Raw genomic sequence first — 232,751 nt, 5'->3', positions numbered from 1 at the left:
TGCAGTATCCATTACAAAACACAATTACAAAGATAGCCCTTGGCTTACAATCAGTTGGTTAATGATAATTCAAAGTTACATGGCCTTGGAAACGGCGCTTTCAGCCCATAAAGCACTTCCAGCCATTTGTGAAGCATGACCACTCTTGGCAACTGGCTGGCAGTTGTGCAACTGTTCACAGCATCCTGCAGTCAACCATGAGGTGTGACTTTTTTGCCAATATCTGACAAAGAAACACTCATAGTGGAAAATAGATTTGCTTAAGATCTGCATAATTCAGACTTACAACTGTGTGGTGAATTGCTGAACAACCACTGTAAAAACAATTTTTAAAAAATGAGGTTCGATCACATGGGTGCCTCGACTTATGACTGCAACTAGTTACAGTCAAATTTCTAGTCCCAATTGAGGTCGTATGTCAAGAACAGCTTTCAAATATCTCCTCTGTAGCAAAAAATATTGAGAGTATTTCAACAGTAGATCTGTGCTGTTAGGTCCCACTTCTCTTACTGCAGTCCATAAGCTCTGCCCATTCATTCCAAATACATTACTGCTGTTTTTCTACATTGGCAATGCAAAATATAACTTGCGGCAAACTTGCAACAAAACTGTATTTAGTTTTGCTCAATACAACTTTCTGTTTGCAACTTTTTGACAAGCAAAGTCATAGGGGAAGCCAGATTCACTTAACAACCTTGTTACTAACTTGACATCTGCAGTGATTCACTTAACGACTGTGGCGTGAAAAGGCAAAACTCACTGTGGAGGTGGTTGATCAAGTAGCAACAGATCGCACCTCCCTGCACTCCACCCCCACCCTCCTCATGTGTCCTTAGATTTTAATATTTGGTTTTATCTTATTTTTTAATGTATATACATAGCCACCTTTTTATGACTGTAAGCCACCCAGAGTTACCCTATGGTAAGATGGGCAGCCAATACATTTAATCAATCAATCAATCTTCTTCTTGTGCCATATCCGTCATTGGACGTTGGCGATCATGTTGGCAATCCTATGTTTGTCAACAGCCACATGAAAAAGTGTTGTCCAAACCAGTCCCTTAGTTTTTGAAGCCATGATGTTGTTCTTCTGCCTGGACCTCGTTTGTCTTCAATCTTTCCCTGGAGGATTAATTGAAGGATGCCGTATTTTTCTGGGTGTCGCATCCCATATCCAAAATATTCTAACTTTCACTTTTTAATGGCTTTGATGATTTCCCTTGGCTTTCCCAGGCGGCTTATTACCTCCTCATTTGTGATTTTGTAACCCAGCTTATACCTAACAGCCATCTATAAATCCACATTTCAAATGCTTCTAGTTTCTTCAAGTGGTTTTCTGTCAGAGACCAACTCTCTACTCCCGTAGAGCAATCAATCAATAGTGCTCATCAATTGAAAGCTACCTGTACTATATTCTACAGGCAATATAATATCAGTTTTTTATTTCTGCTCTTGCATGGAATCATTTTTTAAAAATCTGATTGGAAAGGTAAGAAAGAGCAAATTTAGAACTTCAGAATGTGAACATCCCAATAAGAAGTCAGAGCAGTAAAATAAATTGATGATAAAAACTAGAATGGCTCACATACCTGCCCAAGGAAGAATAACCAGGTTTTCAGTGCCTTTCAGAAGATCATCAGGGTGATAACCATAACCAAGCTTTGTGGGGGATAATGCCTCATAAAGGACAGGCATTGCCACAGAGAAGGCACACCTCTGAGGCCCCAGTAAAGTGACTTAAAAGGGAACCCCTTCTGCTCGGGTGGATTTCACTTACCTTTACCACCGGTTCACCATGTATGCGCCAGCCTTCCGTACATGTGCTTTGCATGTGCGCATGCTGTCCATGCATGCTCCCGTCTTTGAAAACTTGCCTAAATAGCACGACTTGGACCTGGGGCAGTGGGCACGCCCACCTGAGATCGCCACTACCGGTTCGCCCGAACCAGTGTGAACCGACTCAATACCACCTCTGCTTCCGCTGAATCATAAAGGATGGGTAGAGAGTTTCTTAAATAACCAGACTTTATATTAGGGGTGTCAAACTGGATTTCTTTGAGGGCTGGATTAGCATTATAGTTCTTCTCCGCGGGCCGGTCTTTGGGGGGGGGGAGAAGGACAAACGCCTCCTATAGCACTTTACCAGCCAAAACAGGGCGTGGGGGAACCGCACATGCCTTGTTTTGGCTGCCAGAGATACCGAAGGTTGGTCCTTTGCTATTTCCAGGCTGGCCTGCAGGGCATATTTAAGAACCAGAGCCGGCCTGCAGGCCTTGAGTTTGACACCCCTGCCTTATACCATAAAGGGCTTTATTAAGAACAAGCACCTTGAATTGTATCCGGAAGCCAGATGGCCACCACTGCAGTCCACGGAGCAGTGATGTCACATGCCCATACTGTGACATCTCATTTACTGCCCATGCCATCACATTCTAGACCAGCTATGGTTTCCAAGCGATTTTTAAGGACAGACCCATGTGTAGCACATTGAAATTATTGATCTGTGAGGTGATTAGAATAAGAGCAACCATCTGACGGGTCTCATAACTCAAGAAATTCTGCTTATTTATTTGTCAATTTTACTTCACTGATCTATTCTGATTGGTCCTGCATTTCCCAAAACAGCAGTAGACTGGCTCCAGAATGAAGCAGCTCGCAGCTATGCCAGTTACCTGTCAAACAAAGCTGTTTCTCCTCCTTCTCTTGTTCCATTGTCTTCTCTCTCTCTCCTGTTATTCCAAAAGTCTCCACTACATTGTAAATGTGTAGGTAAGACAAAAATGGTTAAATTTAAGAGGTAAAACTCTTTTAATTGAAAGTTTGTAATTGTAAGTTAAAATTATACCAAACTTCTTGGTCTTGGCTCTGCCCATGTTTTTGCATGCAATCCCAAGCATGTCATCCAACATTTAAAGGTGACGCAGCTGTAGTACACCCACTTATTAATGGTTTATACATAATTAGACCTTTTGTGGAAATGCTTAAACAAGAAAGACCATATTTTATACATTAATGAAGCAACAAATGCTAATTTTGAATGTGTGGGAAGATATGTAGCTCCATCCGGAAAGCTGTTTTCTTGTTTAATGATTTTTACAGCCTTTCCATAAAAGGTGTTGATTATAAAAAATATTATTTTGGAAAGAAAATAATTTAGGTGGAGGAGAAGGTTTTGCTAAACCTTGCACATGGTGAATTATCCAACAAGGTTCCAGAATATTCTGACACCTCAATACCATAGCTCACTATTTGTATTTCCTATGTTTTTAACTGGCTTTCTTTCTTTTTTTCTTCTATTATCCTAGAGCTTGAAGGCTTTGAGTATATTTAATTGACAGTAGAGTCAGACCAAAATGAAAAAGGATGCAAAATTAATCTATGGGTTTTTTGGTTGCAAGATATAATGGTTATTGGCTTAACTGGCTTCAAGTGGGAATTATGGATTATCTCTGACCATATTTATCAGACTTGAGGGCTAGCAGAATTCCTTCACGTGATCTCATGGAATTAAGTCAGTTTAAAACAATTCAGGAAATCATCTTCCATGCTATCATGAATTTGTGGCACTTTTCACAAGGAATTACATGACTTCAGAGAGTTCATGAAGTAAGATTCACCAGATCCCACCAATTTCTAAATGAAGTTCTGTGTGCACCCTTTGTTTTTCTGCATATTTATATTACCAGCCCGTCCAATGCCTCATTTTCAGAAGCAATAGATTGTTGAATGTTAATTGGATCAAATAGTGTTCCTGTCCAATGTTATTTCTGCCCTCTTTCTCCTTTCAGAAGGGCACCATTTAAAATGATGAATCAATCTCCCAAACAGAAATAATCCAGATTCATGTCCCACAATTTCAAGATGGGAATGAATGGATGTTTTCTAACATAGTATCAGCTGTATGGAAGGGCTGAGAGCGTTAAACACAAAAATGCTGTGTCGCAATGTATACATAGCTCAGTCTCCTTACATTTTGAAGTGTAAAGACCTGGTTAATTGTTGAATAAAGAAAATCCTGTCAGAGTGCTCAATGTGGGTGTGAATAGATTGTATCCTATTCTGTCCTATTTGGAATTGCTTAGGACTGGAGAAGTCAGATTTGTGCAACATGAAGAGTCATTGTTAAATGTTATAATAGCGGGTACATTTGGCACACAAGCATATTGTTCAGAGGTGGTATTCAGCTGGTTCATACCGGTTCTGGCGAACCGGTAGCGGAGATCGTGTCTGGCCTGCCCACCTGCTCATCCGTCTCGGCTCTATGATGTCTTATTTAGGCATGTTTTTGAAGCCGGGCTCATGCGTGGAAGGCGCGGGAATGAGCAAAGCGCCTGCACGAAAGGCACGCACACAAAGTGAGTGTGTACACACACGGTGAACCAGTGGTAAGAATATTGGAAACCCACCACTGATATTGCTGCTTTGTAGAGTATTTTAGAATAGTTATCTTCAGGGAATCATAAGTTAATTGGCTATAAAAATCCATTTATAATTTTAATTTATGGGTGCATAAATCCAAAAAATCAGATTTGAGAGTTAGTAATTTTGAATATTTATAATCAGACTCTTAGAATGGACAAATCTTTTAATCTTGCATAATTACATTCTCCTTTAAAAAGAGAAACTCTAATGTAGTAGCCCCTATTTGGAACCTTATTAAGTCTTTTGCTTCTTTCAGGTCCAGTTTACCCCACATATGGTGACTATATAGAAGAGTTCAGATTTGAGAAAATATTTTATCAAGTCCATTATAAAACTATATTTCTAAAGATGCTGCATTTCCTAGTATTGGTCTTGAGCAGAGGTTCAATATGCAATAGGTCCCACAAAAATTTGGCCAAAATAACCAAGCCACATTTTATTATTGTGTTCAATCTCTAAGTCACGTTCAACTCTTCACAAACCCTGGACCATAGCATACTCATACCACGTGGTTCATTACACTATCTTTATTTGTTTGTTTGTTTGTTTGTTTGTTTGTTTGTTTAGCATATGGCATATCATACATGGACTAGCAATATATTTTGATATTTCATACAAATTAGAAGAACCCAATAAAATATAAACGTTAAAAAGACTATCCATAATCATCGCTAGCCATAATAATCACATCTATCAATTGATCTTTGGGGAAGTACATACTCTTCAAAATATTTTCAGATTAATGGGTTTTTCTTCCCCTACTGGTACTCACTTATTAATGTCTAATATAACAGGCATGTATATGAATTTAATAATATTTCAACCCATTGGATATTTCTATATAGCACAACAACATTTTTCAACTAATGTCGCCAAAATATTTTTTGGTCAGCATCCCGGGAGCCATAGGCTTGGTCACGTTTCCTCCTTTCCTCCTTTCCCCCAGGATTCTAACTTTGAAAGGGGAAATTTTATATTGGGAAACTTTTCTATTGGTACATCCAGTCTGCAAATAAACATAGCACTTTAGAGCATAACATAAGCTGGCTGAAATGTATTCACTTCAGTTGCAAGCAATAAGGTTGGTATTAGGTTGGTTGAAGAATTCAATTGTTATTGCGCTGTCTAGCTCATTTGCAAGAAATATTACCTTCTTCAATATCCTGTTGAATTTGATTTGCCTCCAGACTGTTCCCATATTTTTGTATTCCAAATATTTGCACCACCAGACACAGGATGAAAATTAAATGGCATTAAAATCTACATACTCATTTTCACTGCGCTATGCATATAACTGCATAGACTTTCCATTTCCGATTTCCATCCAATTTAAATTCTGGTTACTAAGTCAGTGAGTGATACAAGAGGAATGTAACAGTATATACAAAAGAGTCTTCTTATCTGAATTGAGTCCAGAAAATACAGAAGAAACTCAACATCACTGCCTTGTGAGATCTTTTTAACTTCCCAATGTTTTTCATGTTTTTCTTTTTGTAAATGTATTATAAAACCCAAAACGAACATGTTTTTAAAAAGCAGAAACATTCTTTGGAGTGGGATTTGGAAGGAAGGAAGGAAAGAGGGAAAGGAAAGGAAAGGAAAAGAAAGGAAAGGAAAGGAAAGGAAAGGAAAGGAAAGGAAAGGAAAGGAAAGGAAAGGAAAGGAAAGGAAAGGAAAGGAAAGGAAAGGAAAGGAGCATTTTACTGGCTATATACAGCACTTCACTTTAAATACCCCAAGGGCATATGTGACAGAAAAACATATAGTTGGCCTTTTATGCATATACAGGTACTTTATGCTTCCATTTATTCATTTTATTGCTTGTATATATTGCTTATATTGCACTTTCCCTCCAAATCAAGAAGATCTCTCTTCGTTTTGTCTCCACCACAAGAACCGTGTGAGGAAAGGTGCACTAGGAAAGAATGGCCCAAAGTTTTCCATGGAAGCTTTCCTCATCTGAAAAGGAGTTTGAACTCCAATTCTCACCCAAAACCTTAACCACGATATCCCACTGGCTCCCCTTCTCCTTGAACAAATACCTTGAATGTCAGTGACTGCAACCACAACACATGAAAGCTGAAGTCAGACCACGGATAGTAGCATATCTGATCAATGATTCACTGGTTGATTTTATGTTCATCTCCTTGATGTGAAATGCTATCTTAAGTGTTGTGGGTTGGCCCTGCTGAACATTGGAAGGTGAATGACACACCCGGTCCTCTATCTATCTTTTCATGGTGTGGCTCCACAGACAGAGCAGATATAGTGCTTTCAACATACAATGTCACCCATTCAAGCCTTGAAACTTGGCGTGATGGCACAAACGATTTATCTGTGCAGAAGAACAGAGGTAAAAGGAAAATAGCATTTTTTTTAAAAAAAAAATGAGAAAATAGAATGCTTTAGTTAGCAGGAGTTTATCTTTAACAAATTTGTAAGAAAGATAACTCTGGCTACAAAATTTAAATATCCAAGGAAGAAATATTAGAATGTTTCAAGGGTAATTAAGGCTATATTTAGAATTGGATGAGTTGCTGTAAGGGAGAGAGCCACCATTCAAGCACGTGCAACTTGGATTTTCCATTTGTTCCCTAGTTTGGGGAAAGAATTGGATTATTTTTGAGTGTTGTTGTTGTTTTTTTTTACTGATTTGGCTATCTTGAGGCTCTTATATCAGCTTTATGCGTCAAGTAGAAGGAAATGATTTGTGTATTACCAACTATTGGCCTTTTGGTAGGCTGAGAAGGCATGATGGATCTGGGCTAGGATTGAAGCGGGCCTGGCAAATATAAGAGCATGAAGCCGCCAAGGGTATGTTGCAATTCTGTGTTTGGGATATCTGGTGCTGTCGTGGGGTTGATTTTTTTTAAATATTTAATACTATGGCAGCTGCTTAAGTTATCTTGTGTAAGATAGATTGCCATGTAAGTTCCTAAGTAAAAATAAATAAACAAATGTTTGCAGCACAATTGGAAAGGATTCGAGTACCTAAAAAGAAAAGACATTGAGTCACATAGAGCCTAAATCAGGGGCTATGCACCTTGGTTTTATTCAAGATAATAATATGACTTACTTATATATTCTACCTTTCATTCAAGAAACTCAAAGGAGAAGTGAAAGGAAGAGATTATTTTGATGCAGTTGGGAATCAAGTATTTGACATAATAGTGAAAAAAATGTATTGTTAAATTGAATCCATTTTTTTCTCATATTTGCTTGTACTCTTGAACAGGAATATAGGAGTCACATTTTTGTTTTGCTGCTGTATATCAAAGCCACCTTCTCTTGGGTCTTTACTCTTCATGGGTTGTACATTATCACTTCCTGGGTGAACCATATCTTTTTTTCTCAATTTGGTCTTACTCTTTTCTTTTCCACTATTTGTTGCGTCTATCATAGAAATCTGTTGTGGATCCTTTCTTCCTATCCATATGAAGCAGAAGAAACATTTTTGCCACATAGATTATGTTTTGACTTTTTCTCAGAAGTGACTTCCTCGGAGAAATCATCCAAGCATTCATATGTGTTATAATCCAAATCGTTGATTTGCTATCTGAGTGGTCTTATTAACCATGATGTGCATTTAAAAGAGAAGTCCTATTCCCAAGCCACCTCCTTTCCATCTCACATAATTGGAAGAGTTCCCTGAGTACATTAGGATTGGCTTCTGCTGGTTGTATTTCAACAACTGCTTCTGTAGATCCCCAATTTTGCAGACAGAAGGAATGCAGTGGTCCAGATTTGAAGGCATAAAGATAATTTGGAATATACTATATGTGACTATGGCTCAAATAATCAAAATGTAATGAATGATTAAATCAAATTATTTTTCCCCCACTGGGATTGCGCTGGATCCCAGGAAAAGATGCCGTTTCTTGAAGCAGTTGTCAACAGATGCTTTTATGTATGCTGTGAATCATCTTTTCCTGCTGAATTTGGATCACTGCATCACCCAAATATGTAATCTTTGGCTAGGGAGACTACTTGCTATGATGTTGTAAGGAAATAGATATACTAAAATACTAGAATTAGTAGAAACTTGCTAATTGTTTCTTTTAACATATATATATATATGTCTTTGTATACCTGCATGCTGTAAATATTTGTTTCCTGTGATATGTGATATATATGTGACATATATATTATGCCCTTTGTAGTTATAACACAAACATGCCACATTGACTAACTTCCTGGACTGTTTTTGGGGTCTGTTGTGAAATATCTGTCATTTGTCAAACTATATGTCCCACCTTTTGATCAGAGCCTTATCTCTTCCCATCCTGCCTAAGAAGGTATCTCATCATTGATCTTTTGAGTTCCCTCCACTCCAGGGGGCTAAATAGCCAAGTGTGAACACAAAGAAGATGATTGGGAAGAGATAACGCTAAATGATGCTCATTAAGAGGCTCTACTTTGTTTCAGGGGATATACAAACCAAATTCCAGGGATATACAAATCAAAGATGCCAGAATTGGAGGTTTATGACATTCCTAAAGAATATAAAAGGGAATTCAGATTCCCTCTCTTGTTTGTAGTTCTTCCCTGCATGTATCTTGTATGTGTTTGGAACAGCTAACCATTTAAGCTTGATCAAGATTAAATGCTATTTTACTCAAGCCTCTGTTTAAGTTTCTTGTTTGGCATTTATGAACTTAAACATATTATTATTGGACCTTACAATGTGAAAGAAAGTTTGCAAAATTCATTGGGCTTCTGGATGTTTCCTATGCATTTCTTTGAATTCCCAGGCAAAAAGTACCAGAAGTCCAGAAAAGAAACATCTGATCAAATTCTGTAATTAATAATAATAATCAGAATAGAGCTTGGTAGTTTTCTAGTCCAATCCCCTGCTCATCCCCTATATGATTTCAGACAGATGGCTGTCCAGTCCTTCTTCAAAATACCCAGTGAAGAATCACCTACAACTTCTGAAGGCAAGCTGTTACTCTTGTTATTGTGATCAAAATCAATGGAAGAGAATATTAGTAGCTCAGGGTTGAACTGTGTGGTCCTTGATGCTCTCTGAGCTTATTGTTTTCTTGCAGACATTTCATTACCAAATTGGGTAACAACATCAGGTGGATCAGGGTGGAGTGGGGTTTGATCACAGTACGATCAGTACGGTCAGAATATAGTTCAGAGTCCAAATACATTTTGCTACCATAATGTGTTGACCCCTTTTTTCCTTCTCTTCCCACAGAATATATACCGCATGAGTGTAGATGGAACAGTGACCAGCTGTCCGTTCCCATATATGTTATTAGATGACAGCCTTATATTTAAGAAGGATTCTCAATACTATGAGCACTTCTATAGGGATTATGGATCAATTATATGCCATTTAAAATAAACTAAGATGGGCCAAAGTAATCATCTTTGCAAGAAAGGAAGAGTGAAAAGACATTGCCTGGCTGTAGGCAATGTTGAAGGAGTATGAATATCTTCTCTCATCTTTCCTGTGAGAAAAAGGAATTGGAAGATGAAATGCCAACCGAACAGATGACAATTGCAATATATCAAAACAGGTAATATGCAACTTAGCAACATTAGTATGCGGAGAGATATTTATCTACACTATTTCTAAATACTGCAGTTGAAAAAGTCCTGATCCAGATAAAAGGCAATGTGACTTTTGAAAGACAGCACTGGTATCATGGAAGACGAAAGAGATTTCGAACGCTGTTGTTTTCTATCTTCTAAAACCTATTTCTTTTTTTCAGGGCTAAACTGTTCCTAAACTGCATTGCATGCCGACAGAGACTGGTTATATCAACAAACAGACCATTACAAGCCATATTCTAAGTGACCAACATTATGTGAGAGAAATTGGATCTGTTCCCATGCTAGTTTTCCCAAATTATGAAATTCCTTTCCTTAATTGCTTTAAAGTGCAACTGAATATTGCTCTGGAGCAAGTCATATTGAAAAGTTGGTTGCACAGATAAATATGAAAAGACTGGAGCTAACATTGCAACATGACATGGGACCTGGAGATCTCAATTGTCTCTACACCTTTGGCACATCAAGTACATTCCAGGTCCTTTCTACAGGTAAACAACTATTCATTTAACAAATGAATTCTCAATCATCCAGGTCACGGTTGTCCCAAAGGTGCTGTTCCAAAAAAGGCAAAGCACTGTGGGTTTTTTTTCCTCTGAAAACATTCTACTTCTCCATCCAAAAAAAACAACAACTGAAGAAGCTTCTTGAATGAAAAGCGAAACTTTTTCAAACAAAAGAACCAAGAAAGTCCAGTGGCCTTTTGGAAAGGCACCCTTGAGTCATTCATTTGGCAACCCTTCAAAGTTACAATGGCAGGATGAAAAAAGTGACTGATGACCAATCCTCACATTTACAACTGTTGCAATATTCCCATGGTCACATGATCAAAATTCAGGGGCTTGGCAACCAGCATGTTTTTCTGATAACTGCAGAGTCTTGGGGGTCCTTATCTCCATTTGTGACCTTGCAAGTGGTTTCTGGCAAGCAAGCCAATGGATTCACTTAACAACTGTGCGATTCACTTAACAACTGGGATGATTCACTTAATAACTGTGGCAAAAAAGTCATAACATTGGGTGTAGTTCCCTAATCACCTTGCTTCGTAATGATATTTCTGATCTCAATTGTCATTCATTGAGGACTACCTGTATTAAAGATTGTCCTCTTACAGGATGGAACACAGTGGCTCACCTGCTTTCGTTCACTGACCATTTAAACTTAAAACGGTGCTGAAAAGTGGACTAACAACCAGTCATTGAATTTACGATCATCAAAGCCATATGAGAAAAATTCAGTGAGTACTGTGTACACACAAAAAAAAGGATTACTTCATAGAATAGAATAGAATTTATTGGCGAAGTATGATTGGACACACAAGGAATTTGTTTTGGTGCATATGCTCTCAGTGTACATAAAAGAAAAGATACGTTCATCAAGGTACAACATTTACAACACTAATGATGGTCATAGGGTACAATTTAACCCTTAATGATAGCAACAAAAAGTTACAGTCATACATACATAAGTGGAAAGAGATTGGTGATGGAAACGATGAGAAGATTAATAGTAGTGTAGATTTAGTAAATAGTTTGACAGTGTTGAGGGAATTATTTGTTTAGCAGAGTGATGGCCTTTAGGAAAAAACTGTACTTGTGTCTAATTGTTCTGGTGTGCAGTGTTCTATAGTGTTGTTTTGATGGTAGGAGTTGAAACAGTTTATGCCCAGGATGTGAGGGATCTGTAAATATTTTCACAGCCCTCTTCTTGATTTGTGCAGTATACAGGTCCTCAATGGAAGGCAGGTTGGTAGCAATTATTTTTTCTGCAGTTCTAATCCATTCAGTAAACCAAGTTAAGTTTTGTAGCTTAAATTAAGTTTGGTTTACTGAATGGATGGAAACGAATGGACGGAAACTAATCAAGGAGAGAAGCAATCTGGAACTAAGGAGAAATTTCCTAACAGTGAGAACAATTAACCAGTGGAACGGCTTGCCTTCAGAAGTTGTGGGTGCTCCATCACTGGCGGATTTTAAGAAAAGACTGGACAGGCACTTGTCTGGAATGACGTAGGGTCTCTTGCTTGTACAATGGGTTGGACTGGACCACCTATAAAGTCCCTTCCAACTCCATTATTCTGTTAAGCTATTTATTCGAATCCAACCTATCCCTTGATTGTTGGATTATTTTATTCAACATTTGTTTCATTAGTGCAATGGGTGAATCAAATCACATTGGCTTATACAAACTACAGAATGGCCGTATATGAATCATGAGTCATTGGCTTTTGTTTCCCAGGAAAACCATGAAGATCTCAGAGAAATTGCTAAGGAAGGGCAGAAAGCTGAACTCCTCGCGCTTCACCGGTTTTATTGTTACCATTTGTTTAGTGGTCCTTCGAAGTTATAGCAGCACTGAAAAAGTGGCTTATGACCGTTACAACCTTTGCAGCATCCCCATGATGATGTGATCAACATTCAGACGCTTGGCAACTGGTTCACACTTATGAGCGTTGATGTATCCCAAGATCATGTGATCACGTTTTATTTTATTTATTTATTTATTTATTTATTTTGTCACAACAATATATATAAGTATCATACAAAAAGATTATATTGTATATAAACATATATATGAGTAAATATTAGGAGGTATAAGCATATATATATATATATATATATATATATATATATATATATATATATATATATAGGAAGAAGAAAAGAAAAACAATAGGACAGGAATGGTAGGCACGTTTGTGCTCTAATGCACGCCCCTTATGGTCCTCTTAGGAATGGGGTGAGGTCAATAGTAGAGAGTTTTTGGTTAAAGCTTTTAGGATTATGGGAAGAGACCACAGTCAGGTAAAGTATTCCAAGCACTGATGATTCTGTTACAGAAGTCATATTTTCTGCAATCTAGATTAAAGCGGTTGACATTAAGTTTAAATCTATTGTTTGCTCTTGTATTATTGCAATTAAAGCTGAAGTAGTCTTTAACAGGAAGGACATTACAATAGATGATTCTATGAGTTAAACTTAGGTCTTGTCAAGGCGACGGAGTTCCAAGTTTTCTAAGCCTAGGATTTCAAGTCTGGTGGGGTAAGGTATTTTGTTGTTTTCAGAGGAATGGAGAACTCTTCTTGTAAAATATTTCTGGACACGTTCAATTGTATTGATGTCAGAGATGTGGTGAGGGTTCCAAACAGGTGAGCTGTATTCTAGAATTGGTCTAGCAAATGTTTTATATGCTCTGGTTAGTAGTGTAGTGTTTTGGAAAAGAAGCTACGCAAGATTAGGTTTACAACTCTTAGAGCCTTTTTGCTATGTAGTTGCAGTGGGCTTTGGCACTTAGATCATTTGACATGAAAACTCCAAGGTCTTTAACAGGGTGAGGTCATCTGTAAGGTAATGTCCATCAAGTATGTACTTAGTGTTTGGGTTCTTTTTCCAATATGTAAGACTGAGCATTTGCTGGTTGAGATTTGAGTTGCCAAGTTTTAGACCAAGCGGTTAGATGATCAAGGTCTTTTGAATGATAGATGTATTGTCTGTGGTGTTAAATAGTTTGACATCGTCAGCAAAGAGAACACAATTACTTGAGATATGGTCACAAAGATCATTAATGTATAGTATGAAGAGTGTTGGTCCAAGGACGCTGCCTTGAGGAACGCCACTCTTGACAGGAACAGGATTTGATAGAGCATTGCCAATTTTGACCACTTGTTGTCTGTTAGACAGAAAAGCAGATATCCATTTGTGAAGGGGTCCTGAAATGCCATAGGATTTTAGTTTTAGGAGAAGTTTATCGTGTACTACTGAGTCAAAAGCTTTGCAGAAGTCTATGTAGATTGCATCTATTGTTTTGCCTTGATCAAGATTTGTAGTCCATATGTTTTTACAGTGGAGAAGTTGTAAGTTGCATGATAATTTTTTCCTGAAACCAAATTGTTTATTAGAGAGTAGGTTGTTTGTTTCTAAGTGTGAGGTAATGGATTGGTTGATGATTGATTCCATGACTTTGCAGGTGACGCAGCACAGAGAGATTGGTCTGTAATTTTCGACTAAGCTGGGGTCTCCTTTTTTGAAGATTGGGATGACTGTGGCTAGTGACCAAAGTTTGGGAAGGGAACTGGTAGTGAAAGCTTTATCAAAGATTATGCTTAGGGGTTCAGCTATATTAGTGGAAAGTTTTTTTAAGAAGTATGCACATAGTCCATCGGGTCCAACAGATAGCGATGGTTTCAAGTTATGAAGAGCTTTTCCAACATTATCTTCTGAGAAATCTATATGTGTTAAGTGATCATACTCGTTGATGGTTTTGGGAATGTTGGATATGTGTCATCGCTGTTAACAAAAACTGAGCCAAAGAAAATGTTGAAGAGGTTTGCTTTAACTGTTTCATCATTGCATTCTTTGCTGTTAGAATCTTTTAGTGGTGGGATGGATCTTGAGTCTTTAAGTTTATTGTTAACAAAATTATAAAAGGCACGATTAGAATTTGTGCGCAGAAGGTCCTCTTCTTGCTTGGTGTGCTAATTTGTGCATTCAGTTTTTATTTGGTTGCATATATTTCTGTAGCGGTTTTTGAAATTTGCTACATAGCCTTTTTTGTTTCTTTTCCAGAGGGATTTTTTTTTTGATTGAAGCTTTTTTATTGATATGGGTAGTTTGCTTTTCCTGATCATGGTGGTCATTTGTGGTACATATAGTTTAATGACTCTATTGATTTCAAGTAGGAAAACTCTATAGTGGTCTTCATCAGTTATACAGGTTGTGAACAGATTTTGCCAGTCCAGAAATGAAAGATCGTTGTTTATAAGATCATAGTTGGCTTTTTTGAAGTTGTAGTTAGGAATACTATTGTTATGACGATTTAAGTAAGGAGTTTTGTTTTAAGTTTTGCAACCAGATGGAAGCTTTCTCCTGAAGATCTGTCAGGATGCGGATGGGCCTTTAGAGCAGGGGTCTCCAACCTTGGGAGCTTTAAGCCTGGTGGACTTCAACTCCCAGAATTCCACAGCCAGTTTTGCTGGGAGTTGAAGTCCACCAGGCTTAAAGTTCCCAAGGTTGGAGACCCCTGCTTTAGCGGACCCGCCTCCCTACATATAATGATAGACAGGTGATACAGCCTTCTCATCTCACCTTCTCACTGCCTTAGCTCCCACCTTGTGTTGCTGGGCAGGTACAGAGCTACAGTCCTTTTATGTATTTTCCTTCCCACATTCTGTTGAGTTGCAAATCACAAAAATGCCTAAGAAACATGAGCATGAATTTCCAACAGTTTTAATCCCACAGTTTGGCAACTCTAATTTAATCAGAAGGAAGTCCCTTAATGACATTTGCTCTCATAAGATCTGTATTGGTGATACTACTGGTTTACTCTGTGTGTGTGTGTGTGTGTGTGTGTGTGTGTGTGTGTGTGTGTGTGTGTAAAAAATGGAAAAGTCAAGAAGTGTAAAGAATAATAGTTAAAGACAAGATTCCAATAGAAAAGGGAAGAAAACTCTGTTTTAGTAACATGCTGTTCAGTTCCTTTCAAGCCAGATTTATTTATTTCAGAAATATGCTCAACCAAGCCAGAAAACCTGAAATACCGGAATTTATACTTCAGCTTGATGATAGGACTGCAATTGCCACAAGAAAACGCCTTCTAGGGAAGAAATTTAAGTAAATGGTGCCAAAGCATGTGATGCAACAGTGATGCAAGATTTTTAATGACATTTAAAGCTCTAAAATCTAGCACAGATAAATATTTACAAAACAATGTTACACTCAGTTTAATGTGGTTTAATGTGCTTCACTTAACAACCGAGTTGCCAGTTGCCAATTGTGATTGCTAAACAAGGACTACCTATAGGATGAAATTGTATCTCCTGAACGATGTGCATATTTATGCTAACATGGAAATGGAAGTCATGTTCACAAATTCCTTGTGTGTCCAATCATACTTGGCCAATAAAGAATTCTATTCTATTCTATTCTAATCTAATCTAATCTATTCTATTCTATTCTTACAACACTTTTTAAAACAAAAGTCTTGTCTTGTCTTTACATAGCTGCCTATGTCAAGGCTATTGTTTTGATATTTTTTGTGAAGGACTTGCTGTTAAGTAGGCTATCACTTCAAAGCGAGTTAAAGGCAACATTCCAGGTTAAGAATTTATTCTAAAAGAGCTACATGACCATAAGGACTCTGTAGAGCTCTTAACTGCTGTTTAGCGTCTTAGTACGAAGCTTGAAGGATTTTAGCTCTTAATATAGAGAGCCAAATATAGAGATTATTTTTAAAGGCAGTAGAGTAAAAATAAGGGGATTGTAGGGCTCAATCCTGTTTTTCAACCTTGGCATTGGTTGAAGATGTATGGACTTCAACTCCCGGAATCTCCCATGGCTGGCTGGGGAATTGTAGGAGTTGAAATTCACACATCTGCAGGTTGGCAAGGTTGAGAAATAGGAGGAAGACAGTGGCAGCTGTATGGCTTTCTTCAGTGGTGAAATCTGAATCGGTTTACTGGCTGTGCATGCATGCTGCGTGCGCATGCGCAGTGCACACCACACACCAAATGCAAGGTGCTTGCACATGCAGCACATGCCAAAAGGAGGCATGGGGTAAGTAGAAAAGCGCACGGGGGTGGTGGTCAGCTGTGGCACGTGATCTTTTTTTTTTACTTTTAAAAGCATTTTTTTACAAGCTATTCGGCCAAATAGGTTGTAAAACAAAATGCTTTTAAAAGTTAAAAAAAGTATCTGACAATAGCACGGCTCAGCTGGGATCATCAGAGCCTTTTTTTAACCTTTTAAAAGCATTTTAAGGCGGAATAGGTTGCAAAAAAATGCTTTTAAAAGTTAAAAAAAAGGCTCTGACGATCAGGCAGCTCAGCTGTGATCATCAGAGCCTCTTTTTTTTACCTTTTAAAAGCATTTTTTAAAAGAAGCAGCAAACAGGGAAGCGGGCGACCGGGCATTGGGTGGGCATGGGCGGGGGGCCCAAGGATTTTTGTTACCAGTTCTCCGACCCACCTGCTGCCATGGCCACCGGATTGCCCGATCCAGTCCGAACCGGGAGCATTTCACCCTGGCTTTCTCCATATAGTCACCAGGAATCAAGACTAACTTGATGGCACACACACACACACACACACACACACTCCCAATGAGAAATAGATGGATAGAATATCCATTCCCTCTCTAAATTTCAAATCCAAATTAATTTTCTCTGTTCTACTATCTTCCAGATATGCTGGGGCTGCAGCTCGGTGGAAAAGCCTGATTAGCATGTTTGGCAGGCCATGCAAATGAAAATTGCACTCTCTACAAATTGCCTGGTAGGCAGGTGAAATCACAGCTTCCTGAGTTAGTGTATCTGTCTGTGGGTCTCAGTGTTAGGTATGCAAGTTGCATCTTGATTTCCAAACATAGACCTACCCAAAAGTTGCCCAACAAGCTCTATAAATTAGGTCATTCCACACCGGAGGAGAGGAACGTCTTTTGAAGTTGCTCGGTGACTAGACCGCTTTCCCATGAACAGGAAATGAAAGCTTGCATGAATCTGCCAACTTTTGAAGCTTGGTAATGGAAGTGAGCAACCACAGCAAGTTACACTTTGGTTCAAAGGAGCCAGATAATTTCCTACCATCAAAAAGGATTTAGCGAGATGTAATCAGGTTGAAACTAAAAAGCAACTTTTGATTTATGAGAAAAGCTATATATGTGGTATATATTGTTTTGCCATGTGCACAGGAAATAAACATGGGGAACAATCAGTAAGACTGTAACCTGGTACTGATTTCTTTAAGAGTAACTTCTGGGAGCTCATTTGAGCTTACTTTCCAGATAGGTAAGTACAGGGTTACTTATCCATACTTTTAAATAGTACAAATGGTGCTCAGTGGTTACTTATCTCAAATAAAAGAAGTTCCTGTTTGCTTTGAATGTTGGTCATTGAGTATTGGTTCAATTCTGCTTCCTGGTCATTGTTTAAATTAATAACTCTTAAAAAAACCAAAGTGGCCATACTAAAACAATAACAGGTTTCACTTAGATAAGTCAAACTTTTGGCTGCATAACTCTCATAATTAAATCAGGGGGAGTGTCTTTTTAAAGTTGCCAAGGCTATTAAAATAGTAAATATTTTGATGAGCCCCAGTGACAATATAGCCTGACTTAATTACATTTAACCTTGCAAGCTTGAGTGCCTCTTTGCTAGACTACATGAGCATTATTTGGCTGCAAGTCTCATTAATTAATTTGGTGAGAGAAGGCATGTCAAAATCTTCTCCGCTAAAATAATTATTTTGAATCACGTTACATACAGGTAATCCTTGATTTACAACTCGTTGCTTGTTCAACTTGTGATTGTTCTAAATTCTGATTAACTTACCAGGTGTGGGGGGGTACAGATCTGAGGTGACAACAGTTGCTGTTCCCCCAACACGTGGTCACATCACTGTCCTTCAGCAACTCAGCAGCTGGGTTGCATTTATAGCCATTTGCAGTGCCCCATGGCCACATAACCACACTTTACAATGGTTTCTTTCAAGTTTTTGGAAAACCTGGGCCCATCGTGAAATACCAGTTCGGCATTTAACTAACAACCGCGGCAGCAGCTGCAGTGTTCGCTTAATGACTGCCTCAAAAAAAGGTTTTAAAATTGGGGCAGTCACATGACCAACCTGCTTTACAATCGGCATGAATAATAATCATGAAGGGCAGGCACCATTACGGTCGTAAGTTTTACCTGTACTTCGTATTACCTGTACTATCGTATTACCTGTACTTTCTTTTCATTGATGAGCCAATCGTATTAACCAATAGGCTAGTACTGGTTGCGCAGTAGTTAGAGTGCAGTACTGCAAGCTACTTCTGCTGGCTGCCTGCAATTTGGCAGTACAGATCTCACCAGGTTCAAGGTTGACTCCTTCCATCCTTCTGAGGTTGGTAAAAAGAGGACCCAAATTGTTGGGAGCAGTACCAACCCAACCATTTAGAGAGGGCTGTAAAGCTCTGTAAAGCGGTATATAAGTCTAAGTGCTGTTACTATTGCTACTGGAGCATGAGAATAGACATCAGTCCAGTATTAAGGAAAGTTAACACTTTCCGTTATATTTTAAGTAACTACAATGTATAATTTTAGAGTCTTCAGTTTTTAATTAACAGAATTATTGAAATAGATTCTTTTTACATTCATTAAAACTGTCCCAAATATATAGCTCTTTACAGCAATAAATAACAAATTGTTATTTGTTATTTGTATCTTCTCTTTTCTTGATTTATCTCTGCTCCTAGCAAGACTATGTTGGGATTCAGGGAGCTTTTAAAGGCTGCCATTTGTCACAATTATTATGCCACTGGTTAGCTTTCCATGTAGTCTTTAGCTAGGCATCCCATGTTCAGCATGCAGGTGTGAGTACTCAACCTGTTCACGACAGGTGTTTGCAGGAATGTACACAAACGCAAATCCATGCGAGAAAAAAATCACCTTTATTAAAATTATTCACCGATTAATACCTTTTGAGTCAAAGTGTTTGGAAAAAAAAGGTGGCCAGACTGCGGTATCAGAGGGCTCTGGAGGAAACGGATTATTTGGATTCCTTCCATTTGGGATCTAGGTACGGCATTATAGGAAGACAGCAAAAACTGCCAATAAGAAAAATAAACAGTATCCTATGACTATCACTAAATGTTGTATCTTATGATTCATGATGAATGTATTTAGGATGACTATGATCATGATTTATCACATATATTTTATGTACAATGAGAGTTTATGCACGGGAGACCAATTCCTTGTATGTCCAATTACACTTGGCCAATAAAGAATTCTGTTCTGTTCTGTTCTTATTCCTATTCCTATTCCTATTCCTGTTCTATTCTATTCTAGTTTAGTCTAGTCTATTCTATTGTATTCTAGTCTAGTCTATTCTAGTCTTATTCCTATTCCTATTCTATTCTATGCTTTTCCTATTCTATTCTATTCTATTCTATTCTATTCTATTCTATTCTATTCTATTCTATTCCTAGTCTAGTCTAGTCTAGTCTAGTCTAGTCTTATTCCTAGTCCTAGTCCTATTCTACATTTCTATTATTTCTATCCTTTCCACTGAGAGCAAGTAGCTGATGAGCTGTTTTTGCAGGGCGAATACAAAATAGGCAAAACGGAGGGGGCTCCCCCAGTGCAGAGGGCATTGCATTGGCAGCTGGAGACAAAAACCGCGCAGAAAGAGACGCCCGACTCTTTGCAGCGTCGGTCTCTGAGGCCAGCCGCATTCCTTTCCCCGGCCGGCCGCCTGTGTCTCGCTGCCAGGTGGCTGCTGTGGCAACCGAAACGCCTCCAACGACCGGCCAAAGTCGCTTCCGCCGGAGATCGAAGGGCACCGCTGGGCTCCGGCCCGCTTCCACCTTAATCAGGCAGGCTTCGGGATCGCAAGCAGGGAGCGGGACGGCCGAGGGGAAACAGGGTTGCAACCAGGGAGGATTAAAACAGTATTTCTCAACTTTAAGATAATGCGGACTTCAAATTCCAGAATTCCTCAGCCAGCCATGCTGGCTGGGGAATTCTGGGAGTTGAAGTCCACGTATCTTAGAAGCCGCCAAGTTTGGGGAACACTGAGTTAAAATGTCCATCAACTCACCTGCCAAACTCGCAATAGCTTTAGGCAGAGCTTTGTTGCGTTCGCAGATTTGGTGCTTGGGTTTGTTTGTTTGTTTGTGTGTTTTCCTGGTGTGTATTATGCAACTCCCTGACACTGAAGATGAAACAGACCTCTCAGTGTTTCAGGATGACACCAGCAGCAAAGTAGATCCTACTTGGTCTTTCATTAGATTAGAAACCATTATATTTCTGGTTTTCAGAAAATAAACCATACTTTGATAAAGTGTAATTCTGAAATTAATCAGCGTCCAGCTTCCTATGGAAAACATAACAGAGTTAGCTGCTTACTCTGGGCCTTGAAGAATCTTGAATTGAGTTGGCAGTACTTAATAGCAATGACTTAATAACAAAGGAATTAATGTATGCATGTAATCTGATTTTAACCAATGGAAAGTTGAAAAACATCTTCAAAGGTTGAAAACCACCTTATAAGACAGTGTACAGCTGATTGCAAGAATAATCTAATCTAGATATGTCTGGGACTCGATGTCATCTTTCTACGTTGTTTCCTAAATGACGAAACACTTATAATTCCATCTAATATGCTCTGAAAATTTTTATTCGTCTCTGGATTACTGCACACACTTTTTAAACCATAGCATACCTGGGAGATGTTGCGGGTTTAGATCCAGACTACCCGCAATAAAGCAAATATCACAATAAAGCAAATCACATGAATGTCCTGGTTTCCTGAGCACATAAAAGTTATATTTACACTATACTGTATTCCCTTCAATGTACAATAGTATTAGGTCTAAAAAAAAACCCAAAATATGTACCTCAATTTAAAAATACTTTATTCTTAGAAAGTTCTAAAATCTGAATGCTTTATTCCTAAAAATCATTATCTGAGCCTTCACAAGTTATAATCTTTTTAAAGGCTCAATAAAGCAAAGCACAATAAAACAAGGTATTGGTTAAGTACCAATTTATTGCCATAATTATTTCAAAGTAAGAGCTTCAGACTATAAAAATGTGATAAAAAGAACTCTTACAGTGCAATTGCTGAAATCTATTAGTAACTACAGTATAAGGAACCTACAGATCAAGTTTCTTAACCTTTTTTCCCTCTGGGAGCCCTCTTTTAAAAAGTTATGGAAGAACATCAAAGAGCTTTTGTTTACAGGGGTTATATTTATCAATATTTACCATCTTAAAAATGAAAATGGATGCGTTTGCTGCTGCTATTTCATCTCACAATTGTTTGTTGGAATTTTAATGCGTTATTTTTCAACAAATAGGCTGACAAATAATTTTGATTTCAGAGGCCTCTATGAGACTAAGACGTCTCATAGGACCATACTTTAATAAATACTGCCGCAGACTAAACAATTTGCTGGGTCCTTGGTGCTCTCTGAACTTGGTGGTTGTTGTTTTTTTGTAGATGTTTCAGTAGAGCACTGATGATGTTACCCAGTTTGGTAATGAAACGTCTGCAAAAAAACCCATCAAACTCATAGAGCACCAAGGTCCTCTGTTCAACTCTGAGCTACAAATATTCTCTTCTTTCAGTATTAAAGAGTTTATATGATGTAGCCTTTCATTTTTTTTCTTTTCATCCTTTTTAGATGTGCTAATGATCCACAGTGTTCATCTACCTAAATGAGTGCTATTCAGCAATATACAAAAAAATAAACAAACACCAATCCCAACCTTATCCCACTTCATAATATAAAATACCAAACCATGCAGTTTTTTTCCTAAGTCATGAATTACATAGTAATCTACAGTTTTGATTTTTTTCCCCCAGCACCAAACATAGTGCTACAATGCAGGACGGCTTCGAGAAAAAAGATGGGTAAGACTGTAATTATATCATAGCAGGAGTATGTATTTACATCTTTTAGCAGGGTGGGCAATCTTTTAGTGTTTACTCTGGAGAGATGCATGGTATAATTTTGAGGGGGTGTACTGTTTACATTGCTGGGTCCAACTGACACAAGTGAACAAAGCTAACGGTGTTTGGATTAAGGGACGTTTTCCTTCTTGTCAATTGTAATGGGGTTATTGTAAAACTATAATCCTTGAACTTTTCCTGCTTCAGTGTCATGGGAAATTATACAGTTTTCACCACTTACTGAACACTCAGAACACACAGCTTTTATCCGTGGCCTGTCAGACTCCTGAATGCAACATAACATCACAACTACGTAGTATGATAGAGTCGCAGGGCTGGCGCAACGTGCAACATGTTGACATTGGTGCAATTTAATATAATGTAATGTTATGCACATACCTGTATATGTGTATACAATTGTGTGTCTGTTAGTATGATTTACTGGGTTAGGGATTTCCTTCTTTCTCTGTGAGTTATTGAGATGTATTTGGGTTGGGGGGGATGCACTAAGGGAAGCTCAGCCAATCTCATTATACACATGTTGTGCATTGACAATAAAGGTTTGAATTGAATTGTTGTTGTTAGTTGCGAAGTTGGGTCTGACCCATCGCGACCCCATGGATAACGTTCCCCCAGGCCTTCCTGTCCTCCATCATCTTCTGGAGTCCATTTAAGCTCACACCTACTGCTTCAGTGACTCAATCCAGCCACCTCGTTCTCTGTCGTCCCCTTCTTCTTTTGCCCTCAATCTTTCCCAGCATTAGGCTCTTTTCCATTGAGTCCTTCCTTCTCATTAGGTGGCCAAAGTAGAATTGAATTGAGAAGGCTGCAAAATAAGATATCTCATTTTCAGGCCGTAGACTCCAAGTTGTCTTAAGTGGAGCTTTCTCTAGTGCATCGTTTCTCAACCTCAGCTATTTTATGATAGATAGACTTCAGCTCTCAAAGTTCACCATCCAGCATGAGGAATCCTGGGAGTTGAAGTCCAGACATCTTAAAATTGCTGAGGTTGAGAAGCACTGCTCTAGTGGCTGAGGCGGTTTAGGGCAGTAAGTTGAAAAGTGGTGGGTCTCAACTCTTCTCTTCTAGGAGTCCTCTAGGTTTTATGAGTCCTCTAGGTGTTGCAGTACTGCAGGCTACTTCTGCTGACTGCCGGCTGCCTGCTATTTGGCAATTCAAATCTCACCAGGCTCAAGGTTGACTCAGCTTTCCATGCGGTAGTGGGTTCGACTTACCTTCGCTACCGGTTCAAAATTGGGAGCACACATGTGTGCGCGTGTCCTTCGCACACACACAGCACTTCTGTGCATGCGCAGAGTGTCCGTAATGACGTCTCGGCGGGTGGACAGAGCCTCCCACTGCTGCCACTACTAGTTTGCCCAAACCGGGGCGAACCAGTAGAAACCCACCACTGCTTCTATCCTTCTGAGGTCGGTAAAATGAGGACCCAAATTATTGGGGGCAATATGCTGACTCTGTAAACCGCTTAGACAGAGCTATAAAGCACTGTAAAGCAGTATATAAGTATAAGTGCTATTGCTATGTACACAGGCCAGTGGTGGGATTCAGCCAGTTCGCATCACTTCGGGAGAACCGGTTGTTAACTTTCTGAGCAGTTTGATGATCTGGTTGTTGGAAGAAATCATTAGGGAAGAGAACCGGTTGTTAAACTATTTGAATCCCACCACAGGCCCTACTTTCTGCATGGTCACCTGACTATTAGCGCTTAGTGCTTGGTGTAAAACCTTAAGTCAGGGGTAGTCAACCTTTTTATACCTACCGCCCATTTTTGTATCTCTGTTAGTAGTAAAATTTTCTAACCGCCCACCAGTTCCACAGTAATGGTGATTTATAAAGTAGGTTTTGGGGAGGGCGCCGGCTACCAGCTCTGCTTTTCTGTTACAGCTGGGGGGGGATGCACGAGCTATTCTGGGACGAGGCTCTTTTGTTTGCGGTCACACTATAGCGCCATTTAGTTTCACTTACGTAACATGAACTAAACTTATGCACGGGCAATGCAAATAGTATATTTTCAGAAATTTAAATTGTCACAGGGAATTTTATGAAAACCTAATGAAAATGTTTTTAAATAATGCTATGAAATTTTTTTAAAAAGTCAATTAAATTTTAAAAAAGGAAAGTGCTTCAGTACCAGACAAAACCCCTACTGCCCATCATGAAAGCTGGAACGCCCACTAGTGGGTGGTTGGGATCAGGTTGACTACCACTGCCTTAAGTTGTCTCCATGGACCTGTATTCATTGTCCCGAATACTGAAGATTGGTGCTTAAGCTGCTGGTTGTGATTTCATCATCAGGGAAGTCCTTATTTCATTTATCCAGATTTGGTTTTGGCCTATTTATAGTTGCATTTTTAAAAGTCATTTGCACTTCTATGTAAATTATATCATACTGAAACTCTTCTTCATGGCTGTGTAGTGTTGAAAAGGGGAATTTTAAAATGAAAAAAAAATCCAATATTATTATGCAAATAATTATTTCATAATAGAGCATAAATGGTATCATGGAAATTTTATTTTAAGAACTTCTGGAAAACATATTATAAATCCAAAGGATCTGATAGAATTATTTGATGATGAGAAAGAAGAGAAAAGGGATAAAGCAGCACATATCATTCAAAAAACCTGGAAAAAATGGCTGGTAAGTTAACAATACTTCAAACATACTTCTCATCCTTCATTCTAGAGCAGGGATATCAAACTCGATTTCATTGAGGGCCGCATCAGGTTTCTGTTTGATGTCAGGGGGGGCAGGGTGTGTGTGGCCTGGGTGTGTGTGGCCTGGGTGAGCATGGCCAGTTCAACATCACTCGTGTCGAGGGTACCTGTGGCGACCTGAGCACTCTGCCAACAAAAATGGGCTCTTGAGCTTTGTTTTCAGCTGCCATGGCCTCCTGCAATCCTCTCCCAGTGAAAACGGAGCTTGGGAGGGACCATCCCGAGCTCCATTTTCACTGGCAGAGGGTTGCAGGAGGCCCTGGCAGGAGGCCCTGGCAGCTGAAAACAGAGCTCGGGAGCCCATTTTCGCTGGCAGAAGCACCGTGGGCCGGTCCTTCGCTGTTTCCAGAGTGGCCCCTTGGGCCAGATCTAAGTACCCCCCAGGGCCAGATCCAGCCCTCGGGCCTTGAGTTTGATACCCCTGTTCTAGAGTAATATGCTTTTTGAGTAATATACTTTTTCCAGCGTATTTATGTAAACATCTACATATTTAATATAATATAATATAATATAATATAATATAATATAATATAATATAATATAATATAATATAATATAATATAATATAATATAATATAATATAATATAATATAATATAATATAATATAATATAATATAATATAATATAATATAATATAATATAACAACAGAGTTGGAAGGGACCTTGGAGGCCTTCTAGTCCAACCCCCTGCCCAGGCAGGAAACCCTACACCATCTCAGTCAGATGGTTATCCAACATTTTCTTAAAAATTTCCAGTGTTGGAGCATTCACAACTTCTGCAGGCAAGTCGTTCCACTTATTAATTGTTCTAACTGTCAGGAAATTTCTCCTTAGTTCTAAGTTGCTTCTTTCCTTGATCAGTTTCCACCCATTGCTTCTTGTTCTACCCTCAGGTGCTTTGGAGAACAGCCCGACTCCCTCTTCTTTGTGGCAACCCCTGAGATATTGGAACACTGCTATCATGTCTCCCTAGTCCTTCTTTTTATTAAACTAGACATACCCAGTTCCTGCAACCGTTCTTCATATGTTTTAGCCTCCAGTCCCCTAATCATCTTTGTTGCTCTTCTCTGCACTCTTTCTAGAGTCTCAACATCTTTTTTACATCATGGCGACCAAAACTGGATGCAATATTCCAAGTGTGGCCTTACCAAGGCATTATAAAGTGGTACTAACACTTCACGTGATCTTGATTCTATCCCTCTGTTTATGCAGCCCAGAACTGTGTTGGCTTTTTTAGCAGCTGCTGCACACTGCTGGCTCATATCTAAATGGTTATCCACTAGGACTCCAAGATCCCTCTCACAGGTACTACTATTGAGCAAGGTACCACATATACGGTACCTGTGCATTTTGGTTTTTTGCCTAAATGTAGAACCTTACTTTTTTCACTGTTGAATTTCATTTTGTTAGATAGCGCCCAATGTTCAAGTCTGTCAAGATCTTTCTGTAACTTGAATCTATCTTCTGGAGTGTTGGCTATTCCTGCCAGCTTGGTGTCATCTGCAAATTTGATGAGTTACCCATCTATCCCCTCATCCAAATCATTGATGAAGATGTTGAAGAGTACTGGGCCTAAAACAGAGCCTTGGGGTACTCCACTGCATACTTCCCTCCATGTGGATGTAGTTCCGTTGAGGACTACACGTTGAGTGCGGTTGGTCAGCCAGTTACGAATCCATCTGGTGGTGGTGCTGTCTAACCCACATTTTTCTACTTTATCTAGTAGTAGGTTATGGTCTACTTTATCAAATGCTTTACTGAAGTCCAAGTAAATTATATCGACAGCATTCCTCTGGTCTACTAATTTTGTCATTTTGTCAAAGAATGCAATAAGATTAGTCTGGCATGATCTGTTTTTGACAAACCCATGTTGGCTTTTGGTTATTACTTTGTTTGCTTCTAGGTGTTCGGTGATTCGTTGCTTGATTATCTTTTCCAGAATCTTCCCCGGTATTGAGGTCAGGCTGATAGGTCTGTAGTTTCCTGGATCTGTTTTTTCCTTTTTGAAGATGGGAACTACATCAGCTCTTTTCCAGTCCTCTGGCAGCTCCCTGTGCTCCAGGATCTTTGAAAGATATAGTTCAGTGATTCTGAGATCACGCCTGCCAGTTCCTTCAGAACCTTGGGGTGTAATCCATCCGGTCCTGGTGATTTGAACTCGTCTAGGGTAGACAGGTGTTCACTTACCATTTTCTTCCCTATTTTAACTTGTGTTTCTAATCTGTTTTTTGTAGTGCTGTTTTTGATAGGTTGGATTGTTTTTTCCTTTTGTGTAAAGACAGATGCAAAAAATGAGTTTAGATCTGCTTTCTCCCTGTTGCTTGTCATCTTCTTGCCACTTTCTCCCAGCAATGGGCCAATTGTTTCCTTGAATTTTTTCTTGTTTTTAACATGTTGGAAGAAGCTTTTTTTGTTATTTTTTACTTTTGTTGCTAGCCTTTGTTCATTGTGAGCCTTAGCTTTCCTCACTTCATCTTTACAGGCTCGGGCTATTTGCTGATATTCTGCCTTAGTTATTTGCCCCCCTTTCCACTTTTTATATTTGTCCTTTTTGTCTTTCAATTTGGATGGATTGGTACCTGTGGGTCCCAAAATTGTTGCATTTTTAAGGGACAAGAGGTCATATTGCATCTGATTTCATCTGATATTACACACTTGTTCCTTTTTGTGGCTGAAGACTTGAAGCTGCAGAAGATGGAGGCACCTTATATCTATTAAAAAACTCGGTCCTTCCCATCGCTCCAGGGATTCACACATCATAATCAACAATGATGTGAGTTGTAGTTCTTTGCTGACCGTGATATGGGAATTGAGCAGTTTTGGTTTGTAAGCTGTGGTTGATGGTTTAAGAGAATGTGTGAAGCCAGCCAATTATGATTTATTCAATAAATCTTGGTTAATCAAGCTATGGCAACTGTTTACACTTTTTCCTGATTTGGCAACCAATAGTGAATTTAAAAAATATAAAAGAGCTCTATTTAATATGGAGAATGTGGAGCCATGATGAGTTGAATTATAGTCAGAAGGGGTCATTTATGACAGGGGTCCCCAACCTCTCGGTTTGTGGCCGGTGTGGAATCTGACCATGGAAGTGACAGCCGAGCACGTGAAACTCAATTTGTGCATGGCACGGGATTAGGTTGTGCATGTGAAACCTTCCTTTTTCTTATGCTTCCGCCGTTGCGGCTGCCATTAACCGCGGAATCGTAAAGGTTGAGAACTGCTAATCTACAGTCTTGACTCCAACCTCCTGTTTAATACTTGAGCTTCTTTTTGAACACATACTTTTTCATATTTAAAATATTTAAATATTCAAATATATTTAATATATTCTGTAACAACACTGCCAAAAGGGTATTAAGAGTTGTTAACCTAAACTAGGGGCCTCTGTGGCTCAGACTGCTAATGCAGTCTGTTATTAACAGCAGCTGCCTGCAATTACTGCAGGTTCTAATCCCACCAGGCCCAAGGTTGACTCAGCCTTCCATCCTTTATAAGGTAGGTAAAATGAGGACCCAGATTGTTGGGGGCAATAAGTTGACTTTGTATATAAATATACAAATAGAATGAAGACTATTGCTAACATAGTGTAAGCCACCCTGAGTCTTTGGAGAAGGGCGGGATATAAATGCAAATAAAAATAAATAAAATAAATAAACTTGCATAGCTTCTTCTCTGGTAATATTGTACTACTAATTAGAGCACACAAAACATTTGCTAGACCAATTCTTGAATACAGCTCATCTGTCTGAAACCTGCACTGAATAGCAGACATTAATACAATTGAGAAAGTCCAGAGATATTTCATGATAGAGAAGTAGAGTCCTCCATTCCACTACCCGCAATAAAATACCTTATGCCACCAGACTTGAAATTTTGAGCTTAGACAACTTAGAACTACGCCGATTTCAGTCTGACCTAAGCGTAATACATACAATTATCTGCCACAATGTCTTACCTGTCAATGATTACTTCAGCTTCAATCACAACAATACATGAGCAAACAATAGATACAAACTCAAGATAAACCGTTCCAAACTCAATTGCAGAAAATATGACTTCAGCAACAGAGTGGTCAATGCCTGGAATACACTCTGTGGTTTCTTCCCCAAATCCTGTGGTTTCTTCCCTAAATCCCCAAAACCTTTACCTTAGACTATCTATTGTAGACCTCACCCCATTCCTAAGAGGTCTGTAAGGGCTGTGCATAAGAGCACCAGCGTGCCTACCGTCCCTGTCCTAACGTTCCTTTTTAAGGTAAAGGTAGTTTCCCCTAACAAATAAGTGCTAGTTGTTCCCGACTCTAGGGGGCGGTGCTCATCTCCATTTCTTTTTACTCGTATCCTTTTCATGTATTCAAATTATGTTTATACTTTTATCTGTTATGCTTGACAAATAAAATAAGTAAAAATAAATAAATAAAGATGAAGGGCTACCTGAGGGACTGCCTTTTTCCAACACTCTTTACCCATCTAATTCCATCCAGCAGATTGGGCATGCTGCAGGCCCCATTAGCCAGATAATGTCGGCTGGGAAAGGGGGGACACTAGAAGATGGGCTTTTTCCACAGTAGCCCCTGCTCTGTGGCATATTCTCCCCTTGGAGATTAGAATGGCCACAACCCTGCTATCCTTTTGTACGGCTTTAAAACTTGGCTGTGTACCTGAGCCTGGGGCTCTGAATGTGTTAAGAGCCCCATATGCGGCTGCACTATTAATTGGTTAATTACCTTGGCTGCTGTATACATTTATGTTTGAATGTTTCTATTATTTTAAATAGAATTATTTAAATATTAAATAATATTATTTTTATTGCCTTACTTGTTTTTAAAGTTCTAGAACTGGCAGCTGGCCAGAGTCACTGGTTGAGGTAAGAGGCTATAGAAATGTAATAAACATGTAAGCACATAAATAAATAAATCTCACCACCTCTTTGGACACCATAACATACAATCAGCACAATATGAATTAATAATTTTGTCAGGGGAAGCCTGGGTGAAATTTTAATGTGCGCAAAGTGTCAGCAAATGTAATAGTTGTATTTATAATTAGACTGCATTTATCTATTCCCTCCAGGATATGGGTGTATTTGAATACTATAAAGAGCTTATAGGCTTTAAGCAGTATGGGGAACCTTCCCATCTTATGAAGTACATTGAGCCTAGAGAGGTAAGGGCTAAAATGAAGTGGTAAGCAATAAGCATTCACACTTTTATAATTGATCCAAGGTTCCATGACATGTGTAACATTAAAAGCAGTGTGCCATTTAACGTGGCTTAACATTGTATAATCAAAGGTTGTAGTGAATATTTAAAAGCTACATTTCTTCTCCTCCTCCTCCTCCTCCTCCTCCTCCTCCTCCTCCTCCTCCTCCTCCTGCTCCTCCTCCTCCTCCTTCCTAGTGTATTCCTGCAAGTGCAGGGTCTGCTTTTCAGATCATTGAGCACCACATTGCACAGTCAGCTGTGTCTCCAGGGCGCTGACCCTGCAACTTGCGTAGCTTTGTTGATGGTATCTTGCCATCTCTGTTTTGGTTGTCTGCGAGGTTGCCGGCCATTGACTTCTAGTTGTTAGGCAGTCTTAGCCACGGTGGAAGATGTTGCCCTCTGGATACGTCCATACCAGTGGAGCAGGGGTGGTATTCACTTACCTTTGCTACTGGTTCACAAATGTGAATGTGAAAGCCTTCCGCGCATGCGCAGAGAGTCAAAGATTGGACATGCTGAAGTCCGGGCAGGTGGGCTACCGGTTTTCCTGAACCGGATAGAACCAGCTGAATACCACCACTGCAGTGGAGTTGGCCTTCTCTCATCTTCTCTATAATTTGGTGCCACACCAAAATATTGTTGAATGGTATCATTTAAAAGCTACATATCTATGTGCTAAACCCCCTTTTTTCTCTTTTTACTGCTAACTACCATTTATGGCAGGAGGTCACAAATTTGCATATGCAAAGCAGAATTACTGCCAACAGTCACTTCATCTCAGCCTGGGCAAATGGATATTTGGCTTGCCATGCAAAGACTGGAATGAACTCAGACAAGGCTCCAGCTTTGCGTGGAAAAGCACAACGAACATAGCTTGCTTGGATCTGCTGATAGACCATTCTGCTTACCTGTATAAAGGTGGATCGGTGTCAGATTGCTCTTCTACTTTGTCAAAAGAAATGGGAAATGAGACCCTAAAGAAGGGATGGGCAACTATGGCCCTTTTATGACCCCCTAGGATTCAATTCCCAGAATTCCTGAGCCCGCTGGCTTAGCAACACTGGAAGTTGAAGACTTGAAGTCCACAGATTGTAAAGAGGCTATAGTTGCCAACCTCTATCCTAAAGGATGATAGAGTTCTGGCTGTTGTGGAAACCTGCACAGTTGCACAGTTGCACTCACAGCTGAGTTGCTGACAGAACTCTGTTCCTTTCTGCCCAGAGTAGCCAACAGCCAAATTGGGATTTTCTGTGATTGCCAATATTGATTCAGAATAAATATAGAATGACAAATGAAAATGGCTCTCTAAAAAATTAAACCTAGTTTTCAGGAATTACGTAAAATAAAGCAAGGTCATCTTTCCTGTTAAAAATAAGGTCCTAAAGTCAATTGTTTTATTCTTTATTTCTAATAAAAAAGGTTTTGTTTTATAAAGCTGTAATATTCTATCACTGTTTTTGATATATAGCGTAATGAAGTTTGTTAACTTTTTTTTTTTAGTTTTTGCATGCTATCGCATGTAAAATCTTGTTTGATTACAGGCAGAATTTTTAGATGCTGCAGCAGGAGTTCATATTAAATTCAGACTAGGTGGGGTAAGTTTACCTGTAATAGTTATATATTAATAATAATTAAACCAAGTGTGCAAATATGAGTGCCTGTTCATAAATGTATGTTTGTGTGTCTTTGTGCACATGTGCAGGTTTGCACATTAATATAATCACACAAAATGTAAATTTACCAAGAACACATTTTTTCATACTTTAAAAAGCGTACTGTGAGTATTTGTAAATTTATGCCAGGACACTTGTTAGTAGAGTGCAGAATTTAAATCTGTGTAAGCAAAAAACCTGAAGGCAGATCCGTCTTTAAAACAGGATTTCTTCTTCTTTTTACACAATGAACAAAGCTTGATAATTAGACTGGTCTGTGTGTGCACCTTCAAGTAACTGTTGACTCTTTGCAATGGACAAGTCCTTGAGGTTTTCTTGGCAAGATGTCAGAAGTGGTTTGCTAGTTCCTTCTTCCTGGGGCTGAGAGCAGGGGGTGGGCTCCTGGGGGTTCGGCAAGGTTTGGGCAATCCTCTATCCAAGGATCGCCGGGTTTCGGCGAACCCCCAAATGCCACTCCTAGCTGTCGACACCCACCCCGCCTCTCCTCTCCCAGGAGTCTCCATGTTACCCATTCATCATTCCAGGTAAGTGCAGGGGCCGCATGGAAGATCTGGGAGCGTGAAAAACGGGCCGCCTGGAAGTTCCAGAAGTCCAGAAACGGGCCTGTTTCTGGCCTCTGGAGGGCCTCTGGACCCCAGCGGAAGCAGTTTTTGCCTTCCCGGAGGCTCGAGGAAAGCTTCCAGAGCCTGGAGAGGGTAAAAAACGCCCCCACCCCCACCATGGTGCAGGCGGCCGACTAGGTCACGCCCACTATGGCCACACCCATCCAGCAATGGGACAGCAAACCCATTGCTAAAGGAGCTGAAGCCCACCCCCTGGCTGAGAGGGTGACCTTCCCAAGGTCATCCGTTGCGCTTTGTGCCTAAGATGGGACTAGAACTCATGGACTCTTGGTTTCCTTAACCATTGCAACAAATTGGCTTTCAGTATTAGAATCGAAATTTGTGTTTTTTGAGCACCCAACTGCTTTGGCATTCATTGAAACAATATACATTCTTGGAGTGTCTTAGTAAAGGGGCATATAGACTTGGTCATGAGCTATCAATACCGTTGATAGTTGAAGTGGTTGAGAAGTTCATGAGAAAGAAGGAAGCCATCTCATTCAAGTTCCAGCAGAGATTCAATCAAATTCCTTGTGTGCAGCCTACCAAGAAACTGCCATTTGTTTTTATTGGCTATTATATTTTTGTGATGGTTTTTGATTTGCCTTTTATGATTTTAAGAATCATTTCCATTTTGTGATAGGTGTTGCTGGGGTTGAATTGAAAGGATTTTGAAGGTCAGAAAACTTATTTAAGAGTACTGTATATACGGTTCAGGATTGTTTCACGCTTAACAAACATACTATGTGCCTGTTTTGCCCTTTATGCAAATAATAGAGCTTCCAAAATTATTCTAGGATGATTTGTCTCAGGGCCCACAAAAGTGCATTTTAAGAAAAAATAATTCCAGTCTGCTTCTGAGCTGTTTCAGAATCTTTTCATTCTGTTAATAAATAGACACTTACAGAGAATGTTCCTAAGGATCTGTAAAAACAAATTGCAGCGACCCCAACATGTTTTCCATTTACAACTTTTTAAACTGGATATTTCCTTGCAGGAAAAGTTTCCTCCCAGCATATACTATAAAATATTTACTCATAGACCTATTGTGGATTTATGCGCAAATAGTCCCAAAGACTACGCGAAGATTGCAACCAAACCAAATCCAAGAAAGTTGGAGAAAGGAAGCGTCAGTGAAAGTACTGATGACTGGTATAAACGCATCGAGAATAATGGATGGAGACTTCTTTCCATTAGAGTAAGACAGTAAATATTTTAATTTCTCCACTCGGTTCCTCTTATGATTGCCCAGATTGTTTGCATAGGTTGTGATGGTGACTTCCTTCCACTTGACGCATTTCAAAGAGTTGCGGTGGCTGTGTTTGTTATTGTTAAAAGCACAGATAAAACCTGCAAAATGATATGGGGCTGCCTTCAAATCTCTTCAAAGAATGATTCAAGGAGCTGGTATTTATTTCTATTATGTATTTTCTCCATTTTTGTGGAGGGTTATTGAGCTTTCCAGGTTTCAAGAAATATGATACGGTGGTTGAGAGAATTTCTGAAGTAGAGATGATTTCCCACTTCTGCTCTAATTTGTATTACAGATCTCCAACTACCCAACAATTGACAAAGGGGAGACTATCTGTGATCAGGAAATTTATCTTCCCTTTCAGCTATTCCATCAATCCCTGCTCCAGTTCTACTTCTACTACTATAGAAATTGTTTGGCCTAATTCAACCAATTACAGCTCAACCCGTCCTATCTATTCTTTTTTTCTGTTTCTGCCTTCTTGTGTTTTGTCTCCACTCCTTTTTTTCCTCACATGACTTTTTTTCCTAACTTGACTTCTGAAAGGTTACAGGTTAATGTCAGGCATTTTATTTTAAAAGATGAGTTTGCTTTTAATTTACAAATCAACCTATTGCTAGGTTAATCTTACTAAGTATACAGCATTACAGCTTAATCTTACTAAGTATACAGCATTACAGGCAGTAGTAGGATTCAGCCAGTTCGCATCGCTTTGGGAGAACCGGTTGTTAACTTTCTGAGCAGTTTGTTGAACTGGTCGTTGGAAGAAATTATTAGGGCAGAGGACCGGTTGTTTGTTTGTTTATTTGTTATATATATATATATATATATATATATATATATATATATATATATATATATATATATATATATATATGAAGAAGAAAAGAAAAACAATATGACAGGAACGGTAGGCACGTTTGTGCTCTTATGCACGCCCCTTATGTTCCTCTTAGGAATGGGGTGAGGTCAATAGTAGAAAGTTTTTGGTTAAAGTTTTTAGGATTATGGGAAGGGACCACAGAGTCAGGTAAAGTGTTCCAAGCACTTATGATTCTGTTACAGAAGTTATTTGAATCCCACCACTGATTACAGGCAGGCCTTGAGTAACAACTATCCGTTTAGTGACTGTTCAAAGTTACAAGGTCACTGAAAAAAGTGAGTTATGATTAATTTTCACACAACTGTTTTGCCGCAAACCCATGGTCAAGTGATCAGAATTCAGATACTTGGCAACTGGCATCTGCTTTTGATAGTTGCCGTGTCCCAGGGTCACGTGATTTACCATTGGCGACCTTCTGATAAGCAAAGTCAGCGGGAAATCCAGATTCGCTTAACAACCATGTTAAAAACTTAACTGCAGTGATTCATTTAACAACTTTGACAAGAAAGGTCAAAAAATGGGGCAAAGCTCACTTAGCAATGGAAATTTTGGGCTCAGTTATGGCTGTAAATTGAGGACTACTTGTACCAAAAAGGCTGTATTATGCTACCAACTCAGAATGTAGGGGTATTTTTAGAAGATTTATATCAGAGAACCCTGATCCGAAACAGAAAAGTTCTTGTCATTTCCTACAATTTTGCTTCAGGTGTTTCTGAAAGGAAATATAATTAGCTATCATAGCCTTCTCCTTTTTTTTTTCTCTTCAATTGGGACTGCTTTTGCATATTAAGCTAAAAAGTTAAATAACATGCATCTCCATAGGGTTGCTGAATTCCAAAAGGGGATTTTAGTTTACAGGCAAATTTTGTCAAAATTTCTAAAAATCCCAACCAACAAATTCCAATCAACCACAACATCTGGTTAAACCTTAGTATAAATGGCTCAGCGGTTAAAGGCACTGAGCTTGTCAGCTGGAAAGCTGACAGTCTGGGTTTGGGACCCAAGTGCCTTGGAATGGGATGAGCTCCTGTTACTCACTCCAACTCTTGCCCACCAGCAGTTCGAAAGCATGCCAATGCAAGTAGATAAATAGGTACCACTTTGGTGGGAAGGTAACAGCATTCAGTACACCTTGGCATCTAGTCATGCTGGTCACATGACCACAGAAATGTCTTTGGACAACACTGGCTCGCTTGGCTAAGAAACAGAGATGAGCACTGTCCCCTAGAATCTGACAACTGGAAATGGGATACCTTTACCTTTAACATAAGGTAAAGGTAATGGTTCTCCTCGCCCATATGGGCTAGTCGTTCCTGACCCTAGGGGGCGGTGCTAATCTTCGTTTCAAAGCCGAAAAGCCAGTGCTGTCTGAAGATGTCTCCGTGGTCATGTGGCCGGCATGACTAAACGCCAAAGGCACACTGAATGCTGTTACCTTCCTACCAAAGGTGGTCCCTATTTTTCTATTTGCATTTTTTATGTGCTTTCGAACTGCTAGGTTGGCAGAAGCTGGGACAAGTAACGGGAGCTCACCCCATTACTCGGCACTAGGGATTCGAACTGCTGAACTGCTGACCTCTCGATCGACAAGCTCAGCGTCTTAGCCACTGAGCCACCTCAGTCCCATGGCTTTTAACATACTTCCTTTTATTTGTGTAATGCCCATTTCAACCAACTGAGTCACAGCAGTGTTAAGAGTTGCCAACCTAAGAAGAAGCGCAATGTAGAATGGAAGGGGGAATATCAATGTCAATTTAGCAACCTGCCCTTTTAACATAACAGATTATTCAAATACAGCCATTGCCAAACTCCAGATTTTGTCTGTCTCTGCAAACATCAACAAGTTGAGCCCTAAAAAACCCCGGAGCATATTGGTAGAGAGAGGGGAGCTGAGACAGAACAGCAAGGTATTTGCAAGGTATTTGTCTGAAAGGTATTTAGCCTTGATAAGTGATTTTAAAAATTCTGATAAATGTGAAACGGTTTTCAACAATGTATTTCAGTATTGGAAGGGTGTGGACCCTTTAACAACGAAAGACAATACAAAAATCCAGGAATTCCATCATTCTCCTCAGCAGAGGAAACGGAACATGGTGAAAAGAAGAAAGGCAAGAAAAATCGAATGGCTGCAAAAAATGTGAGTTACAGCAACTTGATATTCCAAACACGAGTGTGGTCAATTTTCATTTTATTATCAGCTTAGTGGTTTCTAATTATCATTCATTCAGCCATATTATGCTAATATAGTGGTAATCCATCATGATTAAGCTAGAGCTATTCATCAGCTGGAAATAGCTTGCCATAAATCACCAGTTAACCATTTCTGCCAATTCTATTGGCTACATTCATCTAGATTGGGGAGGCAATTTCAGGCAAGGGAACCTGTTAGTTTAAAAAAACATATCTGTAATCAGGGGTGATCAGCAGGTTCTGTAATCAGCAGGTTCTGGAGAACCGGTAGCGGAAATTTTGAGTAGTTCGGAGAACCAGCAAATACCACCTTTGGCTGATCCCAGAGTGGGGTGGGAATGGGGATTTTGCAGTATCCTTCCCCTACCACGCCCACCAAGCCATGGCCACAGAACTGGTAGTAAAAAAAATTGAATTTCACCACTGTCTGTAATCCCTGATCAAAAGGCAAAGCTCTAGTGACAGAATATTCATTTTATTTGAATTGACTTCCCCCGGCTCCTTATCCTCATGGAAATCCATCCAGTTTTTGCAAAAGTTCAAAAAAACCTGTGATCTAATAGGGCAACAGAACTAAGGCAAACCATCCCTCCAAGTTAACCTTCCTCCACTTAATGCCAACCTGATAGGCTGAAGTCATCACTGATTCAAATTCAGTCAAACTAACAAAAGTTATATGAGTAGTCCTCAAATTATGACTGTTTGAAGTTACAATTGCCTCTAAAAGGGGTATTTTACCGCCCCCCCCCAAGCCGCTGTATAGCATCACGTTGCCTCCTCCCCCATTTCCATGGTTACAGGATAGCACTCTGGGTGGTTGGAAAATTGTTCAGATTTATGACTGGTGGCCAGGCGCCCCATGATGACCCTTCACAATCTTCTCAGCTGGCTTCCCCAGAAAGTCAGTGGGAAAGCCAACAGGGAAAGTTACAAGTTGTTGCTGCCTGCTGAGAGGACTCTGTCTTGCTTCTGGAAGCTGGCTGAAGAAGATGCCTACCAAGGGGAGTTGAACTCCTTTGGTGAGGTGGAGAAAAGGAGCGCCAATCCTGAAGATGCCAGCTCTGTTTCTACGGCCCGTTAGAGCAGTTCTTTTCTGCATACTAAGGGGAGCCAAAATTCTTTGGCAGAGATGCAGCCCACTGGAATGGTTTCTTTCCCGGGGAGTTGAATTCAGCAGGCAGTTCTTTTACTCCATTTAACAACCCAGGAATACTGGGATTGCAATTGTGAGTGACGCAGTCACGTGGGCATCTTGCTTAACGACCTATTTTGTTCATCAACCAAGATTTCAGTCACGACTGTGTTCATAAATTGAGGACTACCTGTAACCCTAACACATTGGACGATGTGTATAATATTTAAACAACTGTATTTCCACAGTAACTAACCAGACCATATATAGAATAGAATAGAATAGAATAGAATAGAATAGAATAGAATAGAATAGAATAGAATAGAATAGAATAGAATAGAATTCTTTATTGGCCAAGTGTGATTGGACACACAAGGAATTTGTCTTTGGTGCATATGCTTTCAGTGTACATAAAAAAACAAGACACATTCGTCAAGAATCATAAGGTACAACATCTAATGACAGTCATAGGGTACAAATAAGCAATCAAATCATATTAGGAAACAGTCAATACAAATTGTAAGGATATCAGCAACAAGGTTACATTCATAGAGTCATAAGTGGAAGGAGATGGGTGATGGGAACAATGAGAAGATTAATAGTAGTGCAGACTTAATAAATGTGACAGTGTTGAGGAAATTATTTGTTTAGCAGAGTGATGACATTCAGGAAAAAACTGTCCTTGTGTCTAGTTGTTCTGGTGTGCAGTGCTCTGTAGAGTCATTTTGAGGGTAGGAGTTGAAACAGTTTATGTCCAGGATGTGAAGGGTCTGTAAATATTTTCACAGCCCTCTTTTTAACTCATGCAGCATATAGGCCTTCAATGGAAGGCAGGTTGGTAATAATTGTTTTTCCTGCAGTTCTAATTATCCTCTGAAGTCTGTGTCTGTCTTGCTGGGTTGCAGAACCAAACCAGTTATAGAGGTGCAGATGACAGACTCAATAATTTCTCTGTAGAACTCAATCAGCAGCTCCTTCGGCAGTTCTTTGTTGTGCTTTTTTGATGATGTTTTTGATGTTAGGTGTCCATTTTAGGTCTTGAGATATGGTAGAACCTAGAAATTTGAAGGTGTCTACTGTTGATACTGTGTTGTCTAGTATTGTAAGAGGTGGAAGTATAGGAGGGTTTCTCCTAAAGTCTACCACCATTTCTACAGTTTTGAGGGTGTTCAGTTCCAGATTGTTCCGGTCGCACCACGAGGCTACTTGTTCAACCTCCCGTCTATATGCGGCTTCATCATTGTCTCGAATGAGACCGATCATATATGATATGTTGAGATAAGTTAAAAGGTTGTAAGTTAAATTTTTTAAATGAGTTTTAATTTTTTTAAATTTAAAAAAAATGGGAAAGACTATATTAGTCAAACATAGTGGCTCTCTAGGTGTTTGCGTGTTTGTTTATTTATGTCTAAATAGAACAATAAAACAGTGCAGGTTTAAATCGGCATTTGAAGACTGCCTGCCATGTTCTAGCATGGTCTTTCGTAAGAAGACCGCTTCTTATACAACAGTGCCCTCCAGTGCTTGGGGGTGGGTTGGGGTGTTCCTTTAGATACCTTGCTTGTCAGTTCAACTAGCTAAATTAATTCTAATACACAAATAAACAGTTTGGGTGGAGTTGTTAAAATTGAAATTGCCTTCCTGAGAGCCTGAAGTCATTACATATTTCCAAGTGTGTATTTTGTGAGTAGCTGTGGGTATTTCTAACTTAGAGCACCAGTTCTCTAACACCACAGGTGAACAAGGTGTTTTCCTAAGAGATGAGAGGCCGGGTGGCATCAAAACTCTGTGGCTTTTGAGATCGTATCTTGTCAGTTGCAGCTCCAATTCTCAGGGATTATGAAGTTCAGTATCACCTGAAGATCACAGGTTTCTGTCTAATTTATATAGGAGCAGCAGAGGATGTACCATTCTCACAGTGAACAATGAACACATAGTTTCTGCCAAGATATGGTGCAGACTCAGAATCAGTCAGTAAACTTTGGTAGAGCAGAAACCAGAGAATGAGCTTTCGTTCCATTATATAGGGATGCATTTACTGGAACATGCCATGGGCTTTTTTAATGGCAGAGAAAGTTGCAGTCCATCCGTCACAGTGTGCTTTGTGCAGTAGTTGTTCTTTAAAAATCGTGCTTCCCTAGGCAACCATTTGAATTTCTTGCTGAGAGATCAGTCCTGATAATTCATTATGCCGAGTTTTTTCAGAATCATTTTTTTTTCATCATATTGTTGTAGAGCAGGGGTGTCAAAGTCGATTTCATTGAGGGCCGCATCAAGGTTGTGCTTGACTTTTGGGGGCTGGGGTGGCCATGGCCTGGGTGGGCGTGGTCAGCTTGACATCACTCGTGCCGGGGCGCCTGTGTTCTGCCAGTGAAAACAGAGCTTGGGAGTGCTGCCCACGGCCCTTGCGAGCTCCGTTTTCAGCTGCAACTGCTTCTTGCAACCTGCTGCCAGTGAAAACAGAGCTTGGGAGAGCCGCACACCGCGCTCCCGAGCTCCGTTTTCACTGGCAGAGGCACTGCAGACCAGTTTGTTTTGCTGTTTCCAGGGCAGCCCTGCGGGCCAGATCTAAGCATCCCGCGAGCCGGATCTGGGCCCTGGGCCTTGAGTTTGACACCCCTGTTGCAGAGTGTTTAAATGCTACACGTGTCCTTCACTTTTCACCTTGCATTGTACTGTCTAGGAATTGTATTGTATAAATGAATTAATTGCTACGAAGTATGTCGCAAAACATTAATCTTTGCAAAGGCTATTATTTTCCTCAAGGCTGATTAGCCATGTGTTGGAAAACTACAGTTGGATGTTTTATTATTGACATGGTTTCAAAGAAATTAAAGCTATATTGCCATCTGAACACATTGTACAGGTAGTGTTCAACTTTGTTATTTAGCGATGGTTCAGTTACAACCATCTGGAAAAAGTGACTTGCAACAGGTACTTGCACTTACAACTCTCACAGCATCCCACAGTCACCTGGTCAAAATTTGGGTGTTTGCCGATTTGTATGTATTTATGACGGTTGCATTGTCCCAACTGCAGTGTCCTGGGGGGTCATGGGGTCGCCATTTATGACTTTCCCAGATGGCTTCTGACAAGCAAAGTCAATCTCAAGCAGATTCACTTAACAATTGTATTATTAACTTAACAACTGCAAGTTGTTGCTGTTAGCAACCATGGGAAAAAAGGTTGTGAAATTGTGTGCTATTTACTTAACAATCACCTTGCTTAACAATAGAAATTCTGTTCTCGATTGTGGTTATAAATCAAGGACTACCTGTACAGTTTAGCTTAACAATGTTAATTGGGACTGAAAATTTCATTGTTAAGCAACACTGTTATAAATAGAAAAGCTTTGTGTTTGTGCCACTTAGAAAACCTTGTGTTGGTGCTATTTAGTGCTTCCAGTTCGGTAGTCCTGGTTACCATCATTTAGCAAGGACCACGTGGGTCATTAAGTGAGGATCTTGCATTACCGCTACTTGTGATTTCCTGCTGTCTTCCCATTGACTTTACTTGGTAACTTTATGATGAGCGGAATTCAATTCCCAGAATTACACAAACACACACCACACACACACACAGAGCCATGTTTAAAGTTGCCAAGTTTACGAAACAGTGCTCTCCATGATGTAGCAAAAGAAGTGTTAAATGTAGATTTGATTTTCTTAACCCAATGGTTGTGCGACTTGTGAGATATGGGTGTAGACTGCACCTGTGCCTGGTCACTGTAAAAAGGTTATTCTTCCCTCTGCAAAAGAAAGCACCAGAATTAATACAAAAACTCGAAGGAGATTAGTTTATTATGTGTCAGTGAAGGTATTTGGAAGAATTTTGATCAAAACAATGTGAGGAATAACAGTGGGCAAAATATGGGAAGTTTTATATTGAGCAAGGGAAGCACAGAATGTTGTGGTCCATCAGCAGCCTACAGAGCTGGCAACAGAGTCAGACAGCGATGAGGCTGAGGTGAGGCCAGGGCCATTGGGAAGTGAGGTGCGGACTCCAGAGCCTCCAGAGACTGATAGTAGTGAGGCAGAGGAACAGGAGGAGCCTCTTCCTAATGCACGTATGAGAAGAGCTGCCAGAAGGCAAGAGCAGCTCAAGCAGAGAGGACAACTCGGGAGTAGGGCCAAGAGATGATTGGCCCCTCCCATAAGGCTTAAAACAGACCAGCACCGGTGTTTCAGCTTTGCCGGAAAACAATGTTGTAGCTGCATCCTCTGCTTCGTCTTCTGCTTCATATACATCTGTTTTTGTGGCTTCTGGATGTTTGCCAGGAAGGGCTTTTGGCAGTTTGCCTAATTGGACTAAGGTTTGTGAGATAACTGAAGAATTTGTGTTGGGAGGTATTTGTTTTACTTTGAGTTGAATGACGCTGGGAATGAAGTAATTCCCAGATGTTCAAATAAAAGTTTGTTTTTCCACGGACTGAGTTTATTACTACCTACTTGGGCCTGGGTCACAATACAAAAGAGCGTTTTGCTCTTCGGTAGGTTTTTGAAAACAATGTGAATGTGACAAATTTGTTGGATGTTTTTTTTGCATTAAATAAAACATGAATATCCTTGTTTTGCACAAATGGGGATTTGCACAAATGGGGATTTGCACAAATGGGGATTTGCAAATTACTATCAAATGCAGTAAAAACAATATACGAGGGAAGGAAAGCACATGTGAGAATAAACAGAAAGATTAGGAAATAGTTTTAATATTGAATAAGGAGTAAGGTAATATGTAATGTCCCCTTGGTTATTTTATGTCTTTGTACTTACTGCTTGAGATGTTTAGAGATGTTTCATTTGGAAATGTGTATTTTTCTATGCAGCCGAAGCTGCATTGTTGGCTAAAACCCAAATTATTTGCAACAAATGTTGGGTTGTATAATGTAGTAAATATGGATATGAAGTTTACTGTAGTCGAGGCTTGTGCTTCAAGTCAAAAATGGATTAAAATTATCCATAAATGGCAAAATATAGAGAAGAAAGCGTAGAAATGCTAATAGCAATAGAATTAGATAGCACAATTTGTTGCAAGGAATCAGTATTTGTTGAAAAAAGTGAAAATGACTCTATATGTCCCTTTGGGCAGATGGAAGTGAATGTTGGCTAGATCAAGGATGAATGGGTATTCTATAGACCAAATGTTGATTGAATATAAAAATGAATGACTAATATGAAAAAGGTAATGAGGTTCAAATTATGAAATAAAACATGTAAAGGAAAAGCAAATAAGCAGAGGAAGACAAGGTCACCGTTGGATGGAGTTTATGAAATCCCCTCCAAACAAGGAGGTGAGACTTAAAAGGCAGTGAAGTTGTATATGGATATTGAACAACTAATGATGGTTTGCAGGAACAGAAATCTTTGGGGAAGTATAATGATTGTGTTGGTGTAAACTAGACTTAGTTGCATTTCCTTTTTTTTAACCTCAGGCTTTTAATTTTCTATTTTTATTTATTTATTTGCTCATTTCCTGCCCTTGTTATTTTTGAACATAACTCAAAGTAGTGAACACTCACCTTGCTCCTATTCTTTTCCCTACAACCCTGAGGTAAACTGGGCGGAGAGAGTGTGACTGACCCAAAATCACCCAGCTGCCTTCCATGGCTAAGGCAAGTCTTGAACTCATGGTCTCCTGCTTTCCAACCCGGTGCCTTAAGCACTGGCTCTATAGACGAAGCCAACTCTATTAATTTCTATTAATCTATCAAACTAAGTCTATTAATTTTCGTTCTTTCCTCCTTTTTTGCCCTTTGAATAACGTTGCTTACCTTGAAAGGGAAGAGAAGGACATATAGTTGCCTCAAGACGGGTGGCAAATAAATTTAATAATAATAATCAATGAAAATGCTGTAACTATTAAGAATGAAAATGCATATTTCTATTCTCTAGGTACTTTGGCAAAAATCTGCAAGTTAAAACAGAGAATCCTGAGGCAACTGCTTTAATTCAGAGAGCAACAGAAGGGCTAATCAAGTCCCTGGAGAAAGAAGGAATAGATCAAGTGATGGAATGGGAAGTAGATGAGATGTTAAAGTGGACAAATGCATTGAATTATGACGAGTAATGGTTTTAAAGTTCACCTTTCATTACTTTTCTAAATCTTGTTTTAAAATTATCCATTTTTAGCTTTTGATTTCTACTGGCAATTTATATTAATAAGTTAATCTAATGTATTAACTCACACTCACTCTCTTCGGTCTTTCTCTCACACAGAGACACCAATCAAATCACAAAATATACGAGAGAGAAGCAGTAATATAGGAAATTATTTAATAAAAGCTTTTCTGTAACACCTCTTACACATTCTTATTGTTTCACCTTGGTTTTGTTTTTGCAATTTGGATGGGTTTTAATTCTGTTACTGCAATTTTTAGTGTAACACTGTAACCATTGAGAGTTGGGAGATTTGAAAAGTATGTGTGCTTGTATTAGAGACAGAGTGAGATGCTAGGAATATGTATATATATTACTCTGTCAAACTCACATGGGCCGGATGTGTCATGCGCTGGCCATGCCCACGCCTGGTTTAGCAAAAGGGGGGGGGATTCGCAATGTCATGTGACGATGCCATGACAATGAGAGTTTGACACCCCTGCTCCATTTAATTCACTGTGCTTATTTTTTATCTAGATATGTTAAACTATGGAAAGAAGTTGGAACAAGCAAGACTTCAGAAAGTTTTCAAGGTAAAACTTTTTCTGGTCATTCTTTACATAATTTTAATCTAAAGATAAGAGTATTGGATTTAAAGGTTCCTGCAGCACATGAGACTGACATGTGACGATGGCAGAGCAGCTAGTGTTGTAATCCCACAGAGATGCATAATTCCTGTCTCTCTGTAGAATTAGGTGTATAAGGTTATGGAGGCAAATCTTTGGTTGATTAATTAAAATTTTAATTAATTCAGTTAATTAAACAAAAATTATAGCATAATTAGTATTCTGTAAAAGTGGATGAAAACAAATATGAACTGGAATTGCTTTGGTAGCCATGCTGATCATAGATAACAAAATTTGGATCTTTGTTAGAATTTCTTTTGAGGGATTTGCTATGTGAACATTTCAAATATATTCCTTTAAGAGTGTCTAAAATAAATGTGGATTTTATAAATGCAGAAAAATAATATTAATATTGAAGTCTTAGCTTTCATTATTTCTAGAGAAGCAAGTCTCTAGGCCCAATCAAATATCTGAAGTCAATTTGGTAAGAATTATGACCTGTTGCAAGATTATATATATTACTATTTGTTGAATTTGTCTGTTATGCCATCTTTTCTCCAGAAGTTCAAGTGGTGCTTGTGGTCTCAAACCTCATCCCTAAAAACAGACATAGAATACAATATTGCAGATGCAAATGTGCTATTTTGCAAGTTATTGTAGAAAATAAACTTCTTAAAAAAAGATTATGCCTATCCAACATTACTTTATAATTTAAGGATAAATCTAAATTCAGTAACTTTGAATTGAGTATTTTTTTGTTAGTTGCGAAGTCGTGTCCGACCCATCACGACCCCATGGACAACATTCCTCCAGGTCTTCCTGTCCTCTACCATCCTCTGGAGTCCATTTAAACTCATGCCTACTGCTTCAGTGACTCCATCCAGCCACCTCGTTCTCTGTCGTCCCCTTCTTCTTTTGCCCTCAATCTTTCCCAGCATTAGGCTCTTCTCCAAATTGAGTATATCTTCTAGGAATGTAGGGGAGTTACACTTTGTGTCACTATCATGCAATATTATCTATGAATAAATACCTTGAATTCAGTTTTCCATTGTAAATGGTTTTAAAATATATTTGTGCGCTTATAAACATTTGGTTTTATTGTATAAATATTCTTCATTTGTATGTTTATATTTAGCTTTCCAGTTTACTCAACAACACTATAACGTTTCTGAACTGATACCAAAGAACATTCAAGAAATAATGAAATCTCAGCTAATGTAGACTAAAAAGAGACCTATTATCAACTCACTCTAATAGATGCAGAAGAAAAAAAAAACACATCTGGCAACTGAATATTCATCAGTCACAACAGTATCAACATAAAACTTCAGGAGACAAAAATAGAAACTTGGTATAAAAAGATGAAATCTATGCATTTGTCAAGTTAATGTGCCTTAACACATTAACATAAAATGTAATGAATGTAAAAAAAATTGAAATTAAATTTATTTAGTTTCCTAGTGAACTTATTTTGTGATAGATGACATGTCTGTTGCAATATACACAATTTGTAACATTTCTTAATTCTCCAAGATTTAGTTTTAATCATTATTTTTTTTGATTCTGACAAGCTTAAGGTATTACATGTAAGTGAGCAAAGATATGGAAACAACACAATCACATATTATTGTTCAAATAGTGATAACAGAAGGTGGTCCCTGCTGAGGTTTGGCATTGATCTATAAACAACTTGAGTGACCATTAATCAGTAGCTGGAAAATTTGAGCATTCAAGTCTCTCTGCTGAAATCTGAAATATTAGCTTTCCCATCCTGTCAGCTACAATATGAATATTAATTTTCCACATACCAATTTAAACAGACAAAATTTTTCCATTCTTTTTATAGCTTACTATGGCTTTATGCACAAATGGACTATAATAAATAGATATGAAAGAGAAATGCATGTTCAAAAGAATTTGGCTTTATTGTATGTTTTAAAAGGCACTTTTTAGGATCTCTGCATTTTATACCATATCAAATACACAAATACACTAATGCAAAGCAAATAAAAAAATATTTCCACATAAATAGTGCATTGTTTCTCCAAAAAAAAAAAAAAAAAAAAGCATATGCCTATAACAGTGTTTACAATATATTTTAATTCGCAAAGTTCCTTCAATAACTTCTTTCAGGTTCCAAAGTGCATATATACAAGTTACAACAAAAAGGATTAGCTTATTACTGAACTAAATTTAATTAATAATGAAATGTAAAATAAGGCTATCTTTCCCATGATAAGGAACAAGATTACTGTACTAATTGGAACATAGGGATTTCTTGCTATGGTAGTATAAACTAAAACTTTTACTGTAATTATTCTGTTTGTACGAAATCTATATCCACATTCATTTGTAAAAAAAAAAAAAAGGAAAAATTCCTCTCCTACATTATTATAGCATAAAGGAGGATAGATTATGGCAGTTTGTCTGTCAAGCCGAAAAACTGCACTCTTCAGTAATAATGAAAAGTAATGCACTATATAGCACTATACAATTATTTCTGATTGTTGGTGTTATTGTGAATTTCTACTTTTCTTTTGAAATGTCTTCAGAACCACACATATATTATAAAGGTAAAAGTTCCCCTCACACATATGAGCTAGTCGTTCCCGACTCTAGGGGGCAGTGCTCATCTCCGTTTCTAAACCGAAGAGCCAGCACTGTCTGATGACAATTCCATAGTCATGTGGCCTGCATGACTAAACGCCAAAAGCGCACGGAATGCTGTTACCTTCCCACCAAGGTGGTCCCTATTTTTCTACTTGCATTTTTACATGCTTTCGAACTGCTAGGTTGGCAGAAGCTGGGACAAGTAACAGGAGCTCACCCCATTATGTGGCGCTAGGGATTCGAACTGCTGAACTGCCAACCTTTCCGATCGACAAGCTCAGTGTCTTAGCCACTGAGCCACCGCATCCCCTGTACTTTATACATTTTATATATATAAATACAATTTCCTATTACTACTTTTAAAAAGCCTACAACTTTATAAATCAGAAATCCCTAAATATTTATATAGCAGGATGCACAGCATCATTGTTAACATGCATGGATGATGCACGTTTTTATTTTGAATACATTCTCTCGTCTTGTCTAGGAGAAAGGCAACGTGACTGTACTGCAGTAACAGGCTTGATGTCAATTTGATCATTTTAAACGCAGCAGAAATAAGAACTACTATGCTGCAGTAACATTCTTAAACCAAACAAGGAGTAGGAAAAGAAAAAGAAAAATATTTTCTTTTTGTTAAAGCAAATCGTAATATTGTTAATTTCCTGAAATTCTTGCCTGGGAGTTAAGAACAGGAACTATGTTCCTAGTTATACCAATGCAAGCAAAAGACAAATCCTTCTAGCCGTCCACAGAATCTTACTGCTTTCATCTTAAATATATATAAAAAAGAGACAAGGCTTACAGTACAACACTGATATTGCTTTTATCACACTGGAATAAGTGCAATACAGTTAACGCTTTTTGATTCAACATTTTCCATGTAATATTTTTAAATTCTACTTTCCTTAGCAACCATTAAAATGCTTGTAACAGCTTCTGGAGATCATGTGTTATTTCCGTATAGTATATTTTTATACCCATGGTTTCCACCCCGGGAAGAGGCGGCTAAGATTTTTGGGGTCCATGGCTTGCTGTATGAGGAAGTTCACCTGGCCGGCCACGCTGAGCACTGTACCTTCTTCCATTCCTTTAAGTTTCTCCTGAAGTCGTATCAAAACACGCTCTGCCACTTTATTGAACAGCTGGTTTTCATTACTGAGAAGGAAACAAGAGTTTTAGGAGGCAGACAGATACTAATTCATAAGTACAAAATAATAATAAAATTTGCCCTTACTTTGCTTTTTTGTTACATCCTTGATCAGCACTACTGAAGTTGGAACTGACATCAGCTTCATCTTCTGACCTTTGCTGCAGATATAAAGCTTTCAAAGGATTCATGGTCCAGTCAAAAAGAGGGTCATATAGAAGCACCTAAATATCAAAGGAGACATAATTATATTTCTAAACAGAGCTTTCCACTGCCCATCTCTTATGGCAATGTATTCGTTTTATCTGTGTAGCATAATTTTTAAATTGGCATTCTAGGCCAAAATTCAGAATTGTTCAACCCATACATTCAGCTATTGAACTCTGGTTCCATCAAATAACCAAATCAAATAAATCGAGATAAGGGTGCCTCAATCTGCAATCCCACGTGTTATATTTTGTTACTGGCTCTTATTTCTGTTGACTGACAGGAAGAATGCTCATTCAAGGATTTTATGGCTGTAAAGTATATGGATTTTTTTAATTTTAGGAGTACAGCAACTGGGGTCTGGAAAGGAGACTGCAGCTCCTTCCCAAACCAACGCTTGATAAGTATGTTACCACACAATACGTAATTCAATTTGAGAAGTTGCTACCATGAGATGTGGTGCTGGCTACCAGCATGTTTGGCTTCAAAAAAGGGTTGGACCAATTTATGAAAGTCATGATGATCGAGGGCTCTCAGCTTTGATGGCAGTGTGATTGTCTCTGAAGGCCATATGCTGTGTGACTAGTAGGCTTCGTTGTGCAGTTGGGTGGCTACTGTTGAGAACAGACTGCTGGACTAGATGGGCAGAGGTCTGGTCCAGCAGGCCATTACTTAGGTTCTTATATCCCTTCAAGAGCCTTTAGTTATCCATTGCATAATAATTTAGATAGATGGATGGATAGACCCCCTTAGCACTTAATTCAAAGTTCCAACATGATTCATAGTAAAGTATTATCCGTTTTCTGGAATCTGTGCCTATGCTGCTGTTTGCCATATCTTTGTATCATCGGGTCCAAAGCAATACAACATGAAGAGATTTCTGAACACCTTCCCAGGTTGGCCGACTGCTTTGTTTTTTTACTTGTGTGTTAAAATGATTGAATGTCAGTCTAATATTTCTTGTGCTATAAGTCTGCTTTATTGGAGCATGAATTCAGAATGACATTAACATGTTTTAGTAATAATGCACTATTTGTTTTACAGTACCTCCATTTCAATGTTCACTGAGATAGGAGAGGAATCAGAATTTTTAAGCTACTCACCAACTAAGTTGTCTTTTGGGATGCAAAATATTAAATATAGTGTATAGTAGTCCAACACACCAAGTATATTTAATATAAGAATTACTTTCAATGTTATATTTAAGCCAAGAAACACTTACTTCTACAATAGTTAGCAGGGCTTCTTGAGAATTTCTCATAACATTCATAGTTTTTTCACAGCACCTAAATGATTTCCAAACAGATTTTTAATGTCAAAACCAGTTTCTATTTTAACTTTTATAGAAAACCTTGCAATGTAATTTTTCTAGGTAAATAAAAGTTTACAATCAGGTCATATGGGCCACATTTTTATAAATGAAAATGGTTCTTACCAACTCAATTTCCCAAACTGTAAAAACTGAAATCCTGGCATACATAATGGTAAAATTCTTTGAAAGGAGTAACATACCTCCTGAAGACCCCCTCAACACCAGCAATGCCCATGCCATCGACTATGTCTCTTGTTAGCCGAAAAGGTACAGTTTCTGGAGTAGGAAGGATTTTGCCCTGCTCAAAGGCAACTCCTAGTGGAGAAAAGAAAGCAGAAGTCGAAGGTCACTGTGTTAAAAGCACTTTTCCCAACCTCATATACCAATATAGTATTAGAATATATTTTTTAAATGTCAGAAAATACAGTTGATTGCAGCAATGAGGTAACAGTATATATTTTTAGCGATTATTAAATTACAGATAGTCCTCCATTTATGACCATTCATTTAGCAAACATTCAAAGTAATGATGTCACTGGTTATAACTAGGCTTTGCGTTCCATTGCCCAGCATCCCTATGAACATGTGATTGAAATGTGGGTGCTTGGCAACAGGCTTGCAATTACAACTGATTGCACTGCCCCATGATCATGTCATCATCATTTGTGACCTTTCCCACCAGCTTCCCCAGAAAGTCACTGGGGAGGCTGACAGGGAAGGTCAAGTCATAAGAGAAGAAACTCCCACATTCATGCACCCTCTCCTAGCTGTTCTGGATTCACACTCACTGATCCTTGCTGCACCTCCCTGCCACCTTTGCATCGTCCCCGACCCTCACAGCAACTCCCTGGCATTTTTGGGTCTTTTTGCACCTGGCAGCAGCCACTTACCTTCCCTGCCATCCTGCTTGCGAGCACCTGGGTCTTACAACTTTCTGTCAGCTTCCCCACCAATTGGGTTTTGAGAAGTTGGTAGGAAGTTCCTCACCTAATGATTATAAGATTCAACTGACAGCAGCAACCAGGAGTGCAGGGATTGCTGTTACTAAGCAATGTAATTGTGCTTTACAAATATGGCATTGTAAATTGAGGACTACTTCTTGTGTCTTTTCAAAAACAGGGTCAAGAAAAAATATAACCAATCTTGTCAGTGTTTTTGGAGTTCTTGGTACAACTTTTGCATTTTTTTACTTCATTCTTTTATCATGTTATACTGATCCTTCCTCTATGGCTCAATGGTAAAGCCCTATGCTGATGTTTAGAAACTTGAGACCCACCCACCTTCTTACATCAATATTGTTCCTGAAGTATCTTTATCCTTCAGGGAAAAAGCCTTAGTGCACGCAATGATGCACTATTTCATACACCTGAGCCTTCTCTTCTTCAGAGAACCGTGCAATACACAGGAGAAAGAGCAGAGTTAATCAGAATGGTGAACCCTCTTATTTTTATAATGCTTGAATGGACTCACATCAAAATCTAAACACTTGATTCCTTTGCTTGGTACATACCTAGATCAATATGTACAAGTTCTGCACTTTCTTCATCTAACAGAATATTCTGTACATGCCTGTCTCCGAGACCAAGTATATAGCCAACTGAAATGGAAATATCCAAGATTAATCCTGAAGTACTTGTATCCAGCCTTTATTTTTTTGAAAGTTTACTGCAAATATGAAGAGTAGATTTCTTCCCCTTCCTCACCATAATCTAGCAAGACAATCCAATGTTCCAATAATGCCCTGATTTTCAGAAATATCTTTTCAAGGGGAATAAAGAGCTGCAGTTAGTTAATAGCCTATATATTGTATGCAGATCTGGTACAGAGCTAATATTTTCATATAATTATATTTCTGTATTGATAATATATACAACATATTTATTTTAAACTCTAATTAACACTTTGTTTTTCATTAGCTATCTGAATAACACACCTCAATAAAAATAGGAAGATAATAAAAGTAACTATCTACACAATCTATTAAAATATTTAACTTACCAAAACTGAGTTCATCATTTTAAAAAGCACAAAGTAGTTAAGAATTAACAGTTTGCAAACACATTTTGGAGTTTCTGGAATCCTATCTGAAAAATCAACAGTGTAGTTTCCTACCATTTTGAAAGGGAAAGTCACAAATATTACATCAATAAAGGGAAGAAGGGCAACTTGGGGTGTTGTGCCTTTCTTAGTCTGGCTTCCAGAAACTTTTCCAATCATAACTTTTCCAATCATAATTATTAGTGGCATGATATCCATGATGTTGAGATATCATGCCATATGCACTAAAAATGACAGTGCATTTCCAAAGTAGACTTTATATATGTTAAAAGAGTCCTCTGTTGACATGGGTGGCTATAGAAATCAATCAATCAATCAAATCAGCATGCAACAAGCCCAGATACAAGCAACTACAGCGAGGAAAAAAAAACCTGGCTGATAGTATCTGTGTGAGACTTTCCTGTGCCCTTTGCATCCTCCTTCCTACAACTATGGCCCTTGTCTTCCTGATAAATATTGGACTACTTCTGGCCATCTAAAAGATGCCAGCCGCTAGTTTAAAATAATAAAATTCCCCCTCCCATTCCAAAGGACAAAAAGAAACCATTTGCTTTTGCCCAGGTTTCCAAAGAACTATCTTACTATTAGATTTTGCCCATTCCCAAAAGTTAAACATCAAAAGATTGTCTCCATTTATAGCTACTGTTGCCTCTAGATTGCCTACTCTTTCTCTGCTAGCAAAGAACTCTTCATAGAAAAATAATAAAATTCCTTTATTTATTAGTAAATATGATAAGAAACTTGATAAAACAATTTATTATATTTTACAATACCTATAGATGAAGTGGCAACACTTCGTGTGTATGCCAACCTTTTCTCAAACCACACCGCTGGATCCAAAAATCTTTCCATACAGAAATAGCGAAACACAGGTTGAAAATTCTGGCATATATCCATGAAAATAGTGTATTTTTCTTCGAAATCTTTCTTCTGTGCATCCTTTGAAGGAAACACAAATAGTTTAGAGATATTTCTTTTATCTTGTTAATTCTAAGTGTAGTTTCTTTTGTGTATGAATAGAGATGGTATGAAAAATGTTTTCAAATAAAACTAGTCTTGTAATTACAGAAGAAAATAACACCTCTTTCCTACAAAGTATGAATGCATATGAACATGAGCACTAGATATTCTGATAACATTGTAAAGAAACAGCATAAATGTGGTGGATAAAATACTGAATTTGGCAGGGCTCCCTCATCTGGACAGCAAAAGAACTTTTAAAACTGATGGATAAATAAAGACCAACAAAAAAAAACTCCACCAGATGGATTTAAAGAGAGATTTTCTCTTTGCTGGCATTGATTGATCTTCTAGAGTTCTGCAATTAAGATAAAATAGCCCTAGAACCTGGTAATGTTGTCTGAATTATTGCAGAGACTACATGTAGTGCTACCTCTGAAAACAGCAGAAATTTCAGGGCACATGGCTGTCAACTGGAACTAATTAGTAGGATCCTATCAGCACTGGCAGGGAGCCATTTCAGGGGTCAACTCAAAGGGCTTATTTTAGTTTTAACTGGGCAAATACCTTGGGATGATACCAAAACAAATGATCATTTGCCAAAAATGGCTTCCAAATTCATCTGAAGCCCTCTTCAAGATATCTCACTAAGTGAGGGAAGGTAGACAGCTACAAAAGAAAATATTTTTTTCCAGCGGTGATATCGCATCCGAAGACATTCTCCTCACAATCAGGTTTTCAAATATGCTGTCTTTCATCTTGTTATTCTTGATTTCATATTGGTTTCATTGTGCCAATGTGTCATCATGTCATTATACTTGACAGTTTAATCCATCTGTACCACTGCTTAGCTAAAGTTGATTTGAAGACTGAATTCATATTACATGGTAAAGGTCTCTGAGGTCATATTACTTTTCTCAGTGAATCCTGGGTCACTGTTTGACAACATGACTGTATTTCATGTAGACAACCGTATTTCTATTACCTCATCAATGTTCTTACATCCAGTTTCTACAAATGAAGAATCATTAATTGGCTGGATTTAATGTAGCGGACTTACCAACATTTTCTTTTGGCAGTCTAAGCTACTGTAGTCTTGTGGTCTATAGCGTTTGTGAGCACTGCTGACAGTATTGATGAGGAATTCACCCAAAGGAATTGTGCCAGTGCACCACTCTAAGACGCCACTTCTCTGAGAAAGGGGAACAACCTAAAGAGGTAGACAAAGCAGATTCATTCTGAATTATATGATCTTTGGTTAATCAAGAAAGTGCTAGAGAACGTATTATCACAGAATTGTGATTATCATTGGAAAGATAGAAGAAAACTCTCAAAATAAAAAGGAAGGAAAGAGGTCACGTACAAGTTGATTGTTTTAAAGTTAGTCTGCACTGAGAGGAATGATTCAGCAGCTGAGCACAAGCTGTAATACATTTCAGTAGTGGATTTGCTATTTTAGATAGAAGAATATATAACGCTACTTATTCATATTTTCTGGGCTCATGCAAGTAGTCTTATGTGGGCAATTGGGACTGGAATTTTGATCACTAAGCAATACAGTCATAAAGCATAGCCCCATCACTTAGTGACGGCACTCCTTACAGTCCCGGTTGATGTTGTTAATTGAATCCCGTGGTTGTTAAGCGAGGTAATCTCTGTGCTGGCTTCCCACAGCCTAAGCCAGTGCGGAAACTGGCAGAAAGTTGCCAGTCCCAGGTCCATGGGCAGATAAGCAAAGAGCAATGAGGCATGCAAGGTACAGCATGGCCGTGTGGGAGGTTGATGAGGGTACCAGAAGATGTGTGACAGTCATTGCAAAAGTTGGGGAAAAAGCACAAAAGGCACCACAAGGGTTGGGGAGGATGTTCAAGACATGCAGATCATGGAATGTGCACAAGGGTGTGTGTGAAAGGTGGTGTGTAGGTCAGATAGGGTGTGTAAGAAGCACCACATGTGTGGGTGGGGTTGTGTGAGAAGCACGGCATGAGTCCAGGGGTGGATGGGGGTTCAAAAGAGAGAAGATTTCCCCAGCATCTTGTGATCTTACCTGCCGGCTTCCCCAAAGATTTTCAGAGGAAGCCAGCAGGGAAAGTTAGAAATGGCAATCAAAACATCATTGGGCGCTTGGCAACCAGTTGTCAGTGGGAATGGATTATCAAGCACTCAAGATTCCAGCCATGTTCAGGGATGGTTGGAACTTTGAGAATCAGTTGTAATCACTATTTGTTCAGCGTCATTGAAACTTTGTACAGTCACTGAACAAATGGATATCAGTCAAGCACTATATCAATTTAAATTGCATTAATTGCATCATTTTTTTCTTTTTAAATCATATTATAACCTGTCTAGAGAGTTTTGGCTGTTACTCCAAACAGAAATAGAATAAATAAAGAAGGCGCCCAGGCTACATTCTCAGCAGGTTCCCAAGCATCAGATGCTGGGTAAGGTCTGTGTCAGGCTCTGGATAGTTATTACTACCCTGTGGAAGTCATTCCAAATTAGGCGAACACTTATTCTGTTGGAGGAGAAAGGTTGGCAACCTGTTTACCTAGTGGTCAGATTCTGCCATCATCAGTTATTCTAGAAGTTATTAATGAGGAACAGGAGATGAATGGATGGTCTTGTACAGGGCAGTTCCTTCTGCATTCAGGGCACCAACATTATATCCACAGCAGCCCATTTTCATGCAAAACTTGCCTTGTATCTGCGGATGGTTAGTTTTCTTTTTCTGGTGTCAGTATCTTGCTGTAGCAGAGTATTGCACATCTGGAAAACCTGTTGCATAACAGCATCCTGTCTCAGATCGTCACGCCCCTTTAAGAGATTAAAACAATAACAACAGGAATAGCATTGTCCCCAGAATGAATGTAAATGCAGAATTATACAACCTGATCCTACATACATTCAGAGAAGAAAATGGAAACGGCATCTGTGTAAATGTGTTAGGAACAGCAATTATCACCCCCAAAAAAGTCTCCAGACATCCCCACAACCTTTGCATTCTAAATGAGAGTGAGAATGAAACTGCAATTTCAGATGAACTTTCTTTCTTTGGAACTGCTCAAAAGTATGGAAAAATTTTGGTAAGCGTTGCAAAAAAAAACCCCTCACTACCATTATCATAGGCAAATTGTTACTATCTAAATTCTCATACAGTAAAATAAAAATACTGTATACAGAAGCTCCCATGGTAGAGTCCTGACCTAACAGTGTAAATTCAGAATGGTACTGGAGGAAGAAACAGACGTTTCTATGTATGTTCTCCCATACTAAAATGTTCCTCAACTGAGAAATAAGTTTAATAGTATGTATATTTGTGACTGAATATTTTATCATACTTATTCTGATGTGAAGAATTTGGCAGTATACAAAAGTGCCACATCTATAATCCTGTCCATATTTCATAATGAAACAGAGAACTCACCTTCACAAGCTGCCTTCTCTGTTGTCCATCTGATCCAATGCAATCTATTATTTTGGGTAGATTGACCCCGCCTGCTAGGCGAAATTCTGGTTTGAATGATCTTATTGTAATCAAATTTTCATATTTGCCACTAGGATCCACCTAAAATCACACGGAAAGTTAGATTAAGTGTAGATATTTCTTGACATTTATCCCTCCTCTAACTGAAATGTTCAAGCAGCTGCTTAGAAAATTTACAACTACGCTGCTTTTGGTATGGACTAAGCATAGCTCATAAAATCATCTGCTACAATGTCCTACCTGTCAATGACAACCACAACAATACACGAGCACACAACAGATACAAACGTAAGGTAAACAGCACCAAACTCGATTGCAGAAAATATGGCTTCAGCAACAGAGTGGTCAATGCCTGGAATGCACTACCTAACTCTGTGGTTTCATCCCCAAACTCCCGAAGTTTAACCTTAGACTGGCTAGTGCTGACCTCACCCCATTCTTAAGAGGTCTGTAAGTGGTGTGCACAAGCACACCAGAGTGCCTACCGTCCTGGTCCTAATGTTCCCTTTAATTGTATTCATGTTATGTATTCAATTCATGCTTATATATATTATCTAATATTAATGAAAAATAAATAAAAAATAAATAAAAAACCCACAACGGGGCAAAATGTTTTCTGAGACTTAAATTTAACTTAAATTGATTTACCTTTATTTCCATGGTAGGTACAGCAACATCCTGCAGATTTTTTAACTTAATTAGAGGTTGATCGGAAGGAATATTTATACCTCCTGGATAAACAATACATGCCTCATATTAATAAATATTTGCTGTTCATTGAGTCAATTTAATTTTTAAGGCCAGCACCCCTTGTCATACGATCGTCAATGTTTTGGGAATAGTCTTTGAAAAGTTCAGAATACATTTCTGAGATTATTGAAAGTTATTTCAGAGGTTCTACTTAGCCACTATCAATCAATTTATTTTAATTAACAATTATTTTTTGGATTTATATCCTGCCAAATAAATCAACTCTCATCTACTAGACATAGCAAATTGGGGAAAATATTTACAACATACAGCTTTCATATATAATATATTCCAAGTAAAATACATTGACAGAAAACAGTCCCCTTTACTTTGGGGTTTGAACTAGGAATGAATTGATTCAAAGCATCCAAACAATCCCCAATTCCCCAAATACATACCTCTGTGGGTTTTCCAGGGAGTTGCATCCATGTTTGCCAAAGTAATATAAGCATCGCAAAGGGCTTCAACCTTTACCACCATATCAGGTCTTTTGCATTTTACAATCTTAATTATACTGCTAGCAGCTGCCATTCGATCCTGCAGGATAAGGTTGTTGTTTTTTTTAAAAAAAGGAAGATAAAAATAAAATTCAAATGCAAAGTTTAAATTAATCAAGACATAAAATAAATCTGATATGAGGAAACAGAAAACATTGCAGAAGAAAAAATATTGTATTCTCATCTTCAAAGCTGATAACATGTCCTATGATTCCTTTAACAAAGCTTACTATTTTTTACAACCCAAAATAATGCAAAGTCAGTAAGTACCATGTCAAGAGGAGATGTTTCTTTTGGCACATTTTTTATTAGTCCACTTCTTCTAGTCATTTCTGGCTTGGTCAGGAGTTCATCTTTGTTGGCATTAGCCAGTGCCAAAATTATAAACAAAGTGTGATGTGGATGGTCGAGAGAAATCCTTGCTATAAGCTATTCAAGTAAAATATTTAAAAAGTTGGTTATTAAAAATAAAATATCAACTGAATATTAAACAAGCATCAAAGCTTCAACAATAATGTTCAATATGCTTTAACTCAGAAGTACATATGGACCCAGAAAGCCTTACGTATGTCTCTTCCCTAAAGATTTATATTAAAAGCTAAAGGTTCCCCTCGCACATATGTGCTAGTTGTTCCCGACTCCATGTGGCGGTGTTTATCTCCGTTTCAAAGCTGAAGAGCCAGCGCTCTCTGAAGAGGTCTCCATGGTCAGGTGGCCAGCATGACTAAATGCCAAAGGGGCACGGAAGGTGGGAAGATTTATATTAGCTGTATAATAAATGTATATAAACCTAAAGCTTTATATTAGCTGTAGTTAATTAATTTACTTTCAGTTTCACTATATTTACATCAAGTGAAGGTTAGTTTTTATCCCACTTACAAGTGGTTTGCAGGATACAACAACAATGGGGATTGGGACTGCCGCTGCCAACTGATGCAGTCATGAAGTGTGAGATGACATGCCCACATAGCTTAGCAAAGGCAATGTCAGCAGTCCTGGGTGCCACTTAACCCCAGCATGCATGAATCTTAAGCAGAAAGAGGCAGCAGTCCTAGGCAAGGAATGCAGGGAGTACAGTTGCCACAGTGGGTGGGGATACCACAGATACGTTTTTGGGATCAGGAAAGTATCGGGGGTGGGGGTCAGCACTGGAGGCTGCAGATGGGCCACAGAGGCTACAAGGGCAGGGAGGTCCTGCAAACAGGTGTGTACTACAAAGGGCAGTGGGGATGATAGGCAGTACAAAATCTTTGGGATACATTATCACAGGGACACCATGATAGAGACAGAACTTCAAGGACCTACCATTTCAAGGACAGACCATTTCGCCAGTGCCACTGTAATTTTGAACTGTGGACATAAGTTGAGGACTACCTAGGGGTTTTTTTGGAGCACCCCACCAAAAACATTTAACTAATGTAACATATGTCACAATGAGTGTTTCTTGACAAAGTTTTTTGACCCTGTTATAAATTAAGGAAATCCTTTCGCATTGTCAGAATATCTAAAGCAATATAGAAAAGATTCTACTAGCTCAGCTGTCCACATACATTCTAAGAAAACAATTATGCCACTCTCCTATCATATCTACTTAAAATTCAAACAAAAGCTCTCTAATATATTTGTAAATGAGGAAGATACATGACAATTGAAGATCAATTACTTTATTCAAAATCTCATGAAATTCACCCATCCTGGTTCCCATTCGAGCAGCCAGCTGGTACATCAGTGGCAAGAATTTGTAGGATGGTATTTTCTGTATTTTCTTCTGTTGTGCAGCAGAAGAACATGCAAAATAGAGACAAAATAGGAAAGGAATAGTATTTAAACACTGACAGACTTCTTTACAGAGTAAGATGTTTATATAAGTTTTTTTAAAAATAATTTTTATTAAACATTTTTCAAAAAACAAAAAAGAATTTTAACCAATAGTTTCTTTCCAATAATTTTGTAACTGTTAAATATTTCTTACTTGTCCATTTTTTCTCCCTTATTTCAATGTATCCTTTATACATAAAGTCTAATATTAATTTATTTATATATATACATATATGTGTACACAATTTCATTTCTACAAACTACATTTTTTCTGTTTCCTCTTACTTGTTGTTACATTTCTACTCCTATATCTGCCTTATTTGAAGTTTTATGAATGCATGAATCGTGCCTGAACTTTTTATTGTGATAAACTTAGAATCATTATCAGCGATAACGATGAAGCTGCAAAGTGTTATGTTGTTCACAATTTAAATCATGATTTAAATCACTAGTAAAAAGGTTTGATTTAAATCAACTCAATCTAAATCATAATTTTTAAAGAGCAACTGTCATCTCTGTCCTGGAGCAGCTCCTTCTCTGACCTGCTGTTGACTCACCGACAGTCCCAATATTGCAGAATATACAGCCTCATGCTACATAACTAAGCTCTATTTCATGTTGAATAAACTAAATTATTAAAGTATCTTAAATAGAAAACTATCTTTAGATAGATCTTTACTCCAAAAGCATTTATTAAAATAAATTTGATAATTTGATAAAAAATTTAAAAATCTGATTTAAATAAAAAAAAATTCACAACTGGGACTGCTAGGGCTGCTGTCATAAGTTGGTGCAGTCATGTACTATTTCGCCTAACAACTGCTTCATTTAGCAATGGAATTGGTAATTAAGGTCATTAAGCAAGGACTACTTATATTACCAAAAAAGTCATGCAAACATAATACTGGTTGCTAACGAGATTAGCAGATCTCTTTTATATCTAAACCCCTCTGGATGTTTTATAGATTTATAGACCAGACTGAAAAATAAAAGAAATAAAACTACAAAAGATTAAGGTATGCTTGGTAAGGTAAAGGTGAAGGTTCCCCTCGCACATACATGCTAGTCGTTCCCAACTCTAGGGGGCGGTGCTCATCTCCATTTCAAAGCCGAAGAGCCAGTGCTGTCCAAAGATGTCCCCATGGTCATGTGGCCGGCATGACTCAACGCCAAAGGTGCATGGAACGCTGTTAGCTTCCCACCAAAGGTGGTCCCTTTTTTTCTACTCGCATTTTTTATGTGCTTTCGAACTGCTAGGTTGGCAGAAGCTGGGACAAGTAACGGGAACTCACCCCGTTACACAGCAGCACTAGGGATTCGAACTGCTGAACTGCCAATCTTTTGATCGACAAGCTCAGCGTCTTAGCCCCTGAGCCACCACATCCCTTTTTATGCTTTTATCCCTTTTTATCCCCAAACACAACATCAAGATAGCCTTACGTACAGACCAAAAAATAGCCAACATCTTAAGAAACCCCAAAGACAAGATCCATCTAGAAAACCAAGGAGTCTATGAAATACAATGCAAAATCTGCCCAGCCATATACATTGGACAAACTAATAGGAGAATAAATGCACGCATCGCAGAACACAAAAACACAGTCAGCAAAGAAGAAAAAACCTCCTCCCTTTTCCAGCACCTTAAAACCACAGGACACGAAATTGATTTGAAGGAACCAAACTAATCTCCAAAACTGAACACTATAACAAGAGAATAATTATGGAAGCCACTGAAATAGAGAAACACCCCCACAGTATGAACAAACGGGACGACACCTCCCGCCTACCAGACATCTGGAAACCAGCCTTGGTCAACAAATGAGTCCCAGCCACAAAAATTGACCCCGGACCCAGGACAACACACAACGCCACCACCAACCATCCTCACCAGATTCAAACCCAAACCCATCCCACAGACGAAACACAACCACCATCCAGAAGCCAGACCATGCTGACACCACTGGCTCCTGCGCCCCCCTCCGATCCCCACACAAAGCAGGCTGACACAAACCAGGGCCCAGGATGCTGCATCACAGCCATCTGCTCAAGATATCACATCACAGAACTTCAGAGGCCACAACACCAAAGCTCAGTAACAAAAGACTAGGACCACATCCACACAGGATGCTACGAAACAGCCAACCAATCTGCAAACACCCACTCCATCTACCAATTAGGATGCAACCACAGAGCCAGCAGGAGGGGCAGGTATGGCAGAAGCGGGGGCCCATATCATGTTCGGGGAGTGCGCACTCGCTGTTTGCGAGCGATCGTGCACTCCGATCCCCTGGTCTTTTCCCGTTCCTCGAGTGGCTTAAATCCCCAGAGGCTGGGCCTTCGGCTGATGTGCAATGCCAGATCTGTGGTAAATAAAGCCCCCCTCATTTCTGATCTTATACAGGAGGGGGACGCGGACCTGATGGGCATTTCAGAGACCTGGTTGGGCACGGAAGGGGGGGTTCCCCTGATAGAAATGTGCCCACCGGTTTTCCGTGCATTCCACTGGCTGAGAGCCCAGAGTGGGGGTGGGGGGGTGGCGGTTATTATTAACGAGAGTTTAGAGCTGAGGGAGATCACTGTGCCACAGATGTGAGTCCCTCCTTGTGAAGTGGGGCCTGGGGGAGCAGGTGGGTTTGCTGGTCATGTACCTGGCTCCTTGCTGCGTGACAGAAACCCTGCCTGAGCTGCTGGATGTGATTGCCAGGACGGCGGTTGAGACCCCCAGGCTTATTGTTCTGTTTCCCTCCCCCCAATACTCCCAGCAAAGAGTCAGTCAGAGGCCTCCTTTTCTCCTTTTATTTTCATAGATATATGTCCTGGCCACGTCTACCCACGGGCCTGCCAAGTTTCTGGAGATAACGAGGAAATTATAGATAAGGCCAGAATTACTCACGAATATATTCTTCCCTCCATTGATACAGTTTGCCCGTGCAAATTCATTGCTTTGTCCAAGACAAAAAACCAGGAAGTCCCGCCTCCTATTTATAGTCTCTGCAGATGTCACTGCATGACAATTATGACTTGGCTTTATCCCAACACTGCTTCTGCTGCGCGCGCCGGTCACGCCTGCGCAGTCTTGCATCACTCCAAAACTGTTCTTGGGGCGTTGCCAAATCAGAAGAAGGCTCCAGAGAATCAGGTCTTGCCGGCCCCTCCTCCTCCCTTTGAGTGGGTGCCAGGGAGGGAAAGGGCTCAAGAGAAGCAGGGCTTGCCAGGTCTTCTCCCTCACTTTCTGAATCATCCGAGTCCAGGAGTCCGGGTCCAGGAACCTGGGTCACAATACTTATGGTCATGGGGGATTTTAATCTGCCGTCGGTTGGGGTGGTATCCACGTTGGCTCAGGAGTTCATGGCTTCCATGACAGCCTTGGACCTGACCCAGTTGGTGAATGGTCCCACCCACATCGGGGGAAACACTCTGGACTTGATTTTCGTCTCTGGACAGTGGTTGAATGATCTGGAGTTAGGGGAGTTAATTATTAGACCCCTGTCATGGTCAGATCATTCGCTCCTTCAGCTCGACTTTCGAACCGCCACCCCCCACCGCAGGGAGACGGAACCGACGGCACCTGATGGACCCAGAGAGGTTCCAGATGGAGCTTGGGCCATTCCCTGAGGATTTAGCCCACGGCTTGGCTGGAGATCTAGTCGCTGCCTGGGATAGGGCGGCTGCTGGAGCTCTAGATCACGTTGTGCCTTTGCGGCCTCTGACCCGGTGCCGATCTCGATTAGCCCCTTGGTATTCCGAGGAGCTGAGAGAGATGAAGCGCCGAAGAAGACGCCTAGAGAGTAATTGGAAGGCCAGCCGCTCCGAATTTGACCGGACACTAGTAAGGTCTCAAATTCAGACCTATCTAGTGGCGATGAGCGTGGCAAAACGGGAATATTTTTTCCACTCTCATTGCATCGGCAGATAACCGCCCAGCCGCCCTGTTTAGGGTGACCCGCTCGCTCCTTCATCAGGGAGCAGTGGAGGATCCCTTACAGGGGCGTGCTGAGGAGTTTGGACAATATCTGTTCGATAAAATCACTCAGATTTGGGAAGGTTTGGACTCTGATTGGGTAGATCCGGGTGGGGTGGAAGAGGCAGGTCTTGGGGTCGCTACTTGGGATGAGTTTGATACAGTGATTCCTGAAGACATGGACAGGATACTGGGGAGACTGAATGCGACCACATGTTTATTGGATCCGTGTCCCTCCTGGCTGGTACTGGCCACCCGGGAGGTTACACGAGGCTGGCTCCAGGGAATTGTTAACTCCTTCTTGGTGGAGGGTGTCTTCCCTACCGCCTTGAAAGAGGCAGTGGTGAGGCCCCTCCTCAAGAAGCCCTCCTGGATCCAGCTGCTTTAGCAAATTACCGTCCTGTCTCCAACCTTCGCTTTGTGGCAAAGGTTGTTGAGAGTGTGGTTGCACGACAGTTTCCCCAGTACCTGGATGAAACTGTCTATCTAGACCCGTTCCAGTCCGATTTCCAGCCTGGTTACAGCACAGAAACGGCCTTGGTCGCGTTGGTGGATGATCTCTGGAGGGCTCAGGACAGAGGTTGTTCCTCTGTCCTGGTCCTATTAGATCTCTCAGCGGCTTTTGATACTATCGACCATGGTATCCTGCTGCGCCGGTTCGGGGGACTTGGAGTGGGGGGCACCGTTTATCGGTGGTTCTCCTCCTATCTCTCGGACCGGTTGCAGACGGTGTTGACAGGAGGGCAGAGATCGGCCCCGAGACGCCTCTTATATAGGGTGCCGCAAGGGTCGGTTCTCTCGCCTCTTCTGTTCAACATCTATATGAAGCCGCTGGGCGAGATTATCCGTGGTTTTGGGGTGAGTTGTCATCTATACGCTGATGATACTCAGCTGTATATTTCCACCCCTAACCACCCCAACGAGGCCGTCGAAGTGATGTCCCAGTGTCTGGAGGCCGTATGGGTCTGGATGGGGAGAAACAGACTCAGGCTCAATCCCTCCAAGACCGAGTGGCTGTGGATGCCGGCAGCCTGGTACAGTCAGCTGACTCCATCACTGGCTATGGGGGCAAGTCGTTGGCCCCCGCGGAGAGGGCTCGCAATCTGGGCGTCCTCCTGGATGCACAGCTGTCTTTAGAAGAACACATGACAGCCATCGCCAGGGGAGCTTTTTATCAGGTTCGCCTGATACGCCAGGCCCTTTCTGGACCGGGTCTCCCTTTGCACGGTCACTCATGCCCTTGTTACATCCCGCCTGGACTACTGCAATGCTCTCTACATGGGGCTCCCCTTTAAGGGCACCCGGAAGCTCCAACTGGTCCAGAATGCGGCTGTGCGGGTGATTGAGGGAGCACCTCGTGGCTCCCATGTGACACCCCTCCTGCGCAGTCTGCACTGGCTTCCGGTGGTCTTCCGGGTCCAATTCAAAATGCTGGATATCACCTTTAAAGCGCTCCATGGCTTAGGACTGGGTTACCTACGGGACCGCCTACTGCCATCAGTAGCCTCCCACCGACCTGTGTGCTCCCACAGAGAGGGCCTCCTCCGGGTACCGTCGGCCAAACAATGTCGGCTGGCGACCCCCAGGGGGAGGGCCTTCCCTGTGGGGGCTCCTGCCCTCTGGAACGAGCTACCTCCGGGGCTTTGTCAACTCCCCGACTTCCGGACCTTTTGCCGCGAGCTGAAGATGCTTTTGTTTCAGTGTGCAGGGCTAGCTTAAATGTAGTTTTAATTGGGGTTTTTAAACGGGGTTTTTAAATTGTATTTAAATTTTAAGGCCATACATTGAATTAATTTTTATACTGTTTTTAATAGCAGCGGAAGAGTTGGGACAAAGCCAAGTCATAATTGTCATGCAGTGACATCTGCAGAGACTATAAATAGGAGGCGGGACTTCCTGGTTTTTGTCTTGGACAAAGCAATGAATTTGCGGGCAAACTGTATCAATGGAGGAAGAATATATTCGTGAGTAATTCTGGCCTTATCTATAATTTCCTCGTTATCTCCAGAAACTTGGCAGGCCCGTGGGTAGGCGTGGCCAGGAAATGTATCTATGTAAATAAAAGGAGAAAAGGAGTCCTCCTCCTCCTCCTCCTCCTCCTCCTCCTCCTCCTCCTCCTCCTCCTCCTCCTCCTCCTCCTCCTCCTCCTCCTCCTCCTCCTCCTCCTCCTCCTCCTCCTCCTCCTCCTCCTCCTCCTCCTCCTCCTCCTCCTCCTCCTCCTCCTCCTCCTCCTCCTCCTCCTCCTCCTCCTCCTCCTCCTCCTCCTCCTCCTCCTCCTCCTCCTCCTCCTCCTCCTCCTCCTCCTCCTCCTCCTCCTCCTCCTCCTCCTCCTCCTCCTCCTCCTCCTCCTCCTCCTCCTCCTCCTCCTCCTCCTCCTCCTCCTCCTCCTCCTCCTCCTCCTCCTCCTCCTCCTCCTCCTCCTCCTCCTCCTCCTCCTCCTCCTCCTCCTCCTCCTCCTCCTCCTCCTCCTCCTCCTCCTCCTCCTCCTCCTCCTCCTCCTCCTCCTCCTCCTCCTCCTCCTCCTCCTCCTCCTCCTCCTCCTCCTCCTCCTCCTCCTCCTCCTCCTCCTCCTCCTCCTCCTCCTCCTCCTCCTCCTCCTCCTCCTCCTCCTCCTCCTCCTCCTCCTCCTCCTCCTCCTCCTCCTCCTCCTCCTCCTCCTCCTCCTCCTCCTCCTCCTCCTCCTCCTCCTCCTCCTCCTCCTCCTCCTCCTCCTCCTCCTCCTCCTCCTCCTCCTCCTCCTCCTCCTCCTCCTCCTCCTCCTCCTCCTCCTCCTCCTCCTCCTCCTCCTCCTCCTCCTCCTCCTCCTCCTCCTCCTCCTCCTCCTCCTCCTCCTCCTCCTCCTCCTCCTCCTCCTCCTCCTCCTCCTCCTCCTCCTCCTCCTCCTCCTCCTCCTCCTCCTCCTCCTCCTCCTCCTCCTCCTCCTCCTCCTCCTCCTCCTCCTCCTCCTCCTCCTCCTCCTCCTCCTCCTCCTCCTCCTCCTCCTCCTCCTCCTCCTCCTCCTCCTCCTCCTCCTCCTCCTCCTCCTCCTCCTCCTCCTCCTCCTCCTCCTCCTCCTCCTCCTCCTCCTCCTCCTCCTCCTCCTCCTCCTCCTCCTCCTCCTCCTCCTCCTCCTCCTCCTCCTCCTCCTCCTCCTCCTCCTCCTCCTCCTCCTCCTCCTCCTCCTCCTCCTCCTCCTCCTCCTCCTCCTCCTCCTCCTCCTCCTCCTCCTCCTCCTCCTCCTCCTCCTCCTCCTCCTCCTCCTCCTCCTCCTCCTCCTCCTCCTCCTCCTCCTCCTCCTCCTCCTCCTCCTCGCCGCCAAGTGCCCGATAACCGTGCGGATAAGTTTTCTGGGCAGCCTGAGATGTTCCCGACCTTCTTGGGACAGTGCCAGCGCTACATGGCTATGAGGCCAGAGGATTTCCCAGACGACCGGGCTAAGGTGGCCTTCGTGATTAACCTTCTTTCCGGCTCCGCTGCTCGATGGGCCACGCCCCTCTTGCTCCAGGTCAGCCCCCTGCTGACGGACCATCGGCGTTCTTGCCATCACCTCCGCACAAGGTTTGAGGATCCCGTTCTAATGCTGAAGGCAACCAGGCGGCGTAAGGAACTGAGTCAAGGGAAACGCCCCTGCAGGAGTACATCGCGAATTTCGTCTTTTGTGCCAGGACTCTGATTGGAATGATGCAGCGCTGGTGGACGCATTCCAGGAGGGACTTTCAGAGGAATTGCAAGATGAGCTGGCCCAGGTGAAGGCGCGGACCCTTGACAACTTGGTGCCCCTTTGTCTCCGCCTCAACGCCCATCTGCAATGGCGACCGTCCTGTTGCACCCACCGGGACCCGCCGTCGACATCTGCACCCCCACTTCCTGCGCCACCAGCACCCCGGGTTGCCCCACGTTTTGTAACCGCTGGGGAAGAGCCCATGGAGTTGGGAGCAGCCAGACCTCGCCTGACAGCCCAGGAGCGGAACCGGAGGCGCCAAGGGGGATTGTGCCTGTACTGTGGGGAGCCCGGCCACTTAATCCGCTTCTTGCCCCAGAAAGCGAAGGGGGGCACACACGCCGGTCCCCGAATCACAGTGTGACCAATCGGAAAATGGAGCAGGCCCGACTTCGGGGAAACCCTAGGTCGGGCACGTACTAAGCCCCCACTGGACGTTGCGGAAGTAGACTCTGGGCCCCCTCGGCATCTGATTCTGGACACACGGATATGGTTGGGGAACCAGTCGGACGGGCTCCAGGCGCATGCGCTGGTGGACTCAGGGGCCACAACAAACTTTATGGACCAGGCCTTTGTGACCCAGTTTGCGGTCCCCGTGGTTCCGGTGGACCCTCCGATGCGGGTAGAGACAATTGATGGGTGGGAACTGGTGTCCCGCCCCATTAAATTCGCCACCCAGCCTTTGCGCCTGGCTATTGGGGACCATGAGGAGGCGATCCAGTTTTATGTCACGGCGGACCTTCATTTTCCCTTGGTCCTTGGGTTGGCCTGGCTTCGGACCCACGATCCTCAGGTGGCCTGGTCGCGGAACGCCATCTCTTTCCCGAGTCTGCAGTGCGTCGATCACATCCGCCACACCTGTGCCGGCCAGAACGTCCCCACCGCTGCCATCACCTTGCCTCCTGAGCTGACGGACTTCGCCGACGTGTTCAGCGAGAAGGAGGCGGACCGACTACCACCGCATCGGCCCTCGATTGTCCCGTGGACCTTCTGCCCAACGCACCACTGCCTGTGGGACGCCTGTATTCCATGTCGGAGCCCGAGTTGGCCGCCCTCAGGGACTTCCTGGACAAAAACCTGGCCCGAGGGTTCATCCGGCCTTCAAAGTCCCCTCTCTCGGCCCCAGTCCTCTTCGTGAAGAAGACAGGGGACTTGCGCCTATGCTGTGATTACCGCCGGCTAAACGCCATTACGGTGCGGAATCGCTACCCCCTGCCGCTCATCCCGGAGCTACTGGAGAGGTTGCGGGAGGCCACGATCTTCACCAAGCTCGATCTCCGGGGGGCCTACAACCTGGTGCGGATGCGAGAAGGAGACGAATGGAAGACGGCATTCGGCACCCGATACGGACACTACGAATACACTGTCATGCCATTTGGGTTGACCAATGCTCCCGCCGTTTTCCAGCACTTCATGAACGACGTGTTCCGAGACATGTTGGATCGGTTCGTGGTTATCTACCTCGACGACATCCTGATTTACTCCCGGTCCAGGGAAAGCCACCTTCGACACGTCGGTCTGGTTCTGCAACGCTTGCGGGAGCAACAACTCAATGCGAAGCTGGAGAAATGCGTCTTCTTCCGGACTTCCATAGAATTCCTCGGGCATATCATCTCGCCCGAGGCATAGCCATGGACCCATGTAAAGTAGAAGCTTTGTGTAGCTGGGAAGCCCTCGTCGGGTGAAGGATGTTCAGCGCCTGCTGGGCCGCCAACTACTACCGGACCTTCATCCGGGCTTTGCCACACTGACAGCTCCACTTACCCAGCTCCTCAGGAAGAAGGTTGCATTCCGGTGGGGTCCCCCGCAGCAAGAAGCATTCATCGCACTCAAGAAAGCCTTCGTCACGGAACCCGTCCTGAGGCATCCCGACCCGCTCCGGCCTTTTGTGGTGGAAACGGATGCGTCCAATGTGGCTCTGGGAGCGGTGCTGCTACAGGCTCCGGCGAATGGCGGCACACTTTTCCCTGCGCTTACTACTCCCGGAAACTCAATCCTTCCGGCGCAACTACACTATCTGGGAAAAGAGTTGCTGGCTATCAAGGCTGCATTCGAGGCTTGGCGACACCATCTGGAGGGCCCGACATCAGGTGGAGGTCGAGCGGACCATCGGAATCTCGAGCACCTCACCACAGCTCGGAAGTTGAACCAGCGGCAGATCCGGTGGTCGTTGTTTTTGCCGGTTCAACTTCCGCGTGACCTACATTCCCAGCGGTCACAACCGGAGGCGGATGCCCTGTCCCGCAAGCCAGAGTACCTCTGCGCCAAGGACCCCTTCCTCCACGGACAGTGCTGCCGGCAGAAGCCTTGGCCGCAGCACGGAACCAGTGGACTTGCGGGCCCAGGTGCGAGGCGCAGCGCCAGGACGCCTGGTCGCAGCAAAGGAGAGCGGAGGTGGGCCCCACGTCTCCTTGGACCTTGGAGGAGGACTTACTCAAGTTTGAGGCGATTATATGTGCCCACAGGACCACTCCGAGCCCTCGTCATGACCCAGTGCCACGACAACCCTGCAGCAGGACATTTTGGGTTCTTCAAGACCCTCCACCTGGTGACACAGACCTTCTGGTGGCCCCGAGTGCGGCATGATATACATGCCTACGTGGCATCCTGCGTACCGTGCCGGCAAGCGAAGGCCGCCACAGGGGCCCCTCCCGGGCTCCTCCAGCCCTTGCCGACACCCGACCGAGCCCGGGAGGGCGATCTCCATGGACTTCCTGATGGACCTGCCGCCGTCCTCTGGGTTCACCACGGTGCTGGTGGTGGTGGACATGCTCACCAAGATGGCATACTTCATCCCATGCCGTGGACTGCCCACAGCCGCAAAAACGGCCCGTCTCTTCCTGCAGCACATCTTCCGCCTCCATGGTCTACCGGACAGGGTGGTTTCGGACCGCGAGTTCAGTTCACAGCTCGCTTCTGGAAGAGCCTGATGGCCGCGTTGGAGTTGCAGGTGTATCTGTTGTCATCGCACCCCCCGGAGACCGACATGGGTACAGAGAAGGTCATCAGTATCCTGGAACAGTATCTCCGTTGCTTCATCAACCAGCAACAGGACAACTGGGCCGATTACCTGTCCCTGGCAGAGTTTGCTTTTAACAACTCTCAGCACACCTCTACTCAGATGACCCTGTTCTTTGCCAATGTGGGGTACCATCTTCCCTCTGGCACCACCAGACTCTCCTGTTCCCGAAACGCAGACCTTCCTGACGGAATTGTATGTGGTCCAACAGTTGGTATGTCAGCAGCTGGATCGGGCAAAGGAGGACTACAAACGGTCCGCCGACCGCTCCCGATGGGCAATGCCCCTGCTGGCGGTTGGAGACCAGGTGTGGCTCTCCACCAAACACCTCCCGTCCGACCGCCCGGTAAAGAAGTTGGACCACCGATTCATCGGCCCGTTCCCTGTTGAGGCAGTCATCCACCCGGTAGCCTACCGACTGACCCTGCCACGATCCATGCGGATCCACCCCGTCTTTCACCGGTCCCTTCTGGTTCCTGAGGCCACACCGAGTCCCCTTCGGTGCCCAACAGCACCTGTCACTGTCGCTGAGGACGGGTCGGAGGAATCTGAAGTCCACAGCGTCGAGACTCCCGCTGGCTAAAGGGTCGTTTCCAATATTTGGTCGCATGGAAGGGATACGGGACTGATTTCTCCTGGGTAGATGCCTCCGGCGTTCATGCCCCTGACCTGCTACAGGCCTTCCATGAGCAGAACCCAGCCCGACCGCATCCCGATCGTCAGCCCCGGGGGAAGGGCCCTGCGGTGAGGGATAGTGTTGTGACCCAGGTTCCTAGACCCAGACTCCTGGACTCGGATGATTCAGAAAGTGAGGGAGAAGACCTGGCAAGCCCTGCTTCTCTTGAGCCCTCTCCCTCCCTGGCACCCACTCAAAGGGAGGAGGAGGGGCCGGCAAGGCCTGATTCTCCTGAGCCTTCTTCTGATTTGGCAACGCCCCAAGAACAGTTTTGGAGTGATGCAAGATTACGAAGACGTGATCGACGTACGCAGCAGCGGAAGAGTTGGGACAAAGCCAAGTCATAATTGTCATGCAGTGACATCTGCAGAGACTATAAATAGGAGGCGGGACTTCCTGGTTTTTTGTCTTGGACAAAGCAATGAATTTGGGCGGGCAAACTGTATCAATGGAGGGAAGAATATATTCGTGAGTAATTCTGGCCTTATCTATAATTTCCTCGTTATCTCCAGAAACTTGGCAGGCCCGTGGGTAGACGTGGCCAGGACATGTATCTATGTAAATAAAAGGAGAAAAGGAGGCCTCTGACTGACTCTTTGCTGGGAGTATTGGGGGAGGGAAACAGAACAGATACAGTGATTCCTGAAGACATGGACAGGATACTGGGGAGACTGAATGCGACCACATGTTTATTGGATCCGTGTCCCTCCTGGCTGGTACTGGCCACCCGGGAGGTTACACGAGGCTGGCTCCAGGGAATTGTTAACTCCTTCTTGGTGGAGGGTGTCTTCCCTACCGCCTTGAAAGAGGCAGTGGTGAGGCCCCTCCTCAAGAAGCCCTCCTGGATCCAGCTGTTTTAGCAAATTATCGTCATGTCTCCAACCTTCGCTTTGTGGCAAAGGTTGTTGAGAGTGTGGTTGCACGACAGTTTCCCCAGTACCTGGATGAAACTGTCTATCTAGACCCGTTCCAGTCCGATTTCCAGCCTGGTTACAGCACAGAAACGGCCTTGGTCGCGTTGGTTGATGATCTCTGGAGGGCTCAGGACAGAGGTTGTTCCTCTGTCCTGGTCCTATTAGATCTCTCAGCGGCTTTTGATACTATCGACCATGGTATCCTGCTGTGCCGGTTCGGGGGACTTGGAGTGGGGGGCACCGTTTATCGGTGGTTCTCCTCCTATCTCTCGGACCGGTCGCAGACGGTGTTGACAGGAGGGCAGAGATCGGCCCCGAGACGCCTCTTATATAGGGTGCCGCAAGGGTCGGTTCTCTCACCTCTTCTGTTCAACATCTATATGAAGCCACTGGGCGAGATTATCCGTGGTTTTGGGGTGAGTTGTCATCTATACATGGGGCTCCCCTTTAAGGGCACCCGGAAGCTCCAACTGGTCCAGAATGCGGCTGTGCGGGTGATTGAGGGAGCACCTCGTGGCTCCCATGTGACACCCCTCCTGCGCAGTCTGCACTGGCTTCCGGTGGTCTTCCGGGTCCAATTCAAAATGCTGGTTATCACCTTTAAAGCGCTCCATGGCTTAGGACTGGGTTACCTACGGGACCGCCTACTGCCATCAGTAGCCTCCCACCGACCTGTGTGCTCCCACAGAGAGGGCCTCCTCCGGGTACCGTCGGCCAAACAATGTCGGCTGGCGACCCCCAGGGGGAGGGCCTTCCCTGTGGGGGCTCCTGCCCTCTGGAACGAGCTACCTCCGGGGCTTTGTCAACTCCCCGACTTCCGGACCTTTCGCCACGAGCTGAAGATGCTTTTGTTTCAGTGTGCAGGGCTAGCTTAAATGTAGTTTTAATTGGGGTTTTTAAACGGGGTTTTTAAATTGTATTTAAATTTTAAGGCCATACATTGAATTAGTTTTTTATACTGTTTTTAATTTGTGTTATATGTATTTTTTGTATTTTATTGGCTGTGAACCGCCCTGAGTCCTTCAGGAGAAGGGCGGTATACAAATTTAATTAATTAATTAATTAATTAATTAATTAATAATAATAATAATAATAATAATAATAATAATAATAATAATAATAATAACCCACTCACAGCAATACTCCCCGCCTCGACCAATCTGCAAACACCCACCCCATCTACCAATCAAGATGCAACCAACAGCCAACCAACCTGCTCACAGCAACACTCCCCACCTCCCCACCAGTATTTATAGAGAGACGGCGGCTCTGACCACTCTTTGCTCGAGAAGCACGAAGCCGAAGACATCAGCCTGAAGATGATGAGTGAGACCTTGTCGAAATGTCGCCAAGATACTCTCAACCTTACACAGGAAAAGACCCGAAAATGCCAAGACATACATACATACATACATACATACATACATATATATATATATGTAGATCTTTGGTTATTCGGGTTTTCTCCCGCGTAAAATTGGAAGTGTCTTGGCGACGTTTGACAATCTCGTCGTCATCTTCAGGCTTCAACTTTCGTGCTTCTGGGAGCAAGAAGCACGAAGCTGAAGCCTGAAGATGATGAATGAGACTTCGTCGAAACGTCGCCAAGACACTTCCAATTTTACGCGGGAGAAAACCCGAATAACCAAAGATCTACATACAAACACCCGCGAAAACCTCAGAAAACATATATATATATATATATATATAATCATTATGGAACATAATTGTTTATGTAAATTGGATACTTTCTTATATTAGCCTGAAAAAGTAACAATCGAAAATGCTATTAAAATGGCAAACTGATGCTAATTAATTCAGATCACCATACCACATATCCCAAGAATAAAAGCTAATAAAGTGAGGCAGGCATAGTGAGAGTGAGAGAAAAGAAACGAGGAGGGTGCCAAATGCAATGCTTTAGTTCTATTCATTTCTCTATTTAGGAAAAAAACAAGATAATATCTTTCAAACTAATCAACTATATTTATCTAGTGAACACCAGTAACAATAATAAAATAATACAATGCAAAATTTGTTCTGATTTTTGAGAAATTGTAGATGTAGCATAAATATGCACAAAACATGTAAAATCCAAATAAAGCTGACAACACGGGCATGTTTTCTTACAAAAGCTGAATTTACATGATAAAAGCTTAGGATCCAAATTAAAGATTCACAACATAAAAGCAGCTGGCCCTGGATTCAGTGTGTGTGTGTGTGTGTGTGTGTGTGTGTGTGTGTCTACCTTCGAGTCAACACGGACTCCTGGCAACTGCCTGGATAAGTCTCAGCAGTTTTTTGAGCAATGTGTCTGTCTGTCCATTTATCTCATTCTACACCATCCATCTCACTTTAGTAATTCTTTTTGGAAGTAGTTTGCCATTGCCTTCTTCCTAAGACTGTGAGTGAGGGACTGGCCCAAGTCCCACATGCTTATGGCAGGCCAAGCACTCAGTCTCCTGCTTTCTAGCCACAGTACCAAATTGGCTCTCAATCTGAAGCAATTCCAACATGAAGCAGAAAAATAAGACTTTAGCAAGGCCAACCTGAATCATTGCATTGACTTCAGAAAGTCCAGCATTCTCAAGCCAGAGAGAACAGAGACGGAAGATCCACATGTCATGTTCTTCTCCACTCAATAAACACATAATGTAGTTCTCAACTGCTTTGCATAAGAAACGCTTGCGATCTTCTTCCAGGGCGTGAATTGCACATTCATCTAGTTCCAGCTCCCTCTGAATTTTCACAGTATATCTAAGCAGTACAAAATGAGAAATTAAATCTTCATCCAAAAACTCCTCTGATTAAATATTAAAGATTATGCAAAAGATAAGTATAAATTTTTTGTGCAAGAAACTCATTGTTAAACCACTTGTTCCAAGAATATCAGGATAATATAGTGAAATTAAAGAGTTCCAAGATAAAAGGACCAGGGCCATCTTAATTTCCTTTTTATTACAGTAGCGTTGGCTTGCATACCTACATGGATAATATCATGTAAAAACATCCTAAAAATAGGAACAAAAAAGTTGTACTTAAAAATTTAAAATGGCTAAAATCTCAAGATTCCTTGAGAAAATAGATTTCGCTATTACACTGGGTGGCAATTTTATTACCATTATTTAAAAATTGAGCATGGATGCCATCTGAAGTGTTTGAAAAATACGATGGTGTCCACGATCACTTATTGGAAACTTTAATCAATTTACTAACATGGCCAGCTTCAGCTGTGAGACTTACCGATTAGTCTGAACTTTATGCTCCCTTAAAAGGCCAACTTCGTACTTGGCTTTCTTCAGCAAAGCTTGCTTATTTTCAAACTCAGATGATTTCATACGATCTTCAATTCTTTGATACTCAGTATCCGAAAAGCGAGCCAGAGACAGAAAAGCCTTCATTTTTCCTCTCTTCAGCTCATTGCTGCTGTCATCACTGTGATTCCCAGCAATTTTAACTGCCTGGAGCAATGTGAGAAACAAATAATAGAACAATATAAACCAAATTTAGCTTTCAAATGCTTTGTACAGGTTATCGGATTCACTCCAAATACGTTACCTTTTCCAAGTAATTCTGCATAATGATGGTAGGATTTTCTAAAAAGGTCTCTGCTAACCAACTTCCACATAATCTCAGGCATTCTGTGTAAATTAATTTCAGATGAGGGTCTTTCTCAACCTTAGAATAAGAATAATGCAAATCAGATATTTTACTATGATATTTTTTACTTTGATATTGTTTCTTCATATACTTTGCTCTTTTTATTTAATACAACCACATATTTCTCAAAACAAAACAAGGCATGCATTTAAAACAATGTTATTACTACCAAACCCATGAGTCAAATAAATTATACTACCTCAAACCAATTTTCATCCAATTTCTTGATCATGTCTTTTAAAATATTCAGTGCTAAGCTTTTTTCCTTTTTAGCCCAGAACACCTGAGCTTCTTCCAATTTCCATTCAGATACTTTGTGTCTGGTTAGGCTGTACTGTTCAACTTCATATATTGCTCTTTCTGGAAGCTGAAAACAAACACAAAAAAATTTACTTTACTTTCATTTGGTGGCGTAATATCGCCCTTAATTCGTCTGGAATTCCAGAGATAGACAAAGCCAGTTATAGCATTCTATTTCAGAAACATAATTCACAATCCACCATACAAGATTTACTACCACTCTTTAAATTATAGGTTGTCCTCGATTTATGACAACAATTAAACCCAAAATTCTAAGCAAGACAATGGTTAAGTGAGTTTTGTCCCATTATATGAACTTTCTTGTCACAGTTGTTAAATGAATCACTACAGTTGTTAAGTTAGTAACATGGTTGTTATATGAATCTGGACTTTGCTTATCAGGGTGATCCTGGGACATTGCATAATGAAAGGATATTCACTGGTTATTACTAATGAACAAACACCAAAATAGAATCTTATGGTTACTACAACAATGTATTTCAGATACAATGCCTCTTTTTTAGCATAAAGATACATTTATGACTATTTTTTGTGGAATGAAAAATCCTAAAAGTCTGCTAGAGACCTTTAAGGGTAAAGATTTCCTCTGCCCAGTTGTTCTGACTCTAGGGGGTGCTGCACATCTATGTTTCTTATCCGAGGGAGCCAGGGTTGTCCGAACACATTTCCATGGTCATGTGGCTAGCATGACTATATTCCAAGGCACATAGAACGCTGATACCTTCCAACTGAAGTGGTACCTATTTATTTGCATGCTTTCAAACTGCTAGGTGGGCAGAAGCTGTGGAAAGTAATAGGAGCTCATCCTGTCATGCAGCACTTGGGTCTTGAACCGGGGCCATTAAGTTTCCAGATGACAAGCTAAGTTTCTATGAAGGATCCTTGACTAAAGATAAAATGCTTTATATGCCAAATATTTGCATGTTAACAAAAGCATAGGCCTAATATTTCAGGAAATAGTTAAGGCAGATTTTCAGTTGATTCTTACCTGTGAATTATTTGCCATTCGAGCCAACCTGGATAGTTCCACAAGATGTTCAGTGAGGATGTTTTTAATACATTCCCTTTGGGCATTCTCCTTTTCCTTCTCCAGAAGAAGCTTGAGAATTACTGTACGCAAAGCCATAACAGGCTCTTGGAAAGCAAAGTCACTATCCTGAAGAAGTTGGGACTGCTTCTGCCACTTCAGATGCAAATTATGCAACTGGCTATTAGTTTCCGACCTGAAAGCAAAGAATAAAACTAAGAAACTTTGACTAAACATTAATAAAGTGTCAGCCACAAATAGTTCTTAGTTTGAAACCTAGGAGCAAGCTGTAAATGGCAGGTAAGAAATTAAAATCTCTATATCAGAGGTGCCAAACTCACAACCTGCGGGCCAGATGCGTGATGCTGGCCACGCCCACCCATTTTAGCAATGGAAAGTCACAATATGTCACGTGACGACAACTTGACAACGCATGTTTTGACACCCCTACTCTATAGTAAATTTTTCTAAGCACATGAAAAACTACCTGGATTGGAAAAATTATTCTTTTATGAGAGTTTGTTTGAAGAATGCAGTGTCAGTGAGGGAGGGTTCAAACACCACTCCTTTCCTACATGTATCATAGTATTGCACATATTCCTAAAAGGATTGGTGTTTTCAGTGCTGCTTTTATTCCAATGAAAGCAATGAGAGCCTGGGGATGCTTGGAACGTGTTGATATACTGCAATAACAATATTCCAAATAAAATATAGGGATGTTTTTATTGTAATGTTTACATTTAGCCAGTCCTACCGAACAATAATACTGTATACAAGACTCTCCATATGTTTATCATATGGGGACTTTATTTATTTATAGATCTAATATAGAACTAAAATGTAGAAAACTAATTATACCTTTCACATTCATAATGCTTGCTCAGAAATCTGATTTAGGCACACTTTTGTTTTGAAGTGTACATAAGAACCAAATCAAAGCTGGAATAAAGAAGTGTTTTAGTTCTTAATGTCTTAAGATTTGAGTCAAGTCACTTAGGCGTTTGAAGATAAAACAATGAAGAATAAGCCTCCAAGGCTTTACTAACTTGCAACAGATAGTACACATTTTTTAAAAACTAGTTTTTATTTATCTTATTTCTGCACTGCCTATCTCATCTAAGTAATTCTAATAAAGTATCAGCCATAGAAAAAGATAGAAAGACTATATTTATCCTTATTGGCTGGTTGCAGATTTAATTATGCTTATAGCAGACTCTCTGAAATCAATGAGACATCTAGTTATATTATTGAGCTAAATATTTCACGTTAAGCATGACTATGTTGAGTCCAGCCCAATGGCAACAAAATGCTACTTAATAGCTCTTTAAATTACTCTGCAAAAAGTATAGTATACCATTTATATTTTTAAATTTTTACTTAAGCTTACAGTTAAGCATCAGATATATATATATATATGTATATGTTTTCATACTTATGTAAGGTTGAGAGTATCTTGGCGACGTTTCGACGAGGTCTCACTCATATATATATATACATACATACATACATACATATATATTTACATATCTTTTGTAAAATCAAATATATATATATATGATTTTACACAGGAAAAGCACCAAAAATATCCACAGGACTAATATAATGTATAAAGAAATAGTAAAATACCCAGAGAAAAGTTGTCCTACATATTCCAGCTCTCCAATTGTCTGTAGCCTGCAGAGTGTAGGCAGTAATGAATATACAGACTCAAGGCTGCCTTTCAGTAGCTCTTCTACTTCTTTGATTCTACAAATAAAAGAAATAATTATAATCCAGTTTATAGGCAAACCAACTCAAAAGCCATTAAGCAGAAATTATTTCATTTAACTACAAAACAACTTTGAAAAGAGCAGATATCAAACTGCATCTTATTCAATGAAACACATACAAAAGAATGGCTAATACTTTTATCTAGAGTGGAAAACCTTTTTTTAAAGTCACAGATTACATCTTCAAAGGATTTATGCCTTACTGCTGTTTTTCCAAATGTATTATATGTCAAGATTTCCATTTTTGTATGATTCATGCTGCGAGCAAAATGTTTAACTTTTAAAAATTGCTGCTGAAGTTTTCCGAAAGAACATCCCGAAAGAACATGATGATGCACATCTACCTGCTAATTAAAACTGCAACACATTAGAAAATGTGACATTCACCAAATACTTTGCTAACAACATATACATGATTTTAAAGCTGGCTTTTTACCTGGCACACTTCAATCTTCCATAAAAGGTAGAGAAATCTCTGTCCCGTAGACATTGTAGAGCATCATACAGTGATTCATGATAGCCTCGTTGATCTATTTCATCTCTTAAAGTAAAATCAAAAGTATAGTTATTGACTTAAATTTTACAATAAGCATCTTCATAAGGCCTAAAAACTCCTATAGTGGTTAACATGATCTGCAAGGGTTCCCCTAACAGAACTGAGCTTTAAATCACAGACCACAGAAAGAATTTACAAAACCAAATATTGTTCTTAGGTCAGACACAAACATTTCCCAGATTCAGTTTGATTACATAAGAATCTTTAATGCAAGCAAACATAAAGGCAAGTGAAACAGTTGATTGTCCAATGCCAGTATGAGTGTTACTACTGTATCTGTTATAGTCATGATAGTTCAGAACTACAGCCGTTTCTTCCCACCTTTTTCACAAATTAAGAAATTCTTTGCATAATGCTTGATGCCTTGAAAATAAACAATTATTGATCGTTGACAATCATTGACTCTCTGTTTCTCAGATATATGTATGTATGTATGTATGTATGTATGTATTTATATATTATTACAAACAAATTCAGGATAACTTGCATTACTTGACTGAGGAGATCTGATCCCATTGCATATTTCTCCAAGCTGCCTGGTAACGAATCTCCTGTAATTCTATGGAGCTTTCTTCATTCTGCTGTTCCAATCCTTTTAAGTAGATGGAGAGTGTATTATATAGCCCATAATTCTGTAAAGCCTATTAATCAATGAAACTTAATGTTAATATAGTATATGTCAAGTCTGATTTATGAAAACACTTTCAATCTAGATTAGAAACAACATATATTTACTACTTGCAAGTATCTTATTTTTACCATTAATTTATATTAAGATTTTAAGATCAGTATACTTAATTATTTCTTAATTGATTTCTTTTCAATGGTAAAAGAATTTACAACAACTATTTTAGGTTAATTGAATTGCATTATAATAAAGTGCTAACTTGCTTTCTTCGTGTGTACATTTATTTATTTAAATAATTTAAATAATTCAATACAGGCATCCTTCTCACAGAAATGAGTCTAAGCAACATAAAAGGCTAAAACAAAATGCAACACATTTTATATAACAGGACACAAAAGTACACGCCCTTAGTAGTATTTAGCAACAACTTTGCATTTATATTACCTCTACCAATCCAGCCTGTCGAATTGACGGTGGAAGGCTGGTTTGAAGGTCATAAGTTACCAGAGCTTTCCCCCACATTCCTTCATGTTCATATGTTCTTATCCTGTTAAAATAACATGACACAACAACATTCATATAAGTTCCATTTTTTTCTTACAATAAAGTTAATTTTCTAATATAATTAATACCTGGCCAATGGTTGCAGCATTTTTCCTCCACCACAGCCATAGAGACTATCTGGCTCTCCTATGCTTCTGTATATATCCATAAGAAGATCCTAAGGGGGGGAAAATGGTATCTGACAAATAAGTCTTGAATACAGGTAGCCCTTGACTTACTATTACAATTGAGCCTAAAATTTCTCTTGCTAAGTGAGACATTTGTTAAGTGAGTTTTGCCCCATTTTACAACCTTTCTTGTCACAGTTGTTAAGTGAACCACTGCAGTTGATAAGTTAGAAACCTGGTTGTTAAATGAATCTGGTTTCCCCATTGACTTTGCTTGTCAGAAGGTCACAAAAGATGATAACATGATGTTGGGATACAGCAATGGCCATAAACATGAACCAGTTGCCAAGCATTGGAATTTTGATCACATGATCATGGGGATGCTTCAAAGATCGTAACTGTGAAAAATGATCATAAGTCACATTTTTCAGTGCCATTGGAACTTTGAACTTTGGAATTACTTGGAATTAACTATTAAATATCTGGGGAAGGTTGCTAATTCATGGAAGTAATCATGCCGTTAAAAGATGACAACAATTATTTGTCTATATTTGCCATCACAATGTAGTACTGCTAATTATATACATTACTTTTATTAAATCACATTAAAACATAACCTTTCTAAGTGACTCCAATGAGCACTTTTAAGTACATTACAATAAATTCTATACCTGCAAACTTATTCCTGTTTCTTCTTTACTCTTCTCACTTAAACAAGTAAGTGTTGAATTCTGACTTCCTTCTTCAAATGTTAATTTTTTAACTGCTTTGGAAGCAGACCTGCAGAAAAGAAATTCAAAATTGATGTCCAAGTGGAACTGATACCATGTTTGGGCATTCAGAAAATATAAATCCTAACGAATAATCATGCCCGTTTGCTTGATGTATTAGATGAGGTCTGCAATAGTCACCAAAAAAGTTTGAAATGAACTGCTGTATTTAATGTATTTTACATTTATTAGAATTTCAACAAACAAAGCAATACTATATTTCTCGTTTAGTTGTGAAATTTCAGTGAAATAAAAAAAAATTGTGAAATCTATGAACTAAAACAATTCTTTTCTTTGCAAACCTCATTTTAACTAATTAATGATTCTGACATTATAAGAGGAACAGCTGAGGAATCTTGGTTCACATGAGATTCATGGTTTTCCTGATCATATTGATTGGAAGAACCAAACTGGAATATTTGACATTCTTGCTTCCTGACTGTATTTTCCATAGGATGAAACTATCAAAGATTCAAACCAATAGCAAGAGTAATTAGGCTGTGCAACCCTTTGGATTCAAAGAAAGAAGCAAAGCAGCTTTGGAGTATGCATGACACCCACAAAGCACCTATTCAATTTCTTCAAGCAACTCTGTCTTTTCTCAGATTGCCCTACTTGGCTTCAGTGTGATCCAGGAAAAGGTCCATTTGGTTAAAGAACTACCAACAAGTGCTCCAAAGAAGTTTTCTCTCTTCAATTCTGAAGCACTGCACATCAGTTTAACTAGAAAAAAACAAGGAAGTTTATTCTTTTCAAGGTGAGAGATGTCTGTAAGCCACACACTTTTGTCTAAGTTGTATCACAGATTTATCATAAATGTGAACAGACTGCAATTAACACTACCTTTCCTGTTGTCTGCCTATCTTGTCGGCATAGATTTCTGCATAAAGCAAAGCTGTGAAGTGAGCAGAACAAGACTGGGCTACTATGGCAACCTGCAGATAGCTTAACTCCAGCCAGAAGCTGTCATCAAAGATGGTGCTGGAAGGATTCCTGGATAAAGCAATTGACAAACACAATTGTCTCATTTTACTACACTCTTCCCAAATGAAGGAGGCACATATTTGAGTTACATTATTTTCGTCATGATTTGCCATCTTATACTTATTGCTTTAAATTAAAATAATGCCAGGATAAAAAAAGAAGTTGATTAATGTAATCTATAGAAGGAATTCAGATAGAATTTTCGATTTGTAGATTTAACAATAACCGTATACTTCCTATTTTTATTTTAAAAACCCGTCTTTATTTTTCTGAATAAAAGAATAACAGATTAAAATACAGGCAACAAAAGAATTCAACCTACTTTTTTTGATGTCTTAAGTAGTCAACAACAGCAAGCATTGTTCTTCGAGATATTTTATCCAAATGAGCTAGAGTTTCTGAATCTATATTAAAGAACATCTTCACAGTAATTCAACTCATTAATGAATGATAGATTTACATAAATTTACAAATAACTCCTACATTACAATATACAGAATCTGAACTTTTTTCCTAAGGAATGCTACTTTTAAATTTCAAAGTGCTTTTGAATTTCTTCTATTCATTTTATTACATGTATTTATTTTAAAAAGTGATATGGCTGCCAATCTTAAACCAAACTCTCTGGATAGAGAGATCTAATCAATAAGACAAAATCAATAACCCCCACCCACCCAAAATACCTGGCACCACAGCTAAACTTTCTGATGCAGCCCACAACACACGTTTCCCTATGCCTATGCCAGTGCTTGTGGGGAAAATCAGATCTTAAGTGGTTTTTGAAACATTAATGGATAATGGCCTGCAAGATCTCAAGAGAAGGGTGTTCCACAGGGCATTGGAGAGGGTTCTACTGCATGCTTCCTAGGCCTCTTAAGATAGCACAATTTAAGGAAAGGGATCTGGAACATGATTACCCTATCCAATTTTGAGGGATAAACAGATGTCTTCGGGGAAAAGTAGTCACATAAACAACCTGGTCCCATAGTTCACACAATAGCATAATGTGGGTGAACCTAGGAAAGCACAATACTGAAAACGTTGTAGTTTCTGTGATAGTCTTCAAAGGCAGCCCAATTTGGAGTAAGTTCTAAAGAACTCTGTCTAAACTTCAAGTATTACTAGGAGAACATGCATTACAACTACTAATAATTAGATCATTAACAATGTATATGAATAAGTTAACAATTCCTACTCTCTGGTATAATCTCCTGTCAGATTTGTGTGTGCCTGCCACTTTTATGTTGTTTAAAGGTAAAGGTTTCCACTGCCGAATCATGTCTGACTCTAGAGGGTGGTGCTCATGTTTCCTAACCAAGGAAGTCAGCGTTATCCAGACACTTCTGTGGTCATGTGACCGGCATGACTATATGCCAAGGGTGCACAGAACACTGTTACTTTCCCACTGAGGTGGTACCTATTTATCTACTTGCATGTGCATGCTTTCGAACTACTAGGTTGGCAGGAGCTATTTCTTAGCTGGCATAGCCACTGCTGTACCACAGAAACAAAACATTTCACAGTTTATCTCAGATTCTAGCACAAGAGAAGCCTCAGTTTCATACCTGAATCTAAATTTGCAGGCGTAGATGATCTACTGGGTGACGAATATTTGCAACAGGTCATGAAAAACGTTTGAATTTGTGCAGACAAAAGACTGTGTCCAGATTTATTTGAGTCATGTAGTAAGATATCATGAATTAAATAAGGAAGGACAGTTTGACAGAAATCAGCATGAACCTACAAGAAATGCAAAATAAAGTTTTGAACATCAAATTATGTCCTCATAGTGGCTCTTGGTCATTTTCATTTTTGAAAATCATAGTATCTAAGCAATGTGTATTTCCTTATTAAAATAAAATGAAACACTGATGTAATGGTATGTGGGAAAGAACTTGGGACACTGGTCAAAGAGACGCAGCCAAGTGAATGGTCACATAAAAGACAGCATAACCCACACCAGAATAGAGGGCAAGGCAAGAGGTACGGAAGATACCCTTCCTAGTTCCTTGAATTGTAAGAGACTGGGGGGTGCAGGGAAGATTGTATTTTCAGATTTGCAAGATTCTGGCAATGTAAATGTTCCCCTTGCACACATGTACTAGTCATTCCCGACCCCATGTGGCGGTGCTTATCTTTGTTTCAAAGCCGAAGAGCTAGCACTGTCCAAAGATATCTCCATGGTCATGTGGCCAGCATGACTAAACACCAAAGATGCACGGAACGCTGTCACCTTCCCATCAAAGGTGGTCCCTATTTTTCTACTTGCATTTTTTATGTGCTTTTGAACTGCTAATTTGGCAGAAGCTGGGACAACTAACGGGAGCTCACCCTGTTACACGGCACTAGGGATTCGAACTGAATTTCCAACCTTTCGATCGACAAGCTCAGGGTCTTAGCCACTGAGCTACCACGTCTCTATTAACCACTAAGCCACCGCGTCCCTATTAACCACTGAGCCACTGCGTCTGGCAATGTAGCTTTACAATAATTTAGTATTAGCTCATCTGGTTGTGATTGGTTTACTCTGCAAGGCTGACATATGATCACTGAAAAAGCAGTATAGAAAGAACTATTTTAATTTCTTTAATTCAAGTGTTTATATCCTACCTATATCAAGATAACTCTTAAAAATAATGCAAACAAAACCTTTATCATAGCATATAGTCCTGCCAATCTAATTTACCTGACACAAAGGCTTCAGCAACAGGAGGATTTCACTTGTTATCATTCCACTATCCAATAATGCACAAGTCAAGGTCTTAATCCAAATTTCATGACTTTCACTGTGAGGAATCCACAAGGTTGAACAATCGAGATTTTCTGGAGGAGTCTCTCTTACCTTTCCAGGCACCTCCAAGAGCTAAATATCATTATTGTTTAGAAACAAATAGGAGAAAAATAAATAAATGTAGTTAGTGCCCCTTTAAGTACTTATTTCTCCCATTGACACAATATCACATACGCTACCACTGTGAGAACACAAAATGTTGCATAAAACATTCTTTACTGTGTGTTTGCATTTGAGCAATTTCTGAAGTTTACTTTTCCGAAATGGGTGTTCTATTTGCTTTGTAGGAGCAACAATTACAACTTGAAATTCCAACTTTCTACCTTGATAGCCATTTTATAAAGTTTTCCCTGACCAGAAAATATATTTTACTAGTGTCCATAAAATTTTTCTCAATTTCAAAATTGAAACATGCTAAAATAGAAGCTGTACAACCAAGTGTCAAGAATGTTTTTATTTGGAATACTGCTCTGGAGTTGGATTTGTGGGCCCCTTTTCAATCCTATGATTCTAAAATACTCTTCATTCATTGCCCATATATTTCTCCACCTACATCCAATGTATGATTGCCACCAAGAATACACGGCAACTAGCAGCTGCTTAACTTTCTTTCTTTTATTACTGCTTGGAAGAGAGTTAAAAAAGGAGCAACAAGAAGGCAAAAATAGCCTGGAGTCAAGAATCTACCTTATAAACAATGGTCCTTGAGAAAAACACAGTGAATCCTATTCTGGATGTGGGATACAACTGGCCATCTGATTTGCTGAAGGAGACACAGCTTATTCTTACTGGAGGATAGAATGACTGCTGTGTCCTAAAGTTTATATATGGAGTAGACAGTTTCAAGTTTCAGAGGAGGAGCTGATTCTTACTTTTTTACCCTAGATTAACTAGAAAATATGGGAAACATTAGAGCCAACTGAAAAATTGCTGCACACAGATCCTGCTTTCCCAATAGATAAGTTTGCAATTGGATATTTAGAGACCAGTGTTGAAAATGGGTAAAATTAGCTCCCTAATCTATGTTCTCCCTAACTGAGGAAATAAATTTAGGATTCTTCATTTAATTTTACATGGTGTAAAACACAGTACCTTTTTCTTAGATGTTCTGAAAGGATGCAAGTATTTCAGCATTGCATCCGTTTGGGTTTTGTACTTTTCTGAAAATGTATGTCCTGTTTTGGTCGCTAAAATGTTTTTCAAACAGACAGCAGCAGCTGATCGAACGTCGATACTGAAAGTAATAAAAGCCTTTTTTTTACAATTTAGCTACTACTCTCATACAAAAACACTCCCAAACCAACAATACATTCATATTGTGTTGAATGTTCACTATACACTTACCATTGATCTATTAAATAATTATTTATGAGTGTTAATATTACAAACACCCACTGAAGTTCTCTGTCTTCAAACAGATCACATGTATTGAAACTTGGTCCATTTTTACTGGGCTGCAATGCTATGGTAGAAAAATTTATAGGACCAATTTCTCCCAAACAGCTTCCAACAGCCTCTGCAAATATAAACATTAACATTATTAAGGTGGCCTTTGCATACTTGAAGCCAAAGAATCTGAGGGAATAAGCTGTATAGTGCTTACAATATATGCATGTATCATATACTAATATAAGTGCATTTTCTTTTTATATATACTTTATTAGTTAGCTTCCTGTTCAGTGAATTAAGAAACATAATAACAGAAAATTTGGGGATTTGGCAACAGCTATAATCTTAGCAGATATTGAATGAACTTGAACTAATTGAATGTAGAATTTAGAGCAAGAAAAAAAAAGAGAAGCAGAAGATGTAATTTTCAGAATTTAGTATATATTTTTTTGACAACTGTTTCTGGATTAGGAAGTAGAAAATGTTACAAACTTAGTACCCTCTATATGAATTGCAGTATATGTATATTCTATACAGATAGACCTTATTTAGCAACTGTTCACAGTTACGATTATCATGCAAAAGTAACTGTGAACAATCCTCATATTTACCACCTTCACAGGTGTGTAAAACAAAGGAAAGCTGAAGTAAGTCCATAAGCATTGCTGTGGTTTCACTTAGTAACAACTTCATTTAATGACCATGTTGCCGTCCCAACTGCAGTTGGTAAATGTGGATCATCTGGAATCTTGATCCAGTACAGTCATTTAATATCCTTCATTTTGGAAATATTACTCAGCATTCTATAGATGGGCATTCTATATATAGGCAAACTATATGGATGCAGTGCTTTTGACAAATACAGAAATGGATATTTAATCCATATGTAATCATACGCAAACCTATATTACTCATTTTCCTTTCACAGTGTCATCGTTTACTTTTTCAGTAGCTAATTTGAACCAGATTTTACATTACTTTCAAATTGAAATGTACAGACGAGTGACAGCTGGTGTCCACGGAAGAAAATTCAATAGGCAGAGAAATTACAGTAGGCAGAATCAAGGATGTAAACCAGACACCCTTGCTTTGCTTATCAATGGACAACAATCTTTGTACACCAATTTTTAAAAATCCAAGAACAGTGAGGATAATTAAACAGTGGAACAGCTTGCCCTCAGAAGTTGTGGGTGCTTCATCACTGGAAGTTTTTAAGAAGAGACTGTACAGTCACTTGTCTGAAATGGTATAAAGTCTCTGGCTTGAGCAGGGGGTTGGGCTAGAAAACCTCCAGGGTACTCCAGCTCTATTCTGATTGATTAATATACAGTAAGCTTTTGCAGTTTACTTCTTTTGCAAGTTAGAAAAACCATTATTTCCCAATTTGAGGAGATAATTAATTCCCAAGTTTAATACCTCCACAAATCAAGCAACTTTAAAGAAATACAAAGATAAAATATCAATACAACTAAACAGTATTAAACATGTACTGCTTTGCAACTGCTTTTTTCAGATTTCTTTAATTATGTAATGCTATAACAAGCAATGAAATTACACAAAGCAAGCTGTTAAAAACCATCACTCATTTAAAGAAGTGATGACTTACCCAAGATAGCATCAGTAGAATGTACAGTTGTTTTTGAAAGTTGTAATAGATATGCCATTAGCTTTACTATAATGCAGTCCCTTGGATTTTCTAACATTTAAAAGAAATGTATATTAGAAGCATCTGTAATATCATAGGTATCTATTATATATTAGCACTCAAGAGCTTTGTTTTCTCTGATATTGTTTTCTAAAGAGCAGAGAAGAAAATGAAAAAACATAGTACATTTATTGGCAAACCTGTTAAAAAATGTGCTCAGAGGATGTTGGTACCGCCATTTTCTTCAACATCCTTTAAAAGAGGTAACAACTCATTCCTTACTCCTTTTGAAAATATAAGTCTTTACTAAAGATGATTGATTTTATCTTTAAAAGTTGGCTATATTCTATTTTGCTTCAATAACTTTCTATTAAAAAGCATTTGTCAGCATTCATATATGATAACAGATTGATGAAACATTTGGAGAAACCCTCCCCCACCCCCAAGTAACCTACTTGGCTAGAAGTATAAATTAAGTCAGTTTATATTAAAAAGAAAAGCATACAAATTTCTTTCTTTCTCTATCGGTAGTTCATATTGATGTTCCCCCCCCTTTTCTGCTGCAAAACAGCAAAAACCATAGCAAATCATTATCATGTGACCATTGGATGCTGCAACCCAGTTGCCAAGTACCCGAAATGTGATTACATGAGAAGGGGCACAGCAATCATAACTTTGAGAGGTTATAAGGTATTTTTTTTTAAAAAAACCACTGTAAATTCATACAGTTATTAATCGACCAATTAAGTTGAGGACTACCAGTATCACCCAACCAGACTTGCTTTATAAGAACAAATTCTTTACTGATAAAACAGAAATTGTGTGGATTAAAGCAGAGTTCCCCAACGTATCTGGCTTTGCAGACTGATACGAGGGAAGGGATGGTACGTGCAAGCAGCTGGCAAGTGTGCATGTGCACAGCTTCATTTGCATAAGTCATATGCACACGCGCCTGCTGCTTACGCAAAAGGAGAACACGCACGCTCTCGCCTACTGCTCGAGCAAGTGAGGATGCGCATGCCAGCCGTTTCCACGGCCCAGTTGCAAACCCCTCACAGCCCACTATTGGGCTGAGGCCGACAGGTTGGGGACCTTTGGATCAAAGAAATGCATCCATTATAAGAAGGAAGGAAGGAAGGAAGGAAGGAAGGAAGGAAGGAAGGAAGGAAGGAAGGAAGGAAGGAAGGAAGGAAGGAAGGAAGGAAGGAAGGAAGGAAGGAAGAAAAAGAAAGAATGAATTTTTCCCCCCACAAATGCATTAGGAGCTACTGATATTATTTTCCAGTGTTAGCTAATCAGTTAGGAATGTGTAACGCTTACATAAGAAACAGTATAAATGTTTGAATTACTTCTTAGATCTCTGACAATAAAAAAAGAATGAAAGGATCAAAACGTAAAGATAAATCAGAATTAAAAAATCCATACCCTGAAATTTTTTCATAAGTTCCATTATTTGTTCTTTATGATCTTCTAGTTGTTTGTGCAGATCTTTTAAACCTTCAAGTCTTGTTAAAAACAGTGAATCAGATATATTTATCGATAAGAAATGGTTAATTTCCTGCAAACATAAATTTGACAATGAAGATATAATTCATAGATTTAATCTCCTATAAAGAATTATCGCAAAGGATAACACTCCTTAAAATCTGGGACACAAATCTAATTTTTAATACACAATGCAATTGTTATAACTTTATGATGTAAGAGCTTTGACATAAATATCCAAACAATAAAAATATATTAATTCAAATAGGATGAAGAGATTCCATTAGCAATATGAAACATTGCCTTGGATTCCCTTTTTTAAAATCTGAAGATATTACCTCCAAAAGAGAAAATTTTCCAGTGCTGTATTTAATTTTTTGTTGAGTGGCCCGCAGTTCTTTAAAATGGGGATGATCAGGAAATGGATCTAATAATTTGATTGCTTGGTACAAATATTCATGGTTCTGATTATCTATCACTAGATACTTCAATAAGCCCAAGACCTAAAAATAAAATAGCAGTACAACAAAATTACAATAATTGTAGCAACCACCACTTTTTCATTTTTTAAAACAGAATTAACACACAATTCAACCACAGCTATATTAGCAGTCCATATTTTATTTCTACCAAAACTAAGCTTTATGGAAATAATAGATAAGTTGACAGACAGATTTTGTGTCTTTTTCTCTCATCACCCAGAAACCCAGACTAAGCAAGGATGTCCTTAGGACTGAACTTTTTAGGCTTTAATTCTGAATAGTTTTCTGGAATAAATATTATTAAATACTTATTTCTGAATAAAAATATCATTTCTACTAAGAGTTCTGGAACTACACAGATTTTTTTGTATTTTTACTTCAATTTCATATTTCAGTTGATGCTGCATAGCAAAAAATTAGGTTTTATAAAGACAAAGCTTGTTCCTCATATTATTGTGCAAAACAAAGAAAGAACATCCAAAGATCCCCACTGTCTGTTCAAAAACAAAAATTACAGCTGCAATTTCTCAACAATGCAATATGATTCACAGTTTGGCAACTCATATGGGGGCTCTCCCTTTATTTTATCCAAACAAACATTTGAGTGCGGATAAATAAGAACTCCATGTAGGAGAGGAGATGCTAGCATAATTTTTGATAATGATTAAGGCAAACATAAATGTGTAGCCCTCCAAAAATTATAAAACGTAAAATTACCAAATATGATTCCAACATTCATAACTGCAATACAATTCAGATGATTCTTTAATTAGTTCCTGATCCTATTTGTTTCATAAATCATGATTCAATTTTATAATTCTGATGACGCATATGGATTTTACTTTCAAAGGAAAAAAGATGATCAAGCATACTTCTGTATCATTCAAAAGATAAACTATAAACTTAAAACAATCACACTTTTTAGATGAAAAGTTAATAATGTTGCTTTCCAAAAATTTGATTAATGAAATGCCTAGCAAGTAGTTCCTCTAGAAACATACTTCTTCTTCAGTTTCAGGTTGTTCTCCAACTGGTATTAGTGTACCCACGATAACATGGAGGTGACTTGCTATGGCATCCCCACAATACTGTACTGCTGTGTGACAAACACGATTGAGAAGATCACAACAAAGCAAGAAGCTTCGGAGGGATACTCCTGTCAGAGGATTTGACCTAAGAGGAATACAGGAAAAATAGCTAAGAACACACATGAATGATTTTGCTTCAATTATAGAATAGGCCATAATAAGGACAAAATATAGAAGTATTTTTACAAAAGGCAAAGATCTGAGCTATACATTTTCAAATAAAAATAATGGAATACAATCCACGACGAACTAAACATTGAAGCAAAGATTTGGGATCATACAACATTATCTTCCTTTATATTTCTATGTACAAACAGACTTTAATCAATTGCTAATTGGGTCAACAGCAACAACAACAAACAAACCACATTAGGTTATTTAACAACCAGGGTTTCTTTAAGTCATAATTCCTGGTTCATGTCAAGAATTGGGAAAATTAATTTTGACAAGGAGAATAGCTAGTATAAGCTGAAACATAATACGAAAACCTTGTTTAACATGCTCTCCAAATCAAATGTGACAGATTAAAAAGCTCTGCACTAGAGGACTAACCAGGATAAGAATAAATGAATGAAATAGAACTGAACAGAATCTATGTAGAGACAGAATAACATAGAATGGTCTTACCTGTTGCTGATGTGGTGAATCATAGAATAAATCACATCCCGCAGTACAAAAGCCCATGCGCCACCTAAGCCATCCTTTATTTCTTTCAACAGCAGATTTACAAAAAAATGATATATCATAAGCATTCTATGCTTGTTATAATTGTTTTTTGTTCCAGACACCTGCTTCCATACAGCAAATAAAATTTTGTGGAATGACTCCTACACAAAAAGAAAATATTACATGATCAATGTTTAAATATAACTTACATCAAGTATCTATTCTTAAATAAACATGCATTAGATCACTGTTCATATGAATATGCTTCAAGCATCTCTTATCTTTTCAGAATTATTGAAATCACAAGAAGTCTGACATATCTGAGCTACTGCTTAAACAATTAAATAATTATCCCTATTGACTTAATTTGTATATCAAACCAAATCAAAGCACTATTAATTCTGCTTGTCCAAACAAGCAACAAATAATGTACTAGAATTTCTTATCTTCTTTAATTTTAATTTGCTTAACATTCAGTTTAATGTTTATATACAAGACCATGAATGCAGGAACTCTGAAAGAAAAGCAACAGTCAATGCTGTTTTATTATTTTATTAATAGTGTGATGACTTATTAGATTTAAAAGGTTACATAACAACATAACCTGATTTTGTAGAAATATATTTTTCTGCCTATGTTGCAAATTTATAGCAAGTTCTATGCTAAGAGGGATGTCCAGTATTAAAAAAATATAATGTATATAGTCACACTAATTTAAAATGCCAAAACTACTATAAAGAAATACTGTGACCATAACACAAAACTGAGCATCAGTTACTTACAGGGTTCTTAGAAAGGATTGCTATAATACCATTAGACTTAGTTTTAAAACATCTATTAATGTAATCTAGTGTAGCTTGGATGATAAATGATGGAAAATAAGGAGGATTTGGAGCAGGATCCAGGTCCCTGAAAAAATAGAAAAGATCACAAATATTTAAAATGTTTGAAGAAAAGGATATAGTCTAAATGACACTAAATAGAATTCAATGAGAATGGTATACTTCATAGGAGAAAACAGATTAAATCTATATGAGAATAACTTCAGCTCAATTTTTTAATTTACAAATATGATTTCCTTTGCTATAGTTCATCTAATCAGGACCTGTAGTTCATTATTTTCAAATAATTATATGGATTTATGATACACAAAAGAGCCAGTTTAGTGTAGTAGTTAAGGTATCAGGCTAGAAACCGGGAAATAATGTGGTATCTCATTATCATTAATTGGCACAAAGCCAGCTAGATGACCTTTGGGCTTTGGCCAATTATTCCCTCTCAGCCCAAAGAAGGAGGCAATGACAAATCACATCTGAAAATCCATGCCCCCAAAATTGCATGGACTTTTCCAGGCAGTCTCCGAGAATTGAACACAATTGAATGGCAGGGAAAAAATGATTGAAGCACTCTATCTCAGGCAAGTAAACAGATGCTTTAAGCCAGATGCTTGGCTATCTAACAGTCACAATAAAAACATTCTTGAATATAGATTCCATCAGCTGAAGTATCACCAAAGACATAAATCTGAAATGCACTGAAGCATGACTGAAAAAAATATATATACAAAAATCATATTTTTCTATATATGGTAAAAAGTAATGTTTGTTGTCCAAAATGAAATTATTATGATCTGTTGCAGTAATATTTTACAAAACAGACCTCCAGTTTCTAAATGTATCTCTTTCCTAAATGATCTTAAACGAGAGGAAAGAGCTCAGCAAAACTTCAAATTGCCATTCCTTTTTAAAGGTAGTCCTTGCTTAACAACCCTAAATAGGACTGAAATTAATAATAAGGCTTTGGCAAGCATTCAGGAAGCCCTTGTGCGGCTAGCAGCTACCTTGTGAAGGGCCAGGCATGCCTTATCAGCAGCAGGAGGAAGAAGACGGAAAAGGGACAGGGATGTGTTTATGTGCAGGGAGGCAAGGGGCAGTAAGGGCAGTGGAACACAGGGCAGCCAACAGGGCAGAGATAAGGGGTAGATAGGTGGGTGGGAGAAGTTGAAGCACACTGTACTAAATGCAAGTGACCTGCCAAATGTCCCTGGATCGCATGACCATGGGGGCTCTACAGTGTATATAAGGACTTGGTGTAAGTAGCCTTTGTTCATCACTGTGATAACTTCAAATAGTTGCTGAACAAATGGTTGTTAAAAGAGGATTACCCGTATGCAATCCTCCTGACAATCACTTTACAAATAAAGAAAACTTCGCTTAAAATTATAGTATACAACACATTAACAGAGAAAGGAAAACTGTACCCTGTAAACTTAATTAAGTCAGAATTCTCTTCTGGTTTGACATTGATTGGCTCATGTAGGGTCATCAACACCTCTACCACAATTTCTGGTAAGCTGCTATGAAATAAACTTTCTATCAGCTGTAGAAACAAAATGCAGGTTTAATAGCCTTAAAAGAGGAAAGATAATTAAGTTGGATGCTATCTCACACATCGATCTTCTGGTTTTATATTTAATAAAATATGCAAATAATTAAGTTTCTCTTTGTTTGCTTTAATGTTTTCCCACCAAGCAGAAAAAAGATGTTCTTTGAAAAAACATTTTGCCTGAGGCAAAAACTAATAATAATAAAAAATCCCTGAAACAAAGTGGAAAAAGATTACGGAATTACTCCACTCAAAATACATCTTTAAAAGGAAAAATAGGGGGAGAGCACAACCCAATTCCAACAGAAATACATTCTCTTTCTACTTGTTATTCTTCATTATTCAAGCACTGAGAAATATCAAATCAAAGCCTGCACTAAATAGCAGAGCAATATATGAAAACAGAATTCCAGGACTTAATGAAGTACTGCCTATCACTAGCTAAATGAAAAACAAATCGAAACTTCAATAAAAGCTTAAGAAACCAGGCAGTAGAGTTCTTGACATTTTCTGTCACAGCAATTACCAAGGATAATGAGAGTCTTTCAAGTAGATGTGTTCTGGAAATAGTGTTTATCTATGGATAGGAGGTTTTCTATAAATTTGTTTTAAAACAGAAATAGATTGGACAGCTGTATTTCTAGCTGCTTAGACTGGGGAGAAATCAACAGGATAAAATCCAGTTTATTTTAAACTGATACTAATTTTAGGAATAAAAAAAGTAAACGGAAAAATAAGCCCAAGCTGCTGATGACACGACACTAATAGCAAGGGTTCTGCTTAACTTAAAAATCAGACTAAAATTAAATATATTAACAAAATAACTTTAAACATGAATGCTATGAATTTTAGTGATTTTTCTGATGTGGAAATTATTTACTTCTACCCAGGAATTGAAATAATATTTAGAAAGTGACGTGTTTTTTTTAACTTAGGATCTTGTAGCATTCAAATTCTTTGCATTTAAGACTACAGGTTATCAAAATCAAACTTTATTTTTCAAAGATACCTGCTTTCCTAAGTAATTTTCATCTGTCAACATGTCGTAGACTCTAGAAGCTGTATTTCTCTTTTGTGTGAATTCAGTATCTTCATGGTTTTGGAAGGCAAAATAAGGAAGAATATTGACAAGGATTTTGGGGAAGCATTGTGCCAGAAGGTGACGCTCTTCTGTTTCAATTTGGCTGGCAATGGATTTTATCTCTTCAAACTGATTTCTAATTATTAGTTGTGGAATCAAGATTTTATAACAGGACCTGCAATTAAAATATCTCCTTGAATTATGATGAAATTACATTTGAAAAAGAAAAGCCCTGTTGATATGCAACAATTGAATTCTCAAAGTATTATTCTAAGCAGCCAAATCAAATTAAACAAGGACCAACTGTCTTCTCCATCCTTAGAAAAGGATGCTTAACCTTGCTTTAAATGCATTAAATCACTTTCAAAATTAAATAATACATTTTCCTTGCATTAAAATAAAGTAAAAATGTAAGTTTATTTCAGAATACAATGAATTAATAAATAAAGCTGCAGCAATCAATCTACAAAGAGAAAGTATGATTTAGAACCATACCTGTAAAACTCTTCCAAAGTAGAGCAATTTAGCAAAACATGTGGAAAATCGGACAAGCTGTAATCACAGTTTAACCACTCAAATATCAGATAATCTAAATGAGTGCTCATTAAATCTTCTGTATTTTTATAGCCAAAAGAGCCAGAAATATTTTCTAAAACCTGTGTTTGAAAAATAAAGATTGTCAATAGTCAAATATAATACCATTAGTATTACAGCAATAAGATAAGGAACATATGCCTTGTGATTTGTCACTGATGTCTCTCAGTGTATTTCTATTCCCATTACAGGTAAGTATTTAATAACTGTCCTCAGGACTATCTATCTATCTATCTATCTATCTATCTATCTATCTATCTATCTATCTATCTATCCATCCATCCATCCATCCATATGTGCATTTATTGCATATTTATATATGTGCATGCACACATGCTCATCCACATACACATATACACAAATTCTTTGGCTACAAAAAAGTAACCCCCTCACTCTCAGTGATAATGATAAATTGGATCGTTACTGTAAGTACAGAAACAGAATCTGCCTACCTTCAAAAACTAATCGATCAAAATTCAGCTAGTAAAAAATATTCCTATTTTTGTGAGACCCTCAAACTCCTACACTGCCTTCTTCCCCATGACAGCAACTGGTAGAATGTATAGATTCTGGAATAAGTTATGTTAATCTGGTACAAATCATGCCATATTTCTGATTATGTGGCCACTGTAAACAGCTATTTATGTTTAGATTCCTTACTGGAATCATGAACAGAAAAAGAAAGATAATAGGAGTGGATGGGGTGGGGGTTATTTTCATTTTGCTTTATCAAGCCAATTAAGGCCATGTAATCCCTGACTATTCTGGCCTGGAAAAAATATAATTTATGCTTATATTCCTCCTTATAAAAAGTATAATCCCTACTTTCATTTATTTAGAATCTGTATAACCATATTTACTGCAGGTACCTGACTTATCCTCTTTAATTCAGTAATTACCTTCCTTACAAGCTGAGGATCTAATCCATTCTTTTTAATACACTGGAAAATAGCAAACAATGCTTGTTTCTCACACACAGGACTGCTGTACAAAATCATAGTTATTAACATGAGTAGAACTGTTTTTCTGTTATGCTCTTCATCAGGATGGCTTTCTTGATTCCCTGCGTCACGTGCCTTCAACTGACAAAACACAAAGGGAAGGAATTTTTTTTTAGGTACACATGTGATAGCTTTTATTATGACTTTTTAAAAATTAAAATAGCATTCCAACACAGCTGTAACAAATGATCAAAGAGATAATACAAAGATGGAATCAAATTTTGATAAACCTAAAATAATCAGTCTAAAATATTCAACATATTTTTAAAATGTTTATGTGTTGCAAAGTCTGACATGGCACAAGTGTCCTGTGTAGTGTCATGTCAAGTGTCTTTTACATCTCCTCTCGTTACCAAGCATGTAGTTCTCTGTCCTTTAAATCTGAATTATCTGCCAACGCCTTAAACGTGTTCTTTTCTGAAGATACATTCTAAGAAAAAAAGAATGACAAGCCAGGTGGTCTCATGGGAAGGCTAGGATGGCACAAATAGTGGAAAATACCATTGAAGATAAGTAGGGCAACAACAGGTTGGAAAGTAGAATGGGAAGCGGATTGGAGCTAGTGGGAAAGTATTTGAGAGAAACGAAAACTTTTACATCTGTGGGTATATAGGTGGAAAAAGTGGGATAAGAATTGGGGGCATAGAAGGGAGAAGAAAGGTGGTAAGCTGACAGAAAAAACATAGGAAGAAATGAGAACAGAAGGGCAGTAAGAAGAAAGGAAAGGGGGGATTGGACAAGGAACATTGGCATAAAAACCACAGAACAAGCAGAGAAAACCAAGAAAGAAATGCCAGATGGAAAATCAGACGGAAGAGCCATGAACAGTTTTCACAAACTCTTTTCAAATAGACACTCTTGAATCAATAAGTGAAGGAAATGCTCATGCATGCTTAGTAATAATTATTACCAATGTTTTTGCTCCTTCTTGAACTTTGATGTACAAATTCTCAAAAGCTCTTTGTTGGAACTTCAAAGGAAGACCTTTCACTAAACCAGTAGTATCCCTCAGTTTCACATCTTGGAACAAACTTATGATCAAGCAGAGAGAAAGGCAATTTAGAATTAAAGTGTATATTTTTTCTTTTCTAAAATAAAATAGGTTTCCATTTCATGGGGTTTTTTTTGTCTGAAATAATTTAACAAAGTAAAACTTTATTAAATAAGTTATTTATTTTCATGTCATATATTTCTGAAAGCTGAACTATTAATTTTAATAAACTAGCAATATAAGTAATGTTAATCTTGTTGATTTTAATAAACTAGAGACAAACTGCAGCTCTAAAACTGTGTACATGTATACCTGATTGCTGACTTAGCTGCAATTGTACAAACTTGAAAGTTGTCATCTGCAAGGAATTGAGGAAAAGCATCTCTCACAGGTAGATTTTCACATTTAACTGTAAGCACAGCCCATTCTAAACAAGGGTCAGCCTGGGAAAAATGGGGAAAAGGAAATATCGTTATATTTTTATAGATTTAGAAACCTAAATAAGTAGTAGCATTAAGAGCAGTAATAGTAGCTCTTAAATGCTTCTGGAGTTTTACTTACATGAAGAAAGGTTGTCATGCAATTCACTAAAGCAATTCTTACAGGAACTGAACATTTTCCTTCATTTGCTAAATGCCTGAAACAGAAAGCATTTTAATAATAAAATATAACATATTATTTTAAAAAGTCAAAACTTAAAGTCAAGTTTTTTAGGATTTTTGAAATATATATATAAGTTTTTATTAAATAGTTCAAAGGATTTTTGTTAGTTTTTAAATTTTAGAAAAGTTAAATAAACTGTACAATGGCCATTTGTTCAATTACCATTTCTTAAATTTTACTGAAAGATATCTATTGCCACCACTGCAATAATATAGCTTGAATTGCATATAAAACTGACTGAATGAATACACAAGTTGCAAATCCCAGCTATTTCAGAACAACTGCCAGTAAAATTAGTGGAAATTTCTTGTAGAAATCAATTTAAGACTCATACTATTAAGACATATTTAACTGAATTGGTCTCACTGTCTTTAAATACTGAGATTGAATGCATACATTTAGGACTAAATTTGATTGAAATCTATATGCTTATACTTAAGCATATTTATGATTAATTTTCTTAAACAAATGAAAGAATACCAGACAATAAAAACAATTAGTTCTGCACTTAGTTCACTGCTATTAAAAAGGCTTCATGCTCTGTAATTGTCAATTTACCAACTTCTCTAACATTTTCCCCTATAAAAGAGAGTTGTAGACCAAGAGAAACTTATCTAACATTGTTGAATTGTGAAATGTTTATGAAACATATGTCATAGTGAGCCTTTAGGAAGATCTTCCCTTCAATCCTTTCCTAATAGCAAATAATTTGGAGTTTAATTCGCACTTAACCTACCAAAATGATCCAACAACAGTTAAGACTTGACACCGGGCTTCTCTTAGATCTTCAGAATTTCTACTGAAAGTTCCCAAAATATTAACCATTGGAGGAAGATTATGTAATATTGCTGCACAAACATCTTGATCCCGACGATAAAAGGAACATATATCTCTATAAGAAATAACTAAATATTTGTATCTCAAAATATATACAAAGCAAATTAATTTGATTAAGCAAGATTAATTTCTTACAGTAGAAGTTTGAGTAATGAGACAACATAATCTTCAGGCAAGGGATTTTCTCCTCTGGGAAGTTCCTTCAACAAGACTAAATACTAGTAGAAACCAGAATTAAAGATATAATATCAGAAAAGAATAATCCAATGTTTATGTATAATTGTATGAATGTAACAAAATTTTACTGAATTTATATTTAGCATGTGAACAAATATATATTGATATAATTCTTTTATAACAGAACAACAGAGTTGGAAGGGACCTTGGAGGTCTTCTAGTCCAACCACCTGCTCAAGCAGGAAACCCTATACCTGTGATGGCGAACCTATGGCCATATCGATGGGCACGTGAGCTCAGCTCCGGAGCGCATGCGTGCGCCGGCCAGCTCATTTTCGGGCCTTCTGGGCCCACCAGAAGTAGAATACAGGCCGTTTTTGAACTCTGGAGGGCCTCGGAATAGTGGTGGGGAAGGCCCATTTTTCTCTCTCCCCAACTCCAGAACCTTTCTAGGAGTCTGGGGAGGATGAAAACAGCCTTTCCCACCTCCACGTAGGCCCTCTGGAGGCAGGAAACTGCCTGTTTGCCAACTTCCAGTGGGACCAGAAGGCCTGTTCTTTTCTCTTCCCAGGCTCCAGAGCCTTTCTAGGGACCTGGGGACGACGAAAACGGCCCATTTGCTGACTTCCGGTCCCACCATTTAATCCTAATTTAACCCTAAAACTGTTATTGTGGGGTTTTTTGCCACTCTGAATTTCTCTGAAAGAAAGGCTGGTACAGAAATAAAATAAGTTAATAAGTAACACTCCAACAGCATTAAAAACAGAAGGTTAAACAGAATAATATTATACTCACCACATGTAAATGTAGAGGTTTAATAAAATCAAATGAATTTCCATCAATTAGCACTAAGAGTTTCCTCCAAATTTCAGAACATCTAAAGGGAACTGTTTGTATTGTGGTTGCTGTGGAAGCTATACACAAGAACTTCAAAACATCAAGAAGAAGCAAATCATGTTTAGATAGATGTTCTTCTGATAATGGACTTGTGGCACCTGTGTAATATGACCATATAGAAGCTATGAAAAGACAGCTCTCAAAACTTACAATTAATTATCTGTCAGGAAGCCATAAGCAACTGCATTTAATCAGAATGCATATTCCTTTCCGCTTACCTTCCACCAATCAGCACATTGGCTGCCACATTTAGAATGAAATAAAGTAAAAATATAACAATGCTACAAAAACATACTAACAGAACATTGGCATGGGGGAAATATAATGGGAATGATCAGCCTGTAGAAAAATAGCCCGATAATTATTATTTATACTTCGTTTATTTAGATAGGCAACATTGCTCTGCTTTAAGGGTTCTTTTTACTGAACAACAAACTCATTACCTCAGTGTTTTCAAAACCCGACTTATGGCAATTTTTCTAAGTATCTCCAAAACAACACATGGGATGAAATATATAAGGTCCATTGGATTCAAACCATTGGATGACAGTACAAGTCTTTGGTTTAGACCACGGGTGTCAAACTCACGGTGTTATGTTGCTGTCACATGACATTTTGCGACATTTTTTCCCTTTGTGGAGCTGGGGTGGTCTACACGTTCTAATTACAATTCTATGTCTATATACTCTAAATGTAGATGCTTACCTGGATGTAGATACATGATAGTTCTCATTGCCACTAAGGAAAAATTTTATTATGCCATATTGTATAATTAAATCAGAGGTGAGTTTCAAAACCCATCACTAAAGGTTTACTTGTGGGCGTGCGCTCACTCGCATGCTTGTGATGCTTCTGTGCATGCAGAGCCTCCCACCGCCACTGCCAGTTTGCCCAATCCGGGGCGAACCAGTAGCAACCCACCACTGAATTCAATGTATGAGAAGTTATAGGGTCGCTCATATCACAAAGAACATCTTGAGAGTCTCCAACAGAAGACTCTAAACAGATTCCAAAATGGTGAACATCTGCTCTTGTTTAGAAGTAAACTCTTGTAAAGTGTTAATTGATAAAGGGCACACAAAACTTGAGTTCTGAAAAAGACAATCATCACAAGTATAGGTATTCTTTGCATAGTAATCAGAATTAGGACCAGCAACTCAATCACTAAACAGAAAATCATCTTCTTGGAACATATTACTCCTTTAAGGACCAATTATTGCTTCCTCTTTGGTCCTTAAGGGAGTAACATGATCCAAGAAGAAGCTGTCAATCTTGTGAATGCTATATGGCAGGGGTGTCAAACTGGCGGCCTGCGGGGTGGATGCAGGCCACGCCCACCCCAGCTCCACAAATGGGAAAGTCATGGAACGTCACGTGACGGCAATGTGGTGCAGCGAGTTTGACACCTGTGCTATATGGCATCACAAAAGCCTTTTATAAATTCTCATACAAATCATTATATCACAGTAAATTCTGTTGTTTTTTGAAGTTGTTTCAAGTACCTAAATATTCCTTACTTCCCAAACACATTTTTTTCTAAAAGCATTCAATTATACAAAAATATATATTAAACAGATTGAATATACCTGTCAAAGTGTGCAAGTCTCCAACTTCATTCACTTCACCAACTTCGCCACACTCATCATCAAATAGATCAAAGACTGTTTGGTTTCCCTCTTCCATTCTACTTTCTTCAGGAAAATCTTCCATTAAGTCCATTTCTCCAGTTTCACTTGATTTTCCAGTAAAACACATCTAATAGAAGATATTTATTCATATCATCTCTTATAATGAAAGCAATACATTATAATAAATATGTAATACATTTATATAAATATAGTTTCATGAATAACATCCATTTACTCCCTTCCTACAAATACCTCTAGATAAAAACTAAAAAATATATATCCTTTTGCTAAAATATTGCTTCGGTATAGAAGCTTCACTTCCAAATATTCATTAATGTTTGAATGTTAGTTGGCCACTTTGTATAATAAGGTTTCCATAAAATGGGGTATTTGCTAAGAAAGTCATTTTAGAATTCAGTAATTACTATTATAATTTAAGCAATTTAAGCAAAGTAATAGAGCTAAGTTTTACATATTGACTTCACTTGTCTGGGAAATTTACACAGGAACTAATCTCTATTCAGTTTTCCTGCTTTTAATACCTAAAGCCAATAAAACCAGTATAACTACAGCTTAATAATTATATGAAAATTAGTGAAATTTTTCATTGTGCTTTATATAAAACTAGAATAAGCTGTTTACAAGGATTTATGTGCTACACACCTTATAACCAATTACTCGATTATTTACTTGGCAGTATTACTGTAATTGAGAAAATAGTGGTAGGCAAGACTAACTGTACTTCGCTAATCCACCACTTGCCAGAGGTAAGTTAATTTTTATTTTATTTTGAGAAGTAAAGAGTGAAAGTAGAGGAAAAACATGGGTGTATAGCTCCTAAGAGGAATATAGACACTGGATATTTCCATTCAAATTGTCCACAGCACTTACTCTTCTGCATTAAGTACTTTTCTCTCAAGTAGAATGAACTTTAAAATCTGTGCTTGCTCACATGCTTATCTAACTGAAAGAGATTAATTATAGCAATGCAGTACCTCTGCTCCCTGCCACTGATAACAGTGTATAAGTCTTGAAATGGAGTGATATAAGTGTAAAGAGAAAAATGCGGAAAAGGACAGAGAAAGATTATTTTCCATTTGTTTAAGGAAAACAAAGGAATTACAGTGTGAATTCAGAACACTGATTAGAATGAGTTCTTCCCTCAGAAATAACATGTTCAGAACAATAAAGGTTGCACTGCATATTCAGTCTCTGGGAAGGAAACAAATATCGCATCCTATCTACTCACCAGAAGTTTGCAGATACTTGCAAGGTCATTCATCAACTTGGATGTTAACAAATGCAAGAAGATCGTAGACAAACTCTTTTTGGGACTATTCTGTTGAAACAGAGTAAGAAGAATAAAAGATAAATATCGCCATTTCTCCTACACTTCCAGAAAGCTTTGTAAATCTGGCTTTGGCCTAGGGTTGATATTTATTATTTATTCAGTGGCCCGTTTTGTTGTGTTTGTTATGTATTTATTATAGCCTGGGTTGTCTTTTTGATTTAATGCTTTTAGCTGTTTTTATCTTTAGTTTTGTATATTGCTCTGCATCTACTGGAGTTGGACAGCCACTAAATTTAAATACACAAGCAAATGAAAGCAGAAGAAACAACTATTGTAAAATATAATGAAATATTTGGCTTTTTGCACTGTAAAATAATCTGCAGTAACCTGTAATCAGTTCCCATGCATCTTGCAATTCAGCCCCACAAGGTCAGTACTATGCTGACAACACTTAAGATTGGGAACTGGATTAAATTGCTTTTAATGAGCATTAAATAGCTCAGGTAAAATGCAAACAACCCAAGTAAAATTACACTAAATGAAAAACTGCAAGTATTATTAAAAAGAAATTTTCAAGCTGTATGATAAAACTTGAAATAAACTGCGACTTGAAAAGCAAGGATGAGTTTCAGAATCAAACTTCTTTCTTCAAAGCAGTACTGTCTAAATTTCATTGAAGTCAATCTGACTGATAAAGCCTCACAAGAAATAAAAACATCCCTAGTGATTTTAGATCTTTTACAATCAGTAATTGAAAGGACAACTTGCAAAAATCTCATTGCACATACTAAAATAAAGCAGATTCAATATTATATCAATATACCTCCATATTTTTCTGCAAAATAACTGGGAGTGTATATGTATATGTATATAGGGACATTCATATATAATAAAAATGAACAAATTGGTCTTCTAAATAAGTGACCCACATATGTTAGTAATAGGCATAAATACAGAAATTTCAACTTTGCTCACACTCAGATTGCCCTACAACCAACAAATGTCTCACCTGGGTACAGTTGCATAAGCAACTTGTGCACTGCAATATTAAATTCCTCAATGAAACAACTCTAGAATCGTCATTTAGCTTGTTTTTAGACTGAGAAATGCTTTCCTCCACATAATTAAAACATAACTGTAAAGGAATAAAATGAAATTATTTTTATAGAAATAAATTGAATTTAAAATATTTCATCATACACACACACACACACACACACACACACACACACACACACACACGAGAGTATGTATATGTACATACATACATACACATCGGGGTGAAATCTACTTACCTTCCCTACCGGTTCAGAAGTGCATTCGCCCCGCGCACGCGAAGCATACACAAAACCTTTTATGCATGTGCAGAGGGTAAAAAAACCCAGGAAGTAACGATGACCAGGTCTTGGGCCACCATTGCTACCGGTTCTCTGAACCACCTGCCACCATTGCTACCAGTTTGGCTGAACCAGTCTGAACCGGTAGCATTTCACCCTTGATACACATACATATATGGATATTCTGTATATTAACCTTACTCACTGTGTCCATTGCCAAGTTTAAACCTGCTAAATAGAACCAACTACAGGGATGTGCTCCAAATCCGAACCGCTACTGGTTCGCTCATGTGCACGCTTGTGTGCGGGGTGCTTCTGTGCAGAAACATCTGGGCGGGTGGGCCACTGACTACTACTCTCCCACCACCGGCCAACTACAGCTATTAATAAATTAACTACATTAAGATGTGGCATATTTTGTAATTGCTCAAGATATCTTAATTTCTCAAAAGAATCCCTAAAAAGAGATTGAAAAGGACCAACCTTCAAACTGCATTTATCTACAATTAGTGAATATTTTGATAATTAATTCAAATGTTGGTCTATCTACTTAGACGGTGTTATAACTTACATCTGTGTGCTGAGTCCAATTATTATCTGTCAAAATTAAAAGTTAAAGTCTACAAGGATAAAATTTATGCAAGCCAAAAATTTAATTGCTTAGGCCATATTCATTAGATCCAAAAACTAAATCTCCACATCCAACTGGGAAAAGGCAACCAAGCATCTTCATTACCTATGTAACTAATGAGAATTGATGCTTCAGGACAAGTATAAAAACTGTAGACGACTTTTTTCCACATATATATATATATGAAGTTGAAGCCCAGAAATAATGTTAAACAAGATTTAATTTTAACCTTCTCATTATCAAAGGCTTAGACAAAATAATAAATCTACTAATCCTTGCTCTTCTGATTCATTTAAGATATAGCACTACTTAAATTCTATGCTGTTAAGCTAAATTAATGTTTTCCCCAGAAGCTTTGAGTTACAGATAAAGGTCCATAAATGTGAAGTGGATTTGTCAAGGGAAAAACAAACAAGTGCAATGTATCCAATATTAAAAATTTATTTGCTTTTTTCAGGTAGGGTTTACTCATGTGTCAATTCTTCGCATGTGAAATTACAAGGCTAAACTACAATGTCTCAGTGAAGACACTGCACTTTCAATTTGTACTCAAGAAGCTTTTTAAGAACAGTAAGTTGAATTAATTTATATTTTACCTCTTAAAATACTGGCTCTTAAATATTGTAACAGATTTAACACTTTCCAAAAGCAGTGCAAGTATCAGGTTTTTATTCACTGCTAATTTAATTATGTGCCATCAAGTCAATGTCAACTCTTCAGCAATCATGTAGATGGTTTTTCTCCATGATGATCCTCACCACTGCAATTGAATCTATCTACCTTGTAACTGGTCTTCCTCTTCTTCCTTTTCCAACATTAGAGTCTTCTCCAAAGAACTAGTTTTTTTGCATAATTACTCAGTCCGTCTACATTCCTAGAGTGCTGGATATATTAATTTTGCAGTATGATTCTGATTAGGAGTTAAGATTTCAGGTACTGAGAATACATGGGAAGATCTGGTTTACCCAATCACACTTTCTTTTAAGATATTTAAAATCTAATTTCCTCTTCTTCACGCGTGTCTTTATAACATTTGCAGATAAGTGGTTAGAACTTTTATAAAAATTGAAATTTCATTCATGGACTACTGGAGACAATTTAGCTCTCAAGATTCTGGAGACTGTATTTCATATGGGCATATTATTCATGTTTATATTGCGCAGTAAATATTTATTCTTGAATAATTTTTGTAAGTATACACATGCAACAACATGCTTGAGTAATTTTGCTACAACATAAATCAAATTGTTTTACTACTGTAGCTATTAAGGAGTTAAGTGGATTTTTGCTTGGTGACTATTACCAAACACTTTGCAAAGCAATACAGCCAGTCCTCAGTTAACGACTACTCATTCAACGACTGTTTGAAGTTATAATGGCAATGAATGAATGAATGGAATGAATGGTATTTACGACTAGTCCTCAAAGTTCTGACCATCCCCAAACCCCTATGTTCATTTGGGTACTTGGCAACTTGGCTCATATTTGCAGCATCCCATGCTCATGCAAACCATGCTTTTGCAACCTTGCTGGCTTCCCACAAGTAGTCAATGCAGGGAAGTCGCCAAGTTGCACTGGTTAAGTTTCCCACACCTGGCAGCAGTCACCTCCAGTTTTGCCATACTGACCACCCATGCACCTGCCCCTACCTGGCAGTGGCTACTTTTCTGCTTACCAAATTGCTGGCAAACCTCCTGGGACTTACAACTTCCTGCCAGCTTCCCCACTGAATGTGCTTTGGAAGTTGGCAGGATGTTGCAAGGAGGTCCTTACTTAACAACTCATGATTCTCACTTAATAATGACAATGGGGACTCCCAGGATAGTTGTCACTAAACAATATAGTCATGTGACATTGCATTTTTGACTGCATTGCTTAGCAATGGAAATTCCACTCCCAATTACCAATGTTGAGTAAGGACTGCCAATAATAAAAACACAGGCACCCTCTTAATGCTTCTCCAAAGGTCACAGAATTCCTTGATCTCATTTGAAAATTCTTTGCGTCCTAGAGCAAACTTGTCTTCTTCATTCCCTACCATTACCCCATCTGGAGATTTAAAAGAAGCATATAAACAGAAGTCTATAAAGGACTGAGGAGAAAAACTATCCAAGATGAAGGCAGAAAATGAATTGAAAAGAGGATGAAACCTGAAGTAGCTGATTCACGATAGACATCTTCATGTAATTCTTGAAATTATATCACAGAGATTAATCCTCATATGTATACTTCTTCATATCTACTAGGAACAATTACTTGAGCTTAAGTAAAAAAGTTCTACCTTAGCTTTCTGAAAAAAATCCAATTTGCATGCTTCTTCTTCTGTAAGAATGCCAGCATAACAATAGCAGCCAAGAACACCAGTCAGGATACAGGTACAACGCATCAGCATTTCTACAGATATAGTCTGAAAAATAAACAAACCCACAAAAAACATGCTGAATTCACTTGGAGCTTAATTTGGATTTTTGGTAAACTAATATTTTCCAACTGGTCCACATTTGTGGACAAATCAGATCCCTATGGTGAGACTGGTTTGTCCATGAACTTTCTGATTTGAGAGCAAGTTTTAAGTGGATTTGCTCTCAAATTGCCACATGTAATCCTGGCCTAAAAAGCAGTCTACCCATAATCTATTTTATTAATTTTACCAAAACCTAAATCTATTCATAAGTATACAGGGAACGAGTTAGACTTTAATAAACCCTCACAATGAACAAAGAACACAATTTTCTTTCTGGCTTACCTCAGGAGAAACATTGCTAAGTAGCTGGTCTGACATCATCAGAAGATTGTGTTTTAAGGTTTCTTCAAGCTTCTGATTGACAACGAGGCAGGAACTAGATTTATTTTCTGATACATCTGCCATATTTGTAAAAATATTGGTTTCGTTGAAGGTTGTCTGCAGGTAAAAAGCTTCAATTTCTGAAAGACTCGTTTCTTCTTTCTCTTGGTTATGTTCCATGCTTAATAAAATAAAGTGTATTTTCATTTATTTATCACTTGTTAATAATCCAAAATGGTTAAATTACCCTCCCACCCAGAAAGGCAGGAGTCCTATGATTTCAGAGATTGGTACATGAAATTTGTGCAGTTCATTGCTCAATATATCTATTCAAGCCAAACTGATTAAAAAATGGATGATTGAGTCATTAAAGCAGACGAACTATTATCATCAATGTTCAATAATTCATTTTAAACTATGTTTGTGGTGGTTCAAGTAGTCCATGACTTACAATCATTCACTTTTCTTTGAAGTTACAACAGCACTGAAAAAAGTGACTTATAAGCATTTGTCACACTTATGCTTCAGTAACTCCATGGTCACATGATCAAAATTCAGACCCTTAGCAATTGGCATTTATTTATGATGGTTGCAGTGTCCTGGGGTCATGTGAACACCTTTTGTGATCCTTTGTCAAGCAAATCAATGGAGAAGCCAGATTTACTTAACAACCATGTTACTAACTTAACAACTGCAGTGATTCACTTCACAACTGTGGCAAGAAAGGTCATAAAATGGGGGGAAATTCATTTAACAACTGTCTTGCTTGGCAATGGAAAATTTGGGTTTAATTGTGGTCATAAATCAAGGACTATCTGAACTTTGTATCAAAAGGAGTGCAAAGTATATGCAAAGAAGGTGACCAAGGCAAAAGTATAGAGCCAGACAATAGTAACGGCTCAGAAGACAAAGACACTAAGCTGAAAAATCATGTTCAGCCATAATGGGGCTTGCTGGCTTTTAATTTTACATCTAAAATAGCTTTTATGGTTCAAAATTTTGATCCCTATGTCATGTATGACACATATTTAAAAATCCTATTTTAAAGCAATGTATCTAGAACAGAGACAAGATAAACAGCAGACAACTGGTGTGAGGTAGTGTCTAAAGCAGGCCAACCCACAGAGATAGGAAAATGCCTTCATTAATTTTTTTTAAAACATACCATTCTGGTGCATTGTTGAAAAATGCCATTGCTGCTCTACAACTTTTCATAGTCAGACTTACAAAGATTTTCTGTAATTCTAGGTTAGGAAAGTCACTGAAAAAACCAAAACACAATAAAAAACAGAATTATTTCATGTTTGAATAGTGCGGAGTTAATAGATTCAGCAGAAGATGACTATAAAGGTCTAATTTTACACTGTGCATCAAATATTTGTAGGAAGTATTTGTTTGAGTTTTTTGTTGCCCATCTCACCAGAAAAAAAAAGAAAAAGGATACAAATTGCTAAAAGTTTACAAAACACTAAAAAAAATAAAAATAGAACTGAAAAAGTAAAAGTAAAAAAGGTGGGAGGAGGTGGAAGGCGCCAACTTTTTCCTGATTAGGGCAGGGTGAAACTGAAGTGTCATTTTCCAGGACAAGTGTTAAAGAAGAAATCTAAATCCTGGGACCCGTCTCTTGCACTTATAGAAGTTTTCTTCAATAAGTTTGGATATTTTGTTAAAAGTGGAAAATATTATATAATCTTCATAAAACACTATGTATTTACATGCCATTCAACTGCATAATAACACAGAAAGCAAACTGTTGTGACATAAGTTTGCTCTGCTAAAAGTTCTCATTAAAATGTAGATTTGTTATTACTTTTGTAAACTTGACTTCAAACCAATTATTTGTTACAAGTTGTTAAAATTAAGAACATACTAAGGCAAAGTGATTTAAATTCTAACCCACTGTGAAATTTCAGCAAAGTAATGCTCTAAAATCACTTACCAAAGTGAAATTAAAAATAAATAAACATAGAGAACTTTGATTTCTTCCAATGAACAACTAATTCTTTTTAGGTTGCTTGATTTCTTAGGCATACCTGCACAAAACTGGAGGGAGTTCCATGCTGTCTTCCGTAACTTCTTCCACATTGCAGAAGAGAAGCCATTTCATAACTCGTTCTTTTAGTGTATAAGTTGCATGTCCTTCCCAATCATTCTGAAATGATCCATTTTTCAAAGTTTCTGGTATTTCCAAAGCTGTCATTGCTGATGCTAAACACTGTACAGCAAAACTATCAAATAACAACAATAAGTACAAGCACTTGATTTACAGCTCTAATATCAATATAACATCACCAGTGTGGGGATTCAGGCTCCAATATTTTTCTGCTCATGGCCAAAACCACATCAAGTTTAATCAAGATTTCACCAATCAGAATTGGAATGGTAACTAGAATTTTAAATGGGTTTGTAAAATCTAATTAAAAACATATTTGATAAATAAATAAAGAATAGTTAAATACCCATATTATTCAGAACACCAGATGAGCATTTGCTTATTATTCTAAGATGGCTGGTAGAAGTTACAATAATGCTAAAATCACTCTTCTCCATTTTACCATTACTTATGCTAAATAGAACTAATGATTGAAAACAATTTACTAAATATAAAATTTAGAAATTTTAATTAAATTTCTAGTGCTTGCAGTGCAAGGGAAGACCATTTAATAATGTTACATGTTTTGAATTACATCTGTCATAATGTTTCATCATTGGCCAGAATAAAAAGAGTTGAAACCTCTGGAGGACATGAGTTGCTTATGCTAGATTACTCCTTTACAATTAACAATTAATAATAGAGTATCAAAAAGTTTCATTTTACCTTGATGGCTTGCATACAGAACCTGCAAATATCCTCCAAATTTCCCTGTCCATTGTTATTAAATTTCTTTGAAATAGGACTCCAAGCAATTCAAAGCTTTCCATTTCAGTTTGTCGAAGGTTTAGATTTCGATCTACCAGAGACCAAATTCTGGACCATGTTCGCTGCAGTTCAAACTTCTGTGTGCTATTGAGGTCTATTTTTTGGCTTTGACACAGAGCAACCTCTTTAAGACATCTTAATACATAAGGGGTCCGTTCTCCTCGACGTTGCTGAAGTAATAATTGGTAAAGTATATTAAGTACATTAGTCAGCTCATTGTCAGGAAGGCTCCTTGGGTACTTGGATACTAATCTGGTGGTAATCTGAAGCCTTGAAAACAAAACACCAAAGATTATTAAGAGAACATTAATAATAGACATGTTTCAGAAATAAACCAAACTGATTTTCTTTCATTTTCATTTACCAGGGTATGACATCAAAACTATTCTGTGATTTTTGCAAGTGTTCTTGAATCACTTCCCATCCTAATTCAATTCTTCTACGTTTGGATGGTCCTTCTCCATCTCCATCTTCTTGCTGAGTAATTGCATATGACTGGGTTACCTCTAAGACTTTGGTGTCTTCAGTAAATACCTTATTTTAAAAAAGATATTTAAAGAATTAAAGAGAAGTACTGCTACATATTTTACAACAGATGTGCAGTACAAAAAAAATATTAAGACCACAAAATCGGCAATCCATTGCTACTAGGTAAACCCCATCACCAAAATAATAGATAGAATAACTTCAGATCATACTGGCAAATTTAAATTCCCAAGATTTTCTATAGGTTTTTCAGTAAACTGAAGAAAAAATGTGTATTATTAAGTTTCCATTAACTTAACAAATCAATTTTGCCTCTTAAAACCTTCCTGTTTTAAAAAAAGCTGAAAATCTCAGCTCTCGTTAACAACGGAATATCATCAGCCACATCCTCTGGAACTCTTTAAGACTTTTCTTTTTAATCTGTTAAGAAAAAAGGTTACCCAACTGTGAAGATCAAGCACAAATCTCCTTTGTACTGCCCTGGTGTGGTACTCTGTTAGGTTACACAAAAAACCAACTTGGAATAACCATATGAAAGTATAGTTATAAAGTATACCTGATGACAAGTATCAGCCATTAATTCAACCAGGTTGTTCTTTAGAACGATACTGTGAGAGCCTGAAGAATATTTTCCTCGGTTGCTAATAAGAGTTATCTCATTAGCTAACAGATCATATAAGTTGTATAAAGTATTTTGCCATTTTGCTGAGCTGTATGCTCCTGTTTGTACAAGAATTAGAAAAAAATAATTTTGTAAAAGAAAAGATATGAATTTAAGAGTTCATTATTAATTAGCAACACATACTTGTCTGTTAAAATAGCTAAAATTATTTCATTATGACATATGAAAATAGATACAGACAGTCCCAGATCAATTCTGGATCAAGCTGGATTCCTGGTAATTAAATGTAGAAAGAGCCCATTCGCTGTAACTAATAAGGTTTCAAGCTAAAGAATGAGAGATCATGAGTTCTAGTCGTGCCTTAGACATGAAGCCAGCTAGGTGGCTTTGAGCCAGTCACTGTGTCTCAGCCCTAGGAAGTAGGCAATGGTAAGCCACTTTCAAACTCTTGCCAAGTAAACTGCAGGGACTTAGAGAGAAAGACTGCATAGATGGTTTGCATTATCTTTTTCCAGAATACTTCCCATTTTAATCTGATGATTTCCTGATTCTCTCTTTTACAAAACATTTATCAGGCCCACCAAACAAGTTGAACAGGTTGACCCAGAATCCTGCGAAACATTTTCAGTGCCAAAATACAAAAATTACATAAAGCCTTTTGTTATTTCAAAGCTTTCCATGTACCTTCTTCCTGAGTTTTAGCTCCATTTGGATGATGAACACAAATCTGAAACTGAACAAACTGAATAATCTGCTTCTTCAAAGCGTCTTTTGGTTTATACTGAGCCCATATAAAAAGCATAGTTGATAGAATTTCCTCTCCTGTTTTGCAAACTTGCATGCGGTAATTCATTGCATAAATGGGGAGAAACACATTAATGGCTGCAAAAATGTGTTCAAGGCCTGCAAGGTTTCTTTCTTGCCTACAATGGAAATAAAGCATATTTTTATCAGATGCTAAAGAATCCAATCACAGGATCTATGATTAAGCTTGGAACTACAATATATTTTATTTGTTTGTTCCTTTCTCTATAATAGTATATACCTTGATAATTATTACTGTAAAAACAGCATTATCAGGATCCAGAGGAATCATGCGCATTATGAAACTTTAGAAAATATTACAGTTATTGAAAACTGCTACTGATAGATCAGATATTTCAAATAATTCCATAGCTGTCTAATCACTTTTTATTGTCAGGAAAAGAAAGGTGCCTATATATTAGGACTATAGAACTCACTAAATGTAATACATTCTACCTTTCAGAAAAGATCAAACAGAAATTATAATACATCCTGAATTTAGAAAAAGCTTTTATAAACTATTTACTGGACCAAGCAGGTACAATTCTTCATGAGTAGAAGCAAACTTTAAAGACATTTTATTTCATAAAGAGTTCCAATTTTTAAAATTTAAAATTTAAATTTACAATAGAAACAGGAGAAAAAATCAATTACAAAAACTGGAAACATTTGACCTATCAGAATGAAACAGAAAATATTTAAATGTTAAAATGAGGTCAGCAGTTATCAGATGAATGAAAAATTAAGTTCAAAAGATGTCTAGTAAAGTATCACTTTACATAAAATTTAACTCAGCAAAAGAAAATGCTATTTACCTTGCACGATGTATAACTTTTGAGAAGACATTCAAAATATCTGAATTGAACTTGTCAGTTTGGAAACAGAGGCCTCTAGTTAATGTATAGATTATTCTAGCCACCAAAACTTTGTTAACATTTCCAGAAGGATTGAGAAATAATTTGAAATACAGATTTTGAAGATCTAGAGGAGCAATCAAATTCATTGATGAGATTATAAATAATTGACAGCATAATTAAACATCTTGCATGCTTTCAGCTATTCATTCTTGTATGTCAGAGATGGATTTCTTTTAAATGAGTTGTGTTATGAGTTAAATAGATCCTTAGAATAAATCCTTAGAACTAAGGAGAAATTTCCTGACAGTTAGAACAATTAATAAGTGGAACGACTTGCCTGCAGAAGTTGTGAATGCTCCAACACTGGAAATTTTTAAGAAAATGTTGGATAACCATCTGACTGAGATGGTGTAGGGTTCCTGCCTAGGCAGGGGGTTGGACTAGAAGGCCTCCAAGGTCCCTTCCAACTCTGTTGTTATGTTATGTTAAATAAATCAAATTAAGCAGAACTCTCAGGAAATATAAAAATATGAGCTGGAAAAATGCCATTCAGTGACAGAGGCAATTAACAGACGATAGGTATTCTGTTTTGATTGGTATAAAATTGATCTTCCCCAAACACTAAGATATGCAGTCACAATATTCAAACTTTGTCCTCCATATGTTAGTGATAGTTCAATAGTACTTTATGGAAGTCAAAGTCATATTGCCTCAAATTGGATGAGATCCAGTGCCTGGATTCTTTTCTTCAGCCTTGGACTTTGAAGACCCCAGCTTCTCTTACTCTTCTGACATCTATGATCATTAAAGTACATCAGTAAACTAGAAATTTGCAAAAATTGCAGAAAAGGCATTACTGGAAGTCCAAGCATTGCCAACCATCTGATAACCTTCGAGACAACTGCTTATTTCCTGAGAAGGCTCCAGGAGTTATCTCCCACTGAAAGCTATTCAAGAACTTGATAGTAATCCTGATTCGTTTTGAGACAGTCCTGTTTTCTTTGGTATGACACAGAACTGTATTTTTTTCTGGGCTACCACAGAAAAGTTATATAAGTTCAGGGCAGGAGTAAAATCTACTTACCTTCCTTACCGGCTCGGAAGTGCACATGCACATACGTCACATGCGCACACAGACCTTCCGCACATGCGCAGAAGGTAAAAAACACATTACTTCCTGGTTAAAAATGACATCCGGGTGGGTAAGCGAACCTTTGCTCCCCCATCGCTACCGGATCACATGATCCGGTCCGATCCAGGAGCATTTTACCCCTGGTTCAGGGGCACTTGCTCCTAAGCATTTGCACAAGTCCAGTCAATATTAAACAAGAGTCACATCTACAAACCTGACCACTGTTGTGGAGATATTTCACACCAATATTTCCTCACTTTAAGAACGTCCTTAAGTAATATGCTATTACAATCAGCCCCAAAAATAGCATATCTTGATGACTCATTTATTGTGTCTATTACATAATTCAGAAGCTCTTGACATTTTATTCTGGGGGCTCCTATATAGAAACAAAAGATATAGATGAGCTTTTAGCAAAATAGAAATAGTATATTTGCAAGTTAAATTTGAAAATATTCACTATATCTGCAAAGTTTAAAAGAATAATGTTCTTTAGATGTATAATGATAGATATATAATTATAAATTATAGGCATATAATATTTCATGGACTAGAAATATGAAACCATGTCCAAAATCTATTCATATTCCCCAAACAAAATAAAAACAATAATTTTTGCAACCTGTGTATCTTTTGAACCTTTGCAAAGGTACAATATAATTCTTGGTTTCATAATTTTAGTGTATTAAGATTTTTAAAATGTTTAATATTTTACCTCAAAAACAAATAAATGGCAAATCTAGACATTCCAATTCTCCAAACTTACAGAATGCAAAATAAATTTGAATTTTATTTTATAACAATTACAAATTACATTCCTGCCAATTTTTGCCACCAATCTTCCTGGAAAACTATATTTTACCAAAGATAAAAAAGTGGAGCAGCTCCCAACTGCCAAAAAGCCAAGCATGCTTTTTTTTCACTTAATTTATTACACCAGCTTTTTATCCACAGGATTTTCATTATATCATCTTATTACCAACACGATACTCAAGACAATTAACAGTCTAAAGCAAAATATAAACAAGTATAAATCATTACAACTGACAAAATCTCCATTATTTATTATTAGACAGATATTGTCTCAACAACTCTTTAAAGCCTTAAGTATTTTTACAAAATACTCACTTTTATTGGCACACATGATGAAGTACTTAACCAAACTACTGATCTGTTTCATCTTTTTCTCTCGTGTTGCTTGGGTTGAGGCAGAGGTATTTGGTTTTGCTAGTCTGACACTCTCAACCTCTTTCTGAATATATTTCTGCAAAAACCTGCAAAAACAATGAAAAGTTACTGTCAATAGATACACAAGCTATTTAGACAAAAACGCAATCACATATTTCAGTGTACATTATTGTCCAATACTGCCAGCTCCTTTACTATCAAAGTGCCATGTAATTCTCCATTGCCTGCACTTTGGCAAAATAACAAGTCTGGATAACTAAATTACACATAAAATAAGTGTCCTACTCACATTGCACCACATTTTTCAGGATGGAGTACAGTTTTATACATGGCACTGTTAAAAAAGTATTGGCAACCAGGGAATAAGACTAAGAAAACTGAGAGATGATCCAGTAATCTGAATACAGGTAGTCCTTAACATATGACCATAATGGAGCCTGAACATTACAGTTGCATGTCTTGAGAGTGGTTAAGCTAAACAGCCTCACTTAACAATCCTCACTTCCTGTTCTCCCTATTATGTCCATTAATAGGTGTGGATCATTAAGTGAAGAATCAGGTGGGGAAGGCCCTCCCAGAAACACTATGCATCACTTCCTGCTCATTGGGTCATTGGGTCCCCACAGGCTTTCTCCTCCCCTTCCGGGTCCCTGAAGGCCTTTTCCCTCCTCCTACTGGTTCCCTGCAGCGTTAGATCTGATTCCCACCCCATCACAGAATTAAATCATGTAATCTGTAAATTTGGGGGAGGAACTGTTGGTTTCCCTTAATAAGAAATCTGTACGTGTGCATGTGTATTTGGACCCACCTACTGCATCTGAGGGCATCCATCTTAGGTTTTTTTTTCCTATTTTACTTTGTTTACATTTTTATTCCTTTTTGTTTTGAAAACAAATGTTTCATTTCTCTGTCTTTTATTGTATGCTGTCCACAGTTCTTTGGGATTAAGATAGGCTATAAAACTATTGTCAATAATCTCTGAATTCTGGCCGAAGTGGTCTAAATGATTGCTTCCAACTCTATTATTTTATTATTTATTTATAAGGTGGGGGGGCTGTTTTGATATACAATAAATATTTTACCTGAATACAGCATCCCAGTTTATCTGTTTTCCATGTTTGGAATCAGAATTCCGATCCAGCTGCTGAACTGTTTCTGGATCACAGATAAGACGCCTGAACTTCTCAATTTCCTTCTGTATTTGTACAGAAATACAAAAAATATATAATACTCCTTTACTCCAATGTCATATTTTTGAAAAGGAATTAAGCTTACCTTTCTTTCCATAGCTTTGTCACTTCCAAGCTGATGACAGCAAGTCAGCAGTTCATGAATTGCAAGATTCATGGTTCAACCAAGGTATTGTGAATGCACATCCAATATGAACCTAAGTTTGTAAAATTAAAATTTGTAAGGTTAACAACAAAATGTAAGAACTTCACTAAATTAATCTATTTAAAATATTTGAGCTAGCAAAAGGCATTACTTCCAAAACATATACCCATCTTTTCACTAAGTTGACTGTTCTTCAAACAGGAAAGTATTTTCACCCATATCATGATAACCCATTTAGAATAGAATAGAATAGAATAGAATAGAATAGAATTTTTATTGGCCAAGTGTGATTGGACACACAAGGAATTTGTCTTGGTGCATATGCTCTCAGTGTACATAAAAAAAAAGATACCTTCATCAAGGTAAATTAAATGATTAAAATAAAATTTAAAAAATAAATATTTAAAATATTTTACCTACTACACATAGTTTCTTAGGAATGATTATTATTTCTGGTTATTTGATAGATTCTGGTAAACCCTAGATTTTTACCTATATTGTCAAGAACCTTTTTTTAATATAATGGTACAATATGTATAAATGTGAGCATCTTTGAGGTTGTAGTTAGAAATCCAACTCTTTAAAGGACCCTGATAAAGTTCTGTTTGTTGATGGAAGACTGGCTGGGCACAAATCCAATCTACAAAGTAAGTGCAGTATCATATTTTTCTCTAGAGAAACAAGAGAATTTAAGATAGCAAGGTGAGCTCCGGTTTGGCTGCCCCTCTCTGCAGGTCCTCTGAAAATTTCAGCTACTGATATAGAGAACCACTTTTTTAAGGGATTTCTGTTCTAAGACTTAAGTTCTACAAATACAAAACAAAATGGGGAAGCAAAGACATAGTCATAATGATGGTAAAGATCAAAGAGATGTCCTAGAGTCAGAAGAAGTCAAATAAAGGAAAAAAGTTTGGACCAAGGGACTTGAACAAAGCGACTGCAAAAGTTAATGGCCCCAAAAAGCATATACCTATTTCTTTGGTTAATAAAAAGAATAGTTCTCTGGGCTAAGTAAACCATTACTTAGGCATCAAAAATAGATAAATAACGCCTAAATGCAATGTATTAATATGAATCTTTCATTCAAATGGTCAGTATGGTATATTTGTATACTTGGCAGAATAAGAGACAACAGAGACATCACTTGCCTAAAGCTCAGATAATCTGAGATAGGGTTCTCACACTAAATCTTAACACAGGTTACCTAATTTTTATTTAATATACTATGTGAAGTTAATGAGTTTGATTTGTATATGATTATTCAGTTCCAGGGGTCATGTAAATCTATAAATTGTAGTTTGCTGCATGAATCCTGGCATAGTTATGTGATTCCATGAGAATATGTGAACTCAATCTACAATTCAATCAAAGCAGATTATAGAACGGGGGAGGGGGAGATAAAGCGGAATTGAAAAAGCAAGTAAAATCCAATTATTAAACAGAATGGGAGGAGGAAAGTAAAGCATGCTTACTGTGGAAAATGTATGGATTGCTTCAAACATTTCTGAATGAGTTACTTCAGTACAATCTACTTTCTTTTCAAGAGAATTTCATAAACACACATTTTGAGTGAGGGATCCTTGGTGCTCTCTGAGCCTGCTTGTTTTCTTGCAGACGTTTATTACCCTAATTAGGTAACATCATCAGTGCTAGTAGTGATACCTAGTTAGGGTAATGAAATGTCTGCAAGAAAACAAGCAAGCTCAGATCTCTCATTTCAATCCTAAGCTACAAATATTCTCCTTTATTGGTAAGACATTGTATCATTTTTTAAAAAGTCATCATTTATTCATTTTTGGTTTTTCACCCTTTCATGCTTCTTTTCCTAGCATTCCAAGCAAATATGTAGTATGCCACCCTACATATAATTTAACCTTAAATCCCTGGAATTCAGCACTTTATACAGAAGTAAAGCTATCTAAAACCTCCATGTTTCTCCTGCTCTCCAAGCCAGGATAATGTTGGGATTCCAAGCCCTGTAGTTTTTTACCAAGTTTCCCCCCCCCCACACATACACCCCAGAAATAGTTTGCCACAGCCACCTTCCTAAAGCTGAAAGAAAGAAACAAGCCCAACTAAGGTCGCCCAACTAAGGCAGGGACTAGAATTCACAGTATCCAGAGTTCTAGCCTCATATGCCTTAAGCACTAAGTCAAATCACCCTCAACTACAATTTCAAATCATTCTTTTACGACTGTCCCTATTGGGCCAGGATGATGGGAGTTGCATTCCCACGAGCTGCGGGAGAAAGCTAAGTCAGGGAAGCCAACACAGTTCTAGGCTGCATAAACAGAGGGATAGAATCAAGATCACGTGAAGTGTTACTACCACTTTATAAGGCCACTTTTGGAATACTGCATCCAGTGTTGGTCACCACGATGTAAAAAAGATGTGGAGACTCTAGAAAGAGTGCAGAGAAGAACAACAAAGATGATTAGGGGTTTGGAGGCTAAAACATATGGATAACAGTTGTAGGAACTTGGTATGTCTAATTTGATGAAAAGAAGGCCTAGGGAAGTCATGGTAGCAGTGTTCCAATAGCTCAGGGGTTGCCATAAAGAAGATGGAGTCAAGCTTTCTCCAAAGCATCCGAGGGCAGGACAGGAAGCAATGGGTGGAAACTAATCAAGGAGAGAAGCATTTAGAAGTAAGGAGAAATTTCCTGACAGTTAGAATTAATCAGTGGAACAACTTGCCTCCAGAAATTATGAATGCTCCAACACTGGAAGTTTTTAAGATGATGTTGGATAACCATTTGTCTGAAGTGGTATAGGGCAGAGGTCTTCAAACTTGGCAGCTTTAAGACTTGTGGACTTTAACTCCCAGAATTCTCCAGGGGGAGAATTCTGGGAGTTGAAATCCACAAGTCTTAAAGCTGCTAAGTTTGAAGCCCTCTGGTGTAGGGTTTCCTGCCTAAGCAGGGGATTGGACTAGAAGACCTCCAATGTACCTTCCAGTGGTGGGATTCAGCCAGTTCGCACCACTTCGGGAGAACCGGTTGTTAAGTTTCTGAGCAGTTTGGCAACCTGGTTGTTGGAAGAAATCATCATGGCAGAAAACCGGTTGTTAAATTACTTGAATCCCACCACTGGTCCCTTCCAACTCTTGTTATTCTATTCTGTAAGAGAGATTGAGGTTTTCAGTCGTCTGAGGAGAGAAAGAGAGAGAAACAAACAAGCAAACAACCCACGAAACCGAATAGGCGGCAAAGCAACCCCCCACCCCCACCCCGAAACGCGAGAACGCCTCAAGGGAGGCTCGCGCGGGAAAGCAAAGAGCGGACCTGAAATGTCACCCGCTGGTGGGGTGGAGGGGGGGCGGGAGGGGTTGTCTCGTGAGGTGGGCTCCGGCCAACGTTCTCTCCGGTGGGGGGGCCCTCAGGCGCGCGCTCGGCCCACTCCGAACCCTTCCATCGCCCACGTGGCCTCAAATGAAAGAAAAACCAAACAGCCGCCGCGAGAGCTGAGAAGCGGGAAACATTTTTATGCCCGTCCCCACCCGGAAGCGGAAAAAGCGTTTGTTGTGGCTCTTCGGATCGGAAGCCTCGAAGCGACAGGAGAGGCGGGTTGGGGCTTCTGCGCTCGCTCTCTGAGGGAGGGGTTTTTTGTTTTTTTGTTTTTTGGGGCGCCTTTCCCGAGTTGAAGAAATCGGGGAGAGAGGGAAAGCCGTATCGCCGTGCTGGAACTGGGTGAGGGTCGGTCTCTCGCCCCGCCGGCGGGTGAGGAGACGGAGTCCCGTTTCCCCTCACCATGTTACTGCCGTCTGACGTGGCCCGTCTGGTGCTAGGTAAGCGCGAAGAGCGACGGGGTCCGAAGGAAGCCGCGGCCCTCTTCGCTTTTCTTTTCACCCGGAGCTCAAGCGCGATTGATTCAGTTGACCCGCATTTAATGGATTCGCACGACCCGCCCGCTCCTCAGGACGAAATGCTGACACACACACACACCCCGCGGCCTGGGTTCATTCGGCCAACGGGCGAGAGTGAAATGATTTGGGGTTCAGGGCGCCGTAGGCAGCGCCGGTGTGGGACTGGCAGGTCCGTAAGAGAGACCCCCGCCGTCGTTTTTTCAAAGGAAAGGCGGGGAAAGTTTCCGAGGCGGCCCGGCCCTTCTGCTCAGAATCGCCCCCGAGGTCGTTGACGTTTCGCGCTCTTCTTCCTCCCGAACTTCTTCCCCGGAGCCCGCCCTCCGTGTGGCTGTTGTTGATCTGCTTTCCTTGCGGTTTTGCATCGTTTGGTGCCTCCCCAGATTGAGCTTGATTCTTCTCCTTCTCCTTCCCCTCCCTCTTCCTCTCATATGCATACATAACATACATACATACATTCATTCCTCTATTTACAACAGTTCATTTAGTGACTGTTCGGAGTGAAACCGGCAATGAAAAAAGTGACTTCACCATTTTTCACATTTATGACCCTTGTGGCATCCCCCTGGTCACATGATCAAAATTTGGATGCTTTGACAACTGGTTCATATTTATGGTATGATGGTTGCAGTGGATCCGCTTTTGCGACCTTCTGACAAGCAAAGTCAATGGGAAATCAGAACCATTTAACAACCGTGTTACTAACTTAACAATTGCACTGATTGTCTTAACAAATGTGGCAAAAAAGTCGTAAAATAGGGCAAAACTCATTGAACAAATTTCTGACTTAATAACAGAAATTTTGGGCTCAATTGTGGTCATAGGTTTTGGACTACCTATAATTATTGGAGCTTTTGTGAAAGGTATCTGAATACTGAAGAGCTGATACTTGCAATTCAACCCGACACTTTGATAGTTAAATGCAATAGTATAAAATAGTGAATGCAAGCTTTCACATTAGACAGAGGCAACTGGATAGCTGAAATAATCTTTTTTATATTTTGGGATATTTGCATTGTATAATATTGTATGTTTTCTTTTGTCTAATCAGGGCAGACCACAAAGATTTTGAATTTATGACTAAATTATGCAGAATCCATTTGTGTTTTATTGGACTATGCTTCTTTTTGTAGTATTTTTGACACTTGGCAGTCCACAAAGTTGAAAGATTTGCAGAAAGATGATCAAAAAAGGCTACAAATAATTGTTCTGACAGATTAGAATTTATGCTATGATACACATCCTTCAGAAAATATAACACTGCATGTGTGTACAAAATATAATCCATGTTTATTTAAATGTTACTGTAAGTTTTTGTATAAATTGTCACCTATTAAATGCAGAATCATTCAGGATCCATTTCCATCAAGTGAGGTATCCATTTTATTTGTGCAATCTTAAATAATGCATTGTAGATTTGTTTATATTTAAAGGGAGAGTATTTCTGAAAACACCATTTCGGGGGGGGGGAGGAAGGGGGGAAACAAAGGCAAAACTAATAAAAACTGATAGTCATACAGAATCATACACAGAAAGTGTTGTTTGAAGTAATATGCGGAATATTATGTGTACATCTTTATTTACAATCCCAGATAGATAAATGCCTCTAAAACAAGAACATATATTTTGATATTAACAAATGTTAACTTTTTTCTTTTCTTTTCATAATGATTCAAAGATTAGAAAAAAAATTCTTCTCTTTTCAGGTTATTTACAACAAGAAAAGCTTTTAGCCACATGCAGAGCATTTATACTGGAAAGTTCAGATTTAAAAGAATATGCAGAGCACTGTACAGGAGAAGGCTTTGTACCGGCCTGTTTACTAGTAAGTAGCATGTATTTTCAAAATTTATTTCTCTTTCTTCTTCTTGTGCCATATCCATCATCAGTCAATCATGTCGGCAATCCTATTTTTGTCAACAGCCGCATGAAAAAGTGCTGCTGAGTTTTGTCCAAACCAGTTCCTTAGGTTTTGAAGCCATGATGTTCCTCTTCTGCCTGGACCTTTATAATATTTCTCGTTATAGTATCTTAAATCTTACCATATTTTTTCAAGTGCATCTGGAATAATAAATGTGTAATCTAATTTATATATTGAATATCTAGGCTTCCCAACTCTAGAATGACACAAGCAAGATAACATTTGTCTGAGGGAACAAAGCAACTTTGTTCCACATCATTGCCAATTTAAAGGGGCACATTCAAACACTATAAACTAAGGCTTAGGAGAAAAGTCAAGTTTTTAGGGATCTCTTGCAGACGAGCAAGGTGGGAGTTGTACAAATCTCTAGGGGGATGCTGTTCCTGGGTGTTTCAAGAAGTATTTTGACAGTGAAAACCCAATGACATCAGGGATGAATGCTGAGTGCTGGCAAACAGGAGCAATCTTGCCATTGAATTGACTAATCCTGAAAGTGGCCTTCCCTCAAATTCCTACCATATCACATGTAGAGAGTAAAGGAGATGACCTTGTGACAAATATACAAGAACCATTTCGTAGGTAGAGGGAAGAAATGTTTTAACTCCTGGGAAGCACATAATATTTAGAAGCAATTCTCAATGCTCCTCTGATTCATTGATGTATAGGAATGAGAATAGGAATAGCACAATCAGATTTGCAAGATTCTGTTATAATAGGGTATAGTTATAGTTTTCATATGTAGTTGATTTTCTGGTCTGCTTCATGTGGTTGGTATCTTCTGCCTGTCGCTACTTGACATGTACCTGCCTATCAAAGCTTCCTTTAATAAACACTTCACTCTCCAACGCCATCAGACTTATCCAACCTGCACTTGCACCCATGCTCAAGCCCCTGCCCTCACCAAGTACACCTGCCCTTAGGACTCAGCAGTCAAGAGGCCTAGGTAACAGACAACTTGGTAATATAAACATATACCTCACAGTCATTCACACACATGACAAGTCCTGTCCAGAACGCACAAGATTAAAGATTAGGCCAAGTGATTGTCATTGGCCCAACCCAGACAAATGAAAAGAGTTCAGCAGACCAGAAACTAGGCCAGTCCTGAAAAAATGAGGCTGCAGTGGGGGTGGTCCCACTTCTGCTGACCCCTCTTCAGCACATTGCAACCGAGAGAGACATAAGGCCCCTCTGCCTAAGAGAGACACTTAAACTACGGTTTGCCATGAAGATAGGGTTGGTAGTTGATGTTTCTAAATTCTTTGGAGAAGTGATATTTTTGCAGTGTTTTATGATATAGTTTAATATTGTTTTTTTCTCTTCCCAGTCTCTCTTTGGAAAAAACTTGATTACCATATTGAATGAGTACATAGCCATGAAATCCAAAGGTAGGTGTGGGTAAAGCCGCATTTTATTGCTAGCATTGGTTTGCTTTGATTATATTGAGAGATTGTTGATCTTATACAATTAAATGTATGTATTTATTGAATCATAGGAAGCATTGAAATTGTGCTCTTAAATAAATTTAATATGATACAAGCTCTCGACTTGGGACCAGAATTTCCATTGCTAAGCAAAGCAGTTATTAAATGAAGTCAAGGACTACCTGTAGTTATGAAATAGAAAAAAGCATATCAATTACAAAAATAAAATTAAATAACATTGATCATTAAGCAGCAGAAAGGAAAAGTGCCTCAATAGCAATAGCATTAAGTGAAAAATACTGAAATAAATAGAAATCAAATATCAAATGAATTAGATATTAGAAATATAGTTTCTTGGTTGAATAACTGTTGATTCACAGATTTTCTACTTGTAATATTTCTTAATTTTTTTACAAAATTATATATATATATTTTCAAGAAACAACAAATGACGTTCCAGCAATGATGTCATCTTTATGGAAGAAGCTAGATTATACACTTTCTCAAATCAGGTAATTTGAATTTAGTGCAAATAGTCTGTAAATCTGACTCTGCTTATATTCTTATTATTGAGAATTCAATTTTCACATGCTTTCTTGATACTGCAGTTTCTTTCATATTGATGTCCCATGGACAGAGTCTAACTTGATTACCATATTGTTGAATGAAACCAATATAGTTCTCATTAACGGTACAGTGGTGAGGAACAGGCAAAATTGTCCCTTCTCCAGCACTACTGACAAATATTGCTTCATTAGCAGAAAAAAAATAATTGGATGCTATCCATTATATTTTATAAAATCTTCATCTTATAAAATAATATCCAAATGCTAAAATAACAGCACTATTGGGATTCAGAGAAATTATTAAAACCTGACTATTTCAACAGGACTTTGAGGGGGATTCAAGAGGAATTTTACTTGTATAAGAATATATGTTTATTCAAGATTATAATTGTTCAGTATATGAATATTTTAATAATATTTATTGATGATTATGTTTGTTATTTTCATCATATTCATATACAGTAGGAATGCTAGCTACTCAGTTGACAACTGGAATGGTATATAAAGCTACTAAAATAAATTAATAAGCATTATTTAAGTAAATTATTATGGTCTTAGTTATAATACTTTAACTGCTTTTTTAAAAGTTTTTTTAAACTGCCATTTTAAAAAAATCAATATAAATCAATATATTGATAACTGCAGAACACCCATATGATGTCCTTAGTCAATAATTTGATACCTGGAAGATTGTAATTCCTATAGCCCTTGAAAAATAAATGTTCCATTTTAAATGATTATACTGTAATTTTGCGAGATCACACTTTATAAGAGTTCACGTTCTTTACTGAAATCACTCAAAATTCCAATTTTTTACAATTTTCATGTTGTTGCTAAAGTATTATACAATTTCCACCTCACCCTACATTGGTGAGTGCCCTAAATTTTGCATAATTTCAGCATTTTCCCATCTCAGTATAGTGCAAGATCATAGGATAGTACTTGATGCCAGGAACTGATTCCTATGTTATATGATACTGAGATAGCATAAAACAAATAAGAAAACTGTCAACGGAAACATATTTTTTCGCATTTATATCTGTACATATGGTTGTCACATAAATATTCTAAATATAATTTTTATATGCTTATATGTTGCATTTTAACAAACTAAAAAATCAATTTTTTCAGGAGCATGCAGACTTCAGTTGGATTTTCTGCTAATCAACGGAGTATGTATTCAAAGCTATGTTATATGGCTCGAGTTTACTATTAAAAGCCTTTCATACATTTAAATCATAATTACTTAGAAATCAATGTCATTAATTTCCTTTAGACTTTGTTCTAATAAAGCATGCTAGTGTTTATATTGGACTACGTAATACAGATGTTGGATACAAGACCGAGATGTTAGACATTTATTTACCAGCACAGTCTCCCTAGCTTTTTTCTTATATAATCTCTATATTTTTCCATTTCTCTGGAAAAAGCTTTCCAGTTTTCTATATCCATGAGGTGAGGAATACTAATACCTGAAGATGCTTCCCTCCCCAATAATAGCAACTAGACCCTCCCTCTGTAAGTTATAGAAGGTCCCCTCTTATAGCTTTCCAAAAGTTGATTAAAACAGCTTTTCCCAGGAGGATTTGGGGGTAATTGACATGATCTAAACTATTTAAATGGCATGATAAAAGGTATCTAAGGTCTTTATGGCTCCATATTATGTATTATTTTCTTACTGTGGATATTTTAATATTGTATATTTAAATATTTTATTGCTGTTTACTACAGGCAATCCTTGGAGATTGTATTGAGATACAAATTTAATGAATAAATAAGCAAGCAAACATACTTTCTGTACTTCTTGCCACAAAAATAATCAGAAGGTATGGTGGTAGGAGATACACCTATGAATCCAATCTAGAAATCATCTAGAAAAATGCCATAGACTAATTCAGTAAATTTCCATTAATTTTAGATTAAATAATCCTAGAATGTGGCATACATTCCTTAACCGGAATATATATCAAGACAGCATAGCATTCATTGATGCCAGTTATATTTGTAACAGAAGAATAAATGTTTTCTGGCTCAAAATTAGTGATGAGTGAAGGAACAAAAAACTATCATCTTTATTTCAGTGCCAAAGCTGACTCTCTAAAACTTAGTTGGCTCCTAAAATTATCTAACATCTAATTTAGTTGCATCTAATTATGTTTGTTTCTTCAATAATTTGTGCATTTTATGTATATGACTGTGACTTTGCTCACAGTCATATACATCAAAATGGGTGGTAATATAAATTTACCAAATAACTAATGAAAGGTTCTGTGTTTCTTTTTTAATGTTTACTTAAAGGTCGCACTAGAAGTGCAATTGTAGATATGAAAAAGCAGAAGTGCCTTCAACAGTCAGCCTCTTCTAATTTAGGATCATCACCTGCAGTTTATCATCCAGGACAACTAACTTCCACAGCAATGACAGCCACACAGGTTGTTCTTAAACCAGTTATAACTTCAAGTCTGACTCAGACAAGATTGAATCTTCCTTCTACACAGGAGGGCCAAATTCAGGAAAGCCAAATTAATAGTAAGTTTACTGAACTTTTCTTGAATAGTGGGTACAAACTATAAGGAAACTTTTGAGAAAGCCATGTGACCACAACAATATAGGATTTCCTTTCTGCCAGTAAATATAGGAAGTATGAAAACCCTGTTTCCATTGAAAATAAAATATTATTTTCATCCTCATGTACAAGGGCTTCCTGTGGGTTCATATTTTAGACATATTTTAGCTTACTGTATGTGTCCCCTCTAGCCAACATTTCCTTTAGTCTGTCTGAAAATCTCACCTTTTCTGTCATCTTTAGTCCCTGACAGATCATCAGCAAAGGATACACTTGGTCTCTTCCTGCATTCTCCTTTTTATCTGAGACATACTTTTCTGCACTGGGTCCTCATCTGTTTCAGATAATTGCCACCATCCCAGGAAAAATATATATAATGCGCGGCCTAGTCCATTTTAGGATTACTGGCCTGTATGCTAGCATGCTAACAATCTTCAGCAACTGGATTTGTCTAGAATCTAGATCTATCTTACCTGCTAGCCTTTACAGTACCATTGTAGTTCTCTCTTCATCGTCCTTCTTACAGTTTCTCTGGTCCTTTAAGTCTCCACCTGTAATACCATCTACTAGCCTTATATTCTGCAATGGAAAATTAAACTGTGCTGTATTCTCAGCTAGCACAAAATAGTTGTTTTCTTCTTATTTAGGTTTTTATACAGCCCATAAATTCAAAAAATTGCCTTACACAATGTAAGCCGCCCTGAGTCTTCGGAGAAGGGCGGGATATAAATTCAAATTAAAAAAAAAAAAAGAGAATACTGTGTTTTTTCCAATCAGTATCCCACTCATTTTCTTAGTACTGACAATAATGATTCATTATTGATATCCTAAACCTCTTAAACAAATCAATGCTTAATATAATTTTGTTCTTAAATGTTTTTTTTAAAGCGGGCGATTCCCTCATTTTGGTTTCTGCTCTCCAAGAGCGAAAGCTTAACTCAAGTGTATTGTCTCCAGGAAAAAGAAAAAGGTAACAGTTTCCATCTTAAGTATTTATAGTGTAACTTATTTTGCATATTCAGAATTTGTACATAAGGAAAGATGTGAAAAATGAGAAATAGAGAAAAGGTATGTGGTCCTCAGTTCATATTAATCTCCTCTTACATTTCCACTGACATGTTTATGAATTTGGGTCAAGTCATTACATCTCACTTTTGTTTTCTGTCATTGTCCTCTTGGACTACAAATTATATGTCTAATTCCATTACAATTCCATTGGATTCCTCTGAAACACATTAATGTAATGTTGGACAAAACATGAAGCATGAATAGATAAGATAATGCAGGAGCCATGAAGTTCAAGCCTTAATAACATTCTTATATATAATAATGTTCTTCCCATCCAATATTTAAAATATTTCAGTGACTCCCAGAAGAAAAGGAGTAATGCATCAGGACCACAGTTGTCTAATTGTAGCTTACGAGAGTCTCCTCTAGCAGAAAAAGAAAGCTCGCCCATAGAAGAAGAAAGTGAGCAACTAGAACTTATTGATGGTGACCTTCCTGTAAGCCATATTTTTTTTAAACAAACTTCATATTTCTCTTTTTTTACCCTCCCCCCTTTTCTTGGTTTGATTATCCCAGTTTTATATATGTCTTGGTGTGCCGAGATTTTAATCTTTTAAAGCTTCCCATGTTAGCTTGAAATACTATTCTTTTCTTTGGGGGTGGGGATTTTAATAGCATTTCGTGCAAATATTTTTAATCCTTAAGACTTTAAATGCAAAGCTGTGGTCAAGGTGAATAAGCCCTTATTAGCTGTATGGCAAAAATATTACAACAGAAGATGGTTGGGACTTTACAGGGTTGCTTTCATCATCCAAATTCCTACATAGATACAGGTAGTCCTTGACTTACAACCACAATTGAACCCAAAATTTCTATTAGTAAGTGAGACATTTGTTAAGTGAGTTTTGAACCATTTTACAACCTTTCTTGCCACAGTTGTTATGTGAATCTCTGCAGTTGATAAGTTAGTAACTTGGCTATTAAGTAAATCTGGCTTCCTCAGTGATTTTGCTTGACAAAATATTGCAAAAGGGGATCACGTGATTCTTAGATGCTGCAATGGTCATAAGTACTAACCAGTTGCCAAGCATCTGATCACATGATAATGGGGATGCTGAAAAGGTTGTAACTGTGAAAAACGGTCATAAGTCACTTTTTCCAGTGCCTTGTAATTTTGAACAATCATTAAATGAACTATAGTAAGTTGAGACTACCTGTATCATATGCATGCTACAAATATGGTCTTAGGTCTTTTCCTTTTTAAGGAACTGCAGCTACAGTTTAGAGATATGTAGTAAAATTAATGACATTGGGAATAATTTCTAACTTTTTAAGATTTAGCTGACCATTGCACAAATGTCATATTTGATGTCCCAATTAAGAAATTATACAGTAAAGGATTGTATATCTACCAAAGGGGAGAGATTATTAGGATGCTGATACGATTAATTTTTCTTTTGTAAACAATATGAAAACATAAATTTGGACTACTTTGAATTTATTTCCTAGCAAATGATTATTGAAAATGCCAGAGAGAAAATTCTGAGCAGCAAATGTCTTCAGGAGAAGCTAGCTGAAAATATTAATAAGTTCTTGGGCAGGTAATATATTTCATTTAAAAAAAACACTATTCAAGATGCTTAGATTATTTCTGAAACATACTAAATGTTTACACATTTTTCTCAGCGATGGCAATATGTCTCAGATAGCAAAACAGGTGGAAAGTGGTCCAACAATACAAGAGTCTTCAATTGATGAATTTCTTGGTCTTCAGGTAAGTGTCTGATTTTAATACATACAGAATTTGGGTCTTTTAAGTAGCAAATAAATCAGGGTTTTGCTCAAAGAGCTACATAAATTGCTAATCTGCAGGTTGTGCGTTTGTCTGCCTACTTTTTCTCCTTTTCTCAGTTCTGATTAGGATAGGCCCACAAAGAACAGTACTGCTGTGAATCTTTAAATTTGATTGATGACCTATTGTGCACTAGCTTTCAGAATATTTTTTGCTCACATAGAGAAAACTAATACATTTTAACTGATATCTGATTATTTTTACACCCTAGCAGGGTGAAATTCACATGACAGAAGAAGCCATCCAGGAGATTCTGGAGCAAACAGAATCAGATCCAGCATTTCAAGGACTCTTCGATATATTTGATTTTGGTATGGATTATTCTTCACTTTAAATATCATGTGTTTTTACAGTGGTAAATTATTTCCAGTCATCTGCATTGGATGAGAAGAAAAGTATTACAGTGTATGAAAGATTTGTACTTTGACTGAATCAACCCTTTGTGTCCATATATTTTAACAGAAAATATAAACTGATACTCTCAAGAACTTTAGTTTACAAGTCTGATTGAACTCTTCCATTAAAAGAATACTGCAGTTTTCCTGTCATATGATTATGACAAGTTTTCACAGTTCCAATGCAGATTTCTCATACTTTCTCAGTTTTTCCCATCCTGCAAAAGTATTTTGACTGCAATTCTAGAATTCCAACATACGTTGCTAGAAAATACATACTGTAGCTAGGGGAGATTTGAAAAGCTATTCTTTATTGTTTGTCACTTAGACATTTCTGTCATACAAACAAATAGTTTTTGCATTCCATATCATCAAAACAGTTGTATTAGGATTTCAGTTCATGTTTAACTTACAGTTTTTAGTTTATCAAATAGATTAGATTGGATCCTCTACAAATATTGTTCATTTTGGGTCAGACATAATTTCTAAAGAATGGTTTCAAGTGTGACATTGATGACAAAAAATGAACCCTTAATGCAGTTAAGGAATTGATTTGGATTCCTTATGTTGAAGTTAGGACTTTTTTCTTATTTTAAATAGGTAAAACGAAGAATTGTAGAAATGTTTCTCAGGGTATTCCTACACAGAATGGAACAGATAATTCAATGTTGGTGGATGAAGAAAACCTAAAAGCACTTGAAAGCTATATTGGCACTAAGGAACTTGGTAAGCATTTCTAAATGAGTCTAAACCGATATCTGGTTTCTTTGACATATAAGACTATTATTGATTTCAAGACTTACAATCGTGGGTGTTTGGGGTAATGGTATGCCTATTATAAAACTGAATACCATCTGTGGGTCCAGAAGATTTCATAATTGTTATAATATGCTAAATATGTCTTTATTGTACAAATGATAGTATTTCTTTTGAAATACATGGAATTAGCTTTTTGCAAATCTATATAAGGTCAGACTGCAAGTTGATTAATTGAAATTTAAGTTACAATTAAGTTTCTACCTTCTTTTAGAAACCTAAGGATTGTTTTATACAGCTTGACAACTTCTGTTTAATATCTTTTTTTCTTCTCCATAAATCAGCTTAGAATGCCTGCCATAGCTAAAATGTTGACTTTAGTGATTATATATTTCAGTAATTAGTGAAAAAGAAATCCATTTCTAATTTTTCTTGAGGCAAAAGAGAGTTCTTGTTCATTTTGTATGTATAGTTTTGTATGCATTATGTCTAGTTACTATATTTATTTATTCATGCATATGTAACCGTGATTATTTGTTATCAATTCTTGAACTTTCTTGCAGAAAAGACCTTAAAATGCAGTAACAGAACCACATACAACATTCCAAATGCATTCAATGAATGAGCAATGCGGATTTATTCTGTGCTCTATCATGTCCTTTGAAAAAGGCAGACGGATATTTTTTTATCCTCCTGATATTATTCATCTTATTTTTTAGAGATTTTAGTTCAGGCTGTCATTAAAAATCAGATCCCAGAAGGCTGAAAATAACTGTCAAGAAACATTGTCCTGACAAAAATATACAGAAGATTAATAATTCGATTTAAAACCTGGTTTTGTTTTTTGCTAAATTCATTTTATTTTTATATTGCAGGTGATAATTCCCATGAGAGTCTATCATACACAGACGATCATTCAAAAGAAGCATGTGTCCTAAAGACTAATTGTAGTGAACATGATTTGACTTTACAACAGCATCTAAAGATACAAACTATAGTATCTGGAGAATTTTCTTCAGGCTCTGAAGTGAGAAATCAAAGTGAATCAGTTGAAATGGAGACACCTAACCAAAGAATTGAGCCAAAATCTACCTTTGAATCTGAGCAAAATCAGTTTCTTGGTACTGAGCACAATGTAGATTCTTACAACAAACAAGGACCAGCTACAAGGAATTATAGAATTGAAAAGGATGTATTATGTCAAGGTGTTCAGAACTTACCTGATTTGCCGTATAATCAACTGGATACTTCACAAACAGCTTTATCCGATAGAACTGAGTGTTGTTCTTTGCCAAATCATATGCTATCTGAAAAAACAAATGCAGAAGTGCTTGCTCCCTTGAAATCGGATGAAAGTGAAGCAGTGAACAAACTTAGTGTGAATTGCAACCATTCAAAAGAAATTGCTGAAACTTTACAGCAGGTCACAGACCAATCTGTGTTTCCCGTATCTGCCCAGCACAACCGAAACAGTCCTAGTTCTTCTGATTGTCAAGGCTCAAGTAAGTTGGAATCAGAACCTTCTGCAACACTTGTGGTTGAAGCATCCAGTCCAAGTGTAGTAGAGCTCCAACTTGAAATTGTTGGTACTTCCAATAGTCTTAATTTGGATCCAGCTACAGACCCAGAGCCTTGCTTAAAATATGGAAACCAGAAATTGGAGGATTCTGAAATAGCACAGGTAGAAATGCAGGAACCATCATCTTCTACAAAAGCAGATGCCGAGAGCTTATTCTTAACTTCTGATAATGAGAGGCCTACAGAAACAACTATTGAGGTTAATCCCACTACATCCAGTGAATGTCATTCTCCACTTCCAGATCCAACAGGTGAAACAAGCCCAGGAAACAAAGTTGCTGGTGGTGTTTCATCTAGTAATCAAGTCACTGGTGTAGATCCTTCTAATATTGTTTCCTTAAACATCATTATTAGCGATGATCCATTCATTTCATCAGACACTGAACTAAACAATGCTGTTTCCAGCATCACAGGGGAAAACGTACCAACCATAATATTGTCTTCTCCAGCTAAATCACCATCCAAGATGACAAGAACATCTAAATCTATACCAGCTGAAGAATCTGAAAGGCCTGGAGATTCATCTTTGATAGAACAGAATCTTTTGGTTCTCAGATCTCAAGATTCTGTTGTGAGTTCGCTCAACATACAGAATGAAGATTGTGCAGTATTTTCAGTTGCTGGCACGAGTAATGTTTCCAAAGATGGAGAATTTATTCAACTGATGCCAGCTACAAGCACCTCTTTTGGAAGCTCCAATAGTGTTTATATTGCCTCCTGTATATCTGAGCCAACAGCATTGAGTACTAATGTTACTCCATCAAATTTAGTTGTATTTCCAGGCAATCCACCTTCTCTTGCCTCACAGGTTCCAATGCCACCACAGCTCCGGACGCCTCCTAGGACAAATGGTTTGTTTGCCATGAACCCACCAATGTCTCCAAACTTTTCACAGGGTAATTATTTGTGGACAACTAAATGTTTGCTTGGGTTTTAAAACAGTTGGATTTCAATGTGCTGTTGGTTGAAGGTAATTTATAACGGTCAAATAAAATTATAGAAAATGATACTAAAAAAAAAATCACATGGACACAATTTACATTATGGTGATAGAATCAAAGATGAGTTATAACCAATTGCTGTAAATGAATTGGCTTTTGGCAATTGCTGAACCTTGATTCCATATCATTTAGCATGATGATACTAGTATCCATTCGATTTTAAATAAAGAAAAAAATCAAAGTTGGGTGAGTAAATTAACTTTCTGACCATGAAGAGTCAATAATATGTTCACATAGAAAGACTTACATAGAAGAGAAGTCTATTCAAACACTAAGGCTTCCTTTTTTTGTTTTTGCAGCCACTAAACTTAAGCTGAAAATCATATGCTGATTTAATAGAATAAGGTACAATAACAATAAGTAAACAATTGCCTAATTCTTTAATCTCTACTATTTCTTGATAGCTAATGCTCAGTTGTTTACAAATTGATAGTTTTCTTTAGCATTCTTCCAATATTTTAAAAAAATCCTAATAGTAGATTCTATATTTAAAATTGTGAGTTATACAGTATTTTTTGACTAAGAAGCATATACAGTATAATATGCCTAAGGTATAAATATAGTAAGCTTAAAATTTGTGAGTCCTTTGAAGTTTTAATATTTCTGCATAAATACGATCTAAAACATTATTTCCATACAAGCCCTAAAACTAGATAAAGAGAATTCAATTTAGTGAATTAAAAACATGTTTATTTATTGAAAAAATAAATGTGTGGAGTACAGATCACATTTTAGATCATATTTATGCAGAAATTTAGAAAATTCAGCATGGTTCACAAACTTTTAAGCATTACTGTAGGTGATAAATGAAGGATTTGCAAAAATTGAGTTGGAAACTATTTTAGAAAGATAAATAATCTCTTCCCCTTCAGATCATGTAATTTTTTAGATAGAAGTTCAATAAATAGTGTGAACTAGAAGTGGTTTTAAGGTGGTTTGATCCCAAACATATCTGGTTCATCTGCCATTTTATATATTCAATTATGGTAGTTTGGAGAAACACCCCCTTTGGGACATGACGATCCCAAAGGAAGCAGATTGTCCTAGAATTCTCCAGAACAAACCATTCCTGGATTGTCCGATTCTATATATGCCTATTATACATAATTGTACTTCTTATGATTATATAAGACCTTGGAGAGGCTTTGGGGAGGTAAAACTTGTGCAGTCTAGTTTGTATTTCAGAAATTAGTAAAATGCCCTTGAGAATAGAAGAAGAAAAGGAAAGGAAGCCTAGAACCTCACAAGGAATAAAAATGATACCATCCCTGCTTTTCTCAAAGAGGCAATACAAATGGACCTCATTCATTTGTTCATGTCCATTTACACCTCCATTTCTACTACTTGTTTATACTCAGCTTTGCCATTTTTTTTCACTGTTTATATAAACTGCTAATAAAAAAATTGACAGCATCAGCAGGGATCATACTTCCTCCGTAAGACTGCAAAGCTGAGGTAGACTTACTCCATGTGGAAAAAACTGTGACCCAGCTTTTAGGAAATGCTGTAATTTGCTATTGATTTGTCTTTAGAGCTGTAACCTTTCATTATAGCATCATCAAAACTAAAGTTAGTTTATTTAGTTGGCACTATATTTTTTGCTGCTCATAGCTTGTCCTTTCTCTGGAATGTTTAAAGCTATTTAGATATAATTTCTAAGGTTACTAGGTTAGATTTACTTAGCTTCAATTATCAAAATTTGTCATCAGTCTTTTCACTGACTTTTACATAGGAGAGCGAAAAGAGACGGAGGAATATAAAATTATATAGTTCACATGGATACCTTAATTTTTTAGGGTCTGCAATTATAATTGCTTCTCCAATACAGCCTGTATTGCAAGGAATGGTAGGAATGATTCCTGTATCTATAATGGGGCAAAATGGAAACACCCTCTCAGATCCTTCCCGTCAGGTAAATGCTGTGTTTGAAAAATAACTATTGTTTTTATTTTATTTATTTTTTTGAGCTAAAGAAACTTTTAGAAAACTTGATTTCTATTCCTTTCACTTTTTAAAGATTCTGCATATGCCGGTCCACACTTCATTGAGCAGTGGAGGTGTTCCTAAGCTTCCCCTTCCTCCAAAATCGCATAGGATACCAAGAAGTAAATCAAATGGAGGAGGTAAGCAGAGGGCATAGACAGCACAAGGTTACATTAGTTCAACTATTTGCTGGAGATGAAATCTCAGATAGGAATTCTGGGGAGCTTGTGTTCCATCCTGTAGTCATTGAGCCATTTATGAAATTTTCATCTTGTCTCCCATGCTTTTCAGGCTCTTTATAATTACTGAAAGAAGATATCAAAAGGTTTGGGTTAAAGAGTCCTCAGCCTGCAGTTAATGCTCAGTTCTATCTTGTTTCTCTGTTAACTGATCCAAGGGAGTCTTAAATCAGTGTTTTAAGGCAGTTTGGGATTAATAACATTGACTATCAAAAGCAGAGAAATGTGCTGCATATGTGGAAATTAACAACTTTCAGTTTAGATTTACAGCTAGACATAGATGGAGTAGCTTTTCTTTTGCTGGACCAAATGCTGGAATTAAAAGTTCTTCTGGATCGAGCGTTGTATTGCTTAAGCGCTTGGAATGTTTTACAAGTTTAGCTCCATATGCAGCTGCAGTCTTGCCTGAAGAAATCCAACTTTGTTTCAATTATGCAGTTACTGTTTTCACCCTTTTTCATATATTTCCTGTTTTTGCACCCAGAAAGCATTCAATGCAGCCAGTGATGACCAGCTATATCAAGTCTTTTGGGGAAATTCCCTGGGTGCTGAAATATGACTGCCCAAATGTTGAGAATTATATGATTGACTTCTACCATGCCACGTGCATTATTTGCAATTATATTTCCAAATACTTATTTTATTTTGGTAATAGCTTATTTCAAACCCATGCAGTTTCATCCACATCTTCAAATCTGCAAGAGGTCCTTGTCTCTCACTACCTCAGAGCAGTCAGGTCTGAGAGTAGGAGGAGGTCATTAAGGAAGACTGTAAGGACTCATTTGTTCCTTCTGAATTTTTTATATGCATTTCAATTTTTTAAAAGTGTCTTGAGAAATAGAATGTAGTACTCAAAAAGACATCCTAAAATATTTTGTTACTTAGTATAAAACTAAATGCTTCTTGAATGCTATTATTAAAAATTATTTATTTTGCCTTAATCATTTAGGAAAGCCAGTGCTTAATGGATCAGAACTTGTCAATCATCCTGGTTCTCGAGTTCAGAGGTCAGTTATGCAGTGTGGTATTTCTTACTTTGTAATATTGCTGGACATGGAGAAATGTATAAATTGGCTGATCTTCATTATAACTAGCTGCCATTGTTTTGGTTTACAAAATTGCAGAATATAATCTTGGGAGTTACTGACAAACATCAATTCATATAGTATTTCTTCATTTGAGTGATTTGAAATTGGGAAAGCGTTGCTGTGGGTGGGAGTGATTTATGACTTTCCTTGTGGGCTTTCCCATTTATTTTTCTCGTATGAAGCAGTCAGAGAAGATCACAAATTTTGATCACAGGTTGTTGTAATTGTGAGCTGGGAATCTGAGTGCCCAGACCACAATCATGATTGATTGCTTCAATGGCCAGAATTTCAAGAGTTCCTTGTACATCCATTTTTTCAGCACTATTATAACTGAAAAAGTCCCTGAACGAATGGGCCATAAGCCAAGGTCTACCTGTAAAAATCACTTCAGGATAGAGTTCTGATCTTCATGCTAATCATTTTCAATGAGTGAAAATGATGAGCATTTTCTAATCAAATGATTAGCATTTTCTAATCAAATAGTGATTTTCTTACCTGTAAAAATCACTTCAGGCTAGTGTTCTGATCTTCATGCTAATCATTTTCAATGAGTGTTGTCACATACTCTGGGGAGACAATTCTAACTGGTTTTATGTGCATGCTACAAATACAAATACATATAGGTAAAAGTTAAAGGAAAAATAAATAATAATAATATTTTTAAACAAAATAACCCAAAGATGTTTTTCAAAACGCAACTGGACTTCGGTTTTTTTTTCTTTGAAAAAGTTTCACAGAACTGAAGAAGCTTCTTGGATGAGAAACAAAACGTTTTCAAAGGGGGAAAAAACAGTTCAGTCGCCTTTTAGAAAAAACAACTTTGGGACAACTATGACCTGGATGATTGAGAATCACCATAGACATCTAAAAAAAATTTTTTTTATGCATTCTTCTCTTCATTTCAATAAAGTAAAATAATTTTACAATGTTTAACATTTTATATCGTCCTTAAATCTATTTATTAGAGGTGATTAAGATCAAACCAATTTAAGCACTGAGTGGTTTTGCATAGCAAAAATAATTAAAATAGAAATTTCATGCAAAGTTGCCGAATACTATTTCTTTCTTTCAGAATTGGAAACTCAGACAAGAATATTTGTGTGGACTTGAAAAAGAAGCTAGAAATGGTACCAGCTGATACTACAAGCCCAAGTTCCAAACAAAATGGCAGTCACAGAAGAGTACTTTGCTTTGATACCACCCAAGCATCACAAAAAGAAAAGAATGAGAATTCTAAGATCTGTCAAAGCTCTTCTAATACTGTGCTTTCATCAACAAAAACTCAACCTAGCAAGAGGGAACGTGAAAGAACTCTGCCAAGAATTTTATGTAAGCCAGATATTAGTAGCAAAAATTTGGCTGTGAAGGAAAGCCAACTGGAGAAAAAAAGTTTGGGTCCAGGACTAGCATCGGATATATTAAGAAAGCAGACAGCAAATAAAGAGAACGAATTAGAAAGGAATCTTGCCCCCCAAACTCAGGAGGTGGCACCCTTATCCAACAGCCAACAAAGTCTTCATCATGAGAAGAATTGTTCCTCAGTTCAGGAAGTAACTAAAAAACAGGGGCTTCAACCAAATGCCAACAATAAAAACGCAGGTATTTTACCCTCAAAGGAGTTTAAAAAAGAGCAAACAAAGTCTCCCAATCAAGTCAATAGCCTGACCGGTCCTTTAACTAAGCAAGCTGTGGAAATGCTGTATGATATTCAAAGGCATAGCCCCGCTAGTAAGCTACCTGAAAATGGGGACCTGCCACTACCCCGTACGCCTTCGGGTACTAGTGATAGACATTCAGACGATACCTTTGATATAAGGACCCCAACCTGTAAAAGGTATAATGAAGATAGTACAACACCAAGGATCATGGTTCCTCCAGCTACTCCTGATCTGCCGGCTTGTAGCCCAGCAAGTGAAACGGGTAGTGAAAATAGTGTTAGCATGGCTGCCCACACTTTGATGATACTTTCACGCGCTGCTATTGCAAGGAATAGTACAACTACTCCACTGAAGGACAACACTCAACAGTTTAAGTCTATAAGAAGTGCATCTAAAAAAAGAAAGCAGGAAGACTCCGTGGATTGTGAAAAGAATTCCCGGACTACCAATAAAAAGGATGTTCAGAATTTTGCATTGCCTGTAAAGAAAAAGAAGATAAAGGTAAGCAGGTTTTTGTTTTTTTATTTAACAGCATGGCATTATTTGTATACCGGTAGAGAACTACGTTTAGAAGAATAGAGGTTAATCCCCCATTTTATCCTTCTGTGCCTTTGAATCATGGTTTTCTTTCCAAGATTTTAGAAATGGTTTGCCCTTGCTTTCTTCCTAGGGCTGAGAGAGTGGGATTGGACCAAGGTTCATGCCCAAGACAGGATTAGAATTCATGATCTTCTGGTTTTTAGCCCAGTGCCTTAACCATTGCACCAAATTGGCTCAATTAATCTCTTAGCAGCCAATTATGGGAAACATTCAAGTGTACATGAATGTACATGCAGACAAGAAATATCTTCCCTATGTTTCCTACTTTTACGTCTCCTACTTTGGGGAAGAAAATCCTCCTCTTGACTTTGTCACTGTTTATGGCATACATCATTTCTCTTTTCTATCCATTAAGGTAGGTCATTTTCAGGATAAAGATTTGACTAAGACAGGACTAAAAGTAACTCCTTCCTAAAAGATACAAAATTAGAAAATATCAATAATTTTGATATAGAATAAGTGCTTACTTATAGTGATAATACATCATCACCGCTTGGTATGAAACAGCTGTTAACTAAACTGGCTTAGTGCTTATGATACCTACAATAGTGCTTAAAGGTGAAGCTTACCCCAACGAAGCTGTTGAAGTGCTGTCCCGGTGCCTGGAAACCGTACGGGTCTGGATGGGGAGAAACAGGCTCAAGCTCAGTCCCTCCAAGACGGAGCGGCTGTGGATGCTGGCACCCCGGTACAGCCAGCTGCAACCGCAGCTGACTGTTGGGGGTGAGTCATTGGCCCCAGTGGAAAGGGTGCGCAACTTGGGTGTTCTCCTGGATGGACGGCTGTCGTTTGAAGATCATGTGGTGGCCGTCTCCAGGAGAGCTTTTTACCAGGTGCACCTGGTCCGCCAGTTGCACCCCTTCCTTGACTGGGATGCCTTATGCACGGTCACTCACGCTCTTGTCACTTCTTGTTTGGATTATTGCAATGCTCTCTACATGGGGCTCCCCTTGAAGTGCACCCGGAGGCTTCAGTTAGTCCAGAATGCAGCTGCGCGGGTGATTGAGGGAGCCACACGTTGCTCCCATGTAACACCGCTCCTGCGCAGTCTGCACTGGCTTCCTGTGGTCTTTCGGGTGCGCTTTAAAGTTTTGGTTACCACCTTTAAAGCGCTCCATGGCTTAGGGCCCGGGTACTTATGGTACCGCCTGCTGTTACCTCATGCCTCCCACCGACCCGTACACTCACACACACAGGATCTTCTCAGGGTGCCGTCCGCCAAGCAATGTTGGCTGGCGGCCTCCAGGGGAAGGGCCTTCTCTGTCGGAGCTCCTACCCTTTGGAACGAACTTCCCCCTGGTTTGCGCCAATTACCTGACCTTCGGACCTTTCGCTGTGAGCTGAAAACGCATTTGTTTATTCAAGCAGGACTGGCTTAAATTTTTAATCTTAAATAATTTTAATTGGAGTTATTATTTATTAATTTTAAGGGTTTTAAATCTGATTGTTTTAAATTTCGGCCATTTATGAAATATGCTTGTTTTAAGTCTTTGTTTTAATTGTATATTGTATTGTTTTTATAATTTGGCTGTACACCGCCCTGAGTCCTTCGGGAGAAGGGCAGTATAAAAATCTAAATAATAAATAAATAAATAAAATTAATTAATTAATTCTTAAAATCTTAAATCTGCAACTCATTTATAATGCATAAGGGATACTGCTGTTAGCTCCTATGAAGAATAGTTCCTTGAGCTATTGGCATACATCTTACAGAAGTTAAAAAATGGGTCATGAGGCAGTCTTACTATCAGAAGAAAATAGTTTTGATGCTTTTGAACATAGGCTTTGCTGGAGATGGGAACTTAAATTATCTATTCTGTGGAGATTTAGCCATAAATAAATATTTTATATATATAAAAATATTTTCTTTTTCAACAGAAGAAATTACCAATTGCATTTCCTGCAGAAATGGATGTGGATAAATTTTTATTATCATTGCATTATGATGAATAAATGCCAGCTATATTCAAGCACAGATGTTCTTCAGCACAATGAAGAGGAGAACAAGTTTAGGATTATACTGCGTAATCCATCAAAATTCAACATCTGAAACGAAAATCATCCTGGATCTAATGAACTTAATGGATGTTTTCTAAGAGCCTTTAAAGGTTCTAATGTTAAATTTGTAGTTTATTTTGTCATGTAATTATTGTACAGATTTTCAAGTTGTAAAAGAACAGAATACTACTTTTATTAACACCAGGTGTTGACTATGTTCTTCTAGAATTGTTTTAGCAGGGTTTCATGGTGTCAAACACCTCTTATCCTAAAGACGCCTAAAACCAAGACCGCTGAATTGTGGACTGTTTTTTAGATTGTGTGCCTAGGATTGGACCCCATGGTTTAATCAAAGCAAACTTCATATAGCTGAACAAATTTGGATGAATAGATTTACTGTATATACTTGCAGATAATCTGAGAATTTACAGTAGGCACCAAAAAAGCTACCCCTCACAAATTGGCTTCAGCTTATCCACAGCGGGCTTATCTGTGAGTATATACTGTAATTTTGTATTGCGAACTTTCCTGTTTCCTTTTCTCTGTTTTTTTTTCTTTAGCTGTTATCTATCATAATAAATACTTTTCAACTCTCTTACTATACATAGATATCTTAACAGACTTCTCATTTACACCATAAAATTTACTTAGGGATGTGTTTTTTGCCTTTAGGGATACAAATTTAATTTTGATAAACTTGTTTTGCTTAACTTGTTTAAGCAAGAGAAAATTTAATCATTTGCAGTAGTGGGTATCTCACACAATTAAAACTGCATGAGTGGGAAAGCAGAACTGCTTAATCAATAAAGTTCTTGGTGCTTGCAGAAGAAGAAATCATCTTAGGAATCTGGGGAGAATCTTAGGAATCTTTCTACTCAGATCCTCATTTCCCTGGTTGTAAATTGTCAGGCATGTATATACAAGGCTCTCTCTTTTTTAGCCTTGAATGTATGAAGAGGGTAAAAGCAGTAATGACTCTACATTCAATTAAAACTACAAAGGTATTTGTAAATATAGATTAGGTTCACTTTGCTTTAGGCTGGATATTTATAATCAACATTTACCAGATATTTAAAAATGACTCTAACAAGAATTCAAAAATAGCATTTCAGCTGTTTTAACAATTCAATCTGTGTACTTCTACACATGAAAGTATTTTTCAAAAGGTTTTAGCAATAAAAAGACCATGTTTTATATCTTTTATATCTCACAGTGGACAGCACGCTGTCTTCAACCTCATTTTAATCTTTCACTGAAACTTCTTATCAAAGTTTGCATAAGCAAAAGAATATTATACTAGTTAAAAATTGAAGCTCTGCTTCTGCTTTCTTTTGCTACACTGAAACATAGGAGGAGGACTGAGTAAAGTAGCTATATAACAGTTCATCACTGCACTTTATGGGCAATTCTATATAAATTAGATTGAAGCTGTGTCATGCAGAAACCATCTATTGATGTAAGACCTTAACTGCTCTTTTAACTCTTGTTTTTAGTTCAATTGCCATCTAACTATCTGGAATTGTTTTTCTAGAATGTGATTTGCTATTAAAAATTGAAAGGTTTTCCTTTACATTTTCCTCAGTTACAAATATAAACAAGTACATACAGGTAAGCTTCCACAAGAGCTACAATACTCAGTGGCAAAGATTATTTTTCGATTTTCCAGTTATAATTTCAAAATGCTAATTTTTAAAAGCTTGACACTCAAATAACACAAGTTGTGATTGACCTAAGTCCCTGACCTAGAATAAGAAACCAATTCATTATTGTTATACGGTAAATATTTATTCAATAGCTCTTTTTTGTTTATTTCTACCAATTGTGGAAACATAATCCGGTGGTACTTCTATACTATCTTCCTCCAACCAAGCAGTTGTTTTTTGGGCAAAGTTACGCATGGTACAACCCACTACCCTCATTCTAGGAGGCTAAGGGAGAAGAGCAAAAAAATGTCTACAATTCAGTGACGAGAGTGGGACAAATGTATCTAAAGTAGTTATGATAGCTGCTGCATTGGGTAATAATTAACATGTTTTATAGTCCAAGATATAAAAAACATTTTGCATGAAAACATGCTATAATAAAAAGACATAATTTTGTTTAACAATGGCAGACTGAAACTAATCCTTTATACTGCAGTTCCAATCATGGTTGTAACAGCTATTCATAAATTGGGCCTTAGAACTTGAGAGCAGAACCTATAACTTCTGGATCAATATTGCAGAGGCCCCACCACCACCATTGCAAATCCCAGCAAGGCCATGTTCTCCTTGTTTTAGGGCATGAGCCATGTGAACAACTATTCTTGCACCAGACATCCTGAAATAGAGAAGAAGAAAAAGTTTCAAGTTGGAATACCATTTTTGCTTAGCTTTTTCAGCTTATGGTATGTAAACAAGCATAAACTGAAAAAGCATAAGTTGTTAGTTTAAGTATATACTTCCTATAATGAGTTTAATTCAGATAGTTTCACTTCCTTTCTCACAAAGGTGTTAACGGTGTGTGTTGGGCCCCAGGAGGAGAAGACAGATGTGGCAATAGAATAGAATAGAATAGAATTCAATTCTTTATTGGCCAAGTGTGATTGGACACAAGGAATTTGTCTTTGGTGCATACGGTCTCAGTGTACATAAAAAGACAAGACACATTCGTCAAGAATCGTAAGGTACAACACTTAATGATAGTCATAGGGTACAAATAAGCAATCAAATCATACTAGGAAACAATATCAATATAAATCGTAAAGCTTTAACATGCTAAAGCTGTTAAATCAGAATTGTAGAATAATGGCATAGGGACCCTAAAATAAAACTGCTTTGTACTGGGTGAGATCACTCCTTTATCTAATGCAGAACTGAAAAGCAATGATTCTCATATGATTCATGTATACTGCACCATGTTCCAAACTGAGATACACTAGAGCAGGGGTGAAGAACCTACAACCACTAGATTCCTATTACCATCTCAAGCAGCAAGTTCAAAGACTTTTAAGATCAAAGATCCAATCTATAAATCTCTGGACATAGCTTTCCTACTCCTACAAAGATCAATCAACTGTTTTTGAGTTCAAAGACGCAAGTAATGGTTAGTATTCCTAATATTCTACTAGTTTTCCCAAGTAAGTACTATTTAGATGAATTGTAATTCCAGCACAATTGGGAACTTTATTTTCCAATATGCCTTGAAACATTTTAGGGTATATGCAGTCTGCTATTGTCCAATCTTTCTGGATTAAATCTTTCATAATTAGTGTTGCTAGACACTGGGCAAATGCAAATTAATACTAGAAATATTTGGAGGAATTTAGTTGCCTAATCTCTAAAAGATTTTTAAATCTGGGTAATTGTGAATATTTTCTATGTAGCATTTTACAATCTGCTAAGAACAAGTACGCAATATGAGTTGCATTTCAAATATTGCTCAGAGATAAAATCACTATAAGATATGCTAATTGTCAGTTATATAAATGCATTGCAAGGATCTCAATATAACCCAGTATTGGGTTATATTAAATAGTCGCAGAAACAGGCAGCTTTTGAGAGTTACGGGACTTGAGGGAGATGGGCAGTTCAAAAATGTGAAATAAATAAATCATTATAGTATTTTGGGCACTTGACCCCAATTTATGATGTTTTTTTGTTGGAAACTGGCATTTACTTCCAGTTTTGTCAAAAAGCAGCCACTGGCTAAAGAACTTCCACAATGAAGGTCATAAAATTAGATGCATTTACATGATTAATCACTTGGCTAGCATGACTTTTGACTGAGTATCAATTACAGTCATAAATTGAGGACTACCTATACAAGGATCGGTTATTTCCCACTACCAGGTATTGTTGTTGTTTTTTTACTTACCCAATCGGGTGTCCCAAAGAAACTGCTCCTCCGTGAATATTTACCTTCTGTGGGTCAATGTCTAGCATTTTAATGTTAGCTAGGACAACAACACTGAATGCTTCATTGATTTCCCACATTTTAATATCTTCCTTTTTGAGTCCTGTCTGAGCAAGTATCTGAAAGGAAAAACACCAATATTTAAAAATTGGTATGCATGTAAGGATACTTACAGAATTTTATGAGCAGATCATGACACAGCCACACAGAATTCAAGTAAAAAGAAGAAAAGATGAAATAAAAACTCACATCGAAGCTAAAAACACACAGATTCTGAAACTTAATTACAATGGGAAAAATAGAATCAAATTTTAAAAAATGATGAAAACCACACAAACATAGCCCTGGGGTATAGATAACACCTATCTAAGCTGGAATCCATTAGCTTTTAAAACTAAGCAGTCAGAATAGATTCTCATCCTTGCAAACTTGTAAAGCCAATAACGGCCAAAATCTATGGAGATATGGTTCAATTATGATAAAGGAATTCAGGTGGCCTTCACTTAGGCCTTCACTCAGCAACCAGTCAAACTTACAATGGCACTGAACAAATGGTATTTATGACCAGGCCCCAAAGTTCTGACTATTGCAGTATCCCAGTGGTCACATGATCACAATCAAGGGGCCAGTGACAAGCTTGCAATTGCAACTTTGAAGCATCCCACAGTCCCATGATCTCTATTTGTGACCTTCACTGCTGGCTTCCAATAATAATAATAATAATATAATAATAATAATATTTTAATTTGTATACCGCCCTCTCCCAAAGGACTCAGGACGGTGAACAGCCATATAAAAACAGCAATCACATACACACAATACAGATAAAACAATAGCTAAAAAACTTATGTAAATTTGGCCCAAATTTAAAATAAATTTAAAATCCCAAAAAACTAATTAAAATTAAAACCCATAAAACATCTAAAAATTCTATGCCAGTCCTGCGCGGAAAAATAAGTAGGTCTTAAGCTTGCGGCGAAAGGTAATAAGCAAAGTCAACGGGGAAGCCAGCAGGTCAAAAATGAGTGACCATGTGATGTCTTGCATAACGTGGGATTCACTTAACGATGGCAACCAGAAACATTGGAACTATTGTCGCTAAGTAGCTTGGTCCCATGATGTCACATTTTACAACTGTGTCACTTAGTGACAAAATTCCAGTCCCAATTCTTGACCTTTTATTTTCATTTTAATTATTGAGTTCTAAAAAGGAGGATACAATTGATTTTCAATAAATGGTCTTGGATCGTTGGAGAACACAGAGCATATAATAAATAAATAAATAAATGTCAGAGCCAGAACAAGAGCAAACACTTTGCAAAGACAGCGGTTAATCCGAACAGCCAAATCCATTGAAATACGAAAGCACACACATTGATCAATTAAAATTGTACATAATAAAATTATATTTACAAGACAAGAAGTTTTTGAGTTCTCTAAAATTCTTCGGTAGATCAGATGCTAAATGGACCCATTTGGTCACAGTCTTAAAGTAGATTATGAGCAGAAAACATTACATTACGTTAAATTAGATATTATGCATAGTATGGCAGTGTCACTTTGTTCCTTGATTATTTTATTCCAGTTGTTCAGATACAAACGGGCATTAATTTCTCCAAAAGTAACCAGAACTAAAATGCAATGGCTCACTCAATTCCAAACCACCACCACAAAGTAGTTAATCCTAATTTTTGTAACTTTCTAGATTTGTTTTTAAACCTAAAGCAGATAATCTACTTTAGAAATTCATTTCAAATTCCGTTCTATTACATTTCCACTGAAGACTAAGTGCAGAATTAAATGAGCAACTAAATGTGGGCAGAGCAATGGTAGAGATGGTCACCTTAGGAACAGCATGTGCTGGCGCAATGGGAAAATCAATAGGATCAACAGCAGCATCTGCAAAACCTGCAAGAAAGAGAAACACGAATTAGAAAAGAAACATGTTGTTAAATGTGCTTACTCGTAATACTGAATTTTATTCTGGCAATGACTCCTCTATCAGGAGCACAATTTCAGAGTTCATTAAAACAGGGGTGTCAAACTTAATTTCATGGAGGGCCTCATCAGGGTTGTAACTGAACTCAGGGAGCTGGGGTGGGCATGGCCAGGGTGGCGTGGCCAGCTTGACATCACTCATGTTGGGGGTGCCTGTGGCGGCCCGAGTGTTCTGCCAGTGAAAATGGGCTCCTCGGCTCCATTTTCAGCTGTGCCAGCCTCCTGCAACCCTCTGCCAGCGAAAACAGAGCTCGGGAGGGTTGCGCCCGGCTCTCCCGAGCTCCATTTTCGCTGGCAGAGGCACCGCAGACCAGTCCTTCAGTGTTTCCAGGGCAGCCCCATGGGCCAAATCTAAACACTCTGCGGGATGGATGTGGCTTGTGGCCTTAGATTTGACACCCCTGCCTTAAAAGATACTTTAAAACAGGGGTCTCCAACCTTGGCGACTTTAAGCCTGGCGGACTTTAACTCCTAGAATCCCCCAGCTAGCTTTGCTGACTGGGGAATTCTGGGAGTTGAAGTCCGCCAGGCTTAAAGTCGCCAAGGTTGGATACACCTGCTTTACAAAGTCCATGCAAGAGAAGGTTCCAAAGCCACGGTTTTTAAAGAAAATTTGACTTTTGCCAAAATTACAATTGGTCGAAACCACTTGATCAAAAATCTGTCCTTCCTGCCTAATCCACAGATAAAACAAAATAAAAAGAAGATATCCACCACTGATCTTACGCAAAGAAATATAAATGCAGGTAGCCCTCAACTTATGGCCACAATGGAGCCCAAAATTTATGTTGTTAAATGAGACATTTGTTAAGTGAATTTTGCCCCATTTTATTTATTTATTTATTTATTTATTTATTTATTTATTTATTTGATTTTTATACCGCCCTTCTCCTGAAAGACTCAGGGCGGTTCACAGCCAAAATAAAACAGTACTAATATACATAATAAAAACAATTATAAAAATCTTATTAAATATCAGGCCAGATTAAAACTATTTAAAACATAAAAACCCCAAATAATTAAATCAAAATATTAAAAACTGCTAAAAATTTTATGACCTTGCTTGCCACAGTTGTTTAAGTGAATCACTGCAGTTGTTATATTAGTAATGGTAAATGAAGCACGGTTGTTAAATGAATCTGACTTGCCCATTGACTTTGCTTGTCTGACAGTCGCAAAATAGGATCACATGACCCCGGGACACTGTGACCGTCATAAATATGAGTCAGATGTCAAACATCTGAATTTTAATCACATGACCATGGGAATGCTGCAATGACTGTAAGTGTGAAAAATGCTCATGTCACATTTTTCAGTGTCATCGTAACTTTGAACGGTCACTAAACGAACTGTTATAAGTCGAGGACTAGCTGAATATGATGATTTCACCAAAGGGAAGGACGATTCTCACCTACTATTCTAGCCAATGGCTTCACATTTAGTCTTTTGGCCGCTTCTGAAGTCATCAGTACCAAAGCAGCTGCTCCATCGTTCAGAGTACTAGCATTGGCAGCAGTGACTGTTCCTGAAAAAAAATCATTAAGGGAAAAACAATTTACTAGGAAGAACAATTTAAGCACAATGCATTCCCCTACAATGGCGCTTCCTAAATCTGGGTAAACTAACCAAAATTGGGTAAAATTGTTTTTTCTTTGAGTAATGACACACAAACCAATTATCCAATTATAGCAGGGACATTTAAATAAGGGCTTTCTGATAAATGGCTTAGAGCAGGGGTATCAAACTCAAGGCCCGTGGGCCAGCTCTAGCCCACAGAGTGCTTAGATCTGGCTGGCGAAGCTGTCCTAGAAACAGCGAAGGTGTCAGGCCTGGAAACCATACTAGACTTTAGGGTTCCAGACACTGCCACATTTTTCCCCTGAGGGGAAGAAGGGGGGCTGAGGGGTATGGTAACATTCTTCAAGCGGTCAAGGTCGGATGGTGTTCACATCTGCAGGAAGAGTGGCAAGAAGATATTCGAATGAACTGGGAGAACGTGGGACCATGTGACCATCAAGGGGTCAGGGGGGTGGGACTCTTGGGGTTTGTATAACTGGGAAAAAAATCCGGAAATTCAGTTTTGGAATTTCACTCATCGTGTGCCAGTTTCCTCATGCTAGTAAAGAACTCTGAAAAACAATGGCTTCTGAGTTTTTTTATGCAGAAGAGGTTTTTCTGAAACCTTGACAGAAGGACTGGCCCATAGTGCCTCTGCTAGCGAAAACACATGCGGCCCTCCCAAGCTCCTTTTTCACTGGCGGAGGGTTGCAGGAGATCGTCGCAGCCAAAAACAGAGCTTGGGAGCCCGTTTTCAATGGCAGAGAGCCCGGGCCACCACAGGCACCTAACATGAGAGACGTCAACCTGGCTATGCCCTCCCTGGCTCCCTAAGGTCAAACACAACCCTGATACGGTCCTCAACGAAATAGAGTTTGACACCCCTGGCTTACAGCAATAAACGAAAAAAACTGCACTATTATGTTATCAATTCCTACTTCACCCAGTGTCAAATGATGGTCATAAAATGTATAGCAGTCTACATCCAACATAGCTGGGCATAATCTTAAACAAGCAATCAATCAGGAAATATGTTGCAAACTAACACTCTGTAGAACAGTCATAAAGGCTTTGCAAAAACATATTCAAATATTAGAATGTGTAACACTCTATGGAAGCTTTGAAGAAGCAAGATAGGAAGAGTATTGATCCCGCTGAAATTTGTTATTGGAGAAGACTCTTGAAAATACCATGGACAGCCAAGATCTGAAATAAATTCTAGCACATTAAAAACAGATATCCAATCTTACCATTTTCTTTTTGGAAAACCGCCTTCAACTTTGGAACTTTACTAAAGTCAACACGCTTATATTCCTCATCTTCTTTAACCTCTGTGTCTGGTTTCCCTAAAGTAAAGATTCTGTTTAGTAAAAAAAAGATTTGAAACTTTGACCAAAGTCAAAGCCCAACCCAGCAAAGAGGCTTTATCAGTGACCTGCTGGCTGTTAACGTTTTCTTATTTTCCAAAGGACAGATGAACATATAAGAATTTTTTGCATCATCTCATTTCTTGCCCTGTCAATCTCAAGTTCCATTGCTCTAGTATATGAGCGGATTAATTTAAGTTAAGGCATTGAAATCATCAAAATCAGAAAATTCTGATTTAAATTGGATATGTTTTACTTATAATTCTTCAAATAGGGTATTAATTCTGGAGATCAGTCAAATAAGAGTTAAGAAAACAAAGTCCTGTTATCAATTCTACTCAGTGATGGGATTCAACGGGTGTAACAGCTGGTTCACTGAGCGCACATGCACCAAACATGTGCTCCCTGCACGCAGAAATGCATTTCAAAACAGCTCTAAAGCTTGCCTTCTACTGCACCCCTGGTGAGTAAAACAGCTGAGGCGCAGCAATTCGCTCTGCCACACCTATCAGCTGGGCTTCAAATAAAGAAAATATAGGTCGGTATAGCACAGGGGTGGGCGAGTGGGCCCAGTTGAGTGTTGGAGCAAACCTGTTCACTCTCAGCTGATCGTCGGAACTACCGGTTTGCCCGAACCATTCTGAACCATTCTGAACCGGCTGAATCCCACTCCTGATTCTACTACTACTATATTGGATTTCACATTCAGAAAATGAAGCATGCCATATTTCAAAACAATTTAAAATGGAGAAGGTATTGTAGATTAATCCATACTACCTTTTTGAGAAATAGTAACAGGCACAATTTCCTTTGCAAATATTCCAGATTCCCAACCTTCCTTGCTTTTGGTATAGGATTTTATAGCATAATTATCTTGATCTTCCCGCGATATAGAAAATTTCTTAGCAGTATTCTCAGCACAATTACCCTGGGGGCAATGGGAAAAAAAAGGAAATATGAGGCTTTGTAAAGTGTAGAGATCATTTACATATCTCATGCTGCATACAATTTACTTACAGTGCGTGTAGTTTGAATTAATCTTAAATTCCTAATGAAATTTAAGATTAATTCAAACCACATGCACTAAAATGGATAGTAGCTTTGAACTAAAACATTTTCAGCAAGTGATAATTTAACTGAATAAATGAACTTATGTGTAGTATATGTATAGTACCTGTACTAACTATTTTAAACTTCCCTTGCTCATATTCACTGTAAGTTTAAAATAGTAGATAGTCCTTCACTTATGACTGGTCACTTAACAACCATTCAACAGACCCACCTGAGTGGTACATATGACCCAGATTCGAACTCCCCTCATTATCACATGATCACATTTTGGGTGCTTGGCAATCAGACCACATTTCTGGCCATTTACAATGTGCTATGGACACACAGCCACATTTTATATTTTTGCCAAAAACTGGCATTTACTTCCAGTTTTTGGTAAAACTGCATCACAGTGAACCATCTGTTTGCTTAGTAACACCCCCAGTGGATAATAACCACCAATTCACTTCATGATTCACTTAACCACCCAGTGCAAAAAAAGTCATAAAAATCAGGTTGGTCATGGGACCACCCATTTCACAACTAACATGAGCTACAACTGTGATGAGTTACTACTGGTCATAACTTGAGGACTAACTGTATTAATTACAGCCCAATAGGAAAAGAAATAAAAAAAGATTTGAATAGAAGGCTTTTAAATTACTGCAGCAAAAAGGCTTCCAGGAATTTTAAAAGATTGTAAACTACCAGTCCCATGGTAGCAGAGGTTTTGTCTATAGCAGGGGTCTCCAACCTTGGCAACTTTAAGCCTGGAGGACTTCAACTCCTAGAGTTCCCCAGCCAGCTGGCTGGGGAATTCTAGGAGTTGAAGTCCTCCAGGCTTAAAGTTGCCAAGGTTGGAGACCCCTGGTCTATAGCATCTCTTAAGTGATAACAGCTTCTAACTAAGCAAAAGAAGTTTTTACCTGTTTGCTCCTGTTTTATGTTTCCCAAGCTAACTTGGGAAAGATTTGTTTTTAAAAACTCTAAAACAGGAAAACATGCACAGTGCTTTTAAAAAATCTCTTGTATTGTGAAGAAATAACCAATATTTGGATATTAGTGACTATCTAAACAGCTTGTATAGTCACGTCCTAGTAGAAAATGTGACCGAATAAAAGAGATGACCCTGACTATGTGACAATGGAATACCAGGCATCTAATTCTACGAACTTTGTGAAAACAATTTCAAAAGAGGCTGGCACTCAAAATTATGTTTATTGTTTTATTTTATTTTATTCTTAAAATTGATGCGTTGCTCAATTCCCAAAAACTCTGGGAGATTTACAAAATACTTAGTTTGCTGAGTTTTCCCATTCCTATTAATAATCATTTGCCTGAATGCTTTGAGCAATTGTTTTCCAGCCCTGTTTCATATAAATAGTCAGCAGTTAGAAAATAATGACGTCGGGACATGCGATTAAAATAGGAAAAGAAAAACTCTGTGACTGTTGCTTTCTGGGCAACTATTCTATGAGATGCAGTTCCACCGAATCTGTGCCAGCAGAATTGGGAAAAAACTACATGTTAAATGAACTGTAGCGATTTGTTTTTATTCAAAAATGATTCAAAAGTATTTAAAAGATTAAAATGAAATATAGTCCCAAGACATTAGCACTTACCATGTGGATCTTGTTGTAAACATCTGTCAAGCCATCTTTGACAATCAAATCTTCAAGCTTTACTCCTCCATAAGGTGTTGTTCCTCTGGTCATGGTGTAGGGGACATTTGACATGCTTTCCATCCCACCAGCCACCATCACATCCTGTTTGGAAGATTTTACAGCTATTTAGCATATATATATATATATATATATACATACATACATACATACATACATACATATATACACACGCATGCATGCATGTAACAATATGAAAAGAGATACTTGGAATTGAATGGAGTGATGCGGTGGCCTAGAGATGGAGTTCTCGCCTCACAATCAGGAGGCTGTGAGTTTGATCCTAGGCAGAGGCAGATATGTCTCTTTCTGGGCACACAGAGAATATATCTGCTGAACAAAACTCTGCGCTGGAGACAGGAAGGGCATCCGGCCATTAAAACACTCTGCTAGCTCCATTCAGTTGCCCAGATTCCACCCCGCAGGAGATTATGGGGTATTTATTTATTTATTTATTTATTTATTTATTTATTTATTTATTTATTTATTTATTTATTAGATTTTTATACCGCCTTTCTCCCGAAGGACTCAGGGCGGTGTATAGCCAGAAATAAAAACAGTAATAAATACAATTTAAAATAAACAGTTAAAAAACTTATTATAAAATTGGGCAAAAATTTAAAACATATTAAAAATTTAAAACCCATTAAAATACATCCAAAAAATTAAAATTTAGAATTTAAAGTTTAAGCCAACCCCGCGCGAGTAAATAAATACGTCTTCAGCTCGCGGCGAAAGGTCCGAAGATCAGGCAATTAGCGCAAGCCAGGGGGAAGTTCGTTCCAGAGAGTAGGAGCCCCCACAGAGAAGGCTCTTCCCCTGGGCGCCGCCAGCCAACATTGCTTGGCGGATAGCACCCTAAGGAGTCCCTCTCTGTGTGAGCGTACGGGTCGGTGGGAGGCATGTGGTAACAGCAGGCGGTCCCGTAAGTACCCAGGCCCTAAGCCATGGAGCGCTTTAAAGGTAGTGACCAGCACCTTAAAGTGCACCCGAAAGGCCACAGGCAGCCAGTGCAGTCTGCGCAGGAGCGGTGTTACACGGGCGCCATGTGTGGCTCCCTCTATAACCCGCGCAGCTGCATTCTGGACTAACTGAAGCCTCCGAGTGCACTTCAAGGGGAGCCCCATGTAGAGAGCATTACAATAATCCAAGCGAGAGGTAACAAGAGCATGAGTGACCGTGCATAAGGCATCCCGGTTGAGGAAGGGGCGCAACTGGCGCACCAGGCAAACCTGGTGAAAAGCTCTCCTGAAGACGGCCGTCAAATGATCTTCAAACGACAGCTGTCCATCCAGGAGAACACCCAAGTTGAGCACCCTTTCCACTGGGGCCAATGACTCGCCCCCAACAGTCAGCTGCAACTGCAGCTGACTGTACCGGGGTGCCGGTATCCACAGCCACTCTGTCTTGGAGGGATTGAGCTTGAGCCTGTTTCTCCCCATCCAGACCCGTACGGCCTCCAAGCACCGGGACAGCACTTCAACAGCTTCATTGGGGTGGCCTAGGGTGGAAAAGTACAGCTGCGTATCATCAGCGTACAGTTGGTATCTCACCCCAAAGCCACTGATGATCTCGCCCAGCGGCTTCATATAGATGTTGAACAGGAGAGGTGAGAGAATTGACCCCTGCGGCACCCCACAAGTGAGGCGCCTTGCGGTCGATCTCTGCCCTCCTGTCAACACCGTCTGCGACTGGTCAGAGAGATAGGAGGAGAACCACCGATAAACGGTGCCTCCCACTCCCAACCCCTCCAACCGGTGCAGCAGGATACCATGGTCGATGGTATCAAAAGCCGTTGACAGATCTAATAGGACCAGGGCAGAGGAACAACCCCTGTCTCTGGCCCTCCAGAGATCATCCACCAAAGTGACCAAAGCTGTCTCCATACTATATCCAGGCCGGAAGCCGGACTGGAACGGGTCTAGATAGACAGCTTCATCCAGGTATCGGGGAAGCTGTCGTGCCACTACACTCTCTACAACCTTCGCAACAAAGCGAAGGTTGGAGACTGGACGATAATTTCCCAAAATAGCTGGGTCCAGGGAAGACTTCTTGAGGAGGGGTCTCACCACCGCCTCTTTCAAGGTGGCAGGAAAGACCCCTTCCTGCAAAGAAGCATTAATGATCCCCTGGAGCCAGCCTCGTGTCACCTCCTGTGTGGCCAGCACCAACCAGGAAGGACACGGGTCCAATAAACACGTGGTGGCGTGCAGCCTCCCCAACAACCTGTCCACGTCCTCGAGAGCCACAAGGTCAAACTCATCCCAAACAATCTCGACAAGACGCATCTCCGCCCTCTCACCTGGATCATTCCAATTTTGGTCCAAACCATCCCGGAGCTGAACGATTTTATCGTATAGATAACCACTAAACTCCTCGGCACGTCCCTGTAAGGGGTCATCCCGCACCTCCTGATGAAGGAGGGAGCGGGTCACCCGAAACAGGGCGGCCGGGCGGTTATCTGCCGACGCAATGAGGGTGGAAACGTAAGAATGCCTCGCCTCCCTCATTGCCACTAGGTAGGTCTTAGAATAAGACCTAACTAGTGTCCGGTCAGCTTCGGAACGGCTGGACCTCCAGGCACTCTCTAGGTGTCTTCGCCGGCGTTTCATCTCCCTCAGCCCCTCGGTGAACCAAGGGGCCGGTTGAGACCTATGCCGGGTCAGACGCAAAGGCGCGACACGGTCCAAAGCCCCAGCCGCGGCCTGCTCCCAGGCCACAACTAGTTCTTCAGCCGTGCCGTGGGCCAGATCCTCAGGAAACGGCCCAAGCTCCGTCAGGAACCGCTCAGGGTCCATCAGGCGCCTGGGACGGAACCAACGCATTAAAAGAAGATGATACTTGGAATTGAATCCAGTTGTACGCTTCCACCACCAGAAATGTGTCCATGATAGAACAGAAAGGGAAAATACACCACTTCCAAATAACTCAACCTTATGCAGAAGGTTTTAAGGATGCTGAAATTAAAAAGGACCGAAATAAAGAGCCCTCTGTGCTTAAGACTTATTTTATTTTACTGCATTTTTTTTTAAAAAAGAAATACTGATAAAACAATATTCAAAAACAATGTACCAAAATAAAAAAAACCAAACCAAATAAACAGAAAAAAATGTAAAAATCACCTAAACATATAACATGCTCATTTATTTATCAACAAAGTATCAAATTTTGCATAAAATGTTGTAGATTCTTGTAAATTATGAAATGCTGAAATGTATATGATTAGTACTAAAAATAGCCTTTCTAAAAAAGGATAAATTACACATTTAAAAAAAAATTCAGTCACCAACATCTGGGGTAGAAGTATTTTTCTAATTTTTCAGTTGATACGTTTCATTTGATATTCAGAGTATCAGTTCAATAATTCATTCACAAGACTTTTAACTAACAAGGGTCATTTGTAGACTAAGAATTGTGGCCTTCTTTCTTTGCTTTGAAATAAAGAAGTTCAAAGTTCATATATATCCACAAATCGTGAAAGTACAGATTATCCTACCTGACTTCCACACATCAAGCTCTGGGCTGCCATCATAATGGATTTCATTCCAGAAGCACAAACTTTGTTAACAGTTGTGCAAGGAGTAGAAACTGGTAAGCCTGTGCCAAATAAAGATAAACTAATCAGATAATAAATAATAAAAATAACTGCAAGCAAAATGTAAATATGACCTCTCACGAAAACTCTAAAAACTTTTTTAGCATATACAGTATATCACAGGAGTACACCCCTCCTCACATTTTGTAAATATATAAGTATATCTTTTCATGTGACAACACTGAAGAAATGACACTTGGCTACAATGTAAAGTAGTGAATATACAGCTTGTATAACAATGTAAATTAATGGCTATGTGTTGCGCTATTTTGAGGGGACAGCACATTTGCACTGTTATACAAGCTATATACTCACTACTTTACATTGTAGCCAACATATGTCAACAACATATCATAACAACATATCAACAACCTCAGATATGCAGATAATACCACTCTAATGGCAGAAAGCGAAGAGGAACTAAAAAGCCTCTTGATGCGGGTGAAGGAGGAGAGTGCAAAAGTTGGCTTGAAACTCAACATTAAGAAAACTAAGATCATGGCATTTGGCCCTCTCAATTCCTGGCAGATAGATGGGGAAGAAATGGAGGTAGTGACAGATTTTATTTTCCTGGGCTCCAAGATCACCGCAGATGGGGACTGCAGCCAAGAAATTAAAAGACGCTTGCTCCTGGGGAGGAAAGCTATGGCAAATCTAGACAGTGTACTAAAAAGCAAAGACATCACCCTGCCAACAAAAGTGTGTGTATAGTCAAGGCCATGGTTTTCCCAGTTGCAATGTATGGCTGTGAAAGTTGGACCATAAGAAAGGCCATAAGAATTGAGGCCTTTGAACTCTGGTGCTGGAGAAGACTCCTGCAAGTCCCTTGGACTGCAAGGCGAACAAACAAGTCAGTCCTAGAGGAGATCAACCCTGACTGCTCTTTAGAAGGCCAGATCCTGAAGATGAAACTCAAATACTTTGGCTACCTAATGAGAAGGAAGGACTCACTGGAGAAGAGCCTAATGCTGGGAAAGATTGAGGGCAAAAGAAGAACGGGACGGCAGCAAATGAGGTGGCTGGATGGAGTCACTGAAACAGTCGGCATAAGCTTAAATGGACTCCAGAGGATGGTAGAGGATAGGAAGGCCTGGAGGAACGGTGTCCATGGGGTCGCAATGGGTTGGACACGACTTCGCAACTAACAACAACAACATAATACTCACTACTTTACATTGTAGCCAAGTGTCATTTCTTCAGCGAAATACTTAAATATTTGCAAAATGTGAGAGGGTGTACGCACTTCTGTGATATACTGTACAAACAGACATTTAGAGACCACCTAACTGTATCTATAACAGTTTTTTTTTACTGAAATAAATCTCAGATATATGTCAAATAATGAAAAGAATCTTAGTACCGGCACCAAGGGTCGCTTGTCTTGCAGGAGCCTGTCCTTCTCCAGCTTGGATAACATTTCCCATGTATACTTCTTTCACTTCTTGAGAAGGGATGCCTAATAAGAGAAATATGTACGATAGTTATGGAAGGGATAGCTTTAAGTCCAATAAATATTCAAAATTAATTCTCTGCACCTGTAACCTGTGTTTCCTCAGCAAGCCGCCCTGAGTCTTCGGAGAAGGGCGGGATATAAATGTAATATACATATATATATATATATGTAGGTCTTTGGTTGTTCGGGTGTTCTCCCGTGTAAAATTGGAAATGTCTTGGCAACGTTTCGACGAAGCCTCATTCGTCATCTTCAGGCTTCAGCTTCGTGCTTCTGGGAGCAATGTGTGATCGCAGCTGTTTCTTCCTTTTAACTGCTAGTGGGGGTTTGAACTGATTGGGTGGGAACTTGGCTGTGCTCTGATTGGATGGGGGTTTTTCTGTGCTCTGATTGGATGGGGGTGTGTCCTGTGTTGGTGGGGGCTTGGTTGTGCTCAGTCTAGTCTGTGCTGCAGGGGGATTTGAGCTGGTGAGCTGCATAGCTGTTGTTTGGCTTTGTGGTCGTGCTACATCTTCATAGTGGGTGTCAGTCTGCTGCATGAATGGATTGGAGGGGTTTGAAATGGCTAATGTTGCAGCTGCGGTCTGGCTTCTGGTCCTTGGTCGTGCTTCATGATCAGTGTGGGTTTGGGTCTGCTTTCTGGGTGGATGTGCGGTGGTGACATCCTGTGTGGACCTTGTGAGTGTGGGTCTGGTGTCATTCCTCGTGTTAGGGACTCGTTTGTCAATAAGGCGGGTTTCCAAATGGCTGGTAGGCGGAGGTGTCATCTCGTTTGTTCATGCTGTGTGGGCGTTTTCTATCTCAATGGCTTCTCTGATTATTCTGTTGTTAAAGTGTTCAGTTTTGGCGATAGTTCTGGTCTTTTAAAGTCAATATCATGTCCTGTGACTTTAAAGTGTTGGACCAGGGAAGAAGTTGGTTCCTCTTTTTGAATGAGTTCTTGTGTTCTTCAATGCGTGCACTTATTCTTCTGTTGGTTTGTCCAATGTATGTGGTGGGGCAGGCGGTGCATGGGATTTCATATACTCCTTGATTTTCTAACTCAATTTTGTCTTTGGGGTTTCTTAGGATGGTGGATATTTTTCTGTTTGTGCAGAATGCTGTCTTGATGTTGTGTTTGTGGAGGATCTTGCTGATTCTGTCTGTGGTGCCTTTTATATATGGGAGGAGGGCTGTGCCGTTTTCTTGTTCTCTGTCTTGGATTTTAGTGGGGGGTTCTTTTTGGATTAGCTTGGTAATCTTATTTGTTTGGAATCCATTGGATGTTAGTACGTTAGTGAGAGTGTCTAGTTCGGGTTTTAGGTGTTGTTCATCAGCTAAGCATTTTGTTCTGGAGATGAGTGTCTTGGCTACGGAGTTGATCTGTGCTGGGTGGTGGTGTGAGAGTGCGTGCAGATAGCGGTTTGTGTGTGTTTTCTTCTGGTAGATGGTGTGTCCTAGGAAGCCATTGGGTTTTCTGTAGACACATTGCTCCCAGAAGCACGAAGCTGAAGCCTGAAGATGACGAATGAGACTTCGTCGAAACGTTGCCAAGACACTTCCAATTTTACACGGGAGAAAACCCGAACAACCAAAGACCTATATACAAACACCCGTGAAAACCTCAGAAAACAAATATATATATATATTTGTATGTATGTATATATATATATATAAATTATGTATATAACTGCATTCAGCCGAATGCAGCAAGAGAAGTCTTCTGCTATCTAAACCTCTGTTAAGAAAAACTTTGTTCAAAACTATAAAATTCAGTGTACTGACGTTCATACTGCTTTCTTACCTTTCAGATAAAGACAAGGAGGTAAAGACTGATTGTCTCCTTTCAAATAAATCAACTATTTTATATAATCCAGAAAAAAAGAGTGAGAAAAAAAGGAATCTCAAGAGCACATACTAAAGTATATATAATTATAACTTGGTATTTTTGGTATTACTATTGGTAAAATTGATGAGATTTTTTAAAGGATAATTTTATTGATTTTTTAAAGAAAAAAAAAGAACTAATATAATTAAGAGAGAAAGAAAAGTAAAAGATGATCAAAGTTAAAAATGCAGAAACAAGAAAAAAAAGAAATACAAAGAAATTACTTTTGATTTTCTTTTACAAGAATTATATAAACTTAAATCAATCTTCTTTGTTACAGTTTATAGCAGTAGCATTTAGACCAGGGGTGAAATGCCACTGGTTTAGGCTGGTTCGCCTGAACCGGTAGTTAAAAATGCTTTAAAAAGTAAAAAAAAAAATGTTCCAATGATCATGTGCCACAGCTGTGATCGTCGGAACCTTTTTTCTTTTACTTTTTTAAAGCGTTTTTTTAATACTGGTTCCGGAGAACCGGTAGTAAAAAATGCTTTAAAAAAGTTTTTGAAAGGGTTCCCAACCTCGCGCACCCCAGCTGATCCACTCCCAGCTGTTTTACTTCCGAAGCCTCCCTTTGGTGCGTACTGTGCATGTGTGTGCACAGCGTGTGCAGTGCGCATGCACAGCCAGCAAACCGGTAGTAAACCGGTTCAGATTTCACCACTGACTTAGACTTATATACCGCTTCACAGTGCTTTTTACAGCCCTCTCTAAGCAGTTTACAGAGTACGCATATTGCCCGCAACAATCTGGGCCCTTATTTTACCCATTTTGGAAGGATGGAAAGCTGAGTCAACCTTGAGCCTGGTGAGAGTCAAACTGCCAAACTGCAAGCAGTCAGCACTCAGCAGAAGTAGCCTGCAGTACTTCATTCTAACCACCTTGCCACCACGGCTCAGCATAGGTAGTCTGACTTTTGATTGGACGCTTAGTGGCCAGTTACAATGGACTCCAAAAAGGGTACTTGCAACCCAAACCTGAAATTCTGACAGCTGTCCCCTGCACCCCCAGCCCCACCATGGTCACATTACTGCATTTTGGGTGGTTGGCAATCAGCCCGCATTAATGACTGTTTGCAACAACGGCCACGTGACCGTGATTTATGTTTTTGCCAGAAACCAGCGTTTACTTCTGGCACAAAATGCACCATAGTAAAGAATAGGTTTGCTTAATGACTAACATTCACTTAACAACCAGCACAAAAAACACCATAAAACTAGGCTCAGTAGGCTCATGATAGCCTACTAACTACCCTTCATGACTTGCGATCATAACTGCAGGCTCAATTGTGGTCGTAAGTCAAGGACTACCTGCAACTGTTATTGTTTCTACCATTATCATAATTTCACTTTTTCTGTTTCACGCAATAAGTCCACAATAATCACAATAATGTTGATTTCTAATCAACATTAAAATTAATTAGTCTTTTCTCTAATCAAAACTGAGAATTTCGCCATTTCAATTGACTCCATCATCTTCACTGGTAAAACCAGTAAGATTAAATAATGGGACTATAGCAAGACTAGACCTTCTTTACGTACCTGCTTTTTCTATTGCTCCTTTAATTGCAATGGAACCAAGGTTAGTGGCTGGCAGTGAGAAAAGGGAACTCTGGAAAGATCCTATTGGTGTCCGGACAGCACTCACAATAACTACCTCCTGAAAAGCAAAAGAATTACACCAGTTTAATTGAAAGTGTTTTCAGAATTATGCTTTAGATCAGGGTTGTCAAACTCAAGGCCTGGGGCCTGGATCCAGCCCACAAGGTGCTTAGAACTGGTCCGCGGGGCTATCCTGGAAACAGCAGAAGACCGACCCGCGGTGCCTCTGCCAGAGAAAATGGGGTTCGGGAGGTTTGCAGGCAGCCCACCCAAGCTCCGTTTTTGCTGGCAGAGGTTTACAGGAAGCTGTCACAGCCAAAACAGAGTTTGGGAGCCCGTTTTTGCTGGCAGAGGTTTACAGGAAGCTGTCACAGCTAAAACAGAGTTTGGGAGCCCGTTTTTGCTGGCAGAGGTTTACAGGAAGCTGTCACAGCCAAAAAAAAAAAAAAAAAAAAAAAAAAAAAAAAAACTGCACTATTATGTTATCAATTCTACTCAGTGATGGGATTCAACGGTGTAACAGCTGGTTCACTGCGCATGCACAGCCAGCAAACCGGTAGTAAACCGGTTCAGATTTCACCACTGACTTAGACTTATATACCGCTTCACAGTGCTTTTTACAGCCCTCTCTAAGCAGTTTACAGAGTACGCATATTGCCCGCAACAATCTGGGCCCTTATTTTACCCACCTTGGAAGGATGGAAAGCTGAGTCAACCTTGAGCCTGGTGAGAATCAAACTGCCAAACTGCAAGCAGTCAGCACTCAGCAGAAGTAGCCTGCAGTACTTCATTCTAACCACTGCGCCACCACGGCTCAGTATAGGTAGTCTGACTTTTGATTGGACGCTTAGTGGCCAGTTACAATGGACTCCAAAAAGGGTACTTGCAACCCAAACCTGAAATTCTGACAGCTGTCCCCCGCACGCCCACCCCCACCATGGTCACATTACTGCATTTTGGGTGGTTGGCAATCAGCCCGCATTAATGACTGTTTGCAATAACGGCCACGTGACCGTGATTTATGTTTTTGCCAGAAACCAGCGTTTACTTCTGGCACAAAATGCACCATAGTAAAGAATAGGTTTGCTTAATGACTGTTTGCAATAACGGCCACGTGACCGTGATTTATGTTTTTGCCAGAAACCAGCGTTTACTTCTGGCACAAAATGCACCATAGTAAAGAATAGGTTTGCTTAATGACTGACAGTCACTTAACAACCAACACAAAAAACACCATAAAACTAGGCTCAGTCAATGATAGCCTTCTAACTACCCTTCATGACTTGCGATCATAACTGCAGGCTCAATTGTGGTCGTAAGTCAAGGACTACCTGCAACTGTTATTGTTTCTACCATTATCATAATTTCACTTTTTCTGTTTCACGCAATAAGTCCACAATAATCACAATAATGTTGATTTCTAATCAACATTAAAATTAAAAGTATTTCATTCATTCAAATTTCCCATTCTTGGGTTAGTAGCCCAAAATGAGTGTAAAGCAGGGGATGATGAATGTGTACACTAGCTGTCCCACAGCTACTGATGCTCATTTTCCCCTCCTTCACCCTCTGTAAGGCTAAAGCTTTTATTGACTTCTGCCTTGCCATCTCCTAGAGTTGTATCTAATTCTAGGTCTGTCTTGCACTATGTCCGTGCAGGCCATCTTAGTTCTGATTGGTTCTTTTGGCCTGCCGGTAAGTTAAGCAGTTAATTGCCAGAATCAGGTGTGTTTCAACAGACTTTGTTATAGCAGCTTGATTTCTCAACTTGACCTTAATGGAACAATGCCGTTTTTGTTATTTTCCTTACAATATCCTGATACACTATCTTTTCTTGTTGACATTTCACCTATTTCTTCCAGCTTGATGCCCCTTCTCTGGATTTAGCACTTATTTTGTGCTTCTCCATTGATCAAATCTTGTTATTTACAGGGTTTGGGTTTTTTTGTGGCTTTCCTAACCCTGCGTCACACATTCCAGACGTTTTCATCCTTTTTTTTCTATTCACATATTAAAATGGATACCTGTACTTCAGGGTAGCATTTTACAACATAAATAGAAATATTTTAACTCTTAGATTCTTATCAGTTAAGCAAGCATTGCTGTAAAATGGCAAAAATGTCCTTAAGTGTACTAGCCTAGATGGATGAGTGCTGCTTATTTTACTCTCTGATTCTGTTGGCATTGTCTAATTGTTATTTAAAGCTTAACGGCGTGTTTTGTGTCTAAGTTTATTTGAACTGTTTTGCCATAGCAAACATTTCAGCACCAAAAGTTTACTGATTAATTCTTCTTTTTACCTACTTGCATACAAATGATGAACGCAAGAGTCTTATTCATAAAAGATTCCAGTTATAGAAACACACTCAAAGCAGCAATTTTGAGAACTACCAAGACAACAAATACAGAACACCTTTTACCAAAAAAAAAGGGGGGGGTGTCACATCTCATTAATACACCTTGCACATGGGACCACCATATGAGATCATTGCCTTTTTTACTATTACTAGAAAGATTGGAAGCAATGAACACTATATACCTGTCATTTAACAAAGCACTTCAAGCCAATCTAATTTTATTTTAAAGAGCTGAATCAGAAGCTAACAATCCAGTTCAGTATTCTTCTAGCACACAGAAATACTACATGCTGCACACACTTTCCTCAAACACAACTGCTCCATTAGAAAAAATTAAAGTGTGCTAAATCTCTGCTTGCTAACATCACAGCTAATCCAAATACATTGTGGAAGAAAAGCAAGAGACTGACTTCTTTGAAATCTTCCCTTCCTCCTCATTTCCACCAGTAACTTTGTGGAACATTTATATTTTTCCAAAAATAGATCACCAGTCTTGAATTCCAACTGCTTTGTGGAAGACATTTTCTCCTTCTCCTGAAATCTGAGTTTATAAATCACTTCCACAAGAGTAGTGATGCATTTGAACTTCGGTGTTGGAGAAGATTTCCGAGAATATTGTGGACAGCCAAAAAAATAAACCAAGGGATCATTGAACAAATTAACCCAGTGAGTTCACAGAGTGACCCTTTGATCCTTGGGAGACTCAAAATCTATCTATGTAGTCGCTAGGTGTTGAAAACGTTTTGATGGCACATAATCAATCAACCAGTTCAGCAGAGACACCAAATTTGGAGAAGTGCCTGATGTCAACCCTCTTGTCTAAGGAATTTACAGATAGTCCTCTATTTTCAACCACAATTGAGCCCAAAATTGATGCTGTTAAGCGAGAAATTTGTTAAGTGAGTTTGCTCCATTTTACGACTTTTCTTGCCATATTTATTAAACATCTGACTGAGATGGTGTAGGGTTTCCTGCCTGGGCAGGGGGTTGGACTAGAAGGCCTCCAAGGTCCCTTCCAACTCTGTTGTTATAATAAATATAATATAATATAATATAATATAATATAATATAATATAATATAAGATAAGATAATATAAGATAAGATAAGATAAGATAAGATAAGATAAGATGATAAGATAAGATAAGATAAGATAAGATAAATATAATATAATAATATAATATAATATAATTAATATAATATAATATAATTAATATAATAATATAATAATAATATATTATAATAATATTATATAATATTATATAATACAATACTATACTATACTTTACTATACTATACTATACTATACTATACTATACTATACTATACTATACTATATTATATTATTATATTATATTATTATATTATATTATTATATTATATTATATTATTATATTATTTCTTAACTTAGGAACACGGTTGTTAAGTGAATCCGATTTCCCTATTGACTTTGTTTGTCAGAAGGTCGGGAAAGGGGAACATACAACTCCAGGATGCTGCAACTGTCATAAATGTGAATCAGTGGCCAACAGGGTGGATAAAAATCAATGATTTTTTTAAAAAACCCATTTTTTAATTTAAATCGGTTTTTTTAAAATTTAAATCATTTTTTTTATTTTTATCAAATTTATTTTAATAAAATGTTTTTGGGGTAAAAATCTATCTAAAGATAGTTTTCTTTTTAAGATACATTAATAATTTAATTTATTCGGCATGAAACGGAGCTTAGTTATGTAGCATGGGGCTATATATTTTGCAATATTGGGAATATTCAACAGCGGCTCAGAAGACAGGCTGATGCGGGACAGAGATGACAGTTGCTCTTCAAAAATTATGATTTCATTCGAGTCGATGTAAATCAAGCCTTTTTACTAGCGATTTCAATTGACTTGCTGTAAATCAAATCCACCCTGGTGACCAAAGCACCCGATGGTAAAACCACGCGACCAAGGGGACGCTGCAAAGGGTCATAAGCCACATTTTTCAGTGCCCTTGTAACTTTGAGCGGTCACTAAATGAACTGTTGTAAGTCGAGGACTACCTGTATTTCATGGTCAAACAAGTCACGCCTCCCATCAAGGTGAAAGCGGGCGGATTCCCTGCTCCTTAAGTACAAGGGACCCTCTTCCACCCGGGACCCTCTGGCAAACAAACGGATGCAGAGCGTGTACAATTTCCCACACCGCACAGGGAGGCGTCCAGAAAGGAAACACAAACACACAAACACACACACACACAACGTCCTTAGTCCAGTGGGGCTTTTAGAGGAAGGATGGCGTGACGGTCAACAACGAGGGAGGGGCCGCCCCCAAACCTACCACGACCAAACATGCATCTCCGAGGTCTCCGGGCTCCGTCCCGGGCCGCTACTCACCAGAAGGGGCTTCGCTACCTGCCGTCCGCACTGCATCCCGCCGCCCGCTTCGACCACTTCAACGACTGAAACCGGGAGGGAGCACCTCTGCCGTCACCTTCAGCAGCACAGCCGCCACGCCTCCTAGCCCGGCCAATGGGAAGGCAAGGAAGGACGGCCGCCTTCGTCCAATCGCCTCCCTTCAAATCCAGGCGCCTGGGTGAGAAAAGTGGGCGCGGCCATCGCGAAGCGTCTCTATTGGAGGCACGAGAGGGAGAGGGTGGGGGAGGGAGGGCCAGTAGAAGACTGGCGAGCCTGTTGCAAGAGGCGGAAATTGGGTGACGTCAGATAACCCTAGAGGTAGGAAATTGAAGAAACGCCTACAGGGGAAAAAAAAAAAGGCTACAATTGCTATCATTACAAGAGACAATATGGCTGAGCTAGTGGATAGTAACTTCGTGTCTTGCAAACTTGGTGACTTTTTAAGATGTCTGGTCATCAACTCCCAGAATTCCCTAGCCCAGGGGTCTCCAACCTTGGCAACTTTAAGCCTGGCGGACTTCAACTCCCAGAATTCCCCAGCCAGCTTTGCTGACTGGGGGATTCTGGGAGTTGAAGTCCGCCAGGCTTAAAGTTGCCAAGATTGGGGATCCCTGCCCTAGCCAGTATGCCAAATTTGAAAAAAAAACACCGGTCTAACAGATTCCAAAGGATCCAGGAGGAGAATAGCTGGTGTAGATCAAGGCAGGATAGGATGGGGATGATCTCCCCATCCTCGTCCCTATTGCTAAGCAAAAGCGCTGCCCTTAGTCCTGCCTTAGACATAAATGCAGCTGGCTTGTTCCTCTCTCTTAAGTCGTGGGAAGCAGTCAGTGGCAAATCACTCCCCTCCCCCCCCCAAAAAAAAACCCTTGCAAAAGAAACTACAGAGACTTATCCAAGCAGCCACCAGGAGTCAACACTGCTTTAAAGGCACATGCGCCCACCACACAAGTCAAAGTGTTCTCCGCCTCTCTCTGGATTAGCGCAAACCTGCCAGGGTAACGTATGAATTCTGATTGCCAATCTGAGTCTGGTGCATTGGTTTCAGTCCTTGCTGTGCAGCAAGCCAAAGGGATCACCTTGAAGAAATCCTACAGCAACAGATGTAAACACATGTTTTAAGCTTGGGAAGCAGGGATGCAATCCAGCAGGTTCTGACAGGTTCTGGAGAACCAGTAACAGAAATTTTGAGCAGTTCGGAGAACCAGCAAATACCACCTCTGGCTGGCCCCAGAGTGGGGTGGGAATGGAGATTTTGCAGTATCCTTCCCCAGCCACGCCCACCAAGCCACACCCACAGAACCGGTAGTAAAAAAATTTGGATTTCACCACTGTTGGGAAGTAAAACATTAGGAAGAAATCCTGACTAGCTTTACCTTCACTTCCTGAGGTATAAAAAGGAAGAAAGGGGAAACTGAGTCAAACTTCCAAGATTCTGTAACTATAGCCTAGAGATAAGCGTTTTTCAGACTTGGCAAACTTTACGATGTCTTAAACTCCCAGAATTCTTGAGCCAGTGCTCTCCAGGGCTAGGAATTGAATTCTGGGAATTGGAATCTGCAATCTTAAAATTGCCAAGATTGAAAATAACTGGCCTATATATCCAAAAAATAGTCTTTCCATTATTCTTGAGGAGTCTGTTTCTTTACTAGCCTGTCTTGAATTGCTGACAAGGCTGAATGGTGTTGTCCCGATTTGTGACTGTGCAATTAAAGGAAAGGTGTTTTTCCTCTGACTCTGCACCCAGCAGAATAAGCATTAATCGGAGATAGTGGGGGATGTACGGCTTGTCTTCTCTGAATAGTTTGCTTGTCCTCCTCCCTCCAAATGTGACATCTTTCAAATCAAATGGAAATACAGAAACCCAGTGGATGTCAGTGTAGAAACAGCACCCCTGAAGTTTGCATCACATTCTGAATAATAGCTACATAGAGGCTATTAAATCATGCAGGAGATGTAATAACTGAGGAAACACGGTCAGTCAGTGTGCTGTGCGACATAGAGTGTGATGTAATCTGCAGCACCATTTTGAATCCTCCGGTAATTTAACACACATACACCCTCACACACACATATACAGAGAACACTCTCTCTCTCTCTCTCTCTCTCTCTCTCTCACACACACACACACACACAATTGTATACTTTATAATTAAATCACATAACCTAAAATTAGTAGAGGATCTATTATTATGTTCCCTTTCCCTTAAAACAATAAGCTCCAGCTTTAATCATTGGCTTATGGGCTCTTCGCCAAGTATGTTTACAGTGCCCAGGATACCACAGCAAATTTTAGAAACAAAAGAATGAGATAACAGGAAAACTTCCCTAGGGTTCATTCTTTTCCTACATGTTTTTATCACATTGCACTCTAGTGTATAATTCACCAGTTTTAAATTTGATTGCCCAGACTCATTGCGCACTGATAGCGGAGGAGCATATTACAGGTTATAAAAAGAAGATTGGGTAATAAAAGCACAATTCTTTGTGTAAGAATTGTTACAAAAGATTTGAACATGCATAAATATTATTTTAGCCAAATTAGAAAAAGGCAATAAAAACTATAAAAACAAGGTGTGTTTAAATCATGATCAAACATAAATCAGTTGTATAGAGAATAGTACAATTCACTCAGTTAAGTCCAAGAGTCTGAGAAAATAGTTCGGTCAGTTTGTTTAGCCTTTAGTAGAATGAGTTGGAAGGAACCTTAGAAGTCTTCTAGTCCAATCCTCTGCTCAAGCATTCTGGACATATAAATGGCTGTCCAATCTGTTCTTAAAAATCTCCAGTGATGGAGCACAACTTCTAAAGGCAAGCAGTTCCACTGATTTAATTGTTCTCACTGTCAAGTTTCCATCAATTATGTCTTGTTCTCCCTTCAAATGCTTTGGAGAATAGGTTGACTTTCTTCTTTGTGGTAGCCCCCTTAGATATTAGGAAATTGCTAGCCTTGTTATGATGGAAGCTTTATTTTGCACTTAGAAACCTTAACTTATTATTTTAACAAATTTATATAGCCATCAGGTCACACATAGGTGAGTCCAGACAGCTTACAACATTTTAAAATTGGAAAATATGATGGAAATTTCCACCATATTCTAACATTATATTTTAAAAAAACAACCCTTCTCCACCCCCACCCCCATGGCAGCAAGAATACAATTAAGTTAGCCACTTGATAGGCTCCATTTCCATTTGTGGTCCCCAGGCCTGCTAACAAAGCCATATTTTTAGGGCCTTTGAAAATGGAGCAGGGTAGATTTGTTATGAATGTACTCAGTACATTCTCTCTCTCTTTCTAGGAGTCTCTCAGGGACTCCTAGAGAGGCTCTGAAGGCTGGGGACAGCAAAAAAGTCACTTCCTGTCCAACCGAAAGTTGGGAAACGGGCCTTTTCTGGCCTCCAGAGGGTCTCCAAGGGGATGGGGAAGGCCGTTTTCTCCCTCCCCAGACTCATAGAGAGGCTCTGGAGCCAGGTGAGAGAGAAAAATGGGCCTATCAGGCCATCATGTGCCAGGAGCGGGGGGGGGGCACATAGAATTATGGGTGTGGGTGCATGCGCAAACCCCCCTCCTCCTGGCACGCGATGGCAAAAAAGTTAGCCATCATTGTTCTATATAATTGAAATTGAAAACCTGATATTGCACTATACCGTAGAATTCAATATGGTTATTGCCCTGGGTTAGAAGCTGTTTTTCAGCCTATTTTTCCTTGTTTTTATTATCTTGTACCATCTGCCAGATGGTAATAGATGGTAATATTATGGCTGAGATAAGGGGCCAGAGGGTGGATCTTGGCCAGCAAAAACTTGGCTTAGATGGTGATATTGCTCACTGGTACTCTGGATAGCTGCTCCTCATGAATATACTGTAGTATCTGAGGGGATTTTTTTGTATGCTTGTGAATCATATAGGTGGGAATTGAGACACTGCAACTTAGCCTATATGGAGATAAATTTTCATTGAGCTTTGTTTCTTAATCACTTTTGGAATTACTTTTTACTACTTTTCAAATATTAAAAACCTTTGAAATTGCAGGTTTTATGACATTCACTGATTCTTCCAATCCTCAGTGAAGTAAATTTTTAAATACGAATTTAAGGTAAGGACTTTTTAAAAAAAAATAGTAAAAAGATGATTTTAGAAAGTTATAAATGAGCTAAGGGTCCAGATGGATTTGAAATAAGATTTTGAAACTGATTATAAGAATTATTCCTGTGGAAAAATGCTGTTGTTTTGAATTCTAAAAAAAAGGAAACTATTTTGAAGGTTGGACACCAGAAGGAACTAAGATTACAATTAAAAGAGAAGAACATTTAAATTCAACTTGCAAACACAGGATGGAGCAAAATTCTTTAACATTGGGGATATTTGTGAATAATGGACCTGGAAGTTACTTCTAAGAATGTTTGACATTATAAATAGTATATAAAAGTGTCATGGAAGAACAAGACTGACTAATCTGAAAGTGAATTTAAAAATGAAAGGTTACAAGAATGCTAAGAAAAAGGATGATATACTAGATATACAAATGAAACCAGTTGAGTCTTAATAATTAAAAGTTGTTACAAATAACAAACCAGAAACTTTTGGATTTACAAAAGACCTGTTAAAGTTATGAAGGATTTTGTAAGAAGAAACAAAGAAAAAATGAAATCAAATTCTAGGACATTATTTTAAGGGATTAAAGACCAAGATTGTTAAAAGTAAAGGGAAGGATTATAAAGTTGGTTTATTTGATCCAGGTTAAAATAGATATGTTGCTATCTCTGGTAATCCTTAATAGAATTTTGCTGACCATCCACCCATGCTCTTTTTATTGTTGTTGTTGGCTATAATGTAAAAGTGATTTGCAACTATTTTCTTTCAGTATATTAATTTCCCAGATGGGATCTACCCAAGTAATAATATGGGCACCATATTACTAAATACCCTGAAAATTATCTTGTATTTTATAAGAAGTTTACTATTAGCTTAGGAATAAGCTGGTGCTTGAATTCTCCCAAAGAACTGTTGTATTACATCTGAAAAGGCACATTTTAAGAAAGTCTGATGAGGGTATAGTCCCCTTTTTTGGATTCAAAATCTACATTTTATATTCCACCTATTTCTAGTAAAGTCAGTTATTCTATATTGTTGGTTGTTTTTCAATAACTGATAAAAGAAAAACTAGGTAACAATATTGTAACCTAAACTGATTTACAAATCCATCACACCTGCTTAAATTATGGTTCAGTGTGAACCTAGAAAACTAGGTTAAGTTTACTTAACCATAGTTTAACATATCATGTGAACAAAATTGTTACTAAAGCATTAATCAAGTAGGTCCCAATCCTACAAAACATGGAAAGAGCTGAGAAGTCATGTTCAGATCTTGGTTAATATAGTTACTGATGTGGGGTAGAATTATAAATGCAAGAAATCCTTAGAACAAATTCTTAGAAGAAAAAACAATTGTTTTTAGAATATTTTATATTACATTTTATTTGCATGAAAATAAATTATACAACTTAAAAAATAAAATCCAAAAATTAAGCAGTACATCAAAATAGTTCAGCCAGACTGCCATACAAGAAGAAACTGCTACCAGTCAAAATTGTACAGCATTATCTCATATGTATTGGCATACATTCAAACTGTAAATTACCATATGTAGATAGATATTACAACCTTGGAAACTCAAGTTTGCGCTGCACTCCAGGCTACATATAGTCTATTAACAAAAATGCTCTTGAGTACTGTTTTATTTCACACATAGAACTTTGAATTTACAAACACAGCATTCCAACTAGTTCCATGAAAATAATTTTGCACTCAAGATACCAAAATTTGTCCATGAACTTATCAAAATTCTCCCCTCTGTATTTTTATGTGTACCTTCCACAACTGATACCTTAATGCAAATAAAATCCAAAGTTTATGATTACTCAGTTCATGTTACCCTTAAAAAAAGGGGGGAAAGGGGAAAGAACCACCACTAAAACTTAAAATTTAACTACACTATGCTCCAAAAAAAACGATAAATGAATAGATAGTACACGAAGACATCAATGGGATTAAGAAAAAAATGGAAGACTTCAAAGTAGAGTATGAACCTCCTTAGTTGTGACAAAACATTTTGTAAGTATAGTTAAAATCAATGCAACTCACATTATTTTTCATAGAATATTTTTCACATTTAGAATATAACCTAATACAAACCACAGTGGCAATGCTTGTGGCAACATTTCCCCCCCTAGAAGCAGCACCTCTTTATTCTAGGTCTTTGGTGGGAACAAAAAAAATAATCCAAAGCTAAAAAAATCAGCTTGAAAAGTGCCATATTGCAAGGACTGATTACTGGCATTTTATTTACTTTTAGATGTGAAAGTATCCATCACACTTCTGCGTATATTTTTAAGCCATATATAGCTCCCTTCACAACAAAGTTAGCCTTAAGGGCATCTTGTTGAAAGTGTCCGAGCAGAAATGCTAAATGTGATGCTGCAGCTATAAGAAAATTGCTGGTGTGAGTTTTGAATCATGTTTCACATGGCAAGTATTCCAATGTGCATAAGTACTGAAACTAGGTTTATAGCGTATTGTTTGTTCTATTTTCTGGCTTTAAACCCACTTAAAGTATGAATGAAATGGGTATAAAAGGTAAGACATGAGTACTCAATGTTTTTTTAATGTAAATAAGGACAATCTTCCATTAGCAACATCCAGGCACACGAGTGCTCCTAAAATGATTCCATATATTGCTGGGGTGTCTAGCAATTTTCCCTTCAAAAAATAATCTCTTACACTGCATCAGTTATCTCTGTTTCCAAGAGGCAGAAGGAAGTGCAGAGAGAGGTAATTCTGAAGAGCTATTCATTAAACCTAAAGGAAGTTAGGAGTCAGACACAAAATGTAACTTTTAAAAGACTTGCCCTGCTAAGAAATGAAATCATTCTGAAAGTCAGATTGCTAGCTTTTGGACATCATTAAATATGAGGTTTAGGGCTGGTTGGATATTCAATGCCGCATGCCTACTCCTTTCACAGCCGAAGTAACAGGAAGCAAAGTCAAAAGGACTCCACCAAAGAATTTTAAAAATATGTACATACTTTCTAAAAAAAAAAAAAAAACTTTTGTCTTTTTCTACCCATTTCTAACTTTATTTCCAAATCAAATGCAGAGTTTTAGAAATCTTGTAGCATGTACAAAAGACTTCTTGGTAAATCAATTTTAGTTTTCTTTCCTTTAGCATATATTGAATGTTGGATAATATATACAACTTTTTTCTGACTTTTATTCACATTTTCAAATTGAAATTTTAACAATCCCATGTTAAGTTTGCAGCGAACACTTTAAAAAATATTAATCTCTGTTCTACAAGTAATAAACAATGCACATAAGTACAGAAGATGAAACTTCAGGTCAGCACCCTGTCTTCATTTACTTACTTTTTTTTTTTCCATAACCATGAATGTCTGCAATTCTCCACTGAATCATGGTAGGGTTCTCTCAACCCAGCCCTGGAACATTCATTACAGTTGGTAGTTATAATCTGCATGTGTGCATCAGTGCAAGGTTTTGAGGCAGAATTCAAAGATCAGTTCCCAATTTGGGGGAGGGGATGAATTTTCCTTCCCCTGTGGACATGTCATGCACTCTTAAGAATTTACTCTGGAAGATTGTATACAAGGGAGTACAGACAGAAATCAGAAAAAGAAAACCTTACAGCTTGAACCGATTTCCATTTCCACTGGATTATACTCCTGGCACTATCCGTTACGTAAAATACAGCCTGCTAAATTCATTTAGCCCACAATTATGGTCTGTCTTGATCTTACTTTTCTACCAATTATCAGCCATAGTCTAATGTAACAACTGAAAGATAAGAAAACTCATATGCATTGCTAAAAATTTCAAACTTAGTTTTGCAAAGAGGTGCTAGCAATATGGCAGAGTAGGAAATTATTTAGAGAAACTAAAAGCTTGGAAGTCCTTTACTAGCATGTATTTTAATCTAAAATTTTGTTTTTAAAATTTCTCTTTTTGCTCTCTCTAGACTAAACTATATTTCAAAGCCTTAGTATGTATTTCTTCACTTAAATCCGAGGCAGATTTTTTTAAAGGAAAAGAGAAAAGGGCCTTCAACTAGTGGTGGGTTTGATACATCCCACTAAATTTATGGGGCTATGGTACAACTGTTGTTGGTAGAGTAAGTCAACAGTCTATGCAATTGATCAATCTGTTATCCGGTCAAACTGGACAAAAAGACATGCCTTCTTCCACGTTTTCTCTTTTTCTTCAGAGTATAATTACATGTAAAAACATAAGTTTAGTTATTTTCAAATAAATAAAGGTATATATAAAGATTGTCAAAATGTTACTATTTTGAGGGAACTGTGTACTGATTATGTTTAATGCATTACTTTTCTGCAAGCATACTAAAATAGTGAATGCCAGTATTAAATGTATAAACAAATACATTTAATATTTTTTTTCACTACACTACAAACACATCTTTCCATGAATAAAGTGAATATTTAAAAAAAAAAAAGGGGGGGGGAGAGATTGAAGCAAACTATGTGACATATGTAATATATCCTGTTAGAATTACTAGTATTCCAGTATTCGAATCCAATTTTCATACTGAAACACTTGTTTAAGTTAACAGATAAATATGTATCTATAGATGTGATGCATTTGTGTGTTGTTCAAATATTACACATGGGGAAGAGATCAAAAGGAAGACAGTACATTTAGAGAGTTGTTCCAAATCACAAAGTGTGAAGTGCTACATCTAATCTATTTGCTTCTCTCTTTTTTATGTGAAAATGGAAACTAGCAAGTTTTTCAGTGCATGAATATCTGAAATTTTTTTCTTTGTGTAAGTTCTGTAATATAAAAATCCCAGATTCTGTTCTCTTCCAGGTGCAAATCAAATCCTAACATTCTCACAATGGGCTCTCTGTGAATGTTGTTTCCCCACAAAACCAGCATGCTGATAAAAATGTGCACAAGATGAGGGGAACACCATCATGCTAACTGGGAAAAAAAAAGAGAGATAGAGATTGACAAAATAAAAGTCCTCTGGTAAGGTAAGGCAGGAATTTGAGTAAGTAATGCAGGTCAAGTTCTTTTACAGCACAGTCTTCTTGTATTTTTTTTTCTGCCCAAACCACTCCCAATGCACATTTCTTGGCATTTTCCAGTAAATCCTTAGGCTATGCCATGTATATAAATGTATTGATATCAGATTCATCTCTTCGGATATATTTGTGTTCTATAAGCCATTCAATTTGCTCTTTTATCATTTTCTTCTGCGGCAAGAACATATTTTTTAATATCTCTACTAATTCAGTCTGAAGTTGAGCATTAGTAATTTTCTTCCGCATTTTCATTATTTGGATGATAGCCTCCTAAAAAAGGGGGAGAAAAAGGGAAAACTGCACTTTGGATATATTTGTCCAAGACAAGCAAAGTGGATCTAGCAAACAAGTTGAAAGAGATACCATATACACAATTGCACAAGAATCCGTTTAGATCTCTGTGTTAGTCTTCTCTCAACTAGAAGAGTTTGTTTTAGTAACTGGGAAGGTCGGACCAGCTTTGATAAAGGAATCCCTTTATATACATACTCACAGGCCTGGTTGCTTCTGATTGTTTTTAGCAATACGATCAGTCATGCAGGAAAAAGCTAAATGGATATGGCATAACCTGAAAATGCAATCTTATGTCACACAAGACAATTGCTCTTATAACACTGGATTCTTATGAGCAAATATAGAAGACAATTTTGATTTGGTCTTACTAGCTATCCTAATGTAGAAAGTAAGAAATTGACCTTGTTAAAGATACATGTAGATTCTCTGGACTAGGCAACACGGCCTGCATATTTCCGTTAAGGTCATTTTCCTTGTCCTCTACATTTACATCCTTCTCCAATCTGGCACTCGCTAAGCCATGCAGTCTGTGAATTCTGGCAGCTGCAATCTCAACACACCTAGAAGGTGCAAATCTGAGGGAAGGTTTAGTTAATCTTTGTAAGCGTGGGACAGAATTATTTATGATCCAATATATGGACAAAATGGCATAGAACAGGGGTGTCAAACTCAAGGCCCATGGCCCAAATCTGGCCCACGGGGCCACCCTGGAACAGTGTAGGGTCGGCCCACAGTGCCTCTGCCAGCAAAAATGGGGTCCTGAGCTCCATTTTTTGGCTGCGACAGCCTCCTGCAACCCTCTGCCAGTGAAAAAGATCTTGGGAGGGTCGCGTGCAGCCTTCCCAGGCTCCGTTTTCACTGGCAGAGGGTTGCAGGAGGCCGTTGCAGCCAAAAAACAGAGCTCGGGACCCCATTTTTGATGACAGAGCGCTCGGGTCACCACAGGCACTGACAGCTGGCCACACCCACCCCGGCCCCCCAAGATCAAACACAACCCTGATGCGTCCCTCAATGAAATCGAGTTTGACACCCTGGGATAGAAGGATCACAGAAAGAAGCAGAGCACTCAGAGTTGTGATTTGGACAGCTGAAGGCAAACCTTTGCTAAGTTATAGTTTGCAACCTACAAAGTGTCTAGAATATCCATATGGCACTGCACAGCCAGTTACAGGCTGATGACAGGCTGATGGCTTGATGGCCAACGTATTCCTCCCCTAGACATACATACAAACACACCCCTCAAAACCAGGAAACTTGTATTTTAGGTCTTTTCTAATTTACAAATTTATACTTCTTTATAATCCCCCCATGCCAGATTCTACTAATGGGCACTTGTTTGTAATGCCTTTATGATGTTATCCGTGTAGTATGTGCCTAGTAATGTTGAATCACAGCTGCTAGAACTTGGTAAATTTCGGCATGCAATTCACCTTGAAAATGGCTCCCTGGCATCTTCATTGTTGGACCTATCAACTAAGAACTTTTAAGTGGAAGTACTAAAAGATCAACCTGGGTTTCTTGCAACTCTTTCTTTTCTGCACTGTTTATAGTGAAACCTATTCAAACACTCTTCCTTGAAGTTGCCGGTTTTCAGTTTGTGTCTTGTAATTTAGCAGAAAAACTATTTTTCACTTGCCTGCTTTGTGAAGCCCTTCTGATGACAAAGTGAGACAGTTGAATGTATGAATCTCCACAGCCTATAGTGTGAATTCTATTTTTCATCTACTTACATAATGTGAAGGAAGGGGAGGGGGGTTTGTCAAGCATCAAAATACTACTGTTTGAACAGCATACCGTAATTGCATATTATACCTCTTAGGTTCCACAATTACAGAAAGCAACAACCTACAATCAGTTAACATACCTGGGTTCGTAATATTCTTAACTGGACTATCCCTTCATTCTCTTCTTCTCGCATTCTCTCTGTTGTTAACTGCAGTCTACCAATAAGGTTTATTTTACCTCTTTTTTGAACTTTAGCATTTTTTCTAAAAAAAACAATCAGAAAATGCAAAAAAAAGAATAAACATATATAGATTAGCTTTAATTGGTGGATGTTCTTGAAGATTTGAGAGACATAGTTACTGGGACTAGAGATTGGAAACTGAATACAGACATTGAGAATTGTATCCATATACAATTTCCAATGATTTTTAGGAAAGCAATTATGTTTTTTCCATTTACCTCAATATTTAATGGCTTTTTCATGATTTGTTAATATTTTGCTCACAAAGATTTAACTGTTTTATATTTATATGTATTACTATGGCTGAAAGCACTCTGATAGCCAACAGGAAATTAATATTTACTAACAAAATAATGTGCTCTAACACTATAATCAATATTACAAATGCTTAATATTAAAGTGCTTTACTCATATTATTCTGTGTTCTTCATAACAATATAATTTAATTGCAAATATTGTGTATTGCCTAAAAACCTTCTGTTACAACACAACCTCTATACAATATATGAAAGAGAACTAACGTTGAAAAACAGTTCATCGCAAAAATAAACTTCAAGCTGAGAACTGCTGGATTTAGCACTTAGTACTTTAATTATATTATTCCAGGCCATCTGGCCTACCTTTATTGAGAACTCTAACTAGGCACAAGGCCTTCTCCACAAGACACTATAAGCAACAATTTAGAGCAACCTTCAAACCAAATGATTTTGGTTGCACAAACCAAAATTGTCCTTAATGTCAGCAAAAAATGTGGCATGTGCATGGGGACAACTAAGCCTGTTTACCTGGCCTATTTCTTTTCTGCACAGAATCTATATTACAATTTACATTTGGCAGTTAAGAGAGCCAAGCCAGGTTAGTAATTGGATAGGAGACTGTCAGAAAATACCAGAGCTGGCTGGAAGAAATACTGAAAAGTAAAAACATATCAAAAAGAACTGTTCTGCATTGTTACCAAGAATTCTGCATGGTTATGCCCATGTAATTTCAGAATTCAAACTGAACTCAGGAGTTCTGCTATTCTACCTTAGAAACATTTAAAAAAAACCACTGCTGCTATATAGTATATATAGTTTATAGTTAATATAAACTATACTGTTATAGTTTATAGTTAATATAAACTATACTGTCTGTAGTATGTCAACTTCTTGGGTATTCATATGTTAACAATAATTCATACAGAGACTGTTTGAAGTTATGATAGCACTGATCCAAGGGATTTACAACTTTTCCTCAAAGTTCTGGCCATTGCAGCAGCCCTGCAGTCACTGTAACACAATTCAATTCAATTCAATTCAGTTGCAAACTTGCTTAACATCCGTTTTGCAATTTCCACCAATTGCAATCACTAAGAATTTTTATCTACAGTACTACTTAAAAAATTCTAGCGGGCTAAGAATAGCTTTCTCAGAAGTGGAAAATTATGATCCAGGGAAGGCAATCCACAGAATAATACTTAGTGCATTACTGAAATACGTAAGCGATGAAAACAAGGGAGATGGCGTTACCTACACTATACAGCCATACGTTTTACAGTTCTGCTATACACATGTTCGGTCATTTTACTAAAGAAATGGGTTTGCCAAGATCCTTCATTAGCAAGAGGTATTTAAATGAAAACAGTTGTAAGTTATTTCAATAAAACTTGTAAAGAATTTAAATCTGTTTGTTTGATTTAAAAGAATTCAAAGAACATTTAAATTCCAGTCTTCAGTCAATAATAGTTTTAACAAACTGAAATATCAGGAAAAAGGAAAGATTTGTATTTCTAAAACTGAATATAGATATATCAAAAACATTTAACTCTTACAATTTCAAACTAAAAAAATGTAGTTTAATTCTAATATGCTATTATCTCAAAATTCAACTTTAAGAGCAGTTTAACAATTCAATATTAAAAGTTATCTTTGGATATCTATAAAACATTTGTGAGTAAGCCAGTTATTACTTCTTACATTAAGCTGAACTCCTGGTTCACTGAGAAGAGAGTTCCCTCTGTAAAGTCTTTGGGTGAATTAACTAGAGGTTCATACAGCAAAACTTGACGTTTCAACTTCGGAAATGCTACAAGAGACTGTAAATTAGGAGAGAGAAAAAAGGCCATGAAAATTAGATCTTAGATCAACTATAGAGATCAAATTTTGTCATGCCTTAATTGATAAAGTTATTTTAATTTCATAAGCAAAGGCTAGCAATTTTAGTTACCTTAATTAGATGTTAAAGAAGTCTTATATGTTATATTTGATCATTCTGAAATGTAACCTGATAAACAACCTGATATCAGCAAGCCATTTTAGACTTATAAAAATATCAACATAAAAATGCATATATTAGCAAAAGACATAACAAACATATAACATCTTATAATACATTTCACAAGCCTGTAACTGATATAAAAACAAGATAAAATAAGGATTAAAAGAAATTGAAATTGAAAAGATTGGTCTATCAATGTGAATATGAATAAGTACAGAATCTTATAATTTGATCTATAATTTAATTAATGGAATGAATTCACATATAAATGAAAAACACTTTATGGAAATCATTTTGTAAGATGCATTTATCCACACATTAAGAAAAATATTCTGAAAAAAGTATCTGAACTGAATGCAGAATCACTGCAACAGAGGCAAATAAAATTGCTTTTTAAAGAATAAGAGTGCAAAGAAATGATAAATAAGGCAGAACATATATTTTATTTATTCAAAAAATCCCATTTCTATTCCAGGCAAATCCAGGGGAAAAAAATATAGTGAAAAATATATGGAAAAGTACTGTCCAAGAATCTAAAGAGTATGCTGATATAATAGATACTTTAAAAGCATTTTGGAAGGACGTTCCAAATATTTATCAGATTGTTAAATATGCTTTAAGAAGATTGTTATGAAAGTTACTCATGCAGTCTTTTAAAGATATGATACTACATTAGATTTGGCATTCTTTTGTACTTTAGACAGACTCTAATGCAATAAAACAGCACACACCGTATTCAGGTTTTTCTTTTTAAGAGTTTGCCAGTTGCTTCTGCATAAGCAACCAGAAAGCAGCAATACAGAAATGCTAGTTTGGGCTGAGAACCAGTCTGGTGTAGTGGATAAAGCACTGGGCAAGAGACCATGAGTTCTACATTTACTTTAGCTATAAAGCCAATTGGGTGATCTTCAACAAAGTCATTCTCTCTTAGTCCTAGGAAGAAGACCAATGGCTAGATGACACTACTTTTACATGGACGCATGACCAACTGAATAATTCCATGCCCTGAGTGTTTAAAAACTTCAGCTTGGAGAGAAGCTTTGAGCAGAAAGTTCTGTTCTGGGCCTTGGGCTAACATTTTTGTAGACAATGCAAAGCTGGAGAGCAGGGCTAATACTTTAGAAGACAGAGAAAAGATTAAAAAACATCTAGCCAAGCTTGTGCTAAATACAGCTTAAATACAGAGGATGGAATTTAACAGGCAGAAATATAAAGTTCTTCAGTTAGGTAGAAAAATGAACATGTATGTATAAGATGAGGGAAACTGATTTCATGGCATGTAAAAAGAACCTAAGTATTCTTATAGACTAAACATGACTGCGTAACAGAAACAGTCCTGATCAAAGGAAGTTAATATTACTTTTCTGGTCAGGTCCCATTTAATGTAATACAATAGTTCTAAGCATGATAGTCATGCACTAACATGAACCAAGGAAAATAGTAGCTTTTTTAGAAATTAGAAATTGAGTTAAGAATGCAGTAATTTATATAACGAATAATGAGCTTTCCATCTTTCCTTCCTAGGAGTCATATTTCAAAGGTAAATTTTATTTTAAAAGTAAAAAAGATTAAGACTTGTTCTTTGTTTCCCACATTAATATGCATGTTCCCATAATGCTATTATAATATGATTGAAGAGCTGAAGACTTACCCATAAAGTTCTCCTAAGCTCAGCATCTGGAAGTTCTGTCGCCAGTTTAAGATTTTCAAAGCTAATTTTTTCTCGGGGTCTTTGATTCCATGCAAAAAGCACAGCCAATTGAAATGTAGTAACCTCTAAGTCATACTGGCCAACTTCATTCTTGAAAGTTATCTGTTAATGACCAAAAATTAGCAAGTGAGCTTAAATACACCCATATTTTCAGGGTGCCAAAACCAAACAGAAATACAAAATGCAAGCAAGCGACATACTTACAATTCCATTGGACATTAAATGATGCCAGTGAAGCTTCCTGCCACTGTGGTTCTTTTTGTAGAACTCTTCAACCTCAGGGATAAGGTCTTCTAATTCCGTTGGCAGTGATACAAAAACTTTTTCAGAACTTCTGGACCAAGCCCCAGCATTTAAAATTTTAATATTCACAGAATCAGCTGTACACAAAACAAAAACAGAAAGCTCAGCCAAAGTAACACTAAAACTATCAACCAATGTATGAACAGAGTTAAAGAAACTAAACGCACAATTTTGTGTTATAGTTATCCAATATGGATTTGTTAATGTTAAAAAGCAGGATAAACAAATATAAATAATCTTGGCTTTCTATAACACTGAGAATTTTAAAAAGTAACAAGTATAAAAAGTACCTGGGAGGGCCAATTTATTATTTTTGTGCATTTCCTTGAAGGCCTGGTTAAGATCTTCAGATACCTTAATATCCTGAAACATCCTTGCCAATTTATTTACATAATCTGCTGGCATACCTACTTCCTGCACAGAGAGAGGATTGAAGCAATAACTATATGATTTAAATACAGTAAATACTTACTACTGATCTTTTTAGTTAACTATTAGAGCCATGGAAAATCATTTCAAAAACTCTTTACAAAACAAGTGAAGTGCCCCTTCAAACCCGCCTTTTGAAATGCAACAAAGCCCAAGTGGTTTTGTACAGCTCTGAGTAGGTATTATAACTAGCAATATCTACATACTAACATAACATAAGAACAATTTATTTCCCACATAAAATGTACCATGTACTAAGTTCTGGAAAAGAACTTACTCAGTTCTCACTATGTTCACTCATGGGGGGAGGGGGGGAAGCAATAGAGGCTGGATTCAAACCACAGACCACTGAGCTATTTTGTCTATATAAACCTTTGTAAAATCATTGTTAGGACCTTAACATACAAAACAAAGCAGGGATGAAATGCTACCAGTTCGGGCCAGTTCACCCGAACGGTAGTAAAAAAAAAATGCTTAAAAAGTAAAAAAAAAGTTCCAACAATCAGCTCTGCCACACAATTTATATTTGCTAGAAAGCAGGATATCCTGCCTTCTAGCGAATCTAAATCGCATGGCACAGCTGTTCCCCCCTCGCTAATTACCTTTGTAGGCTCAGAAAAGGCTTCTTAGCACCTATGGCACGCATGCGCGCAAAGCTCGCATGAAGCGAACCAGTAGCGGACTTCAGAGCATTTTATCCCTGATACAAAGTTCTAAATTCAATTTTTATTTTTAAAAAATTGAATAAACTGCTTAACCTAAAGACCAGGCCACAGATAATTTAAGATTCAATAATTCACAGTAAATGTGATTTTAAATTAAAAGTTATGCTTTTTAAAGAAGAGTAGACAACAGAATTGGTAAACTTACCCGTAGCCATTCAACCATGTTCTCTTCTATTTCGCTGTCTGCTGATATATCCAATATAAGACGCCTTGTTAAATGAGCTTTGTGGTATCTCATAAAAACATCTTTGTTCTGTACATACTTGAGTACCAATAGCTGTTTTTAAAAAGCATTATACATATTTTTATGGTTGCTATTAGTATTTACTCCTATTGCAGAATATATTTTATCAGAAATAATATATTCTTACATGTATCAACATATTCAATCACCATGAAACAAAATATATCATCACTTTATTTATACTGATACATCCATATTACTGCCTTTTGATCATATTTTAAATAGCTAAAATATGTTTGTGATCAAAAGGAAGTATACAATATCTACTGCTTAAAATGTTTGAATATGAACAGTCCCAAAATGAAACACGATTGCTAACGGCCAGTAAGGATTGTGATCACCAATCAGTTATAGGAAATGTTCTGCGGTGCAAATTAGTTTACGTTAATCTACTGAAACTCCACTAGTTTGATAGTATCAAATTCCTACTATGATTAGATAGTCACCTTTAGTTAAAAATCTATATATGATCTGATTCCAAAAAGATTTAAATATAACAAACTTTATTGTATCACATTTTAAAAAGAGCGTAGCTTTAAATAAAATATGTTGAGATAGTTTCTCTAACAATTTTGAAAGATGGCCATTCGCTAAAGCATCTTTCTAACCCAGAGCATGCAATATCCTAAGATGGAATTTAATTATAGATATATAGCAGGCTTCCTCTCTCTTTTCCTCTCTCTCTAGGGAGATAACAGAATGTCAACAATATCAAGAACAAGGAAATATTACTTCTTTTAGAAATTTACTTTTGAAGTAAACTTTAGTAACAACTAATGCAGGGATCTCCAACCTTGGCAACTTTAAGACTTGTGGACTTCAACTCCCAGAATTCCTCAGCCAGCGTTGCTTGTGAGTTGAAGTCCACAAGTCTTAAAGTTGCCAAGGTTGGAGACTCCTGAACTAGTAGATTGAAAGTTTCATTTAAATCCATCAAAATCTACCAAAATTATACCACAATCTTAAACTTAGTTTTTAGGGGAATATCGCACACTCAGTAGAACCTTTGAGTGCTCAAGTATAGAACTGCATTATTAATAATGTATAACCATTAGCTGTATTATGGATGACACCTTGCCCTGAGCAGCAACTATTTTAAGGACTAAATCAACATGTCACTGCATTCAAATCATAACTGACCTCTCACCTACTATTAATTCAGATTTAGAGAAACAAGAGTAATATCCAGGCAGAAAGACATGAGGAGAAATTACCCAACCTTCACATTAATGACCTAAGATGGCGCCGACGAAGGCTGCCTCGGTGAAATGCTCTCTAATTGTTTCTTTATTTCTAATTGTTCTCTGTGACTCACTACGGATTTCCTACTCACGAGACCATCTGCTAAAAATTAAGGAACATTTCTTTAAGGAGCAGCTTTCTTTAATCTCACCCCCGCCTGTCTTTACAAACACGGAGGAGATTCTAACACAGGAGGAGGCAATTCCCACGGAGCCATGGATTACTAAAAAAACCAAACGACGGAAACGAAGGAAAAGAGGTAAACGATCTGGGATCTTAAACAGATTACGAAGTCGCATTAAAACTCCTCTGCCTTCAATTTTCCTAACAAATATACGCTCACTTGCAAATAAGATGGATGAAATACTCCTCTTAAACAAATACTATTCTGATTTTTGCAATTCAGCAGTCCTATGCTTCTCTGAAACCTGGTTAAATGAATCAATTGAAAATAGCAGCCTGAACATTCCAGGATTTCAAATTGAACGATCAGACAGGATTCCAGAAACATCTGGTAAAAAGAAAGGAGGAGGCTTATGCCTATATATTAATTCAACCTGGTGTCAAGATTTTAACATAATTTACAAATTCTGTGACAACAATTTAGAGACTCTAATTATCAACTGCAAACCTTACTATTCGCCTCGTGAATTTTCCTCATTTCTTCTAATTGCTGTTTATGTCCCACCACAAGCCTGTGTAAACAAGGCATTACGAACTCTAGCTGACCAAATCATGGAGGCTGAAGCCAAACACCCTGATTCACTGGCCATTGTTTTGGGAGATCTAAACAAGGCAAACTTAAGGAAAGAACTACCAAAATACTTTCAGCATGTCAATTGTCCCACCAGAGGCAAGAATACTCTAGACCACTGCTACACAACACTAAAAGATGCCTATCGGTCTTTACCACGTGCAGCTGTAGGACACTCTGATCATTGCATGATTCACCTTGTACCTGCTTACAGGCAAAGACTTAAAGCCATAAAACCAATAATTAAATCAGTGAAAACCTGGACGGAGGAATCAGAATTAAAGCTACAGGCATGTTTTGACTGCACTGATTGGAATATTTTTAAAGATACCTCTGCAGACCTGGATGAACTCACAGATACTGTAACATCATATGTCAGCTTCTGTGAAGACCTATGTGTACCTACAAGGAACTTGCGAATACACAGTAACAACAAACCTTGGTTTACACCTAAACTTAAGCAGCTACGACATTCCAAAGAGGAAACCTACAGAAAAGGTGATAAAATGCTGTACAATCAGGCCAGAAATGCACTAACAAGGGAGATCAGAGCAGCAAAAAGAAGCTACTCTGAAAAGCTAAAGAATCAGTTTTCAGCAAATGAACCAGCAAACATGTGGAAAACTCTTAAAAATATCACCGGCTATGGCAAACCTCCTTCCCAGGCTGAAGGTAATCAACAACTGGCAGATGACCTGAATGAGTTTTACTGCAGGTTTGAAAGGAAACTACAGCCACCTATCTCCACAACCCCCATCTCAGACACACCAACAACAGCCAAGCCTCCTACAACTGACCCCATTTCATTGGGTTCACAACCCCTAGTGATCACAGAAAAGGAAGTGCAGGACCTATTTCACAGACAAAAGCCAGGAAAAGCTCCAGGCCCAGACAAGATAACTCCTTCTTGCTTAAAAGTCTGTGCTGACCAATTGGCCCCCATCTTTTCAATAAATCACTAGAGATGTGTTATGTTCCTTCTTGCTTCAAACGCTCTACCATCATCCCAGTGCCGAAGAAGCCCACCATCAAGGAACTGAATGACTACAGACCAGTTGCTTTAACATCTGTAGTCATGAAAACCTTTGAAAGGCTAGTGCTTTCCTACCTGAAAACCATCACGGATCCGCTGTTAGACCCCTTGCAATTTGCATACCGAGCAAATAGATCAACAGATGATGCTGTTAATATGGCTCTGCACTACATCCTACAACATCTTGAGTCTCCAAAGACCTATGCAAGGGTCCTTTTTGTAGACTTTAGTTCAGCATTCAATACCATCATTCCAGACATTCTCCTAACTAAGCTAAACCAGCTACAGGTACCGGAACAGGCTTGTAAGTGGATCACAAGCTTCCTAACAAACAGGAAGCAGCAGGTGAAGCTAAGCAAGATAACATCAAATACCTGTACAATTAGCACAGGGGCCCCCCAAGGGTTCTATCATATCGCAAGATCTCAAATGGACAGCTAACATCAAAAACATCATTAAAAAAGGACAACAAAGAATGTTCTTTCTGCGCCAACTCAGTAAGCTCAAACTGCCCAAGGAGCTGCTGATCCAATTCTACAGAGGAATTATTGAGTCTGTCATTTGCACCTCTATAACTGTCTGGTTCGGCTCTGCAACCCAACAAGAAAAACACAGACTTCAGAGGTTAATTAGAACTGCAGAAAAAATAATTGCTACCAACTTGCCTTCCATTGAGGACCTGTATACTGCACGAATCAAGAAGAGGGCCGTGAAAATATTTGCAGATCCCTCGCATCCTGGACATAAACTGTTTCAACTCCTACCCTCAAAACGACGCTATAGAGCACTGCACACCAGAACAACTAGACACAAGAACAGTTTTTTCCCGAAGGCCATCACTCTGCTAAACAAATAATTCCCTCAACACTGTCAGACTATTTACTGAATCTGCACTACTATTAATCGTTTCATAGTTCCCATCACCAATCTCTTTCCACTTATGACTGTATGACTATAATTTGTTGCTGGCAATCCTTATGATTTATATTGATATATTGATCATCAATTGTGTTGTAAATGTTGTACCTTGATGAACGTATCTTTTCTTTTATGTACACTGAGAGCATATGCACCAAAACAAATTCCTTGTGTGTCCAATCACACTTGGCCAATAAAAATTCTATTCTATTCTATTCTATTTATTTCTCTCAAATAAAAACTAGAAACAAAAAAAAAGAACATACCACTTCTTTAAGTTTTGCTTCAATTTCTTCAGAGGTTAATTTTTTGCTTAGTGGTGTTTTTCTTAACAACATATCACAATAATTTGCAAGTAACTCTGGGCACTTGGACTCTGGTTGTGTCTTCAATCCAACACTAAGAAAAAAAGGAAAAATAGTAGCCAAAAGTTATTCAGAATCACTAATATTGGTTTCATGCCATTATACAAATTCATTCTTTTATGAAGAAAAAAAATGCCTTACATAAAAACAACCAGTATTTTTACACATTTGCATTGTGTAAATTTTTTTTTATTTCAAAGTGACTATATTAATTTTTACATATAATTTAAAAATATAAAATAATATATATATGGGAAGCTACAGAAAAGCAGTTTAATATGCATGAGAAATGAAAACTTAAATATTGTAAGATCCTGGAGGAATTGTCAAGACATTTTCTCTACTACTGCCGATTTAATGTGCTTCAAAATCTAGTTCTAAGTGAGTAAGCAAAAATGTCTAGAAACATTTCTTTTTTAATATAATCTTATGGTTATTGCCAACATTATCAGTAATGGGATTTGGAAATGCATTAAACCAGAACAATAATGGATTTTGCCTTTTTAGGAGTAGATATATCTCAGACATATTGGACTATCTGAGATTTAGTACTATGTACATGCTTCTGTGCACTTTTTTTCAAAGTTTGGAAATTGCCCAGGTTAAAAATAAATATATTTAAGCATTACAGAAAACAAGGAAAATACTAAATATCCATTCAAAATATAAACAAACATTAAATTCTGTTATTGTCAAGTTCAGTAATCATTAAGATTACTTACCCCTTCTGTTTCAATGGTAATTCAAGTTTAAATATTGTAGCATCATTAACAACTGCTTTATATGCCTAAAATAAAAATCAGGCATTCAATCTACTTTTTTCATACCAAAGTTATGTCCTTAAAAACAAAAATATGTTAATTTTAAAACAATTTTTAAGAATAAATGTTTATCACATTGGGAAAATAGCCAAAGCACAGAAAAGGTCCCCAAGAGTCACTACTTTCAGGGGAAGTTTGAAGGTTACAGTTGCTTCAAACTTCTGTTCATGAGAAAAGGGGGAAAGAATATAGAAGAAATGAAGGGGACATGGATGTAAATCTGCAGATGTTACTACACCAAATTAGCCCATAGGTTCAGATGCTTATCTGTATCTTGTCGCCCTGCTGGAATCTGTTTATATTTCTAGATCTTCAAGGTGAACTAAAGTATACAGTGATACTATTATTTCTGTGATCCTTGGCAAAAATGTCTCAGTGGGACTCCCTGACAGTGTCTTATCCACATACCAGCAAGATCTGTTTCTATGTAACTTCCTAGCTGGGAGACAGTTGACCACGTCTTACCCCTGGAAGGCACCTTTACTTTATTAAGTTTGTAATCAATGAATATTTCAAAATGATTTTTGTAAATACTGTTGCCAGATTAGGAGGCATTACATTTCATTATTATTTTCAGAAAGTTTCTCTAGCCTATCAATATCAATGTTATTTCTGGGTTGTAAGGTATTATGTCATGCTAGAGGCATTTGCTCTTTTTTTGTGAAATTTGAAGTGTTACAATTTTCAATTCTACCCTGTGATTATTTGAAAACTCTCTAATTAATAATGATTTTCATGAAGATACTGATGAATCTTATTATTAAAGCAAAATTACAAGTACAGCAATGCAAATATATAAATAAAATCTTGCAGTTATCTTAATACTTAAATCTCTACATAAAGCCCAATTTCTGGTAATTTACTAGTATGATTTCATAAACATCTTGACTAATACTTATTTAAAATATTTTATGTCACTTTCTGTTTTAAAAAATCAAATACATGTAAACACGTATTATCAAAAAATGAAACAAGAACCAACTGGTAACTTACTTTATCTCTGGCAGTAAGAAATCTTGGGTCATCTTGAAAAGCTTCTTTAACTAATTTGCTAAATCTATTAAACAGCGTAAGCAATTGTTCTACATATTTTTCAGAATCCTAAAATTGAAAAGCAAAACAAAGAATGGTGAGGAAAAAAAAAGCAAGCAATCATAATCAAATGAAATCTCCCTCCCTCCTTTTTTCAACTGCATTTCTGGTATAGCAGTCATGAGTCCATGAATATTAAAATAAGGTACAACTGCTCTTCTTGTGGTCTAGTTTATATCTCATAAAATCACACTTTGTGCAAATTAGCCTCCAGAAAAGTTACCAGCTGCCAACTCAATAGGGACATTCTTCTACTTATTTTCAATTTTCTTGTTTTCTTTAGCCACGATTCCACATGGCATCAGCATGAACCAGGATCACTCTATCAGATTACCCAATTCAAATTGCCACCCATCCAGATTTCGAACAAAATACCCAAACATACCTAAAAGTCATAGGATGTTATAAGATACCGCGATAGTGTTAAGAGTTTTTGTTGACTCTTTTGACAGCCTGAATATTAAGCAAAATTTGTGGGGTAAGGAAAAGGTTTTTTACTTTCAACTTCATTAAATTAGCTGCACTAGCTGTGAAGATTTCTGGCTAAACTGCTCTGTCAGAATAAAGCAAATATGATAGCAAATTAAACATAAAAATGCTGTCTCAATACATAGAATAAATGGTCTTAGATTACTTCATTGGCTTTTTAACCTGTCTCGTTATATAAATAGAAAAAAATAACAAGAAGTTGCCACAAAAATATGTTTCTTGGAGAAAAGACATGATTCATTACATTCCATCTTTAACTATCTATTTTAGCTATCTGATGTTCTATTTAAGCAGCTAATTCAGATACCCTGTTTCCCCTATAATAAGACATCCCCTGATAATAAGACCAATCAGGCTTTTGAGCGCATGCGCTAAAATAAGTCCCCCCCCCGGAAAATAAGCCCTCCCTCAAAATATTTAAACGCATGCGCAGCCGGTCCCCGCCATTTCCTCTGGTTAGGGTTAGGGAGATAGAGCTGGAAATCAGGTAAGATGGCAATCTTGCTCCATGCGCCCCACAATAATAAGACATCCCCAAAAGTAAGGCCAAGCACTTATTTCGGGGTTCAAAAAATATAAAACAGGGTCTTATTTTTGGGAAAATATGGTATAATAATTGTTTTATAAGAACAAACATTAAAAAATCATGAGGTTGCTCCTCCTTTATGGATGGCAACACTCTGATGTGGGTTGAATCACTAGATGAAGCTGCCAACTGGCTGGCTTCACAGTAGGAATATCTAAGCCAGGGCTGTCAAATTCCCGGCCCATGGGCCGGATGCATCATGTGCTGGCCACGGCCATGGCCACGCCCACACCCAGTTTAGCGAAGGGGGGGAAAGTCCTGATACGTCACGTAATGCCACTGTGAGGACATGAGTTTGACACCCCTGATCTAAGCAAAGGAAGGGAGAGCACTGTAAGGCATTATATCCAATCTTCACTTCAGAGACTAGGTTCCAATTATTAGCTTGGCTACTTCTGCAAGCAAGGATACTTTCAAGTGATAGTTAGTTTTTTTTAAAAAATCACCAATAGAACAAAATGTTTCAAAGCCAGGATTCTTGCTTGTTGCTCTCAGAACTAGCCAGAGAAATAAAATAGGCTGCTTTCCAATATGAGATGAAAGCCAGAGTGTCTCGTTCAGATAACCTAGCTTCCAAACCATGGATGAAATCCTTTGATATTGCATTCTAATCTTTAAAGAAGTTGTAGCACTTTCCTATTTAATTTAGTGGACTTTAACATTCATTTTTATATTAATTTCAGCAATATAAGATTTTATTTTGCCAAACATTCTCGGTATTTCTAGCAAACATTCTAAGAGGCGATAAGGGATAAAAATAGAAAATGCTCACTTACAGTAGTAATAGTTTCCGCAGCTGCTACCATATCTGCTAATCCAGCATTAACAATATGCTCTTCTAAATCTTTTAACATAGGCTCTATTCCATTAGGAACTTTATCCATCAAAGAAAACATTAGATGTAATTCTGAAGACAAAAAATATTGAAGAATCACAGGTCAAATCCTTAGTAATAATTCATCTTTCTTTTCTTTATACTTCTTTATACACTATTCTTGCCAAATTAAGCAAGTCAAAGTGATTTGTAGACGTGTTCACTGTTAACAAAAATACTATATAAAACGTCCCTAGCAATGAATTTGACTTAAAGAATACTTTTTCTTTTAAAAATATTGATTTCATGTTGCCCTAACTTTCTAAATGAACTTGACAAACTACTGAAAGAAATTCTAGGAAGTCTGATTTGAAATTAAATAGCGAGCTTGTTTCAAGCTTCTGGTTCCTGCAATTCCTGACTACCAAAAACTTAGAACTTGGTTTGCAAATCATTCTCTTTGTCCTTGAACCGATTACCTCTTTCTTTTCCAGCATAACACTTTCATCACTGCAATACATATAAAACAATACAAACCTTAGAAACTATATATCATATTAAGAAATTCCAGTTTCCCAAGGACTATTTTTACTCTGTTTTTTGTAATATAGGAACAAAAGAATCTTCTGGCACTTTAACGACAGCTATATTTGTTACTCTATAAGAATTTATAAATTACAGTTCATCTCATCTGAATATTACGCCTGAAGAAGTAATATAAATACACTCATATAAACATAAATAGTTACAGGAAGGTGAAAAATTATAAAAGGAATCAAAATGGTAAAGAGATAGTGATCATTAACAGTGGTTAGAAGTGATAAAGACATTCTTGTATCACATGCTAAGAAAATTTGGTATTCAGCTAATTTGAGAAATGGACTGCTTAGCAGTCATAACTCAGTTTTTCAGGAAAAAAGAAAACCAAAGTTTCTTATTAAATACCATCTCTGTAGTAATCAATTCAACATAACTGAATGTATATCCATTTTTTAGGACTATATTCCGGGCACCTAGTAAAGCAGACTTTGATCCTCAAAACCTTATGCTGTTATTTGCTGAAGATGCTCTACATAATTTTTGTAAAGAGAATTTACAGAGAAAGGGGACTAAGGAAAAGAAGGAAAATTATTTTGCAGATTTGAAAACTGAATTCAGAAGATTAACTTCTAGTTTCTTTTCTGGTTAACAGAGAATTGTCATGTTTGGTAGTATCAATTTCACCTAGATTTATATTGAAAAGCTAAGCAGAATCAGTTCTAGTTGATATTTGGGAAAGGAGACAATAAGCCCAGAAGAACACAGTAGCTGTACTACTACTTCTGTACCAAGAAAACTATATACGTCCTTGAAGTCACCCATTACTTCAAGGACATATATAGTTTTATGAATTTAGTTCAAATAATTTAATTTGGAGTCAGCATTGTTTCTCAAGGATAAATCAGCTTAATTCTAACAATATTATAATTAGTATGGGAGTCAGTGGCAGCAACCAGAAACACAGTTCCTGGCCCATCTTTAAAAAGTCCTTCACAGGGTTGGGTTTTTCAACAAATTTGTTGCGGATTATTATGTATTTATGCTAGGTAAATGTAAGACAAATCATGATTAAGCCATTTGGATTAGGAAGCAGAGAACTTCCTAATAATTTGGGGCTATGAAAAGAATTTTATGCAAAGAATTTTAAAGAGTGGATTAGACCAGGGGTCTCCAACCTTGGCAACTTTAAGATTTATGGACTTCAACTCCCAGAGTTCCTTAGCCAGCAAAGCTGGCTAAGGAACTCTGGGAGTCGAAGTCCATAAATCTTAAAGTTGCCAAGGTTGGAGACCCCTGGATTAGACCCTCTCCAAGCTGCTTCAGAGTCTGTCCTGGCAACTTGTGCATGCCCAGATGCTTTGTGGATAGAGCTAGGCATGCAGACAGGACAAACAGCCTTCAACGCAAGTACATGAGCCTTCCCAAAAAATGTGGCTGCTTTAATGCTTCAAGGACTGCTCTGCAAAGCATTAGTGCAACTGCTTTGCACAGCCCTGTTTATTATATCCAATTACCTTCACAGGAATGTTTAATGGCTTACTATTCAAGACAAGCTTCAGAGAATGAACTATGTGAGAAATGCTGCTTTATGGACCAACTTTCACTTGCCTTTTATAGGACTATACAACGAAGACTATTTTGGTCACCAAGCTGTCTTTATTGTTGCCACTTCCATAAAATTCCCCCGGCCCCCAGAGCCGAAAGCAATATATTTGCCTAAGGTATAATATCTTACTACATTCAGCCCTGGGTGAATGCCAAGCAACTGCTGTCAAGAAAGGGAGCCAGACTTATTTTTAAGGTCAGATGCCAAGCCTAGTCTACACTCTGGAAATTAGAAATGCACTCTGAACTAATAGCAACCGTTTCAAATCAGGAACAGCTTTCAATTTTCTTATTACATAGAATACACTGTTTAATCATAGGATATATTTATGGACTGTAACATAAATGCTTGGTGTCTCTAATTCACTTTTCCCAATTTTGTAATTGGCTCACTCTGTTTTTTAAAAAAAGGAAAGTAATATTGAGGAAACGGCTTCAAGACAAGCCCAGGACAAAAAGACGCATAGCTTAATAGGATTCCTACGGCTTAAAGACATACTTGTATATTTAAACAGCAAATTCTTTGTAATCCTGAAAGGCCGATTAAAATTATAGAGTTGGAAGAGGCCATTTAGGCCACCAGATCTACCCTTGTGCTCAAAACAGGAAACCAATATATATAAATAAAAAGAGAAAATATATAATAGAGTAGTATAAACGGTTTAGAAGGGAATTGTGCTCCCAGATATTACTAGAGTAACTCATGTTCAAGAACAAAATTAGACAAAGAATTGCATTAAACAGATATGTGACAAAAGAGATGATTTGGACTAGGAACAAGTCAACTGAATCCTTACTTCACTAATAAGAGCAAGGAGTGTTCAGACCGATCTATTTTATCTACCAATTTTAAAGATCAACTGTTCTAACATCTTAGAAGAAGGGCCGATTATAAGTAATGACAAAAATGAAAATAGCACTGCATTATAAATTAACATATGTAACCAAAATGTTATAGGGCAGAGAATAACTTTTAACTGTACTGTAGTATTTTCCTTATGTCTCTAATAACAAAAGAATTGTAATCCATTTTTACTCCAACTGTCTGTAGGGACCAGGGGAGGACACACATTTCTCTTACTTCCACAGCTTCACTTACTTTCCGTTTCATTGCGTTTGATCATGCCTTGGCATTCAGCTAAAATTGTCTCTTTAAAGGAGGTCACCAAAGCATTCACACAGCATTCCATAAGCTGGGGGGGGAGAAAAGTTAACCGTCAAATGTACACAGAATGCTACTGTTTCAATACATTTGCATGGAATGGGAAAGTTTATGCTGTATTACAAAGCAATGTGTCTAGCCTCCTCTCCCACCCAAGATATATACAGTATCTAAAGGGGAGAATGGCAAGGACCATGGAGAAGTATTAAAATACTATTAATAACATATCTGCATAGGTAGATAAAATAGCGATTCTTAAGCTTCCGAATTCTGAAGGAGAGTATGAAAGTCTTAGCTGGCAAGACAACACAAGTGGCATCAAAACTCTGGTATCTAAGTCTGCAGATCAAGCAAGCGAAAAAATATACTTTCTGATTTTTGAAGACTGGTAGTTTCCTAATATATTTAATATCCCGTATGTTCTAGAATGCACCATGCTGGGAAAGGGTACCATATACTGTTATACATTTACAGTATAAGATATAAAAGTCATGCGTATACCACGGAATTCTTAGTGCTCTCTGAACTTGGTTATTTGCTTGCAGATGGTTCATTTCCCAAATATGTAACAATTATCAATGCAAACTGATTATTTTAATATACTAGTAGTATATTAATCTTATGATGGTTACACTTTTTCATATTTACAAATCAGCCAATGCACAGCATTGTTTTCTTAAAAGAATAATTTCAACAAAGGGTCACAAATACAAATTTGCTCATGGTTATGAAACAGCAACTGTATGTTTACACTTTTAGAAACAGAAGAATCTGCTTGGAAATAGCAGTAATTGTCTTCTGCAACAGAACTATCTTTGATCTTATGGAATTTCTGCTTTTAATTGCACATGATATATGTTACTATGTTAATGCATTTGGATATTCCATAACTAGACTTAAAAAAAACCAAGGCTGAATATTTTCAGACTTCTATAAGAAGTGACTTAATTTACTAAACCTTTTAGCATTTTAATTCTTGGTATTATTAAGAGAGTACTCACTGCTTCTACAGAGTTACATTCACGCCTTGTTTCTAAATACCGTAGTGCTCTTTTTTCTTCTTCCTTTAATTTAGCATCTGCCTGTGCAGAAACAGAACATCATTACTTAAAATATTAATATGTAACCAACAGACTTCTTCAAAAGAACACTTTCTCACTTACATATTTCATATAGTTCTGTACGCCATTCTGCTGCAAATACGAAGGGGCTTGAGTTCTATAAAATCTCTCTGTTGAATCTAGGTATGCTTTTTCAAAATTATCCCGATAAATCTGGAGTTTATCATCAGGATTGGAACACAGATTAACTGTAACAAGAAATATCAAATTAAAGCAATTGCTTATCTCTGTTAAGAAATATACTTAATCTTCTTAAGACAATGACAACAGTAGCATAAACTACAATAATTTGAATATAAAATTGCTACTTGTCAAAATGCTCTCAAGCAATTTGAGGAATAATAAAATCTATTTTGGAGAGGCTGTTCTTGATGTTTTAAACTCAAGAAGGTAAGCTGAAAGTTTTTGGACTGACTACACATTACATTCATAGCTACCATCTTAAATTAATTCATACTCGCAGACCATGGGTTTTGATTTATATTTACTTCCATTTTGTAGATTTTTCCTATGCAAAAAGCAACAATGTGGTAATTTTTAAATTTTTTCTATTGAGGTGTTCGATGTAAACCTTTATTTACCAGATGAGAAAAGACAAAAGTTGAAGAATGTGAAAATCCCTAGAGTTTCCTGATCATTTAAATTTCACATGGAAACTTAAAGTTCTAACTTGGCATTAAGTTTAAAGTAAATTAAATTTAAGCATTAAATTGGTATTAAGAAAACTAATTTACTGAACTTTTATCGCAATGACCTAAATCATTATGCACACTCACACACATAAATATGTTTGTACATATGTATTATTCCTAAGCACTTCTTTAAAAAATTAAAGATATTTATTTGCTTGTAAATATACTTGCCACAATCTTTTTACTAGTGTAAGCCTATTTGAAGAATGCTAGAATAATTTTCAAATAAAATGTAATAATCTTATATAACGACATACCGTAAGATTCTCTAACACCAATGACAAGTTGAGAGTCAAAAGCTTCTCCTAAACGTTCAGCATGGACCAACTTCATTGCACTGTCTTGAAGGCGAGTTTTTATGTTTGAAAATATGGATTCATTCCAGGTATCTAGCATGAGCTAAAAATGCAATAATAATTAAACAGCAAACATGACAAAACATAACTTTTATTTTATTTTTAGGTTTAAAAGATCTGGCAGATTTAAAATAAATTGTCCTTATCTCTTAACCAGAAGGGAAAGAGAAAAAAAATGATATATATATTTTTTTAAAAAACACGCCATGACTATGAGGCCAATGTTTCAATAATTCAAAACTGAGTCTGCATTTATAAGCAGAGGGCACAATTAGTATTCAGTTACCCTGGAGGTGAAGACTCTGATTGAAATTACTCATTTTTGAAAACAAAAAAAGCTGCTAAGTTTGAAATTTGCCCTTGTCATAGATAAAATTTAAAAGCTAAAAATAAGTTGCAGTCTTTATGTCAGGCAACAGCAGCAATCTCAGGGTTGTTACATCTGGCTTAACTTTTCCCATCTCCTACTATTTACTTTTACTTTTTTAAAAAAAAAAAATCTGCACATTCTTTAGTCCTATCTCATCAGTTCCCCCAAAAGATCTACCGACTAGAGGTACAATATTTCATTCTTCTGCTTCACCATGAAACAAAGCTACAATGAAACCAAGTGCTTACCTTCCGTACAATACTGTCTTCTACATTGGATTTTTTATTGCTGCCTTGTTTACCCATGAGAGTAATCTCTAGCTGACAAAATGGCTTGGGTAAGATATCACATTGTGTGAAGAATTTACGCCATTCTACAATATAGGCTTTCAGTAATGCAGTATCATCTTGGTGGCTCAGCACTCTCTGAAAGCAAGAGAAAGGCAAATATAAATACATTTACGAAGAATTTCCACTTCATGGACAAATAGACATTACGCTCCCACTCATTTCATTTTGGATATTGAGGTTTAACTTTTTCGTTTGTGTGTGTGTTTGTGTGTATACACAAATATACAAACATTAACACAATGACATATATTTTTAGAAAACGTGCCTGAAATTAAGGAAACAACTGCTAATGAAAAACATCAAGAAGATGAAAGAAAGTTTAAGATGCCGGCTTCTTATGGCTAAGCCTTAGAAGTTATCAAGCCACTGAAGTAATAATCTGAAAAGTATTCAAAACTGTGAATCATCTACTGTATGGCACAATACTAGGCATGCTTATTTGGAAGTATGTTCTGAGAATTTTTAATGCTTAGCTGTATTTACTCCAAGGGCACCTGAATAGAAAATTATAGTTTAAACCAATCGAAATGCATGTCTTTAATAATGTGACGTTTTCACAGACTGCTCTCTAAACAGGTAACATAAATGAACTAAGAATGGGTATCAAAATGTGTAATGAGCTGCTGAATATAAATGAAGAAGAAACAATGTAAAATGTGGTTTTGTAATATTTGAATTATAAAATGAGATTTTATTGACATAGAAGCATTATTAGAGTTCTTCAGAAAAATAGAGGCACACAATTTCCCATGCAAAACACACATATAGCATAATCAGAATGCTCAGTTCAGAGGTTAGTCTTAATTGTATTTTGGAGGCTTAGACTCAAGCAAATATGTATAGGATGATGGCAGTATAATATGTTTGATATTGATATATATGAAATACATACAGAAACTAAGTATATATGTATAAACTAAACTATCCATACTTAATGCCTGTTATTTTAATTGAGCACAGATTAATCAAGACAAACATTTATACCGATTTTACAGTGACTAACTTGGTTTGAGTCCAAACTACAGTTTAGATGTTACAGTACTGAGTTTTTTGTGTGCATAATACACAGTATCCTATCAAGAGGCATTTGAGTGAGGTGTTTGAGTTCTTAAATCAAAGGTGGATGTAAAATCTAACAAAAATATTGTATTGTTAAAAAATACTTGTTAATTATGTTTAACTTACCGCTTGTGCTTGCTTAATAAAATCAAGGATATCTTCTTTCAAGGCCTGATGTATTTTTGCTGGGCCTTTATCATCCCACAAACAAACTCCATGGACATCTCTAGAAAACATGTAAATTCAAATCAAGTTAAAATAACTTCTCAATTTATTTTATGTGTTATATAATAAATGGCTCATGTGTGGGGACCAAAAATGCACAGATCCCCTCCAAAAAACTAACTAAATGAAATGCCAACAATACTATGTTGATCATAACTAAAGGTGGGGGAAAGGATAAATTAATACTATCTTCTTGAAATTTAATACACGTTAGAATAAATGAATATGTAAATTCACTATTTATACTTGAAATATCGATTAATTAAAGAAGCAATCAGATTCTCATATTTTTCATTTGCAGATAAGAACCCAAGCAGCCAAAACCAAAGTTCTTATGACAATCGAAGCTAAAGATACAAAGTTAATATCCTATATGTGAACAGCTGTCTTTTTTTTCTTAGATTATGCTTTTAGTATATGATGCCTCATTTTAATTGCTTTGATTGTAAATGTAAGATCTTCAACAGCCCTTAACAGTCAGCACAGAAGTATTTAAAACAAATTCCCATGAGAAATCCATCACAGTGTCTTCCTTTGAACAACTGCTCTGATAAGACACTGCAGAACAAATAAATAATAAATACGTATTTTTCTATTCCAAAAAATAGAAAAATTTACTTACGAAAATAGATCAAACCATTGTTGTTTAGTAACAGATTCCTGGCGTAAAAGCTTCAGAACAATTGGGCGCATAAAATCCCATTTGTCTTCAAACTGAAGTGAGCCTTTATTCTTTAAAGAGAGAGAAAGAGAGAGATTTTAGTTGAATAGAAGTGAGTGTTACACCTCAACCATATACAGAAGCTTTCCCAGTGGAACCGTTTCCAAACTATATTTGGAAACTATATATAAGCTATATATTTCTAACCATTTGCTCCTATACTTGTTTTTCTTTGTGGATTACTTTAAAAAAAAAAACCCAACCACCTTCAGTTTAAGAAAAATGTCAAGAGAAATTCATAATTAAAGAAACACACAAAAGATGTTCAGATATAATAATGACAAGTTACACTTATTGCATTTATGAGTTTTCTTCTACATATATGATTATCCTTGGCCTTTTACCTGATTCTGTCTCACAAATACTCCTTCAAAAGTAACATATGATCATATCAAGAATGCTGCCTCTCTACAACCTATTAGCATCATGACAACTCCTTCAATGTGACAGAGAAGGTTCACCAGGAACATTCAAATTAAGCATTGCACACAGTTTCTGAATTATTCTTGTCTTAATGCTGTTGAGAGTCAGCGTGTGAGTTGGGCGGCCATAGAAATGTATTTAACAAATAATTAAATAAACAAGTATCTAAGATAAGACTATCAAAGTATCTTCCTGAAATCAATTAATTTTACAAAATTTAGAAGAACAAATCCCTTGCTATTTTTGACCGGAGTTATAATGATAGAATGTTTTATTGCCTAACCCCTTTTACCTCTGCAGATGTTTACACAAAGCCATTATAAACTATTAAGTAAATTACAGTTAAGCAACCCATGGCTTAGATTCTTTGTGCAAATGCAGGTAAACACTACTATACCTATATAACAAATTTCCACCAACTTGTTCCATTGTACGCTAACAAAAAGAAAGCCCACAACAAGATTAATAAGTAAGATTTCCACTATTCTCTTTATGAAGTACTTTTATTGACCCTGCCTTTCTTTCCTCGCTTGATTTCAGTATTTTCCTGATACCTGATTCGGAATACCTGATTCTGAAGCTCATTGCTCAACTTGAAATCTTTTTCAAGAAAAGAGACATTAGCAAATAAGATACATGACTGCTAATTAAAGATCAATAGTTGAAATGAACATAATCAGTCATAAACTGTAACAAAGCTTAAGAAGATATTTTGAGTACTGCTGACAGATAATATAAACACTAAGACTACTATTTAGCTAAATTACCGTAATATAATGGAAGATTTTACACATGTTATGCTATTTTCCTAATACAGCCATGTTATGTTGTCATTATCCCCCAAGAACTTTACTGATACTCCTGGATTTTTAGCTCTCAAGAAAACGTTTACAACATTACTGTGAGGATCAACATATTTCTAGAAATAGATTATTCTATGAGCCTAGAGCATGAATGGACATGAAAAATAATTCCAAAGATCATTGAATATAACTACAATATGCACTACAAATATGGTCTTTTTACAGTGTGATCAGTTCAACATTTCACACTAATAATATGGCTTACTACAGTTTTACTGAATAATCACAATTGGATGAGTTTGTAAAACATGCTTAAATTATAATCCAAAATCTACTAACCAAAATAACCGAGTTCAAATAAGACATTAAACAGGTTTCCTAATGCCTTAGCACACTGGGAAAACTTGGCAATTGAAAGTTGTTTCACTAGTGTAGCTCTACTGCAAGGAGATAAGAAGAGGTGCTATAATCAAGGAATTTGTACCAGCTCAATTTAGAAATGTTTCTCCTCGTTTTCTTCTCCCTTTTAAATCTTGAAAGTTAGGAAACATGGATGGCAGGAGTACAACAGCTGTTTAGTTTACAGGACTCACTGGACGCACAAATAAAGCAAAGAAACAAAGGGCTGCATAGATAATACAGCTACAAAGAAACTGGGACAAGTGATATTCCAGTAGTACCACCTGTATGAAGCTGCACAACAGGGGGGAAAAAAATATGTCAACAGCATGTGCCTGTTGATTCCACTAAGGATTTTATTCTCAAAAAATATTTATAAAAATGCAGCCAATGCATGTTAGACATAAGATAGACATAAGAATATTATATTTTAATTTACAGTCTGGAATTTCAACCAAACCCAATGATGATGTTATGATTTTACACATACACACATATAGATATACCCCCCCCCATTTCTGCTTCCTTCACTAGAAATAAGGGTACAAAAAACAATTGGTGGAGAAAATATGAAGGAGGTAGAGATGAAGGAAGGAAGAGACAGGACGTTAGCTGGGATTAGAGCTCTTTCTTCAACAGGCTGAGGAGGAAAATGTGGTGGTGATGAACTCAACATTCCTTGCAGAAAGAAGACTTAATTAGTATCAGCAGCCAACTTTTTTTAATCACAGTAGATAAACTAATTGGTTTGATCCAACGAATCAGGCTATTCACCATAGAAACAAAATAAAAGCCTTGCAAAAAGACAATATTAAAAAAGCTGTAAAATAAATATTGCATGGGAGGGGCTTATGTCTTATAGCGAAACACTGATCAAAATATGTCTTTGATCTATTTCTTATTGAACAGAGTGGGAAATTACTCTAACGTTTGGCACTTCATAAATAGAAACAAATATTTATATAGACTTAGATATGTATAGCTAACAAAATCTGTAAATTCAGATAATTCAATATGATTATTTTTAAAAGCCACTTTTAATAACAGTGTAGGCCATTTTGAAACACAAAGCACGAGAACTTAAATGTTTGAAAGTTAATCCATAAAACCAATGTTAGGGAGGGCTGATCACCTAAAACTTTCCTGAACACCTAAAACGGTTCTCCTCCAAACTGAATTAAGCCATAGCATAACTTCTGTTAACTTTGGCTTAATGTGTATAAATCATGTCAAAAGTAAGTTGTTCTAAAACCATGGTTAAGTAAGTTATGGCCCAATGTGTGCAAAGTAAAATTAATACCATTCTTGGCACTTATCCAGCTGGTAGAAGGATCCTAAACCACCAATTTGTATATAATATACAAATGGATGAAGACTATTGCTTAACATAGTGTAAGCCGCCCTGAGTCTTCGGAGAAGGGCGGGATATAAATGCAAATAATAAAAAAAATTCCTATGCTTATACAAGAAGCAACATGAATTATGGTTCTCAATAGATGTATTAAGATATTACATTTTAATAGTTTTATTAAGCAAGCCAGGACCAAAACACTCAGAAACCTAGAAGAAGCAACTATGGGTAGGCTTCTATAATCTGGAATATTATCAAGATAAATTCTCAAAATCCATTTGGTTCTCCTCCCACCAGATTAAAAGCTAGAACCATGCAATATTTACACAGATGGCCAAGCTGCATAACATTGGCATCTCCAAGCACATCCATTCTATTCATAAACACTAGAAATTTTGAGAAATTAATGCATTTCATGAAAATTCATCATACATCAGATTAGATTTACAAGAATATGAACAGGACAATAATATAGTAAGAGCCATATGAATATATGCTGTTTAAAAAATTGCAAACAAGGCTCAGCAGACCTTGATTGAAAAATATTGATTGGATTTTTAGGTGGCTAACCTTCAATGGACAGATTAGTCTCATATATATATTTAAATATTCATATAGTCCAAAAATAAAAAGGAAATGTTTGCATGGATCCTTTTTAATATTTGACTTTAGTATCATTTTATACTATTTCTTATTGTTGCTTTCTACCTATTTCTGAGATTCTCATTTTTTAAATAAATCTCAAAATTTATTTCATAATTAAAAATAACAATTTCTGCCCCTCTAGCATTTCTATAAAAAATTTTTAAGGCTAAAAATGTTGTCAGTGAATAATATTAAAACAAATGTACTTCCATTTCATACAATTTATATCAATTATTTATACAGTAAAAATGTTAATATTGAAATAGGATATAAATCTTATGGTATTTATTTAGCAAAGGTATATTCCATCATAGCCTAAAGACTTTTTGTGACTTACAGAGAATACAGGATAAGAAAACATAAACATCATAAAGCACCCAACATAAAGACAGACTAGCGGCTAAAAACAGAAAATAAAAGGGTAGAGAAATGCTTATTAATAGAAGTAATATTTTTAGTCTTTTCCTAAAAGCCAGCAGGGGGAGGGAGATTTGAATCTTCAGAGAAAGGCCTTCCCAGAGTACCAACACTGCCACAGAAAGCACCAACACCTTCTAACTTTGGGACCCCTTATCTCTCAGAAGTGTGGGTTACAAATAGCTTCTTCCTTCAAGATAGAGCAGATAGAATCACTGAACCAGGAATTCATCTAAATCAGGGCTGTCAAACTTCTGGCCCACAGGCCGGATGCATCACATGCTGGCCACACCCACGCCTGGTTTAGCGAAGGGGGGAAAAGTCTCAGTACATCACGTGACACCGCCATGACGTGAGTTCAACACCTCTGCCCTAAATAGCTAGGTACCAAACCATGAAGGGCTTTGGTAGAGCACCTTAAAGATATCAAAAAACCAATTGGCAGCCAGAATATAATCAGTGTTATATGCTCCCAATGTTTAGAACCAGGTACATAGTCAGCTGCTGCATTCTGGAACAGTTGCAGTTTGAGTTGTATGGCAAGGCTCTCCCAAGGAAGTTACATCAGCTGCTCAGGGAGAAAGTGGAGTCCTGAAGGGCCCCCTAAAATTACAAGCGTCTGCACAGGTAGGGATAATACTGGTTTTGACAGAGAATCCTGATGTACATACAGCAACTTCATTTTATTTGGGTTCAACTTCAGCCTTTTTCCCCGATTCAAATTCTTGTGGCCTCTAGGAATCAGGATAAAACATTGTCAGTATCTTCCTTATAGCTCACAGTATTTTGAAGGTGGATGTCCACAGCATGAGGATACAAAACATCAGATGACCTACCCCAGCAGCTTTGTATACAATTACCGGTAATATGGATCGAGATACTAAAAACTTACATGTTTGCTCTACGAGAAAAGAATACTGTGATTATCCATGATATTCCTGAACATCTAAAATTGTCATATGATCTTCAATAAAATCATATTGTAATTGTGTTCCTTTATTAAATCTTAGAAATGGCCTTGTATTTATTATAGTTTAAGTATATATTAGGAAACTTTTATAAGTGCTTGCTCTAGCTCTAAAATTTAATGTTATATTACATTTATCAATTGGCTAGGCAATCTCTTCTGCAGACTGACCCATAAACTAGCCCACCAAATTTTAACCTTACAGTATTGTGTGAACTGCTCAGAGAATTCAAGTGCTAATCTGAGCTAGATGAAGCAAACACTAGCATAAGTAGAATAAAACAGAAGCATAATGTAGTTTTCTCCATTACTGGTTATTTTAAAACATTTAGTTCATATACATTTTTATTTTGCATAAATGTAAGTGGTTACGTACACCTACTTTTATGAAATAAATTATTCAATTATTATGAGCAAGAAAGGCTTGATTAATGGAAGTAGATTACTGTCAAATCATTGAACAAAATATACAAGCACATTAAATTAAGTGAAGATCTGTAAAAGCATATTAAAGAGATAGGAAACATTTCAAATATGTTCCCAATTTTGAAGAACATTAAATTTAAGCTACTTGCGATGCTCAACATTGACAAAAAATATCTGCACTAGAAATCTCTTATTTTTACTCAATATTTCTAGATACTCTGAAACCTATATTCACACACAAATGTCCTCTTTTTCTTTCCTTACATGATGTTAGAGTTCCCCTATAGGCCTATAGCTATACTTTTATTCTACAGCTATTTAATGAAGTATAAAAATATTTAATATTTGAAACGTAAGAACACATTATCAAGTAAATTATTCCATCACACTTTTCAGAGCAGGAAAATGTTGTATGGAAACAAACGGCTTTGGATTCGTTTGCTGTTTTTGATAAAGTCAAAGTTTAGTTTTAAATAGACCACTATCTGCAGTTAAGGATAACCAAGCAGAAGAAAATCTGATCCACCAGATACCAACCAAAGCCCCTCAGAACATATTGTCATTCATATTTGCATTCACACAACACAGTCAACACAACCATGCTTTCCCACCACCACACCCTTAACACTTTGGCCAGCCCAGCCCACCTCCCAGAGTTGTGGTGGTGAAAACAGGAGGCATGATTTTAGCTATGTTTTATATATGTGTGTGTGTGTGTGTGTGTGTACATGCGCGTGTATATATATATATATATATATATATATATATATATATATATATATATATATATATATATATATATATATATATACACACACACATATATATACGCACATGTACACACCCACACACACACACACACACATACAATATATATTGTTTTCGTAGGTTTTCATGGGTATAGGTATGTAGGTCTTGGCATTTTCGGGTCTTTTCCCGTGTAAGGTTGAGAGTATCTTGGCAGTATCTTGACTGTCAACCTTACACCGGAAAAGACCTGAAAATGCCAAGACCTACATACAATATATAATATATATATACACGTACATACATACTACATATACACACACACACATACATATATACATATACATAGTATATATAGATAGATAGATATAGTATGTACGTACGTACACACACATATATTTATTTATTTATTTTATTTATTTATTTATTATATTTGTATACCGCCCTTCTCCCGAAGGACTCAGGGCGGTTCACAGACAAAAAACAACAGAAAACATATAATAGATTAAAAACAGCTAAAGAATAGATAGTTGAATTCAATTGATGCTCTAACTTTTGAATACAAATTTAAAACCTCATTTAAACCCCTTTTTTAAAAATCCCAATTTAAAAAACTACATTCAGGCTAGTCCTGCTCTTCGAAACAGCAACGTCTTCAGCTCGCGGCGGAAGGACTTGAGATCGGGGAGTTGACGAAGCCCCAGAGGGAGCTCGTTCCAGAGGGTAGGGGCCCCCACAGAGAAGGCCCTCCTTATATATATATGATAAAAGACTAATAATAATCTAGACTTAATAATATAGACTAAAAAGACTGATAATAATAGCACTCTCATCCCTAAATCATTCTTACAGGGGTTGAGCGCAGACAAGACACCAAGTGAAATTCTAGCCGGCTAATTTGCGTTATTATTAAGATGTACACAAACCCCAAGGCAGCTTAGCTGGTTTATAGGGTGATGTAACCGAGTCCATTCAGGCAATCTGGGGTCGTTCCATCAACCCGGCCCCTCGCTCTCTCCCCTACACGTGAGGGGTCAGATCTCTAAGGTCGGGTCACGGTTCTTCTTCGGACACGGTTGGCTAAAAAGAGGGGGGAGGGAGGGAACGTTTTTCCGCTCCTGGGCTTGAAGTGGTTGACGTGAACAACGAAGGTTGTTCGCTTTACGGGGCCGCGGAAGTTAAAAGCCTTAGTGCGGGTCACCAATACAAACCCCCCACGTCCGTCCTTCCTTCCTTCCAGCCCCACGGATGAGGACTCCCTCCGTCACTCCTCCGCTTCCTGACGGCCCTCCCTTCCCTTCCCTCCGGAGCTCTCCAGCCCCGGGGGCTGAGCTATTTGGTCGGACGGGCCAAGCCGGGTGAGGGGTTGGCCGCTTCGCTCCCTTCTCACCTTTAAGAGATTAGACGCCGCCATGTTCTTCCACCCCCCCAACCCACGCGCGCTCCGGAGCACGGCGGGGCCTTCCCGAGCCAGCAGCTCCGGCGCCCTCCCCGCTCTTCGGGGCCGGCCTTCGGGCTTTAGCCGGGTCTCCGGTTTACATGGTCTCGGACGGGACCGCGGGCGAGAGAGGGAGCGAGCGACCGAACGCGCGGCCAGGCAAGGTTCGACTCCCGGCTGGACTGCTTGCTCGGAGGCGGGGACGGCGGAGCGGCCTCCCGGGCTTTCCTGCGGGCCGCGGCTCTCAACGCCTCATGGCGGCGGCGGCGGCCCCGCGGGATTCCGGGGTCTGGCGGCTGGGATAGCAGCGGCGGCAGCAGCGGCGTTCCGGCTCCTCGCGAGGGGCCGGCCAAGCCCGCATGATGCGATGCCGAGGAAAGTCCAAATCCAGAGGAGAGAGAGTGCTGCGGCTCGGACCCGTAGCGCCATCTACCGACCGGAGGCCATTCTTTCTTTTCCTTGGGAGGAACCTGGGAAGAAATGTCGGCGCTGCTTTTACTCTCCGGTGGCTTGGTGGGTGGGGTTCAGTGACGGGTTTCAATTTTTTTTACTATTGGTTCTGTGGGCGTGGCTTGGTGGGAGTGGCGTGGCTTGGTGGGAGTGGCTTGGTGGGAGTGGCAGGGGAAGGATACTGTAAAATCTCCATTCCCTCTCCAATCCAGGGGAGGTTACTGCAAAATCCGCATTTCTTTCTGATCAGCTGGGACTTGGGAGGCAGAGAATAGATTGGGGGCGGGGCCAGTCAGGATTTTTAGTACTGGTTCTCTGAACTATTCAAAATTTCCGCTACCGGTTCTCCAGAACTGGTCAGAACCTGCTGAAATCCACCTCTGGTTGGGTTGGGTTGGATGGTTTGGTTGGATTGCTTTGGATTGTTGTGTTGTGTTGTGTTGTGTTGTGATGGATGGTTGGATTGGGTTGGGTTTAAGGGTTGGTGGGTGGGTTGGGTTGGGTTGGATAAATTGGTTGGATTGGTTTGGATGGTTGGGTTGGGTTGAGTTAAGTCAAGTTGGATGGTTGGGTTGGGTTGGGTTGAGTTGAGTTGGATGGTTGGGTTAGGATTGGATTGGTGGGTGTGTTGGGTTGGGTTGGATGGTTTGGTTGGATTGGTTTGGATGGTTGGATTGAGTTGAGTTAGTTTGGATGGTTGGGTTGGGTTGGGTTGGGTTGGGTTGGGTTGGGTTGGGTTGGGTTGAGTTGAGTTGGATGGTTGGGTTAGGATTGGATTGGTGGGTGTGTTGGGTTGGGTTGGATGGTTTGGTTGGATTGGTTTGGATGGTTGGATTGAGTTGAGTTAGTTTGGATGGTTGGGTTGGGTTGGGTTGGGTTGGGCTGGGCTGGGCTGGGCTGGGCTGGGCTGGGCTGGGTTGGTTGGTGGGGTGGGGTGGGGTGGATTGGTTGGTTGATTTTAGCCATCCCACTCCTGAAGGTGAATAGTAAATCTGTGGTGGGTCAAGTGCAAAACTGCTTCTAGTTTGTGCTTGCACTCGCCTGATTAATTTAAGCCTGCATGGCCTGCTTACCTTAGTGAACAAATACAGGGAATTATGAACTGACCTGGATTTTTATACTGCTGCCATTTGGGCTTTTTGTAATGGTAAGCAATTCATCTGATTTGGCCTACAGTACTGGTTACCAGATCTGGACTACAAAAAAAAAAATCAAATGATCACTACGTGGCTGCCATTTAGTTGTCATCTGGATTTTGGTGATGGTGATCTATGAACCTTATCAGCGGTGGCTTTTCCAATGAGTTTATGTCTTAGCATTATGTATCTAGACAACAGGGTCTTAATTTTCCTATCCAAAGTATTAAAATGCAGATATATCACACCGACAAAAAGGTGCCCATGTATATTGTCAAACCCCTCAATCAGGGTTGCTGCATGAGTGTAATGTGTGGTCCCTAAATTTGATAAATAAACCACTATGTCAATCTGGCTCACTACCTGTATTCTACCTATGTTCAGATATCTATATAGATATTTGAATTATGTATAATCAGGTAAGAAATAAAGACTCATATTTGTATATTAATGTACGGTTCTGGCTAGTATATGGTCAAAAAGATGTAAGGCCAGTAATGCTAATTATATGCTTATAAGCATTATTCCATACATTTGTTTGAATTGGCATTCATGAAAGATACAGAATGAAATTTTCATCTAAAGCTGGATAAAAAGCAGAAATGTTTGCTCAGAAAGAGTTCAGTTTATAGAATAGAATAGAATAGAATAGAATAGAATAGAATAGAATAGAATAGAATAGAATAGAATTTTTATTGGCCAAGTGTGATTGGACACACAAGGAATTTGTCTTGGTGCATATGTTCTCAGTGTACAAAATAAGAAAAGATGTGTTGATCAAGAATCATAAAGTACAACACTTAATGATATTTATAGAGTACAAATAAGCAATCAGGAAACAATATCAATATAAATCATAAGGATACAAGCAACAAAGTTACAGTCATACAGTCATAAGTAGAAGGAGATGGGTGGTGGGAATGATGAGAAGTAGTAGTGGAGAATTACGATTTTGAGAATAATGCAGTATGTTCTTCTCACAATAAAGTATCATTTCCAGAATAACAGATGGCTCCCTTGTGAACTGACTGGGACAGAGGCATTCTGGGGATTGGCTTAGCTTTGATAGATTGGTCAAGGCTTGTATGGTCTTGACCTGTCTATCCTTTAAGGTAGAATGAGGAACATTGCACAGTGGGTGATCTACCTCATTTCTTCTCTAATGTAAACCTGATCTACTCAGCTAGACTTTGAGTTGGATAGATAATTTTCTATGTGTGTGCAGGTTGAGTGAGTGGAGTTTTGAGTTCATAAGGGTTAGCTTACAATACAAGTTGTAAACCTAGTAGGGGCAGAAGTTAAGATGATGACTGTGGCCACTTGATCAAAGCCCCAGCCCAGAATATCAATGTATAAAAGCAGTGGGGCTTTATATCACTAAAGTATAAAGCAGAGGTCTTCAAACTTGGCAGCTTTAAGACTTGTGGACTTCAAGTCCCAGCATAGCTGGCTGGAGAATTCTGGGACTTGAAGTCCACAAGTCTTAAAGCTGCCAGGTTTGAAGACCCCTGGTATAAAGTATCACTTTATCAAGTGGTTATACCTGCTATGTAGCTCCTTTTAAAAATCTTCCATGGATAGTCCTCAAATTTGGATTCGTTTAGTGACAAATGTGGATAAAAAGAACAAATAGAGGTAGAAGAATTACCATACTTGTAAGATCAGTTGTCACATCTTTTCTTTATTTCACTTTTACTTTCTTGGCACTTTTTTATTCTTTATTACTTTCTGAGTTTAGTTTGTACTGATTTTTATTGCTGTATTTAAAATTGTCAATAAAATTTATATATATACGGATGCTTCCTATAATCTTTTATTGCCAGTCTGCAAACTCTTTGGGTCCCATACCCCCTGTCTTTCATTCAATCATGTCTGATTCTCAGAGACTGCCTTGTGAGTCTTTTAACTTTTCTTGGCAAATAATCACTTTTCAGAAATGATTTGCCATTGTCCCTGAAAAACGACCGACTCAGGCTTCCTATGGCTATCTTGCCAATCTGCAAACCTTTTGGTTAATTACTTGCAACTGCACTAAAAGTCAATATTCAGGTAATATTCATAACTAGGTTAATAGATTGGCCAATGGAGAAAGACATCTAGGAAACAGATATTATCATTGATGAAAAATTTTCCATTATGAAGATTTGATTATCTTTATCTGCTCAGTAAACATTATTTGTATCCTATTGGTTTATGCAACAAAAATATGACTGGCTAGTTTATTAGTCATTATCCATTTAGGGGCTTTTTTGCACAAATATCTGAAAGCAGGTTTATATATTTGATTATGTTTTTACTCATTATGGAAATGTGATACTTTATTTGCACCACTGTTAAAATGGAAAATCAATTTTCTACCTAAGTCAAATGAAGTATAATTATGAATAACACAAGACAATTAAGAAAAACATTTTATTTTTAACAGTACTTCTTTCATAGACCTTTAAAGATTCAGAAAGAGATTGTTTATTACATTTTATTGTTAATAAGAGTCGCAGAAGAAATATAAAAAATATTTATTAATGTGACAAGTTTTTGGTTTCTTTGCTACATGTAATTTCAACAATGTCAAAGCATTGCAATTGAGAAAAAATCCACTGGTGCCGAACAGCATTGCATTATAAGCATTGCAAAGAACAAGAAGATGCTTTATGTTGATTTATGCTTGATCTCTCTGACCAACTAACAGAAGCAGTCCAGGGTTTGGGACAAGATTTCCATGCTTAACTTCACGTAGTCTTGGAAGCTAATTAGGACTGAACCTGGTTAGTACTTGGAAGAAGTTCACTGAGAAATCTCAGGGCTAGGATTTGCAGATTGCAGAAGCCAGTCCTTTATTTGAATCTAGCTTAGGTCAAGGTCAAACTCTCCCACAAAAAGACAATAGCAGACTGCTGCTGTCACTTGCCACAGAAGCAACATCATTGATGTGCTGGTGATGAGACCAGGAATTGAACTTCAGTTTCCTGGAAATGTTTGAACTTGATGCCTTCTCCATGCATATGTGACTCTGTGTGCGCATGTATATGTGTGTGTGTATGAGAGAGAGAGAGAGAGAGAGAGAAGAAGGGGGATTTTTTTCCCACTTCAATCATCATTGTCATCTTTTAATGATGCCATAATCCCTTGTGGGATGGAGTCTGGGCAACTGAATGGAGCTAGCAGTGTGTTTAATGGCTGGATGCCCTTCCTGTCCCCAATGCGGAGTTTTGTTCAGCAGATATATTCTTATTGTGCCCAGAGAGAGAAATATTTGCTTCTACCTAGAATCAAACTCACAGCCTCCTGATTGTGAGGTGAGATCGCCACCTCTAGGCCGCTGTACCAGCCCTTTTTTTTTTCCACTTCAATATATGGAAGATTTTAATAGACAGAAGAATTTGATAGGTGTAACCAAATATTTAAATGAAAGGAACAGGTGTCACTGCTTTTCAGAAATAAGGGTAAGAAAACCAAAGCAGAAATTCGGTGGAACCCCATGTTTCATAGTTCATTTCAGTTTTACATAAACTCTTAAGAAGCAGTCATTTATAAGCAAGAGTATTGTAGAAAATAGCTCACTGCTTATCAGGTTTTGACTTATTTAATAGGATTACTTGCTTGCTGGATCCCGAAAGTGCTTCCCACCCACCTCCCAAAAGGCAACTGGATTTTCTTGTTTTTCTTTGAAGATGTTTCGCTTCTCACCCAAGAAGCTTCTTCAGCTCTGAAAGTCCAGTTGCCTCTTTAAATACCCTTGTTGGGTATTTGGCTAATATTATCCTCCCATAACAACCTCTCATGTTCTGTAGGTGAAGCAGAGCCACTGTCAAATAAAGGACTAACTTCTCCAAGCTTCATATTCAGCAACTAATAAAATGTCTAGTTTAGTAGTATACAGTTAATCTCAAGAAGGTTTGGCATTTGAGTTTACAGGCTTTGGAAGTTGAGGAGAGGGTCCAAACCTGTCCATCCTGGCTAGGTGTTTGGAAGCTGTACTTCCAATACATCTGGAACATAATTTGTTGTAGCACCCTGCATTATAATCAGCATTCGGGGGGGGGGGTAGAATTTGGAGCAGCAGGGACCTTCTTCTAAGCCTACATGTTTCATGTTACTTCAAAAAATTTTTAAAATGTGGGATTAGGCAGCCTTTTAGTAATGTGGAGTGCAGCAGGGGGTAGCCTTGGTTGAGGGGATTTATCCCTTATTTCATCACCAATCGGCTATTTATTTTCATTTATTACTATCATAGTGCCTGGGGTCAAGCTACCTTTTTAAGGTTAAGTAAGTGGATGATCCTGTTAGATCTCAAGGGGAAAGGGGTTTCCCCAGGGCAGGGGCTACTATGGGAAACATATGTTTCCTGGCTCTCGCTAGAGGTCAACGTCAACTCGCAAAGCATTTCTAGTCTGCTGTCGAGTTGTCATGGTCAGAAAAGGGGGAGATCTGTCGGAGTTCAGCAGCCACCTGCGAAAGTGCCTCGTTGGAGAATGTGATTTATGATGCAGCCTGAGAGGAGGGGGAATAGGGTCATAGTTGAGCCATAAATTACATGTGGCAGGGTTGACTACACTTGGGAAGCTGCCATGTTGCTCCTAATAAATAACTGGATTTCTTTTGAAACTTGGCTCGAGTTAATTAGGGCATTCGTCAGAGCCCTAATCAACATTTAAGGCAAGGGATCATAACATTAAGTTCCCTCCAAATCTTGGTTGGCACTCCAAAGCTTTTATTTCAGATTCTCTAGAGCAGGGGTGCCCAGCCGTGACAACTTTAAGACCTGTGGACTTCAAGTTCCCAGAATCCCCCAGCCAGCCATATTGAAGTCTACAAGTCTTAAAGTTACCAAGACTGGACACACCAACCCCGGGTCGTGACCCACTACTGGGTCGTGAGCTGTTCACAACTGGGCCACTGAAGTTGAGGGCGAGTGTGCGTGTGTGTATCCCCACTTGTGCAAGCAGTGACCGTGTGTGTGTGTGTGTGTGTGTGCTCCGTCTGCAGAGGCAGCGTGTGTGCTTGTCTGCTGCTCGCGCAAATGAAGCTGCATGCGTGCTTGCCTGCCGTTCACGTGGAACCCCTTTCCCCCCACCCTCAGATTCACACAGCCAGAAAGGTTGGAGAGCCCTGCTCTAGAGCAGGGGTCTCCAACCTTGGCAACTTTAAGCCTGGCAGACTTCAACTCCCAGAAAGCCCCAGCCAGCAAGGCTGGCTGGGGCATTCTGGGAGTTGAAGTCCTCCAGGCTTAAAGTTACCAAAGTTGGAAAGCTCTGCTCTAGAGGATATGTAATGCAATTTTGACGACCTTAGTCAGTGGTGGGATTCAAATAATTTAACAACCAGTTCTCTGCCCTAATGACTGGCTGAGCATAGCCATGGTGGGCGTGGCCATGGGGTGTAACAGGCAGCACTCAGCCCCCTGCATCCCCCTGGGAACAAAAATGGGCTGCAGGGAGGGCCACCCCCCCACACGCCATTTTGGGCCTAGTCGGCCTCCCTGCACTTACCTGGGAGCCAAAATGGGGCGTGTGGGGACTCCTGGAAAGGGCGGGGCGAGCCAGCAATTTAACAACTGGTTTGGCCAAACTGGCCCGACCCGGCTGAATTCCACCAGTGACCTTAGTTCTATGATATCTTGCATATGTTCCTATCATGACTACCATTTTTACATTGTCCTTCCTCCTCCTCCTCCTCCTCCAGTTCCGCTGCAATTATTTATTTATTTCATTTATTTATTAAATTTATATGTCACCCATCTCACTGTAGCAGTGACTCTGGGCAGTTTACAGCGTAATAAACAGATAATACAAAAGAATTACAAATTAAGAAACATTAAATAAAGACCCCCCCAAAAAATAAAGAGGACAGGTGACATGGGGGTGAGGATCTTCTTTTGACCCTCTCCAAGCACCCCCAGCATTGAGTGTCCCTATCAGGGCCCTAGGTCAGCCAGCAGAGTCAGGTTCTTAGGGTCTTCTGGAAGGCCAAAGCATGGAGGGTGACTGATGTGACAATATTCCAAAGGGGGGGGGCACAGTCCAAAAGGCTCTCCTCTTAGACCCTGCCAGCCAAAATTCTTTGGCAAACAGGATCTGAAGAAGTTTCAAAGGTGCTTTTTTTTCTTCAGAAGGCAAGGACTGTTTTTTTTTTCCTTGAAGATGATGAAGAAAACGTTTCGCTTCTCATCCAAGAAGCTTTGTCAGTTCTGACAGGGGAAATGTTTTGCTACTCTGCTGAGAACCAAAACATTTTCTTCTTCTTCCTCAAGAAATAAACAAACAGTCCAGTTGCCTTTTGAAGAAAAAAACACCTCTGACAACAACCATGACCTGGGTGACTGAGAATCTTCACAGATCTGAAGAAATTGGAATGAGTTGCACAAACCAATCCCATTGAGATAAAACGGGTCCTAAATTAATTATGCTGATGATATGTGGGCATCCCACCATTATTTCGCAGAATAATCTTCAGAGGGATCTTTAACTTGGGAATGAGATTTTACTTTCTTCCAACTTGGTAACCCCGTCGAAATGGTTAAATGTTTTTCCTTGGAAAGACATTTGGTGTGATATACTTCTCATAATTGGTAGAAGAAATTAGTGTAAGAGCACAAGTGAATGTCTGTAGAGATTATTAGTCATCCAGGTAGGTCATGGTTGTCCCAAAGGTGCTTTTTCAGGAGGCAACTGGACTTCCTTGTTTTTCTTTTGAAGATGTTTCGCTTCATCCAAGAAGCTTTGTCAGTTCTGACAGGGGAAATGTTTTGCTACTCTGCTGAGAACCAAAACATTTTCTTCTTCTTCCTCAAGAAATAAACAAACAGTCCAGTTGCCTTTTGAAGAAAAAAACACCTTTGACAACAACCATGACCTGGGTGACTGAGAATCTTCACAGATCTGAAGAAATTGGAATGAGTTGCACAAACCAATCCCATTGAGATAAAACGGGTCCTAAATTAATTATGCTGATGATATGTGGGCATCCCACCATTATTTCGCAGAATAATCTTCAGAGGGATCTTTAACTTGGGAATGAGATTTTACTTTCTTCCAACTTGGTAACCCCGTCGAAATGGTTAAATGTTTTTCCTTGGAAAGACATTTGGTGTGATATACTTCTCATAATTGGTAGAAGAAATTAGTGTAAGAGCACAAGTGAATGTCTGTAGAGATTATTAGTCATCCAGGTAGGTCATGGTTGTCCCAAAGGTGCTTTTTCAGGAGGCAACTGGACTTCCTTGTTTTTCTTTTGAAGATGTTTCGCTTCTCATCCAAGAAGCTTCTTCAGCTTTGACAGGATAGTGGGGATTGGAAGGATTTATATTCCTTGCAGACAGCTGGTCATTTGCAGTGGCATACATAGAGAGTCAGTGGATGCGAGCTCAGCTCCGCCAGCTGATTTTCGGGCTTTCTGGGCCCACCGGAGGTTGGCAAATGGGCCGTTTCTGGCCTCTGGAGGGCCTCCAGGGAGGTGGGGAAGGCCATTTTCGCCCTCCCCAAGCTCCTAGAAAGGCTCTGGAGCCTGGGGAGAGTGAAAAAATAGGCCTACCGAGTCTACTGTGCCATCGAGTGCCAGGAGCAAGGGGGGGCGGGGGAGTCGCGCATGCATCTGTGTGGGCAGGGCACATAGAATTATGGGTGTGGGCACACGTGCTCATGACCTTCCTCCCCCTGCTCCTGGCACGTGATGGCAAAAAGGTTAGCCATCACTGTTTTAGAGGGTCCTTGAAGTCCTTGGAGGTTTATCGTGTCCTCAGGGTCACCTGAGTAGTATTATCCCCACTATCCTGTCAGAGATGAAGAAGCTTCTTAGATGAGAAGCGAAATGTCTTTTTTTAAAAAACCCAAGAAAGTCCAGTTGCCTCCTGCAAAAGCACCTTTGGGACAGCACAATATGAATGAACTAGTTTATCTCGCCCCACCACCAATCTCACCAGGTTGTTCAGTGCTTTCCATCCCCAAAAGATTGTCCCCTCCTGGACTGGAGCTTCTTTTGTGGAAAGTTAACCACAGATACCCCTGAGGTCCACGGTGAAAAAAGATATGGAGAATTTGGTATGATTAATACATCCTATTTCATGCACATGGTGGTTGTGAAGGACACATGATGACCATGCTTCACTTTCTTGACAATATTCATAGTTACAACATATGAAAAAAAAACAAAAAACTTGTGAGCAACAAATGATAAATAAACCTGAGTCGGCCTTGTACAAAATAGTTATATACGTCTTTCAAAAAGTTGCAAAAGATGAAAACAGGAAAAGAATTTTTTCCTTTAAAAAACAACAACAACTCACTTTTGCTTCCACCAACTTGGCTGACCCCCATAATTAACTATTAGAAGCTCGCTTTGCTCTTTAAGCAAATGCTGTTGATTCTTGTGATCCTTATAGAATCCTGCAAGCCACACGTAAGTATTTTAGGAGCGATAAGCATCTCAGAAGCCACGGATCACGTATTTCTGATCTAATGCATCTTTTAAAATGATCTTTTGCAAACGGTTGCCTTATTCTCCAACCCTTCGTTAAGTTGTATGGCATGCAAAAAAAATTTTTTTAGCAAGGGCATTGCTCTCCCAGTGTGGTAGCTTCCTCTGAGGAATGTACAACATTTGGAACAAAACCACTCTTCACCCCTTCCCATCCATCCTGTATTGAAATCTCTCCTTTTTTCACCAGTTCGTATATGTCCTTAGTGAGAATAGTGAATGTTTCTTCAACATTTGTAGCTTCCTTGGCAGATGTTTCTATGTATTTCATGCCACAGGCAGATGCTAATTCTTCGGCTTCCTCTCTTGTAACCTGGCGCTCTGATTCCAAGTCGCATTTGTGTCCCACCAAGATGAAGATAATTTGGAAAGGCTGAACATGCATTTTCGCTTCATCCAACCAATCATAGACGTGTTCAAAAGAAGATCTGTTTGTGATATCAAACACCAGCAAGCCGCCTACTGAATTCCGGTAATAAGAACGGGTGATTGACCTGTAAAATTAAAGGGGAGAGACAAGCTCAGCAGGAATATTACACTTTTTAATGTGTACATTTCAAAAGCAATTGGAGGGGGATGACAATGAGTATCTGCAGGATCGTGTTGCTTTTTTCAAAATAATAAAAGCATACTTTGTTCCTTCCCTACATGTGCCATGTTTGGCCTTGAATTTTATCAGTGCTGAAATGGTGTGCAATAACGCCACACTCCTAGGCTCCTACGGAGGAAAGCTGTGGCAAATCTAGACAGCATACTAAAAAGCAGAGACATCACCCTACCAAGAAAAGTGCGTATAGTCAAAGCCATGGTTTTCCCAAATGCAATGTATGGCCATAAGTTGGACCATAAAAAAGGCTGAACGCCAAAGAATTGAGGCCTTTGAATTCTGGTGCTGGAGAAGACTCCTGCAAGTCCCTTTGACTGCAGGGCGATCAAACCAGTCAGTCCTAGAGATCAACCCTGACTGCTCTTTAGATAATACTGAAATACTTTGGCCACCTAACGAGAAGGAAGGACTCAGTGGAGAAGAGCCTAATGCTGGGAAAGATTGAGGGCAAAAGAAGAACGGGACAACAAAGAATGAGGTGGCTGGATGGAGTCACTGAAGCAATAAGCATTAGCTTAAATTGACTCTAGAGGATGATAGAGGACAGGAAGGCCTGGAGGAACATTGTCCATGGGGTCGCGATAGGTCGGACACGACTTCTCAACTAACAACAACAACAATGCCACACTCACACCTTCTATGGATGCCAGTAGAGCTGGATAGATTTAAAGTGAAAACAGACAATTCTGTTGTCTTGTCCAACTTGTCCTCTTGTGCAAAGGTACAGTAATTCAGGATATGAGTGCCAGCTAGTCTGGGGAATTGTGACTTCAGATCGTATGCAATGCTGGAATAAGTAAACTATCCTCTAAGAAAAAAATAGCCTTTAGGATAAACACTTTCAGTCTAGTCTTTTGCCTAATTTCCCAACTCAAATAAAAATACGTTAGAATATCCATCACATCTCAGGCTCCTTACTCCCACTTCTACACCAGTGTTTTTTTTAAGTAGTTTTAATTTAAAAAAAAAAAATAAGGTCTCTAACTAGCTGCAAAGCAAAGCACTAGCCTAAACCAGTGGTGGGATTCAAAATGTTTTACTACCAGTTCTGTGGGCATAGCTTGGTGGGCGAGGCAGGAGAAGAATACTGTAAAATCTCCATTCCCTCCCCACTCCAGGGGAAGGCTACTGCAAAATCCCCATTTCCGCCCTATCAGCTGGGACTCGGGATGCAAAGAATAGATGGGGGCAGGGCCAGTCAGAGGTGGTATTCACCAGTTCTCCGAACTACTCAAAATTCCGCTACCGGTTCTCCAGAACTGGTCATAACTTTCTGAATACCACCTCTGGCCTAAACCATGATGTTCATTTCCAGCAATACTTCTAACTTCAAGATATACACTGGAGGGATTAGTAGAAAATACTAGTGATGATTTGAAGTTACAATGGCACTGAAAAAAATGACTTATGATAACCCTCACACTTAGGATCATCGCGGCTTTCCTCATAGTCACATGATCAAAATTTAGGCGTAACTGGCATATATTTAAAATGGTTGCACTGTCCTGTGGTCACCTGAACGCCAGTTGCAACCAGACTCAGACAAGCAAAGCAAAGTCAATGGGGGAAGCCAGGTGTTGTGACCCAGGTTCCTGGACCCGGACTCCTGGACTCGGATGATTCAGAAAGTGAGGGAGAAGACCTGGCAAGCCCTGCTTCTCTTGGGCCCTCTTCCTCCCTGGCACCCACTCAAAGGGAGGAGGAGGGGCCGGCAAGACCTGATTCTCTCGAGCCTTCTTCTGATTTGGCAACGCCCCAAGAACAGTTTTGGAGTGATGCAAGACTGCGCAGACGTGACCGGCGCGCGCAGCAGAAGCAGCGTTGGGATAAAGCCAAGGAATGATGGTCATGCAGTGACATCTGCAGAGACTATAAATAGGAGGCGGGACTTCCTGGTTTTTTGTCTCGGACAAAGCAATGAATTTGCGCGGGCAAACTGTATCAATGGAGGGAAGAATATATTCGTGAGTAATTCTGGCCTTATCTATAATTTCCTCGTTATCTCCAGAAACTTGGCAGGTCCGTGGGTAGACGTGGCCAGGACATTTATCTATGTAAAGAAATTAGAAAAGAAGGCCTTTGACTGACTCTTTGCTGGGAGTATTGGGGGGACGGAAACAGAACACCAGGTGTCAACCCTGAAGCTCAGTGGTGGTAGTCAGCTGGTTCAATCCAGTTCGGACGAACTGGTAGTGGCGGCTGTGGGAGACTCCGCCCACCCACCCAGACGTCATCACGTCCTGTTTTTGATGCTCTGCGCATGCACGGAAGGCTCTGCGAACCAGTAGCAAAGGTAAGTGAATAGCACCCCCGCTGAAGTTGACCTGGGAGAAGCCATATCCCTTGCTGCCTCCCCCTCTGCCAAAAGCTAGGTATCCAGACGCAGCTCCTCGCTAACCCAACATACTTTGAACAAGTCGATGGGATGCAAATTGGGGGGGGGGGACATCTGCCACTCTGATCACTGAGCCAGTACGTTTAGAAATGGGCTGCCACTGGGAACACATTTGATTCGTGGTGGCACCAAAAATGCCCAAAGTATTCATCCTGGGACTGGCATGTCCCACCATCTTCTGGGAAGGTGGCTACTGGAAAGTGTAGCCTGGACCAGAACCCCTCCCCCCTCCCGACCCTATCGGGGTTGGCAGAGATAGCCAAGCCGCAAAACAGCAGGTTTGCTTAATGACCATGTGATTCACTTAACAACTGCAATGATTTGCTTAACAGCCATGAGTCCTAAAATCGGGCATGACTCGCTCAAAAACTGCCTTACATAGCTGAAATTTTGGCCCCAATTGTGGTCATACATTGAGGACTCCTGAAGTGTGTATGTCAAAGAAGGAAAAGGAAAATGGTCTTGTGGATCTGTGAATTGCTTAATGATGAGCAAAATATTTTTACATGTATTCAAATACATTTTTTTCCTCACTAATGCTTCACACATCCAAGATGATAGATGACCTATGATTTGTTCTAGCCCCATAAAACTTCTTTTTTGTTTTTTTAAAAAAAAGAAGTCGGAGCCTTTCCAGCTTTGTTTCAGTCTGTTTCTCTTCTACTGCTGTACTTTTATTACTGCACTGTTGTTTTGATTTGGTGCCTAGTCTATTTATCTGCATTTAAAAAATATATATTTTCAAATGCTTTTAGCCTTTGTTAGCCACCCAAAGAGCAACAAAGGTGTAATTTCCCAAACAAACAGAAGCACCTGGAAAAAAGCTGGCCTTTCTCAGGAACGGAGTAACTAACCCATGAGCCTAATTTGGCTTATCATCTGTCTCTCAAAACCACACTGTCGCTTTGTCAGAAAGAATTAGAGGTGTGCATATTATTAATATGTAAGAACTGCATATGCATGTCCTTTACCTGGATAGTTAGTGAGTTCAATAACCTGGCTTTTTGCTTTTGGTTAATGGGCAATTTCTCTCTCATTGTGCTTACACAATGCACCAAGTCACAAACCAGCCGCTACCTTTTAGCCTAGGGTGTTATGCAAGCTCATTCCATGTGGTTAGTCTATGATATCAGTAATCCTCAACTTACAACAGTTCGTTTAGTGACAGTTCAGTTACAATGGCACAGAAAAAAGTGACTTATTATGACTGTTGCAGCATCCCCATGTTCACACGATCAAAAATCAGACGGCGGGAACTGACTCATGTTTATGACAGTTGCAGTGTCCCATGGTCATGTGATCACTTTTTGCAAACTTCTTACAAGCAAAGTCAATGGGGAAGTCAGATATACTTAACGATTCTGGCAAGAAAGGTCGTAAAATGGAGCCAAATTCACCTAACTATCTCGTTTAACCACAGAAATGTGAGCTCAATTGTGGTTGTAAGTCAAAGACCTACCTGTACATGTGTCAACTTAATAAATAGGTTAGAAGTTAGGATTAATTTCACAAACAGCAATTCAGTCAACTGGGACTTAATTGCATGAAGTAAATATGAGGCAGTCAGGCAGGCAGGCATATCTTGTGGACTTCCTGCTTCTAGAGAATCCAGCTCCAAGCTGCTAGCCGGATCAAAGCTCTAAGTGGTGATGATGTCATCATGAGTACAAATTACATAACTGATGTCATGTATGACATCATCCCTCCACTGCAGATGCTCAGTTCCAGTTGTGTTTTGCAGCCAAAGTGTCCAGTGTGTCCAGAGTTAAGATTGTCTCTGAGCATTATACAACTACGTAATACAACCCCCATAATAGCCACTGCCTTATCTTTGGCCAATCCATCGATTTCAAAGCTGTGTCAGCAAATGCCTTACTAACATTTCCCATGGCATGGCCTTTCTCCCAGATGAATCGGATGAATCGCTTGAATGCTTCCCATTGTCCAATCGGAGTTTTCTTTGGTTCCGAAAGATCAAAGATGGGCCAGAGCAAACAAGAAGGCTTGCTTGTTTAAATATAACTCTTGGGGTGGTGGGGGGAACAGCTGAGGCTTTGGGGTGGTGGTGGCAAAAAATCATCTGATCAGGGATACAGGCTGCCCACAAAGCACACCTTCCTTTCAAAAGCCACCCTAATTTACCGAGCAGAGAAAAAAATGTTTTGTTTCCTTTAACAAAATGCCTTGCTGCAAAGCACTTGGCCATGTCCCCCCTCCCCCGCCTTAGTTGTACACACTCTTGCACCCACACAAGCACAGAGTTGGGGTACCACAGGAAAGCCACAAATTACATCCCACTTGACGGCAGTTAATTTCCCCGATTCTAGAGGCTCAGGCACGAACCCGCATATTCAAAGAGTGAGTAAAAAGTTAGCCCCAAGCACACTGGTGAATGAGTGCGCGCACACACACATATAGACACGCAAGTGACAAAAGTGGGCGTGGCCAGGGAGTGGCACTCTGCACATCCTCAGATACTCCAGAGGATGTGGAATCTTTTACTATTTTTCCTCCGGACTGAGCTTTTGGAGCGGGGGGGGGGTGAAAAGCAGAGAGAGAGAGAGATTTTGGAAGGCGATGCCAGCAAAAGCGGGGCGGGAAAGCGAAGCACCGACCGGGCCAGCGTCGGCTGCCTGTACCTGAACCTCTCCTGGCCCGCCGTGTCCCAGAGCTGCAGCTTGATCCTCTTGCCCGGCTCGATCTCCACGAGGCGGGAGAAGAAATCTACCCCGACGGTGGGATCGCAGTGCATCGGGCCCGGGAAACGGCCTTCGGTGAAGCGATGCAAGAGGCAGGACTTGCCCACCGTGGAATCGCCCAGCACGATCAGGCGGAACTGGTAGATCCAGATGGCCGCGTCCATGGCGGTCTCCCCGCTGCCGTCCGCCTGGTGGCCGCTCCCCTTGGCCTGGTTGGGGCGCCTCCTCGGGCGGTGCCTGCACCGAGCTCCCACGGCCCCTATCCCGGGCATTGGCGCAGCAGGAAGGAAGGGAGGAAGGAAGGGAGGGAGGTGCTTTCGATCTGGCGCGAGGACTCGACCCGAAAAAGTCGGAGATTCCCTCGGGCGGAGGCGGCGGCGGCTTCCCCGCACCACGGTCCCGGGTGTCAGCCGAAAGTCGCCGGGTGATCGATAGGGCTGGAGACCCTCACACTCTCTCCCTTTGGTCCGCCCGCCTTGCCACGCTGCTTCTCGCTCGCCGCTTCTTTGTTCCCGTGCGCTGCGAGTTGCGAGGTGGAAGACTGGGGGCAGCGGTGGGAGGGGGCTGGGTTCGCCTTCCAGTTTTCTGTCCCTGGTGGGTTGCAGGAGGGGGAGGGGGAGGGCGGGGCTTGCCCACAGCCTTTATTCTTGAGATGAGAGAGGGAGAGAAGAAAGAAAGAGGAAAGAGAAAGAGGAAAGAAAGAGAAAGGTAAGAAAGAAAAAAGAAAGAGAGAGAGAGAGAAAGAAGAGAGATAAAGAGAAACTGTTCATTCTTGACTGATATGTGGGTTTATGCCTTGGGGGTCAGCCTTTGTGGGATGGGAATTAGCAGGGCTTAGTGTCTTCTCCTTCTCCTTCTCCTTCCCCTTCCCCTCTTTCTCTTTCTCCTTCTCCTTCTCCTTCTCCTTCTCCTTCTCTGTCTGTTTTAATCTGTGCTTGTGTTTTTCATAGACTTCAGCTATCAGCCCAGAGATCCTGGGAATAGGATTGGCTCAGGGTCTAGGATTTGGAGGGGTCAGGAAAGCTTTCTCAGTCTATCACCCAGCAAAATATCAGGAGCTGACCGACTTGGTCAGGACCATTTCTGACTGCCTGATGGAAAACAAAAGCTCTGACTTGGAGATTCTGACATGTGCTGGAGCAGCTGCACTGTTACAAACAAATTCTCTACTACAGTGTTGGCAAGTTTAAGAATCTTGGGAGCTGAAAGTTAAACTTTCCAAGGTTGAGAAACACTGGTCTAGTAGAAGTGGAAAACAAGGAAGAAGGGATGAAAAAAGAGACCAGAACAAAGAATTCGGATGATGGGGGTTGCTTCCTAATCTCCTTGTTGGCAAGTGTGTGATGCTATAGTAGCTGCTAAGAAGATTTTAACTGCATAAATAAAAGAAAAATACAAGAATATTCAGTGAGAAATTTTAACACAAACCCCCCCCCCCAATGACTCTCCAAGTCCCTAGATAGAGGTTTTCTTAGAACCATGTCCATCCATAGAGAACCTGGGACAACCCTGAATGTTAGTCTCCACCTTGTAGAGTCTGGAATGATGGCCACTGTAATCTAACACATCTGGGGAGTAGCACGTTTGGGAAGGAGGACTGGAGATCAGATGCCATGTCAGTTTTAATATTTCACTACATTAAAAGAAAACCCAGCCTCTATTAAACACATTGCATTCAGCATTATAAATCCACATTGTCTATGTTCCAATAATTAATAGGAGCCTGTTTTTTTCTCTCCTTGCCCATTGCATCACAAGTTGAAGAGTTCTTTTTTGTCACCGTGTAATGGACAGTGTGTGTGGGCTGGTCCTTCAGCTTTTGCCAGCATACTCTGGCAGCCATGCTGCTGTTTTTAAGTAGAGAAGAAAGTCGGCTACGGCAGATGGAGCAGAGGTTAAAGGCAGGGGAGCTATCCATTCAGCACCACGTTGGTGCGCCTCTCTTAAAAACTGAACGCATCATCAGCAACAAAACACAACAGTTTGTTTTCTGAGAACAAGTTGGTTGCATGCCTAATACAAGTGTCTGTGTGTCTCTGTTGGGGGAGAGAAAGAAACTGCAACCTTCTGAGAAAACTGAAAGTAAAATCCGAATTGGCTTCACGTTTTGCCAGCTGGTATCCCCAGCTGCACTTTTGAATTAGCATGCAGGAAGAGAAGGAACATTTCTACATCAAAAGAGGAACAAGCATTAGTTGACCACTAAAAAGAAAACTAATCATCATCAGTCACTTGGCTGTACATTTATTCTTGCCTTGGGCTGTGGGTCTGAAGCTGCTTTAGGATTTTCAACAGAGGGGATTTTTTTTAAAAAAAGTTATTGAATGTTTTGATTTAAATCAACTCCCCTTGGGATTGTATGTGTGCGTGTGTGGAAAGTGCATAATACATGTTTGAAAATAAATAATAATACAGATTAAGAGAGATTTGATTCATTGTTTAAAAGCTCCTCTGTAAGGGAAATGTATGGTTAAGAAGCTTGAGATATAAATATCAAATCTACACACACACACACACATACATACATATATACTCTCTCTCTCTCTCTCTCTCTCTCTGTGTGTGTGTGTGTGTGTGTATATATATGAATATGTACGGTGTATATATATGTATATCTACATATCAAACTTAACCATTCATAAAGGAGCTTTTAAATGAAACATATCCCTCTATATTCTGTGTTCGATTTTTAATGAATAATGTATTTGTTAAATAAATATTAAATAAATAAATTTTATCTATCTATCTATCTATCTATCTATCTATCTATCTATCTATCTATCTATCTATCTATCGGTTCCCTGCCCAGTCGTGTCTGACTTTAGGGGTGGGCATCATCTCCATTTCTTAGCTGGGGGAGCCAGTATTGTCCAAAGGCGCTTCCATGGTCATGTGGCCAGCATGACTATATACCAAGGCGCATGGAATGCTGTTACCTTTCCCACCAAATTGGTACCTATTTATCTACTCGCATTTGCATGCTTTTGCATTGCTAGGTGGGCAGGAGCTGGGGCAAGGATGGGAGCTCACCCATCACACAACATTTTAACCACCCAGCTTGGAGGGCAAGCTGGAAACAGGATTTCTTGATAGCTTGCACTTGCTTTTGGAAGTGAAATATGGCAGAGCACAAACCAGACTGAATGTGAGCCTAAAAGTCTTTTTTATCTTGTTTCCTGCTGCGTGCATTTTATTTGTTATTTTATTAGGTTTATGTTCCACCTTCCTCCAGAAGCTGTAGATGGCACATACAGTATTCTGCCTTCTATGTTTTCCCCACAACAGTGAGAACCAAATATGGTTACATTTATTGAGCCAAAAGCCTCTTGTACATATTCCAGGAGACCTTGTATTATATATCTGATTTTTGACACCAAATATTAAGACCTGATGAAGTGTTACAAGAGTCTGTATTATGCATATTGGATGGAACAGCATGTGTTATGTTAAAACAAAAAGAAACTAATGTTCCCAATTGGAAAATTGGGTTTGGTGCACTAAAGACATTTGCCAGTAAAATGTTACTTAGGAGGAATTCCACAAGAGTATTGCTTTTCTCTTTACTCTCATCCTTATCTACTCTAAAAGATATGCAAAAGACCAAAGACTACGTGTCTTTCTTGATCTCTTGAACTAAGTAAGTATATCTGGAAAATATCAGATTGATACACCAAATATTTGATATAGCAAACTTATTTATTTGCTGAGTCATCTAGCTTTTATTGGGTTAGTTGTGTGGCATATAACAATCACATTTCATTACAGGTAAATAATGAAATAAATAATCTGATTTTTTTTACATTCTCATCGACAAAGCTCACAATAATTTTTAGATCAAATAGTTGGTCAATTCTGTATTTTATTTTTGCCTTCTGTATAGGAGTATATAAAAACTAAAGAAGCATTAAATAACCAAGCATTCGCATCTGAACTGCACTGAAATTGTGTATCTTTCATGTTAAAATGAACACCACTGATGAATCAGATAAAGCTTCACATTTTTGTAAAAAGGCTCTGAAGTGATAATATATATATTATTTCTGGCAAGTTGCTGAATCTCAACAGAGGTGCCTTTCTTCCTATGGCTAACAATCCGAGTGCTAAATCAGAAATGTCAACAGATGTTGGTAGATTCCAAAATGTTCTAGTAGGTAACATGATCACACTTTGCACAATACAAAACTGCAAACGTTTCTTGGATTCCCTGTAATATTTACTTTTTGGTAAATGTTTCTCCCCATCTGGTATATATTTATATTTAAACAATGTGTGAATGTTCTTTCTGCGCCAACTCAGTAAGCTCAAACTGCCCAAGGAGCTGCTGATTCAGTTCTACAGAGGAATTATTGAGTCTGTCATTTGCATCTCTATAACTGTCTGGTTCGGTTCTGCAACCCAACAAGAAAGACACAGACTTCAGAGAATAACTAGAACTGCAGAAAAAATAATTGCTACCAACCTGCCTTCCATTGAGGACCTGTATACTGCACGAATCAAGAAGAGGGCCGTGAAAATATTTACAGACCCCTCGCATCCTGGACATAAACTGTTTCAACTCCTACCCTCAAAACGACGCTATAGAGCACTGCACACCAGAACAACTAGACACAAGAACAGTTTTTTCCCGAAGGCCATCACTCTGCTAAACAAATAATTCCATCAACACTGTCAGACTATTTACTGAATCTGCTCTACTATTAATCTTCTCATAGTTCCCATCACCCATCTCTTTCCATTTATGACTGTATGACTATAACTTGTTGCTGGCAATCCTTATGATTTATATTGATATATTGACCATCAATTGTGTTGTAAATGTTGTACCTTGATGAATGTATCTTTTTTTTTAATGTACACTGAGAGCATATGCACCAAGACAAATTCCTTGTGTGTCCAATCACACTTGGCCAATAAAAATTCTATTCTATTCTATTCTATTCTATTCTATTCTATTCTATTCTATTCTATTCTATTCTATTCTATTCTATTCTATTCTATTCTATTCTATTCTATTACTTTTTAAAGTATCCTATCAACATTTTTATAATTAGTAAAAAACCATGGAACTACAGCTGGGGAATTCTGGGAGCTGAAGTCCACACATCTTAAAGTTGGCAAGCTTGAGAAATACTGCAAAATCAGTACAGAATAAAGAATACAATCAATTAACCAATTGTAACATGTTAAGAGCATGTAGGTTGGCTGAGCTTGGAGTGCATGGAAGGGAGGCCATCAAGCCAACGTAGCACTATAGACTGTGAGTTAAAAAAAATTCAGAAATAAACAGTGGCAAAACAGTTCTTTAACATTGCCATTGTCTATGACTAAACTTCATAAACATATAGGTTCCTAAACTTGACTTGAAAGTATTCCTTTCTTTTACATGAAGTGTATCTGTGTGTGGAGAGAGAGAGAGACAGAGAGACAGAAAGAGAGAGAGAGAGAGAGAGAGAGAGAGAGAGAGAGAGAGAGAGAGAGAGAGAGAGAGAGAGAGAGAGAAAGAGAATGTGGGATTTTCACACACCACAAAACTGATTTATTTAATCATGTTTTAGTAAATAGAATAAAATAGAATAGAATTTTTTATTGGCCAAGTGTGACTGGACACACAGGGAATTTGTCTTGGTGCATATGCTCTCAGTATACATAAAATAAAAGATACCTTCATCAAGAATCATAAGGTACAACACTTAATGATAGTCGTAGGTTACAAATAAGCAATCAGGAAACATATATAAATCATAAGGATACAAGCAACAAGGTTACAGTCATACAGTCATAAGTGGAAGGAGATGGGTGATGGGAACGATGAAAAAATTAATAGTAGTGCTGATTTAGTAAATAGTTTGACAGTGTTGAGGGAATTATTTGTTTAGCAGAGTGATGGCGTTTGGGAAAAAAACTGTTCTTGTGTCTAGTTGTTCTGGTGTGCAGTGCTCTATAGCATCGTTTTGAGGGTAGGAGTTGAAAATAAACTAAAATTGATTGGGTTTCCATCTCATACAAAACTCTGAGATGTCATTTATAAACCACATTGACCAGATTAATGCAACCCATTAAACAAGCACCTTATGGTTTAGTATGGTATATTGATTTAGCTTGGAATGGGGAAGAAGAGGAGGAAGAGTGGACATCTATAAATGTTTGTATTATGTCTATGTTATTTACCTAGCATATATAATTGGCCTTAGTATCCAGGTCCAACTTCTGTATAATGAGACTTAGAGAATTTTTTTCAGCATGTTATTTTAGTTATTTTTTTCCCCAGTATGAATCTTACTACATTTAACAAATAGAGGCCAGAAATTAACCTGTAAATGAAAACATATCAGCTCTTTTTGACTGGTTACTGTTCACTAGTGGCCTCTAGTGGTAGTAAAGGACAGTTCCAGATATAGGATGTCCGAATTGTTTTGTCCTTTTTTATGATGGGGATGAAGATTATAAGCTTGCCTCTTTCTCAGAGAGCCTGTGTAAATGCTCACATTCTAATTCTTTCATTAACTAATTACTTGGCTGCCCATCTTACCCCAGGATAACTCAGAGAGCTTCTAATATTAAAAGAGATAATACCTATACAATACCTATAAACACTATACTATAACAATATGAATACTCAACCATAACTAAACGATGGGGAGGGAGGGAGAAGGATGAGCAGGGCGGGAAATGGGATCTCTTATTAATCTATCAACCACTCTCAAAATCTCATGGGACCACCAAGCCAACTGGCAGAGCCATCATCTTCAAGCTCACTCTGCTTGAACAGCAGAGAAGGTTCTTCTTCTGGACCCCTTCAGCTGGAAAACCCTGGCTGATGGGGCCTGCAGCATGCCTCCTCTGCTGGCATGGGTGGGGTAGCCCAATCCCAGTGGGATGAGATCAGGGGTGAAATCCAGCAGGTTCTGACAGGTTCTGGAGAACCAGTAGTGGAAATTTTGAGTAGTTCGGAGAACCGGCAAATACCACCTCTGGCTGGTCCCAGAGTGGGGTGGGAATAGGGATTTTGCAGTATCCTTCCCCTGCCACACCCACCAAGCCATGCCCACAGAACAGTTAGTAAAAAAATTTGAATTTCACCATTGGATGAGATGGTTCCTCAAATAGCCTGGACCCAGGCCATGACATTTTCTTGCACTGTTCATTGTTTCTTGCAAATGCTCACAGATGTCAGGCTGCTGCTGTTACCTAGTTGGGTAATGAAATGTTTGCAAACCATGAGCCACAGTATCATCTTCTATTTGTTTTATTGTTTCTGCTGAGGCACTTCCAAATCATCAAGCACTGTACTCGAGTGGTGATGGAGTCTATGGAGTCTCTTAAGAACTGACAATGACTTGTTGGCCCATAACCATCATTAATGACACAGTAGCACAATGGTTACCACAGCTGTTGATTTGAAATGCAGTAGAAATGTCTTTTAATTACTATCTTTCTTTCCCTGAGTTACCAGTTTTGCCCTTGGGCTTTTAAAAAATAAATCTAACAAGGCATTGTTTCATCATTTCATTGTTTTTTGAAGGAAAAGGGTTACATTCCTTCTGGATTTCACCTAGGACTGGAACAATGATAAAATAATGTACTACTGGATTAAAAATAGGTAGCTCAGAAAAAAAATAGTAATAAAACTTATAAAAATGACTCGCAGAACAGCTGTTGTGTCTTGTCCGCTCTCACCGCAGCCGGGGTCTGCTTATCTGCTCCCGAACATGGAGGAATGTATGCCTCCCGGCCCCAGTCCTGACTCCATGCCCAGACAAGCTGCAGAGGCAAGCCTGATTCGGATTTCCCTGACCCGGCCGTCAGCGGAGGAGTGGGACACGACAACAGCCCAAAGTATGTATTCCAGTAAGAGAGAAATTCCCTGAGAATGGGTTCCAGCATGAGTTCGAAAGTTCAGAAATCTCCAGTTCTGGTGGCTGACCCAAATTCGATCTCGCAATAAAAATTATGCCTAAACCAACAACTTTCTGGTCACAAGGCACATGTTCCTCCTATTCTATTTATTTTTATTTATTTATTTTATTTGTCACAACAGTATATGTAAGCATAAACATGAAATAACTACGATATGTAAGCATATATATATAAGCATAAATATGTAATAACTATACAAGTTGGATACAAGCGAAGGGAACATTAGGACAGGAACGGTAGGCTGATAAAAACAGCATTAGAAACCAAAAGGATGGCAAGAAAGGAATACATACTGTATTTTAAAGTGTGATGCTTTGTTTGCAGATATGCGCATTTTGCTGCTTTAACTTTATATATGAGTTTTAACTTTGCATAAGTACATTTTATACAAAACTCTAGGAAGACGTATCCATATGAAGTAAATAATCAATGCTTTCTTAAAACAAAACGATTGAAAGACATAGTAGCAAGATTGTCTAATGAGATGACATGTTAACCTCCTTTTCATACTAAATAACTTGAAATCTGGTGCCATAGCTGCTCAGTCTAAAATCAATTTTCTTAAACTGGCTTAGAGTTTGAGCAGAAGACAGGAGCACTTTAAGCATGTGGTGCACATATGCTCCAAGATGAATCAAACCTCAGTTGCTGCCTAAGAAACAACACTTCTAGAAGGAACAGAGATTTAAAAGGATTATAAACAACAATAAAGCCAAGACAGCAAAGAACAGTGTTGTAAGTGGGTTTCTTTCAGAATAGAACGTTCTATTCAACATTCAGATCCAAGAAGGCAGTGTTAAAACGTAACAGATGTTAAGTTCTCCATCTGGTTAGGGGGAAAAAAAACAAAGGTGCAAAATAGAGATATCTGGATTAATACCAGTACATGTAAGAAAATCTAGAAGTCTTTGTGGACCACCAGCTGAAATGAACAAGCAGTGTTGTGCAGCAGCTATTAAGGCTACTGAGATGTTTGGTTGCATTAACATCCAGATCATGGGAAGCAACATTTCCACTGTACACTCCATCTGGCCTACCTATATTTATTTCTAGGCACCCCACTTTAAAAGGGTCAGGGAGAAGATTACAGGCAAACTACCAGAATTATGAGTTTTCTGGAAATTAAGCCCCATGAAGTTGTTTCAGGAGCTGGCCATTTTAGGACACGCTGTGGTTCTTCTCTCACTGTTGCTTTTGAACTGTGTGAAAACCCTCCTGATTCACACATTTTTTATGTTCAAAAAGTTTTTATTAGTCAAAAAAGGTTTATACAAATACATATCAGGTA

At 38.5% G+C, this 232,751-nt stretch overlaps 6 protein-coding genes and 1 long non-coding RNA gene across 14 annotated transcripts; 2 read left to right on the top strand and 5 right to left on the bottom strand.

Annotated features, from left to right (window-relative positions):
- Positions 1-20,133: 20,133 nt before the first annotated feature.
- C5H11orf65 (chromosome 5 C11orf65 homolog) lies at positions 20,134-46,560 on the top strand. Its single transcript, XM_058185013.1, has 10 exons — positions 20,134-20,333; positions 22,328-22,375; positions 24,956-25,073; positions 30,227-30,319; positions 31,899-31,952; positions 33,630-33,830; positions 36,771-36,904; positions 43,981-44,151; positions 44,722-44,777; positions 45,946-46,560. Exons 2-10 carry the CDS (start codon positions 22,347-22,349, stop codon positions 46,029-46,031), a joined length of 942 nt encoding a protein of 313 aa, XP_058040996.1. The 5' UTR covers positions 20,134-20,333; positions 22,328-22,346; the 3' UTR covers positions 46,032-46,560.
- Positions 46,561-48,230: 1,670 nt separating this feature from the next.
- On the bottom strand, positions 48,231-120,900 carry ATM (ATM serine/threonine kinase). Of its 3 annotated transcripts, none has more exons than XM_058185000.1 (63): positions 120,784-120,893; positions 117,441-117,552; positions 117,248-117,360; positions 116,106-116,251; positions 115,192-115,356; positions 113,804-113,969; positions 112,869-113,107; positions 112,119-112,282; positions 111,441-111,610; positions 110,975-111,346; positions 110,190-110,384; positions 109,322-109,417; positions 108,118-108,337; positions 107,653-107,778; positions 104,413-104,538; positions 103,362-103,451; positions 102,071-102,239; positions 100,383-100,582; positions 99,546-99,628; positions 99,310-99,465; positions 98,472-98,547; positions 98,223-98,353; positions 97,830-97,950; positions 96,818-97,000; positions 95,820-95,980; positions 95,253-95,499; positions 94,119-94,237; positions 92,641-92,767; positions 91,820-92,019; positions 91,106-91,277; positions 89,961-90,125; positions 89,563-89,695; positions 88,099-88,188; positions 86,448-86,619; positions 86,196-86,337; positions 84,999-85,175; positions 83,878-84,052; positions 82,635-82,716; positions 82,172-82,321; positions 81,230-81,338; positions 80,520-80,608; positions 80,332-80,434; positions 79,752-79,900; positions 79,140-79,244; positions 78,561-78,680; positions 76,896-77,130; positions 75,786-75,953; positions 75,485-75,604; positions 75,170-75,387; positions 74,476-74,683; positions 59,502-59,606; positions 58,109-58,267; positions 57,740-57,878; positions 57,240-57,322; positions 56,532-56,672; positions 55,805-55,921; positions 54,168-54,317; positions 52,921-53,086; positions 51,600-51,686; positions 50,290-50,404; positions 50,000-50,063; positions 48,658-48,794; positions 48,231-48,578 (listed from the first exon to the last, which is right to left on the bottom strand). In XM_058185000.1, exons 2-63 carry the CDS (start codon positions 117,510-117,512, stop codon positions 48,395-48,397), a joined length of 9,162 nt encoding a protein of 3,053 aa, XP_058040983.1. In that variant the 5' UTR covers positions 117,513-117,552; positions 120,784-120,893; the 3' UTR covers positions 48,231-48,394. The 3 variants fall into 3 exon arrangements, with proteins under 3 accessions (XP_058040983.1, XP_058040984.1, XP_058040985.1); XM_058185001.1 differs by lacking the exon at positions 120,784-120,893 and adding an exon at positions 120,451-120,586; XM_058185002.1 differs by lacking the exons at positions 48,231-48,578; positions 48,658-48,794; positions 50,000-50,063; ... (53 more) ...; positions 112,869-113,107; positions 113,804-113,969 and having other exon boundaries at positions 113,994-115,356; positions 120,784-120,900.
- Positions 120,901-121,025: 125 nt separating this feature from the next.
- On the top strand, positions 121,026-142,011 carry LOC131199330 (protein NPAT). Of its 4 annotated transcripts, none has more exons than XM_058185009.1 (18): positions 121,026-121,286; positions 123,068-123,186; positions 124,610-124,670; positions 125,146-125,218; positions 126,404-126,444; positions 127,643-127,801; positions 128,727-128,808; positions 129,202-129,343; positions 130,356-130,447; positions 130,533-130,620; positions 130,910-131,009; positions 131,694-131,819; positions 132,725-134,323; positions 136,225-136,340; positions 136,446-136,551; positions 137,600-137,657; positions 138,811-139,897; positions 141,875-142,011. In XM_058185009.1, the coding sequence occupies exons 1-18, from the start codon at positions 121,250-121,252 to the stop codon at positions 141,947-141,949; spliced, it is 4,161 nt and encodes a 1,386-aa protein (XP_058040992.1). In that variant the 5' UTR covers positions 121,026-121,249; the 3' UTR covers positions 141,950-142,011. The 4 variants fall into 4 exon arrangements, with proteins under 4 accessions (XP_058040992.1, XP_058040989.1, XP_058040991.1 ...); XM_058185006.1 differs by having other exon boundaries at positions 127,571-127,801; positions 130,913-131,009; XM_058185008.1 differs by having other exon boundaries at positions 127,571-127,801; positions 141,878-142,003.
- Positions 127,822-138,800, bottom strand: LOC131199334 (uncharacterized). The gene is made up of 3 exons (XR_009155327.1): positions 138,234-138,800; positions 133,070-133,156; positions 127,822-128,417 (listed from the first exon to the last, which is right to left on the bottom strand). It is a non-coding gene; the product is annotated as an uncharacterized LOC131199334 (long non-coding RNA).
- A 1,746-nt stretch (positions 142,012-143,757) lies between the features above and the next one.
- On the bottom strand, positions 143,758-162,117 carry ACAT1 (acetyl-CoA acetyltransferase 1). The gene is made up of 10 exons (XM_058185012.1): positions 161,996-162,117; positions 158,498-158,593; positions 157,039-157,139; positions 153,483-153,626; positions 151,588-151,738; positions 150,694-150,789; positions 149,298-149,411; positions 147,732-147,796; positions 145,850-146,007; positions 143,758-144,313 (listed from the first exon to the last, which is right to left on the bottom strand). Exons 2-10 carry the CDS (start codon positions 158,559-158,561, stop codon positions 144,193-144,195), a joined length of 1,014 nt encoding a protein of 337 aa, XP_058040995.1. The 5' UTR covers positions 158,562-158,593; positions 161,996-162,117; the 3' UTR covers positions 143,758-144,192.
- A 13,654-nt stretch (positions 162,118-175,771) lies between these two features.
- CUL5 (cullin 5) lies at positions 175,772-208,027 on the bottom strand. 3 transcript variants are annotated; one of them, XM_058184777.1, is made up of 20 exons: positions 207,740-207,879; positions 201,737-201,837; positions 200,073-200,182; positions 199,352-199,451; positions 198,065-198,241; positions 197,348-197,489; positions 196,441-196,586; positions 196,279-196,359; positions 195,215-195,308; positions 191,933-192,063; positions 189,983-190,090; positions 188,891-188,955; positions 188,070-188,202; positions 183,758-183,889; positions 182,749-182,872; positions 182,360-182,535; positions 182,096-182,257; positions 180,144-180,262; positions 178,087-178,210; positions 175,772-176,198 (listed from the first exon to the last, which is right to left on the bottom strand). In XM_058184777.1, exons 2-20 carry the CDS (start codon positions 201,761-201,763, stop codon positions 176,004-176,006), a joined length of 2,346 nt encoding a protein of 781 aa, XP_058040760.1. In that variant the 5' UTR covers positions 201,764-201,837; positions 207,740-207,879; the 3' UTR covers positions 175,772-176,003. The 3 variants fall into 3 exon arrangements, with proteins under 3 accessions (XP_058040760.1, XP_058040761.1, XP_058040759.1); XM_058184778.1 differs by lacking the exon at positions 201,737-201,837 and having other exon boundaries at positions 207,740-208,027; XM_058184776.1 differs by lacking the exon at positions 207,740-207,879 and having other exon boundaries at positions 201,737-206,236.
- Positions 208,028-216,134: 8,107 nt separating this feature from the next.
- RAB39A (RAB39A, member RAS oncogene family) lies at positions 216,135-223,818 on the bottom strand. The gene is made up of 2 exons (XM_058184781.1): positions 223,487-223,818; positions 216,135-218,339 (listed from the first exon to the last, which is right to left on the bottom strand). Exons 1-2 carry the CDS (start codon positions 223,816-223,818, stop codon positions 217,913-217,915), a joined length of 759 nt encoding a protein of 252 aa, XP_058040764.1. The 3' UTR covers positions 216,135-217,912.
- Positions 223,819-232,751: the final 8,933 nt, after the last annotated feature.

The sequence above is a fragment of the Ahaetulla prasina genome, chromosome 5 (assembly GCF_028640845.1).
Source record: "Ahaetulla prasina isolate Xishuangbanna chromosome 5, ASM2864084v1, whole genome shotgun sequence".
Taxonomy (NCBI): domain Eukaryota; kingdom Metazoa; phylum Chordata; class Lepidosauria; order Squamata; family Colubridae; genus Ahaetulla; species Ahaetulla prasina.
This window is presented reverse-complemented; position numbering and strand designations above follow the sequence as displayed.

Excerpts from the sequence above, each read along its gene's own strand:
- LOC131199330 (XM_058185005.1), top strand. The coding sequence starts at position 121,250 with ATGTTACTGCCGTCTGACGTGGCCCGTCTGGTGCTAG. Across the intron at positions 129,344-130,355 it reads TTATTGATGGTGACCTTCCT|CAAATGATTATTGAAAATGC; the intron begins GTAAGCCATATT and ends TTTATTTCCTAG. Across the intron at positions 137,658-138,810 it reads CCTGGTTCTCGAGTTCAGAG|AATTGGAAACTCAGACAAGA; the intron begins GTCAGTTATGCA and ends TCTTTCTTTCAG.
- RAB39A (XM_058184781.1), bottom strand. The coding sequence starts at position 223,818 with ATGCCCGGGATAGGGGCCGTGGGAGCTCGGTGCAGGCACCGCCCGAGG. Across the intron at positions 218,340-223,486 it reads GCGGGCCAGGAGAGGTTCAG|GTCAATCACCCGTTCTTATT; the intron begins GTACAGGCAGCC and ends TTAATTTTACAG.
- ATM (XM_058185000.1), bottom strand. The coding sequence starts at position 117,512 with ATGAATCTTGCAATTCATGAACTGCTGACTTGCTGTCATCAGCTTGGA. Across the intron at positions 79,901-80,331 it reads GACAGGCTGGATTGGTAGAG|GCTTTACAGAATTATGGGCT; the intron begins GTAATATAAATG and ends ATTGATTAATAG. Across the intron at positions 51,687-52,920 it reads TGTTGCCACTTCATCTATAG|TTGGCTATATACTTGGTCTC; the intron begins GTATTGTAAAAT and ends TTTCCATTTCAG.
- C5H11orf65 (XM_058185013.1), top strand. The coding sequence starts at position 22,347 with ATGCAGGACGGCTTCGAGAAAAAAGATGG. Across the intron at positions 22,376-24,955 it reads GGCTTCGAGAAAAAAGATGG|AACTTCTGGAAAACATATTA; the intron begins GTAAGACTGTAA and ends TTTTATTTTAAG. Across the intron at positions 44,778-45,945 it reads GACTTCAGAAAGTTTTCAAG|CTTTCCAGTTTACTCAACAA; the intron begins GTAAAACTTTTT and ends GTTTATATTTAG.
- CUL5 (XM_058184777.1), bottom strand. The coding sequence starts at position 201,763 with ATGTCTTATTTGAACTCGGTTATTTTG. Across the intron at positions 192,064-195,214 it reads CAAACGCAATGAAACGGAAA|AATTACATCTAATGTTTTCT; the intron begins GTAAGTGAAGCT and ends TTTTGTCTTCAG. Across the intron at positions 178,211-180,143 it reads AACCAGGAGTTCAGCTTAAT|AAAAAATGCTAAAGTTCAAA; the intron begins GTAAGAAGTAAT and ends TGTTTTTTTTAG.
- ACAT1 (XM_058185012.1), bottom strand. The coding sequence starts at position 158,561 with ATGGGAAATGTTATCCAAGCTGGAGAAGGACAGGCTCCTGCAAGACAA. Across the intron at positions 147,797-149,297 it reads GCCATTGGCTAGAATAGTAG|GTTTTGCAGATGCTGCTGTT; the intron begins GTGAGAATCGTC and ends TCTTTCTTGCAG. Across the intron at positions 144,314-145,849 it reads TCTTTGGGACACCCGATTGG|GATGTCTGGTGCAAGAATAG; the intron begins GTAAGTAAAAAA and ends TCTCTATTTCAG.